At 41.9% G+C, this 288358-nt stretch overlaps 1 protein-coding gene across 10 annotated transcripts; it reads left to right on the top strand.

The window, feature by feature from the left end:
- The first annotated feature begins 103509 nt into the window (after nt 1-103509).
- CRLF1 (cytokine receptor like factor 1) lies at nt 103510-231585 on the top strand. 10 transcript variants are annotated; one of them, XM_056574635.1, is made up of 11 exons: nt 103510-103668; nt 123176-123314; nt 153153-153252; nt 179638-179757; nt 188312-188590; nt 198596-198725; nt 202462-202631; nt 205656-205813; nt 206095-206263; nt 210079-210261; nt 231204-231585. In XM_056574635.1, exons 5-11 carry the CDS (start codon nt 188479-188481, stop codon nt 231290-231292), a joined length of 1011 nt encoding a protein of 336 aa, XP_056430610.1. In that variant the 5' UTR covers nt 103510-103668; nt 123176-123314; nt 153153-153252; nt 179638-179757; nt 188312-188478; the 3' UTR covers nt 231293-231585. The 10 variants fall into 10 exon arrangements, with proteins under 10 accessions (XP_056430610.1, XP_056430600.1, XP_056430618.1 ...); XM_056574625.1 differs by lacking the exons at nt 153153-153252; nt 179638-179757 and adding an exon at nt 123727-123906; XM_056574643.1 differs by lacking the exons at nt 153153-153252; nt 179638-179757 and adding an exon at nt 123727-123879.
- The last annotated feature ends 56773 nt before the right edge of the window (nt 231586-288358 follow it).

The raw sequence follows: 288358 nt of genomic DNA on the forward strand, positions 1-288358 counted from the left end.
AATGATTGATGTGATTAGGTTGTCAGTTTCTATTAGCCAATTTCTGCAAGATGACTCTATATCCTATCACAGTGCCTCTGGGCACACTTAAATGGGTTAGCTATCTTTTAGAACTCTATGGCAAACCATACTACCGTATATACTCGAGTATAAGCCAACCCGAATATAAGCCGAGGCCCCTAATTTCACCCCAAAAACCCAGGAAAAGTTATTGACTCGAGTATGAGCCTAGGGTGGGAAATACATAATCCCCCCTGTCATCATCCAGACCCCCGTAATTAACACCCTCATCATCATCACCCTGTCATCATCCCCCTTCATCATCATCACCTGTCATCATCCCCCCTTCATCATCCCCCCCTTCATCATTACCCTATCATCATCCCCCCTTCATCATCCCCCTTCATCATTACCCTGTCATCATCCCCCCTTCATCATTACCCTGTCATCATCCCCCCTTCATCATTACCCTGTCATCATCCCCCCCTTCATCATTACCCTGTCATCATCCCCCCCTTCATCATTACCCTGTCATCATCCCCCCTTCATCATTACCCTGTCATCATCCCCCCTTCATCATTACCCTGTCATCATCCCCCCTTCATCATCCCCCCCTTCATCATTACCCTGTCATCATCCCCCCTGTCATCCCCCATTCATCATTACCCTGTCATCATCCCACACCACTCCCTTCATCATCAACGCTTGTCAATGTCTGATTTAACAGTAGTCTTCAACCTGCGGACCTCCAGATGTTCCAAAACTACAACTCCCAGCATGCCCGGACAGCCAAGCGCGGAGAAGAGGCCCCCCCCCCCGTGAAGATGGACAGCCCGGAACGACTATCCCTCCCCACCGGACGGTCCTGCAGCACAGATGGCCCGGACCAGCTCACTCGAACATCCCGCCGAGCGGAGGTGAGTACAAAACTAAAGGGGGGGATGGGGGGTCTGGATGATGACGAAGGCCCGGGCAGTGGTCTTCAAACTACGGGCCTCCAGATGTTTCAAAACTACAAGCATGTTGGGAGTTGTAGTTTTGAAACATCTAGAGGTCCGCAGTTTGAAGACCACTGAGAGTTCACTTGAGTATAAGCCGAGGGGGGTGTTTTCAGCACGAAAAATCGTGCTGAAAAACTCGGCTTATACTCGAGTATATACGGTAATTATCATGTTGTAGCACTTTGAAGAGAAAGCGACAGCTGGTTAACTTGCACTAAAACAATACACAGGGTTATAATGTGGGTGAACTAGATTAAAACAATGTATCACTTGCCTGGATTGGTACCGCCATCCGGAATATATATCCGGTATTAAACGCTTCCATTGTGCAAAGCTGACTACTTACATATAAGCAATGGAGGCCAATACTGGCGGCTAATCCCTAAAGGTGGTGCCGATCCAGGAAAGTAATACATCATTTTATTCTGGTTAACCTGTGCTATAACCCTGTGTATTGGGTTTAGTGTGGGTAAACCAGCTGTCAGTTTCCCTTTTCGGGCGAAAAATAAAAAGTTACGGCTGTCGGAACATGTTAACACAATAAAGGGAAAAAAAAGAATTTTGTTCAGAAAAAGAACATGAAAAGCTATATAAAATGGGTATCGCCATAATCGTACTGACCCACAGAATAAATATACCATCACTTTTACCACACAAGGAACACCGTAAAAAAATAATTTTAAAAACCCCAAATTTTCCAGTTTTTCCACAATATTTTGGTACAAGATGTTACAAAAAACTATCTCAGAATCGCTCCGATAACAAAAAGCGTTCTAAAGTTATTACCATTTAAAGAGACACATGTCGAACAAATAAAAAAAAGAGCCTGGTCATTAAAGGGGTATTCCAGGATTTTTTTTTTATTGGACAATGCTACAGGGGCTGTAAAGTTAGTGTAGTTCATAGTATAGTGTCTGTACCTGTGTGTGATGGTTTTCTCACAATACTTGTGTGATTTTCACCCCAATATTTATTCTGTAGGCACCCTGATTGAAAAACACAGGTCTTTTGAATGGATGCAGCTCATTTATGTTTCAATGGTTGGGGTGGCTGACGTGTGGGAGGGAGGAAAATGGAATTATGGGATTGTAGGCAAAGAAGAAAACTCAAACAGGAAATACCTGTTCACAAAAAGCTAACCACAGTGTTCTGGTAATCTAACAACATAGCAATTTATCCCCAAGACAAGCGCAGATCCTTCCTAAGCATGCCCATTACGGTCTGCCAGGTACCTACTAGAATCACCTTATGGTGGATAACCCCTTTAAGGTAAAAAAATGGCTCAGACCTTAAGGGGTTAATGCATCTGCAAAGCTGGAATGGTACCTGAGAAACTTTTATCAACAAGAAATATTGCCCAAAGTCAAGAAGTTGCCCCCTTATTTCTGAGGTATTTGAGTCAACTAGTACGCAAGAGCCAATTATGGGATATCTCTAAAAACGACAGAATCAGGTAAATAAATAATCAGTGTTTCTTTGTCAACACCTGTTGTGTTACAGAAATATAATGAATGATTTAAGGAATTAATAGTTTAAAACATTTTTGCTAAACTCATAAGCTTTTTCATGCCCTAAAAAAGAAATAAAAAGAACGTTTTAAAAACGATGCCAACATAAAGTAGATATATGGCAATCGTTAAATGATCGTTGTCATTTCAGACAATTTCCCCCGTGAGATAGCCTATGTGATTTCTAACATTTATCTATATCATATAACTAGTTTTACACTCTAGTCAGTGGCGTCACCTGGTGCTATAGAAAATGCTATCCAGCAAGATGACTAAGGGAGCCACAGCAAGAAGATTCACATGATTTTCCTACGCACGTTATGTAGCTTAAATCAGGGTATCCACATTAGCCCAAATTTACCCGTTGGAAACAAAAATTGACATGATTCACAATCACAGCTCAGCTTTTATTTTACCAGAGATTGTTAAAGTGTACCTGTTATTAGCAAAAACTTTTTATGTAATGTAGATAATACTATTATATGTATATTTGTAATATACATTGGTCTAGCTATTGCCTTTGTGTCTCTGTGAGGAGGCTAAATACAGGGAGTTTGGGTGGGACAAGCAGGGCTCTGTGCAAACTCCTGGCTTGTCAATCATCCTGATATGTGAGCCAGAAGCATGTCACAGAGCCTCAGTGCACAGAGCCCTGCTTGTCCTGACTACACAGAGCCCTGCTTATCCTCACTGTACAAAGCCTTGCTTGTCCTCAGTGTATAGAGCCCTAATTGTTCTCAGTGTACAGAGCCCTGCTTGTCCTCAGTGTACGGAGCCCTGCTTGTCCTCAGTGTACAGAGCCCGGCTGGTCCTTAGTGTACAGAGCCCTGCTTGTCCTCAGTGTACAGAGCCCTGCTTGTCCTGACTGCACAGAGCCCTGCTTATCCTCAGTGTACAGAGCCCTCCTTGTCCTCAGTGTACAGAGCCCTGCTTGTCCTCACTGCACAGAGCCCTGCTTGTCTTCACTGTACAGAGCCCTGCTTGTCCTCAGTGTACAGAGCCCTGCTTGTCCTCAGTGTACAGAGCCCTGCTTGTCCTCAGTGTACAGCCCCCTGCTTGTCCTCAGTGTACAGATCCCTGCTTGTCCTCAGTTCACAGAGCCCTGCTTGTCTTCAGTGTACAGAGCCCTCCTTGTCATCAGTGTACAGAGCCCTGCATGTCCTCAGTGTACAGAGCCCTGCTTGTCCTCAGTGCACAGAGCCCTGCTTGTCCTCAGTGTACAGAGCCCTGCATGTCCTCAGTGTACAGAGCCCTGCTTGTCCTCAGTGCACAGAGTCCTGTTTGTCCTCAGTGTACAGAGCCCTGCTTGTCCTCAGTGCACAGAACCCTGCTTGTCCTCAGTGCACAGAGCCCTGCTTGTCCTCAGTGTGCAGGGCCCTGCTTGTCCTCAGTGTACAGAGCCCTGCTTGTCCTCAGTGTATAGAGCCCTACTTGTCCTCAGTGTACAGAGCCCTGCTTGTCCTCAGTGCACAGAGCCCTGTTTGTCCTTAGTGTACTGAGCCCTGCTTGTCCTCAGTGCACAGAGCCCTGCTTGTCCTCAGTGTACAAAGCCCTGCTTGTCCGCAGTGTACAGAGCCCTGTTTGTCCTTATTGTACAGGGCCCTGCTTGTCCTCACTGCACAGAGCCCTGCTTGTCCTCAGTGTACAGAGCCCTGCTTGTCCCCAGTGTACAGAGCCCTGCTTGTCCTCACTGTACAGAGCCCTGCTTGTCCTCAGTGTACAGAACCCTGCTTGTCCTCAGTGCACAGAGCCTTGCTTGTCCTCAATGCACAGAACCCTCATTGTCCTCACTGCACAGAACCCTGCTTGTCCTCAGTTTACAGAGCCCTGCTTGTCCTCAGTGTACAGAGCCCTGCTTGTCCTCAGAACACACAGTCCTGCTTGTCCTCAGTGTATAGAGCCCTGTTTGTCCTCAGTGTACAGAGCCCTGCTTGTCCTCAGTGCACAGAGCCCTGTTTGTCATTAGTGTACTGAGCCCTGCTTGTTCTCAGTGCACAGAGCCCTGCTTGTCCTCAGTGTACAGAGTCCTGCTTGTCCTCAGTGTACAGAGCCCTGCTAGTCCTCAGTGTACAGAACCCTGCTTGTCCTCAGTGTACAGAGTCCTGCTTGTCCTCAGTGTACAGAGCCCTGCTTGCCCTCAGTGTACAGAACCCTGCTTGTCCTCAGTGCACAGAGCCCTGCTTGTCCTCAGTGTACAGAGTCCTGCTTGTCTTCAGTGTACAGAGCCCTGCTTGTCCTCAGTGTACAGAACCCTGCTTGTCCTCAGTGCAAAGAGCCTTGCTTGTCCTCAGTGCACAGAACCCGCCTTGTCCTCACTTTACAGAGCCCTGCTTGTCCTCAGTGTACAGAGCCCTGCTTGCCCTCACTGCACAGAGCCCTGCTTGTCCTCAGTGTACAGAGCCCTGCTTGTCCTCAGTGCACCGAGCCCTGCTTGTCCTCAGTGCACAGAACCCTGCTTGTCCTCAGTGCACAGAGCCCTGCTTGTGCTCACTGTACAGAGCCCTGCTTGTCCTCACTGTACAGAGCCCTGTTGTCCTCATTGTACAGAGCCCTGCTTGTCCTCAGTGTATGGAGTCCTGCTTGTCCACCCACACTTCCTGTATTTGGACTCCTCACAGAGACAGACAGACAATAGCTGTGGGGAAAAATTTGCATATAATGTTATTTTCTACTTGATATAATTTTTTTTTGCTAATGACAGAGGTTTAACTCTCTCAGCTATGTGGATCAGTAGGCCTGGCTTCTTATATTATGATAACTATAGAAAATAGGACTTCCTTTCTCAGAGTTAAAAGGGGATGTAACTGGAAAAAAAGACCTCCCGCTTTCTAGGGTTTTCCCTGTATAAATGTATTGACTAGTGTTATATCCATGGCTCACGTTTTTTCCCTCTTTACCATCTGAGACCCATAACTTTTTATTTTTCGAATGACAAGTTGTACTTTCCACAGATACACTTTTTTTTGTAGGGCAAAATTAATAAAAAAAAAAATTGGAATTGCATAATTTTGTAGGGCAATAATTCTTTTCAGAGGTCAAAATAGGGTAAATCTGACATGCTATCTTTATTTTATGGGTCAGTATGATTCCAATTATGCCTAATTTGAATAATTTTTGTTTCATTTTATGGTTAAAAAAAATTGAAAACTTGAAAAAGAAAAAAAAAAAAACTTTGTTCATTACCATATTCTTACCCCTATAACTTATTTTGATTTCCCCTCTTATGAAGTTGTGTTAGGGCTTATTTTTAAGCCATGAGCTGTACTTTTTCACAATACCACTTTTGTGTAGTTTTGGCTTTTTGATCACTTTTTATTACTTTATTTTGGGATGTAATGTAACCAAAAATTAGCAACTTGGGGTTTGGAATTTTTTTTATGCCGTTTTATGCCGTTTATGCCGTTCACCCTGCAGGATCATCAGAAACATAGTAATTTAATAGTTTGGACCATTACACATGTGGCAATAACAAATTTGTGTATTTTTCTTTTTTTACAGTCTTTTATAAAAACAAATGAGAAAAAGGGAGTGGGGGGTACATGTATGTCATGGGTTGCAATGTAGCCCCTAGGTGGCAGCACCACCCAAATGTATCAGGGCATTAGTAATATATGACAAAGTCAAACATCAGATATATCACAAAGAAGAGCAAACATTGGCAAAAGATATAATGCAGAAGGGCAAAACAGAAGGCCTTTTGTGCACACACACTCTTCTACATTAAAATTGCAACACAAAGTTGTGGAATTGTGGAAATCACAGAAACAATAGACATCTTAAAAAATGGAGTATGAGCACCATGGCAGAAATACAAGCACTTGCACACCTTGGCATGCTAATCAGTGAGGTTAATTATGGTTATCTGAGGAATATTTCACCTCAATGAATGCACATGGGCATGCAAATCACCAAGAACCATTGTTGCAATCTCCCTTTTCAATTGTCTGGAGACAATTGCAGCATGTTTAAGCCACAAAGGCTGCTCACAGTACCACAAGCAACATGTGGCCTGGCATTTTCATGTTGAAGAAATGTTCTACTGGTTCCACAACTACATTTATGTAATTCCAAGCTGTTACTGTACCTGCAATTAAGACTAGAGGGGTACCATAAATTATGTCATTCCACAATCTACACTATAATGCCAGAAGTAGGTCTGATGTGATGTTCCCTTTTAAAGGTCTCTTCATGGCGTTGCCCACGTGGTCTCCTGACTAATCTCCGGCAATGACTGTGTGATGTCCAAGTACGGGATTATGTGGCCCTGTACTGTCCTCCTGCCCTGTCAGGCAGAGTCCCTGCATGTCCCCAGGGCTTCCCTGCAGCATACCCCCATTATGTATATAGGTTTGTCTCATTTAATGTACTGTTGCTTTAATGTTTGTACCACATGTTTGTTATACAGGAGGCAATAGTGACCAGGTGACCCCCCCCCAAGTGACCTATGGGCTCCTTGCACTGCCACCCTATATAACCAGGGGAGGGGTTGCAATCTCTCTCTTAGCACATTGCTACTTCTGCTGAGGTCAAGTCCAGTCAAGTTGTGCCAGTGTCTGTGTCCAGAGCATTGGATGCCTCAAGCCTAAAGTCCTGCAGCCTCAAGTCGGTCATCAGTAAGTCAAGTCATCTTATTGTCAGTCACCATTTCTGTAAAGTCAAGTCCATCTGTATTCACCGTGGCCTGCACTAAAGTCAGTCTAACTACTGCAAGTCCCAACAAGCCTGCAAGGTCCCCCTGTGTCACTGGTCACCTCCCTGGGATATTTGGCTGTACTGCAAAGACTATATCATCTGTCTTGCCTCAGTAAAGTTTTCGTTATCCTTAGCGTTGGTGTCTTCATTGTCCCTGCCTAACCCAGGATCAGCGGTATTACCTTCGGGTGGTTAAGGCTAAATTACACCCTGACAAGAAGGGGTTAATACCATCTGCCCCTTGGGCCATAAAATCTGCCCTGCATCTACCCTGCACCTCACACCCTGACACCACAACTGCATCTGATGCAAATGTGTGACTCATTTCTGAAGAAGCCCTCCATTCCAGCCTGCATTGGCATCTTTCTCTGCATCATGATAGCCTTTGAGAAAGGTGGCTTGAGGTAGAACACCTGGCAGTACAGAATGGATCACTGCATCCCATTCTTCTAATCTGATGATCCATCCATGCAAAGGTTCGTCCAACATTCCAATTCGTCGTGATACTTGTCCTACTAGGTATTTGAATTTCAATGTTGAGAAGTACGGTATAAATAGCACCCAGTGGGACAATGCATTAATATTGATTACACATAAGATTGATGAACCCATTTACATAAAATACGAGACATACGCAGGTGCTGATTTAGACAGGTGGGCCATGGGGGCAGTCATCTCTCTTCAACAACCACACCAACTCTGGTCTGAGTTGTGAATGTTGTTTTTACTCTTATCCTGAATCTGAATTTAGAGTGTGTTTGGTCTGGGGGCATTGGGTGGATCCAGAGTGGAAACCTTGGAGATTTGGAAAAACAATGTTGCGTCATTTTTCCTTGATCTGGTCACCTTCTTTGCCACTCCTTTAAAAAACAAATCCACACCATTAGCACAAAAAGGAAATGATAAGTATATTCTACCTCTAGAAGCACCAATATAACCAATAATATTATTATACGGTCACCCTATAGTGGCAGATACCAATTCTACACAAGTGTTCGGCAGAGTATTATCTCGCTGTACAGAGAATACAGAACTGATCTAATGCAGTTACAGACAGAGTAGATAAGAGTCAAACAGAATGCTCTCCTGACCTGTCTGTTTTAGTAAATACTGATATTTCCCATGTATTACTAAAACAACCATGTGAAGAAAAATTGACAGATAGCTGTTTCCGATCAGTCCTGAATTTTCTTGTATAGTCTACAATTAGTGATGAGCAGCATAAGCCATATTTGAATTCACAATTATTCGTCATATTTTCACGAATTTCGCATATTTGTTCACTTTTTCATACGAAATTTGTAATGAAATCCGCAAAATGCGCATGCGCGATTATATCTTTCAACTAACTACTTTCCTATTGGTTGCTAGGGATGTTGCTAACCTCTTACAACTGTATTTGCTTCTTTCTCATTGTCCCACAAGCTAAAAGAAGGGAGGGATCAGTGTCCACTGGATGTGCTGATATTCGAGAATGTTCACATATTCGCCTTCTTTGGACCACAAGCTGGAAGCAGGGAGGGATGATCCCTTTTTATTTACACAGTACACATCGTTGTGATGTGTACTGTGGAAAAAAAAAACGAATATTCGTCATAATGAATTAACTATATTCTAAATATTCGCGAAATGCCGATATTCACGATAAAAATTCGCTATTCGAATATTCACGCTCAACACTGTCTACAATGTGCTAATACACTGCAGACTGCCTGTGTAACACTGGTGCCTGACTACTGTACAGTTGATAACAATGTGATCCGGTCAGGATTGACAACCATCTGTAAATTTCTGGACAGTCCATTCAAATAGGAGATCTTTTTTCATTGTCATTATTTTACAGTTCACATTAAATGTTGGTACTGACTTATCAACATTCATTATGGTTGTTCAATGTACAAATGGTTGTGTCTGTGTTTTTTGGATACATTGTCCAAAATGAAGAAACATTCTGATTGGTAACAGAGGATTAGGTGTTTCTATGTTTGACTTTTATTTGTAATCTTGTGTTGAGGGTGTGTTTTATGTATTTAGGGGTACTGTTGACATCAGGTAAGGAACTTAAAATTGATGCAGAACCATATAGCTTTCCTTATTTATCTGCCCCAGTCCTGACACCTCCCCCAAATTTTTTTTTATGGGAGACTTAGTCTTAGTCCTGTTTTCCTGGTTGTATTTTCTGGTTGAGCAGTTACTTACAACTACAATTCCCAGAATGCATTGCTTTTCCTCAACTTTTCATCACAGTCTACTCCCACCCCCCATTTATCCAACTAGAGCTTTTCCAGAACATCTCATTTCACAGCAGAATACCCCACAGTGAGGTTGCTGCTCCTGCTATTCATTCCCTGTCTGCCCTGATCAGCACAAGTCCGCATGCTGTAAACACCCCTCATTCTCCCTAAGGCTGTGCTCACATGTGGCTCACATTTTATTAGCGGTACTATTGCGGTGCCAGTGCACAATTTTCTAAATTGTTGTAAATATAGTGCAGTTTTACAGCAATTATGCAAATTGCTGAAAAACATACCGTTTCTACCATGATTTCTATTATTTGCCATAAAAATGCAGCAACAATTTATGCAGTACCGCTAGTAAAATGCCATGTGTGAACACAACCTTAATGTTCAAATAAAGATATTTATGTGTTGATGACAGGGAGATGGTATTGTAGGCTGTAGGGACTCGTCAAAGGGGAGGATATCACTTAGGGGCAGAGCTTCAGCTCAGAGACAAGATCCAGCCTACCTTCCAGAGATAGCAGATGATGATACGCTGTCTTGAGAGACAGGGAAGAGTTAGGGAGCTGGAGACAATACAACACTAAAAATGAATGAACTACACAACTTCCTGTCGGGAGTAAATCATACAAAAACATGCTGAAGCCAGTATATGTTATAACACTATATTAATAAGTTATATCTCTTAAGGTGAACGTCTTTTTTAAATACAATTTTCTCACATCAAAATACCCCTGGAAGTGGAAACAGTGAAGCTAAATAAAATAAAACTTGTCTCAATCCAGCTCCAGACATGTGCATGCTCTTTTGCAGATATTTAAGCAAAAAGGGAGTTCACTTGTGGCCAAAAATTTGGAGACTTGGGACACAAATTTTGAATTTCACGAAATTTGTTAAGCGCTGGCTACAGAGATTGGATCCCAGGGGTATTTCAGTCATTTGTTATAACAGGATCTACCTAGTTAAGTTCTCAGACTGTTTAAGAAACATATTGATGTGGCAGGTCAAGCTAATTAACCCATTCCTGACATTTGATATGAATGTTAGTTATTACTGCAATTAAGAAGGGGTGGACTTACAAGCTAAGCCCACTCCATATGCAGTTTGTGCTGGCTATTAACTACAGCTGACTCCCACCAGCAGTGGCTGGGACTGGAGATAACTCTAATTTTGGCTTTTTAACTCCCTAGATGCTGTGTTCAATGGGTGATTAGAGCACTCTGTTAACTTATCACCCCCACCATTGTTTTTTGACTTTTTCCATCAGTAGAACTGTCTAAAAACTTTATTTTTCATGAGTTTGCTCCTATTAACCCCTTAAGGACACAGCCCATTTTGATCTTAAGGACGCAGCCAATCTTATTTTTGCATTTTCGTTTTTTCCTCCTTCTTCTAAAAATCATAACTCTTTTATATTTTTATCTACTGACTAGTATGAGGGATTTTTTGTGCGCAACCAGTTGTCCATTGTAATGACATCACTCACTTTACATAAAAATGCATTATCTGTATTGATCACGGCATCTGAGGGGTTAATGGCACACATCAGCGTAATTGCTGATGTGCGCCATTACTGGCGTGTCCCTGGCTGCTGATAGCATCCGGGACCTGCCGCGCATGACACGAGTACCACTCTGGTGTCATGTACAGGATGTAAATGTACATCCTGGTGTGTTAAGTACCAGGGCACCAGGACGTACATTTATGTCCTATGTTGTTAAGGGGTCAAGCTGATGCCCTGTGTAAAGCGGCCTTTGGGTGTGTTTACACTTTCAGGATTTTAATCGCAGTTCTAGAATGCAAAGCCAGGAACGGATCGGGAACATATAAAGGAAAGATAGTTACATAGTTACATAGTTTACAAGGTATAAAAAAAAAGACAAGAGTCCATTTAAGTTCATCCTAAAGCCCTCCTGTGTTGATCCACAGGCAACCCCCCCCCCCCCCCCCATGAGGCTGATTCCCGACTCTGTTATGGCGATCAGTATAAATCCCTGGATTAATGTTCTATCCCTGCAAATCTACAATCCATAACCTGTAATATTATTACTCTCTAGAAAAACACCCAGGCCCCCTTGAACTTGTTTATTGAGTCAGACATCACAACATAATGTGGCAGAGAGTTCCATAGTTTTCACTGCTCTTACAGTAAAGAATCTCTGTCTGTGATGATGGTGAAACCTTCTTTCCTTTAGACGTAGAGGATGCCCCCTTGTCATGGTTACTGGCCTAAGTATAAAAAGATCACTAGAAAGATCTCTGTACTGTTCATTCATATATTTGTACATTGTAATCAGATCGCCCCTAAGACGTCTTTTCTCTAAACTAAATAACCCCAAGCTTAATAACTGTCTTGGTCCTTTAATCCTCCCATACCACCAATATCTTTGTCACCTTCCTCTGCACTCTCTCCAGTTCAGCCATGTCCTTCCTATACACAGGCGCCCAAAACTGGACACAATACTCCATGTGCGGTCTGACCAATGAGATAAAACTATGTCCTTGTCACGTGCCACTTTGCCTCTCTTGATACATCCCATGCCTTTGTTAGCCTTGACAGCCGCTGCCTGGCACTGGTCACCAGAGTTGAGCTTACTGTCCACCAGTACCCCCAAGTCCTTTTCGGTAGAAGTTTTACCTAATGTTTTATAACTTAGCACATATTTGTACATGTTTTCTTTTACCGCCCAAGTGCATAACCTTACTTTTATCCACATTAAACTTAATTTTCCATGTCTGTGCCCAAGCCTCCAGCTACCCCAGATCCCTCTTTAATATTATGCTTTCATCTGTGGTGATCACCCTACTCAGTTTAGTGACATCTGCAAATATAGAAATTCTACTCTGTAATCACTCTACAAGGTTGTTAATAAACATATTGAAAAGAAGTGGACCCAGTACTGATCTCTGTAGTACCCCACTAGTTACAGTCGCTCCACCAAAGTAAATTCCATTAATCGCAACCAGTTGCTAAGCCATTTACATATTCCCCCCCCTTAGTCCCAGCATCCTTTCGTGTGGCACAGTATCAAACGCCTTAGAAAAGTCGAACTATACAACATCCACAGCTTCACCCGGTCCAATCTATAACTGACCTCCTCATAGAATGGATCAGATTAGTTTGACAGGACTGATCCTGCATAAACTCATGTTGTTGTTATTCGGTTCTTTTCATTGAGATACCCCAGAATAGCATCTCTCAGAAAACCCACAAAAATCTTACCCACTACAAGTGTTAAACTTACAGGCCTATAGTTCCCAGGATCCTTTTTTTTTTTTTTTACTCCCTTTTGAATATTGATACCTTATTTGCTAAGCGCCAATCCTGTGGAACAATCCCTGTCATTATAAAATATTTAAATATAAGAAATAAGGGTCTTTCTAACACTGTATTTAATTCTTGCAAAACTCTGGGATGGATTCCATCTGGGCCCAGAGATTTGTGTGTTTTAATGTTGTTAAGGCGCCGCTGAACGGTTGGGTTAAATATGTGAGATTATCAGTAGAATTTACATTATCCCATTTCATGTAATCCGTCATTCCATTTTCCTGTGTGAATACAGTAGAGAAGAAGGCATTTAACAGATTGGCCTTTTCCTCATCTTCCTCCACCATAACATTCTCAGCGTTTTAAGATTTTTATTTTATTATTTATGTATGTAGGTAAAAATTATTTTGGGTTTCTTTTTACTTTCTTTGGCAATCCTCTCTTTTTCAAGGTTTGTTAATTATATTTCTTGTTTGCAGAATTTATTCTTCTCTTTTTAATTTTTTAAGGTCTCCCCACTACCTTCTTGTTTTAGTAGTCCAAATGCTTTCCTTTAATCATTTTATCTCATTCCTAACTGTTTTGGTTAACCACATTGGTCTTCTATTTCTAACACCTTTGTTTCCATAGGCTATATGTGTCACGCCGAGGGCTCCGAGTGCCGCTGCCTTCCCGGAGCGCTCACGGCGTTCCTCTGGCTGCAGCGCTCCGGTCGGCATTGCTGACCGCGAGCGCTGCTCTCTGGTCCCCGGAGGGGACGCGATCCGAGGCACGGCTCGTGTCCGCCCTCGGATTGCGCCCCGTCTCTCTCACCTCTCGCTCCCGTCTGCTTCCTCCCGGCGCGCGCGGTCCCGCTCCCTAGGGCGCCGACTTGCTTAAATTTAAAGGGCCAGTGCATCACTAATTGGTGCCTGGCCCAATCACGCCCTAATGTATAAAAACCCACTTCCCCTTCCTCTCCTCGCCGGATCTTGTTGCCTTGTGCCCTGAGAAAGCGTTATACTGTGTCCCAAGCCTGTGTACCTAGACCTTCTGCTGTTGCCCCTGACTACGAACCTCGCTGCCTGCCCTGACCTTCTGCTACATCTGACCTCGCCTCTGTCTAGTCCTTGTGTACCGCGCCAGTCTCAGCTGCCAGAGAGGTCGAGTCGCTACTGGGGAACACGACCTGGTAGTTACTGCCGCAGCAAGTCCATCCTGCTTTGCGGCGGGCTCTGGTGAACACCAGTAACTGCTTAGAACCGATTCCCCAGTACGGCCCGCGTCATCGCCTCTCTGGTACAGGGGATCCACCTCCAGTGTCATCACCAGCCGCTAGCCCGGATCCTGACAATATGTTGTTCACAAGATCTATTTAGGATGCTTCTAATAATGTCCCATTTAGCCTGTATACTTTTAGCATATGGTCAGGGTACTGTCCCAATCTATGTCACTGAGGTCCTCTGTTAGTTGGTGAAAATGTTTAGTATAAGGTCTAGAAGTGACCCCTCTTCTTGTTGGGTCCTGCACTAGTTGGGAAAGGTAATTGGCCTTTATAATTGCAAAAAGCCTGTTTCCCTTGCTGGACCTGCAAATTTCAGCTTCCCAGTCTATCTAAGGGTAGTTAAAGTCCCCCATAATAATGACACCAACCTTCTTTGCTGCTCCATCTATTTGTCTTATTAGTAGGTTTTCTGCTGCTTCTGTTATACTAGGCAACTTATAAGAAACCTCTATCAGTAATTTATTGTTTTTACCCCTCCCTTTATTTCCACCCTCAGAGACTCCACATGATCATTTTTCTCATCTATGTCTTCACGCAGAATTGACCTCAGACAGGATTTCACATATAAGCAAACCCCTCCCCCTTTTCTACTTGTACAGTCCTTTCTGAAGAGACTGTAACCCTGAATATTAACTAGTGATGAGCAGCATTGCCCATATTCAAATTTGCGATATTTCGCGAATATATAGATGAATATTTGTCCCATATTCGCGAATTTAGCATATTCGTTATATTCTTATATTCGAGGAAGAAAACAGTGAGGGGGTGGGCAACTTTACTATTGGTTGTTAGGGATGTTGCTGATAACCTCTGACAAGTGTATTTGCATCATTCTAATTGGCCCACAAGTGAAAAGAAGGAATATGCGAATATTCACATGTGCGAATTTTCACATATGCGAATATTCACACATGCGAATATGCGCATATGCGGGAAAAAAGTGAATATTCATAATTTCAAATGTATAGCGAATATCGCAAATTCGTGCTAAAAATTCAAAATGCGAATATTCGCGCCCAACACTAATATTAACCACCCAATCACAGCTCGCATCCAGACATGTCTCACTTATCCCCACAATATCATAGGCTTCCTCCAACATTAAGGCTAGGTTCACACTGTGGAATTTCTGGGCAGAATTTCTGCCAGAGATCAAGGCGGCACTAGGACCGAGCGGACTACATTGCCGTCCCCATAGATGGCAATGCATTTCTGAGCAGATCTCCCAAAAGATCCACCCAGAAATGTATTGCAGTCTATGGGGGCAGCAATGCAGTCTGCTCGGTCCTAGCGCCGCCGGCTCAATCTCCGGCAGAAATTCTTCCCAGAAATTCTGCAGTGTGAACCTAGCCTAATAGTTCCAGTTCCTCCATCTTATTATTGAGGCTTCTGGTACAAGTATACATGAATTTTATGTTTTCTTTCCTATTTTCTTTCTTTTTATCACTTCTGACAGATCTAACACCTCCCGCCATTCCACCCTCAGTGTTCTTACCTATCCTCAGCTTTTTATCTACACTATCTTCCTCCTCTATGCTGTAGTCCCCCCCCTAGTCCCTTGTTTAAACACTCCTCCACCCTTCCTGCCATCCTACTGGCCAAGATGTAATGTTCTCCGTTTTTCAAATCTTTTCCTGGTTCTTTATTTATTGCAATTAAAAACTTGAAAGTGTGAGCACAGCCTTAGTTTGTTCCGTTAATCAGATTCTGTAGCTGTTTGTTACATACTGTTTTCAAGTCCCATTAAAAGTTTAAAATTAAATTAAGGAAGAAAATATCTAGAAAGATTTGAAGAGAATATTTATAGAGAAGCTTTTTTATTGTGAATATTATATAAAGTGCATGTTAATGTACTATGCATCACATACCATGTTGGATCAGTTAAATAAAGAAAGAATTTGATCTGGTAATTCTAAGAATACTGTTAGTGAACTGATCTAAAGGCAGAAACATGTTTTCACTAAAAGATGTTATAACTATATTTTTACTAGACAAAGTTTCTTGCTGTAATTTAAAAAGCTTAAAGAGGCGCTGTCATTGTTAAAAACTTTTCATATATTGCCGGACTCATTATAATATGACATTTCACAATATACACCTGTGAAATTTTTTTTTACTTTTCACCTGAAATTCAAGCTTAAAATAGCCGCCACTAGGGGTCGCCTGTCTTTTAGCCAGACAGACTAATCTAGATTTTACAGCATACTGGATACTGGCCGTAAAGCATACCGGTATCCAGTATAGGAGATTTCTATTGTGTATACAAAACTACAGATAAAGGATGTGTGGACATGCTGGGAGCTGTAGTTTTACAACAGCTGGAGGCAACACTGCTCTAAAACAGTTATTTACAAACATTGCAGCTTCAGTTGTTACTAAACTACAACTCCCAGCATGCTGAAATAGTCAAAGCTTTCTCAGACTTCTGAATGACAAAGTTGATCAGACATTCAGGAGTCTGTGAAAGATGACTGACACACATAGTGACAGCTATGCTGATTAGCATCCAGCTTTACTAGGAGAAGATAAAACAGATAGAACATGTATTCATAAAAATGCTGCTGGATTTTCTAAAAAAATCCTTGCATACATTTAATCCTGTTATGAATTCACTATAATGTCTTCTGATTACTGCAGGCAAGCTCCAAGTATCTTCCTCTGACACATGAGACAGCATAAAACCAGAGAGGAAAGGGTTACAGAGTAGAGAGTACTGATTGGCTGACTGCCCAGGCTTTCTCCTATGAGGGAGACAGACTGACACGCCCCCTCCAGCCTGCACAATGAAAAAGTAACTCACCAGCAGATAAATGCTTATATCTCTGGATATATAGGTCCGAGATACATAAAAATTATATGCACATGATCAGGATTGGGTCCTGAGTAACATGTCACTTTTTTTTTCTTTTTTTTGCACTATGACAGGTACGCTTTAAAGGGGTACTTGACTGGAAAACCTTTTTTTTTAAATCAAAGTTAAACAGATTTGTAAATGACTTCTATAAAAAATCTTAATCCTTCCAGTACTTATCAGCTGCTGTTATGATCCACAGGAAGTTATTTTCTTTTTGAATTTTCTTTGTGCCTGACCACAGTGCTCTCTGCTGACACCTCTGTCCATTTTAGGAACTGTCCAGAGTAGGAACAAATCCCCATAGAAAACCTATCCTGCTCTGGACAGTTCCTAAAATGGACAGAGGTGTCAGCAGAGAGCACTATGGTCAGACAGAAAGGAAATTCAAAAAGAAAAGAACTTCCTGTGGACCATAACAGCAGCTGATAAGTACTGGAAGGTTTAAGATTTTTTAATAGAAGTAATTTACAAATCTGTTTAACTTTCTGGCACTAGTTGATTTAAAAAAAGTTTTCCATTGGAGTACCCCTTTAAGGAAAGTCACTGTCAACAGGAGTCATTCAAGTAATATTCCAGCCTATTACACTTAGCCCCTATCTACAGAATAGGGGACAAGAGTCTGACTGTTTGAATCCTGCACAAATCTGACATCTGAATTAAGTGTTTGGTCATGCCTGTTCATTGTTTCTCTTTCTCCATTCTGTTTATGGAAGCTGCCAAGGATACATGCTCTTGAGTTTACACAATCATATGCTTATATCCCCTTTATTATGTCCAGGAATATCCCTTTAATGGTAAGGTCACACAGGGAGCCCACCGCTTGCAGTCATAGAGTGACTGCAGAATTAGCTCTCAGCTGTGGCCCGGTAGCTCTGTGTACTGGCTCATAGCGGCAGATTTGTACGCCAGGAAATCTGCCACTATAAGTGACACACAGAGCCAAGAGCTCATTCTGCAGTCACTTTATGACTGCATGCGGTTGGCGCCACGTGGATCTGCGCTTATGGTGTAAAAACAACCCCGGAAATGTACATTTTAGCATTTACATTTTTTCCCTCCTTGCCTTTTAATAGCCTTTTTCATCTACAGACCAATATAAGGGCTTGGTTTTTGTGGGAACAACTGTATTTTGTGATGGCATCCTTCATTTTTCATAAAACATGCTGTAAAACTGGAAAAAAATGCTGCATTTTTTTTTAAATTGCAACAATACCCAATATATCTAGTTTTTGTTAAGATTTACTGGTGAAAAAGGAATATGCTTACAATGGCCCTGTTCTTGCCCCTATAACTTTTATTTTTTTTTTTTTCACCTATGGAGCTCATTACTTCGGCCATGAGCTGCAATTTTTATCAGTACCAATTTTACGTAGATCAGACATTTTTATTGCTTTTTATAACATTTTTCTATAATGTGATGTGACAGAGACAAAACGAAGTCCTGGCATTTGAGATAAAAAATGTTGTAATATAGTTCAGATAATTCAGCACACAGTGATACCAAATGTATATAAATTTTTTTTGTTCACTTTTTTTATTTGGAAAATTGGAAAAGGGGGGTGTATATATATTTTTAAACATATATATATATATATATATATATATATATATATATATTTTTTTTTTTACACACATTTTTATAATTTAAATTCTCATATAGATCAATTTGGTACACATTTACAGCATTGATCCATGAGGCAGAGTTTATCAATAGCAGAGTCCTGGTAGGGTCATCACAGTCATGGGAGGCAGCTCTGGACCACTGCATCACCCATGACAGAATGTACATAGATAAATAGAATTTCCTTTATCCAGGATTTTAACCATTCTTTCATCAGTGGTGCCCTGCTATCCCCAAGGAGGAGAAGCTGGTTTATTCATTGACAGTTGTAACGGCCATTTAGCTGTCAGCGGCATCTAAATGGTTAATAGCCAACATTGGAGATTTCTCTGCGCCAGCTCTAAGCTGCTAAATGTAGCAGGGTGCTGCCAGGTATGGGACAGGCTTAAGTCCCAAGCCCTCTCCATACTCCCTCTGTATGCCCTGGCTGTCTCGCGCACCACGATGTACATGTATGTTCTGTGTCCCATCTGTACTGTGAAGCAAGCGCAGGAGCTGCGTTTGTTTCATAGACCATGGGTCCTGGCTGCTATCAGCATCTAGGGACCTGCTTTTAATGGTGGACATCAACGATCACTCTCATGCCTACTATTAACCCTTCAAATCTTGTGATCAATACTGAATACGTATGTCAATGCAATATTTTACTTTTTGCTTCTAAATGAATTAGCAAACATTTCTTGCATCCAGTTTTACTGTTTTAGTTTAGAATAATGGGTGGAAATCTAAGGGAAAGGGTCTGAAGACTTTATGAATGTGTATTTGTTTATTCCTATTTGTGATGCCTGACTGACTGATATATTATGCCATGTACTGTTTTCGATAAGCCTATAAATATAAAACATTTACAATTTATACATTGAGTAGTCAGTTACTGTTACACTGTCGCATATAATGCTGCCACATATCCAGAATGGATGAATGATACAAACTGACTTGTTACTGTAAAAACTATTAGCCAAGGCATACAAAGTCATCCTAGACAATTTTCCTGAAAGTGGATTTACAATGCTATTCCCTTGCTCACTGATCAATTCATTGGGACATTGCGGGAAACTCGCCGGAATGCTGAGTCATTTAAAACAAGATGACAATAGATGTTTGAAAATGACACCACATCCCGAGACACTCGCTCACCCGCACACATAAGAAGCCTTTGTTCTTTACTCTCCAGAATATGAGCAAATCTTTGTGTAGGTCAGAAAACATTAAAAAGGATGTTTTCTCCTACACTTCAGTGTGGGTTGGTATTTATGCCACAGAGCCACAAGTTATGTGTTAACTCCTTTTAGCAATACAACAAATGACTCTCTATTAATATCTATTTGATACTCGAAAGAGAGTCTGCTACATCCATTTATTTAAATGCTTAGAATTTATCTTAGCAATACAATGTATCCATTTCTCATGTATAATATACACAAACCCTGACCAAATCAATATTCTATAAATGTAAACATATAAAAAAGTATATATATATATATATATATATATATATATATATACACACAAACACACACACACATTCATTGATTAAAAAAAAAGAAGTAACAAACCATAAATATCCGTTTGCTGTGAAACTCGCAATACAGTTACGTTTTAGGAAGGTATGTAAATGATCACAGGTGTCATCTGATTAGATACTGGGTCTTGGGTGTAAGGCCATGTTGACACTACACATTGTCCACACGGAGAACTTCCGCGCAGACATTCCACAAATTCCGGGCGCCGGCATAGACTGCGGATGCCGGCGCTAGGACCGCATAGGACCAAACAGGCTATGCATTTAGTATGGAGTCCGCAGAAAGAATGAATGTGTTCATTCTTTCCATGGACACGTAAAACGGAATTTCGCGCTGGAAACATCTGGCACGGAAATTTTGCCATATGCACAGCGCAGCAGAATCCCATTGAATTCAACCAGACTTAGCTGTAGTGGAATCTCAATGCTGAATTCCAATGCGGAATCTGAAACCTGCGCAACACCTATTAATACTAGAGAAATGAACACAGGCATACTAAGGAAGCAGACATTGTAAAACTGTATCAATAGCTGTATATATATATACACACATATATATATATATATATATATATATATATATATATATATATATATTAGCCAATTTAGCCTTTGAGTGTTCATTGCATTTTATTTTAAGATGAAAATAAATTATCGTAGCAACTTTGCATTGGGGAAATGGATCCTATCCTATAAAAAATATTCAGAGCATATTGGAACACTTGATAAGCCCTAAATTGATACATGAATGTATGATTCATGCTGGACACATTGGTTCTCATTGTCCATTACTACAGGACACTTTGTCTTCATACTGGAAACTGCTGCAGCTTGACCTGTATTTCACACATTAGTAATCTGGATGTTGGCTTACTGTAGTCAATGGACTTAGATGATTCAACTGTTGGGGCGATTGACCCATGTCTCAGAACATTCTGACTGAAAGGGAAGTTGCCAGCTTTGAGTCACTTATGTGGAAGAGTTGATCAGCAAAAGTCAGAGAGGCATGAACAGCTTTATCTTTATATGTATAGTCTATTGTCAAAGGTCCTATTATTTTTATTATCCATAATGTCATATAAAAATATATATATTCCTGCAATCATGTTCATTTCTTGGCTAATGAAGAATACTAGAGAGTCATGTACAACATCATAGTAATCTCTAATACCTAGGATAGAAGGGACTACATTGATGTTTAGCAGCTTTTTTCAAGATTTCCCTTTAACCCCTTAAGGATGAGCGCCTTAAAGGTATGGCGCTGCTAAGAGTTACTTAGCGCACAGCGACGTACATTTATGGTGCTGCGTTTCTTCATCACCGCATCTCTGGAAACGGTGATCCGACCAGGATGGCTACTGTTATCTGACAGCAGCCCCCCCGACATATCACCCAGGGGGGTCCAGAGACCCCCCTTGTCGGCATTCGCCATGATTCGATGATCAATTCTGACCAGCAAATCACAGCTTTTACTGGTCAATTGGGCCACTGGTGACCCGGAAGATAATGGTGATTGGTGCTGTCAGAGACAGTGCTTAGCAACAACTCTTAGCATGCAGAGCCAAAGGGCATGCTGGGAGTTGTAGTTTTGCAGCAGCTGGAGGCACAACTACAACTCACAGTATGCCCTTTGGCTGTATGTACATGCTGGGAGTTATAGTTATAGTTATGTGCCGTCAGGGTGGAGTGGGACGCATATAAGCATTCTCCAGCACCGCAGAGCGCACTGAATTCACTCACTTACCAGCACACTGCCACACGCAATATCTCTATCACACACGAGCCACACAGAGACATCGCTGCTCAGATCATAAGACATTGTATTCTACCTGGCATAGCACGATCCCTGTAGCGCTACCTATTGTTTGCCTAACTGGGATACCAGCACCTATACATTTTATGCCTATTTAATTTTTATTTTCGATTTTATGTACATCTACTACCAGTACAAAGGACACCACAAGAAATATCACTGTTGTTGTATTACTAAATTGTTTTAATTTAATCTAACTCACTGGATCTACTTAATATATATATATATATATATATATATATATATATATATATTTTTATACACCTATACATTGGTTTTAATCAAGCCCAGACTTGAGGAAAGTGTACCCCCACTACATAAATTTTCATTAAAGTTGGACGTAAAAATGAAAAATTATAGTTATTTCACTAAAATGCTGTGTTAGCCCAAAGTTTTCATTTTCACAAGGGGTACGAGGAGAAAAAGCCAGCCAAAAATTGTAACACCATATACCCCATATGGATGTAAAGTGCTCTGCAGGTGCACTACAGGACTCAGAAGAGAAGGAGCGCCATTAGGCTTTTGGAGAAAGAATTTGGCTGGAATAGAAGGCCATGTGCATTTACAAAGCCCCCATGCTGCCAGAACAGTGGACCCCATTTTGGAAACTACACCCCTCATGGAATATAATAAGGGGTGCAATGAGCATTTACACCCCACAGATGTCTGACAGATTTTTTGAACAGTGGTCCATGAAAATGAAAAATTTAATTTTTCATTTGCACAGCCCACAGTTCCAGAGATCTGTCAAACGCCAGTGGGGTGTAAATGTTCACTGCACCCCTTATAACATTCCATGAGGGGTGAAGTTTCCAAAATGGGGTCCTCTGTTCTGGGTTCTGGCAGCATGGGGGCTTTGAAAACACACATGGCCCCAGATTTCTATTCCAATCAAGTTCTCTCTCCAAAAGCCCAATGGCGCTCCATCTCTTCTGAGCCTTGTAGTGCACCTGCAGAGCACTTTACATCCATATGGGGTATTTCCATACTCAGAAGAAATGGGGTTTTTCTCCTATTATTCCTTGTAAAAATAAAAAATTTGGGGTAACACCAGCATTTTAGTGAAAAAAAATGAAATTTAAAATTTTCATGTTTAACTTTACCGAAAATTCATCAAACACCTGTGGAGTGTAAAGGCTCACTATACCCCTTGTTACATTCCTTGAGGGGTGTAGTTTCCCAAATAAAGTGCCATGTGTTTTTTTGGGGGCTTCCTAAATGTGACACATCCCCCAAAAACCATTTCAGAAAAAATTGCTTTTCAAAAGCCCATTGTCGCTCCTTCCCTTCTAAGCCCTCTAGTGCACCAACAGAGCACTTTACATCCACATATGAGGTATTTCTTTACTCAAGAGAAATGGGGTTACACATTTTGGGGGACATTTTTACCTATTACCCTTTGTATAAATGAAAAATTTGGGGTAACACCAACATTTTAGTGAAAAAGAGCAAATTTTTCATCTTCACGTCCAACTTTAGCGAAAATTCATCAAACACCTGTTAAGGCTCACTGTACCCCTTGTTATGTTCCTTGAGGATTGTAGTTTCCCAAATAGTGCCATATGTTTTTTTTTTTTGCTGTTCTGGCATCATGGGGGCTTCCTAATTGAGACATGCCCACCAAAAACCATTTCAGCAAAATTTGCTCTCCAAAAACCCAATTTGATTCCTTTCCTTCTGAGCCCTCTAGTGCACCCACAGAGCACTTTACATCCACATATGAGGTATTTCCTTACTCGAGAAAAATAGGGTTACAAATTTTCTGGAGACATATTTACCTATTACCCCTTGTAAAAATGAAAAATTTGGGGTAACACCAGCATTTTAGTTAAAAATATTTTTTTTCATTTTCATGTCCCACTTTAACGAAAGTTCGTCAATCACCTGTATGGTGTTAATGATCACTATACCCCTTGTTAAGTTCCTTGAGGGGTGTAGTTTCCCAAATAGTGTGCCATGTGTTTTTTTTTTTTTTGCTGTTCTGGCACCATGGGGGCTTCCTAAATGCGACATGCCCCCAAAAAAACAATTCAGCAAAAGTCGCACTCCAAAATCCCATTGACACTTCCCTTCTGAGCCTTGTAGTGCGCCAGCAGAGCACTTTACATCCACATATAGGGTATTTCCTTACTCGAGAGAAATAGGGTTACAAATTTTGGTTGACTTTTACTCCTGGGTCTAGAACATGTTAGCGTAAAAAATGAAGATTCTGATTTTTCTCCTCCACTTTGCTGCTAATTCTGTGAAACACCTAAAGGGTTGACACATTTTCTGAAAGTCATTTAGAATACTTTAAGTGGTGCAGTTTTCATAATAGTGTCCATTATGCGGTATTTCTAACATAAAGGCCCCTTAAATTACCTTCGAATTTGATCCCTGAAAAATTCTGATTTTGAAATTTTCGTGAAAAGTTGGAAAATTGCTGCTAAACTTTGAAGCCCTCTGTTTTCAAAAAGTAAAAACATGTCAACTTTATGATACAAACACAAACTAGACATGTTGTATATGTGAATCAACATATAATTTATTTGGAATGTCCACTTTCTTACAAACAGAGAGCTTCAAAGTTGAAAAAATGCTAAATTTTCGAATTTTTCATTACATTTTGGAATTTTTCACCAAGAAATGATGCCAGTATCGATGAAAATTTACCACTAACATAAAGTAGAATATGTCACAAAAAAATAATCTCGGAATCAAATTCATTAGTTAAAGCATACCAGAGTTATTAATGCTTAAAGTGACAGAGGTCAGATTTTCAAAAAACGGCTGCGTCCTTAAAGGGGTATTCCAGTCAAAAACATGTCATCCCCTATCGAAAGAATAGGGGATAAGATGTCTGATCACGGGGGGCCTGCCGCTGGGACCGCCGCGATCTTCCTGCAGCAGCCCGCCACGCCCCCTCCGTTCATGTCTATGGGAGGGGGCATTGCGGCCATTACAGAAATGAATGGAGGGGGTGTGGCGTGACGTCACGTCCCCGACTCGGAAGCTTGGCAGTTTCCAAAACTGCAGACCAGCTACGCATAGAATGTGGGCTGCTGCAGGGAGATTGCGGGGTGTCCCAGCGGTGAGCCCCCGCAATCAGACATCTTATCCCCTATCCTTTCGATAGGGGATAAGATGTTTTTGCCCGGAATACCCCTTTAAGGTCAATTTGGTGTTCAAAGTTCAAGTTCCTTAACTCCTTAAGGCCGCTCCCATTCTATAACGCGGGGCCACAGCGTGTCGGGCCCGGCCTCTAATAATGGGCAGGACCCGTGGCTAATAGCGCGTGGCACTGATCGCGGTGCCGCGCGCTATTAACCCTTTAGACGGGGCATTCAAAGTTGATCGCCGCATCTAAAGTGAAACTAAACTACCCCTGGCTAGCTCAGCGGGCTGTTCGGGATCGCTGTGGTGAAATCGCGGCATCCCGAACAGCTGTAGGACAGCAGAAGGGTCCTCTTACCTGCCTCCTGGTGTCCGATCGCCGAATGACTGCTCAGTGCCTGAGATCCAGGCATGAGCAGTCAAGCGGCAGAATCATTGATCACTGGTTTCCTATGAGAAACTATTGATCAATGTAAAAGATCAGAGTATGCAGTGTTATAGTCCTTTATGGGAGCTATAACATTGCAAAAAAAAAGTGAAAAAAAAGTTAATAAAGATCATTTAACCCCTTCCCTAATAAAAGTTTGAATCACTCCCCTTTTCCCATAAAAAAACTGTGTAAATAAAAATAAAAATTAACATATGTGGTATCGCCATGTGCAGAAATGTCCGAATTATAAAAATATATAATTAATTAAGCCGCACAGTCAATGGTGTACGCGCCAAAAAGTTCCAAAAGTCCCAAATAGTGTATTTTTTGATCACTTTTTATATCATGAAAAAATGAATAAAAAGCGATCAAAAAGTCAGATCAATACAAAAATGGTACCGCTAACAACTTCAGATTACAGTGCATGTAGTTATGATTTTTTCCAGAAGTACGACAAAATCAAACCTATATAAGTAGGGTATCATTTTAATCATATGGACCTACAGAATAAAGATAAGGTGTCATTTTTACTCAAAAATTTACCGCGTAGAAACGGAAGCCCCCAAGATTTTTTTTCCATTTCGTCGTAGATTTTTGGGTAAAATGACAGATGTCATTACAAAGTAGAATTGTTGGACGCAAAAAATAAGCCATCATATGGATTGTTAGGTGCAAAATTTAAAGGGTTATGATTAGGTAGGGAGTAAAAAATGAAAGTGCAAAAACGGAAAAACCCCTGGTCCTTAAGGGGTTAAAGCTTACCTGTCAGATCCCACAAAAAACACAAAACTGTTATATGTTACTTAGTACCTGATCATGTACATGTCATTTTTATGTGTGTATCAGCTATATTTCACTATAAAATAGCATATTACAGCTGCTCAATGTCTTTTTTTAATCTTTACAGAGGGAAAGGGCATGTGCTTTATTGCCTGCACTGTGAGGACTTCTCCCCTCCCTCACTCTGCTGACTCACTGCTCTTGAGAGCGAGCCTGGCAGCCCTGCTCTGTAACCCTTTCCTTTCAGTTTTTTTTGTTGTACACACACAATGATTATTGGAGATTGCCTGTACTTTACCACCAAAGACAATATGGTGAGTGTATAACTTACATCTTCCTAAATTAGTGAAAAGGTTTAGTGCTAAAAGTACAGTAGTTTCCTATGTCATGCACTTGTAGTTTTGAAATAGTTGGAGGTACAGCGTTTGGATAACTCTTTTTTGCAGCTGTGTATCCTTTAGCTGTGTGCTTACAGCTTTTGCAAAACTACAACTCCCAGCATGCCATGACATCCTGTTACAGCAGTGTTGCTACAAGCTGTGTTCCTCCTACAGCCTTGTCAATCAGCCATCTCATGTCTATGATCCTTGGACACCCTCATGCTACTGTGGGACTCATCATTGTCCCAGGAGGTATGGGGACCCCTAGTGGTGGGATTTCCAAAGGCAGTTTTCTTTAATAAAATGTGATTTTTTTTTTTAAAGAAGTATATTAGAAAAACTTTTGTTTTGCCAAGATGTACAACATCATAACACAAGTTTTTATATTTGACAGTGCCCATTTAATGGCTGAGGGCTTCAATTAAGAAGGGACAGGTAGGAGAGGAAGAGAAAGGAGATGAAAAGAGCATGTTTCTTTAGTTATGGAAGCACTGACTACACTACTGAAGGTACCATTTGTATTATTGACAAAGTAGAAGTTTAACAGTGTCTTTAGATGATCTGCAGATGACAGAGCTGTGATGCAGTTTCTCCTGTGCTACTGTGCAGGGGAAACTATAAATTTTTACCGAATCACCAACCAAATGATAAGCAACTTTACAAAAGTGTTGTTAGCCAAAACTTCAATCAAATATGTATATACAACTGCTCACATACAGAAAACCCTAAAAATAAGAGTTGTAAAGACAATGATATTTATTTGGGGAATTAAATAAAAACTGTGAATACCAAAACTGTCTGTTTTTCCATAACACCCATTCACAGCCCAGCATTCATGCTACCAGAGCCTATTAGGATAAGAAAGCTGAGCTGTGATTGGTTGTTATGGGCAGGACCGGATAGTTTTGGTTTCAGGTAGTTTATGAATCTGGACCAATGTATCATAACTTTTGTTTGGCCTGAAAACAATCCCCACAAACAAAGCTCTTTTCTCCCTTCATGACATAGTTTTTGTGGTGTTGTTTCACAAAATAATGTGTATGAGTAAAGGTGTTTTTATGTTGGGGTTTCCTCTGTGTTTTTCTCATTACAAGTCATTGGATTGTTTCATGTGATTTAAGGATTTCCTTAAAGGGGTGCTCCGCCCCTAGACATCTTATCCCCTATCCAAAGGATAGGGGATAAGATGTCAGATCGCCGGGGTCCCGCTGCTGGGGACCCCGGGGATCGCTGCTGCAGCGCCCCGCTATCATTACTGCGCAGAGCGAGTTCGCTCTGCACGTAATGACGGGCAATACAGGGGCCGGAGCATCGTTACGTCACGGCTCCGCCCCTTGTGACATCACGGCCTGCCCCCGTCAATACAAGTCTATGGGAAGGGGGCGGAGCCATGACGTCATGCTGCTCCGGCCCCTGTAACGCCCGTCATTACGTGCAGAGCGGGGTGCCGCAGCAGCGATCCCCGGGGTCCCCAGCAGCGGGACAGCGGCAATCTAACATCTTATCCCCTATCCTTTGGATAGGGGATAAGATGCCAGGGGCGGAGTACCCCTTTAAATGTGAAGGAATGTGAAGGATAAAATAACTAATAAAAACATCTAACATCATTATTTTTTTTATTGTTTTTACTGAAATCCTGGCTTTATTCAGAATAAACGACAGTCTTACATTTTTATGAACAAAGTTTATTTATTAACCCCTTAAGGACTGAGCCCTTTTTCACCTTAAGGACTCAGCCATTTTTTGCAATTCTGACCACTGTCACTTTAAACCTTAATAACTCTGGAATGCTTTTAGTTATCATTCTGATTCTGAGCTTGTTTTTTCGTGACATACTTTAACATAGTGGTAAAATTTTGTGGTAACTTGCATCCTTTCTTGGTGAAAAATCCCAAAATTTGATGAAAAATTAGAAAATGTTGCATTTTTCTAACTTTGAAGCTCTCTGCTTGTAAGGAAAATGGATATTCCAAATAATTTTTTTTAAATTCACATATACAATATGTCTACTTTATGTTTGCATCATAAAATTGACGTGTTTTTACTTTTGGAAGACACCAGAGGGCTTCAAAGTTCAGCAGCAATTTTCCAATTTTTCACAAAATTTTGAAACTCGCTTTTTTTCAGGGACCAGTTCAGGTTTGAAGTAAATTTGAAGGGTCTTCATATTAGAAATACCCCATAAAAGACCCCATTATAAAAACTGCACCCCCCAAAGTATTCAAAATGACATTCAGTCAGCGTTTTAACCCTTTAGGTGTTTCACAGGAATAGCAGCAAAGTGAAGGAGAAAATTCATAATCTTCGTTTTTTACACTCGCATGTTTTTGCAGACCCAATTTTTGAATTTTTGCAAGGGGTAAAAAGGAGAAAATTTTTACTTGTATCTGTATTTTTCTCGAGTAAGGACATACCTCATATGTCTATGTTAATTGTTCGGCGGGCGCAGTAGAGGGCTCAGAAGGGAAGGATCGACAAATGGTTTTTGGGGGGCATGTCACATTTAGGAAGCCCCTATGGTGCCAGAACAGCAAAAAACCCCACATGGCATAACATTTTGGAAACTAGACCCCTCGGGGAACATAACAAGGGGTAAAGTAAACCTTAATACCCCACAGGTGATTCACGACTTTTGCATATGTAAAAAAAAAAAAAATTTCCTAAAATGCTTGGTTTCCCAAAAGTTTTACATTTTTAAAAAGGGTAATAGCAGAAAATACCCCCCCCCCCCCAAAATTTGAAGCCCAATTTCTCCTGATTCTGAAAACACCCCATATGGGGGTGAAAAGTGCTCTGCTGGCGCACTACAGGTCTCAGAAGAGAAGGAGTCCCATTTGGCTTTTTTGAAGGAAATTTTGCTCTGGGGGCATGCCGCATTTAGGAAGCCCCTATGGTGCCAGGACAGCAAAAAAAAACACATGGCATACCATTTTGGAAACTAGACCCCTTGTGGAACGTAACAAGGGGTAAAGTGAACCTTAATACCCCACAGGGGTTTCACAACTTTTGCATATGTAAAAAAAAAAAAAAAAAATTACCTAAAATGCTTGGTTTCCCCAAAAATTAACATTTTTACAAAAGGTTAGAGCAGAAAATCCCCCCCAAAATTTGAAGCCCAATTTCTCCCGATTCAGAAAACACCCCATATGGGGGTGAAAAGTTCTCTGCTGGCGCACTACAGGTCTCAGAAGAGAAGGAGTCACATTTGGCTTTTTGAAAGCAAATTTTGCTCTGGGGGCATGTCGCATTTAGGAAGGCCCTATGGTGCCAGAACAGCAAAAAAAAAAAACACATGGCATACCATTTTGGAAACTAGACCCCTCGGGGAACGTAACAAGGTGTTAAGTGAACCTTAATACCCCACAGGTGTTTCACGACTTTTGCATATGTAAAAAAAAAAATTTTTTTTACCTAAAATGCCTCTTTTCCCAAAATTTTTTAATTTTTTAAAAGGGTAAAAGCAGAAAATACCCCCCAAAATTTGTAACACAATTTCTCCCGAGTACGGCGATACCCCATATGTGACCCTAAACTGTTGCCTTGAAATACGACAGGGCTCCAAAGTGAGAGCACCATGCGCATTTGAGGCCTAAATTAGGGACTTGCATAGGGGTGGACATAGGGGTATTCAACGCCAGTGATTCCCAAACAGGGTGCCTCCAGCTGTTGTAAAACTCCCAGCATGCCTAGACAGTCAGTGGCTATCTGGCAATACTGGGAGTAGTTGTTTTGCAACAGCTGGAGGCTACGTTTTGGAAACAGTGGGGTACCAGACGTTTTTCATTTTTATTGTGGAGGGGAGGGGGGCTGTGTAGGGGTATGTGTATATGTAGTGTTTTTTACTTTTTATTTTATTGTGTGTTAGTGTAGTGTAGTGTTTTTAGGGTACAGTCGCACGGGCGGGGGTTCACAGTAGTTTCTCGCTGGCAGTTTGAGCTGCGCCAGAAAATTTGCCGCAGCTCAAACTTGCAGCCGGATACTTACTGTAATCCTCCGCCCATGTGAGTGTACCCTGTACATTCACATGGGGGGGGAACATCCATCTGTTGCAAAACTACAACTCTCAGCATGTACGGTCTATCAGTGCATGCTGGGAGTTGTAGTTTTGCAACCGCTGGAGGCTCCGTTTTGGAAACAGTGGCGTACCAGACGTTTTTCATTTTTATTGGGGAGGGGGGCTGTTTAGGGGTATGTGTATATGTAGTGTTTTTTACTTTTTTTTTATTTTGTGTTAGTGTAGTGTTTTTAGGGTACAGTCGCATGGGCGGGGGGTTCACAGTAGTTTCTCGCTGGCAGTTTGAGCTGCGGCAGAAAATTTGCCGCAGCTCAAACTTGCAGCCGGATACTTACTGTAATCCTCCGCCCATGTGAGTGTACCCTGTACATTCACATTGGGGGGGGGGGGGGGAGAAACATCCAGCTGTTGCAAAACTACAACTCTCAGCATGTACGGTCTATCAGTGCATGCTGGGAGTTGTAGTTTTGCAACAGCTGGAGGCACACTGGTTGTGAAACATCGAGTTTGGTAACAAACTCAGTGTTTTGCAACCAGTGTGCCTTCAGCTGTTGCAAAAGCTACAACCCCCAGCATGTATGGACAGCGGAAGGGCATGCTGGGTCTTGTAGTTATGCAACAGCTGGAGGCATACTACTTTGGCTGGGGATGCTGGGGACTCTAGTTATGCAACAGCTGGAGACACACTGGTTTGCTACATAACTCAGTGTGCCTTCAGCTGTTGCAAAACTACAACCCTCAGCAGTCACCGACAGCCAATGGGCATGCTGGGAGTTGTAGTTATGCAACCAGCAGATGCACCACTACAACTCCCAGCATGCACTTTAGCTGTTTGTGCAAGCTGGGAGTTGTAGTTATACAACAGCTGAAGGTACACTTTTCCATAGAAAAAATGTGCCTCCAGCTGTTGCAAAACCATAAGTCCCAGCATGCCCATAAGGGAATGCTGGGAGCTGTTGCTAAGCAACAGCAGGAGGCTGTCACTCACCTCCTGCTGCTGCTCCGTCGCAGGACAGTCCCTCGCCGCGGCCGTCGCTCCTGGGGCCCCGATCCCAACAGGGACGCCGGGGATCGGGGTCCCCAGCACCCGGGGTCTTCTGCCCGCACCCGCTCATGTCCTCCGGAAGAGGGGCGGAGCGGGTGCGGGAGTGACACCCGCAGCAGGCGCCCTGATTGGTCGGCCGGTAATCACCGGCCGATGAATCAGGGCGATCGTGAGGTGGCACCAGTGCCACCTCACCCCTGCTGGCTCTGGCTGTTCGGGGCCGTAAGAGACTGCCTCGATCAGCCAGTAATTCCGGGTCACCGGAGACCCGATTGACCCGGAATCGCCGCAGATCGCTGGACTGAATTGTCCAGCGATCTGCGGCCATCGCCGACATGGGGGGGCATAATGACCCCCCTGGGCGATATGCCGGGATGCCTGCTGAACGATTTCAGCAGGCATCCTGCTCCGGTCCCCAACCGGCTAGCGGTGGGGACCGGAATTCCCAAGAGCGTATGGATACGCCCTGCGTCCTTAAGAGGTTAAATGTAAGATTACAGTATATGGGATAATATCATTTTTTCCTTCAAATACACATTATTTTTAGTATTTTGAAACACCATGGGTTTCAAATGTTTTTCTGGTGTTGGTTATCACATGCTGGGGGAGATTTATCAAAACGTGCAGAGGAAGAGTGGTGCAGTTGCCCATTTTTCATAGGCCTCTTTAAAAAAGAAAGAAGTGATCTGATGTGTTTTTTTTTGGGGGGGGGGGGGGAAACCCTCCCCCTTTATGAAAAAAATGCGGTTTTCGTAACGGGGAGAGCTATCAATTTATCATTGCCTTCCTGAAATTATTTTGGCTGTAATTTGGCACAATTTTTTTGCAGTTGTTTTTTGTGCAAAAATTTGACAGAAATCTTTCTGCAAAACTGACTGTGAAATACAGTGAATCATTATTGACATGCAGTGAAAGACATTTACCATGGGTGCCTTGTTTTGAAAAAGGCACAAAAGAGTGCATAAACATAAAAAAAAAAAATTTATTCCACCTCTGCCTTGCCTTAGAAAAGTTACATCCTACAGCAAGTTCTGAGGTGATTTTTCATTTGTACAAAATGCATCAAAGTCTATGCGCCTCATTCATAAATTTGGTCATTTTGCCCTCATTCATAAAAGTGAGGGCAAAAACATGGCAAAAAATGCCGGAGGAATGACTGCACACAGACACAAACTTTTTAATATTTCACAAAAGAATAAAAAAAAAATATGAAAGAAATACCACCAAAATCCTCCAAAACTCTGTGTGTAATTATAGCTTGATATGGCTTTTCAATAAATACAGAAATGGATCAAAAACTTTATAACTTCTTAGAAAGAGTGTTTTAAAATGACATTTTAAAGATATGAAAAGTATGGCTAATGGTCTTGGACCTTCAATGACCTATAAAATGTTATTCCTGCACACCACTCAGATTTATTACTTTGTCGTTCATTTTCTGATATTTAATATTGTTGATGCAGCAAACAATTAATAACCATTTATCTTTGCTGGTCTTAAAACCTATTTGTGTACAATGGACCAAATTTATTGTCTTGCTGTTTTGTGCCTTTTCTGTCATAGAACCACATTAAAGGTAATTTGCCACCTCTTCTGATCCCTATTGTTTTACCAAAAAGACTTGTCTATGTTTCACATCCTGCTGAACAGAAGTTTGTAAGCAAGTTTCCTTTGATGTGAATCCAAAAAGAAAAACAGGCTCACCTTTTGTTAAAGGTCACCTCCAATAAACTCTGCCTTTGGCTACGGAGATTTAGGAACACATTGGGCTACAACATTTTGCTTGTAACGATCATGCACCTAAATGTCAAATAAATTATATGTTTAAGAAAAAAAAGGGAAAATATTGACTAATAAGAATAGATAATGTTACAGTAAGTGAAGAAATATGTTTTTCATACCACTGTTCTGAAGGTCTATAAATCAGCTGAGCCTTCCCCCACATCATCCATGTACTACTGAGTACTTCTGGCTTTTCTTGAGTCTGCATATAAAAAAAATAATGGTTAAAAAATGATTAGGCTATGTTCACATCTAAATATGTCTTTTTTTTTGGAATAAATATTTCTGCATGCTCAATGGATGCATCATAGTTTCCAATAACAGAAACCACATTACAGATGCAAACAAAGTGTTAACTTATACTGTAAATACCGTATTTATCGGCGTAGAACACGCACTTTTTAGGCTAAAATTTTTAGCCTAAAGTCTGTGTGCGTGTTATACGCCGATACACCCCCAGGAAAGGCAGGGGGAGAGAGGCCGTCGCTGCCCGCTTCTCTCCCCCTGCCTTTCCTGGGGTCTAGAGCGCTGCTGTCGGCCCTTTTCACCCCCTGGTTATCGGCGCCGCTGCCCGTTCTGTCCCCCTGACTATCGGTGCCGGCGCCGATAGCCAGGGAGAGAGAAGCGGCGCCGACAGCCAGGGGGAGAGAAGGGGCAGCGGCACCCATTGCCGGTGCCGCTGCCCCGTTGCCTCCCCCCATCCCCGGTGGCATAATTACCTGAGTCGGGTCCGCGCTGCTCCAGGCCTCCGTCGAACGGCGCGGCGCATGACGTCAGAGAGCCGCGCCGTGCATAGCAACGACGCTGGGGACGCACGACGGAGGCCTGGAGCAGCGCGGACCCGACTCAGGTAATTATGCCACCTACACATGTTTATTCCCTTTGTGTGTATTGGAACAAAACCAAAAAAGGGAGGGAAAAAAATCTAATTGGACATAATGTCACACCAAACTCCAAAAATGGGCTTGACAAATTTATTAGCACCCTTAACTTAATATTTGGTTGCACACCCTTTGGAAAAAATAACTGAAATCAGTCGCTTCCTATAACCATCAATAAGCTTCTTACACCTCTCAGCCGGAATGTTGGACCACTCTTCCTTTGCAAACTGCTCCAGGTCTCTCTTATTGGAAGGGCGCCTTTTCCCAACAGCAATTTTAAGATCTCTCCACAGGTGTTTAATGGGATTTAGATCTGGACTCATTGCTGGCCACTTCAGAACTCTTCAGCGCTTTGTTGCCATCCATTTCTGGGTGCTTTATGACGTATGTTTGGGGTCATTGTCCTACTGGAAGACCCAAGATCTCGGACACAAACCCAGTTTTTTTACACTGGGCTGTAGAGTGCGACCCAAAATCCGTTGGTAATCCTCAGATTTCATGATGCCTTGCAGACATTCAAAGCACCCAGTGCCAGAGGCAGCAAAACAACCACAAAAAAATCATTGAACCTCCACCATATTTCGCTGTAGGTAATATGTTCTTTTCTTTGTAGGCCTCATTCCATTTTCAGTAAACAGTAGAATGATGTGCTTTACCAAAAAGCTCTATCTTGTCTCATCTGTACACAAGACAATTTCCCAGAAGAATTTTGACTTACTTAAGTTCATTTTGGCAAAATGTAGTCTTGCTTTTTTATGTCTCTGTGTCAGCAGTGGGGTCCTCCTTGATCTTCTGCCATAGTGTTTCATTTCATTTAAATGTCAACAGATAGTTCGTGGTGACACTGATGCTCCCTGAGCCTGCAGGACAGCTTGAATATCTTTGCAACTTGTTTGGGGCTGCTTATCCACCATCCAAACTATCTTGTGTTGAAACCTTTCATCAATTTTTCTCTTACGTCCAGGCCCAAGGAGATTAAAGGGGTATTCCAGGCAAAACCTTTTTTTATATATATCAACTGGCTCCAGAAAGTTAAACAGATTTGTAAATTACTTCCATTGAAAAAATCTTAATCCTTTCAGTACTTATGAGCTTCTGAAGTTAAGGTTGTTCTTTTCTGTCTAAGTTCTCTCTGATGACACCTGTCTCGGGAAACGTCCAGTTTAGAAGCAAATCCCCATAGCAAACCTGTTCTGAACTGGGTGTTTCCCGAGACAGGTGTCATCAGAGAGTACTTAGACAGAAAAGAACAACCTTAACTTCAGAAGCTCAAAGGATTAAGATTTTTTAATAGAAGTAATTTACAAATCTGTTTAGCTTTCTGATATTTATAAAAAAGTTTTTGCCTGGAATACCCCTTTAACTACAGTGCCATGGGTTGCAAACTTCTTGATAATGTTGTGCACTGTGGACAAAGGCAAATCTAGATCTCTGGAATTGGACTTGTAACCTTGAGATTTTTGATATTTTTCCACAATTTTGGTTCTCAATTTCTCAGACAGTTCTCTTCTCCTCTTTCTGTTGTCCATGCTTAGTGTGGCACACACAGACACACAATGCAAAGAATAAGTGAACTTCTCTCCTTTTTATCTGCTTTCAGGTGTGATTTTTATATTGTCCACACCTGTTACAGGTGAGTTTAAAGGAGCATCACATGCTTGAAACAATCATATTTTTCCACAATTTTAAAAGGGTGCCAATAATTTTGTCTAGCCCATTTTTGGAGTTTGGTGTGACATTATGTCCAATTTGGTTTTTTTTCTTCCCCTTTTTGGTTTAGTTCCAATACACACAAAGGGAATAAACAGGTGTATAGCAAAACATGTGTTACTTCATATACTTCAATACTTCATTTTCTTGAAAAATTTCCGGGGTGCCAACATTTACGATCCTGACTGTATATTTTGCAATTGAGAGCTGCTGTTGCCCCGGATAATACAGTAATTGATTCCAATAACAGAAGTATCTAACAAAATGGTTGTATGTATATGAGCTATTGTAGTATAATAATCCTAAATCCAAAGCTAAAGAGGTATATATCAATGGGCCCCCTGCTTTCCATTGAGGCAACCACAACTCTACTAAACTATATAAACTAAGTTCATAGATACATCTAGTGATTTGCAAACAAGGAGCATGCCCTTTTTTAAAGGGTCAGCCTACTTTCTCAGGCTCTAAAGTTGAACTACGAAATAGGGGCCATTTAGCTGTAAATTATGTGAATTACTTAATTTTTTGATTTATTGTGATACTTCCTATACTCTTAATCTCTGTACCTACACATGTACATGTACTAAAGGCAATATTTACAGCTCATGCTATCCTAGGCACTTAGACTGAATATACCGTATTAGGGCAATTCCACAAGTACTGGAATTATTTCATGCAGATTTGTCACAAATGCACAGCAAAAACTGCATGTATTACATGTGAATTTTGTGGAAGATTCCCCCTGAGGATCTAAACCCTGTATATAGAACTTGGTAAAATCAATCACAAATCAACAACATAATAATAATAGTCTATGTTAGGACATCTTAAAGGGGTATTCCGGTTTCAGAAAATTGTATTTCAAGAAGACCATCATCCTATTATATATAATTTACTAATAGTGTTGTCACAGACTGTACTGGCTTCAGCATGCTTTTGCATTATTCATCCTTGAAGGAAGTTGTGTAGTTCTTTCATTGTCAGTAGTATCTCCAGCTCCTCAGCTCCTTTCTCTTCCCAAGACAACACATCATCATTTGCTGTCTCAGAAGGCTTGACTGGATCTTATCTCTAAATTATAGCCCCCACCCCATGAGTGATGTCACCACGTAGACCAGCCCCTACAGCCTATAATTAATATATATGTATCTTCATTGGGACATTTAGGGACATTAATGTGTGTTTACAGCATGCTACCTTATGCTGAACAATGCCACAAAGGAGCAGAAGGGGAATGACTAAAAAAGGTGCTGCAATCACTGATGAATCCCTATGCAATCACTATGAAAAAGTGTGCCTCCAGCTGTTGCATAACTACAACTCCCAGCATGCACAGACAGCCAAAGGAAATGCTAGGAGTTATTGTCCAAAATCGAGCCTCCAGCTGTTGAAATAACAACTCCTCCCAGTTGTTACGCCTAGCGCTCCGGGTCCCCGCTCCTCCCCGGAGCGCTCACGGCGTCTTTCTCCCTGCAGCGCCCCGGTCAGTCCCGCTGACCGGGAGCGCTGCACTGTCATGGCCGTTGGGGATGCGATTCGCACAGCGGGACGCGCCCGCTCGCGAATCGCATCCCAGGTCACTTACCCGTCCCGGTCCCCTGCTGTCATGTGCTGGCGCGCGCGGCTCCGCTCTCTAGGGCGCGCGCGCGCCAGCTCTCTGAGACTTAAAGGGCCAGTGCACCAATGATTGGTGCCTGGCCCAATTAGCTTAATTGGCTTCCACCTGGTCCCTGACTATATCTGACCTCCTCCCATGCACTCCCTTGCCGGATCTTGTTGCCTTGTGCCAGTGAAAGCGTTTAGTGTGTCCAAAGCCTGTGTACCTGAACTTCTGCTACCCATCCTGACTACGAACCTTGCCGCCTGCCCCCGACCTTCTGCTACGTCCGACCTTGCTTCTGTCTACTCCCTTGTACCGCGCCTATCTTCAGCAGCCAGAGAGGTTGAGCCGTTGCTAGTGGATACGACCTGGTCACTACCGCCGCCGCAAGACCATCCCGCTTTGCGGCGGGCTCTGGTGAAAACCAGTAGTGACTTAGAACCGATCCACTAGCACGGTCCACGCCAATCCCTCTCTGGCACAGAGGATCCACTACCCGCCAGCCGGCATCGTGACAGTAGATCCGGCCATGGATCCCGCTGAGGTGCCGCTGCCAAGTCTCGCTGATCTTCCCACGGTGGTCGCTCAGCAATCGCAGCAGATTGCCCAACAAGGACAGCAGCTGTCGCAGTTGACCGCCATGTTACAGCAACTTCTGCCTCTGCTACAGCAGCAACCATCTCCTCCGCCAGCTCCTGCACCTCCTCCGCAGCGAGTGGCCGCTCCTAACCTCCGCTTGTCCCTGCCGGACAAATTTGATGGGGACTCCAGACTCTGCCGTGGATTTTTGTCTCAGTGTTCCCTGCATATGGAGATGTTGTCAGACTTGTTTCCTACAGAACGGTCTAAGGTGGTGTTCGTAGTAAGCCTTCTTTCAGGAAAGGCCTTGTCCTGGGCCACACCGCTCTGGGACCACAATGATCCTGCCACAGCCACAGTCCAGTCCTTCTTCGCTGAAGTCCGAAGTGTCTTTGAGGAACCTGCCCGAGCCTCTTCTGCTGAGACTGCCTTGCTGAACCTGGTCCAGGGTAATTCTTCCGTTGGCGAGTACGCCATACAATTCCGTACTCTTGCTTCTGAACTATCCTGGAATAACGAGGCTCTCTGCGCGACCTTTAAAAAAGGCCTATCCAGTCGCATCAAGGATGTGCTGGCCGCACGAGAGATTCCTGCCAACCTCCAAGAACTCATCCATTTGGCTACCCGCATTGACATTCGTTTTTCTGAGCGACACCAAGAGCTCCGCCAGGAAAAAGACTTTGATCTCTGGGCACCTCTCCCACAGCATCCTTTGCAGTCTACGCCTGGGCCTCCCGCCGAGGAGGCCATGCAAGTGGATCGGTCTCGCCTGACCCAGGAAGAGAGGAATCGCCGTAGAGAAGAAAATCTCTGTCTGTACTGTGCCAGTACTGAGCATTTCTTGGTGGATTGCCCTATCCGTCCTCCACGCCTGGGAAACGCACGCACGCACCCAGCTCACGTGGGTGTGGCATCTTTTGGTTCTAAGTCTTCTTCTCCACGTCTCACGGTGCCCGTGCGGATTTCTCCTACAGCCAACTCCTCCATCTCGGCCGTGGCCTGCTTGGACTCTGGTGCCTCCGGGAATTTTATTTTGGAGTCCTTTGTTAATAAATTCAGCATCCCGGTGACCAGTCTCGTCAAGCCGCTCTACATTTCCGCGGTCAACGGAGCCAGATTGGACTGCACCGTGCGTTACCGCACAGAACCCCTCCTCATGTCTATTGGACCCCACCTCGAGAGGATTGAGCTATTCGTTCTCCCCGGCTGTACCTCTGAGGTCCTCCTCGGTCTGCCTTGGCTCCGGCTTCATTCCCCCACCATTGATTGGACCACCGGGGAGATCAGGAACTGGGACTCTGCCTGCCACAGGAAGTGCCTCTCCCCCCCTCCCAGTCCCGTCAGGCAAGCCTCGGTGCCTCCCCATGGCCCCCGTCCTGGTGTCACACTGCCCCGTGCCAGGCCTCGCCCTCTGCCCTCCCTCCCCATTCCCACTCCTGCTGTACTGCCTGCCGTTGAGGAAACCCTCCGTTCTTTCCCGGTGTCCTCATCCCAGGGGAGGCAGTTACCGGACAGAGAGAAGGGGAGACCTAAGGGGGGGGGTACTGTTACGCCTAGCGCTCCGGGTCCCCGCTCCTCCCCGGAGCGCTCACGGCGTCTTTCTCCCTGCAGCGCCCCGGTCAGTCCCGCTGACCGGGAGCGCTGCACTGTCATGGCCGTTGGGGATGCGATTCGCACAGCGGGACGCGCCCGCTCGCGAATCGCATCCCAGGTCACTTACCCGTCCCGGTCCCCTGCTGTCATGTGCTGGCGCGCGCGGCTCCGCTCTCTAGGGCGCGCGCGCGCCAGCTCTCTGAGACTTAAAGGGCCAGTGCACCAATGATTGGTGCCTGGCCCAATTAGCTTAATTGGCTTCCACCTGGTCCCTGACTATATCTGACCTCCTCCCATGCACTCCCTTGCCGGATCTTGTTGCCTTGTGCCAGTGAAAGCGTTTAGTGTGTCCAAAGCCTGTGTACCTGAACTTCTGCTACCCATCCTGACTACGAACCTTGCCGCCTGCCCCCGACCTTCTGCTACGTCCGACCTTGCTTCTGTCTACTCCCTTGTACCGCGCCTATCTTCAGCAGCCAGAGAGGTTGAGCCGTTGCTAGTGGATACGACCTGGTCACTACCGCCGCAGCAAGACCATCCCGCTTTGCGGCGGGCTCTGGTGAAAACCAGTAGTGACTTAGAACCGATCCACTAGCACGGTCCACGCCAATCCCTCTCTGGCACAGAGGATCCACTACCCGCCAGCCGGCATCGTGACACCAGTATTGCCAAACAGCCACTGACTTTCAAGGCAAGCTGGGAGTTTTGCAACAGCTGGAGGCACCCTGTTTGGGAAACACAGCTGTTGGGTATTTCGGTGGCAGAGGCTAGTGGCTGATGCAATTTCTCCTGAGTACGGAAATACCCCATATGTGGATGTAAAGTGCTCTGTGGGTGCACAACAGGGCTCAGGATTGAGAGCGCACCATGTACATTTGAGGCCTAAATTGGTGATTTGCACAGGGGTGGCTGATAGTTACAGCGGTTCTGACATAAACGCAAAAAAAAAAAACACCCACATGTGACCCCATTTTGGAAACTACACCCCTCATAGAACGTAACAAGGGGTATAGTGAGCCTTAACACCCCACAGGTGTTTAAGGAATTTTCATTAAAGTTGGACGTGAAAATTAAAAGCCCCTAAAAATTTGTAACACCATTTCTTAAGTAAGGAAATACCCCATATGTCGATGTTAAGTGCTCTGTGGGTGCACTACAGAGCTCAGAAGAGAAGGAGTGCCATTGGGCTGGAGAATGAAGAGAGAATTTGGCTGGAATTGAAGGCCATGTGCATTTACAAAGCCCCCATGGTGCCAGAACAGTGGATCCCCCCACATGTGACCCCATTTTGGAAACTACACCCCTCACGGAATGTAACAAGGGGTGCAGTGAACATTTACACCCCACAGGTGTCTGACAGATTTTTGAATAGTGGTCCATGAAAATGAAAAATTGAATTCCAAAGATTTGTCCAATGCCATTAGGATTTAAATGCTCACTGCACCCCTTGTTACATTCTGTGAGGGGTGTAGTTTCCAAAATAGGGTTACACTGTTTTTGCATTGTGAACGCACATGCCCCCGACTTCTATTCCAACCAAATTCTCTCTCCAAAAGCCCAATGGCACTCCTTCTCTTCTGAGCCCTGTAGTGAGCTCGCAGAGTACTTTGGGCTATTTTCTTACTCAGAAGAAATGTGTTACAAATGTTGGGGGGCTTTTTCTCCTATAACCCCTTGTGAAAATGAAAAATTTGGGAAAACTAGCATTTTTGTGAAAAAATATTAATTCTAAATTTTCACGTCCAACTTTAGAGAAAATTTGTCAATCATCTGTGGGGTGTTAAGGGTCACTATGCCCCTTGTTATGTTCCTTGAGGGGTGTAGTTTCCCAAAGAGTATGCCATGTGTTTTTTTTTTTGCTGTTCTGGCACCATGGGGGCTTCCTAAATGCGACATGCCCCCCATTTCAGCAAAATTCAGAATCAAATTCAAATTCAAGTTAAAGGGGTCATTCGCCCCTAGACATCTTATCCCCTATCCAAAGGATAGGGGATAAGTTGTCTGATCACGGGGTCCCGCCACTCAATGCAAGTATATGGCAGGGGGTGTGATGGCCACGCCCCTCCCACAGACTTGCATTGAGGGGGCGGGATGTCACAAGGGGCGTAGCCGTGAAGTCACGATACTCTGTCCCCTGCATCGCCTGTCATTAGCCACAGTGTGATCCTCGCTCTCTGCAGCAGAGAAACGGGGGTGCTGCAGGAGAGATCGCGGGGATCCCCAGCGGCAGGAACTCCATGATCACACATCTTATCCCCTATGCTTTGGATAGAGGATAAGATGTCTTGGGGCGGAGTACCCCTTTAAAGCATCCCAGAGTTATTAATGCTTAAAGTGACAGTGGTTAGATTTGGAAAAAATGCTCTGGTCCTTAAGGTCAAAATGGGCTTGGTCCCTAAGGGGTTAACACAGCATGATAAATGACTATATGGTCCTATGAAAAATGTGTAAAGTGACGCTGTTCATCATCCAGCATTACACACATTTTCTTTATAAACCATAGAGATATATGTTACATATAATCAAAGATAAGAATATTGAATTACGTCATGTTCCTTTAGATGATCAGTGCAGAATGATGTGCTATGAGAGGGACGAGACTCCTTGTAACCTCCCTTATGTCTTGTAAACGATAAGTGAAAACGTCACAAACTATGATTTCTGGTTGACCAAAAACACAACAAGCTTCAAAGGCTCTGTTGCTGGGTGGGACAGGCGTGTTCTCATTAAATATAGAGAGCATTCCATAGATTAATTTGTGTTTAATGCCAGCCAAGTGTAAATCCTTCCTAACAAGAGGCATGAACTATCATGGTTCAGTTCCCACAGCTCACCTGACTCATCTCTGCGTATCCTGTAGGCAGGACTAGGGACATTTCTAGGAGCTTCAGTCATTAGATCAAGGAGATGGGAACCACTGAGGGTATAGATTATTAGTGCACCAGGCAATAGTTCGTACTGTACAGTATATAAAGTCTTCTGATAATGGGCAACATAAGGCAGAATAGTGCTAGTTAGAATTAGTGTTATAATTATTGTATATAATATTATAATTTGGTTTTTCCCCTTTAAATCAAGACATGGGCAGATATGAAGAACAGCAGATTCTTTAACTCTTTAAAGTAAGCGTAGCCGTTTCAGTTTACATAGAAGATAGAAACTTGAAACTTGATGTTACACATCCACACCGTTTATCTGGTGTAGGATTCTATTGTGGCACTTGTAGTCCGCTGCAGGCATCCTCCATTGTATGCATTTTTATGCTGGGGATCGCCCCTAGCAACGGATTACAAGGGCAGGATCTGCTCCCCCAGTATAAATGCACAACCGCATTTGGGGATGAGCACCTCCAGCCATTTGAGACCACGTTTTTTGTTGTTGTTGTTTGTAAATTTATACGTGGAGGTGTGTAAACTCCATATGTTAATGCTCCTTGAACATTTTCCAGGCAGCATTAGGGTTGCACCTGTGAGGCCATGCACCTATATCAGCCAACTTGGGTGGGGCTTGTAGCCTCTCTCCCCCCTTCCATTGTATGTTTGCTTAGTCACGCTGGAGGTGTCACGATGCCGGCTGGCAGGTAGTGGATCCTCTGTGCCAGAGAGGGATTGGCGTGGACCGTGCTAGTGGACCGGTTCTAAGCCACTACTGGTTTTCACCAGAGCCCGCCGCAAAGCGGGATGGACTTGCTGCGGCGGTAGTGACCAGGTCGTATCCACTAGCAACGGCTCACCTCTCTGGCTGCTGAAGATAGGCGCGGTACAAGGGAGTAGGCAGAAGCAAAGTCGGACGTAGCAGAAGGTCGGGGGCAGGCGGCAAGGTTCGTAGTCAGGGGAGATAGCAGAAGTTCTGGTACACAGGGTATAAACACACAAAACGCTTTCACTAGGCTCAAGGGCAACAAGATCCGGCAAGGGAGTGCAAGGGAGGAGACTAGATATAGCCAGGGAACAGGTGGGAAGCAATTAAGCTAATTGGGCCAGGCACCAATCATTGGTGCACTGGCCCTTTAAGTCTCAGGGAGCTGGCGCGCGCGCGCCCTAGAGAGCGGAGCCGCGCGCGCCAGCACATGACCGCAGGAGACGGGAACGGGTAAGTGACCTGGGATGCGATTCGCGAGCGGGCGCGTCCCGCTGTGCGAATCGCATCCCCAACGGGCATGGCAGAGCAGCGCTCCCGGTCAGCGCTGACCGGGGAGCTGCAAGGAGAAAGACGCCGTGAGCGCTCCGGGGAGGAGCGGGGACCCGGAGCGCTAGGCGTAACAGTACCCCCCCCCCTTAGGTCTCCCCTTCTCTTTATCGGGTAACTGCCTCCCCTGGGATGAGGACACCGGGAAAGGATGGAGGGATTCCTCAACGGCAGGCAGAACCGCAGGAGTAGGAATGGGGAGAGAGGGCAGAGGGCGAGACCTGGCACGGGGCAGTGTGACACCAGGACGAGGGCCATGAGGGGACACAGAAGCTTGCCTGATGGAACTGGGAGGGGGGGAGGGGCATTTCCTGTGGCAGGCAGAGTCCTTAATGACCTTAGGGGGACCGGATACAGGAGGAACCACAGGGTCACGGCAGGGAGTACTGGGAACCGGTAGAAGGCAGTCCTTGGAACAAGAGGGACCCCAACTCTTGATCTCCCCAGTGGACCAATCCAGGGTTGGGGAATGGTGTTGAAGCCAGGGTAGTCCAAGGAGAACTTCAGAAGAACAATTAGGAAGGACAAAAAATATAATCTCCTCATGATGAGGTCCGATGCACATTAGGAGGGGCTCCGTGCGGTAACGCACGGTGCAATCCAACCTGGCTCCGTTGACCGCGGAAATGTGGAGTGGCTTGACAAGACGGGTCACCGGAATGCGGAATTTATTCACAAAGGATTCCCGAATAAAATTCCCAGAAGCTCCAGAGTCCCCATTAAATTTGTCCGGCAAGGACAGGCGGAGGCTAGGAGCGGCCACTTGCCGCGGAAGGGGTGCTGGAGCTGGCGGAGGAGATGGTTGTTGCTGCTGTAGCTGCGACTGTACTTGCTGTAGTTGTGACTGGAGTTGCTGTGTCATGGTGGTCAAGTACGACAGCTGGTGATCTTGTTGCGCTATCTGTTGCGACTGCTGGGCGATCTGACGAGCTTGCTGGGCGACTAGCGTAGGGAGGTCAGCGACAACTGGCAGAGGAACTTCAGCGGGATCCATGGCCGGATCTACTGTCACGATGCCGGCTGGCAGGTAGTGGATCCTCTGTGCCAGAGAGGGATTGGCGTGGACCGTGCTAGTGGACCGGTTCTAAGCCACTACTGGTTTTCACCAGAGCCCGCCGCAAAGCGGGATGGACTTGCTGCGGCGGTAGTGACCAGGTCGTATCCACTAGCAACGGCTCACCTCTCTGGCTGCTGAAGATAGGCGCGGTACAAGGGAGTAGGCAGAAGCAAAGTCGGACGTAGCAGAAGGTCGGGGGCAGGCGGCAAGGTTCGTAGTCAGGGGAGATAGCAGAAGTTCTGGTACACAGGGTATAAACACACAAAACGCTTTCACTAGGCTCAAGGGCAACAAGATCCGGCAAGGGAGTGCAAGGGAGGAGACTAGATATAGCCAGGGAACAGGTGGGAAGCAATTAAGCTAATTGGGCCAGGCACCAATCATTGGTGCACTGGCCCTTTAAGTCTCAGGGAGCTGGCGCGCGCGCGCCCTAGAGAGCGGAGCCGCGCGCGCCAGCACATGACCGCAGGAGACGGGAACGGGTAAGTGACCTGGGATGCGATTCGCGAGCGGGCGCGTCCCGCTGTGCGAATCGCATCCCCAACGGGCATGGCAGAGCAGCGCTCCCGGTCAGCGCTGACCGGGGAGCTGCAAGGAGAAAGACGCCGTGAGCGCTCCGGGGAGGAGCGGGGACCCGGAGCGCTAGGCGTAACAGGAGGGAACTGGGAGCAGGCTACATGTCGACCTAGTGCTGCTGTAATTGCCCACTGGCCCCTGGTTTTTGCTTATTACGCACAGGTAGGTTAGCGTTAGGTCCCGTGCCATCTGAGAAACCTTGGCATTGGTGTGCGGGCTCTGGTGTGTCTTTAATATAAGGATATACTGTCTAATGTCTCAATTTTAACATCAGTGTTGAGGGATTAGCCAATGTCATTGTATACATCTACCACAGTAGTGCACCTAAATTTCTGTATTGTAACTACAAACTAGACAACAGAAAAAACACGAAGTTTAGATCTTTCTGAAAACAAAAAACAAAACAGCCTGTACCAATCACAGCTGTACATCTAAGATCCATAAAGGAAAACTCTGGTACATACGTTCTCATCCCCTACCTACAGGATTGGGGATAAGTGTCTGATCGCAGGGGAATCTGACCTCTGGGATCCCAAACAATCTCCTTCCTGTCACCCCAGTTCTCCTCATGCAAGGAGCCTGCTTTACTGTCCAGATTACTGTCAACCACTGCACAAAGCATAAAGCAGTGGCCGACATGCCACCTCCATGCTTCTCTATGGGAAAGCCGAAGATACAGGAGTGCTGGATCTCTGGCTCTTCCATAGTTATACATACAGAAATCCATGCATGGAGTGGAGCTTGCATCACGCAGGAGGAGAGACAGGTGGTTGCGGGCAGGAGATTGTAGAGAGGCCCAGCGGTCGAACCTCCCTGCAATTAGACACTTATCCCCTATCCTGTAGGCCTCACATGGAAACTTCTTGGGGTACGCCTAATGACACTGACCTTTAAAGGGGTACTCCGCCCCTAGACATCTTATCCCCTATCCAAAGGATAGGGGATAAGATGTCAGATCGCCGGGGTCCCGCTGCTGGGGACCCCGAGGATCGCTGCTGCAGCACCCCGCTATCATTACTGCGCAGAGCGAGATCGCTCTGCATGTAATGATGGGCAACACAGGGGCCGGAGGATCGTTATGTCACGGCTCCGCCCCTCGTGATGTCACGTCCCGCCCCCGTTAATACAAGTCTATGGGAGGGGGCGTGGTGGTCGTCACGCCCCCTGCCATAGACTTGCATTAAGGGGACGGGCCGTGATGTCATGAGGGGCGGAGCCATGACGTCACGCTGCTCCGGCCCTGTATCGCCTGTCATTACGCACAGAGCGAACTCGCTCTGTGCAGTAATGATGGCGGGGGGCCGCAGCGGGACCGCGGCGATCTAACATCTTATCCCCTATCCTTTGGATAGGGGATAAGATGCCAGGGGTGGAGTACCCCTTTAAAACGGTAATGGATGGCCCAACGTATAGCTTCTATTTAGGCCTAGCATCACTATTAACAGTATTTTGTTACTAACTGACCTCCGAGAGTAGTGAGCCACTTTACCTGTCTCTCACAATGCAGATAGACATTGGACTACCAGTAGGAGTAGACCCCCTTCCACACCACATGTGAGTAAATCAAGCATTGCCAACTGGTCACAAGAACACAGCCCTATATTTATTCCCACAGCTCCTCTTCTAGTGTTGTGACATCAGTGTCTTACTAACCTCAGGTACCGTTTGGGCCCACACTGTCCCTAGCGACCTTCACTAACTAGCTAACAGCTTGTGGCCCCATTCATGTGGCTGAATTTCTGAGCGGAATTCGGCAGAAAAATTCTACTCCAGAATTCTGTGGCAGCAGATTCCCATTATTTTCAATTGTTTTGATTCTGGCCCTTCAGTGGAGTGACTGTGGGGATAACTTCATGGAAGAAGACATCATTTAGTTAGTTTCTGTCCATAAGCAGTCTAAATGAAAGCATTTGAATGAATGGACACACAGATTGATTTTTAATTATTATTTCTATCATTGTATTGTACTTATTATGGTACAAAAAGACTTTCCCCATTTGTCTGTATTAAAAATGTTGTTCATTTACTATGGAACTCTCTGCCACATGATGCTGTGATGTCTGACTCAAGTTCATGGGGGTTTTTGATGTTTTTCTTGAAAATTATAATATTACAAGTTATGAATAATAGATATATGGGGACAGTGCACTGATCCAAGGATTTATTCTGATCGCCATATTGGAGTCAGGAAGGAATTTTTCCTCTGTATTGGTGCAATTGGGGAAACTAGATGGACTTTTGTCTTTTTTCAACCTTATAAACTTTGTAACTATCTATACGTAACTTTTGTTCTACAACATTTGCAATATCCTGTCCTGTAAGTGCAGTCTGTGTGTTTTTTATCAGCTCTGGGGGAGATTTATCATTATTTGTCTATTGTAGACACAGTTCTACCCCTTTACACTGCTTGTCTAATTTACACTCTTGCTCAAGATTTACTAAAGTTGCGCACTCCTTTGGTATATTTTGGGCAAATAGAGAAATCCCCCCCTTCTCGCTCTACCGTGCACTCCTTCTCTACCGCACACTTCACAGAGCTGTGACATTTTCCCGCAGTACACTGCTCACATAGTTAGAAGTGCTGGAGCAGCAGTGTGTGCCGAACAAAACTCTGCACAATAGTAAAATCATAAATCTTTATAAAGTACACAGAGAGGTGTCACGATTCGGCTTACAGGTTGTGGATCCACTGTGTCAGCGAGAGATTGGCGTGGACCGTGCCGGTGGACCGGTTCTAAGTGGCTACTGGTGTTCACCAGAGCCCGCAGCAAAGCGGGATGGTCTTGCTGCGGCGGTAGCAACCAGGTCGTATCCACTAGCAACGGCTCAACCTCGCTGACTGCTGAGAAGGCGTGTGACAGAAGGACTAGGCAGAGGCAAGGTCAGACGTAGCAGAAGGTCGGGCAGGCAGCAAGGTTCGTAGTCAATATGGATAGCAGGAGATCAGGTAACACAGGCTTGGACAACACTAAACGCTTTCACTGGCACAAGGCAACAAGATCCGGCAAGGGAGTGCAGGGGAAGTGAGGTAATAAAGCCAGGGAGCAGGTGGAAGCTAATCAAGCTAATTGGGCCAGGCACCAATCATTGGTGCACTGGCCCTTTAAGTCTCAGAGAGCTGGCGCGCGCGCGCCCTAGAGAGCGGAGCCGCGCGTGCCAGCACATGACAGCCGGGGACCGGGATGGGTAAGTGATTTGGGATGCGATTCGCGAGCGGGCGCGTCCCGCTATGCGAATCGCATCCCCGCCGGCAATGTCAGTGCAGCGCTCCCGGTCAGCGGGTCTGACCGGGGCGCTGCAGGGAGAGAGAGACGCCGTGAGCGCTCCGGGGAGGAGCAGGGACCCGGAGTGCTCGGCGTAACAAGAGGGATATTCTCAAAGAATTTTGTGGCGAAAAACCCCCCAAAAAACTATTTTGGTGCGAAAAGTAGAGCTTTGTGCCATGGTTTACACCGTTCACGTTAGTTTTGAAAAAAGTGGGCGTGTCCACGTATATTCTCTGCTTTGATATTGCTATTCACCAATCAGAGCTCCCGTCGGCGGCGATTATGAATTATGACAGTGTATACAGTATTCTATGCCTGGAGCCGGCGGGGAGCACAGTTGAGCCGCATGTGCCGCCGGCTTGTTAACTTAATAAATGCGGATCGCAGAGGGTCTCTGGAGAATGACCTGCTGCGATCTGCACCTCAGCACCTGGACTATAACTCCCATCATGGACGGAGTCTGTCCATGATGGGAGTAGTAGTCCTAAAAGTCCCGCAGCTGGGGGATGTGCAGGTGCCATCCCTCAGTGCTGCGGTACTACAACTACTCCCATCATGGGACAGATTCTGTCCATGATGGGAGTTATAATACAGGGGCTGAGGGGCAGATCGCAACAGGTCATTCTCCAGAAACCCGCTGCAATCTGCATTTATTAACTGTACAAATCGGTGGCTCCACTGCGCTCCCGCCGACTCCTGTATACAGCTCTCATAATTCATAATCCCCGCAGCCCCGAGCTCCCGTCTACTGGGTGGGGATTATGAAATGTGACAGCTGAACACAGGAGCCGGCGGGGAGCGCAGTGTAGCCACATGTGCTGCTGGCTTTTACAGTTAGTAAATGCGGATTGCAGCGGGTCTCTGGAGAATGACCCAGTGCGATCTGCCCCTGGACTATAACTTCCATCATGGGCAGAGTCTTTCCATGATGGGAGTTGTAGTCCTAACTGTCCCAAAATCATTCATATATTATGTTTCAAAAATACAAAGGGGAACACAAGTTTCACATGCTCAGATGCTTTATGACACTTTGGTACGTGTCCTCCGAGGTGGTGTATATTTGCGCAAGAAAAGTGCTTTTGCACATTTTTTTGCATTTAAAAAAAAAAACATAGTTAATAAATTCGCTTCTACAGCAGAATGTGCTCTATGGTAAACTTAATGGTAGACATGGCTATGAAGAATTCTATCAGATTTTGTGCAAACAAAAACTGCAAAAAAACTCTTGCGCAAATTTTTGCCTTAAAAAATACAAAGAGAAAAGCTCTTAATACAATTATAAATTCCCCTCTCTGTCTTTATGTATCTTTTACATTTTAGCTCACCTAGTTATGTAATGCATAATGCACAGCATGGCACAAATATGTAGGGCAGCAGTTGGCATTGACAGGTCCAGTGTCGTAGCATCCATATAGGCAGAGCACGCCGGCGATCGCAAGCCTCCCCTTTCCTGAACTTTGCTACCAGCACAGCAGAACTTACTATGAAGGGGAGGCAGGGAGCTCTAACTTCAGAGGATTGCCAATGTGCTGCTGGATCGAACTCCACTTCAGCATCTTTATAGTAAGTTCTACTTTTCAGGGAGGGGGGAATCGGAGAAAGGGTGGGCCCAATTGAGATTTTTGCAATGGGGCCCCAATGAATTCTAGTTTTGCCCCTGCAGGTGGCATATATTATTTACCAGTGTATTTTTCAGAAGACATCTGAAAGTGCTTGTTCAACTCATGCTGATCTTTATATATAAAGAAAGCAACAAGTACTTATAGTTCTATTCTTTCTAGTGCTAAATAGGCTTCAAAGGTTCACATATTGCATACATTGAATGTATTGAGTTGCCATTAAGATACTGGAATGCATGGAAAAACTTCTGTGACTTTCCGACCTTTATTGCTTATGATTACATGAAGAAATACCTTTTGAAAGTAAGTTAGTACATATGATAATACTTTTGTTGAAGCGCTGCATTTTGAGAATGTTAAGTAGTGGAGTACACTATATTATGTGGGAAAGATGCAGTCAGTTCATCACATTAATATCCAAATGATATAAAACGTATCCCTGGCCTACCTGGAACTACCAAGGATGTCATTGTACAGAAAATAATCTCAGAAATAGGACACAATTACTTAGCGTACCAGTCCTTAGTAAAAACTTTTGATATAATGTATATAATACTATTATATGTATATTTGTAATATACATTGGTTAAATGGGTACTTCGCCTTAGACATCTTATCCCCTATCCAAAGGATAGAGGATAAGATGTCTGATTGTTTGGGTCCTGCTGCTGGGGACCCCGCAATCACTCCTGCTGCCCCCCCCCCCCCCCGAGTCATCACGGCATGGAGCTAAATTTGCTCCCTGCGTGATGACTCACAATACAGGGGCTGGAGTATCGTGACATCACGGCTCCGCCACTTTGTGATGTCACGCTCCGCCCCCTCAATGTAAACCTATGGGAGGGAGCATGGTGGCCATCACTTCCCCTCCCATAGACTTGCATTGAGGGGGCAGAGTGTGACATCACAAACGGGCGGAGCTGTGATGCCATGATACTCCGGCCCCTGTATAGTGAGTCATCACGCAAACTTAGCTCCATGCAGGGATCACTTGGGGGGCTGCAGGAGAAATGGTGAGGGGTCCCCAGCAGCGGGACCCTCGTGATCAGACATCTTATCCCCTATCCTTTAGATAAGATGTCTAGGGCGGAGTACCCATTTAACCAATGCATATTATAAATATACATATAATAGTATTATCTACATTACAGAGTAATGTAGATAATACTAAGTGTACAGAGCCCTGCTTGTCCTCAGTGTACAGAGCCCTGCTTGTCTTCACTGCACAGAACCCTGCTTGTCCTCACTGCACAGAACCCTGCTTGTCCTCCCTGCACAGAGCCCTGCTTGCCCTCAGTGCACAGAGCCCTGCTTGTCCTCTGTGAACAGAGCCCTGCTTGTCCTCAGTGTACAGAGCCCTGCTTGTCCTCACTGCACAGAGCCCTGCTTGTCCTCAGTACACAGAGCCCTGCTTGTCCTCACTGCACAGAGCCCTGCTTGTCCTCAGTGTACAGAGCCCTGCTTGTCCTCAGTGTACAGAGCCCTGCTTGTCCTCAGTGCACCGAGCCTTGCTTTTCCTCAGTGCACCGAGCCCTGCTTGTCCTCTGTGAACAGAGCCCTGCTTGTCCTCAGTGTACAGAGCCCTGCTTGTCCTCACTGCACAGAGCCCTGCTTGTCCTCAGTACACAGAGCCCTGCTTGTCCTCACTGCACAGAGCCCTGCTTGTCCTCAGTGTACAGAGCCCTGCTTGTCCTCAGTGTACAGAGCCCTGCTTTTCCTCAGTGCACCGAGCCCTGCTTGTCCTCAGTGTACAGAGCCCTGCTTGTCCTCAGTGTACAGAGCCCTGCTTGTCCTTACCGTACAGAGCCCTGCTTGTCCTCACTGCACAGAGCCCTGCTTGTCCTCAGTGTACAGAGCCCTGCTTGTCCTCAGTGTAAAGAGCCCTGCTTGTCCTCAGTGTACAGAGCCCTGCTTGTCCTCAGTGTACAGAGCCCTGCTTGTCCTCAGTGTACAGAGCCCTACTTTTCCTCAGTGCACCGAGCCCTGCTTGTCCTCAGTGCACAGAGCCCTGCTTGTCCTCAGTGTACAGAGCCCTGCTTTTCCTCAGTGTAAAGAGCCCTGCTTTTCCTCAGTGCACCGAGCCCTGCTTGTCCTCAGTGTACAGGGCCCTGCTTGTCCTCAGTGTACAGAGCCCGGCTTGTCCTTACCGTACAGAGCCCTGCTTGTCCTCACTGCACAGAGCCCTGCTTGTCCTTACCGTACAGAGCCCTGCTTGTCCTCACTGCACAGAGCCCTGCTTGTCCTCAGTGTACAGGGCCCTGCTTGTCCTCAGTGTACAGAGTCCTGCTTGTCCTCAGTGCACAGAGCCCTACTTTTCCTCAGTGCACCGAGCCCTGTTTGTCCTCAGTGCACAGAGCCCTGCTGTCCTCAGTGTAAAGAGCCCTGCTTTTCCTCAGTGTACTGAGCCCTGCTTGTCCTCAGTGTACAGAGCCCTGCTTGTCCTTACCGTACAGAGCCCTGCTTGTCCTCACTGCACAAAGCCCTGCTTGTCCTCAGTGTACAGAGCCCTGCTTGTCCTCAGTGCACTGAGCCCTGCTTGTCCTCACTGCACAGAGCCCTGCTTGTCCTCAGTGCACAGAGCCCTGCTTGTCCTCAGTGTACAGAGCCCTGCTTGTCCTCAGTGTACAGAGCCCTGCTTGTCCTCAGTGTACAGAGCCCTGCTTGTCCTCAGTGTACAGAGTCCTGCTTGTCCTCAGTGCACAGAGCCCTACTTTTCCTCAGTGCACCGAGCCCTGTTTGTCCTCAGTGCACAGAGCCCTGCTTGTCCTCAGTGTACAGAGCCCTGCTGTCCTCAGTGTAAAGAGCCCTGCTTTTCCTCAGTGCACTGAGCCCTGCTTGTCCTCAGTGTACAGAGCCCTGCTTGTCCTTACCGTACAGAGCCCTGCTTGTCCTCACTGCACAAAGCCCTGCTTGTCCTCAGTGTACAGAGCCCTGCTTGTCCTCAGTGCACTGAGCCCTGCTTGTCCTCACTGCACAGAGCCCTGCTTGTCCTCAGTGCACAGAGCCCTGCTTGTCCTCAGTGTACAGAGCCCTGCTTGTCCTCAGTGTACAGAGCCCTGCTTGTCCTCAGTGTACAGAGCCCTGCTTGTCCTCACTACACAGAGCCCTGCTTGTCCTCAGTGTAATGAGCCCTGCTTGTCCTCAGTGTACAGACCCCTGCTGTCCTCAGTGTACAGAGCCCTGCTTGTCCTCACTGTACAGACCCCTGCTTGTCCTGCACAGAGCCCTGCTTGTCCTCAGTGCACACAGTCCTGCTTGTTCACCCATACTTCCTGTATCTGGTCTCCTCATAGAGACACACAGACAATAGCTGTAGGGACAAAAATATAACAAATTTTAATCAATGTATATGACAAACATAAATATAATGTTATTTTCTACATTATGCGTTTTTGGTAATGACAGGTACACTTTAAAATCACAGAATTAAATATCATAGCTAGTGGTTACTGGTACAAGGGCAGGTAGTCCCACCATGATGCAGATCAGTCGCAGTGCTATATGTGGAAGGTTGTACAAGTGCAAGACACTGAAGAACAGCTGCTGACTTACCTATGTGTGAGTAGCTGTTTATCAGTATTCGCCCTATATGATTATAGGATTATATTCATGGTAGCTCAGTATTAAGTGCTGTGTTCTTCAACAATAAGCCTGAATCTGACCAAGGATAGCATCTATATGGAGTCTGCATGTTTTCTTGGTGTTTGCATTGGTTTCCTCTGGTTTATCCAGCTTCTTCTCCTCTCTAAAGCTAGCCATTTCAGTCAATTGACAGCTATCGCCCTATACACATGCACTTTTAGCGTACACATGCTCTGACAGCAGCTTATTCCACTGAGAATAAAGGGCTAAGGGATGTTGAAGCCCAATATGCTTGACCATTCTCTTCCCCCTTCGGGGGGGGGGGAGATTGGTGGGATCAGTTGACTTTAACCCCTCCAGGATGAAGGGCATACAGGTATGCCCTTGCGTCCTGGTACTAGAGGACCAGGGGTGTACCTGTACGCCCTCCAGTTTTCCAGTCACCACCGCGCACCGGATGGTGATCAGAATGGGATGCCTGACGCAATCGTTCAACAGGCATCCAGTGGCAACCCCCCCCCCCACCCCCACATGTGAATGCTGAAATTTGCCTGTCAATTCTGACCAGCGAATTGCAGCGATTTTGGGTCACTCGGGTCTCCAGTGACCTGCCGACCTAGAAGAGAAGGGTGATTGGTATAGCACTTTTAGTTGCATGACTCAGGCCCTATTAGGGCACTGCGGTCTGCCCACCTTGTTTTTTGGGGCACAGACCATCTTTTTGCCCGCTAACAGTGTGTGATCACGGAGTGCATACCGTTATCTAGTGCACACACAAACACACACTCCCCCCAAACTCTAGTGCGAGAGTGCCTTAGGGTACCCCCAGAATGTCCCCCCACTCTGAGTGTTTGCGGGAAACTCGTGTGGGACCTTTTGCACCCATTTCTGGATAAGGGTTACCACCTTTACATGGATAACTTTTATACCAGTATCACTCTTTTCAAACCCCGCGCCATGAGATCCACATGGGACCTTGTGGAAAAATCAGAGAGGCCTCCCGACCTATCTCCTCCAGACATCTATCCCCAGGGGTGACAGCGGGGCCTTTACCAGTGAAAACCTGTTACTGGTCAGGTAAAAGGACAAGAGGGATGTCTTTTTGCTGACCACAATTTATGGTAACGGCAGCATCCCTGTCCCTGTGCAAGGTATCGCGACACTGGTCCTGAAGCCTGATTGTATTGTGGTGTCCAATCAGTATATAGGGGAGTTTATCTCTCTGGTCAAGTCCTCAAGCCATATAATACCATGCGGAAAAGAGCATGGTATAAAAAAGTTGCGGTCTACATGGTCCAGGTTGCCAAGTACAACTCTTTTGTACTGTCCCAGTACGCTGGCAACAGGGAAATACCTTCAGTTCCAAGAGAATGTCCTCAAGGCCTTGATCTTCAGAGAGCGGGAAAGAGCAGGTCTGAGTTCCCTTGGAACTGAAACTGTAGGTGCTAGGATAGTCCCAGGCCAACACTTTCCAGGTGAGGTCCCCCCTCTCTGGAAAGAAGGAAAAAATCTAGAGTGTGTCGCAGCAGAGGGATAACGAAGGACACCACCACTCAATTCGACACATGCCCCGATCATCCGGGCTTCTGCATTGCAAGGTTGCTTCAAGTACCACATTTCCATGGAGTACAAAATTTATAATGCTTTTACCCCATTTTAATTTCCCATAATTTGACCCCAATGTACCAGGCTAGAGTACATTCCAAATTTTAAACCCATGAACCACAAAATTGCCTAAAACCCCCCTTCACAAAATACTCCTTGTCAAGTGTCTATCTGCACTGCACTTGATGTTGTAAGGATCTATTAATAAATCGTTACTGAAAGCATAAATGAGAGTCCTATGTATGGACTAAATACAGTGAGGAGATCCAAGTCCAGCGCTAGCATGTACCTGTGACAGGTGCTTTAATTACTGCAGTGCTGAGTTACCCGTGTGGAGGAAAGTCTTTATTAATACAATAATCATATTTTATAAATAGGGCAGGTTACATAAGGAGGGGAAACCAATCACCAACTAATCTCTGAACATCTAAGTTGCAAAGAGCGTAGGGGAGACTGTCAAATGTTGTACTTTTGATGTCTCCAAGTCCCAGGTGTCTCAAAAGGTGGCAACATGATAGTAGGGGAGACCAATTACAGATTATTATAGGCCTGCTTAAAGAGATGGGTCTTTAGGGCACATTTAAAACTGTTTAGAACTGGTGTGGCACACGCAGTCTTGGAGACAGGAGTGAGAGGTTTGAGTAATGGAAGATGTTAGTTTTAGATCATGAGCAGAGCTGAAAACAAGTGTAGGATGGTAGACAGGGTAGAGGGAGGAGTAGTGAGGTGCAGCACTGTGGAGAGCTTTGTGGGTAAGAGTGAGGGTTTTGTACTATATTCTGGACTGAACGGGTAACCAGTGTAGTGACCGAGGAAGGCATCGGTGTAATGACTAAAGAGGAAGATGAGTCTGGTGTCTGCATTTAGGTTGGAATGGAGAGGGGAGAGTTTAGAGAAGGGAAAGCCTATTAGTAAAGAGTTATAATAGTCAGGGTGAGAATGAATCAAAGCAGTAATGAGAGTTTTAGCTGTTCCCATGGTAAGAAACAAGCAGATTATGGAGATGTTCTTGAGGCGCAGGTGGCAAGAACTTAAAAGTGATTGAATATAGGTAGGGAAAGATCTAGCATAAGACATAAGACAGTGAGCTTGCTCTCAGTTTTAAAAAGGTTTCGTTTTAGATATAGGGAGCACATGATGTTTTATGTAGCAGATAGGGGATAAGATGTCTAGGGGCGGAGTACCCCTTTAAAGGGGTATTCCAGCGGAAAAAAATGTTTTTCTATTCAACAGGTGCTAGTTACTGACACAGACAGAGGTGGCAGCAGAGAGAACCGTGTCTGACTGAAAGGACTACATGAAATCTTCTGGGACTTACAACAGCTGATAAGTACTGGAAGGCTTGAGATTTTTAAATAGAAATATTTTACAAATCTGTATAACTTTCTGTGACCAGTTGATTTGAAAACCTCTTTTTTGACTGGAATACCTCTTTAAATTATACAGAAAGTTCTACAAATTAAGAAAACATTCCTTTACAGGACATTATGGAGAATACGTCAAGACCCTGACACCGTTTTCCTTCTGGCTTCATGGAGATAGAGTATGACAATGCAATAGGGGGATTTTTGAGTATTCGGCACCCAGATGTGAATACATACGGCAATAAAGCTTACCTTAACACTGGTCTAGACATTTTCTAACTGAGGTCCCTCCATTTTAGTGAAGTCAGTGAAGTTACTCTGCCCATTTATTCTAGAAGCAGCTGTGTAAACAGCATCCCTCCTCAGGGATTAAGGCATAGAGTGTATTGGAAGCACTAGTTTGTATTGCTTGAGATAATTCTACTGGGTTATTACGATAATCTATATTGATTGGCATTTCAGTCACACATTAATCCTAGCAAAGGGAGATTTTTCTTCATTGAGAAAAATATTGCCTCTCAGGATGTTTTTTTTAGGGAGAGAGCATACCATCAAAGCATATTTGTATTTTGACTTATTGGAACTTTTGCGTTACCTCATTGTGGAACAAAACGTGCACTTAATCTGGTGCAGAAATGTTGTTTTGGCATCCTTTGTTCTAGCCAAGAAGATCATCCAGAGATTATTAATTATAATAAAACTTCTGCTGGAAGTCTTTGTATCTCTTTTTCTTGTAAATTCTTGGCTCCTTTGGGGGGATTTCACACACAGTTTTCTGTGGCAGTTTATGTGACAGTTTTTCATTCCTTTTTAAGCCAAAGCTAGAAGTGTATAAAGACGAAGAATATACCCTTCCTTTATTTTTCCAGCTCCCTTTAAATCCACTTATGGCTTTGGCCCAAAAATCTGAATAAAAAACTTCCCTGAAAAGCTGTGTGTTAAATCCACCTTAGGTCTTGTTCACATGATGGAAAATGTGGCACTAGGACTGCTCAGAAATGCGCCGTCTCCATAGAAGGCAATGCACTTTCGAGTGGGTTCCACCGAAAGAATGACCATGTTCACTTTTTCATTGTAGTCTAGGATCTGGATATCCATAGTGTAAAAAATCTAATTGAAAACAATGGGGGGCTGCTGCACTGTATTTTCCGCAGTGGAACTCTGGAGTGGAATTCTGCTTGGAAAATACGTAGTGTGAATTAGACCCTCAGTGTTAAGCTGACCACACACATGAAATAATTCGTTGTTTCAGCCTACTGTCATCTATAAATTACATGTGAACCATAGTATGACCAGCTTAAAGGGGCACTACGGTGTTTTAAGACTTATGATGCATGGAGGGGGAATGTCGACCCCACCCCCCTCTGTGCACAAGGTGAGCCGGGGCACTGTTCAGGAGATTGTGGGTTGGGGAGAGTTCGTTAGTTCTCCGAGTTCTCCCCTAGTAATAATGATTTATGTGCCTTCCAGATTCCAGGAGTGTCTAAAAGACTTAGCCATTATGTTTGACAGACACAGTGTTAGACACTTGAAACGCGCCACACGCTTTTTTCCCTTGTCCTGAAGTCAGTTTTATTTTAATAACATCCTTAAATTGCTTGATCTGCGCAGGATATTTTCCTTTTTTGCTCAATTGTGCTTTTTGGTGTTTGCCCTGCACCGGTCTGAGATGCAGCGGGATACTGTGGGTGAGCTGGACATTTGCTTCTTTAATGTAATTAAATGAGAAGTATTCATGCAGCTTATTTGTCAGTGCACTAAGATGGTGCGTGTCTCCCAGGGGACCATGTCCATTCCCGAGGAGGGAGAGAGGCAACAGATAACATTAAAGGGGTACTCCACTGGAAAATATTTTTTTAACCCCTATAAGACAAAGCTAGTTTTAACCTTAAGGACCCGGAAATGTTTTGCAAATCTGACCACTTTCATTTTAAGCATTAATAACTGGGATGCTTTAACTTCTGAATTTAATTCCGAGATAGTTTTTTCGTGACATATTCTACTTTATGTTAGTGGTAAATTTTCTTCGATACTTCATCATCATTTCTTGGTGAAAAATTCCAAAATTTAAAAAAAAAATTGAAAATTTAGCATTTTTTTTTTTACTTTGAAGTTTCTGCCTGTAAGGATAATAGACATTATACAATGGCCAACATTTATCATTGTCTTTAGACAGTTTTTTGTGTCTACAAAAGGCGCAAAAAAGGCGCAAGCAGGGTTTATTTGTGCCTTTTTTTTTACTCGTTTTGGTTTACACATTCCTGCTGATTATGAGTTTTAATAAGCATGATATAGACATGTGTGGCAATAAATATGATATGGAAGGGTTTTATGAACTGCACCTTTTTGTTAAAAGGTGCAAAAAAGGCAAAGCCATTGTTGAAAAGTTTCTAAAACTACACCAGCCCAGAATAAGCTTAGCTTTTTGGTGTGTGTGAAGAGAGAAATTTCAGAAAATGTTTACCTGCACAAAATGTAGCAAATGCTCTGCCACCATTTAATAAATTTGGTGTTCCTATATATCAACAGCACACACAAAAAAAAAAAGGTGTAAAAAAATGCTTTACTTACACCTAAATGATAAATGCCGGCGAATATGTCTACTTTATGTCTGTATCATAAAGTTGACATGTTTTCACTTTTTGAAGACATTAGAGGGCTTCAAAGTTTAGCAGCAATTTTCCAATTTTTCATGAAAATTTCTAAATCAGAAATTTTTTGGGACCAGTTCAGTTTTGAAGTGAATTTGAGGGTCTTTATGTTCAGTTTTGAAGTGAATTTGAGGGTCTTTATGTTCAAAATACCCCATAATGAACCCCATTATGAAAACGGTACCCCTCAAAGTATTCAAAATGACATTCATAAAGTTTGTTAACCCTTTAGGTGTTTCACAGGAATAGCAGCAAGGTGGAGGAGAAAATTTGAGATCTTCATTTTTTACACTAACATGTTCTTGTAGACCCATTTTTTTTTTTCATTTTTACAAGGAATAAAAGGAGAAAAAGCCGCCAAAATGTGTAACCTAATTTCTCTCAAGTAAGGAAATACCTCATATGTGGATGTAATGTGCTCTGTGTGTCCACTAGAGGGCTCAGAAGGGAAGGAGCAACATTGGGCTTTTGGATAGCGAAATTTACTGAAATGGTTTTTGGGGGGTATGTCACATTTAGGAAGCCCTCTTGGTGCCAGAACAGCAAAAAAAAGAAGAAAAAAAAACCACGTGGCATACTATTTGGGAAACTACACCGCTCAGGAAAGTAACAAGGGGTACAGTGAGCCTTAACACCCCACAGGTGATTGACAAATTTTCACTAAAGTTGGACGTGAAAATGAAATATTAGGTTTTTTCACTAAAATGGTAAAAGGATAAAAGGGTAAAAGGAGTAAAAGGAGAAAAAAAAATTTGTAGCCCCATTTCTCTCGAGTAAGGAAATACCTCATATGTGGATGTAAAGTGCTCTGTGGGTGCACTAGAGGGTTCAGAAGGGAAGGAGCGCCACTTGGCTTTTGGATAGAAAATTTGGTTGGAATAGAAGTCGGGGGCCATGTGCGTTCACAAGTTCCCTTGTCCTACCAGAACAGTGGACCCCCCACATGTGACCCTATTTCGGAAACTACACCCCTCACGGAATATAACAAGAGGTGCAGTAAGCATTTACACCCCACTGTCATTTGACAGATCTTTGGAACAGTGGGCTGTGCAAATGAAAATTAAAATTTTTCATTTTCATGGACCACTGTTCAAAAAATCTGTCAGACACCAGTGGGGTGTAAATGCTCACTGCACCCCTTGTTACGTTCCATGAGGGGTGCCGTTTCCAAAGTGGGGTCACATGTGGGGGGGGGTGTCCACTGTTCTGGCACCATGGGGGCTTTGTAAACGCACATAGCCTTCAATTCCAGCTAAATTTTCTGTCCAAAAACCAAATTTTGCTCCTTCCCTTCTGAGCCCTGTAGTGCGCCCGCAGAGCAATTAACATCCACGCATGGGGTATTTCCTTACTCAGAAGAAATGGGGTTACAAATTTTGGGGGGCTTTTTTTCTAATACCCCTTGTAAAAAAGAAAAATTTGGGGTAACACCAGCATTTTAGTGCAAAAAATCTAATTTTTCATTTTCACGTCCAACCTTAACGAAAATTCGTCAAACACCTGTGGGGTGTTGAGGCTCACTATACCCCTTGTTACATTCCGTGAAGGGTGTAGTTTCCAAAATGGGGTCACACGTGGGTTTTCTTTGCGTTCATGTCAGAACCGCTGTAACTATCAGCCACCCCTGTGCAAATCACCAATTACTACAGCTCCCAGCATGCACTGACAGCTCCCACCATGCTGACAGCTCCCAGCATGCACTGAAAGTGGGGAAACACTGAGTTAGGTTACAGACTAATTCATTGTTTCCCCACCAGTGTGCCTCCATCTGTTGCAATACTCCCAGCATGCCCACCCAGACTGTTCAGGCATGCTGGGAGTTGTAGTTGGAAGGGCCAGATGTTGCAGAACTACAACTCCCAGCATGACTGACTGTCTAGGCATGCTGAGTTGCAGTTTTAAAACATCTGGAGGGCCACAGTTTGGAGACCACTGCACGGTTGTCTCCAAACTGTGGCCCTCCAGATATTGTAAAAGTACAACTCCCAGCATGCACTGACAGCAAAAGGGCAAGCTAAAAGTTGTAGTTATGCAACAGCTGGAAGGGGCACAGTTTGGAACCCAGTGTAGTGGTCTCCAAACTGTGTCCCCCCAGATGTTGCAATACTACAACTCCCAGCAAGCCCACACTGTCCAGGCATGCTAAGTAGTTTGGCAACATCTGAACTTGTAGATGTTGCAGAACAACAACGCCCAACATGCCTAACTGTCTGGGCATGCTGGAAATTGTAGTTTTGCAACATCTGGACGGACACAGTTTGGAAACCACTGCACCACCAGGTGTTTCAAAACTACAACTACCAGCAAGCCCAGACTGTCCAGGCATGCTAGGAGTTGTAGTTCTGCAATATCTGAAGGGCCAGATATTACAGAACTACATCTCCTAGCATGCCTTCGGCTGTCTGGGCATGCTAAGAGTAGTAGTTTTGCAACATCTGGAGTACCATAGTTTGAAAACCACTGCACAGTGGTCTCCAAACTGTAGACCTCCAGATGTTGCAAAACTACAACTCCTAGTATGCCCAGACAGCCAAAGGTTTTCTGGGCATGCTGGTAGTTATAGTTTTTATAACTTTTACAAGGCCGCAGTGAAGATCACTCACCAACGTTCTTCACTGCCGCCTGCTGTCAACACCGCCCCGCTGCAACTGTCACCGCCACAGCCGCTGATCACAGATGCCGCAGCTCTGATCACAGCTGCCGCAGCCGCTGATCTCAGCCGCCGCAGACGCTGATCTCAGCCGCCGCAGCTGCTGATCACGCATGCTCCGCCACAGCCTCTGATCACCGGTAAGCAGCCCTGCAGCCCCCGCCACCCGACTCTGAACTTTAACCCTCCCGCCCCCCTTCTGCCATTGGTCGGTCAGTTCTTACTAACCAATAGCAGGGGATAGGAGGAGGTGGCACCCCTGCCACCTCGTTCCTATCTTTAATGGTGATTGGGCTGTCTCTGACAGAGACATAGACCCGATCAGCACGGAAAAGCCGTGATTCGCCAGTCAGAATTGACCAAAGAATCACGGCGATCGCCAACAAGGGGGGGTCTCAGGACCCCCCTTGGTGATGTGCAGGGATAGTTGCTGATAGATATCAGCAGTCATCCCGTTCTGATCCCCGACCCGTGTGCGTCAGTGACTGGAATTCCCACAAGCGTACCTGTACACCCTTTGTCCCCAACAAGTTAAATCAACTAGGGCCAGAAAGTTAAACAGATTTGTAAATTACGTCTATTTAAAAATTGTAATCCTTCCAGTACTTATCAGCTGCTGTATGTTCCAGAGGAAGTTCTTTTCATTTTGAATTTCCGTTCTGTCTGACCACAGTGCTCTCTGCTGACACCTCTGTCCATTTTAGGAACTGTTCAGAGTAGAAGCAAATCCCCATAGGAAATCTATTCTGCTCCGGACAGTTCCTAAAATGGACTGAGGTGTCAGCAGAGGGCACTGTGGTTAGACAGAAAGGAAATTCAAAAAGAAAAGAACTTCTTGTGGAACATACAGCAGCTGATAAGTACTGGAAGGATTAAGATTTTTAAATAGAAGTAATTTACAAATCTGTTTAACTTTCTGGCACCAGCTGATTTTATTTTTTCCCCCCAGTGGAGTACTCCTTTAATAAAACTGGGGCATCAATGATTGACCCAATGCCAGCTTGCAATACTTCTGCCTGATAATTGCTAGAGACATAGAATCTGTCTAATTTGTAAAAGGAATTATGCACCTCCGAATAATATCAATACATGTTTTCATCTAGGTAAAGGGCTCTCCAGGAGTTAATAACAGAGAGATCTTCCAGTGATTAGGATATTAAGGAAGCAGCTTTATGTGATCATATGTGTGATCTAGTGGAGGAGTCCAAGGAATGATCTAGAATGCAATTAAAATCCCTCCCCCCGATCACTACCTTTGACTGTGAACTGTAGAGCTGGGTTTGGATAAGCAGGATGGAAGTTGTGGCAAATTAGTTTTAAGGGTTCTAAATCTTCATGTCGCAATCAAGGATTGATACATTGAGATTGCCATCTTTGCATGTCATGTCGGTCAGAGATTTAACTATAGACAAAAAAAATCATAGGTAGTGTTTATTGAAACCCAAAAACCTTAGTAATGAACGTAGGTTGGGATGACAGGGCCACTGTAGTAATCCTAATACCTTCTCTAGGTCTACCGCAAACTGGTCCGCAGACATCACATACCCCATGAAAGTTACTTGTGTTTGGTGGAATTTACATATTTCCAGTTTGCAATACAGACCTCTCTCTTACAAGCTTTGACATCCGTGAAAATCTGATTTGTGGTCCTCCAAGGACTGTAAGAGTATTAGGATGTCATCCAGGTATACTACTAAACAATGCTGAAGCATATCTGGTAAGACATTGCTAAATTCTTGGAAAATGGTTGAAGCATTACATAGCACAAAGGGCGTTATGAGGCATCTGTGCCTGTTTTGTGTTGAAGGCCATTTTCTACTTTGATTCTTATGAGATTTTATGCACGCCTTAAATCTAATTTGGTAAAGACCGCAGCTCCCCTAAGGCAGTCAAATAGTTCCATTAATAAGAGGAATGGGGTACACATTTTTAATTGTAATGCAACTGAGGCCCCTGTAAGGCTAAGTTTCCACTTGTTTTTTTTTTCTGTCAGTTTCTGGAAAACTGCCACTACAGTTTTTGAGCCAAAGTCAGAAGTGGATGCATAAGGGAGGAGAAGTGCAAGTCCTTCCTTTATATGTCCTATTCCTTTTTAATACATTTCTGGCTTTGGCTCAAAAACTGCACTGACAGATATCCAAAAACTGCCAGAAAAAAACAACCGGAAACTTAGCCTAATCCATATAGGGCCTTAACTCGCCACCCTACTTGGAGAATAAAAAAGCCAGCCCCTATTGAAGAAGTAGATTTAAGGATGCACACCTCGGACAGTGCATCCTCAACATACACCTCCATGGCTTGGTTCTCTGCCACATACAGAGAGCAGTTTCAAATATTTGGGGGTATGGTACCTGGTTGAAGCTCAATAGCACAATCATAGGGTATGTGGGGAGGTAGGGCCCTCACCTGTGCCTCATTGAAAACTTCACTGTACTTCTGGTAGTAGGCAAGTAGGCACATAGCAACTTAACTGGCCTTTGTATGCAGGTATTAGCACACTTAGGGGACCAAGACAAAACCAGCAAAAATTATGGATCTGGAGCCTAAGTAGGTACTCAGGAATACCGACATCGGGACACCGAAGGCAGCACAGTCAGAATTCAGGGCATTTGCCCCATAATCCACCATTGTGGGTCGCATTCCTTGGCAACTTTTAGATAAAAGTAGTAAATAACCAAAGAGCCTAAATGTACTGTGTTGTATTTTTAAAATAAATTTACTGTAGTGTAACTTTCTTGTTGATGGTAACTGTAGGTAGCCCAGTGCACTTTTTATTTTTTTAAAGAAAAGTTGTTTGTGATTGTTTTTTGGCGCAAGGACTGAAAGATTATTTTTGTTTTGCTATTGCCACATAAAGAGCCATATTTTACTGTCAATGCAAAATGCAATTCTGTTTACCATGTGGCATAATTACCATATTAATGGTACTTTATTTGATAGTACAATTATGGCAATACCCAGTAAATGTATTTGTATACTTTACTACTTTGTACAATAATAGCATTTCATGGGAAAAAATAAATCAGGCCCCTTTATTCCAAGCTCTTTGAGAATGTTTGTTATGTTGTTTTACAGAATGAGTTAAAAGTAACAGAAAATAGTTCCAATGAAAAATAACTCACTTGTAGAGGACCTGTTTTTTTGCTACCTAAACCTTGTGGGAGAGAAGAAGCTACATAGGAGGACGCTCCTGTCCTCATATCCTGACCTCATATCTCATCCTCATATTCCGTTCTCAAATCCCAACCTCATTTTCCGTCCTTATATCCCAACCTCATATCCTGTCCTCATATTCCATCCTTAAATCCCATCCTCAGGTGGGGCTGGGATGTGATGAAGAGATTGTAGGCAGAAAATAGAAGAAGGCATGGCCTTTGTGGTGTGTGTTGCTTTGTGGTAGTAGGCTTTACTTGCAAGCCAGACAGATGCACAAAAGGGTCAAAAATAGGGTGTGTCTTTGGGGGAGGGGTGTGGCTTTGCGAAAGGCGTATGGTTTGTGAGCATGACCAACACCCAATAAAGGACCAAAATAGAAGGAGACGTGGCTTGCGGGAGGGGCATGGCTTGAAAGCCAGACCAACACATTTACCTGGAGATGCAGAGGGGAACTTGTGTAGTATGGTGGGGCTGAGCTGTGATGAAGAGATTTTGGTTGAAGGACTTGTGATGTGGGTTTATTGCACGAAAATTTTGTTTACGACCTTGAGCCGAAACAAAAAAGGGATGAAAATAGAATGGCATGCTTTTTGGTAGTGGCGTGGCTTGCAAGCTGGACAGAGGCACTTACCAGGAGAGGCAGTGTGTAGCTTGTAGAGTAAGGTACCAAAAGTCCCATAGACTTGCATGGGACATCAGACAAAAAAAATCTAGTACCAAAAATCTACTAAGATAGATAATTAATATAGAGGATGTAATTTTTATTCCTGACAGGAACAGACATTTTATCATTGAGTGGTACACCGTACCGATGTATACAAATGCTGTTCTCATACTAGAGAACAGCAACATCTAGTTTTCCATATTGTATCTCCAGGTTGTACAGAGTAGACAACCTTCATTTTTTCCAGTTCTCATTTGGTCCTATTCTCTCTATTTTTGAGCTGCCTATTCTACTTTTCATCTGGAAGTAATACTGGAACATGCTTTTCCCATAGACTTACATGGGACTTAAGACAAAAATCCCTACAACCTCACAAATGGGGATCGGTTAGGGTTAATGTACTGTAAGGATTCCTCCTTGGGGATAGCTCCGGGATCGTCCTGGACACTGCCACGTGACACGTTTCCTCTCAATAAACCCGCAGACAACGGTTATCCATGCAAGCCTGGCACCTTGCTAGCTTTATTTAGACAGGTTGCAGGGGGAAAAAAAACACAACGCAGGAAAAAAATAAAATCCTAGACTGTCTCGTCACTGACTACACATATCAGCATGCCCTGACTACTAACTGGTGAGCTACCCTCAGCCAGTTAAACATGTGACTCCTGCAACCTGTTACTCACAGTTCACACCACTTCTTGGACCACTCACAGATTCCAGCTGTGTGTTTCCTCAACAGGGTCCGAGTGTCTCCCCCTACAGCGACATGCTGTTTCCCAGGAAGAGCACAGATCAAACTGAGTCTCCATCTTATATACACCTCCCTTCCCTGCTGCCTCATTACTTAAGAAGCAGCTGAGAGATTCTTCAGGGTGAGCAAAGGAAATACACCCTTTCCTTGCCACCTTATCACAGTACCTATCAAATATTTCTATATGACATATAAGTAACATGTGTACCTTGTTTCATTGAAATATATTCAGCCATTTTTGTACGTTTCGCTGGAACATACATTTTCCAAAGACTTACATGGGACTGCAGACAAAACCCTTCTACCCTCGCAAATAGGGGTCGGTTAGGGTTAATTTAACTGTCCTATATTTTTATTTGACATATAATTAACATATGTACCAAGTTTCATTGAATATATCTCCAGCTGTTTGGAAGTTATGCCGTAACATATATTTCCCATAGACTTGTATGGGACTTTAAACAAAAACCCAGACCCTTGCAAATAGGGGTGGGTAAGGGTTAAATTATCAATCCTATGTTAGTAGTTGACATACAGTTCAGACCAAAAGTTTGGACATACCTTCTCATTCAAAGAGTTTTCTTTATTTTCATGACTATGAAAATTGTAGATTCACACTGAAGGCATCAAAACTATGAATTAACACATGTGGAATTATAGACTTAACAAAAAAGTGTGAAACAACTGAAAATATGTCATATTCTAGGTTCTTCAAAGTAGCCACCTTTTGCTTTGATTACTGCTTTGCACACTCTTGGCATTCTCTTGATGAGGTAGTTACCTGAAATGGTCTTCCAACAGTCTTGAAGGAGTTCCCAGAGATGCTTAGCACTTGTTGGCCCTTTTGCCTTCATTGGGTTCAGGTCCGGTGACTGTGGAGGCCAGGTCATCTGGCGCAGCACCCCATCACTCTCCTTCTTGGTCAAATAGCCCTTACACAGCCTGGAGGTGTGTTTGGGGTCATTGTACTGTTGAAAAATAAATGATGGTCCAACTAAACGCAAACCGGATGGAATAGCATGCCGATGAAAGATGCTGTGGTAGCCATGCTGGTTGAGGATGCCTTAAATTTTGAATAAATCCCCAACAGTGTCACCAGCAAAGCACCCCCACTCCATCACACCTCCTCCTCCATGCTTCATGGTGGGAACCAGGCATGTAGAGTCCATTCATTCACCTTTTCTGCGTCGCACAAAGACACCATGGTTGGAACCAAAGATCTCAAATTTGGACTCATAAGACCAAAGCACAGATTTCCACTGGTCTAATGTACATTCTTGTGTTCTTTAGCCCAAACAAGTCTCTTCTGCTTGTTGCCTGTCCTTAGCAGTGGTTTCCTAGCAGATATTCTACCATGAAGGCCTGATTCACACAGTTTCCTCTTAACAGTTGTTCTAGAGATGTGTTTGCTGCTAGAACTCTGTGTGGCATTGACCTGGTCTCTAATCTGAGCTGCTGTTAACCTGCGATTTCTGAGGCTGGTGACTCGGATGAACTTATCCTCCGCAGCACAGGTGACTCTTGGTCTTCCTTTCCTGGGGCGCTCCGCATGTGGGCCAGTTTCTTTGTAGCTCTTTATGGTTTTTGTGACTGCACTTGGGGACACTTTCCACCCAGAATATGACATATTTTCAGTTGTTTCACACTTTTTTTGTTATGTCTATAATTCCACATGTGTTCATTCATAGTTTTGATGCCTTCAGTGTGAATCTACAATTTTCATAGTCATGAAAATAAAGAAAACTCTTTGAATGAGAAGGTGTGTCCAAACTTTTGGTCTGTACTGTATAAGTAACATGTGTACCAAGTTTCATGTTAATATCTTTAGCTGTTTGGAAGTGATGCTGGAACATACATACACACACACATTGAATTTTATATATATATATATATATATACTAGCTGAATACCCGGCGTTTCCCGGTTTTTCTTTCCTAATCCTTGTTGGGGAGGAAAATCAACAAAGGAGGAAGCTTTTGACTTCATGTCCCGTCCTCATATATTGTTGTCATATTCCAACCACATATCCCGTCCTCATATCTCAACCTCATATCCCGTCCTCATATCCCGACCTCATATCCTGTCCTCATATCTCGACCTCATATCCTGACCTTGTATCCTGTCCTCATATCTTGACCTCCTATCCCCTCCTCCTATCCCGTCCTCCCATCTCGACGTCATATCCTGTCCTCATATCTTGACCTCCTATCCTGACCTCCTATCCCATCCTCATATTCCGTCCTCACATCTCAACCTCATATCCCATACTCATATCCTGTCCTCATTTACCATCCTCAGCTGTCTACAGGGGGAGGTGCTGCTACTAATGACTGTCAGGGGGCTTCTGCTAATGTCTGCAAGGGGATACTACCTACTATTAAAGACAATCTTACAGCAGAGTCACCTGCACTAACTTGAATTTATGGGTAGATAGTGCAGGTGACCCGGTTTCTACTGCTGCTCACCATGTGGTCATCGGTCTCACCGCCAATGCAAATTCCCTGGCAAATTTTGGCTCATATTACAGCAACCGCCTCCATTGTACACAACAAGAACCCACATATCATACGGTAAACAGCGCCAGAAACCGCGTCACCCTGGTGTCAGATTCCCTTTAAAATAAAAGTACTCGTACTTGGTATCGGCAAGTACTAAAATTAAAATATCTGTACTCGTACTCGGTCTTAAAAAAATGGCATCCCCAGTTTTCAGAGGCCTTGTTAAAAATGAAAGAAGCGATCTGATTGGTTGCTATGGGCAACTGGGCAACTTTTCCTCAGGACAGGTTTTGATAAATCTCCCCCTATATGTTTATTAGTTCTTTATTCAGATCTTTCGAGTTCTGTTCTTGACTGCTTATCTATAGTGTCCTCTGTTCACAACCACTCTGTTCATGTCCGCTGATATAGTGTCCTCTGTACTAACTCTCTGATCTGTGTCCACTGAACTTTATACTAAAGAGTTCTATGTTCCTGTTATGTTTCTGGTTTGTGACAGACTATTTATTAGTATGTGTTTTTATTAGGCACTTTAGTTCAGGGAGGGACTGGCGCCCAGTTGTCGATCCACCGGTTAGATTGGATGGGCAAGTAGGCAGGGAGAGCAGTTTTAGGGTCAGTTTAGGGCTCACACTCCCTGTCACCTGGTCGGTCCCTGACTCAGACACTATATTATGAACTACACTAACTTTGCAGCCCCTGTAGCATAGTCAAATAAAATACTTTCCTGGATTACCCCTTTAACAGTAAAATTATGTATGGCTCATTTATTACCTAGTCACCTGGTTACCTTACAGTCTCCTGACAGCTATGGGAGGATCTATTTGCACCACATGTGATAAAAAAGAAATAATTAAATTTAATAATGAAAATAAGAGAGGCTTGTTTGGTTGTTGGATAAATGTTGAGATGAGCGAGGCCCTTTTTCTTCGGCATCACTGTGGATGCTCAAGTCCATGGGTTATAATAAGGTCATAAACCAAAATCACATATTATAAGTAATCCTCCCCAGCACCCTCTGCAGCTTTTCCCCACTCATATTGCTCTAAATGGTAATAAAGCCCTATGTGCTAATAATACTTATTAGGCACCTTTGTGCCCCTCCCCCCCAAAGACTGATAGCAACCTTTGTGGCCCCTACCAACACAGTACATTAATGGTGCTGCCCTGAAGGCACTGGGACGCCATGCTGAGTGCAGCAGTGAAGGGTCCATCCTGTGCTCAGCACACCATCAGTGGGGAACTAAGCCGAGTGTGGCAAAGTGGGCCTGTGGGGCCTCCTAGTGTAGGGGCCCAGTCGTGACCCTTGCAACCCCTATTGATATTCCACTTGACCAATAAAATGTGTTCAATTAAGTCTGTCCCAATTAATAGGCTGTTTACATAGTTTATATTTTACAAGGTTAAATTAAGACAACAGTCTCTCAAGTTCAACCTTTAAGGGTATGTTCACACTAAGTAGTCTGAGGCAGAATCTGTGCGTTCCGAGTTAAATTTTACCTTAATTCCACCTTGACTTATTCTTTTTATTTAATTTTAAATTTATTTTAGCAAGTATGTTCATGCAGGGTAATTTCAATGTGAAATTTTCGGATGCAGATTCGAATTCCGCTGGAAGTCGGATTTTGAGACTTTTTATTTCCTCTCCAAATTCTGCTTGAGATTCCACACCAAATAAGTACAATTTCTGCTTTATATCTGTGTCACTTTAGAATGGAGCAGAAAGAGGATTTCTCTTTCAAAAATGTACTTCAAGGTTTTCCTCAGTGTGAACATACTCTAACCCTACTATGTTAATTCAGTGATCAACAGAGGTTAGAATCTTGTAGAATCCTGGTAACATCAGATACTCTGCACTATATTACAGGAACACCACTGTCTATGGTATTAAAGTAGAAAGTAAACTCCAAACAAATTCTGACAAGAGAAATGTGCAGCAAGATTAGAAAAGAGGATTGTGCCAGCACTATCTTGTTTCTTAACCCCCCAAAATTCCATTCTTCTTGGCCAACCTTCTGATGCTCCCTTAGAAAAATCATCCCTGACTCCTCCTAGTATTTCTATCAATGGCATCTCTGTTGAGCTCCTTATAATCTTGTTTTGGGACAGGATGATGGAGCTTTCAAATATCTCAAGGAGCAGATGTAGTTTCAAGCTATTTGTTTTTAGAACAACACGTTGGTATTCTAAAGAATAATATGTCAAAATGTCAAACATCATAATGCACGAACTTCCAAGGTTTTACTGCAAGGTAATCCCATCCCTCCATCTTCATTAGTGCTTGGGGCTAGGATTACTTAACAGAAATACAACTTTCTGTAGTTTGCTGCCAAAAAAGTGTAACCTACATTTTATACTGCATAGACATTCCGTCCCTCCTACAGATAAAGCACTGTGCTAGAATGACTTATGTGAGAGCTTGCCAGTAAAGGTGGTGATATAAGATAGTCAAATCATGTAGGGGAAAAAATTGGTAACTGAGACATGAAAGTGTACTATTTAGTCTGCCTTATAACTAACTAGAAAAAGTACAATTACTAATTACCAAGGCCAAATTGACCAAAAGTAGACCCTGGCATTTTAGAATAGACAGCTCATTTTTTTGGTGGGGGTCCGATTGCTGTGACCCTCACTGATCACCTCGGTTTAAGTGACTCTCCAACTGTTCTAAACCTCCAACTCCCATCATGCTTGGAGAGCCTCAGGCATTATGGGAGTTGGTGTTTTGCAACAGCTGGAGAGCTAGGAGTACAATTTCACCCATCATTACTGCTGAATTCACAGGTGACTACAGCTCAGGTGGGACAGTCAGACAGAATACACAATGGTACAATGACTCACAAATGATGTCTTCCCTATAGTCTTTCCTTTTCTTTTCTTCTTCGTCTGGTCCAGATGCCAGGATTTCCTTTGCAGAATGTGACGTTCAGATCATTGGCTCCTCACTTTGTCAGCAGATTCTTATCCTCTATATGTAGACAAAAATCATCATAACCCTGCCAGACACTGTACCTTCTTAATATAATCCTAATAAGTTCTCCTACAGACTCCTCTGCCCCTCCCCCAGACCTCTAAGTCCTGTCCAGGCTCCTCTGTCTCCCTCCCTTCAGACCCCAAAGTCCTGCTTCAGGTTCCTTTGTCCTCATCCCCCAGAGCCCTAAGTCCTGATCCTGGCATCTCTGCCAATCCCCCCCATTCCCGTAAGTCCTGCTCCTGGCACCTCTGAAACTAAATACTATATAATTTGTTCATTTGTCATATGATAGAGTGCGAACTATCCATTTATTTGGTAGTCACAGATAAGTTTCAGAAATAGTAAACTTAGGACCCCTTTGCAAGAGAAGTATGTGGACCCCTTATTAGTATTGTATCCTCTATGTGTTTTTAGAAACATAGAATGTATTGTCAGATAAAAAACATTTGACCCATTTAGTCTGCCCAATATTTTGCATACTATCAATAGTCCCTGGCCCTATCTTATATGAAGGATAGCCTTATGCCTTTCCCATGCATGCTATTCCACGCATCAACTAAAGTAAAGTAATACTTCCTGATATTACTGCTTAAACCTTTGCCCCTTTAAATTAAAACTATGCCCTCTTGTGGTAGTTTTTCTTCCTTCACACATGTCTTGTCTTTCTTCCAAGCCATACATGTTAAGGTTCTTTAACCTTTCCTGATAAGTTTTATCCTGCAACATATGTACAAGTTCAGTAGCTCTTCTCTGAACCCTCTCCAAAATATCTATATTCTTCTGGGGATACGGCCTGGAGATAAGTGAGTTCTCACCGGTGTTCTGTACAGCGGCATGAGCACTTCTCTCTTTCTACTGCTAATACATCTCCCTACTATACATGCAAGCATTCTGCTAGCATTTTATGCTGCTCTTAGATTGTCTACCTACTTTTAAAGGGGTACTCCACTGCAAACATCTTATCCCCTATCCACTGGGGACCCCCACGATCTTTGTGACGGCAGCGTCAATGGGAGGAGGCGTGATGGTTATGACATAGCCATCACGCCCCCTCCCATAGAAGTGAATGTGGGGGGTGTGGCGGCTGCATCAGCAGTCATCTGGCACGGAGCGGAGTTCGCCAAATGACGGGGTGCTGCGCCGGAGATCGTGGGGGTCCTTTAGATAGGGGATGAAATGTTTGCGCAGGAGTACCCTTTTAAGTCTTCTGAAATATTGAACCCTAAATCCCTTTCCTCAGATACTCTGGTTAGGGCTGTATTCCATAGTCTTTATTCCTTGATAAAGTAAAAATGAAACATATATGTAGTTATAAGGATGAGTAATCCCAATAACAGCTGTACTTGCCTGCAGGATTTGTACTTTTTAACTCTTTTTTTTCCAGAGTGTACAGTTTACACAGAACACTGCTTTTTATGTAACAGCTAGTCCATAAGGCTTTGTAGTCATAGAGCACCTTTCTAGCAAGGCATTCAATATTGTGCAAATTTCTCTTGCCGATTGTAATTCACTAGTAATTTTGAGCCATTGAGACGCTAACACTATTTTATATGCTATAGATAGCTGGAAGCACTGTTACTTTCTTTTAAAGATTGCGGTGGGCCCTTTGGCTACAGGGCCCTTGTGCAGCTGCACATATGGTATGTCCTCCCCTGGGCCCTACAATACATGTATATGGCTATATTTATTATACAGTTATCTCTACTTTCATCTATGGAATAAATCAGACCAAAAGCACAGGAATTACGGTAGTATTAAGATGTTTCTATTTGAAACGCTTACAAAGAGAAGCCTGATTTTTGCTTGAAAATGTTCTTATGTAGATCCATGACCCATATCAGTTTCATTATTTAGGGAAAATGGATATATCTATTTATAACACTCTCGTTTATTTTATAGTGATTAGAGTTGAGCGAACTTTAAAAAAAAAGTTTGGTTTACGACAAACAGGTTCTCTCAAAACATTTGTATAACACAGCCTATGAGCTCTGAAACCCTGTATAACACTGCTAGGGTAACTTAGGAATGTCGTTGTTTTAAAGGGGTACTCGACTGGCTAGTCTTCCGGCTGAGTTCGGAACATTTAGTTCCGAATGTTGTCGGCCACGCCCCCTCATGCCGTCAGGCCAGGCCCCCCCAATACAAGTCTATGGGAGGGGGCGTAAAGGCCACCACATCCCCTTCCATAGACTTGCAGTGAGGGGACATGGCCTGATGTCATGAGGGGGCATGGCCGACCCCCACAGCGTGCGCACAGCTGGAAGGCTGGCCAGTGGAGTACCCCTTTAAAGTGATTTTAAGGCAAAGCTAATGTCAAAGTTACAGAGACATGCGGTAACCCATGGTAACTGACAGCTTGTGTAAAAACACACTGCACTGATGGATTTTGTATGTTTTTTTTACATTAAAATAAAGGTGCTTAAGGTATCCCTTTTTGTTGGCAGTGTTAAAATACACAGTGAGGTATCGGAAGATGCAATGGCTTTTTGCAAGTGTTTCAACATTTTTCAACATGATTGGTGTCTCAAAATAGTAAAGAAACAGTAAACAGTGAGGAAATACAGCAGCTTTTGTAAACACTGTAAAGTTGAAAAATGATCACAAATTCTCCCTTTTTTTAAAATAGCAACAGAATTGGTGACGGTGTCTCAAAATAGGGAAGAACTTTACAAAATGGAATTTTGTAAAGATTGAAAAGTTAATAAATATATTTAAAAAATCTCTTTTTGGAGGTTGCAATCGGTTTTAAATATGTCAAGTAAAGACGTTCCAAAAATTCTTATTTTTGGAAGTTGCAACAGGATTGGTTTCCTAAAATAGTTAAAGGGGTATTCCAGGCCAAAACTTTTTCTATATATCAACTGGCTCCGGAAAGTTAAACAGATTTGTAAATTATTTCGATTAAAAAATCTTAATCTTTGCAATAGTTATTAGCTTCTGAAGTTGAGTTGTTTTTTTCTGTCTAACAGCTTTCTGATGACTCATGTCTCGGGAGCTGTGCAGTTCCTATGGGGATATTCTCCCATCATGCACAGCTCCCGGGACATGACATCATCATTGAGCAGTTAGACAGAAAACTTCAGAAGCTAATAACTATTGAAAGGATTAAGATTTTTTAATAGAAGTAATTTACAAATCTGTGAATTCGGGTAGAAAACAGACTGACTGGGAGAGCATGGTAAGTGAGCTATTACACCTTGTTCACACTGGTGTGGTTCTGTGCGGCGTCTGTTGCTGCCGTGGCGCCGTGTCTGCGGGGAGGTGCGACCCATAGACTGGTTTGAGTGGCATTGGGGCCGCTCTACCAGCGGGTCGTTTCCCCCCCGTGGGCACTGGTGTCGCGGCGGTGGTGGTTGCCGCCCAGTGCTACGCCATTTTATGCTAGGGACGTTAGGGACCCACTCTAAATAGGTGGCCTTGACGTGGCGAGTGGGCTTGTACTTTTTGATCAAAAATGTATACTAACAACCTGTTAGTTTTTGATATTATGCTGATAAGCAATCAGATCATTATACAAGATTATAGATGTGCGCCATGTCTGTTTTCTACCCGAATTCACACTGTGTTTTCTATCCCCTCCTTTTTTTTTTGTTTGAACATGTGCTGCACTCTTCCCCACCCCCTCAGCCCAACCATATATAAGTAGTAGTTAGCTACACAAGGGCCATTTCTTTCCTAGCAGCCTCCCAGTCTGACTGGGAGAGCATGGTAAGTGAGCTATTACACCTTGTTCACACTGGTGTGGTGCTGTGCAGCGTCCGTTGCTGCCGTGGCGCCATGTCAGCTCGGAGGTGCGACCCATAAACTGGTTTGAGTGACATTGGGGCCGCTCTACCAGTGGGTCGTTTCCCCCCCGTGGGCACTGGTGTAGCGGCGGTGGTGGTCGCCGCCCAGTGCTACGCCATTTTATGCTAGGGACGTTAGGGACCCACTCTAAATAGGTGGCCTTGACGTGGCGAGTGGGCTTGTAATTTTTGATCGAAAATGTATACTAACAACCTGTTAGTTTTTGATATTATGCTGAGAAGCAATCAGATCATTATACAAGATTGTAGATGTGCACCATGTCTGTTTTCTACCCTAATTTACAAATCTGTTTAACTTTCCGGAGCCAGTTGATATATAAAAAAAGTTTTTGCCTGGAATACCCCTTTAAGCAGAAATAGCTTTTGTATGAAAAGCCAAAACATTATCCCTTTGCCTTGGATCATGGGTTGTGTATGTGCAAGCCTAGCTGGAAGTAGCAGCAGCAAGGGTAGTGGAATGGTGGTATTTGTAGTACCCAGTGGCATGCAGGCAGTGGTGGACTGGTGCTAGTAGTAGCCAGCAGTAGCTAGGGGACAGCAGGCATTGGTGGACTAGTGATACTTCTAGCCAGGCCTTGTGATGCTCCTTTATGTGCTTAGATAAGCTGTAATTCATAAACATTAACCCTGGCTATGCTTTCTTTTTTACAGTGACGGCACTGTACCTGGTTTTCTGCATCTTGTAAGAAGGGAAGGAATTCTCACATAGCAGAATACCATAAAGAGATAGATACCCCACCACCTAACTGTGTCCCTCCTCTGCAAGGCATTTTTTTCCAGCCTACAGATGCAGCAGCTCCTTAGCTGATCAGGCCAACAGGCCTATGTCTGGTACATTTGACAGACGTTTTGGCCCTACCATCCCCTCGATTTTCATTGCTGACATCATCATCATCAAAAAGCTCCTCCTCATAGTCCCCACCACTCCTTTCATTAAGAACATCTGATGTCTGATCATGGGCTCCTCTTTTCCCCTCATCATATCCACCATAACATCTCACAAACTCACCACTACACCTACCACCACCAGTGCCACTAGTTCTTTGGTCGGCTACTTCTTCCATCTTTACCACCATTGCAGCACACTCCATAGGCTGACTTTGACACAATCATCATTGTGGCTAGTGCTATCCTTCTGCTTAGCATTGGGGGAGGGGGGGGGGGAAAGGAAAGGAAGAGATGATGGAAAAGACGTTTCCAATGGGCCATAGAACTGTACAGACACCTTCTCCTCCTGAAACGACCGGGAATGCATCAACTAGTCCACAAGGACCGTATTATCCTCCCAAACCATACAATTAGAGATGAGCGAACTTTAGAAAAATTCAATTCGCCCGATTCGCCGAATTTTTCGAAAAAATTATGTTCGACCCGAATTTATTCGCGGCAAATCTATATTAAAAATGACTATTTCTGGACACAGAGAGCCTCAATAGGGGTGTAGAACACTTTGCTTTGTTCTACCATGCATGTGGAGTGTGCTGGGGTAGTGAAATAATACTGTTATTCAGAATGACATGCAGATTGCAGGCATCACTATTAGAATCACTGCCACAGAGCGGCACAATGACAGAGCCTGGAGGTGGCATCAGTATGAGTAGACCATATAGTGGCTGAATAACACAGCTTGGAGGTGTTGGCAGCATGAGGAGACCATACAGTGGTTAAATGACACAGCGTGGAGGTGTTGGCAGCATGAGGAGACCATATAGTAGCTGAATGACACAGCGTTAAGGTGTTGGCAGCATGAGGAGACCATATAGTGGCTGAATGACTCAGCGTGGAGGTGTTGACAGCATGAGGAGACCATGTAGTGGCTGAATGACATAGCTTGGATGAGGCTAAAGCATGAGGAGACCATGTAGTGGCTGAATGACATAGCTTGGATGAGGCTAAAGCATGAGGAGACCATATAGTGGCTGAATGACAATGCTTGGATGTGGCTGAAGCATAAGGAGACCATATAGTGTCTGAATGGCACAGCCTGGAGTTGGCAGCAGGATGAGGAGACAATAGGGCTTTCAAATACCTAAGATTAAGAGACAATTTTGAAATTTAAATTGAGGATTTAGAGTAGCAATTGCTGCCATAAAAAATTTTTAGGGCCCAGACCCAGCCGCATCAGTAAACCATATATTGTCTGAATGACACAGCCTGGAGTTGGCTGAAGCATCAGGAGACCATAAAGTGTCTGAATGACACAGCCTGGAGTTGGCAGCAGCATGAAGAGACACTAGGGCTTCACAATACCTAAGATTAAAAGACGCATTTTGAAACTGAAATAGAAGATTTAGGGTAGCTAGTGCTACCATAAAAATTATTACACCCAGGCCCAGCAGCATCAGTAAACCATATATTGTCTGAATGACACAGCCTGGATTTGGCTGAAGCATCAGGAGACCATATAGTGTCTGAATGGCACAGCCATGAGGAGACCATTGAAATTTAAGATTTTTAAATTGAAATTAAGGATTTTTAAATTGAAGTTTCACTACTCTGCCTGACAAACATATTGCGTATATGAGAGGAGTACAATACGCTTCACTATGCTTAACCCCTTAAGGACTCAGCCTATTTTGGCCTTAAGGACTCTTAAGGACAATTTAATTGTTACGTTTTCATTTTTTCCTCCTCGCCATCTAAAAATCATAACTTTTATATTTTCATCCACAGACTAGTATGAGGGCTTGTTTTTTGCGCTACCAGTTGTCCTTTGTAATGACATAACTCATTATATCATAAAATGTATGGCACAACCAAAAAACACTATTTTTGTGAGGAAATGAAAAAGAAAAACTTAATTTTGCTAATTTTGGAAGGTTTCGTTTTCACGCCGTACAATTTACGGTAAAAATGACATGTGTTCTTTATTCTGAGGGTCAATACGATTAAAATGATACCCATGATTACATACTTTTATATTATTGGTTAAAAAATCACAAACTTTTTAACCAAATTAGTACGTTTATAATCCCTTTATTTTGATGACCTCTAACTTTTTTATTTTTCCGTGTAAGCGGCGGTATGAGGGCTAATTTTTTGCGCTATGATCTGTACTTTTTTTTATACCACATTTGCATATAAAATACTTTTAATACATTTTTTATAATTTTTTTAAATAAAATGTATTAAAAAGTAGCAATTTTGGACTTTTTTTTTATTATTTACGTTCACGCCGTTCACCGTACGGGATCATTAACATTTTATTTTAATAGTTCGGACATTTACGCACCCGGCGTTACCAAATATGTCTATTAAATTTATTTTTTTACGCTTTTTGGGGATAAAATAGGAAAAAACGGACGTTTTACTTTTTTATTGGGGGAGGGGATTTTTCACTTTTTTTTTTAAAGGGGGCTTTTAGGGGACTATTCATAGCAATACCATGATTGCTAATACTGACCTGTTCTATGTATAGGACATAGAACAGATCAGTGTTATCGGTTATTTTCTGCTCTGGTCTGCTCGATCTCAGACCAGAGCAGAAGACGCCGGGAGCCAGAAGGAGGAAGGTGAGGAGACCTCCGTGCGGCGTTCTGAATGATCGGATCCCCGCAGCAGCGCTGCGGGTGATCCGATCATTCATTGAAATCGCGTACTGCCGCAGATGCCGGGATCTGCATTGATCCCGGCATCTGAGGGGTTAATGGTGGACGCCCACGAGATCGCGGGCGTCGGCCATTGCCGGCAGGTCCCTGGCTGTGATCAGCAGCCGGGATCAGCCGCACATGACACGGGCATTGCTCCGATGCCCGCGGTTATGCACAGGACGTAAATGTACGTCCTGGTGCGTTAAGTACCACCGCACCAGGACGTACATTTACGTCCTGCGTCCTTAAGGGGTTAAAACAGTATTTGTCTAGAACAGCAGCAAGTGTGTATTATTGGCTGTCCTTTCATAGTATATAGACCCTTGACAGATTAACAGGTACAAAATAGTACACTTCTTAGATGTAGGTATGTGCTATGCACTTATGAGGGCAGAAAAATGTGCTACAGTACGCTTAAAAATACCTAATTTTACCTGTGTCCCAGATTCCAAAATTCCTTTCTGATCAGAAAATGTCAGAATACCACCTGACATTCAAAATAAGAAAATGATCCTTCATTAGATGACAATTTGATTATTGTGTGTTCCAGTGACATTAGGTCATCGTAGGAACAGGAAAACATGATACAACTTAATTTTGCAACTGAAGAACCACAGCAAATAATGAACGAATTAAAGCCTACTTGAGCTGAGGAACTTTAAAATGGTAAATCTACCACCTGGCATAGTTAGTCAATTCCAACAGCCGGTGGTCAGTATACACAGTTCCCTGGTACTGCTATTCCTTTGCAATATTCCTTTTATTACTGGTATCAACATGGCAATAATGCTGGGAGAGTAACTCAAGGATACCCACATGTTTCCTACAATACACAGTCTATATATGGAGACCATATAGTGGCTGCATGACACAGCCTGGAGGTGGCTGAAGCATGAGGAGACCATATAGTGTCTGAATGGCACAGCCTGGATGTTATGATTCGGCTAGCTGGATGTGGATCCTCTGTGTCAGCGAGGGATTGGCGTGGACCGTGTCGGTGGACCGGTTCTAGGGTTGCTACTGGTTTTCACCAGAGCCCGCCGCAAAGCGGGATGGTCTTGCTGCGGCGGTAGCAACCAGGTCATATCCACTGGCAACGGCTCAACCTCGCTGACTGCTGAGAAGGCGTGGGACAGAAGGACTAGGCAGAGGTAAGGTCAGACGTAGCAGAAGGTCGGGGCAGGCGGCAAGGTTCGTAGTCAAAGAGGATAGCAGGAGATCTGGAACACAGGCTTTGGACAACATTAAACGCTTTCACTGGCACAAGGCAACAAGATCTGGCAAGGAAGTGCAGGGGAAGTGAGGTAATATGGACAGGGAGCAGGTGGAAGCTAATTAGACTGATTGGGCCAGGCACCAATCACTGGTGCACTGGCCCTTTAAATCTCAGAGAGCTGGCGCGCGCGCCCTAGAGAGCGGAGCCGCGCGCGCCAGAACATGACAGTGCAGCGCTCCCGGTCAGCGGGTCTGACTGGGCCGCTGCAGAGAGAGACGCCGCGAGCGCTCCGGGGAGGAGCAGGGACTCGGAGCGCTCGGCGTAACACTGGAGTTGGTTGAAGCATGAGGAGACCATATAGTTGCTGAATGACAGCCTGGAGCTGGAAGCAGCATGAGTAGATACTAGGGCTTCACAATCCCTAAGATTAAAAGATGAATTTTGAAATATAGGGTACTAGCTAGTGCTACTAGAAATATTTTTTAAGCCCAGGTCCAGCAGCATCAGTAAACCATATATTGGCTGAATGACACAGCCTGGAGTTGGCTGAAGCATGAGGAGACCATATAGTGTCTGAATGTCACAGCCTGGCATTGGCAGAAGCATGAGGAGACCATTGAAATTTAAGATTTTTAAATTTAAGATTTTGAAATTGAAATTGAGGATTTTGAAATTGAAATTTAACTCCCAAGTTTTAGTGTGGGTACAAAGGACCAAATTTAACAAGGAGTCACATGTCACATGGCAGCACAATGACAGAGCTTGGAGGTGGCATCAGTATTAGGTTATCTGACTGATATATAGGCCCATCCACTTTTTTGGACATTTCGTCTTTTAAATCAAAACTATCATATCCGATTACACTGAATTTTGATTTGTCTAGAGGGATTGAATTGGAGTATTGATAAAATATTATATTGTGGGATAGCAAAATGTATGACAAATGATATACTACTAGAATAGCAACACCTACTATAAACTATATAGATCTATATATGTGGGATTTAAGTGTAGCAAGGACCATTTTTTGCCTAGAAAATAAGGAACTTGGTGCCATAATATGGTCCCCCTTGGTACCATATTACACTAGTTTGGGATCACTCTAAAATCGTCAAAAGTTCCCACATATACAGTGGTGATTTACACTGAAAAGTCTGTAAGCATATCTTACCTTATTTGTAAACTAGGTATATTCCTTCTCCTAGCCGACTCTTAGGCCATGTTTACATGTCAGGATTTTTGCGGAAAACTTCGCTGGACATCTTGCAAATAGCAGGTGGTGGCAGAACATGCGGGTGCTAGAACTGCTCAGAAATTAGCTGTCTCTGTAGCCAGCAATGCCTTTCCAAGTGAATTTTGCTGAAAAAAAATTAACAGGTCAGTTCTTTTGGCTGAGGCTAGAATCAGGATTTCTGTCGCAGATGTTTCCACCTCAGAAATTCCACCATTTGTACGTTGCATTAGAATTTCATTGAAAGCAATGGGACTCTTGGAATTTGCAATTAAATTTGTAAAAGAGATTTTTCTGCTACATTCTGTTTAGAAATTCCATTGTGTGAACATGACCTTATGATATGTTAATAAACGGATATTATATTTAAGAATGCCTGGGAGGCAAATGTTCACTCTGTCTTCAAAGCTCCACCTTGTTCTGGAACGTACACTTTATATAACAGAGGGTCCGACAGTGCAAAAGTTTGAAAAGAGGAATTCACAGACCTGTTTCATTTTTTACTTCTTCATTTATTTTTAAGCAGCATATTTTCAAGCAGCATTACAGCATATTCGATTTATTCAGAGTACAGAGCCATTGCACCCACGTCCATAGCCAAGCCTGACGCTACATTTCGGGGAGGATCCCCTTATGCGCATGATTTAGGGGATTCTCCCCGAAACGTAACATCAGGATTGGCTATGGACATGGGTGCAATGGCTCCGTACTCTGAATAAATCGAATATGCTGTAATGCTGCTTGAAAATAAATGAAGACATCATGACTAGAGATGAACAAATTTTAGAAAAATATGATTCGGACAAATTTTTCGAAAAGATTAGATTCGGTCCGAATTTATTGGTGGCGAATCACTATTAAGAATGGCTATTTCTGGCCTACAGAGAGGCTCAATAGGAGTGTAGAACACTTTGCTTTTTTCCTAACACGCATAGAGAGTGTGCTGTGTTAGTGAAATAATACTGTTATTCAGTATGACATGCAGATTACAAGCATCGCTATTAGAATCACTGCCGCAGAGCGTCTGGATGTGGCAGATTTTTTATGTAATTTTAATTTAATTTAATATGAATTTATAAAAAATTTTTGATTACCCATTCTGTTGAGCATCAAGCTGGCGGTGCGCCGCAAGGCGAGCTACCACCTGTTCCAGCCACTGCCTCTCAACGCACCCCCCATACTCTGAGTGTCCACTTGAAAAGGGAGGGACTGCAGTACCAGCAACTTGGACACGAGCACATTCAGCTTCTGTGCCATTGGACTAGTGGGCGCATAAAGCTAGAAGTGGCTGCAGTGAAAAAGCTCGTACTTGTATCTTAAAATCGAGCTGGCGGTCCTCCGTCAGGTGAGATGCCACCTGTTCCAGCCCCTGCCTCTCAGCGCCCCCCTAACTATAAAAGTGCGAATGTTTCATTTAGTCAGTTATGGTTCATTGTTATCGCTCCAAGCTGTTTCATTGGATTCTTGTGATAATTCCACAGGTAATATGATGGCGAGGACCATAGGGCCTCATTCTTGAAAAGATGACATTGATTTTTTTAATTTAAGATTTATATTAGATTCCCAAGTTTGATGTCCCGGTGTTTACTTTGAACTAATACTGTATGACCACAAAACCCAAACAAACAAGGAGTCACATGGCGGCACAATGACAGAGCCTAGAGGTGGCAGCAGCATAAGGAGACCATAATCTGGCAGAATGACACAGCCTGTAATTGGCGGCAGCAAGAAGAGACCATATAGTGGCTGAATTAGATCTTTTAATCTTAGGGATTGTGAGGCCCTATGGTCTCCTCATGTTGCAGCTTGTGGCAGCATGAGGAGACCACAGGGCCTCCCAATCCCTAAGATTAAAAGATTAATTTTAAAATTTAAATGAAAGATTTATGATTGCTAGTGCTACCTTAAAAATTTGTAGGTAATGTCCCCAGCCCAAAAGCTTCAGTAAACCATATAGTGGCTGAATGACACAGCTTGCAGCTCACGGCAGCATAAGGAGACGATAGGGCCTCATAATCCCTAAAATTAAAAGATTCATTTAAAAATGTAAATTGAATATTTATGGTAGCTAGTGCTACCATAAAAATGTTTAGGTAAAGTCCCAGGCCCAGAAGCAGTAAACCATATAGTGGCTGAATGGCACAGCTTGGAGTTGGTGGCAGCATGACTAGAACCTATAGTGGCTGAATGGCACAGCCTGGAGTTGGCAGCAGATAAGGAGACCATATAGTAGCTGAATGGCACAGCCTGGAGTTGGCGGCAGCATCAGTAGAACATATAGTGGCTTAATGGTACAGCCTGTAAATGGCGGCAGCATGAATAGAACATATAGTGGCTGAATGGCACAGCCTGGAGTTGGCGGCATATGAGGAGACTATATAGTGGCTGAATGGCACAGACTAGAGTTGGGGGCATATGAGGAGACCATATAGTGGCTGAATGGCACAGCCTGGAGTTGGAGGCAGATGAGGAGACCATAAAGTGGCTGAATAGCACAGCCTGGAGTTGGTGGCAGCATGTGTAGAACATATAGTGGCTGAATGGCACAGCCTGGAGTTGGCGGAAGCATGTGGAGACCATATGGTGGCACAAATGAGACAGCCTGGAGGTGGCAACAGCAGCAGCATCAGGAGTCCTGAAAGTGACCCAGTGATGTGGTGCGGTAGGTGGCAATACCACTACTTAGATGTAGGTATGTGGTATGCACTTATGTGCCCTACTGTACGCTTAACCCCTTAAGGACACATGACGTACCGGTACGTCATGTGTTCGCTCCCGATCTATAACGCGGGGCCACAGCGGGTGGGGCCCGGCCTCTAACAATGGCTGGGACCCGTGGCTAATAGCGCACGGCATTGATAGCGGTGCCGCGCTCTATTAACCCTTTAGACGCGGCGTTAAAAGTTGAACGTCGCGTCTAAAGGGAAAGTGAAAGCATGCCGGTTAGCTCAGGGAGCTGTTTTGGATAGCCGCGGCGAAATCGCGGCATCCCGAACAGCTTACAGGACAGCTGGAGGATCCCTACCGGCCTCCTTGCTGTCCGATCGCCGAATGACTGCTTAGTGTCTGAGATCCAGGCATGAGCAGTCAAGCAGCAGAATCATCGATCACTGGTTTCCTATGCGAAACCAGTGATCAATGTGAAAGATCAGTGTGTGCAGTGTTATAGGTCCCTATGGTGGCTATAACACTGCAAAAAAAGTGAAAAAAAAGTGAATAAAGATCATTTAACCCCTTCCCTATTAAAAGTTTGAATCACCCCCCTTTTCCCATAAAAAAAAACACAGTGTAAATAAAAATAAAAATAAACATATATGGTATTGCCGAGTGCGGAAATGTCCGAATTATAAAAAATATATAGTTAATTAAACCGCATGGTCAATGGCGTACGCGCAAAAAAATTCCAAAGTCCAAAAAAGTGCATTTTTGGTCACTTTTTATATCATGAAAAAATGAATAAGTCCTATCAATGCAAAAATGGTACCGCTAAAAACTTCAGATCACGGCGCAAAAAATGAGTCCTCATACCGCCCCAGTACATGGAAAAATAAAAAAGTTATAGGGGTCAGAAGATGACAATTTTAAACGTATTAATTTTCCTGCATGTAGTTATGATTTTTTCCCAGAAGTACGACAAAATCAAACCTATATAAGTAGGATATCATTTTAATCGTATGGACCTACAGAATAAAGATAAGGTGTCATTTTTGCTGAAAAATTTACTACGTAGAAACGGAAGCCCCCAAAAGTTACAAAAGAGCGTTTTTGTTTTCAATGTTGTCTCACAATGATTTTTTTTTCCGTTTTGCCGTAGATTTTTGGGCAAAATGACTGACATCATTGCAAAGTAGAATTGGTGGTGCAAAAAATAAGCCATCATATGGATTTTTAGGTGCAAAATTATTGTTATGATTTTTTAAAGGCAAGAAGGAAAAAAGAAAAAGCAAAAACGGAAAAACCCTCGGGTTAAAGAAGTAGTGGAGTAAAACATTAGCTCTTGATTACTTTTGCCTGGGCTTTCACAGTAACTAGGTCCTTGACAGATACAAAATAGTACACTATTTAGATGTAGGTATGTGGTATGCACTTTTGTGGGTAGAAACATGCACTACAGTATGCTCAAAAAAACTTATTTATGCACAACATCAACAGTACACAACAGTGCTGCAGCTCACAGTTGCTGTGTTCTAAACCCAAAATTGAACTCTCTCACAGACTATTAGTAATGAACGTGGTGTGTATTATACCGTCTACAGACTAGTATAACCAGCAGACCATATGTTGTGGAACAAAAAGGGCAGAAAAATGCGCTACAGTACACTTAAAAAAAATATTGGAGTAAAACACCAGCCGGTGATTACTTTTGCCTGGCCTTTCAAAGTATCTAGGCCCTTGACAGATTATAAGGTACAAAATAGTACACTACTTAGAGGAGGACAGAAAAATGCACTACAGTACACTTAAAGGGTTACTCCAGTGGAAAACTTTTTTTTTTAATCAACTGGTGCCAGAAAGTTAAACAGAATTACAAATTACTTCTATTATAAAAATCTTAATCCTTCCTGTACTTATTAGCTGCTGAATACTACAGAGGAAATTCTTTTCTTTTTGGAACGCAGAGCTCTCTGCTGACATCACGAGCACAGTGCTCTCTGCTTACATCTCTGTCCATTTTAAGAACTGTCCAGAGTAGGAGAAAATCCCCATAGCAAACATATTCTGCTCTGGACAGTTCCTAAAACGGACAGAGATGTCAGCAGAGAGCACTGTGCTCATGATGTCAGCAGTAAGCACTGTGTTCCAAAAAGAAAATAATTTCCTCTGTAGTATTCATCAGATAATACTGGAAGGACTAAGATTTTTTAATATAAGTAATATGCAAATCTGTTTAACTTTCTGGCACCAGTTAATTAAAAAAAAAAGTTTTCTGCCGGAGTACCCCTTTAACCTCTTAAGGACCCAGGACGTCCCCGTACATCCTGGCGTTTTCCGGTCCCTGCCGCTCACCGGGCAGAGATCGGAACTGGATGCCTGCTGAAATGCTTCAGCAGGCATCCAGGGCAAACGCCGAGGGGGGCCATGTAGGCCCCCCATGTCGGCGATCGACGCAAATTGCAAGGGAAATCGTCCTTGCGATCTGCGGCGATACCGGGCTGATCGGGTCTCTGGGACCCGACCGCCCGGTAACTTCGCATGATCCCGGCTGTCACAGACAGCCAGGACTATGCTAAAGAATAGGAGCGAGGTGGCAAGCCTGCCACCTCCTCCTATTCCCTGCGATCCGTCGGTTAGTTACCTCGTCCCTGAAGACCCGGAGCCAGACGATGAAGATGGCGGCGGCGGCGACAGGTGAGTAGATCTTCAGCCGCAGTCGGGCCCTTTACAGCAATGCACGTCGCCGTAAAGCGACATGCATTGCTGTAATGGGACGCTGTAAACTATAACTCCCAGCATGCCCAGACAGCTCTTGGCGTCTGGGCATGCTGGGAGTTGCAGTTTTGCAACATCTGGAGGTCCACAGTTTGGAGACCACTGTGCCCTTCCAGATGTTGCAAAACTACACATCCTCAGCATGCCCTTACTGTCCAGGCATGCTGGGAGTTTTAGCTCTGTAACATCTGGCCCTTCAGATGTTGCAGAACTACAACTCCCAGCATGCCTGGACAGTTTTGGCATACTGGGAGTTGTAGTTTTGCAACATCTGGAAGGGCACAGATTGGGAACCCCTGTATTAGTGGTCTGCAAACTGTAGTCCTCCAGATGTTGCAAAACTACAACTCCAAGCATGCTGGGAGTTGTAGTTCGGCAACATCTGGCTCTAAAGATGTTGCCGAACTACTACTCCCAGCATTCCTGAGAATGTTTGGGAGTTGTGGTTTTGCAACAGCTGGAGGCACACTGGTTGGGAAACATTGTTTCCTAACTCAGTGTTTCCCAACCCGTGTGCCTCCAGCTGTTGCAAAACTATAACTACCAGCATGCACTGAGACTGTGCCTGCTGGGAGTTGTAGTTTTGTAACAGCTGGAGGTCCCCCCCCCCCTGTGAATGTACAGGGTACATTCACATGGGCAGGGGGCTTACAGTGAGTATCAGGCTGCAAGTTTGCGATGCAGCAAATTTTGCGCGGCAGCTCAAACTCGCAGCGGGAAACTCGCTGTAATCCCCCGCCGTTGTGACTGTATCCTAAAAACACTACACTACACTAACACAAAATTAAATAAAAAGTAAAAAACACTACATATACACATACCCCTTCACAGCCCCCCTCCCTCCCCAATAAAAATGAAAAACGTCTGGTACGCCACTCTTTCCAAAATGGAGCCTCCAGCTGTTGCAAAACAACAACTCCCAGTATTGCCGGACAGCCGTTGACTGTCCAGGCATGCTGGGAGTTTTGCAACAGCTGGAGGCACCCTGTTTGGGAATCCCTGGCGTAGAATACCCCTATGTCCACCCCTATGCAAATCCCTAATTCAGGCCTCAAATGCGCATGGTGCTCTCAATTCGGAGCCCTGTCGTATTTCAAGGCAACAGTTTAGGGACACATATGGGGTATCGCCGTACTCGGGAGAAATTGCCTAACAAATCTTGGGGGTCTTTTTCTTCTTTCACCCCTTATGAAAAGGTGAAGTTGGGGTCTACACCAGCATGTTAGTGTAAAAAAATAAACTTTTTACACTAACATGCTGGTGTTTCCCTATTTTTTTCATTTTGACAAGAGGTAAAGGGGAAAAAAGCCCCCCAAAATTTGTAATGCAATTTCTCCCGAGTACGGAGATACCCCATATGTGGGCGCAAAGTGCTCTGGGGGTGCACAACAAGGCCCAGAAGGGAGAGTGCGCCATGTACATTTGAGGTGATTTGCACAAGGGTGGCTGATTGTTACAGCGGTTTTGACAAACGCAAAAAAAACAAAACCCCACATGTGACCCAATTTCGGAAACTACACCCCTCACGGAATGTAATGAGGGGTGCAGTGAGAATTTACACCCCACAGGTGTCTGACAGATCTTTGGAACAGTGGGCTGTGCAAATAAAATTTTTTGTAAAGCCCACTGTTCCAAAGATATGACAGACACCAGTGGGGGGGGGGGGGGGGAAATGCTCACTTTACGCCTTGTTACGTTCCTCAAGGGGTCTAGTTTCCAAAATGGTATGCCATGTGGGGGTTATTTTGCGCTCCTGGCACCATATGGGCTTCCTAAATGCGACATGCCCCCCGAGCAAAATTTGCTCTCAAAATGCCAAATATGACTCCTTCTCTTCTGAGCATTGTAGTTCGCCCGTAGTGCACTTCAGGTCAACTTATGGGGTACCTCTATACTCAGAAGAGATGTGGTTACAAATTTTGGGGGGTATTTTCTGCTATTAACCCTTGCAAAAATGTGAAATTTGGGGGGGAAACACACCTTTTAGTGAATTTTTTTTTTATTTTTTTTTTTACGTATGCAAAAGTCGTGAAACCCCTGTGGGGGTATTAAGGCTCACTTTAAATCTTGTTACGTTCCACAAGGGGTCTAGTTTCCAAAATGGTATACCATGTGTTTTTTTTTTGCTGTCCTGGCACCATAGGGGCTTCCTAAATGCGACATGCCCCCGAGCAAAATTTGCTCTCAAAAAGCCAAATATGACTCCTTCTCTTCTGAGCATCGTAGTTCACCCATAGTACACTTCAGGTCAACTTATGGGGTACCTCCATACTCAGAAGAGACGGGGTTACAATGTTTGGGGGGTATTTTCTGCTATTAACCCTTGCAAAAATGTGAAATTTGGGGGGAAACACACATTTTAGTGAAATTTTATTTAAATTTTTTTACATATGCAAAAGTCGTGAAACCCCTGTGGGGTATTAAGGCTCACTTTATTCCTTGTTACGTTCCACAAGGTTCCAAAATGGTATGCCATGTGGGGGATTTTTGCTGTTCTGGCACCATAGGGGCTTCCTAAATGCAACATGCCCCCCAAAAACCATTTAAAAAAAACGTACTGTCCAAAATCCCCTTGTCGCTCCTTTGCTTCTGAGCCCTCTACTGTGCCCGCTGAACACTTTACATAGACATATGAGGTATGTGCTTACTCGAGAGAAATTGGGCTACAAATATAAGTATACATTTTCTCCTTTTACCCCTTGTAAAAATTCAAAAATTGGGTCTACAAGAACATGCGAGTGTAAAAAATGAAGATTGTGAATTTTCTCCTTCACTTTGCTGTTATTCCTGTAAAACACCTAAAGGGTTAAAACGCTGACTGAATGTCATTTTGAATACTTTAGGGGGTGCAGTTTTTATAATGGGGTCATTTGTGGGGTATTTCTAATATGAAGACCCTTTAAATCCACTTCAAACCTGAACTGGTCCCTGAAAAATTGTGAGTTGGGAAACTTTGTGAAAATTGGAAAATTGCTGCTGAACTTTGAAGCCCTCTGGTGTCTTCAAAAAGTAAAAACACATATGATGCAAACATAAAGTAGACATATTGTATATGTGAATAAAAATAAAAATTCTTTGGAATATCCATTTTCCTTACAAGCAGAGAGCTTCAAAGTTAGAAAAATGCAAAATTTTCAAATTTTTCAAATTTGGGGATTTTTCACCAAGAAAGGATGCAAGATACCACAAAATTTTACCACTATGTTAAAGTAGAATATGTCACAAAAAAACAAACTCGGAATCAGAATGATAACTAAAAGTATTCCAGAGTTATTAATGTTTAAAGTGACAGTGGTCAGATGTTCAAAAAATGTCCGGGTCCTAAGGTGTAAAATGGCTGGGTCCTTAAGGGGTTAAAAAAATTATTTTTGGACAACACCAGCAGTAGAAAACAGTGCTGCAGCACACTGTCGCTGAGTACTAAACCTAAAATTTCAATCTGTCAAAGACTGCTGGGTGTTATTTATCTATAGACTAGTATAACCAGCAGACCATTTGTTGTGGAACAAAGACACAAAGTTGCGCTGAAAAACTTCCTCCATCCTCCTTCTGCTGAAGAAAGTGACTGGGAGGTTAATGGCTGCATTAAAAATTATTTTCTGTGAAAAATGCACTGCTTTCTGCCCATCAGAATGCTGACGTGACTATGAGGTGAAACGCTGCTGTAAAAAGCTTTTCTGTGTAACACACAGCATTGTCCTATCTCTCTGCGGTGAAAGGATGAAGTGAAGAGCCAGAATATGGCTGCAGATTATATAGAGCTGTGACATCACAGGGGTGACTGGCTACTGACAGGCTGAATCCTGCGTGTGATTCAGGGTCATGCTGCCTACGCTCATTCCCACCTGCCCAGTGTTCCCTGCCCCATGTCCTCATATGTGGATCCACAATTTTAGATGCCCTGGAGCCTGGACCGCACTCAATGGAGTTTAATGAAGCGATTTGCGCGATGGAATGTTGCAAATCAAATTTTTCATGAAATTCGTAACGGATTTGGATTAATCAGATTTGATTTGCTCATCTCCAGTAATGAATGAGAGAGGTCTGTGAATTCCTCTTTTCAAATTTTTTATACATACATAAAGTGAAGACAGAGAGCCTCTTGTCCTTGCATACACAGGGATTTATTAGGAGCAGAAGAGAAGAGGTTGTGCGGAGTCATCCTTTTCAGGATGTAAACTCTGCCTAGACATGGGGTAGAGATAGGGTTGATATTTAGGCAGGGTATTTACAGTAGGGGCTGCATATCCATAAGGCCCTCCTCTCCCATCTTCCCCTTGATCCCGGAGAGACTAATAATGACCAGTCTCTGTATTATACTTTATTGTATGGTATATGGTTCTTAGTAATTAAATGCCTACATTTGGTGGCATTAGCTTTTTTAGACCATAGGTTGGCTATCTGCCCAAAAATTGTAGGCTGCTAAAGGGAAATTTCAGTTATGAAAGATTATTTAATTTTCATTTTTTTTTTACTTAAAAAAGTCACTGTTTTGGTGTGCATTCTTAGGAACAAGTGAATGTATGACATATTTCTCTCAGCAGGAAGATAAAAAATTCACAGACATATCAGATATTTGAAACCTTGGGGACTGCGCTAACAATGGTACCCCATTATTTTTTCAGTCAGGCACCTTATTTCCTTGCAGTTATTTCTTTTTAAAAATAAAGAGCTTTAGCTCAGCTAGTGTCAATCTTTATTGGCGCATGGTGCCACCCTTAGGCTTTGTTCACACACAGCCTCATTTTGAATGGCTGGGAAAAAAAAGAAAACAGGCCAAAAGCAGCAAACAACTGAAAAAAAAAATGTGTGTGAACAGAAAAATGTCTGAAAATGAGACTATGAGGTATATTGCATTTTTAACCTTGACAGTGCAAAATACTACTATAGCTATTTTCTAAGTACGGTATATTTATTTTTAAATGGGATACAAACACACCATCTGGCATGGTTTACTTGAAGGCATATTTGGCTTTGCTGTTTTGTCGCAGTTATGTTTGCTTTCTTAGCAAATGATTGAAATTGCTGTAAAAATTGCACAGTTTACTGTGATTTGCATATCCACAGTAAATATTCACAATTTATGTAGTGATTTTGGAAAACCATGTTAAAAGTTTAGTAGTACTGCAATGGTACCACAAATAAAATGCACAATCTGAACAAAGCCTAAAAGTATATTTCACTCAAGAAGTGTATGTTTTTCAATTTGTGAAAATCTTTTTTGAAGATTTTTTTCTCTTTCAGCCCCCCCCCCCTTTTTTTTGCAGGAGTTTTCTCACTCAGCTGGTTATTAGGATTCTGATGTTTAGCCATGTTTGAACCATTAACCTGTCTGAGGCAAGAATTTCAATTTGCACAAAAAATTAAAAATTTTGGTACGAAATGGATAAAAGCGGTCTGAAACCAAAACCTCACATAGTTTCAAGGTAGGATAAGTAATCTTTCAAAATGTGTGTATAAAAAAAGGGTGTGATTAACCCCTTAAGGACCAGGCCATTTTACACCTTAGGACCAGAGCGTTTTTTGCACATCTGACCACTGTCACTTTAAACATTAATAACTCTGGAATGCTTTTACTTTTCATTCTGATTCTGAGATTGTTTTTTCGTGACATATTCTACTTCAACATGGTGGTAAATTTTTGTGGTAACTTGCATCCTTTCTTGGTGAAAAATCCCAAAATTTGATGAAAAATTGAAAATTTTGCTTTTTTCTAACTTTGAAGCACTCTGCTTGTAAGGAAAATAGATATTCCAAATAAAAATAATTTTTATTCACATTTCCAATATATCTACTTTATGTTTGCATCATAAAATTGACAAGTTTTTACTTTTGGAAGACACCAGAGGGCTTCAAAGTTCAGCAGCAATTTTTCAATTTTTCACAAAAGTTTCAAACTCACTATTTTTCAGGGACCAGTTCAGGTTTGAAGAGGATTTGAAGGGTCTTCATATTAGAAATACCCCATGACTGACCCCATTATAAAAACTACAACCCCCAAAGTATTCAAAATGACATTCAGTAAGTGTGTTAACCCTTTAGGTGTTTCACAGGAATAGCAGCAAAGTGAAGGAGAAAATTCACAATCTTCATTTTTTACACTTGCATGTTCTTGTAGACCCAATTTTTGAATTTTTACAAGAGGTAAAAGGAGAAAATGTATACTTATATTTGTAGCCCAATTTCTCTCGAGTAAGCACATACCTCATATGTCTATGTAAATTGTTCGGCGGGCGCAGTAGAGGGCTCAGAAGGAAAGGAGCAACAAGGGGATTTTGGAGAGTACGTTTTTCTGAAATGTTTTTTGGGGGGCATGTTGCATTCAGGAAGCCCCTATGGTGCCAAAACAGCAAAAAAAAAACACATGGCATACCATTTTGGAAACTAGACCCCTTGAGGAATGTAACAAGGAATAAAGTGAGCCTTAATACCCCACAGGGGTTTCACGACTTTTGCATATGTAAAAAAAAAAATATTTTCACAAAAATGTGTGTTTCCCCCCACATTTCACATTTTTGCAAGAGTTAATAGCAGAAAATACCCCCCAACATTTGTAACCCCATCTCTTCTGAGTATGGAGGTACCCCATAAGTTGACCTGAAGTGCACTACGGGCGAGCTACAATGCTCAGAAGAGAAGGAGTCATATTTGGCATTTTGAGAGCAAATTTTGCTCGGGGGCATGTCGCATTTAGGAAGCCCCTATGGTGCCAGAACAGCAAAAAAAAAACACATGGCATACCATTTTGGAAACTAGACCCCTTGAGGAACGTAACAAGGAATAAAGTGAGCCTTAATACCCCACAGGGGTTTCACGACTTTTGCATATGTAAAAAAAAATTATTATTTTTTCACTAAAATGTGTGTTTCCCACCAAATTTCACATTTTTGCAAGGGTTAATAGCAGAAAATACCCCCCAAAATTTGTAACCCCATCTCTTCTGAGTATGGAGGTACCCCATAAGTTGACCTGAAGTGCACTACGGGCGAGCTACAATGCTCAGAAGAGAAGGAGTCATATTTGGCTTTTTGAGAGCAAATTTTGCTTGGGGGGCATGTCGCATTTAGGAAGCCCCTATGGTGCCAGAACAACAAAAAAAAAAACCCACATGGCATACCATTTTGGAAACTAGACCCCTTGAGGAAAGTAACAAGGAATAAAGTGAGCCTTAATACCCCACAGGGGTTTCACAACTTTTGCATATGTAAAAGAAAATATTATTTTTTCACAAAAATGTGTGTTTCCTCCCAAATTTCACATTTTTGCAAGGGTTAATAGCAGAAAATACCCCCCAAAATTTGTAACCCCATCTCTTCTGAGTATGGAAGTACCCTATAAGTTGACCTGAAGTGCACTGCGGGCGAGCTACAATGCTCAGAAGAAAATGAGTCATATTTGGCTTTTTGATAGCAAATTTTGCTCGGGGGGCATGTCGCATTTAGGAAGCCCCTATGGTGCCAGAACAGCAAAACCCCCCACATGGCATACCATTTTGGAAACTAGACCCCTTGAGGAACGTAACAAGGAATAAAGTGAGCCTTAATACCCCACAGGGGTTTCACAACTTTTGCATATGTAAAAAAATAAATATTTTTTCACTAAAATGTGTGTTTCCCCCCAAATTTCACATTTTTGCAAGGGTTATTAGCAGAAAATACCCCCCAAAATTTGTAACCCCATCTCTTCTGAGTATGGAGGTACCCCATAAGTTGACCTGAAGTGCACTACGGGTGAACTACAATGCTCAGAAGAGAAGGAGTCATATTTGGCTTTTTGAGAGCAAATTATGCTCGGGGGCATGTCACATTTAGGAAGCCCCTATGGTGCCAGGACAGCAAAAAAAAAACACATGGCATACTATTTCGGAAACTACATCCCTCAAGGAACATAACAAGGGGTACAGTGAGTCTTCACACCCCACAGGTGTTTGATAAATATTCATGATGTGGTGGGATGTGAAAATGAAAAATTTGATTTTTTTACACTAAAATGCTGGGGTTACACCAAATTTTTCATTTTCACAAGTGGTAAAAGGAGAAAATGTCACCATAAGTTTGTAAATACATTTCTTTGGAGTAAGGACATACCTCAAGTCTGGGCATAAACAGCTTGCACACTGGTCTGAGAGGAGCAGGTCGCATTCAGGGGCCTTGAGCTTCTGCGTTGCGGCCTATGGAGCCAGAACAGTGGGACCCCCCCTCAAGGGACATTACATGGGGTAAATAACTGGGGTACACTAAATAACTAAAATGGGGTACAGTGGGACATAAAATTATAAAACAGGTTATGGTCCCAGAATGATGACCCAGAGCATAGCCAAAACTAAAAAATATGCCCACCCCAAACCCTATGCTCTGAATCATCATTCTGGGAATGTGACGTGTGTGGCCGTCCCTAACCTGTTGCCTCAAATGCACACCCTGCTCAGGTGGAGAGAGAGCGCTGCGCATTTGAGGCAACAAAAAAAGTCCCCAATGATAGTGACTCAGTAACCCATGACCCAGAGAAAAAAATACCCCAAGAGGTCTCATCAGTTTTTTTTTTTTTGATGAGTTTTTTTGGGCAATTTAGTGGTTTTATGGTGTTAAAATTTGGATTGTACTCTGTACATGGTATATTGGGGTCAAATTATGGAAAATTTAAATGAAAATGGAAAATTTAGTACTGCATGGAAGTGTGATACTCCCTGAAGCAGTTTTTAATGCAGAGGCACGGATGATCGGGGCAAGTGTCACACTGAGTGGTGGTGTCCTTCCGAATCCCCCTCCTGTTACACACTCTGCATTTTTTCTGGGATCGTCCCTTCTTTCCAGTATGGGGGACTTCACCTGGAAAGTGTTGGCCTGGGACGATCCTGGCACGGTGATGGTGGCGGGTGTGTGTGTGTGTGGGGGGGGGGGTGAGTATGTAGTGTGTGTGATTGGTGTAACTAACTGTATGGGGGGGTGAAGCGCTGCAGCCCCAAAAAAAAAAAATGGCCAAATGCAGCGCCCTGAATCCCTAATAGGGCCCGGGTCACACTAAAAAAATTGTTGCGGACCCTTTAGGTCCTATTAGGGGGTCAGGGGGGGGGGGGGAATTGTAACTTTTTTTTACACCTTTTTTTTACTTTACTTTTTTTTACTGGTTAACCCTACCTGTCCCTGGGGCTGTACTCTCTCCCTGCTCTAAGGGGGGTCTTCCTCTGTGAGGGGCTCCGATCTTCACAGAGGGGGGGTCCCTGGCTCCTTCTCGCAGCTCTGGCCGCTGAATGAACTCATGGAGTAAGCAGAGCCGCGAGAAGGGGCCGTTAACCCCTCCCCTGCCGGCTGCTATTGGCCGGTACGTCCTTGGTCCTTAAGGGGTTAAAGAGACGAGAGTGGCCTGTAATTTTCTTCATAGGTATACCTCAACTATGAGAGACAGAATGAGAAAAAAAATCCGTAAAATCACATTGTCTGATTTTAAAAGAATTTATTTACAAATTATGGTGGAAAAAAAGTATTTGTTCAATAACAAAATTTCATCTCAATACTTTGTTATATATCCTTTGTTGGCAATGACAGAGGTCAAACATTTTCTGAAAGTCTTCATAAGCTTTTCACACACTGTTGCTGGCATTTTTGCCCATTCCTCCATGCAGATCTCCTCTAGAGCAGTGATGTTTTGGGGCTGTTGCTGGGCAACACAGACTTTCAACTCCCTCCAAAGGTTTTCTATGGGGTTGAGATCTGGAGACTGGCTAGGCCACTTCAGGACCTTGAAATGCTTCTTATAAAGCCACTCCTTCGTTGCCTGGATGATGTGTTTGGGATCATTGTCAAGCAGAAAGACCCAGCCATCTTCAATGCCCTTGCTGATGGAAGGAGGTTTTCACTCAAAATCTCACGATACATGGCCCCATTCATTCTTTCCTTTACATGGATCAGTCATCCTGGTCCCTTAGCAGAAAAACAGCCCAAAAGCATGATGTTTCCACCACCATGCTTCACAGTATGTATGGTGTCCTTTGGATGCAACTCAGCATTCTTTCTCCTCCAAACACGACGAGTTGAGTTTTTACCAAAAAGTTCTACTTTGGTTTCATTTGATCATGTGACACTCTCCCAATCCTCTTCTAGATCATCCAAATGCTCTCTAGCAAACTTCAGATGGGCCCAGACATGTACTGGCTTAAGCAGGGGGACACGTCTGGCACTGCATGATTTGAGTCCCTGGCGGCCTAGTGTGTTACTGATTGTAGACTTTGTTACTTTGGTCCCAGCTCTCTGCAGGTCATTCACTAGGTCCCCCCATGTGGTTCTGGGATTTTTTCTCACAGTTCTTGTGATCATTTTGAGATCACGGGGGTAGATCTTGCGTGGAGCCCCAGATCGAGGGAGATTATAAGTGGTCTTGTATGTATTCCATTTTCTAATAATTGCTCCCACAGTTGATTTCTTCACATCAAGCTGCTTGTCTATTGCAGATTCTGTCTCCCCAGCCCAGTGCAGGTCTACAATTTTGTTTCTGGTGTCCTTCGACAGCTCTTTGGACTTGGCCATAGTGGAGTTTGGAGTGTGACTGCTTGAGGTTGTAGACAGGTGTCTTTAATACTGATAACAAGTTCAAACAGGTGCCATTAATACAGTTAAAGAGTGGAGGACAGAGGAGACTCTTAAAGAAGAAGTTATAGGTCTGTAAGAGACCGAAATCTTGCTTGTTTGTAGGTGACCAAATACTTATTTTTCACCATAATTTGCAAATAAATAATTTAAAAAAGTGTGATTTTATAGATTTTTTTTTCTCATTCTGTCTCTCATAGTTGAGGTATACCTATGATGAAAATTACAGGCCTCTCTAATCTTTTTAAGTGGGAGAACTTGCACAATTGGTGGCTGACTAAATACTTTTTTGCTCCACTGTGTATAATCTCTCTCAGCATGAATTGTCTGAAGAAGACATATCTGTATTATCGTATGGGTTAACGTTTTCACCTACAGCATCATTTCATCACTTTTCAGCCATAAAATATTTACACATTTTTGCCCGTTCCCTGATCCTCAAAAGCTGGTTCCCCAAGGAGGAGACTGTGGAAATCTTCACTACTCTGATGGAACGAGCAGCTTTACGGACTTTAGAGGACTTACTATTAGAACAGGACATCTCATCGGATATGCAGGTACCTACTGTCATTCAAACAAAATCATCAAAATTTTTCTCCTTTATCTGTATGCCCAGCAGTTGATATGTTTGTCCGGCTCGTTAGTGAATATTTTAAATGGATCAATAAAGGGATTAAGAATGATAATCTTACAGCGTGCCAGAGAGAGTTTGGAGAAGCTAAAGAGACTAGATGATGTTGTGTACAAGCCATCCAATAAAGGCAATATTGTGGTATGGCCTTGTAAAATGTACGAGGCAGAAGCGTATAAACAAATGCGCAATAATACATGTTACAAGAAAATGACATACAACCCCCTTCTTTCATTTAAACGGGCACTTTTTGACATCCTCCAACAAGCAGAAACTTCTGAGATTATTTCACTTGATTTGATGAAGGCAATAAAAGTTGATCACCCAAAAATACCTACAATGTATTTACTCCCGAAAATTCATAAGAACCAGATGAAACCACCATGGAGACCAATAATTGCAGGTAACGGTGGCTTGACTGAAAATGTCAGCAAATTTATAGATGAAAAATTTAAACCACTGGTTGAATGTTTACCATTGATTCGTACGTAATACCTATGATATGCTTAAACACATAGATGGTATCCATTTTGACGAGATTACTCTACTTATGACATTGAGTCACTGTACACAAGTATAAGACATGAGGATGACTTACAAGCAACAAGGTTTTTTTCTGGAGACCAGCAGTGTTGGGCAGGAGATATCTGAACTATTGTTAACAACTGTTGGAATTTATACTTACGCATAACGTGTTTTCATTTAAGGGGTCCCTCTACTTGCAGCTCCAGGGCATGGCTATGGAGGCGGCCTGTGTGCCCTCATATGCTAATTTTGTTCCTGGGGCTGTGGGAGAGGGATATCTTCCTGCTGGATCATGGGGACCTTGTGGTGGATCATGTCCTCTTTTGAGCACTGTACATCGACGATGTCCTCATGATCTGGCAGGGAGACGAGGCTGATTTAGCCAATTTCATCAAACATCTAAACAGCAATATTAAAAAAAATCCATGGGACATACACATGTGACCATAACCCGGTTGATTTTTTGGACATCTCAATGATCTGTGATACTTCAGGAATGATTCAGACAAATATGTTTAGAAAACCAACATCCACTAATTCATATTTACACCCTACTTCCTCTCATCCACAGCATGTCATTAATGCCATCCCAGTTTAACAATACCTACGGGCACCTAGGATTTGTTCTTCAGAACAACTTTCAAATTCAAGCTAAAGATTTACAACACAGATTTAAGGACAGAGGATAAAGTCACTGGAGCTTGCAGAGAGCTTACAACAAAGAATTCCCCCAGGCAAGAGTTACTTCATCCTGAGATTAAACCTATTGAAGAAAAACCAGTGAGATTTATCACAAATTTTCATTCAGTGGGGGAGCATGAGGAAATGCCTAGAGAGACATTGGGCCCAAATAATGATGGATCCAATATTGAGGAATTACGTAACACCGAGAGCCACTATGACAGCTCCACCAAATATCTTTGGATCCAGAGGCCCAAGAAAAGGATGTACACCATGTGGGCATTACGTGGTGTGCCCAAATGTGGAGAGATCTAATGTTTTCTCTAATTCCTCAGGTTCCAGAATGTATGATATCTGAGCATCACATGCCAAACCAAAGCGATGATCTACTATGCCACCTGTCCCTGCGCCAAAATTTATGTTGGAGTGACAACTCGTGCCCTAAAGATTAGTGTTCGGGAACACATGCGGGATATTAGATTGGCAGCATCCGGGGATGATATGAAAGATCCTTCTCTTTTGAGAGTTAAAGGGATTGATTGCGTAGATTTAGGGTTACGTGGGGGTGATGTTGGTAAAGTATTGTCACAGAGTAAGAGAGTAAGTGGATATGGACTTTGGATACACTCCACCCTAATTGTGTGAACAACATATTACCTTTTGCCCCATTTCTTTGACCACTTTGTCCTTCATTAGGTTGTTTTTAACTTTGTCTGTCATCCCTTGATTTTAACTGTTTTTAAATTTTATTATTTTCCCAAATTTTTCAAGATCCTTGTTGACATGATATGAACCTCTGAACATCTTCATGCAGCTCCCGTAGTCGTACATCTGTAACCTCCTGTTTCGGTCTTATGGACTTTTCGTATTTATATTTCGCTATGTAGGTTGCGTACTTATTATACATTTGCAAATTTTCTTATTATATTATATCATTATTTTTAAATCTATCTTTCCTTTTTACTTCATTTTATTTATTTCTCTTCTTTCATTGTCTAATCTTTTTTCCTTTTCTCCCCCTCCCCACACATTATATTTTTGGTATTTATATGAATTATATTATTTTTATATATTTATTATTATGTAATTTTGCACTGATATGGATACACATTCCTGCACATGATTTTTCATATGTTTTTTCACACGATTTGTCACTTAATGATATGGCACATATATCATACTTTTCATATTATTCATTTGCTATCTTATTTTCATTATTTTGTATATAATTTTATTTATTCTGATTCTATTGTCTATTATGTGTTTTCAGATTATATATTTCTATATATCTCTCTATATATATTTATACTACAGTATTGTTAAACTCGCTGCCCATTTTCTTTTTTATGAATTATTATGTATATGTGCAATGGATGTACTGTTAGGGCCCGGCCCAGGGTTTTTAATTAGCACCTAGCACTTCACACCAGGGAGTGTGCGGGTGATAATTGTTATAATTTGTATCTGTATGTTTATTGGTTCATTGTCCATATATATATATCACATCCTGCTGGTAGGACACCCCTCGACAAAGGCTTTGATCCGAAACCCTGCATTGGGGTAGTGTCCCTTCAGATTGTCCCAGAGCATATTTAGACTAAGTATGTTTTTTCCGGTTTTGCTGTGTCGGTATTGCTGTGTCTTGTAGTCCTTTGGGATACAAGGTTACATCCTGCTATGTGTATACTTAGCTATGGTTCTGTTTTACATATTATGTCCTGTTAGCTCCTATTAGGACCTGAGGGGTCACCTGTTTTTTGTTTTTTCCTCCATCTGGGTGGGAGTCCTCTATTTTATATTACCGTATATGTGTATTATTAATAAAGTATTTTTGTAATTTTCTACAAATGACTCCATTAATTTTTGTAGTATTGTATGTTATGGGAGTTCATAATGAAAGCACACGTCTTTATTAAGTATGTTTATTTCATGAGGATTTCATATACCGTCTTTTGAGACTAGCATTTATGCATCTATAAACCTGCTTATTCACAAAGCTGACCGCCGCTTCTAAAGTGAAAGTGAAAGTGACCCGGCTGCTCAGTCGGGCTGTTCGGGACCGCCGCGGTGAAATCGCGGCGTCCCGAACAGCTGACCGGACACCGGGAGGGCCCTTACCTGCCTCCTCGGTGTCCGATCGGCGAATGACTGCTCCGTGCCTGAGATCCAGGCAGGAGCAGTCAAGCGCCGATAACACTGATCACAGGCGTGTTAATACACGCCTGTGATCAGGATGAGAGATCAGTGTGTGCAGTGTTATAGGTCCCTATGGGACCTATAACACTGCAAAAAATTTTTTTTTTTAAAAGTGTTAATAAAGGTCATTTAACCCCTTCCCCAATAAAAGTTTGAATCACCCCCCTTTTCCCATAAAAAAATAAAACAGTGTAAAAAAATAAATAAATAAACATATGTGGTATCGCCGCGTGCGTAAATGTCCGAACTATAAAAATATTCATTAATTAAACCGCACGGTCAATGGCGTACGCGCAAAAAAAATTCCAAAGTCCAAAAAAGCGTATTTTGGTCATTTTTTATACCATTAAAAAATGAATAAAAAGTGATAAAAAGTCCGATCAAAACAAAAATCATACAGATAAAAACTGCAGATCACGGCGCAAAAAATTAGTCCTCAAACCGCCCTGTAAGTGGAAAAATAAAAAAGTTATAGGGGTCAGAAGATGACATTTTTAAACGTATAAATTTTCCTGTATGTAGTTATGATTTTTTCCAGAAGTGTGACAAAATCAAACCTATATAAGTAGGGTATAATTTTAACCGTATGGACCTACAGAATAATGATAAGGTGTAATTTTTACCGAAATATACACTGCGTAGACACGGAAGCCCCCAAAAGTAACAACATGGCGTTTTTTTTCGATTTTGTTGCACAATGATCTTTTTTTCCGTTTCGCCGTGCATTTTTGGGTAAAATGACTAATGTCACTGCAAAGTAGAATTGGCGACGCAAAAAATAAGCCATAATATGGATTTTTAGGAGGAAAATTGAAAGGGTTATGATTTTTAAAACGTAAGGAGGAAAAAACGAAAGTGCAAAAACGGAAAAACCCTGAGTCCTTAAGGGGTTAAATTTCGCCTGAGTTTTGCATAATCTCAAATCTGTGGCCAGCACAACATTACCTTAACTGAGGCCAACCCCTTTTGTCAGACAGACACTGGGAAAATTTGTCTAGTAAAGCAGAAAAAAACACCCAAACAGCATTTTCATTTTGGAGAAAAAAATGCCAATAGTGGTGTGTCCCGGTACAGAACGTGGTTCTGTACAGTTTCTTAAGTCCCTTCAGGTAGAGTCCCTCAAGTCCACAGGGCTCTCCTGCAGGGTCTCCCTTGGTCATTATTATGATTTCTATTGTACATTAATTCTGTATGTTTATTTCAGGTATTGTACAGTGAATATAAACTATGTACAAAGGTTATTAGGATGTTTAAACTGTATAGGACCTTCCTAAGGTCATGTGATATGGTCATGTGATATGTGATCACCTGATACCCAGAGTTCCAGAGGCACAGGTAACCACTGGCAACCAGCTACCAATGGACTTTAGTATATATAAAGGGCTGTAGTCTCTCCACTAACTCTCTGCTCTCTTGATTCCTGGACAGTAAGCAAGCACCAGTCCTGTACAAGTTCAGTCCAGTCCAGCTAGGCCAAAGCCTACAAGTCTGCAGCCACATCTAATCTGTAAGTCTCATCGATGTTTACAAGTCAAGTCTCTACACTTCCTACCAAAGTCATAACAGTAGCACAGTGGCCTGCATCATCGTTCTTATCACTACTAGTCCATGCAAGCCTGAGAGGTTCCCTGTGTCCCAGTCACCTCTGGTGAAGTTGGTTATCTGTAAGAACTGTTATACTGCCTTCTTCAGTAAAGTTCCAGTTGCATCAAAACCTGCTTTGAACTCTCATTTAATATATGTCGTTTCTGGGTTGGTTGTCGGCGGTGCCCTATGCCATACAACCACATCCTGGCCTCACAAACACTAGGTTAACAACATCTCACCCCAGGGGTTAATACCATCTGGCCGGACCACCTACACTGCTACACCCCTTGGTCATGCCATACACCATGGGTCACCACAATAGGGATTTATAAAATGCCATACCTACTTGGTATTTTTGTCTTTGGCATTTTTCTACATGTTGAGCCTATAGTGTTTCTTACCCTGAAATTTTCTCTCCCATGGAAGTCTATGGGGGAGAAAAGACCCTATTAAAAATGCAAAGTGGGTTTTGCATTGGTGTTTTTTTTTCTGCCATTTTTACTTCTTATTTTTAAGAAAGAGTTAAAAGAATAGGGTGTACACACAAATAGGAAAAAAAAAATTGGCAAAAGAGAAAAAACACAATTTCCACACAAAAGTAAACCCCCCCAGAAAAAAAGGAAAAAACACTGGCAAAAAAACAAGTGGATACCTAGCCTAACACATACTAATAATTACTCTAACTTCTGATTTTTAAAAATCAGAAAATTTTACATGTCTGACCATATACAGTACATGATGCTGTTAATCATATAGTTACATAATTACATATGTTTGTGCAAATTGCATCAAATATATTTGTTACAAGTAGTTCTCTTGTTTTTCTTATTCTCTGCAATGAATACAAATATGACATGTCTCACTTCCCTTTTCCGATTTTTTTCAAATAAAAATGTTTAAAAAAATAAAAAGAAACATATTTGGTATCATCACATGCAAAATTGTCTGAACTATGAACCCCTTAAGGACATGGCCTATTTTGGTCTTGAGAACACAGGCAATTTTTTTTTTTGCATTTTAGTTTTTTCATCCTTTCTTTCAAGAGCCATAACACTTTTATTTTTCCTGAAAAGTAGATAGAGACTGATCGGCACTAACTGATTGCACCAGACTTCATTAAATCCCAGTCCACCTATGCAGAACTAGGAAGCCCAGTTGTATGCATGTCGTCAGTGGTGCTCTTTCCCGTAAAGGTGAAATGCAAGACAAAGCTTCATAGAAAGAAAATAATGGAAGGCACTCACTTTTCTGTAGCAGTGCAAAATTTCTTTATTCGGGGTGTTTTCTTTCCATTTAGCGGGACGCCAAGTCGGATCAAACAATCCGCATGGTAATAGCCATTTTGCGCTACACAAACAGCGCTTCTTCAGAAGAAGCGCTGTTTGTGTAGCGCAAAATGGTGCGAAATGCCCAAGTAATTTTTTTCTTTCCTTTTCCGCCTTCCAAATAAGGTAATTACATTTTTTATCATTAATAAAGTCTTGTGAAGGCTTGTTCTTTTGCTTGAAAAGTTGAACTTTTAATCCCATAAGGACTCGTGCCATAAATGTAAAAGTGAATAAGCTCCTCCCCCAATAACATTTTATTTCCCTCTTTTTGTGATTTTGCAAAATAAATAAAAATAAAATAGATCAACATATTTGGTATGTCCAATCTATTAAAATATTATGTAAACTATGCCGTATGATGAACATCATAAATGTAAAAAAATACCAAAGTCCAAAATTGCTGATAGTGGGTCACATCACAGCCCAAAAAAAAAAGTATAAAAAGTAATTACAAAGTCACATATCTGCAAAAGTGATGCTAATAAAAACTACAGATCAGTAGTACAATAATGGAAAAGCATGTAAAGATGGGTATCATTTTGATCATATTGACCTACAGAATAAAGAGAACATGTCAGTTTTACTGACAAGTGCACTGCATAAAAACAAAATCACCCAAAATGGCGGTTTTCTTTTTAGTTTTGTTGAATATATGTGAAGGCTTTTTTATGTTGAGGAAATAGAAAAAAAATAGATTTTGTCATTTCTTATATGAGGTTTAAATTTACACCATTGACCGTATGCAACAGCTGCCCACAACAACCAATCATCCTGCTTCTTTTATTTTCAAAAAGACCTCTGAAAAATGAAAGAAGCGATCTGATCAGTTGCTATAGGCAACTGGTCAACTTTTCCTCTGCACAATAAAACTAATCAATGATAAAAAAAAAAGAGGTTGAAGAAAAATGCATGTTAAAAAAAAGCAAAAATAATGAGAAAATATTAGAAAAATATAATGGTCCATTTCCTTACATTATGCAATACTTTCCAACATGGAATTGTGGAATTGTGGAGGCCCAGTACAGGAAATGTTACCCCGTGCCCTGTCAGGCAGCCTCCTTCAGTGTCCCCAGGCCCCCTTGCACCTGTTTCCCCCTGTACATATGTTCTGCAGCGTATTGAATTACAAAATATGTTGTATCTTTAAAGAGTACCTGTCATCATCTAAACTTTCCCTGATCCCCCTTCCCATCTGACCCTTTCTCTAACTATGCCTATCCCTGTGTTTATTGAGGTTTTAAACGCTGTGGAAATACCTTTTTTTATCCCTCTTCATTAGCTCAGGAGCACTGTCTTTCTGAGGGGTGGAAGGAGGCGGGTCCCGGCAGGCATGATGTCACATGAAGCTTGGCTGGGACTCTGCTTCTGCCAGTCTTCCTGTATGCTGCTCTCCCTCTGCAGCAGTGTTTCCCAACCAGGGCACCTCCAGCTGTTGCAAAACTACAACTCCCAGCATGCCCAGACAGCCAACAGCTGTCCAGACATGCTGGGAGTTGTAGTTTTGCAACAGCTGGAGGCACCCTGGTTGGGAAACACTGCTCTGCAGTGTGCATTCAGACTAAGTACAGGTGAGGGATGGCATCCTCTGTCTCTCTCTCTCTCCTGTGCCTCTCTGCACTAAAAAGTCAATGCTGAGAACCAGGGGCTGAGGGAGCAATTACAGAGGCAGTGATTAAGATGAATGTCGGGAGGGGGGGCACAGAGCAGGGAGTGCAGTGAGATAATACAATGTATAAGATAACGTGTGGTGAGGGGCAGGGAGAACACAGAGCAGGGGGGAGGTGACTGGCTGTTATATGAGAGGCATGTGCAGGCTTGTAGCTCACAGGCTGGGAGCGAGTCCTGAGCTGAGAGTACTGAACTTCCGGTGGACCAGAACCCTTTCAGCATTAGTCCTAAAAGCTGTACACTTACTATGAAAAGCATAGGATGCTGCTTGCAGACCAGGCATAGAAGAGTGACCCCTAGTGGCCAAAAGTATAAAATGAAAAAACTGGTATAAATATTAATATTTTTTAATGAAGATACAGTGGTCCCTCAACATACGATGGTAATTTGTTCCAAACGACCCATCGTTTGTCGAATCCATCGTATGTTGAGGGATCCGTGCAATGTAAAGTATAGGAAGCTGTACTCACCTGTCCCCGCCGCTCCGCACCAGGTCCTCACCGCTCCCGCTGCTGTTCCAGGGGCTCCCGATGCTGTCCCGCTGCTCCGGTGTCTTCTTCGCGATCCTCCGGTGTCTTGCGCATCTTCTGCAGGGTCCGGGCCTCGCTTTCAGGTGACGTTATTACGCTGCTGCGCCGGTGCGGCGTGCATAGTGACGTAATAACGACGCCGGAAAGCAAGGCCCGGACCCTGGAGAAGATGCGCAAGACACCGGAGGATCGCGAAGTGGACCCGGAGCATCGGGAATAGGTAAGCGAACCTGCTGGGGCACATTACACTGCTATCCGACAGCAGCTTAAGCATTTTGCGCTGTCGGATAGCAGTTAATGCGATGGCCCCGACATATAAAAGCATCGTATGTCGATGCTGACATCGACATGCGATGGCCTCTGAGAGGCCATCGTATGTCGATTTCATCATATGTCGGGGCCATCGTAGGTCGGGGGGTTACTGTATATTACAATATCTCTTCATTAATGATTATGAACAACATATTAAAAGTTTTTGTTGATGACAGGTACTCTTTAAGAGTTATGTCATGTGATTGTTATCCAGGAGGTACCAGTGACCAGGTGACCCCAAGAGTGACCTATGGGCTCCCTGCTAGTCTCCCCCATATAAGCCCTGGGTGGAGCTAGCTCTCTCTCTCTTTCCTTATAAGTCTTTGCTGAGGTCCAGTGCAGTCGTGCCTAGTGTGTGTGTCCAGAGTGTTGGAGACCTCAAAGTCAAGTCCTGCAGCCACCATCAATTCAAGTAAGCTAAAGTCACAGCTTTATGAGTTAAATCATGAAGTTAAGTCAAGTTTATGAGTTAAATCAAGCCAGTCCCTGTCATCTGTCAAGTCAGCGTGGTCTGCATTCAATTATCCAGTTCTACTACAAGTCCCAGCAAGCCCTTAAAGGGGTACTCCGCCCCTAGAATGTTATCCCCTATCCAAAGGATAGGGGATAAGATGTCAGATCGCAGCGGTCCCACTGCTGGGGAGCCCGGGATTGCCGCTGCGGCACCCCGCTGCCATTACTGCACAGAGCGAGTTCGCTCTGTGCGTAATGACGAGCGATACAGGGGATGGAGCAGCGTGACGTCATGGCTCCGCCCCTCGTGACATCACGACCCTCCCCCTTAATACAAGTCTATGGCAGGGGCGTGACGACTGCCACGCCCCCTCCTATAGACTCGTATTGACGGGGCGGGCTGTGACGTCATGAGGGGCGGAGCCGTGTCGTAATGATGCTCCGGCCCCTGTACTGCCCGTCATTACGTGCAGAGCGAACTCGCTCTGTGCAGTAATGACAGCGGGGTGCCGCAGCGGCAATCCCGGGGGTCCCCAGCAGCGGGACCGCGGCGATCTGACATCTTACTCCCTATCCTTTGGATAGGGGATAAGATGTCTAGGGGCGGAGTACCCCTTTAAGGGGCTCTCTGCGTCACTGGTCACCTCCTTAGGCCCTGGCTGAACTGTATAGACTTTATCAACTGTCTACCCTCAGTAAAGCAACTGTTGTCAGTAACTTGGCATCGGAGTCTTTATTGCCCCCCGTGCCTAGCCCAGGATCCAGCGGTTTACCCTAAGGGGGTTTTAGGCTAAACCCTGCCCTGGCGTCACGAATACAAGGGGTTAATGCCATCTGCCCCTTGGGTAACAACAGCTGCCCTCATCACACCCTGCTGCCACAACTGTTGGCATCACGAACAGAATATGGGTGTGCACCTTATTCCACAAGTCCTCCCCTAGTCTGAACTGTGTCCAATATTGTCTGCAAAAACCGCATGCCGATGCAATTTAAGTGTATGGGACTTTGCAAATGAAAAGTGGTTTACTCGTGGCACTTGTGAAATAGAGAGGGAGGTGAAGAAAAGACTATCTGCTACTGTTAACTGTACAGAGGTAGTACCTGAAAGGGTTAAGTTGGTCCGGTCTTTCCCAAGCGCGTGAGCGGTCACAGCTCTGTCCCCTCAGTCCCCAGCGGTGACGCCTCTTCAATCAAGAGAGGAGGAACCAATTCTGAACTGAAACTTTCTGTAGGGTTAGGCTAAGTTTCCACTGGCCAAAAAATAAAAAATGCCAGAAAAAACACCACGGCATTTTCCTGCGTTTTTTTCTTGCATTTTTTTTCTTTTGAAGAATTTTGTTGGGTACCAAAAAAAAAGAAAAGAAGGATGCATTAGGGACGGAAAAATGGTATTTAACGAAATTAATGTTTTTTAGAATTAAATTTTTATTCATTTTTAAACAGGGACCAATTTATGTGGGCGGGCAGGGAGCTAAAAATTTTGCTGTATTAATGTACCTGTATTAATAGACAGATTGCCCCAAGTGTCACTTCTGACACCCGATGTGATTGTCCTTTATATTGCAGAGATGCGGAACGGCTTTCTCCTGCGCTCACATCTTTGCTTTGTATTCCGGCCGGACAGTGAAGTGAGTACTGATTCATATTTTCGGCCCAGAGCGGTGATTGGCCGGATGCTGCCAGCCAATCATAGCTCTTAGCAAGAAATATGAATCACTGGCCGGTCGTATAGTGCAGAGATGCGGAGTGCAGGAGAAAGACACTCTGCATCTCAGAAGGATGAAGGGCGATCACAGCAGTTGTCAAGAGTGACACCCGCTGTGATCTGACCTAACCTTAACTGCAGGTGCTACAGCTCCCAACATGGAGCACACTCTGATCTATGTTGGGAGCAGTAGTTCCTGCAGTTAACCCCTTAAGGACCTGGCCATTTTACACCTTAGGACCAGAGCGTTTTTTGCACATCTGACCACTGTCACTTTAAACATTAATAACTCTGGAATGCTTTTAGTTATCATTCTGATTCCGAGATTGTTTTTTCGTTTTTTTCGTGACATATTCTACTTTAACATAGTGGTAAAATTTTGTGGTAACTTGCATCCTTTCTTGGTGAAAAATCCCAAAATTTGATGAAAAATTTGAAAATTTAGCATTTTTCTAACTTTGAAGCTCTCTGCTTGTAAGGAAAATGGATATTCCAAATAAAAAAATTTTTGATTCACATATACAATATGTCTACTTTATGTTTGCATTATAAAATTGACGTGTTTTTACTTTTGGAAGACACCAGAGGGCTTCAAAGTTCAGCAGCAGTTTTCCAATTTTTCACAACATTTTCAAACTCACTAATTTTCAGGGACCAGTTCAGGTTTGAAGTGGATTTGAAGTGTCTTCATATTAGAAATACTCCAAAGATGACCCCATTATAAAAACTGCACCCCCAAAGTATTCAAAATGACATTCAGTCAGCGTTTTAACCCTTTAGGTGCTTCACAGGAATAGCAGCAAAGTGAAGGAGAAAATTCACAATCTTCATTTTTTACACTCGCATGTTCTTGTAGACCCAATTTTTGAATTTTTACAAGGGGTAAAAGGAGAAAATGTATACTTATATTTGTAGCCCAATTTCTCTCGAGTAAGCACATACCTCATATGTCTATGTAAATTGTTCGGAAGGTGCAGTAGACGGCTCAGAAGCGAAGGAGCGACAAGGGGATTTTGGAGAGTACGTTTTTCTGAAATGGTTTTTGGGGGGCATGTTGCATTTAGGAAGCCCCTATGGTGCCAGAACAGCAAAAAAAAACACACATGCCATACTATTTTGGAAACTAGACCCCTTGAGGAACGTAACAAGGAATTAAGTGAGCCTTAATACCCCACAGGTGTTTCACGACTTTTGCATATGTAAAAAAAAATTTATTTTTTCACTAAAATGTGTGTTTCCCCCCAAATTTCAAATTTTTGCAAGGGTTAATAGCAGAAAATACTCCCAAAATTTGTAACCCCATCTCTTCTGAGTATGGAAATACCCCATATGTGGACGTCAAGTGCTCTGCTGGCGCACTACAATGCTCAGAAGAGAAGGCGCGCCATTGAGCTTTTGGGAAAAAATTTTTTGGAATGGAAGTCAGGGGCCATGTGCGTTTACAAAGCCCCCTGTGGTGCCAGAACAGTGGACCCCCACATGTGACCCTATTTTGGAAACTACACCCCTCACAGAATTTAATAAGGGGTGCAGTGAGTATTTACACCCCACTGGCGTTTGACAGATCTTTGGAACAGTGGGCTGTGCAAATGAAAAACATTTTTTTTTCATTTTCACGGACCACTGTTCCAAAAATCTGTCAGACACCTGTGGGGCGTAAATGCTCACTGTACCCCTTATTACATTACGTGAGGGGGGTAGTTTCCAAAATGGGATCACATGTGGGTATTTATTTTTTTGCGTTTATGTCAGAACCGCTGTAAAATCAGCCACCCCTGTGCAAAGCACCAATTTAGGCCTCAAATGTACATGGTGCGCTCTCACTCCTGAACCTTGTTGTGCGCCCGCAGAGCATTTTATGCCCACATATGGGGTATTTCTGTTCTCAGGAGAAATTGCGTTACAAATTTTGGGGGTCTTTTTTTCCTTTTAACGCTTGTGAAAATAAAAAGTAAAGGGCATGTTAGTGTAAAAATGTTTATTTTTTTACACTAACAAGCTGGTGTAGCCCCAACTTTTCCTTTTCATAAGGGGTAAAAGGAGAAAAAGCCCCCCAAAATTTGTAGTGCAATTTTCTCCCGAGTACGGAGATACCCCATATGTGGCCCTAAACTGTTTCCTTGAAATACGACAGGGCTCCGAAGTGAGAGAGCTCCATGCGCATTTGAGGACTAAATTAGGGATTGCATAGGGGTAGACATAGGGGTATTCTACACCAGTGGTTCCCAAACAGGGTGCATCCAGCTGTTGCTAAATTCCCAGCATGCCTGGACAGTCAGTGGCTGTCCGGAAATGCTGGGAGTTGTTGTTTTGCAACAGCTGGAGGCTCGGTTTTGGAAACACTGCCATACAATACGGTTTTCATTTTTATTGGGGGGGGGGGGGGGGGGGGGACAGTGTAAGGGGTGTATATGTAGTGTTTTACTCTTTATTATGTGTTAGTGTAGTGTAGTGTTTTTAGGGTACATTCGCACTGACGTGTTACGGTGAGTTTCTCGCTAGGAGTTTGAGCTGCGGCAAAAAATTTGCCGTAGCCCAAATTTGCCGTAGCCCAAACTTGAAGCAAGAAACTTACTGTAAACCTGTCTGTGTGAATGTACCCTGTACGTTCACATGGGGGGGGGGGGGGGCAAACCTCCAGCTGTTTCAAAACTACAACTCCCAGCATGTACAGACAGACCGTGCATGCTGGGAGTTGTACTTTTGCAACAGCTGGAGACACACTGGTTGGAAAACCTTAAGTTAGGTTCTGTTACCTAACTCAGTATTTTCTAACCAGTGTGCCTCCAGCTGTTGCAAAACTACAACTCCCAGCATGTACTGATCGCCGAAGGGCATGCTGGGAGATGAAGTTATGCAATAGCTGGAGGTACGCAACTACAACTCCCAGCATGCCGAGACAGCTGATTGCTGTTTGGACATGCTGGGATTTGCAGTTTTGCAACATCTGGAGGGCTACAGTTTTAGAGAACACTGCAAAGTGATCTCCAAACTGTGGTCCTCCAGCTGTTGCAAAACTACAATTCCCAGCATGCCCTGACAGCAAACAGTTGTGTGGGCATGCTAGGAGTTGTAGTTTTGCAAGATCTGGAGGGCTACAGTTTACTGACCACTATATAGTGGTCTCGAACTGTAGCCCTCCAGCTGTTGCAAAACTACATATCCCAGCATGCCCAAACAGCTGTCTGGGCATGCTGGGAGTTGTAGTTTTGCAACATCTGAAGGGCTACAGTTAGAGACCACTGTATAATGGTATCAAACTGTAGCCTCCAGATGTTGCTAGGCAACTCACCGTCTTCTGTCGGATCCAGCCGCACGTCATCGCCGCCCGCCGATCTCCGTCGCCCGCAGCCTCCGTCGCCCACCCGGATCGGTAAGTGGATCTTCGGTGCGGGTCCCCGTCGTTTCCCCGTCCTGCCCCACCTATTGTGGGAGGGCAGGACGGGGAAAACGAAAGTAAACCCCCCTGCCCCCGATCTACTATTGGTGGTCGCGTCTAGACCTCACTCCTATTGCTTCAGGGGGATCCTGGTTGTCTTAGACACCCGCGATCCCCCTTACATTCCAGGTCACCGGGTCACTATAGACCCGTAATGACCCGGAATTGCGCAAATCGCAAGTGTGAATTCACTTGCGATTTGCCGCGATCGCCGACATGGGGGGGTCTAATGACCCCCCTGGGCATTTGCACGGGATGCCTGCTGAATGATTTCAGCAGGCATCCCGCTCCAATCCCCGCCGGCACACGGCGGGGACCAGAACGGCCCATGACGTAAATGTACGTCCTTGGTCCTTAAGACCCAGGGTGTCGGGACGTACCGTTACGTCATGGGTCCTGTAGGGGTTAAAGGGGTATTCCAGGAATTTTCTTTATTTGACTATGCTACAGGGGCTGTAAAGTTAGTGTAGTTCATAATATAGTGTCCGTACCTGTGTGTGACGGTTTTCTCACAATTCTTCTGTGATTTTCACCCCAATTTTAATTTTTAACAGCATACAAAATTAGTGTTGTCTCAGATTTTTCCCAGGTTGCAATGCGGCCGAGACCTGACTCACTAGTCAGCTGATGACAGGGAGCCTGTCTGTTTCAATGGGTGGAGCGATGTCTTGACACCGGCTGCAATCCACTTGTATAAGCTAAAGAAGTGGGCGGCTGGCCCGCTGCACTGGTCCCCTGCCTTCTGTGATGTGAAGTTATCATGACATCACAGATTCGCATATATGCCGTTGAGAGCGGTGATTGGCAGGGTAGCGGAGAAGTGTGGCCATGCCTCTATATAAGTAACACCAGGAGCAATCTGTTTATTATTACAGGTACTACAACTCCCAGCATGGGACAGTCTGTTCCATGGTGGGAGTAGTAGTACAGAAGTACCTAAAAAAAATAAAAATAAAAAAAGGTTAAAAAAAGTCAAAAATACACACACTTTATTAAACACATAATTAAAATGCATTACTAATAAAAAGTTTCACAAAATTAATTATAAAAAATTGATTATATTTACAATTAAATGGCCCCTTTCTACATTTTTATTATTGCCGCCCACATAAATTGGTCCCTGTTGAAAAATGAAGAAACATTTTGTTCAAAAAAATGTAAATTTCGTTAAATACAATTTTTTCCATCCATTCCATTCCAAAACTTGCCGGTTAGCTCAATGGGCTGCTCGGGAAAGCTGCCGTGAAATCACAGCGTCCCGAACAGCTGAGTGGACAGTGGGAGGCTTCTTACCTTGATTCCCGCCGCCCAATCGTCGCTCTGCTGCTCCATGCCTGAGATCCAGGCTGGAGTATCAGAGCACCTATAACACTGATCAATGCCATGCTATGACATATCATTGATCAGTGTATGCAATCAATGTACTGCATGTTATAGTCCCCTATAACATTGCAAAAAAAAAAAAGTGTACAAAAATTGTTAATAAATATGATTTAACTCCTTCTCCCTAATAAAAGTTTGAATCACTCCCCTTTTCCCATATACAAAAAAAAATGTAAATAAAAATAAACATATGGGGTATTGCCACGTGCATAAATGTCCGAACTATAAAAATATATTGTTAATTAAATTGCACAGCCAATGGCGTACACGTAAAAAAATTCAAAAGTCCAAAGTAGTGGTCACTATGTATACCCTAAAAGAGTATAAAAAGCGATCAAAAAGTCCCATCAAAACAAAAATGGTACTGATAAAAACTTTAGATCATGGCGCAAAAAATTAGCCCTCATACTTCCCTGTACATGAAAAAAAAGTTACCGTATTTTTCGCCGTATAAGACGCACTTTTTCTTCCCCAAAACTGGGGGGAAAAGTCGGTGCGTCTTATACGGCGAATACACCCCTATCGCGGCGGTCCCTGCGGCCATCAACGGCCGGAACCCGTGGCTAATACATGACATCACCGATCGCGGTGATGCCCTGTATTAACCCTTCAGATGCGGCAATCAAAGCTGACCGCCGCGTCTGAAGGGGAAAGTGACACTAACCCGGCTGTTCAGCCGGGCTGTTCGGGCCCGCCGCGATTTCCCCGCGGCGGTCCCGAACAGCCCGACTGAATAGCTGGGTTAGTGCTTACAGGACACCGGGAGGGACCTTACCTGCCTCCTCGGTGTCTTCTCCGTTCAGGGATCCCCTATATGGCCGGCGCTCTCCTTCCTCGTCATCACGTGCGTAACGACGTGATGGCGGCGACGGAGAGCGAGGATACCCGGCCGGCAGCAGAGACGTTCCGGAGCGACGGGGACACTGCAACAGCGATGGAGCAACATCCAGGGCAGCGGTGACGGGTCCGGAGCGGCGGGGACACGTGAGTATTACCTCCTATGCAGTGGTCTTCAATCTGCGGACCTCCAGATGTTGCAACACCTGGAGGTCCGCAGGTTGAAGACCACTATTGGGTTCAAAATCTTTATTTTTTTTTATTTTGCACCTATAAATTGGGTGCGTCTTATACGCCGGTGCGTCCTATAGGACGAAAAATACGGTATAGGGGTCAGAAGATGGCAATTTTACACATACTAATTTTGACATGTAGTGATAATTTTTTTAAAGCAGTAAAATAAAATAAAACCTATATAAATTAGGTATCCTTGCAAACATATGGACCTACAGAATAAAGATAAGGTGCCATTTTTACCGAATAGTGCATTGCATTGAATCGGAAGCCCCCAAAAGTTACAAAATGGCGTTTTTTTTTTCCAATTTAGCTCCATTTCTGGTTTCGCCATAAATTTTGTGGTGAAATGATTGATATCATTAAAAAGCACAATTGGTGGAGCAAAAAATAAGTCCTCATATGCGTCTATAGGTGCAAAATTTAAAGCGTTATGATTTTTAGAAGGTGATGAGGAAAAAAAGGAAAAACTTTTGCATGAAAATGGAAAAAATGGAAAAACCCTAAGGGGTTAAAAAAAATGGCAACAAGAATTGTGTCTCATAACCCTAGAAAAAAGTGTGGGTTCCAAGCAAATAAATCCTTATCAATATCTTTATTATGTCGGTCAATGTGATTAAAACGGAACCCAATTTATATAGTTTTTCTATTATTGTACTTTTTTGCAAACTTTTTTTTTTAACAAAATTGGTATGTAACTTTTTTATTTTTCCATACACAGGCCTGTATGAGGGCTCATTTCTTTGCGGCGTGATCTGTAGTTTTTAATCGATACCATTTTTGTTTTGATGGCACTTTTTAATTGCTTTTAAAGATTTTTTTTCTGATATATGATATGATTATAATCACGCCACTAATCGTGCAGAATTATAAACATTATATTTTAATAGTTTGGTCAATTACCCATGTGGTGATACTAAATATTTTTTATTTATTTTTTGTAAAGTAGTAAAATAAAAGTCGTATTTTATTATAGTATTTAAATTTTTTAATTTTTTTATTTTTTTATTTTTACCCTTTGTTTTTAATTTTACCCTTTATTTTAATGATTGCATATGAAATAAATGCAATAATTCGATTAGATTAGATGCTTATGGCATAGTATTACACAGTGAGATTGGTGATCCCCTGATACAGCCTGGCTAAGCGATCGGCGGCAGGAGGTAGGTGAGGGGTCATCCACCTCCATTTTAGATAATCGAACCCCTGCCATCGCGTTGTAAGGGTATGATTAGCTCCACTGAGCTGCCAGCAACTTTTAGTTTCACTTTAGATGCTGTGATCAGCATTGATCGGGACATCTGAAGTGTTAAAGGGATACTCCGGTGCAAAACTTTTATTTTTTAAATCAACCGGTGCCAGAAAGTTAAACAGATTTGTAAATTACTTCTATTAAATTTTTTTTTTAAATCCTTGTAGTACTTATTAGCTGCTGAATACTACAGAGGAAATTCTTTTCTTTTTGGAACACAGAGCTCACTGCTGACATCATGACCACAGTGCTCTCTGCTGACATCTCATTTTATGGACTGTCCAGAGTAGAAGAAAATCTCCATAGCAAACATATTTTGCTCTGGACAGTTCCTAAAATGGACAGAGATGTCAGCAGAGAGCACTGTGGTCATGATGTCAGCAGAGAGCTCTGTGTTCCAAAAAGAAAAGAATTTCCTCTGTAGTATTCAGCAGCTAATAGGTACAAATCTGTTTAACTTTCTGGCACCAGTTGATTAAAAAAATAAAGTTTTCCACCGGAGTACCCCTTTAATGACGGGCAGCAGGATTACCACTACTGATAGTAGCTGACACTCACTTCTCCGAAGTTAGTGCCGCTCATTGCCCTGCTTCCGTACTCCACTACTCCTTCAGTCCAGGGTGAATACCTACTACTATGGGCCATTACAATAGAACCCTGAACCACAGGAGCAGTGGAGCCCTAAGGCTGATGTGGAAGTTACCATCCCGGCCCGTGCTCCAGTATCCAGGCCTGGTGTCCTCCTACAGCTGTGCTGCTCTGCATTGCTCCCCTGGGCATAACAGCACAATGTCACTGACACCAAGGACATACGTGGCATGTCCACTACCATTATCTCAGACCGGCAGCCACTGCTCCCACTGCGATCGTCCTTCATCCTTCTGAGATGGATTGTGGCTTTCTCCTGTGCTCCGCATCTCTGCACTATATGGTTGGTAAGTGCCTACTGGAGAAAAAATGTGACACTCCTGCATCCCAAAATATTTTTTCAGGATACACTGACAGCTGTCCCAAAACTGTAACTTTCCCAGTTAAACCGGGATGTCTGGTCACCCTGATGGTACATCTACTGTATACAACTGTAGCAAGTATTCACAGGAAAGTAAAACAGTGGTCGCTGTGGCAAAAGCCACACAACAACCCATAGGTAGGTATTCAATGTTATACTAATGGTAATATTAGTATAACATCTTGCAGGTAGGAACACCAGTAGGTATATATTGTATGTGTGCGCGCGCTAATCTACACTCAAACACACATAACATACAACTGCAGTAAGCATGCACAGTTAGGTATAACAGTATAACAGTGGTCAGTGTGGGAATAGCAGCATAATCACCCACAGGCCAGCATGGTAATACATAGTATCATAACATCCATGAATAGTAAAATGTAGCAAGTATGAAAAGAGCAGCATAGCAGAGAGAGGCTGAAGTAGGAGGATGCCATAATGGTATACCTTTAAGCCAAAGGACAGACACCACTCTATTCCTGTGTATAGGGCACTCCAGCAGGAAATTCAGCAAACTCTATCTCCTACATGACACACACTGTTTTATGGGGAGCAGCAATGCCTGAGGATCATAAGCTAACTAAATAGGAAACAAGCATGCTGATAACTATTAACATTTCATAAGGTTGAAAAAAGATCAGAGTCCATCAAGTTCAACCTATATCCCCAATGAGTCCCTACTGAGTTGATCCAAAGGAAGGCAAAAACCTCCCTGACTCCAAATATGGCAGTCAGAATAGATCCCTGGATCAACCTTCTGTCCCATTATTCTGTCCCATATTCTATGTCTGAGGATAGCAGTGTTGGATATTTTCTCTGTCTTTGGAACTGTGTTGTAGAGTTGTGTAATATCTTCCACTTGCATAGCTCCTGTACACTGTGACCACCCCCGAATCCCAACACCAATTTATAACATTTTTATTTCTCCATTCCTTCTACCCACTCCTCTATCTCCTACTGCTGTCCCCTTTCCCTACCTCAAAACCTTCCTTTGCAAATGTTCTTAACCATCTCACAAAATGTTCTTAACCATCAGATTATCCTACTCACCAACTAGATCTTATTCTGCTTCTCTTTAAAGGGGTACTCCAGTGGAAAACATTTTTTCTGGTGACAGAAAGTTATACAGATTTGTACATTACTTCTATTTAAAAATCTTAACCCTTCTATTTCTTATCAGCTGCTGTATACTACAGAGGAAGTTCTTTTCTTTTTGAATTTCCATTCTGTCTGACCACAGTGCTCTCTGCTGACACCTCTGTCCATGTCAGGAACTGTCCAGAGTAGAAGCAAATCCCCATTGCAAACCTATTCTGCTCTGGACAGTTCCTGACAGGGACAGAGGTGTCAGCAGAGAGCCATGTGGTCAGACAGAAAATAAATTAAAAAGAAAAGAACTTCCTGTGGAGCATACAGCAGCTCATAAGTACTGGAAGGGTTAAGATTTTTAAATAGAAGTAATTTACAAATCTGTTTAACTTTATGACCCTCTTGTCACCAACCATCTTCCCTATGCCAATCCATTCACTAGCTACCAGTTGACAACATGAGGAGGAAAAGGTTGGGGTTATGTACTGAATGGGAAACACTGTGGATGACTAACATGAAAAGGAGTTTTAGTTTAATGACAGAAACCAGTTTTAGGCAGTTGCTACCAAGGCAAATAAAATCATGGGGTGCATCAAAAGGGGCATAGATGTCCACGACAAGGAAATAATTCTACTGCTGTACAATTCACTAGTCAGATCACACATAGAATACTGTGTACAGTACTGGTCACCAGTGTTCAAGAAGGATATAGTTGAACTGGAGTAATAAGGGAATCGGAGGACTATAGTAGCCAAAAAAGATTATTGACATTGTTTTTTTTTTCGGTATGAGGGATGGCCTAATAACTATGTATTAATAGATCAGGGGGTAGTACAAACCTTTCTTCCATGATCTATTTATATCTAGGACTAGAGTACTAGAGTAGAAAAAGTTCAAACACCAGCACAGAAACGGGTTCTTTACTGTAAGAGCAGTGAGAGTATGGAACTCTCTGCCAGAGGAAGTGGTCATGGTAAACTCAATAAGAGACCAGACTGCATTTCTAGAAAGAAATAATATTACGTGTTATGCAAAAATAGAGAAACATAGCCGCACATCCACAGCTTGTATTTTGATCTACTTACTTCTCAGCATAATTTCAAAAACTAACAGGTTGTTAGTATACATTTTGATCAAAAAGTACAAGCCCACTCACCACGTCAAGACCTAGTCAGAGTGGGTCCCTAACCTAACACTGGCATAGCGCCCGGCAGCAACCACCGCCTCCGCGACTTGTTATAGTCACTAGAATCGGGAGATGTGATATTATACCAGGTACTTGACCCCTAAATTTTTTTTTTTTTTAACACTATAGGGTACCTGGCAAAACCCTAAATGGTCATAACTTGAACTGGATGAACACGTGTCTTTTTTCATCCTTATTTTTCATCCTTATCTTTTGGATGTCTTTCTTTAGCCACAAACTACTATGTCACTATGTAACCATGACATACAAGGCCATCCACATCTGCTGCTCTCCCTTCGTCTGCACCTCACACAACTGTCTCCAAGATTTCTCCTGTGCTTCTCCCATACACTGAAACTCGCTACCTACCCTCACCCATCTGTCTCTCACCCACCACCTAGACCTTCAAAAGAAACCTGCAAATTCACCTCTTTAGGAAAGCCTACAACCTACAATAATTGTCTCTATAAGATAAAAAAGGCAGAGCTTCCCATGGGACAGTATATCTAATAAGGCAGGAGATGCACTGACAGGTTTTAAGTGTAGGTACTCACCTGGGTTAGTTGTGAAGAATTCACAACTACTTGAAGCGTATAGGTGGATAGTGGTGCTGCTCTTCCGGTGTCAGCGTGGATCGGACTCCAGCCGATGGAAATGGTAGAAGGGAAGACAGGAAAAAGCCGGGTATAAAGCGCAAACCACTCCAGACATCTCTTCAAAGGTAATATAACTTTATTACAGCCACATACAACGCGTTTCGAGGCGCATGCCACTTCTTCAGGTAACAGGCTTATCTTTAAGCCTGTTACCTGAAGAAGAGGCATGCGCCTCGAAACGCGTTGTATGTGGCTGTAATAAAGTTATATTACCTTTGAAGAGACGTCTGGAGTGGTTTGCGCTTTATAACCGGCTTTTTCCTGTCTTCCCTTCTACTACAACCTACAATAATCCTGCTACCATTGTATTGTCCTATGAACAGCTGCTTCCCTAACTGCTCACAGATGACCTGCTGTCTCCCTCACCTACTGTTTCCCTCTGTAGATTGTAGGCCCTTGGAGGCAGGGCCCTCTCTCCATCTATATCAATCTGCCATTTACTGTTTGATGTTCATTGTACGTGCATTTATGTAATGATGTGTATTTTAACCCCTTATAATATGTATAGCGGTCTGGAACTAATTTTGTTCCCCTTATTCCCTTTTTCATAATCAAGATTTGGATTTTTACCTCAGGTTAATGTCTGGCATACTTTTTTTTTTTTCATTTTAAGGAAGCTGTCTCATGGTGATGGTCCATGTCATAACCCTATGTCAGGTGCATACGTTTTATTATTGCCTGAACTACCTTGACTCTTATGTTTGTACATGTCCTACTCTGTGGGGTTGCTGGCAGTTTCCTTCTGACAAAAAAAGAGACAAGGAGAGATTAGGAATAATAAAATACTAGAAGTGTATTTGGAAGCCTTGCTGGGTGACTGGAGCAGAGAGTAGGAGAGAGAGATAAGAGCCAGATGCATTACCACTACCTTGCATCCACTGTTGGAACAAACTGAGAATAAAACACTGTGCTTTGCATAGAGTAGTCTGTTCTGCCATTGCTGTAAACATTTAAAGAAAGTGAGTAGAATATTCCATAACTGCAAAGTCTCATCTGCACCTCCTTTGTCACCCCATATTTCCCTCCAAGCAGAATAACATATTTACCCTATTAGGCCTGTACTTCCCAAACCTTACAGGATGCTGCCATCTTTGCAATAGGTGTAGTTTCGGGATAACAACAAGGGAGGTCTTGCAGTCTCTCCCTCTCTCACAACTGGTTTTAGTGAGACAAACTTAGCTTCTTGATTTGGGGATATGATTTTTGGATGCACCCAGTGTGAGAGGAAAGAGGGCCTCCCTCCAGTAGTTACCTAAGGAGAAAAGCTATTGGTTGGTTGAATAGGCCACAAGGCTGTGGCCAGGCCTGTTTGCTGGAGCTGGAGGCAAAACAGGGTCCTGGACCTGGAGCCATGCCTCTGTTGGAGCAACTGAAACCAGATGGCTGTCCTTCCTGTATGGGGATAACAAGACACTCTGGAGGAGGAGTGATAATAGTTGGAGTTTACCCTGCAGGCCCTCTGAAAAAAGGAACCTGGCCCTGAAGCCTGGGTGACAAGAACTGCTTTGTGGTTTCTTCAGAAGAGTGTCTTCGTCATCATGAAAAGGCCTTCCACTGGGGAGTACATCACCAGAAAATCCGCACAGTGAATACATGCTGGAGAACCTGCAGAATCTGGAGAATGGAGAGAATGTGGAATGGGTGCAGGTACAATGGGTATTTGTGCCTGTCTTTGCAATCCAAACTGGTCCCCATGTTGACAGCTCAATGATGATGGGGAACAGCATCAGAAAAATGGTGAAGGGGAGCTATAAGATATGTAAGATGTGGAAGCACCCTCCCTGTTTACTAGTTATGTTAAAGTCTTGTGTTCATATTGTGTTTCACTGTTTATGAATGTTCTTGTGTTCACTGCCGGTTGTTGGCATGATACCCAGAAGAGTTCAGCCCTGGCTGAACTGGCATTATGCAGAACTAGCTCAGAAACCCTACACTCTGGTGGTGCTGGAAAGGTTATGCACTACCCAATCAGTGAGGGCATCATAGGGCAGGGGCTCAAGCCCCCTTTTGAGTCTATGTGTGCACGTCCCTGGGTAGGGCCCATATGTGAGGTGGTATTAAGTGGCAGGTAGAATATTTTGGATTGCAACCATATGTCATTGAATTCTGAGTGTATAGTATCAGGGAAGTGCATTCCTGACTTCTCCTATAGCATGAATACAGGTGAAATAAAGTTTTGGAATGGCAATAGCTTCTGTTCTTTTAAATGGGTTTTCTGAGACCAAATGTTAAGTACCCCTCTCTCTACACATGTAAAATGCACTTGTGTTGTCATTTAGCTGCCATTTGAAATGATATAGTATGAAAATAAATATGATTAATTAGAATTATTTTTAATTGCAGGTCACACTATCACCACATGTTGTGCTCCATGCATGCCGCCTTGATCTAGCCAGTGGACTAGATCGTTAATTTTGCATCCTGGGAAATGTAGTTTTTCAATGACATGCTGAAACAAATACCTGAAACAATGGTGGTGAAGGTAAGAAAATCTCTTCAATGATATGTAGAGCAATAAAATACCTAAAACATTAGTGACCTGTAGGACCTATAGACTGTATCAAGAAATATAGTTATTTATATAATTTTGTAACCCTGATTTCAATGCTGTCTATTGCCATGCTCTCCTCTTTCTAAATTATTGGGATTTTACCATTTAGTTGCCTAACTGCATTTTTCCCTGAATAGTCGGATGAGAAGGAAATTCATAAAAAAAAAGGGGTGGGAATTCACATCAGTTTTTTTTTTTATTAAAGTTCCCACCTATTTGACTATTCAGGGAAATGTGCAGTCAACCTAATAGTAAAATCACAATATCTCAGAAACAGGAAAGAGGGCACCCAATATGCTATAAAGTGATATAACTAACTGCATTGTTTTTTTTTACTGCCCAGTGCCCACAAGTCTTCTGTTTTCCGCTGCTCAAGTGCAGATGCTTCTGTGGTTCCCCAAAAGCCTTTGTTACATGTCAGCAGTAATGACGTGATGATGGCAGAAATTACAATATGTGACAACGCAGGCTGGTATCTCATCTCTGCTGGCATGAGGTGCATAAGTTGTGGGGAATTTAACTGGTGCGTTATGTGTCTTTTTTTATTTTGTTACTTATTCTTTTGCCAAGATCCCTTTAATAATGCAAAAAATTATTTATACTGCATTTTAAAAATTTGTGTTATCTTTGGGGCAAACATTCCTTTATTCAGACATGCCTGGCAAATGTTACCCTAGAAAGAGATATTACTACACAAATGAGACATCAGTGCTGTCTGAATATGGGACATAATACATTTTGTTTTTATCTTAGCTTTAAAAAAAAAAAAAAAAAAAAAAAGCTGCTGATATCTGTTCTGGCACTCTAATGCCATCACCAGTCTGATATTTTCATGACGACACAAATAAAACGTTGGCAGGAAAAGTGATGTTGTAAGTGACCTCATTTAACGACTCAGACAATTCCTGGTCGTGACTCACATCTGAAGGTTTTTACGAAGCTTGAGTGAAAAGGAAAAAAAAAAATAAGGAAATGTCAGCAGACGTAAGGAGTAAAAAGAGGGGGGGATGACAAAAAGGGGGCAGCGGAGGAATAGCAGAGAATGTCTTCTCCAGCTCTGTAGGGCTTGGTAATTTTGGCAACCCATGTGGGCGGGGAGATGAATGGGGCTACAGGCATATTTAGCTTGTCAGTTCTCAGTTGCTCAGACTTGCAAAAGGGTTTTCCTTAACCTGCAAGCTGTCTGTTCCCTTTACACATGCTTCACTTATTTCTCCAACTCATATAGAAAAATCTATTTTACAATAAAAGCCCATAGACAAGCAACTTCCTTACAGCAATACATACCAGCGAGAAAAAAAATATTCGTCTGAAATTTACAAGATTCAAAGTGGAATTTTTTTTAAGTGCTCAAGTGGATTTAAAAAGCCTTGAAATATGATCACCTTAGTGCTCCTATGGATATGCATGTTAATTGTGAACTCCTTGACGCGTAAGTAGTATACTTTGTTATTGATAATGCATGCACAGGTTTATGGGCAACTTGAAAGCAATGATTCTCTAGAACTGTGTGTAGCTGTACTATATGCCAAGATTATTTACACTATGTAATCATACATAACTATATAATCATACATGTGTCATGGATATGGGAATTTTAATTGGACTAGTTGATAAATTATACAATCGATATAATAGGAGAATTCTATAATTAATTATAATTCCTGGATAGTCTGCACTGTAAGATATACATATACATATTTATGTGTAATCTATAGCTATTCATATTTAGTGTGTAGTTATTATATGTTATTAATATATAGATGAACATGTGTGTATACATCTGTTAAACATATTTGTATATATATTTTAAATAAATATATATATATATATATATATATATATATATATGGGTGTATAAATAGATAGTATTTGACAATTATTTGTATTTTAAAAGATTCATAAAAAAAGTGTTTTGTTCGGTATAAATGCTGTAGAAATAAATAAGGTTAATATACTGACATTCCCCCATCATAAAAAAGAGATAGAGATGAAAGCACCGGATACAAGAATGTAAATTTAAACAGTAGTGGTACAGCTTTCAGCTGCAAAGTAAAGCCTATAACATATGAAGAGACTGCAGTTGTGGAACAGACCCTGTTAAATTGAAAAGGTACGTACACATAAATCGTTCAGCTTAAGGATTGGCAGTGTTTCCGCTGTGCCTTTAAAACTCATGCTAGAATTATTGTTTTAAAGGATAGTAAAAATATACAAAGCTAGGAAACACAAGATCACGTGTGCCAACTTACCCTAGTGCTAAGATCTGTGTACAATAATGCGTCTCCAAATGACATCTATATGCACTGTGGATGCAATGGCTGAGGTTCAGGCAGGAAGACTAAAGTGGTGTTCTGTGAATTCCTGATTTGACTTGCTTGAAGAAAGGCAGAAAATGTAATCTTTTTAGAGGTTCTTAAGTGGTCAAGCTTTGCATGTGTTGCCTGCAGGAATATTTGAATTGAAAATCACATAGGGAATGGTATAAAGCAGCAGCTGGACACACATGATAGGATGCTAGATGAGCTGCTCAGGAATCTGGTACCTATTCTCTGTATAATGCTAAAAACCCTTAACATGGATACGTTCCTCAGGCCTCTAGTATACTATTGCCATCTATCTTTATCTGAAGTCATTTTTGGGGCTGAATTTTATATTGCACGGTCCACATTAAACGTTAACATTTACATCAGAGCCTACGTGTAGGTTAGATCGAGATACATCCACCTTTATGCTAATGCCTATTTCCAAGAGTGAAGTTTGTGCAGCACACGGGTTACGGTATAGCTTTCTAATTTGGTAATGTAATCTTGTATTTGGATGAGGGATGCAATGATTTGGACTCTAACACATACTCCTTCAGTTATTTCATGAAAGTATCTTATTAGATCTCCACGCAGCTTTTACCTGCACAAAAAATCCTTGAAATACATGTGTTGCTATGCTCATGTGTGGCGTATGCAGATACTGGACTCGATTCTGCGAATAGTCAAAAATGTAATAAATCAGTAATAGGTGAGCATCTTGCAACAGTGCATACATCTGCTTGGTTTGTCTTTAAGAAACACTCATGCCTGGCAGAGTTATCATATTGTTACCATTAACACGTCAGACCTAGAGGTCTGGTATGGTGCTAAAATATGTAAGATATTTACAAGAAAAGGAATAGCAGTATCTTTTCAACATTATGCCCCGTAATGCCCAGTAAGATATTTGATATGTGTAGATAAAGTTAAAGTAGATTAATATCTATAAATCTATATCTATCTATATCTGCTGGAAAAATATGCGAAGTTGAATGTGGACTTTTACCATAGAATATGCAGTAAATACACTAGCCATATTTTCACTGAAAATTCAGTTTTATTATTTGTAACAGCATCGCAACAATATAAGAAGTGCATTGTTTAGTAAAAACCAATCCATAGACTGCTGTCAGATGTGCTGTTGACTTCACCATTTTATACTGGTGGCATAGTATGTTCATCCAGATTCACAAAACCGCATGCCGTGTCACACTTGTAAAAGTCACATTCATAACAATTTGGTCTCAAAATGTTGCTTGCCATTCCTTTATAACTGGGAGGTGGTACAGAAATCTGCGTTGCTACTGACTTATTAACTGGAAATATACTAGCGACACAAATATTATTTTTCCTATTTTTTTTCCCCCTTCGAGATTGTAGCCATGTAAATCATTGCAGGAAAACATATATATGTAATAAGGGTATGAGGTCTAAAATTCATTTGTATATAGAAGGTATATACCTGCTACTCAGTTCTTACTTCCACAGTCATGTGTTTCAGCCGACCTGCAGGCCTACTTGTCTTGTCAATTCTTTCTTTCTTAAATTTTTTCTCAAGGATGGGTGAGACGAGAACTTTCTAAAGCCTTATTAAGATATCTCAAAGACTACAAGTATCCATAAGCAATATGCCTACACATTGTTGGCCTAGAGGCAAGGCCGCCAGGGAGTCAGGAAGTCCTGAGTGCATTACTATGATAGAATAAAGGAAATGTAATAATGCAGACTCTACCCTGATGTTTTAGATTTCAGCCACTGATTTTGCCTGATCATGCGGGGTTTGTTGGCCGACATCTCGGTGTTAGCGAATGCTGAATAAAGCTTTAATTTCATTTTCAGCTCAAGTTCTCTATTGTCTGTGAGGACTGACTTTTGGAGCAAGGCTCTTTTCTGCTTTAACAAGTGGTCTGCTCCTTGCTATCCAGTGACCAAATTGTAATAAAAATCAGTTCAACAAAGCAGACCTGAGGTCACAGGGAATTGTACGTGTTAAAAACATCTTGTGCTTGTTAAAACCATCTCCTTGTTTCTAAATTACCTTGTTTCATCATTAGGAAACCGGCACCGGAGTTCTCAGTATCAAAAATCCTGAACAGAAGTAGAATGCTTTTTTTCCAAATTAAAGATATTTTTTTTTTGTTCCTTGTGGTCCAAAGTGGCACCAGATGGGGTTTGGAATCGTATGTTATTTATTATAGTCTATTGGCTGCTAGATGAGGCAAATAAAAAAAGCCTGCAGATATACGGTTTCCATTGATTACAGGTAAAATTGGGATCTACAGGCCAGGAAGCTTTCTAAATGAATTCCTAGGTAAACATTCCAAGCTATCCGACTCTAACTCCATGTTAAAAGGGAACCGCATGAGCAAATTATGCTGAAGTATATGTCTGAGACACCACAAACTCTATACATATTACTTTAAGTCTATCTATTTTTTATTGTATCTATTTGGTCACTTTGTCTTAGTTTTCTGTCCTCAAACCTAAACCTCTATGGAAAAAAATAACAATAATTCAGAACTATTTTGTTATCAATCAAGTAACATTCATGAATAATTCTTAAATTGATATAACTGGTAGTTACATCATTAAAATAACAGTAACTGTTCAATTGGCTATACTTGTTCAATGAGTCTGTGTGAAGGATGAACTTCCCAGGTTCCAGGAACATTCTAAGAATGTTCTTTCATGGAAAGATCATTCATGGACTAGCATCTATTGAATGGGAATTTTAAACTCAGTCAACTTCTCTCCAGACAAAGATGGTTTGTCATTGGCCAGCTAAAGCTATCATTTTGGCAGAAATCATCTTTTAGGTGTATGGTCACTTTAAGATAAAGCTACTTATTAAGACATCTTGGCATATATTAACTAGTGATTGTTTTTCTGTTAGTGTTTTATAAATTTATGTGAAATTGGACTAACCTAGATAGCAGGCAACCGATAAAAATCAACAGCCGATTCAGTTCTCATAACCTACGTTTCTTTTTATGCAGTGTTTAGTTTTTTTTTAAATATAAATATGGGTAAAAAAAACTTCCATCCATATGGTTTAGCAATATATTATTCAATTCTATGTGTTTTTGGAAATATAAGTGTACAGAAACTTGACAGTAATTTTATAAGAATTATAGCATTTATTTTATGCATGATACAGTATTTTCTTTTTTTTTTTTTTTATATATACGAACTATATAACATTTTTCTTAGATATAATTATGGTGTTCACCTTGAGGATCAACTCTATGGCAGTGGTATCCAACCTGTGGATCTCCATGTGATTCAAAACTGTAACAATCCAGATACTGCTTGCGTCAAACTCTGAGAGTTGCAGTTTTGCAACATCTGGGGAGCCACAGGTTAAAGACCGTTGTCTTATGGTATACTGTATATTGCTATAAAAATATGCTGGATGGTAAAATAACATCTGATGATTTTTCTATTATTTAGACCTACTGTTATAGCTTCTCACATCAAATGTCAAGCAGATATTTGCTATAAGGCTAAGTTTCCACTTGGTTTTTTTCGGGCAGTTTTTGGATATCTGCCACTGCAGTTTTTGAGCCAAAGTCAGAAGTGGATCCATAAGGGAGGAGAAGTGTAAGTTCTTCCTTTATATGTCCTATTCCTTTTGAATACACCTCTGGCTTTGGCTCAAAAACTGCAGTGGCAGATATCCAAAAACTGCGTGGAAACCTAGCCTAAGGGAGTTAATTTGAACCCATGTATTTAACATATGTAATACATTTTTATTGTACCTGTAGTTAGTATCACAAATACAGAGTTATGGCACTGGCTAAAAAAAGACAAACTGTCTTTTTTTGCCCGTAGTAACCAAACCTTAGCTTTTAACATTTTTTAAAATCTGCCTTATGTTAAAATTTAAAAGTGCTTGTGTTTTACTTGCTTAACATTAAGTGAAGGTAACTACAAACCCTATGTATTGAAATGTTTGAATAATTAGGCTCTGTTCACATGGGCTAATGTCAGCTTGGAAAATATCTGTGTGGATGTTGCCCTGACAGCAGAGCACTGGCATAACATGCCTGCACTAGGACCACTCGGAAAGGCACCAGCTCATAGACGGCAATGCATTTCCGTGGGGAGTCAGCAGAAAGAATAGACATGTCTGCTGCTACGGAATCTCCGTGCGAAATTCCATTATGTGAACAAAGGCTTACTATGTGTGACAGAGTTATTACAAACTGTATTCACTCACAATTTGTAGCATCTTCAGCGGTTGAGGTGATGGAGCTATAATTTGATTGCAAAATGGCTTAAAATATTGTTGTAAAAGTACTTGCATGAGATTTCCAGTACCTGGTTACTCACAAGATGCACTAATATAAATCTTACCAATTGTACCTGAGCTCTTGTATTTATGCATATGAAATAGTTCACTAGAAAGTGATACATAGACTTTACCAGAACAACCCTTTCAAATAGAATTCACTCTTAAGGGGTTATACCACAAAATAAATAATATTATTACAACAATCAGCATAGTAGTTCTTAGGTAACTACAAGAGTAATATAAAGAGTGAATTCATCTATGAGCTGTCATGACATTTAGTCAGTCAGAAACCCATATCCAAGGTTCTAGAAACAGTGATGTTACTTTGAGAAATAATTCATATGAGAAAATGAGTGAATGCATCTATCTATCTATCTATTTATCTATCTGTCCTATCTATCTATCTATCTATCTCCTATCTATCTATCTATCTATCATATCTATCTATCTGTCCTATCTATCTATCTATCCATCTATCTCCTATCTACCTATCTTTCATCTATCTATCTATCTATCTATCTATCTGTCCTATCTATCTTTCTATCTCCTATCTGTCCTATCTATCTATCTACCTACCTACCTATCTCATATCTATCTATCTATCTATCTATCTCCTATCTGTCCTATCTATATATCTCTTATCTAACAAGAAGAGTCTGCAGCACTCCAAAATGCGGTGAAAAAAATGGTGGATTTATTTGGCCTATCTCCTATCTATCTATCTATCTATCTATCTATCTATCTCCAATCTACCTATCTATCTATCTATCTATCTATCTATCTATCTCATATCTATCTATCTCATATCTATCGATCTATTTATCTAATATTTATCTATCTATCTCATATCTATCTCCTTTCTATCTATCTATCTCATATCTATCTATCTATCTATCTATCTCCTATCTATCTATCTATCCATCTTTGTCCCATCTATCTCTGTCTATTTATCAATCTATCTATCTATATTATGTCTATCTATCTATCTCATATCTATCTATTTATCTATCTATATCATGTCTATATATCTATCTATCTAGCTATCTCATATCTATCTATCTATATCATGTCTATATATCTATCTATCTAGCTATTTCATATCTATCTATCTATCTATTTATCTATCTATATCATGTCTATATATCTATCTATCTAGCTATCTCATATCTATCTATCTATATCATGTCTATATATTTATCTATCTAGCTATTTCATATCTATCTATCTATCTATATCATGTCTATATATCTATCTATCTAGCTATTTCATATCTATCTATCTAAATTCCAAGGGAAGCCGCACAACCTTCTTGGTGAAGAGAATAGCAGCACACAAAAAAATTGTGGAAAAAAACGTGGATTTTATTGCATTATTCCAGTGCAAAAATCAGGAGAGCAACGTTTCCGTGGTGGCTTGATAATGGCGACGAGAGGCCGCGGAAATGTTGCTCTCCTGATTTTTGCACTGGAATAATGCAATAAAATCCACGTTTTTTTCCACAATTTTTTTGTGTGCTGCTATTCTCTGAAGTATTATCTATCTATCTAGAAAAGAGAATATATCCGCAGCACTCAAGTCCATGAAAAATTTGAAAAATATATTCCATCAAAATAAGTGAATGTCACATAGCAACGTTTCAACCAGCTCTCCTGGTCTTTCTCAAGCTCCTTGAGAAAGACCAGGAGAGCTGGTTGAAACGTTGCTATTCACTTTTTTTGATGGAATACATTTTTCAAGTTTTTCATGGACTTGAGTGCTGCGGATATATTCTCTTTTTTGTCTTAATTATGGACTCCTGACCCGGGTTTGACTTCTGCGTGCACCATTTATTTTTAAAATTTACTTGGGGAATGCTGTTTTTCTTCAAATACAGATATCTATCTATCTAATGTAGAGATAAATGCAGCACACCAGTTGTGGAATCCACTTGCCAGGATCCTATACCTGCGTGCACCCATCTCTCTGCTATATCTTTTTTGGATGGGCTGCTCCTATCCTTCCTATCTGTCTATCTATCCATAGTTACCCTTCGCCTGGTGAGGCAATACTGAGAGCTCTATATTACCCTTAGAGGGTCCAAATGTTTACAAGTAGTGATATCATGATTTGGATCTCATTAAAACAACATGTTTTAAGTTATAACTTCCACTAAATACTTAATAAACAACTTTATGTGACAAATACTAATTTATACTTATATGTATATATTCCCCAATTCAAAGTTGTGTTTTTTTTTTTACTATCTGATACATTGAAGAGATTATATAAAAAATGGTGATAAAAAGTGCTTGCCTGATACAGAATACTACTTTTGAATATGAATAGGATATAGACACAATAGGTGGTGTCCTGAACTATACATAGAACAATAATTTAACCCATAGGTCAAAAAGTCTTAAATTCTCACAAAAATATAATACACTTTGAAGCAGATATGTTACAAACTGAAATATCTAGAAATTCCAAGCCCCCTGTCAGAAGTACAGGAAAAGTACACTATGAGTTGTGCCCATTTGTCTTATGGTTATTAGATAATTTGGTCATGGGTGAGCAACCAGGAACTTTGGCCAAGATTTATCAATCTAAGAAAAAAAATTTGACAGACGAAATGAAATCTGATTTGTGATTGGTTGTTATCTGTCTCAGAAAAAAAAAATTAGACCTAGTTTGATAAATCTGCTAAAGTAAAAAATGCTTAGGTAAATTGTCATATCGGAGAGAAGCATAGTAGGAGTGCATGGTGTTTACATTTTACAGGATTTCCATACCAATGCATTCCATTAACAGATGCCTTTTTATTTATTAGCACTGGTTCTACTATAAAAGAGGGTTTAGTGCTGAAAACAGCTCCCTGCCCCATTTATTTGTCTAGTGAAACTTTAGGAAATGAGCACCTTATTGTTTTTTATTTGCACAGAAAAAAAAATGTATTGGCACCTAGCTCAAAAACACTCTGCATTCAACAAAAGTGATTCCTTGAGTTGCATACCTATAGCGGCCGAGGTGGGCTAACACTCTTTATAAAATGAGACAATTTTATCAGTAACAATGGCTGCATGTGAAAAATATTTTCAAGTGGCCTTGGACACCAGTCAGTTTACTGATTCTATTTTCTAATAAAAACTTAAATGCAGTTTTTGCTATGGGCAACATTGACACTGTTGTGAGAACAGATTTTATGCTTGGGGTTCTAACACCCTAACAACTGCACAGTAAAAAGCCAAAGAACTATCTAGGACCAGTTTATAGCCAACAACCGTGTGGAGAAATATGTAGCATGCTTCACGGGTTGGGTTATATTTCAATGGCTAGAAATTTTAACACAAACTTAGATTATTATGCACAATGACAGATATCCGCTGTCGTGGTTTAAAGCACCCTGATATGAGATGTTTTAGCAGGTATAACATGTTTCTAAAGAGGTTAGCTACCCCTAATCATTTAGTAGTTTAACGGTTGATGTTTGGTGTAAGCTAGGAGAAGTAATTTTGCCTAGATGTGTAAAGACAACATTTGGCGATAAAATGATTGTTTTTCATGCATTTAGCAAAGCTCTTGCTTCCAGTCAAGGAATATCATAATGATTTACTCAACAATGATACTCTAGAGAGGGGGCACCATACTGGCAGATCACAGTCCAATTTTCAACCAGAGATGCCAGCTGTCCAGACCTGGAGTGTCGGGATTATAATTAAAAGTCTCATAGGACACATACTAATCTTGCAGTATGATGAAGCAGAGTGTGGGAATATACTGGGGGAGACCTGTAGTATGGCAATTGCAAGGCAGAAATAGTAGGTGGACAAGACAAAGAAGAAACAAGGTGTGTGTAGTGCAAGGAGCGGGAGATGTGAGAAGCTGATGAGAGAAGATAGACCGGCAGCATCAAGCATCCCTAGTGCTTTCAGGGGGAGCAGTAGAGACAGTGCAGTTGAGGTAAGAGCTGTATTAGACGTCATTGTACTCCTTGCCAGTAAGCTGAAAACGTAGCAGCATGCCATAAGTTTTCATTGAAGTTTGCCAATTTGCCATGTTCAATATGAGCAAGGCATGCACATTTCAGACTGTCATAGCCAACAGATGATACAACACACCCCTTAAAACATGGGTTCTGTCACGCTACTAAAGCAGATTATAAGTGGCAAAACACTAAATATAGATAAAGTATAAATAAGAATATTGAACAGTGGCAAATTAGATCCTAATGAATATTGAGACCATTAGGTTGTATTAATTAAAACAAAAACAAAATCCAGAGGGTCTCTCCTTTTAGTAGTTTTCTCTTATAATATCCTATGGCTTATAAAGTCTTTCTGTGACCTGCCATCAGAAATAATATAATAATATCAAAATATTTATAGTATTAGTACTGATTAGAGATGAGCGGAGTTACAGTGATAAATGAGTTCAGCTTTCAGGTGCTCCGGTGGCTGGAGACTCTCTCCTAGGACTGAATCCACCTTTTCCAGCCCATCGGAGCAAGTGAAAGCTGAATTAATTTATGCAGGCTAAAGTCAGCAACTGCCGAGCCGAGAAGATTGTGACAAATCGAATCACTGTAACTTCGCTCATCTCTGGTACTGACGATATCAGATAAGTGCCCTGTGTGAAGGTCTTTATTAGAAGACACTTATCTTTTACTATGGACCTTCATGTAAAACACTTATTTTTTTGCTAAAGAGGTGCAGTTCATGTGCTGCAGATTTGAAGAAGGGTTAGCCACATCCAATTGGGGCAGATCTTCATATTTTTCAAGTGAAGTCAGTGAGAATAAGTAGTACGTTTATTTTTTTCTTTGTGTTTTGGACTGAAATTGAAATTGGACATTTCCATGAGACAGGTATCTCTTGAATAAAGTGTATATTTCAAAGAGTCATTATTAGTATTAATAATAATTTAGCTATTGCCTAAATGCATTGGGGCACACCTTTAACGGGGATGTCAGGGGATTATTTTATTTATTTTTTATTTTTGGAAAGGACCTGAGATGCTGCAAGCTTAAAAAATAAAGCAAACTTACCAGCCCCCATCCCTCTGTTCTACTAGCTCCAGGTCCCCAATGCTCTCTGATACTTTTGCTTCTGAAGATGTGTTGACCCAGCAGGAAATGCCCTGGTCAGGTGTGTATGACACTAATGACCCTTATCAGAGACCATATATGGAGAAAATAATGTTGTGGGGAGTTTGGGCTTTTAGGGAGGGACATCATTTATCATTTTATATCTATATGATATTGAATTTCTTTAATAGTGGTAGTATAACTAATTATGCTTTTAATTCTTAGTACACTATAAAACAATACTGTTTATAATAAAAATATGGGATTTGGAAATATTTTATTTGTCGTTTTAAAAAGCAGTAAATCTTTGAATTTGTTTTACTTTTTATCATCCATAAACTAGGACCCTGGGTCTCAGCAGGGTTACTGTAGTGTCTACTTCTAAGAGCTATTGTGAAATAAAATGGATCCTTTCTTTCTCATAGGTAATATGTATCTACTATAATTGAAAGTTCCCAATATGGACTCTGTGGAGAAATAACAAGGCTGTGTGTAATCTTTTTCAGAAAAAAATGTAACCATAAACTGGGATGTCAATACAATATTAGTCTGATATAATTGTAATGAATAGACATTTAGACATAAATCATACTAGATAACCTAAAGAATTATGTTGCCTTTTGCCCCATTTAATAACAATACATTCTTAAAACTCAGAGATTCAGTTTTTGTTGCCATTTAATAACAGATCCAATCATCTTTAGCAAAATCAGTACAAGTGCAACACAAGTCCTGTCCATGCTGCCTGCAAAGGCAAAGACATTCCACCTGCAAAATAGGCCAAGTAGTTCCTATACAGTTAGGAATATGTCATTCACTTGCACATAATTTGTTTTCTAGTATACATAATACACCTTTTGGCTTACTGATGTGTAACTGAAACTATTCATACATAGTGTTGGGCGCGAATATTCGCATTTCAAATTTTTATTGCGAATAGCGCAAATTCGCTAATTCATGAATATTGCAAATATGTTCGCTATATATTCGAAATTATGAATATTCACTTTTTTCCGCATATGCACATATTCGCATATGTGAATATTCGCATATTCCTTCTTTTCACTTGTGGGCCAATTAGAATGATGCAAATACACTTGTCAGAGGTTATCAACAACATCCTTAGCAACCAATAGTAAAGTTGCCCCCCCCTCACTGTTTTCTTCCTCGAATACACGAATATGCAAACATTCGCATATGCGAATATAACGAATACACAAAATTTGCGAATATAAGACGAATATTCGTCTATATATTCACGAAATATCGCGAATTCGAATATTGGCAATGTCGCTCATCACTAGTCATATATTGTCTAAGCTTATAACTTGTATCCTCGCCTTCCATAGGTTCCTTTGTTTTCTATAAGTTGTACTGGCCTATATAGACTAGTTTATCTTACAGAATGGCACCATTGTGAGCACTACCTGTAAATCAGATTTGTTCACCCCTTTAAGTTCAATGTTTATCAGACGCTGGATCAGTGGGGTAGACTAGATAGCTGTTATGTGCCTTATTTGCCCTCTTAGCATAACATTTCTTATTGGAATCTGCTGAGCCCTCTGGTTTTACACATACATTAGAAGCCCTCAGTGGTTCTAATAATCATATATAACCCTAAAAGGGCTGAGGTTGGTCAATTTTTGACTGGTTTTCAAATCCATACATAAAGCTGCACATTGTGAGCGCTTTATGCTCTATAAAAGAGCATTATATAAAAACTTTCTTTTCTATTGTTCTGCTTCCCATAAACACATATATAAAGTGCATCTAAAAAGCTTGTAAATGCATATCTCTGAATATCAATGTGTGCTAAATATGTTCTTTACTTCTGCATCTGCCAGTATAAGATTATTCCAATGATCCTTCTGCCCCCTGCAATGCTTTCTTCCAGTCCCTGCTTTCTCCTTGTAGGTGTGATGGCAGCAATATATAATATTAATCACAGATGTGTGGGCTATGATATCCTATCCTACTATAAAGCACAGAAGTCACTGCACCGCCATCCTTGAAACCTGTGTTTCCTTGTTTCCTGGCACTTAAGAATAAATTAGTTGATCATTAGCTGTTCCATTCAATATACTGTAATCTCATAAACAGATCCACATGGTGAAGCAATCTGTTCTTGCTCATTAAATAAAATAACATTACTCTATCCTTCTGTCTTATTAGGAAATATGTTTGTTTTGTTTTAGCAATGTCCCATACAAAGTAGTCTTGTTTAACACGTCAGTGGCATTTAGACATGTGGCTATTATTAACTCCGTCAATGCTGTCAGGGCAGGACAAGAGAAGGAATATAAAATGGTGGGGCACTTTAGTACAGTTATGAATTGGGCCAAGTTTTCACTTGTATCAAACAGAGAATGCACAATGGGCTATGTATTCATTTAGTATTTTGAAGTTTGAATGGCAAAGCCAAGATGGCTTATCAAGTGATAAAGCTGTGAAAGCCTTCTTGTAATCTTAGTATTTGGATCGTGTTTTTGAAAGTCGATTTGTATCAATTACTGTAAGTGTCCTATTTAAGTGAACTAAGCCCTTATTATATTATACGTCTTTTGGCTTTTGGCGTGTTTTACAAGGTTTCGGCACAAGTTATACTGAAATATCCAGCCCAGTTTTGAGACATGAGCTACATAATGTGTGTTTACCTTAGTATCGTAAAAAAATAGTATTAAATAAGGAGTTGCTCTGGGCTTTTTACCTTCACAACTGCATGCAAATGTGCTTAAAGTGGTAAAATTAAGGTTCACTTTTAAAAACAAGGACCAAAAAGACTTGATTCCAGAACTGTTAGTAGTTTATTAATAGTGCAACCTCATCCTTAAAGTCTTTCTATTAGGTAGAGATCAATTCATCTAAGGTAATATGTAAATGTGAACTAACTATACTACCTACACAGGCATTGTTCCTTCAAAATAATTGATGTTACTATTGGAATTTTTTTTACTATGTCAAGCACTTTGTGTAATGGGCCCAAGTTTTATTTAAGCAAAGTTCCTCTTTTAGTGTTAAAGTCAACATTTTGTACTTAATTCCTGTTATTATAGTAGACATGGTATTGTATGTGGAAATGAATGCAGATGACTTTTTAATTACGAAGCCCTCAACTTCCTACTTATGAAAAAATAAAAAATCATTGCTATTTCCCCGCTGCACTTACGGTAAATGTATATTATAATCGCAATGTGTGTTACTTAAAATAATCAAAGTTATGCATGTGTGCAAAACAGAATGTATTGAATGTAATGAAATTAAAATTGAAATCAAAGTCCATAAATATATCTTTAATGAGATACATTTCGGTTTGAATAAATGGCAATTAATGTAAAAAAAATGCTAATTAAATAATGTATAATCTGGTGTAAATGTACAGTTTTACACAAAAAATACCCCCAAAACAAAAAAAGGGAATTTGATTATGGGATTCCTACACATTTTCATGTTAATGTACATATAAATAGATAATACAACTGTGTACAAAGGTTAAGAACTATGTGAAAATGAAATCTAATATATTTAATTCCAATATAGATTATCCAAATTAAATAAATTTTACAGCCATTATAACCATGACAGGAATAATCTTTAAATATTTGTTTACAATTAAACGGCTATATTTTTTACGGCAGATACTATATTATTTTTGCAATATTTTACTTCACACTGTCTTCTTTTTGAAGTCTGATAAATTAATGTCCAAGGTGTTACTCTGGTGTGATCTGATATGTGATGCTAAGAGAGAAGTCAACAATGATTAAATGCTGCAGGCAGCATGTTAATAAAAAGGAAGAGATATATAAAAAAAAATGTCAGCCCTAAAGCTACAGGAAAATAATAGGTACATAAGAAGCTCGCCTGTGATCCAGCCTTTTATCTCTGCTGAGCAATATTTTAGTCTCTTGAAACATAATTCATGGAGTTAAAAAAACAACAAGTAGATCTTGTGTTGATTTGTGACTATTTGTAACACTTGCAGGCAAATTTTAACAAGATTCCAGATGCAAAACACACATTTGATCCCTTTGAAGAAGTACTTTCCTGCTCGTTTGTTTTGTAATGATTTCTCCCCATGTTGTAAAATATGGGCCTGGTGCGATTGTCTAAATATCTTGGAAACAAAAAGAGCAGAGTTTCATTATAATCAAATAACAGTTCCCTAGAGGATAGTGACATTCACATTTTGCCATTCCTTCGAATGCATTCCTTTGCATCTGTAGTAATATGTACAAATATTTTTTTTCTAATACAACTAGCCCTCTGGGCTTTCTTTTCCACCAAAGGACCCTTTTGGCCACCTGGTGAAGGCTTTGGACCCCTTCTTAGACTGAAGGGACACAGTTATACAAGTTGTTCTAGCATGTTTTGCTGATCATGTTCCAAATTTCTAAAATATTGTGTGATCATTTTAAATACGTTGTGTAACCACGGTCATTACAACCACGGACTTTAAGACTGTATACTTCCTTAATACTGTTTATAAAACTTAAAATATATAGCATTGATTAAACAAAACCATTACAAAAATGACAATTTAAATAAACGTAACAATTTTATAAAATGTTGAATAAAAATAGGACACCTAGAACAAAAGAAAACAAACAAAATAATGTTGAGTGTGAATGAGATTTCACAAAATCTGTCACAAATGTGATGACAAAAACGTCTGTAACGTTTATTGTTAACACATTCTACCAAATACATGAACATGTTATGTTTCCACCTTAGTGCATCAGCCTTTGTCAAGCTTGAATTTCATCATTGATAGTTTTCAGCTTAATTTTTTTATGTATAAATTTCCAAGGTAGATCTATTGAATGACAAAATGTTCTTGTTTTTTTTCTTTACTTTTCAATGACAGTTCTTGTCAATGCTAAATTAATTAGATTTAAGTGAAAATAACTTTATTGTTTATTTAATAAGTACAGTTGTAAGGCTCACTGGAATGAACTGTAGACTTCATTGACTTCTGTTCTACCCCAAAAGCAACATTAGAATCAAGGTTTGTTCATTTCATGCTGCCTGAGACATGTGCAGCAAGAAAGATACACAGGCTCCCTCAATATAATGCATTAGGATTTACATTAAAAGTTTAAACACTTCAAAGAAATCATAATTTTAAAGATGATCCAGGAACCTGGTATAGAATCAAGAAGGCAAATCTACTACTTCCTACTATGATGTGCTTGACTGACTGATCTATGCCTTTCTAGGGAAAAACTTATCAATCAATCTCAGCAGGGCAAGGAGCAAGAGTGTCTGCCCTGGGAATTTTGCCCCCGAAATGCGTTATTACTGTAATTTTATTATTTTAATAAACAAGTGCTAAAATGCTTGAACAATATCCAAGTATTTGGGATTTTCTTTACCGGATTAAGCAGTGCCTGATCAAGAGATTGTCTTCTTCCTATCTTCACTGATCCTTCCAGGGCAGATGACCCCTATCCTGTGACCTCCATGGCTAAGCAGCTTTTGCCATAATATTTGGTACCCTTGCACAGGGTTGATAGGCACATACTTTAACTACACCTGGTGAGAGTCCATCTTGACTGCTGACTCTGACTGAGCATCTTTTGTCCCTCACCAGGGTTCCCCGCATTACCATGGGTGATACATGAGAAGCTGTCTTCTGGTCTCTTGTTTTCTTTTTTTTGTTCAGGTTTGTATAATGTTAGTCAGTAAACAAAAAATGATGGGTCATGTATTCATACACAAAAAGATAAATATGTGACTCTTAAGATATTGTAATACACTGTGCCTGATGAAGAAACCTAAACAGCGGTAATAAACGTATCCCCTATCCGCTGAGACCCCCGCAATCTACCTACTGTGCCCCATGTTGGCCACAGCAGGTCAGCTGATCCAAACACACCCCATCCATTCATCTCTATGGGAGAGGAGGAGACACAGCATTTGTGTGTCTCCGTCTCTCCCAAAGAGATGAATGGAGGGGGTGTCATTTGACCAGCGGACATGCTGGGTACGAAATGCACTCTAACAGAGCAGAGCTGGGGCCCTGTACAAGCAATTGATCGTGGGGTCTGATCAGACCCCTGCGATTGTCCCAGAAAGGATAGGGGATATGGGATAAGTTTATTACCACTGGACATCTTCTTCAACATGAAAATCAATAGATAAAAGTAATAGTAAGCGCTGGTAGGGATTATAGTAAGGAATGTAAAAAACACAGATATAATTGATTACCAAGTATATCTGTAAATAATGAAGAGTCTAGCTGCTGTAGAAAAATCTATGTGCAAAAAGCGCGTGCTGAAAGGAGAGATAAAAGTGCTATATAATTTAAAAGATAATACCTGTTTTAAAATTGTGTATAAAAATTGCATAATAAAAATAGGAGCCTAAAAAAACAATATTGCACTTGAAAATGAAGGGCAAATGTCATATAACATACCTCTCTCTCTCTCTCTCTCTCTCTCTCTCTCTCTATATATATATATATATACACATACACACACACACAGGTGATATAGATCCTCTTTTGTAGCTAGTAGTAAGATATCACTTGTAGTATCCTAAAAGCAATTGTAAAGTCACTGTGTACTTCCAATATTACTGATTGTGCATTATTCCCATGGCAATTTCCCAAGTGAATACCTGCTATCAGTTGATTGCGGTTTTATCTTGTGCTGCAGTGTTTGTGCGATTCCCTTGCGGTATCCATGCGGTGGTATATCCTTATCGTGTCCGGGTTTGGTATGAGAGTGATATGTAAAGGAGCAGCGGGAGAATGCCCCGGTCGGTGGCGTTTCTACCTGGATGCACTGTTGCCTGTTGGATTTGGCGTTCGATAGTGACGTCACTAACGGTGGCTGCTGAGGTCCACAATACTGTCCAACGCATTTGGAAACTTAAACAATGGTTTCCTTCATCTGGGCTGGTATGTACGGGAACTCGGTGTTTATACTATACTTCCCTAATTAACCCCTCTTATGCTGGAATAGATTATGTTTCATTTTTTTGAGATTCTTGGTTGTTATTTCGTTATTTCTTTATATTCCCTATGTTAATTCTTTAGTTGTTACTATGTTCTGTTTCCATATAACATTTTTCGATGTTCACATAAACATAGGGAGCAAAAAAACTCAAATTCGGCATTTAGCTCATGTGGGGTCACATAATTTAGGTTGAATATCCACTTTGATTCTGCTCTTGAGCGTTGTGTGATATAATTACCCCCCCCCCCCTCCAATGTAGGGTAATTTTTGTCTATCCCAAAGCACGCTTTGCACTGTTTACAGGGATAAAAGCCTTTCTTTTTTTTATTTCCAAAAGGTTTGTAAACAAATGTGGATGGATGGATATGCTCTCCCACCATAGTGGGAAACTATACATATCCATCTGGTTCCCACATTTGTGTAAAAAAAACTGCTTCTTTACATCTCACTTTCATACCAAACCCGGACACCCCTCAAGGAATGTAACAAGGGGTGCAGTGAGCCTTAACACCTTACAGGTGTTTGATGACTTTTTGTTAAAGTTGGATGTGTAAATTAATTTTTTGTTTCACTAACATGCTTGTTTTCCCCCAAATTTAAAATTTTTACAAGGGGTAATAGGAGAAAATGCCCACCAACATTTTTAACCCCATCTCTTTTGAGTATGTGAATACCTCATGTGTGGATGCCAAGTGCACTGCGGGGGCACTACAACGCTCAGAAGAGGAGTCAAATTTGGCTTTTGGAAAGCAACTTTTGCTCAAATGGTTTTTGGGGGGCATGTTGCATTTCAGAAGCCCCTATGGTGCAAGAACAGCAAAAAAAAAAAAAAAAAAGGACACACATGGTATACTATGTTGGAAACTACACCCCTCAAGGAACGTAACAAGGGGTACAGTGAGACTTGACATCCCACAGGTGTTTGACAACTTTTCGTTTAAGTTGGATGTGTAAGTAATATATTTTTTTCACTAAAATGCTGGTTTTGCCCCCAATTTTTTATTTTTACAAGGGGTAATAGTAGAAAATGGCCACTAAAATTTTTAACCCCATCTCTTCTGAATATGAAAATTCCCCATGTGTGGACAGAGTGTGAGTCACATTTGCAAATTTAGCTGAATTTGGGGGGGGGGGGGGGTGTATGTCACATTTCGGAAGCCCCTATTGTACCAGAACAGCAAACAAAACAAAAAAAAATACATGGCATACTCTTTTGGAAACTATACCCCCCAAGGAATGTAACAAGGGGTACAGTGAGCCTTAACACCCCACAGGTGTTTGATGACTTTGGATGTGTGAATTTATTTTATTTATTTATTTATTTATTTTTACTAAAATGCTGGTTTTCCCAAAATTTTACATTTTTACAAGGGGTAATAAGAGAAAATGTCCCCCAAAATGTGTAACCCCATCTCTTCTGAGTATGGAAATATCCCAAGTGTGGATGTCAAGTGCACTGCGGGTGCACTACAATGCTCAGAAGAGAAGGAGTCACATTTGCAAATTTTGCTGAAATGGGGGAGGGGGGGGGCATGTCACATTTAGGAAGCCCCTATGGTGCCAGAACAGCAAAAATAAAACAAAAAACACATGGCATACTATTTTGGAAACACACCTCAAGGCATGTAACAAGAGGTACAGTGAACCTTAACTTCCCACAGGTGTTTGATAAATGTTCATTAAAGTGGGGTGTGGAAAGGAAAAATTTTATTTTTTACACTAAAATGCTGGGGTTACCCCAAATTTTTCATTTTCACAAGTGGTAACAGGAGAAAATGTGACTGTAAATTTGTAAATACATTTCTTTGGAGTAAGGACATACCTCATATCTGTGCGTAAACAGCTCTGCGGGTGCACACTGGTCTTGAAAGAGCAGGAGCACAGTCAGGGGCCTTGAGCTTCTACATAGCTGCCTATGGAGCCAGAACAGTGGGACCCCCCCCTCAAGGAGCGTTACATGGGGTAAATTACTAAAATGGGGTACAGTGGGACGTAAAATTATAAAACAGGTTATGTTCCCAGAATGATGACCCAGAGCATAGCTAAAACTAAAAAGTATGCCCACTCCAAACCCTATGCTCTGATTTATCATTCTGGAAATGTGATGTGTGTGGCCATCCCTAACCTGTTGCCTCAAATGTGCACCCCGCTCAGGTGGAGAGAGCGCTGCACATTTGAGGCAACATAAAAAAGTCCCCGATGATAGTGACTCAGTGACCCATTTTTGGAAAAAATACCCACAGAGGTCTTATCAGGTTTTTTTTGTTTTTTTTTTATGAAATTTTTTTGGGCCAATTTAGTGGTTTATGGGGTTAAAATTTGGAATGTACTCTGGACTTGGTACATTGGGGTCAAATTATGGGAAATTAAAATGAAAAGGGAAAATTTAGTACTGCATGGAAGTGTGATACTCCCTGAAGCAGTTTTTATTGCAGAGGCCCGATGATCAGGGCAAGTCTTACATTGAGTGGTGGTGTCCTTCCGTATCCCCCTCTTGTGACACACTCTGCATTTTTTCTGGGATAGTCCCTTCTTTCCAGTGTAGGGGACCTCACCTGGAAAGTGTTGGCCTGGGATGATCCTGGCACCTATAGCTTTGGTTCCTTGGGAACACCTGCCTGCTCTTTCCCAGTCGCCAAAGATCAGGGCCTTTAGGACTTCTTCTTGGAACTGGAGGTATGTCCCTGTGTTGCCAGCATTCTGGGACAGTACAAAAGAGTTGTACATGGCAACCTCTACCAAGTTAACCGCAACTTTTTTGTACCATACCTGTGTTTTGCGCATGGCGTTATATGGCTTGAGGATTTGATCAGAGAGATCAACTCCCCCATATACTGATTGTTGTCTAGAATACAATCAGGCTTGAGGACTGTTTTTGTGGTACCTCGCACAGGGACAGGTGAGCTGCCATTACCATGAATTGTGGTCAGCATAAGGACATCCCTATTATCCTTATACCTGACCAAAAACAGATTTTCGTGGGTAAGGGCACGGGACTCACCCTTGGGCATAGGTGTCTTAACAAAATTTAGAGAGAGGCCTCTCTGGTTCTTCTGCACGGTCCCACAAGTGGACGTGAATCTGGCGGCAAGGGATGTGAACAGAGAAATGCTTGTATAAAAGTTGTCCAGGTAAAGGTGGTAACCTTTATCCACAATGGGTGCACAAGGTCCCAAACGATTTTCTTGCTAACACCCAGAGTGGGGGAACATTCTGGGGGTTCAATACGGGAATCTCGTCCCTCATATACTCTAAACTTGTAAGTGTACCCGGAGTTTCACACCATACCACGACCGCTTTGAGGGAATATACTGATGAAAGATGAGTCTTAAAACTGATAAGAGACTCATCTACCGAGAGCTCCATGATTGGTACGTAAGCCTCCAAAATTTGGCCCCAAAGTGATCTATGACCGGCTTCAGTTTGTAAAGCCGGTCATGTAGGCAGGATGACTTCAGGGGGTACATGCCACATTATCAATGTAATGGAGGCAATGGATCCGGGGAAGTGTGTAGTGTGTATGTGTTTGGTGTATACTATCTAAAACACTGTGCCCCCCCAAAAAAAGGGCACCCTGGTTAGCGCTGTAGCCCGTGGGTCTACAATTTCTTATTCCGGCCTTGTTTTTGTGTTCTTACTTCTATTTGTGCATATTGCTGCCTCCTGAATATAATAGCAGAGAGGACCATATGTTGTACTGTGATTGGGCAGAAAAGCAAGATAGGTGAAGTATCTATATGTGTAATACGGACAAACAATCCAGCTCTGGTCCCACCCTCTTAAATGGAAGGATGAAGGAATAACTTGAAGGATAACTGTGCACCATGAATGGGGCACACAGGGCTCAATAAAATCCCCTTGTCATCACTCGGGTTAATGTAACAAAACAAAGCAGGTTTTTAAAAACATTTTGAAACAGCTGGTATGTTTTAAAGGCTCTCATACATACTCAAAGTAATATACATTTTTTTGTGGCATTTTATTCAAATCCTATAGGGTAGTCTAAGGAAGTAATGGTAAAAACTGTCCATTCTACAGTAAGCTGCATTTTGGAGAAAAATAAACACAATGCAAGTGACCGAAAAAATTTCAGAAAATGTCACAAATCAAAACGCTTTTATCTAGTGCATTTTCTATTTTCCTATAAACTTTAAACTTTAACATCTGGCTGCAAAAGGCAAATAAAAAACTGTTGTCAAAAATGCTACAGCCAGATGTTACTAGTCTACATACAATAAAGGGAGAAATTATCATTGCTCCAATATTTTGGCATAATTTGCACCATTTGTTCATGGCCATCAGGACTTTATATATTATACATTTACACCACCGTACCTTTGCTTTCTTTAAGATGACGAGGGAGTGGCTTATTTGGAGTAAGGTTTTTATACATATTATCTGCATCTTTAAAAAAAAAAAAAAAAAAAAAAAAAGATCATCATTCTTTTGTTCAGCCCCAATCCACTCAATGGTGGCCCAAATTCATCATACCGAGATTTAAGATTTATCAAACTGTTTGAGAGAAAAAATTGAGTGATTTTCCCACAACCAATCTCAGCTCAGCTTTCACTTTTACCTGAGCTCGTTAGCTAAGCTACGATTGGTTGCTGTTGGAAAATCCCTCTATTTTTTCTCTCACAGTTTGATAAATCCAGGTCAATGGCCCTACTTATCAAAAACACCCATGTGGCAATTAAGAGACTAAGTATATGCACAATAGTCAAGCTATATACCACACATGTAGATTTCAGAATCAGTGTGTGTCCACTTGTACACAAAAGCTCCCCTCCTTCAGTGGAAGCCGGTATTGAGGTTGGTGAAGTAGTCCCCAGTTTTTGTGTTCTGATGGTTAAAGAGTAGATTATACAAGTTCGTATTATGTCCCTGAATATGAATTTATGTATGGATTGTGCTCCTGCTGGTGCCGCATCTTTCCTTGTATGGAGTTGTTTGCTGTTTTGACCCTAGATGAAGGAGTTATGCAATGGCAGAAGTGTTCTCCATACATTACAACCTTGGATAAGATACATTTTGGCCAAAATAAGATACATTTTGACCAAAATGTCTGTTGTAAACTCGATTTGGCCTTTTCGGCGAATTTTCTGAAAAAAAAAAATGGTTCGGTCCAAATTTATGTGCAGTGAATCTCTATTAAAAACGACTATTTCTGGCCTACAGAGAGCCTCAATAGGGGTGTAGAACACTTTGCCTTGCTGTAACACACATAGGGTGTGTGCTGGGTTAGTGAAATAATACTGTTATTCAGTACGACATGCTTAATTGAGGAAAGAAGGTTTCTACACCAGCACAGACGGGGGTTCTTTACTGTAAGAGCAGTGAGACTGTGGAATTCTCTCCCGGAGGAGGTGGTCATGGTGAACTCTGTAATAGAGTTAAAAAAGGGGCTGGATGCATTTTTGGAGAGTAATAACATTGCTGGTTATGTATACTAGATTTATAGGGACAGAAGGTTGATCCAGGGATTTATTCTGAATGCCATATTTGGAGTTGGGAAGGAATTTTTACTTCTAGTATGAGGTTTTTTTTTAGCCTTCCTCTGGATCAACTTAACTCAATAGGGACTTATTAGGGTAGTAGGTTGAACTTGATGGACTCTGGTCTTTTTTCAACCTTATGAACTATGTTACTATGTAATAGAGGCATCACTATTAGAATCACTGGTGCAGAGTGGCGCAATGACAGAGCCTGGAGGTGGCATAAGTATGAGGAGACCATATAGTGGCTGAATAACACAGCTTGGAGTTGGCAGCAGCATGAGGACACCAGAAAGTGGCTGAATGACACAGCCTGGAGTTGGCGGCAGCAAGAGCAGACCATATGGTGGCTTAATGATACAGCCTAGAGTTGGCAGCAGCATGAGGAGACCATATAGTGACTAAATGACAGCCTGGTGTTGGCAGCAGCATGAGGAGACCATATAGTGGCTGATTGACACACCCTGGAGGTGGCAGCAGCATGAGTAGACCATATAGTTGCAGAATGAGACAGCCTGGAGGTAGCAGCAACATGAGGAGAACATATGGTGGCAGAATGAGACAGCCTTGAGCTGGCATCAGCATGAGGAGAACATATGGTGGCAGTATAAGACAGCCTGGAGGTGGCATCAGCAGCATCAGGAGTCCTGAAAGTGACCCGGGGACATAGTGGGGCGGTGGGTGGCAATACCAGTACCCGGTGAAGAAGGTGGGTGAAAAAAGGAGAACTTGGCATCAGATGTGTGGCATTAGGCGGGTTGCAGGATCAGAATAGTAGCTGAGGCAGGTAGGCAGAAGAAAACGGTCTCTTTCGTAAAAGTGTTAGTGTGCACAAGTAAGCATTGAGGATATGCATTACGTAAAACTTAACTTTTACTAATATTCTTAGGATAACATTTTTTTTTTAAATCAAACAAAAGGAAAGGTGGGCAAAAAACACCATGTGCCACCTACACCACCAAGTATTGAAGTGATGCAAAGACCTCTAAAAGGTGGACGGGAACAACGTATGGTCCATTGTAACCGTTGGCCCTACTCTCACATTATTAATTACCTTCTTGGCAAGTATTACTCGCCCTTAAAAGGACGGCCCCATACAGGAGCCTTTCCCTATTTCCACCTTAACCCCTTAACGACGCGATCCCGCATCATATCGCGTCGGTCCCGGCGCTCATCAACGGCCGGGATCCGCGGCTAATACCACACATCGCCGATCGCGGCGATGTGCGGTATTAACTCTTTAGAAGCGGCGGTCTAAAGTGAAAGTGAAAGTGACCCGGCTGCTCAGTCGGGCTGTTCAGGACCGCCGCGATCAAATCGCGGCGTCCCGAACAGCTGACAGGACACCGGGAGGGCCTCGGTGTCCGATCGGCGAATGACTGCTCCGTGCCTGAGATCCAGGCAGGAGCAGTCAAGCGCCGATAACACTGATCACAGGCGTGTTAATACACGCCTGTGATCTGTGTAAAAGATCAGTGTGTGCAGTGTTATAGGTCCCTATGGGACCAATAACACTGCAAAAAAAATGTAAAAAAAAAGTGTTAATAAAGGTCATTTAACCCCTTCCCTAATAAAAGTTTGAATCACCCCCCTTTACCCATAAAAAAAATAAAACAGTGTAAAAAAAAAAATAAACATATGTGGTACGCCGCGTGCGTAAATGTCCGAACTATAAAAATATATCATTAATACAACCGTACGGTCAATGGCGTACGCATTTTTGGTCACTTTTTATACCATTAAAAAATGAATAAAAAGTGATCAAAAAGTCCGATCAAAACAAAAATCATACCGATAAAAACTTCAGATCACGGCGCAAAAAATGAGTCCTCATACCACCCTGTACGTGGAAAAATAAAAAAAGTTATAGGGGTCAGAAGATGACATTTTTAAACGTATAAATTTTCCTGCGTGTAGTTATGATTTTTCCCAGAAGTGTGACAAAATCAAACCTATATAAATAGGGTATCATTTTAACCGTATGAACCTACAGAATAATGATAAGGTGTAATTTTTACCGAAATATGCACTGCGTAGAAACGGAAGCCCCCAAAAGTTACAAAATGGCATTTTTTCTTCGATTTTGTCGCACAATGATTTTTTTTTTCGTTTCGCCGTGCATTTTTGGGTAAAGTGACTAAAACATAAGCCATAATATGGATTTTTGGTGGAAAATTTAAAGGGTTATGATTTTTAAAAGGTAAGGAGGAAAAAACGAAAGTGCAAAAACGGAAAAACCCTGAGTCCTTAAGGGGTTAAAATACTGCTATTTCCCAGGGTTGTTAGGTGAAAATAGGGAGAGGTTCCTGTGTGGGGTTGCCCTTTTAAGGGCGAGTAATACTTGCCAAGAAGGGAATTAATAAGCAACACTTTCCTCGAAAAGGTGGATGGGAACAACGTATTGTCCATTGTAGCAGGTGGCGGTAAAAAATTCCCCTGTAAGGCCCTACTCTTGCCTTATTAATTCCCTTCTTGGCAAGTGTTACTCGCCCTAAAAAGGGCGGCCCCACACAGGAAACTCCCTATTTCCACCTAAAAACCCTGTGAAATGGCAGTGTTTGTAGGTGGAAATGGGGAGAGATTCCTTTGTGGGGCCGCCCATTTTAGGGCGAGTAACACTTGCCAAGAAGAGAATTAATAATGCGAGAGTAGGGCCATACAGGGGAAGTTTTTACCCCCACCAATTACAATGGACCATACATTGTTCCCTTCCACCTTTTAGAGGTCTTTGCATCACATAAAAAGTTTTAGTAATGCATATCCTCAATACTTACTTGTGGTCTGATGTGGAGGAATGTCTGTAACTGGGGAGCAGCACCTTAAATATGTTTCGCACTATCCATATTTGTGAAGTGTCTGTGTGGCACCATGGTAAATCTACTCTGATGCATCAGGCATTGGTGGGTGGAAATCCTGGCTGATCCATGCCTGATTCATCTTCACAAAGGTCAGTCTCTCCACATTTTTTATGGACAGACAAGTTCTCCTTGGGAATACTATGGCCCCTATTGCACTAAACACCCACTCTGATGGCACAATACTGGCTGGGCAGGACAGCTTTTACAGGGCAAACTCTGCTAGTTGCAGCCACACATCAAGTTTGGCTGCCCAGAAGTCCAGCGGATCTTCAAGGTGTGTTGGCATGGGCATGTCAAGGTATGCCAACACCTGCTGTTTCAGGTCTTGCTCCAGCTCTAACTGCTGCCGATGAGTTGCTTCACTATGCGGGTGAAGAAAGCTACTCATCAACGACTGTACACTCAGGCTGCTGCTGATGGAGCTGGTACTGCTCCTGCCACCCCACCCCTTCCCAGCAGCCATGGCAGTGGAAGGTGAGCATAGAGAGCCCCCCAAGTCAGACCTGCGAGAGGATAGGCGATGGAGCAGATAGGCATCTGCCAACTTACAACGTAGGATGTCTCTGTAGTAGGTCAGTTTGTCCTCCCTCTCAGTGGGTGTAAACAAGGCCCCCATTTTGTGCTGGTAAGGAGGGTCCAAGAAGGTGGAGAGCCAGAAGTCATCCCGCTGCCGAATGGTATGGTGACAATTCGACGGTCACTAAGCAAGCAAGTGAGCATGCATCGTGCCATTTGTGCAAGTGATTCAGAGGGACTCCCTGCCTTCAACTCCACTGCATACTGCCACGGTGTGTCTGGGTTCTCTGTCTTGCCTTCCTCATAACCCTCTAGCTCCTCTGGCTGCTCCTCCTCTCATGTCAGATGACTAGAAAAACCGCCCATCTCGCGAAACCTAAACTGTGCTCCACTGTGCCCCTCCTCCTTCTCCAGTTCAGCCCCGACAGGGCTCATGTGGTTGTTCATGCCGTAGTCCTGGCAACTGAATAGTAAGGTGGCTTCCTCAAAGGGCCTGAGTAAATGGCAGGTGTCACATATGAGCTGCCACAGGTTGACATTGAAGTTACACAGGGGAGTCCCCCTATCCACTTGGATAATCAAGAACTCGGTGATGGCTTTTCTCTGTTCGTATAGTTGGTCCAACATATGGAGGGTGGAATTCCAACGTGTGGAAACATCGTAAATCAGACTGGCTGGCCTTTCACAGTATCTAGGCCCTTAAGACTTTAATAGGAACAACATGGTACACCACTTAGGTCTATGTATGTGGTATGCACTAATGAGGGGAGGACAATGCGCTCCAGTATGCTTAAAACAGTATTTGTCTACAACACCAGCAGGGGTGTACTTTTGGCTGGCCTTTCACAGTATCTAGGCCCTTAAGACTTTAACAGGAACAAAATGGTACACCACTTAGATGTCGGTACAGGTTACACTTAATAGAGGACAATACGCTTTTAGTGCTCTACTCTACCCTAACTGGCTGGCTAATATTTGCTTTTCAGTTGTTGTACACACCAGTGCTGCAGCACACAGTCACTGTGTACTACACCCAAAATGGCACATTCTCTCTCAATCTCATTCCCTTCCCTATCAGTGCTTCTAGGCTGGATTTGGGCTTGAGGGGAATTGTTGCTGTAAAAAAGCTTTTCTGTGCAACACACTGCTCTCTGTCCCTCTCTGCAATAGAACGCTGATGTGACTGGGAGGTGAATCGCTGCGGTGAAAATGCTTTTTTGTGCAACACACACTGCTGTCTGTCCCTCTCTCTCTATAATGGAACACTGACGTGACTGGCCGCAAGATGGCTGCCGATTATATAGGGCTGTGACATCACAGAGGTGGCTGGCAGCTGATTGGCTAAATGCTGCATGTGATTCAGAGTGAAACCGCAGACCCTTGTTCCCACCTTTCCAGGATTCCTTGCCCCATGTCCTCACATATGGATCTGCCATTTTAGATGCCCGGCCCCTGGAGCCTGGACCGCACTAAATAGAGTTTAATGAAGCGAATCGCGTGATCGAATTGCGGCGATATTCGCATTTGTTACAAATTGAATTTTTCCTGAAATTCGTAACGAATTCGGATTCATCAGATTTGATTCGCTCATCCCTAATTATTCTGTTGCATATGTATATATCAACGTACAGTAAGAAAAATTTAATTTTCATTTATGACCAGGCTGTGATAGATTTAAAAAAAAAAAAAGGTGTACTCACCTTTGTTGTTCAGTGCCACTGCTTTTCAGGTGGTGCTTAGTCCCAGCTACTCACCACTTCCTAGTCTCTGTCTGAACAAAAGGTTACGTTGGTACTATCTTGTGTTAAGGCAGGGATGAGGAAGTGATGAGCAGCCAGAACCAGGCACAACTGAAACAGCAGCAGTGCAGAATCACGCAGGTAAGAACAGATTTTTTTATTCTATGCCAGCCTGGCCACTTTTAAACAATACCTTTAAACAAGGATCTTAGCATCTAGAAACTTTGTAATTAATTTAGTAGGGCCTATAATGATAGTAATTGACAAATGTCTTTTCTGATTCTATTGTGAACAATAATGTATGAGTGCCTTATTTCTATGCTTATTTATTTCTAACCCAGTCCCTTACCTGTGTGCCTTGATTTACATTACAAAGAACTACTGCTTCTGAATATTGAAACAGACTTGTACTGTTTGAAGTGTGTTGAAGGCTGCCTGTGAATCAGAAATAGGAAATATCTGTGATTTTTTCCTTTGAAGCTTGATGTCTCTATTATACTTCCACTCTTACATTGAACTTGTTCACATTTTACTCTACCACAGAGATCCCAGTGAAACAGAACTGTGCTGTACACATGGAAGTCTGTCTAGTGTTTATATTGCTCAAATCAACCTTGGAGTCCTTTGTACACAGAAGTTCTTGGTTAGTATCTGGCTTAAATTTGTTCCACTATACTTGGTACAAATGTAACCCCTTCCCTGCTAAAGAAATATGTGACATGACTCTTGTGGGCCAGAGAGAGAGTACTAAGAAAGTGAACTCACACATCTGACATGCACAGTTCTTCGACTGTTTTTAACATATTCTATGAAATTATACAAAAAAATATTTTTGGTTATTTTTTTATTTGTATGTTTTCAGTTGTACAGTAAGTCCCCTCATATAATATCAGCATGGAAAGGATTCTTATATACGTTGATATTATATCTCTTATAGACAGTCTGTTTTCAGACTGTTGGTGACTACCCCTGTATAGGTTGAGTAGATGTACACAGGGGAAATTTGGAGAAGGCCCTGGAGCTGAGCCCACTTCATATATAGCTAGCGGTAGCTGTGTTACAGACTATGTTCACACAGCATATTTTTAGGTACATAGTATTTTTTTCTTTTAATGCATCCCTAAAATCACAGAAAACTTGCATCTGATTTCGCAAGTAGTTTTTAAAATATACATATTTAAAATGATCCTGAGCTTTAAATAGTTCTGCTAAAATTACAACTTGTCACGCAAAAACATGCCTTTATACAGCTCCCCCCCCCCCCAAAAAAAAAGAAGGCACAGAGGAAAAAAAAAAAACATGTATCTAGATGAGAATTAAGAACAAGAAAGGGGTCCAGCGCAGCTTCTCACAGATATGCGGCTTTATTGTATCATGCAGATAACACACAGGACATACACTGAGGTGACGCATTTCGGTCATGACTAAGGTCAGGTGCCACCGGCCGAAACGCGTCACCTCCGTGTATGTCCTGTGTGTTATCTGTATGATACAATAAAGCCGCATATCTGTGAGAAGCTGCCCTGGACCCCTTTCTTGTTCTTAATTGCTACAAGGGGAATCCGCACCTGTCCGTGCTGCAGCGGGCCTATGCCGGGTGAGCTGATCCTACTCTTTCTTTACTATTAAATGAGAATTAGTTATGTCTTAAAAGGGTAAATACTATCTGAAATTTCAGAGTATGATTCTGATTATTGATGGTTACTAATGTGAATCATACAAGATCTTTAGATGTAATTGTATGAACTGCACATAAACTGCCAAAAGTCTTATCTAAGGCTTGGTATGTCCAATTTCCATCCAGGCTCCCACTCATAAGCACACCTTCATTAGTCATTTTTCATTTAGTGATTGGTGTTTGCATTGTACTTTTTGCTGCTTCCACATTTTACCAGCGTAGCCCAAGGCATCATGTTAGTGGTGCTATCTTTATTAATTCTCATTTGCATATTACAGATGTCTGTATTGCTATTGTCCTGTTTTGTCAACACGTTCTAGGTGTGATGTGGGACTTTTCTATGCTATAATGAACACACAATGTCCCTGATTTACAATTTTTTTCCCTAGTTGAATCTCATTTACTAATTTGACGGACATCTTGGGAAAATTGTGGTGCAGAGACTAAAAGTAGAATAAACCATTGTGCTCCTGTTGGTTTAAACAAACTGTGAACAGAAAAATGGATACACCCACTTTATCTGGTTGAGGGTGCGTACACACTCTAGTTTTAGTTTCCAGCTGTGGAAAATCTGCTGTGGGTTACAGTTCCATTCATTTGAACTGGCAAACTGCAAATCTGACACTTTTGTGAACTGTCCATGGACCCATTCAAATGAATGGTAGCGTAATTCGCAGCAGGTAAACTGCTGCTAGTTACTAGTGCGGGAACATACCCTAAACATTTTTTGGGTTATCAGTTTCTTTCTCTTAAATGTAGATTACAGGCAGATTGCAGCTGCAGGTTTCATCCATGGTGGGTGTTCCATTATATTGACCTCACAGATTTCCTGCTGCGGAAATTCCGTTGGGGAAAACCTGCCACGGCTCAAACCTGCAGAGGGAAACTTGCTAAATGTGCACCAAAATTGTGTTGCAAAGGTCAAATTAAACTGTCGGATGGAAACTGTAAATTCGGGCCATTATTGATCTGGATCTTGCCTCTGAGAACAAGGTAAAAGAGGTAAAGAAAACCACAGAAAACACTATAAAGGTATGTTAAAGGGGTACTCCCGTGGAAAACTTTTTTTTAATTCAACTGGTGCCAGAAAGTTAAACAGATTTGTAAATTACTTAGATTAAAAAATCTTAATCCTTTTAGTACTTATTAGTTGCTGAATACTACAGAGGAAATGGTTCTCTTTTTGGAACACAGTGCTCTCTGCTGACATCTCTGTCCATTTTAGGAACTGTCCAGAGCAGGATGTATGTAGCTGCAGATTTTCTAATACTGTTGTTTAAGTAAAAAACACACACACACACACAATAAATATCATCCGTAATTCTGAAACAACAGATTGTATTTTAATTGGAATGTTCACTTAAACTGATATATTTTATTTCACCTATACATACATGGAAACCTTGTCAAATTGAGAATTCTGATATAAGAATAGATGTTACTATAACATACTCTATAGCAGAGGGTAAATAAAAAAAATAAAGTGTCATTTTTATAACTGGTTTTAAATAGAATTGAAAATGATAGTAAAATCGCAGCTGTGATGCACACCAATTTTTCTGTATGTAGAAAAAACTGTTAATTTTATGATCAGTTTGATGTCACTACATAAGCCCCAGCCCAGTAAGTACAATGTTTTCTTTTCCTTTGTGCAGTGGTTCAGATGGTTGTACTCATCTCGGTCTCTGGGTGCCCTGTTTAATTATGCTTAGCCTCCGCACATTTAAGTCACTCTAATCAACTTTAAATTACTACAGTATGTTAGGCAAAAAAACAACATCTATACTGTGATTTCATTTCTGAAAAACTACATTCAACCATAACAAAACATGCAATATGACCGAAAACTTTGTGTGCTACATACATTGTTTCAATTTTAAAATTGTAATTATTTTTAATCAAGACCTTTTAGAACATTTTAGAACATTGTTGATCCAAGGACTATTATCAAACTTTTAAAATATATGACTGTATCTTTATTGCCATATTGGGAAAATATAAATGTAAACCCATCTGAAGTACCTAACTAAGGTAATTGGAGCAGTTGTCAAACATTCGGACCACCCTCTCACCCCACCAGCACCAAATTTATATTTTGTTCTTAATGAACTTATAATTGCCCATGTTCTCAGGTTTTCTTTTTACTATACATCTAAATACAAGACTATATAAAAGTAATGTTGCTGTGGTTAGCACAGTAAATGCAATTTAAATCTTCTGCTGCTGCAGACCGTTGTAATGTAGACTGCAGTTGAGGGATATAAAAGTAAATTTCCTAATACTGTCTATTCCAAGTTTGAAACTATTACTTGGTTCACTTTAGACACAATGAGGGGACTTTATCAAGCTTTTTAGACAGCTTTTTTTGTCTAAATTTGTTGCAGAAAAAGTCGCAGGCTGGTCCCGTGTGGCTTTTCCTGTGACAGTTCATTTAGACTAATTTTTAGATTAAATTTTTATTACCATGAAATGATCTGACTTAGATCACTTTGCGCAGTGGTCACTAATTTATCATGTGCAACTTTTCTGTGAAAAGTCGCAAAAAAGTTGCACGGACAGATTTAAAAGAAATCACAGGGAAACCCTGCCCTAAATCACTCTATGCGACAATTGTATTAAGGTCTGTGGGACTTTTAATACAATTCTTGCACGGCCCGTCACTGCTCTGTAACATTTCAACAGAGCAGTTCAGCAGGCATTCATCAACGTCATTTGATAAATTTGACGCACGGACGCCACCTTGCCCGCAACTGTTTTTAATCTAAAGTGAACAAAAATCCAAGTTCACTTTTAATAAATGCCCCTCTTAATACCAATTTTGTTCCTTTTCTGGGCATATACAGAGAAGGAAAAAAGGGAAAAAAGAGACACGAAAGCGCCCCTGGTGAAATATGTCAGACACAGGTGTGGTATTGCGGGATAGAAACACTCACCCCGTAGTAGAGTAGCAGGCAATGGCGAAGAAAATGAAACTTTTCAAAGCGCCAGACCCCATCGAATAGTCAGTCCAACAATTGTAGGCCAAATAGAGAAAAATAGCATTTATTCTGAGCATATCAACGCGTTTCTGGCCCGGAAAGGGCGGGCCTGAAACGTGTTGATATGGGCTCCGAATAAACAGTCTACAATTGTCGGACTGACTACCCGACAGGGTCTGGCACTTTGAAAAGTTCAAAAAAAAAATTCTCGCCTTTGCCTGCTTTTCTGGGCATATGGCATTATATTTAAGCAGCCCCTCATTTATGTGCATTTCCTACCCCTTTCCCAATAAGCAAAACCTCTTTGTTCGGCAAGACACATTTTCTTTACATGTTTTTGGCACATTATGCATAAGAAACATTGTCCAATTGCTTTGCTGTGCAGCAACTACAATACATTTAAGCCAATATGTTGCCAATGGCCATGCTACAGATTTATATTGTACATATTCTTAGTATAGCACCCATAGACTTTTATGAGGCTACCTTCTTTGTGTTTCTCCAATTTTATACAGAGTAACATGGAGGATTTTTTAGGGGAAAAAGCCTGCTTAATCGCATGCCATATTATAGAGATATTCCCCTTAGAAATAATGCTTGTGGAGTGCTTTTTAGACTTTACAATAATTTGAATAGGATTCTCCATTATTGTATGTGGCAGTACAGCAGGATGTGAAACCTTGCCTTTCCCGTTGTTTCCTTTACAATATTGGTGGTCTGACTACTGCTGATGCCCATATCCTAGAGTTGGTAGAAGATCTTGTAATGGTCAGTAATGATAATAATAATGATTGATTTATCAAAACTTTCTAAAAGAAAAGCTTGTCTATAGCAAGCAAAGTACAGCTTTCATTTCTAAGGGCCTGTTCACATTGAGAAAATTCAGTAAGGAAATGAATCGGAAAACTGCACTTATGTTTGTGGCAATTTGCAGCTACATAAACAACGTCTTATTGTTAAATGGGACTTCTCTGGTAGATTCTGCTGGAAGATGTTCAATGTCCAGTCTTCCATGGAAATCTATTTTCACATCAGAAGTTTCTCTACAGAACCTCCGACATGTGAACTAAGCAGCAGAATTCCCATTGAAATCAATAGGAGGGTGCAAATTCTCCATAGTGTGAATTGGGCCTTAAAGGGGTACTCCGCCACTTAGACATCTTATCTCCTATCCAAAAGATAGGGGATAAGATGCCTAATCGCAGGGGTCCTGCCGCTGGGGACCCCTGTGATCTTGCACGCTGCACCCCGTTAAAATCAGTCCCCGGAGCGTGTTTGCTCCGGGTCTGATTTCTGTCGATCACGGGGCCGGAGCATTGTGACGTCAAGGCTCCGCCCTGTGTGATGTCATGCTCCGCCCCCTCAATGCAAGCCTATGGGAGGGGGCGTGACAGCTGTCACGCCCCCTCCCATAGGCATGCATTGATGGGGCGGAGCGTGACTGATTTTAACGGGGTGCGGCATGCAAGATCACGGGGGTCCCCAGCGGCAGGACCCCCAAGATCAGGCATCTTATCCCCTATTCTTTGGATAGGGGATAAGATGTCTAAGTGCCGTAGTATCCCTTTAAACTGCAGTGCTAAATTGAATGCTGCACTGTCATTGGTTGCTATAGGTTTGATAATTGAGGCCCACTGCACTTGCTAATATGCTTGGTAGGCATGACATTGTATTAGTAAGCTGGATATATCCCTTCTTTAATGTGGATATACCAATAGAAGTTGCCTAAAATAAACTAGGTGATCTCCAGAATGTGCACAGATTTATTTATTTATACATTGCCTTAAAGATCTATTTCACACAATGGCTTTAGTATAACTATTATTTGTTCTCCATCGGCCAATATTTCTGTGCTTCTAACAGGTACACACATCTACACCATATGTCATATTTTATGTCGTAAAATAGGAGATGTTGATAACTGCAGGGTGAATATTCTCTTTTCTGCATTCCTTCTTCATATTTATATGCCGATGACTTTCTTACCCCACCTCTCACTGTCAGCAGTAGTGTATAAAGCCACCATCGTATGTCATCACTCTTACATTTAGACAAATATTAGTAGATGAAAATTTTTAACACATGAAAACACACATGAAACACATCAACCAGAAAGCCACAATAAATGCACTTACAGCATGCAGAAATACGAAAGCTTTCTTATGGAGGAGCAAAACAGAGGTTATGCCACTACATATGATAAAATACATGGCAGAATTACATTTTTTTGAATCTTATAGAAGCCATATTGTTACAGTAAGACAACTGTATCAGAGCAAAATGGCAGGTTATTTAGGGTGTTACTTAGGGTGTTCCTGGTATGCAATGGTTGGTAAATACTAAGAGTAGTCCACAGTAGGACAACTAGTGAACTGGTGACGTAGTCATGAACACATTAAGCTTGTTGATGTCTGTGAGGAGCAAAGGCTAGTCCATCTGGTCCGATCCATAGTGCAATTTTATAGTGCAAAAGTTACTGCTGGCTATAGTAGAAAGGCCTTAGAAAACACCGTCCTTCCCAGCTTGCTGCATATGGGGTCATGTAGCTGCAGCGAGGTTAAAGTGCCCATGTGGACCACTGTCAATCTCCAATAGTACCTACAGTAGGCACAAAGGTATCATAACTGGACTATGATGTAATGGAAGAAAGTGGTTTGATCTGAGAGATACTTTTTTGCTTTATAGGGGTATTCCAGGATTTTTTTTTTTATTTCACAATGCTACAGGGGCGGTAAAGTTAGTGTAGTTCATAATATAGTGTCTGTACCTGTGTGTGATGGTTTTCTTACAAAATTACCTGTGATTTCAACCCAAATATAAATTTTTATCAGCATACAAAATGACTGTTGTCTCAGATTTTTCCCAACCTGCAATGCGGCCGAGACCTGACTCACTAGTCAGCTGAATGGGCGGAGCGATCGCTTGGTGGGAGAGAGATCAATCTGCAACTAATGCAACAGCTGTAAGCACCCTGATTGAACACCACAGATCTTTTGAATGGATGCAGCTCATTTATGTTTCAATGGGTGGGGTGGCTGATGTGTGGGAGGGAGGAAAATAGAATTATGGGATTTGAAGTCAAAAAAAGAAAAGTCAAACAGGAAATACCAGTTCACAAAAAGCTAGCCACAGTGTTATGGTAATCTCATGACATAGCCATTTAGCCCCAAAACAAGCGCAGATCCTTCCTAAGCATGTCCATTACTGTCTGCCAGGTACGTACAAAAATCACCTTATGGTGGATAACCCCTTTAAATTAGGTGGGCAATCAGGTTTGTGTGTGTCTGGCACTGGAAAAGCTGGAAAAGCTTATACTCAAAGCGTTCCTGTGGGTATTACATTGTCATGTACCAAATGCCTAAATATCATTGCAGATAAAGTACATCCATTCATGGCAACAGTATTCCCTAGTGGTAGGGACCGTATAGCAGGATAGTATCCCTGTCACACTGCAAAAAATTGATCCAAAAAGAAAGAGCATTAAACCATTATTTGTATACTATTTCAAATGTTGTATCTATTATCTTAACAGATAATGCTCTTTAAATTAAATAATAAAAAGTGAAAATTCAACCATTTTTACCTAAATCAGTCATCTATGTCAATGTTAGGCCTCATACATATGGCAGAATTTCCGAGAAAAATACTACAAAAAAATTCTGCATATAAATTCCCTTGCAGTAGAGTCCCATTGATTCTGCAGCACAGCAATTCTGATTACTGCCTATATAGAAAGAGTTGACTTGTCAGGTATGCACTGCCATTTATGGATACTGCGCATTTCTGAGTGGTCCCAGCAATGGCATGTCATTTTCTGAATGGACATTCCTGAAAAAACAAAACAAAAAAAACATACCCTTAGTGAAGAATGGGAGCCTGGATGTGTACAACAAGTAAATGTTCAGATCAGATTTTATTCTATTAAATAAAGTATTTTATTTATTTATCCCTGTTGAACATCCAGCTGCTGTATGAAGTATGCAGATTGGTTGTCCTCCAGAAGGAAGAAAACTATCTTTTAAGCGCTGCTTAGTTGCTACCATGGAACCCAATATTGGACGCACTATAGAGTGTTGAAGCATGACTAAGATAATAGCTAAATCAGACACCATCTATTGGGGCTTACAATCCTGCTCTTCCAGGAGAGAGCAGGATTGTAAGCCCCAATGAGGACAAGCGTTAATGTGAGTGATGACAATAACTTTACAGCATTGTGGAATATGTTAGTACTGTAAAAATGAAATAGGTAAATAAATAAAGGGTACTGGTTGGTTGCCTGGATGAAATCCAAGAAATGGAAGAAGCAGTCTCCCGGTAAAGTGGTGCAATCAGCGGCGCTCTCCTCACAGTAGGGACAGACTAATAGAAAATAACTGGCATGGAATGGACTAAATAACAAACAATTTATTTTGCTAAAGCATGAGAATGAACAACGTGTTTCGAGGAGCGGGACCCCCTCTTCGTCAGGTTCATCAGAACCTGGCGAAGAGGGGGTCCTGCCCCTCGAAACGCGTTGTTCATTCTAATGCTTTAGCAAAATAAATTGTTTGTTGTTTTATAAGTCCATTCCATGCCGGTTATTTTCTATTAGTCTGTCCCCACTGTGAGGAGAGTGCCGCTGATTGCACCACTTTACCGGGATATTGCTTCTTCCATTTCTTGGATTTTATCTGACCGTCCTCCATCAGCTGGATTCGGGACCGGTGCAAGCTGCACTCCTGTACATACCACTTATTGTGGAATCAAGCAAGCGGTGGTGTTGTGCTCATAGTCAACACCAATAGGTGAGCAAAACCCAGACCTATTCTGCATCATTCCTTTTCCTTTAACAAGGGTAATTGCGCTTAGATGCGCATCGGTCTGTCTGTCTTTTTGTGTTTTTCATATTATTGCCTAGATGAGATTGATGCAGTTCTGGATGGTTTCTATTGAGGGGATCCAGGTGAACAATGATTGACAAGGTAGCTACCTATAGATAGCACTAGAAGACAGTTTTTGTTCTTCTACAGGAGAGCTAATTTTCATATTTTGTCTCTGAAAGTAATACCTGAAAGATTCCATATGTCAGCTGTGTATCCTCAGTTAGAAGTAATCCCCAAGAGATGCATTCTTCTCATCTAGCCAACTAGTACTCTGCACTGTACTCGCAAGGGGCAAGAACAGATGGGTGTCTGCTTTGGCTGATATCCTAGACATGTTTTTTATCGGTCAGACATTATTACCTAGAGGTGGCAGTAGAGACACAGTTTTGTTTTTAGATGGGAGCTTGAGCTTGCATACCCCTTGAGAAAAGCAAGACAGATGTCTAAATGTCATTGCGATTAACAAGACTTTTAAATAAGAAATAACATTTTGTACCATTAGCACTTACACGAATGAGTTAATGTAAATTTATGTAGGTTCCCAAAAATAAATAAACCTGTGTTTAAATAAGGGCATATGTATAAGAACAGGCCAAAAGTTGTTACTTTTCAGACAGTTTTATGTGTACACTGCATGGTATGTTTCTATTTAATTCAGAAAATGTGCTATTTATTACAGTTGAAGTATATATATAATTCATTGTATCATTCAGCTTTGTGTAGCATGTATTAAAGTAAGACGGTAATGTGATCAGTTCTATTAAAAAGTGACAGTCATTGGCTAGACTCTGACTGCCTTGCATTCATTAAATAGAACACACATACACGTGTAGATCATTGATCTCCATCTCTACAAACTTGTCCGGGGAAGTTTAGGAAGATAAAAACCTTTGCTACATTATGATAAATATAGCCTTGCAAGGCTGTATCACCTTGGAGATTTCGAGAATAGGTCATGTTGACAGAAACTTCTGAGAAATTCTGAACTGTAGCCAAGAAAACACAAAAACCATATAAACTCACAGAGAATCATGAGGTTTCCAGGTTTAAGTGTCATTTTAATAGTGGACAAGGTATAATAATGATTGAACTATGTAGAAAACATTACAGGGGATTTGGATGCTTAACCCTTTCCTGTCACAGAAATTTAAAATTTTTCCCTTGTGTTTTTTTCCCCTTCCAACCTTCTAAGATGCATAAGTAGTGTTGAGCAAATCAAAAATTCGCTTTGGCAGCTTTGCCCAATATTGTAGGAAAGTTTGCTTTGGTTCGAATAACCTTGAACCTGAGCAGGAACTCACACTGTTTAAGAGCCTTAAAGCCATGTATAAGGGAACGTTCACACGCGCGGATTTTCAGAATATTTTACGCTGCAGATCCACTGGCCCGCTCTATGCTGGCTTTACATATGCCTGGTAGTAGCGGCAATACGCGAGTCGCAGTATACTCGCACATCGCAGGAGCTCTCTGCCTAGCTCAGAGCAGGCAGAGCAGCCGCGATGTGCGAGTACACCGCGCACATTGCTGCAGTGTGTCTGCTCGTAGCGGCGTATTGCCGCTACCAGCAGGCACATGTAAAGCCAGCATAGAGCGGGGCCTTCACCAGCTAAACACGCTGCGAAACGTACCCTAATACTGCTAGGTCACCTAGGAATGTATCAAAGTACTTAGTTAAAGGGGTTATCCACCATAAGTTGATTTTAGTACGTACCTGCCAGACAATAATGGACATATTTAGAAAGGATCCGCGCTTGTCTTGGGGTTAAATGGCTATGTTGTGAGATTACCATAACACTGTGGCTAGCTTTTTTGAACTGGTATTTCCTGTTTGAGTTTTCTTCATTTGCTATACAAATCCCAGAATTCCATTTTCCTTCCTCCCACACATCAGCCACCCCACCAATTGAAACATAAATGAGCTGCATCCATTCAAAAGACCTGTGGTTTTCAATCAGGGTGCATACAGCTGTAGCATTAGTTGCAGATTGATCTCTCTCCCACCAAGCGATTCCTCCACCCATTGAAGCAGACAGGCTCCCTGTCATCAGCTGACTAGTGAGTCAGTTCTTGGCCGCATTGCAACCTGGGATAAATTTGAGACAACAGTCATTTTGTATGCTGTTAAAAATAAATATTGGGGAGAAAATCACAGAAGAATTGTGAGAAAACCGTCACACACAGGTACAGATACTATATTGCGAGCTACACTAACTTAACAACCCCTGTAGCATAGTCAAATAAAAAAAAATCCTGGAATAGCCCTTTAACCCCTTTAGGACGGAGTGTTTTTCTGTTTTTGCACTTTCGTTTTTTCTTCCTTACCTTTTAAAAATCATAACCCTTTCAATTTTGCACCAAAAAATCCATATGATGGCTAATTTTTTGCACCACTAATTCTACTTTGTAATGACATCAGTAATTTTACCCAAATCTCTACAGCGACACGGAAATAAAAATCATTGTGTGACAAAATGGAAGAAAAAATGCAATTTTGTCAGTTTTGGGGGCTTCTGTTTCTACGCAGTACATTTTTCGGTAAAAATGGCACCTTATCTTTATTCTGTAGGTCCATACGGTTAAAATGATACCCTACTTATATAGGTTTGATTTTGTCGTACTTCTGAAAAAAATCATAACTACATGCAGGAAAATTTATACGTTTAAAATTGTCCTTTTCTGACCCCTATAACTTTTTTATTTTTCCATGTACGGGGTGGTATGAGGGCTCATTTTTTTGCGCCGTGATCTTAAGTTTTTATTGGTATCATTTTTGTTTTGATCGGACTTTTTGATTGCTTTTTATTCATTTTTTATTGTATAAAAAGTGACCAAAAATTCCCTATTTTGGACTTTGGAATTTTTTTGCGTGCACGCCATTGACCATGAGGTTTAATTAATGATAGATTTTTATAGTTTGGACATTTATGCACACAGCATTACCACATATGTTTATTTAAATTTTTATTTACACAGTTTTTTTGATGGGAAAAGGGGGGTGATTCAAACTTTCATTAGGGAAAGGGTTAAATCCCCGTAGGGGACTATAACATGCAGTACATTGATTCAATACACTGATAACTGCCCTTTCATTCAATGGCAGGGATCAATGTTATTGGTGGTTGATTGCTCAAGCCTGGATTTCAGGCTTGTAGCAATCAATCGATGATAGGACACACAGGAGACAGGTAAGGGACCCTTCTGCTGTGTCCTAGCTGATTAGGACATAACGATTTTATCGCGATGGTCCCGATCAGCCCGACTGAGCCGGGATGCTTTTACTTTCACTTTTAGACACGCGATCAACTTTGATCGCCACGTCTAAAGAGTTAATGCCAGACATCAGCAATTATCGGCAATGTCTGGCATTAGCTATAAGCAATATAGCTATATGTCCGTATGCGGTAAGGGTTTAAGGCTAAGTTAATGTCAAAGCTACAATTTTCAGTAACCCATGGTGACCAACAGCTTTACCTTAGCTTTACCTAAACCGCGCGCTATTAACCCTTTAGACGTGGCATTCAAAGTTGAACGCCGCATCTAAAACGAAAGTAAAAGCTTCCCGGCTGCTCAGTGGGGTTGATCGGGACCACCGCAGTGAAAATGCAGTGTCCCGATCAGCTGGGACGCGAGCGGAGGTCCTCTTACCTTCCTCCAGCACATCCGTTCGGCGATTGATTGCTCCAAGCCTGAGATGCAGGCTTGAACAATCGACTGCCAATAACACTGATCAGTGCAAAGCTATGGCTTTGCAGTGAACAGTGTATAAGATCAGTGTGTGCAGTGTTATAGGTCCCTATGGGAGCTATAACACTGCAAAAAAAAGTGTAAAAAAAAAGTTAATAAATGTGATTTAACCCTTTCCCTAATAAAAGTCCAAATCATCCCCCTTTTCCCATAAAAAAACATGTAAATAAAAATAAATATAAACATATGTGGTATCGCCTCGTGCATAAATGTTCAAACTATAAAAATATATCATTAATTAAACCGCACGGTCAATGGTGTACGCGCAAAAAAATTCCAAAGTCCAAAATAACGTATTTTTGGTCACTTTTTATATCATGAAAAAATGAATAAAAAGCGATCAAAAAGTCCGATCAATACAAAATGGGTACCGCTAAAAACCTCAGAAGACGGTTAAAAAAATGAGCCCTCATACCGCCCCGTACGCAGAAAAATAAAAAAGTTATAGGGGTCAGAAGATGACAATTTTAAACGTATACATTTTCCTGCATGTACCGTATTTATCGGCGTATAACACGCACTTTTTAGGCTAAAATTTTTTGCCTAAAGTCTGTGTGCGTGTTATACGCCCATACACCCCCAGGAAAGGCAGGGGGAGAGAGGCCGTCGCTGCCCGCTTCTCTCCCCCTGCCTTTCCTGGGGTCTAGAGCGCTGCTGTCGGCCCTTTTCACCCCCTGGTTATCGGCGCTGCTGCCCGTTCTGTCCCCCTGACTATCGGTGCCGGCGCCGATAGCCAGGGAGAGAGAAGCGGCGCCGACAGCCAGGGGGAGAGAAGGGGCAGCGGCACCCATTGCCGGCGCCGCTGCCCCGTTGCCTCCCCCCATCCCTGGTGGCATAATTACCTGAGTCGGGTCCGCGCTGCTCCAGGCCTCCGTCGTGCGTCCCCAGCGTCGTTGCTATGCACGGCGCGGCGCTCTGACGTCATGCGCCGCGCCGTTCAGCGCATGGCAATGACGCCGGGGACGCACGACGGAGGCCTGGAGCAGCGCGGACCCGACTCAGGTAATTATGCCACCGGGGATGGGGGGAGGCAACGGGGCAGCGGCGCCGGCAATGGGTGCCGCTGCCCCTTCTCTCCCCCTGGCTGTCGGCGCCGCTTCTCTCTCCCTGGTTATCGGCGCCGGCACCGATAGTCAGGGGGACAGAACGGGCAGCGGCGCCGATAACCAGGGGGTGAAAAGGGCCGACAGCAGCGCTCTAGACCCCAGGAAAGGCAGGGGGAGAGAAGCGGGCAGCGACGGCCTCTCTCCCCCTGCCTTTCGTGGGGGTGTATCGGGGTATACACACGCACACACGCACCCTCATTTTATCATGGATATTTGGGTAAAAAACTTTTTTTACCCAAATATCCTTGCTAAAATGAGGGTGCGTGTTATAGGCCGGTGCGTGGTATACCCCGATAAATACGGTAGTTATGACTTTTTCCAGAAGTACGACAAAATCAAACCTATATAAGTAGGGTATCATTTTATTCGTATGGACCTTCAGAATAAAGATAAGGTGTTATTTTTATCGAAAAATGTACTGCATAGAAACGGAAGCCCCCAAAAGTACAAAATGGTGTTTTTTCTTCAATTTTGTCGCACAGTGATCTTTTCCCGTTTCGCCGTCGATTTGTAAAAGGACTGATGTCACTGCAAAGTAGAATTGGTGGTTCAAAAAATAAGCCATCATATGGATTTTTCGGTGCAAAATTGAAAGGGTTATGATTTTTAAAAGTTGAGGAGGAAAAAGGAAAGTGCAAAAACGGAAAAACCGTTGGTCCTTAAAGGGGTAGTCCAGTGGTGAAAAACTTATTCCCTATCCTAAGGATAGGGGATAAGTTTGAGATCGCGGGGGGTCCAACCGCTGGGGCCACCTGCGATCTCTCTGTATGGGGCCAGGCTCTCCGGCCAGATAGCGGGTGTCGACCTCCGCACGGACCGGCGGCCAACACGCCCCCTCAATACATCTCTATGGCAGAGCCGGAGATTGCCGAAGGCAGCGCTTCGGCTCTGCCATAGAGTTGTATTGAGGGGGCGTGTCGGCCGCCGCTTCATGCGGAGGTCGACACACACCCCCTTCTCGCGGACTGTCGGGGCTCCGTACAGGAGATCGCAGGGGGCCCCAGCGGTCGGACCCCCCGCGATCTCAAACTTATCCCCTATCCTTAGGATAGGGGATAAGTTATTCACCACTGGGTCACCACTGGACTACTCCTTTAAGGAGTTAAAGGAAAGCTGTCAGCCAGTTCACCCACACCAAACCCAATACACTTGGTTATAGTGTGGGTGTACAGGAGTTCATACACGGGTCACTTACTTATGTTTTCTTGCCGCTGGGTTCCGGAGGAAGGGGCCTTAGCCAGCCCACCTTGTTCACATATTCATTTTCCCCCTGAGCGCAGTGCTCTGTCTGCAGAGCGCATGTGCTGAAGATTTTACCCAACTCTCACATCCTGATGACGTGATAGCTGTCGGGAGAACGCTCTGCACAGTGTAACTGTGCATGCTTAGGTCCCTTGCTACACCTGGAAGCCGGGAGTAGTGAGACTTCAGAATGAGGTACTTAAGGGTGTAGAGGGGGACCGGCACATGCACAGTTACACTGCGCAGAACGCTCTCCCGATGCACAGCTCTCACGTCATCAGGATGTGAGAGCTGGGTAAAATCTTCAGTGCATGCGCTCTGCAGACAGACGCCTGCACTCAGGGGAAAAATGAATATGCGAACAAGGGGGACGGGCTAAGGCCTCTTCCTTTAGAACACAAAGCAAGGCTGCCGGCAAGGGACCCGCCTTAAGAGCGCAAATGTGAAGGTCAAAATTACGGACCTTAGCAGACAGCAACTTGGTGGCAAGAAAACCTAAAAAAGTAAGTGACCCGTGTATGGACTCCTGTTCACCCAGACTATAACCCAATGTATTGGGTTTAGTGTGGTGAACTGGCTGACAGTTTTCCTTTATTGCTCAAGGAAGACACTTACCCCTTTTGCCTAGACTACAGGCTTCTCACCAGCCAAGCCAGAACATCCTGCTTTGTACTGATGAGGGGCAACACCTAAAAACAGCGATGTCTGAAGAGGGTTCCCCTTCCTTTCTGGGGAGAGTTCTGTCTTGGCATTGAATCTCAATTAATTTCTGAGACTCTGTAACTGGAGATAAAAGCTACTATGTGTGAAGGTGGTGTGATTGAGCTACTTTTCATATTCCTTCTTCCAGAATGCCCTGTGGAGTGCTAATGGTCTTTAAATCTCTACACACCAGAAATGGTGCCCCTCCTCAAGGAGGATACTTACTATATATATATATATATATATATATATATATATATATATATATATAGTGGTGTCCTCTCCCTGAGGAAAGTACTGACCCCTTTTAACTAGTCACAGGCCTCTCACCTCAGCCAAGCCAGATAACGCTGCTCTGTACTGACACCCGAAACAGCTGTCTGCAGGTGGGTCCTCTTTCCTTCTGGAGAGAGTTCTGGCTTGGCATAAATCGCAATCAGTTCTGAGACTTCTTAACCGGAGCCTGAGCTGTTTGCAGGACACACTACCTGTGAAGGTGGTGTGATGAGCTGATTTGCATATTTTTTACCCAGGAGCCCGCTGAGTGCAATATGGCCTACTTGAATCTCCGTTCTACACCAGAAGTGGTGTCCTCTCCCTGAGGAAAGTACTGACCCCGTATATATATATATATATATATATATATATATATATATTTTACTATATATACTTGCACTCGAGGCTAAAATTTGCCAGCTGGCCCCTGACTGCTCATTATCCAGACAGGCAACAGCAGAATGCTTATATCCAATATCATTGCTGTTCAAGGGAATAAGTCACAAGTTCTAAGTTAATTTATACAAGTATTATTTTTATTGTACTGCTGAGGTCACAATTTATTTATTTTTTAAATCAAGCTGTACACTCAAATAGTTCACTTGATATAATTGAAAGCACCATTAAACACACAATGATTGTTTTTCAGTTGCCCATCTGACATCCTGTCAGACTTAAATATGCTTTGGTAAGAGAACTAACTGCGGGTAAATTATTATAATTGTTCTTCGGCCTGGGTGGTTGAAAATGTCTTACCTTTCAAGTGGACTGTATGTGTGATATGTTAAGAGGTAACAGCAGTAGATGGATGTTTTTCCTCCCCCTTACTGCTGTAAGAGATCTTCTTATTTTGCAGTTGTGCAAGGATAATAGTGTGTTCATTTTTGTCCAAGACTCAATGGGGAGAATTTATTAATCAAATTACAATACATTCTGGGCGTAAATTGTTCCAAAAGTCTGGCGCTTAAGGTTTAAGACATATTTTTTATTATTGTTAGGCCAGAAAGAATTTGTATAACACTGTAGATGGCTTTCGATTGAAAACGGGGAGTGTTACTGTAGTGTCTAAGCTTAAAGGGGTACTCCCGTGGAAAACTTTTTTTTTTTTTTAAATCAACTGGTGCCAGAAAGTTAAACAGATTTGTACATCCCTTCTATTAATTTTTTTTTTATCCTTTGAGCACTTTATAGGGTCTGTATACTAAAGAGAAATCCAAAAAAGAAATGCATTTCCTCTGATGTCATGACCACAATGCTCTCTGATGACCTCTGCTGTCCATTTTAGGAACTGTCCAGAGCAGCAAATGTTTTCTATGGGGATTTTCTCCTGCTCTCTACAGTTCCTAAAATGGACAGCAGAGGTCAGCAGAGAGCACTGTGGTCATGACATCAGAGGAAATGCATTTCTTTTTTGGATTTCTCTTTAGTATACAGCCCCTAAAATGTACTGGAAGGATTAAGATTTTTTTTAATAGAAGTAATTTACAAATCTATTTTTACCCCTTTAAGACACATTCTTCATCTGGTAAAAGTTTGATTTTGTCTTAAATTGTGTCCCAAAGAAGACCATAATGAAAATAGTCAAAAAAGGTTGCACAATTGAACAGATTATTGGTGCACTGAGAATAGGACAGATTTATTATGTGCCCAGCACCAGAATGATAAATATGTCTACAACTAGGACAGACAATGTGCAATGATATACACAATTGATTCCCCCATTGTCCTTGATTTTAAAGGGAAAAGGCCAAACATTTGAGATAATGGCCCAGATTTACTAAAACTAGTTGATATATAACTATATAAAGTGCAAACTTTGACTCACCGGGGGAATTTGTCATTTAAAATAGTTTTGAACTACAAATTGCATAAATTATTTATTTCTTTTTTAGACATTTTTTTCACAGATGTACACAACTCACTCAGATTTTTACTTTTTTAGGTTCTATATTATGTGCTGAATCTATTACCGTAAATTAGATCTTTCAAGTTTTATCACAAAAAAGTCCCATTCTGATGTCACGCAAAGGGTGCTTTATTTTCAATCTTCAATCAAGGAACGGTGTATTATATGGTTTATGTACTATGGGCGCACAGGCCATGAAATAGGTACTAATGATAACTCACACACTGGGAAAACCAGTATTTCAATAGTTTTAGCAAAATACACATAGCAAAAGAAACTGAGAAAGTGATAAATCTGCAATGCACCAGATAAATTTATTAGTTGTGGCACTTCTTTTGATACATTTAGGCCACTGCTATTTTCAAGGGGATAATCCTATTTTATCGGACCTAGTAGAAAAGTGTCTAAAAAGTTTTTAAAACTCATAGTAAATGAGGTACCCAAGTCATGACAGTTTTTAGAATTCTGGCACATTTGCAACAGTAAATCTGGGCCATTGAATACAATGAAAAGTTCTAACCATGATGCACCTTTCTAACCAATTCCAACCAACTAAGCCTGTTTTCAGACTCACTTTAACATCTTAAGGATGCAGGGCGTACCTGTACGCCCTGAGTCTGCTCCATTTCTATAACACGGGGCCATGGCCGGGACCCGTGGCTAATAGCGTGCAGCACTGATCGCGGTGCCGCATGCTATTAACCCTTTAGACGCTGGCTAGCTCAGGGGGCTGTTCTGGACCGCCGCGCTGAAATTGCGGTGTCCCGAACAGCTGGAGGGCACAAGGAGGGTGTCAGATCGCCGAATGACTGCTCTGTGCCTGAGATTCAGGCATGAGCAGTCAAGCGGCAGAATCATTGTTCAATGTTATCCTATGGGATAACAATGATCAATGTAAAAGATCAGTGTGTGCAGTGTTACAGCCCCCTATAAAAAGTTAAAGGAGTACTCCGGTGGAAAACTTTTATTTTTTAAATCAACTGGTGCCAGAAAGTTAAACAGATTTGTAAATTACTTTGATTAAAAAAATCTTAATCCTTCCAGTAGTTATTAGTTGCTGAATACTACAGAGGAAATTATTTTCTTTTTGGGACACAGTGCTCTCTGCTGACATCAAGAGCACAGTGCTCTCTGCTGACATCTCTGTCCATTTTAGGAACTGTCTAGAGCAGCATTTGTTTGCTTTGGGGATATTCTCCTACTCTGGGCAGTTCTTAAAATGGACAGCAGATGTCAGCAGAGAGCACTGTGATCATGATTCAGCAGAGAGCTCTGTGTTCCAAAATTTAGCTATTCGCTGAATTTTTCGAAAAAATTTAGTTCAATCCAAATTTATTCTCAGTGAATCTATGTTAAAAATGGCTATTCCTGGCCTACAGAGAGCCTCAATAAAGGGGTGTAGAACACTTTGCTTTGTTCTAACACGCACATGGAGTGTGCTGGGGTAGTGAAATAATACTGCGATTCAGTATGACATGAAGATTACAGGCATCGCTTTTAGAATCACTGCCGCAGAGCGGCACAATGACAGAGCCTGGAGATGGCATCAGTATGAGGAGACCATATAGTGGCTGAATGACACAGCGTGGAGGTGTTGGCAGCATGAAGAGACCATACAGTGGCTAAATGACACAGCCTGGAGCTGGAAGCAGCATGAGTAGACACTAAGGCTTCACAATCCCTAAGATTAAGAGATGAATTTTGAAATTTAAATGGAAGATTTATGGTAGCTAGTGCTACCATAAAAAATGTTTAGGTCCAGTCCCAGGCTCAGCAGCATCAGTAAACCATATATTGGCTGAATGACACAGCCTGGAGGTTGTTGTAGCACGAGGAGACCATATAGTATCTGAATGGCACAGCCTGGAATTTGCAGCAGCATGAGTAGACACCAGGGCTTCACAATCCCTAAGAATAAAAAATGAATTCTGAAATTTAAATGGAAGATTTAGGGTAGCTAGTGCCACCACAACATTTTTTTAGGCCCAGACAGGGCATCAGTAAGCCATATATTGCCTGAATGACACAGCCTGGAGTTAGCTGAAGCATGAGGAGACCATATAGTGTCTGAATGGCACAACTTGGAGTTGTCATCAGCATGAGTAGACACTAGGGCTTCACAGTCCCTAAGATTAAAAGATGAATTCTGAAATTTAAATTCAAGAATTAGGGCCAGATCCAGGCCCAGCAGTATTGGTAAAGAATATATTGGCTGAATGGCACAGCCTGGAGTTGGCTGAAGCATGGGGACACCATATAGAGTCTAAATTGCACAGCCAGGAGTTTGCAGTAGCATGAGTAGAGACTAGGGCTTCACAATCCCTAAGATTAAAAGATGAATTCTGAAATTTAAAATCAAGATTTAGGGTAGCTAGTGCTACCATAACACAATTTTTATTCCCAGACTCAGGCCTAGCAGCATCAGTAAACCATATATTGTCTGAATGACACAGCCTGGAGTTGGCTGAAGCATGAGGAGACCATATAGTGTCTGAATGGCACAGCCTGGAGTTGGCAGCCGCAGGAGGAGACCATATATTGGCTGAATGACACAGCCTTGAGTTGGCTGAAGCATGAGGAGACCATATAGTGGCTGAATGGCACAGCCTGGAATTGAGGTGAGAAGGATGAGGAGGCAGAGTCGCAAACTGTCACAGGACAAACGGCCTGAGAGCGTGGAGGAGGAAGCAGCGTGACCTGTCCAAGTTGGTGTTGTGGCTGTGCAGGAACCACATTCACCCAGTGAGCCATAAAGGACATGTATTGTCCCTGACCATAGTTACAGCTGTTACAGACGTTGGTGCTGCCGTGCACTTTGGTACACACTGACAGGCTCAAGGACTGGACCACCTTCTCTTCCACAAAATTGTGTAGGGCCGGTACTACCTTATTCGCAAAAAAATGACGGCTTGGTTCTCTCCCCCTCGGCTCGGCACAAGCCATCAGTTCTCTGAAAGGTGCAGAGTTCACCACTGACTAAAAGTAGGAGGAGCAGGTGAATCTGGAGCGACAGAAGGAGGGTATGACACACAGCTCCCTTCGGCTGAGATGGTGCAGCCTTGGCTGGCTGAAAGAGGGCCACTGGGTGATGCAGCAGGCTGGACCATTACATCTGAGTCACAGTTCTCCCAGGCCGCTTTATGGTGGCGAAGCATATGTTGACGCAGGGCCGTGGTGCCAACACTGGGAAGCTGGCCACGCTTCACCTTGTCACCTTCTGACATATCTTACATGTAGCTATGTGAACCTCCTTCGGATGCTTGATGAAAAACTGCCACACTGCCGAGTAGCTGATTTTCCCACCAACAGTCCGCACTAATTGACTGCTACTGCCGCCATCCCGGGAAGGTAGGCCGCCGCGAAGCAGGTGGTCTCTCCTGGGCACGTTTGGCTCCAGAATTTCCACTTCTGCCACCATGCTGACTGCAACCATGCTACCACCTTGCTGGCTCAGCTGCTGCCTCACGGGCAACCTGCAACTCTCTTCTCTGATGATGATGAAGCCCCTTCTGCACCCGGCTCACAATTGCATTTGGCTTCATCATCATCAACAAGTGTCTGCACATCACTGATGTCCTCCTCAGGTTCCTCAACAGTGTCTGCTTCAGGACCCTGAATGTTGGCAACACCACCTCCCACGTCACTCTCCTCATCACTACTTGCCCACCTAGCGGAGGAAACGGCAGATGTCTCCTCCACTTGGCTGGGCAGTAGCTGCTGACTTTCCTCTATTAGATCGTCCTCAGTGAATAGTGGAGCTGAACCCACAGCATAAGATACTTCTGTAGGGGAGGGAACAGCATAGGACAGAGGCAATGGGAGGACAGGGACTGCTCCCGGGCCTTGCAAACTGAGGGTTGTGTCTGAGGAACCAACCGACTGTTGATTGGGGTTATCAGATGTTAATTGTGATGAAGTGGATAACCGTGTTAACCAATCGATGACGTCAGATGGGTTTCTGGTCGAGACACGACCGCTAGCTGATACCGGGAGCTCAGGCCTCTCGCTGTGACTCCTGCTGCCACTCGCCCTTAGTCTGCTGCGACCTCGGCCTGTAGGCATCCGCAACTCCTCTGTGCTTGTCCTGGCACTTCTCTGCCTGAGAAACTTAGTGCGTATATGCATATACAATGCGCTCCACTACACTTAAAACAGCATTTGTCTATAACAGCAACAGGTGTGTACTTTTGCCTGGACTTTCACAGTATCTAGGCCCTTGACAGATTAACAGGTACACAATAGTACATTACTTAGATGTAAGTATGAGGTATGCACTTATGAGGGCATAAAAATGCACTACTTTACGCTTAATAAATGTATTGGGTTAAAACACTAGCCAGTGCTTACTTTTGGCTGTCCTTTCACAGTATGAAGGCCCTTTATAGATTAACAGGCACAAAATAGTATACCCCTTAGATGTACACTTAAAAAAGTATCTGAGTAAAAACACAAGCCAGTGAATAGTTTTGCCTGGACTTTCACAGTATCTAGTCCCTTGACAGATTAACAGGCTTAAAATAGTATACTACTTAGATGTAGGTATGTGGTATGCACGTATGAGGGCGGAAAAATGCGCTACTGTACGCTTAATAAACGTATTGAAGTACAACACCACCCGGTGATTACTGTTAGCTGTCCTTTCACCGTATGTAGGCCCTTGACAGATTAACAGGCACAAAATAGTACACCACTTAGATGTAGGTATGTGGTATGCACTTATGAGGGCAGAAAAATTCGGTCCAGTATGCTTAAAAAAAAGTATTTTAGTAAAACACCAGCTGATGATTACTTTGGCCTGGACTTTCACAGTATCTAGCCCCTTGACAGATTAACAGGTACAAAATAGTACACTATTTAGATGTAGGCATGTGGTATGCACTTATGAGTGCAGAGAAATGCACTACTTTACGCTTAATAAATGTATTGGGTTAAAACACTAGCCAGTGCTTACTTTTGGCTGTCCTTTCACAGTATGAAGGCCCTTTATAGATTAACAGGCACAAAATAGTATACCCCTTAGATGTAGGTATGTGGTGTGCACTTATGAGGACAGAAAAAGCAGTACAGTACGCTTAAAAAACGTATTTTAGTAAAACACCAGCCGGTGATTACTTTTGGCTTTCCTTTCACCGTATGTAGGCCCTTGACAGATTAACAGGCACAAAATAGTATACCCCTTAGATGTAGGTATGTGGTATGCACCTATGAGGGCAGAAAAATGCGCTACTGTACGCTTAATGAATGTACTGGAGTAAAATACCAGCTGTTGATTACTTTTGCCTGGACTTTCACAGTATTCAGGCCTTTGACAGATTAACAGGTATAAAATAGTACACTACTTAGATGTACGTATGTGGTATGCACTTATGAGGGCAGAAAAATGCGGTACAGTACGCTTAAAAAAATTTTTTTTTTGCACAACACCAGCAGAACACAACAGTGCTGCAGCACAAAAAATCTGTGTACAAAACACAAAATTGCACTCTGTCAAAGACTATTAGGAATGGACTGTTGGGTATTATACAGTCTACAGACTAGTATGACCAGCAGATGATTTGTTGTGGAACAAAGGCACGGAATAGCGCTGAAAAATTCTTCCTGCCTCCTCTGCTAAGGTTTCTGAAATTGAGGCAGCTTGTTGAATTGTATGAGGCAACACACAGCTCTCTGCCCCTCTCTGTAATACAATGCTGAAGAAAGTAATTGGGAGGTTAATCCCTGCAGTAAAAATTCTTTGAAAAAAACACTGCTCTCTGTCCACCAGAACGCTGATGTGACTAGGATGTGAAATGTTGCTGAAATGAGCTTTTCTGTGTAACAGACAGTGATATCCATCCTATCTGTATGTAATGTAGTGAATGATATGACGAGCCACAAAATGGCTGCCGAATATATAGGGCTATGACATTACAGGGGTGATTGGCTGCTCATAGGCTGCATCCTGCATGTGATTCAGGGTCATCCCACCTACTTCCCTTCCCGCCTTGCCAGCATTCCTTGTCCCATGTACTGACATGTGGATCCGCCATTTTAGATGCCCTGGAGCCTGGACCGCAGGAAATGGAGTTTAATTAAGCGATTTGCACGAGAGAATCGCGGCAATATTCGCATTTGTTGCGAATTTGGGTTCTTCAGCTTTGATTCACTCATCTCTATTAATAAAGATCATTTAACCCCTCACCTAATAAAAGTTTGAATCACCCTTCTTTTCCCATAAAAAAAACTGTGTACCGTATGTACTCAAGTATAAGCTGACCCGAATATAAGCCGAGGCCCCTAATTTCACCCCAAAAACCCAGGAAAAGTTATTGACTCGACTATAAGCCTAGGGTGGGAAATATATCATCCCCCCTGTCATCATCCAGACCCCCGTCATTAACGCCCTCATCATCATCACCCTGTCATCATCCCCCCTTCATCATCACCGCCTGTCATCATCCCCTTGTCATCATCCCACCCCCCTTCATCAACACCACATGTCATCAGCCCACCCCCCTTCATCATCACCACATGTCATCAGCCCACCCCCCCTTCATCATCACCGCTTGTCAATGTCTGATTTAACAGTGGTCTTCAACCTGCCGACCTCCAGATGTTTCAAAACTATAACTCCCAGCAAGCCCGGGCAGCCGTTGGCTGTCCGGGCTTGCTGGGAGTTGTAGTTTTGAAACATCTGGAGGTCGGCAGGTTGAAGACCACTGTGGCCTTAGCCATCATCCAGCCCCCCCCTCACCCCATTTAGTTTTGTACTCACCTCCGCTCGGCGGGACGTTAGGGTGCGCTGGTCCGCGCCATCTGTGCTGCAGGGACCATCCGGTGGGGAGGGATAGTCGTTCCAGGCTGTCCATCTTCACCGGGGGGGCCTCTTCTCCGTGCTTCGGGCCCGAAATAGAGACGTTGCTTTGACGACGACTCACAGGGACGTTGCTCATGAATGTCCCTGTGCGTCGTCGTCAAGGCAACGTGGCTATTCCGGGGTCGGGCCCGAAGCGCGGAGAAGAGGCCCCCCCGGTGAAGATGGACAGCCCGGAACGACTATCCCTCCCCACCGGACGGTCCCTGCAGCACAGATGGCCCGGACCAGCGCACCCTAACGTCCGCAGAGGGGAGGTGAGTACAAAACTAAAGGGGGTGAGAGGGTGGGGGGGCTGGATGATGTCGAAGGCCGCAGTGGTCTTCAACCTGCGGACCTCCAGATGTTTCAAAACTACAACTCCCAGCAAGCCCGGACAGCCGATGGCTGCCCGGGCTTGCTGGGAGTTGTAGTTATGAAACATCTGGAGGTCCGCAGGTTGAAGACCACTGAGGGCGGAGAGTTCACTCGAGTATAAGCCGAGGGGGGTGTTTTCAGCACGAAAAATCGTGCTGAAAAACTCGGCTTATACTCGAGTATATAGGGTAAAAAAAAAAAATAAGCACATGTAGTATCACTGCGTGCAGAAATATCGTAACCATACGTTCAATGGCCTAAGCACAAAAAAATTCCAAAGTCCAAAATAGCGTATTTTTGGTCACTTTTTATATAATGAAAAAATGAATAAAAAGCTATCAAAAAGTTAGATCAATACAAAAATGGTACCGCTAAAAACTTCAGATCACGGCGCAAAAAATGCACCCTCATACTGCCCCGTATGCAGAAAAATAAAAAAATTCTAGGGGTCAGAAGATGACAATATTAAACATATGAATTTTCCTGCACGTGATTATGATTTTTTCCATACGACAAAATCAAACCTATATAAGTAGGGTATCATTTTCATCGTTTGGACCTACAGAATAAAGGGAAGGTGTCCTTTTTACCGAAAAATGTACTGCGTAGAAACGGATGCCCCCAAAATTTACAAAATGGAGTTTTATGTTTCGCCGTAGATTTTTGGGTAAGATGACTGATGTAATTACAAAGTAGAATTGTTGGCAAAAAAAAAAAATAAGCCATCATATGGATTTTTAGGAGCAAAATTTAAAGAGTTTAGTTTTTTCTTCCTTACCTATAGAAAAATCATAAGTGCAAAAACCGAAACCCCCCCGGGTCCTTAAGGGGTAAAACAATGTTCCTTGATGTTACTTGGTGATAGAACCCCTAAATCCATGACAATACACGTCTTGTGGTAGTACATAACCTTAAAGTTATACACATCATTTTTGGTTGTTGCGTAGCTTTCAACCATGAAAGTAAGATACAACACTGAGAGTTATGACATATTGTTTATTCTGACCTTACTGGTAAATGCATAGTGTCAAATGTAGGACTATTGCTTACTGTTCTGTAACTACTGTAGTACATCTATGCAACATGTGTACTTCAGATGTATCTGGTTTCAAACAGCTGATCTGACAACCTTACTTTCCTTTAAAAGCGGTATTAATTTGCATGTAAAGATGTTTTGAGCAGCAAATTCTTGAGATTCTCCTTTATGAATTTATATTTTACTGCACTTTCACACTATTTTGTTATCTTTATTATACACATCTCATCTTGTTTTTCATTCCTCCTATAACATCACATTTTCTAATTCAAAACTTTTTTTTGGCAGGGAAGGGGTGTTTTTAAAAATCAGCAGAAGAAAATAAACATGCAGAAGGAGGAATATGTAGATACCTTATTTTGAAGGACACTTGGTATTCTTGCCAAAAGAAATCGCACACCATATAGGGTAGTTTCTTGACATGACTATTTTATTCCTAACTGTGACCTTGTCTTGTAAAATGAAGCTGTCTGAAACTTTTAACTGCTTTAGATTTAACAAATAGAGAGAAAAGATTCCTAACTGGCGTCATGTTGTATGGCATCTGGTATAAGGTGATGTACTGATAGAAGGTTTTTTTTTTACCTGCTCAGTATACTGCCATATATGGCTATAAGTAAAACACACTAGAAATTCAAAAATATGTTAAAGTTTTGGTTTTAATTGCAGTCCCATAGCCACATAAATAAAAATATTATTTCTCCATGTCATTACTTTGTACAGCAAGCTGCTTGGACGGTGGCCTACATGGTACTGAGTGGGGGTGGGCATTACAGAAATCAAAATGAGTTTCCTTGCCGTTTCTGGTTTGTGTGATCATACACTACCTGGACGCGAGGGTCTTGCATTTTTTGCCTCCCTGACCCATTTTTAACCAGTTTAAGGGGGGAAAGGCAATTTAATCCTTTGGATTTTGTCCTCCTCACTTATTGATGTGATTGGGACTGGGGGTGCCCTGTCCATGGTCACAGAACGTGCAGAAAAGGAAAACAAAACTAGTAAAAGACACAGATTGTATACTATTTTGCAGACTTAAAAATAGGAAATTGCATAAACAACAACTCCCTAATATATTTTCATTAGTCGTTTTGAGAAGCTGCAGGAAAGCTAGATCAATCCTCTAAAATAGAAAACCTACAGTACTACTTCATGCCAAAAAGAGAAAAAACTGTAAATGTGATGGTGTGATGGTGTGATGGTGTCATCTACCTGTTGTGAAAAAATGAGCATGTCTTAGATCTAAAAATGCTGCCAAAAGATCACTATTTCAGTTTAAATTCTATTTATTTTGCAAGCCCTTACCTACTTAAAGGGGTACTACCGTGGAAAACTTTTTTTTTTAAATCAATTGGTGCCAGAAAGTTAAACAGATTTGTAAATTACTTCTATTTAAAAATCTTAATCCTTCCCATACTTTTTAGGGGCTATATACTACAGAGGAAATGCTTATCTTTTTAGATTTCTCTGATGTCATGACCACAGAGCTCTCTACTGACCTCTGCTGTCCATTGTAAGAAATGTCCAGAACAGGAGAAAATCCTCATAGCAAACATATGATGCTACGGACAGTACCTAAAATAGACAGCCGAGGTTAGCAGAGAGCACTGTGGTCATGACATCAGAGAAATCTAAAAAGATAAGCATTTCCTCTGTAGTATATAGCCCCTAAAAAGTACTTGAAGGATTAACATTTTTAAATAGAAGTAATTTACAAATCTGTTTAACTTTCTGACACCAGTTGATTTAAAAGAAAAAAAAAAAGTTTTTCACGGTAGTACCCCTTTAAAAAAATCTCGGACAAATGTATGAGAAGGGGGTATATTGTGGACTGCAGGTGGAGCTCAATAGTTTGTATTGACTACACTGCCTGCTATAACTACATAGTCAAGACAGCCATAGGAGAAGGCATGCCCATTTGTTAGAATATAGACACTACAAGTTACCACAACAATTGGATGAGCAATACCTAGGTGCCATGAGCATTACACAGGCTCCTCATTAGGCTGGATAATTGTAGATTGATTCTATTACAATGGTTATTAACCATGTATGTAGAACAGATCATTCTGGTAAAAATTGCATTTTAGAGCATGCAAATATATTGTAACACCAACAGATGGCAGGCTAAACTGCTAAATAATGTGGAATATTTATTGAAATATCTGGACTTTTAATAAAAGAAGATGGATGGAAGGTAAAGAGCTTAGAGTTTGAAATCTTTTCTGCTTAGGTAAATACAAGAAGACCAGCTATGGAAAGGGAAGCTTTATAATAAGTATACTTAACCTATTATGGACGCAGCCCTTTATCACCTCAAGGACTGAGCCCCTTTTCGCAACTCTGACCACTGTCGCTTTACGCATTAATAACTCTAAAACGCTTTTACCGAATATTCTGATTCTGAGATTGTTTTTTCGTGACATATTCTACTTTATTTTGGTGGTAAATTTTCGTCGTTACTTGCATCCTTTTTTGGTGAAAAATCCCAAAATGTCATGACAATTTTGCATTTTTCTAACTTTGAAGCTCTCTACTTGTAAGGAAAATGGATATTCCAAATAAATTTAATTTTTATTCACAAATACAATATGTCCACTTTATGTTGGCATCATAAATGGACATATTTTTACTTTTTTTTTTTTAATTAGAGGGCTTCAAAGTAGAGCAGCAATTTTCAAAAATTTCATGAAAATTGCAAAATCTGAAGGGACAGATGTTACATAACTACAACTCCCAGCATGCCTGGGCAGTCTAGGCATGCTGAGAGTTGTAGTTTGGAAACATCTGGAGGGATACCGTTGGGGCACCACTGTAACAGTGGTCTCCAAACTGTGACCCTCCAGATGTTGCAAAACTACAACTCCCAGCATGCCCAGACAGCCTTTGGCTGTCTTGGCATGCTGGGAGTTGCAGTTTGGCACCCACTAGGAAGGGTAGCAGTAAATATCGCTTACTGCCCCCTTCCTCCCCCCACCGTTGTTTCCCTACCTGCGCCGTGATCTCCACTGTCTCCAGCGACGATCCGTGGTCCCCAAGGCATCTTCCTTGCAGGTACCGGCCTCCATCTTTTCCCCCCGTTCTGCCCGACATCCAGGGGTGGGCAGAACAGGGGGGTTACATAGTTACATAGTTAGTACGGTCGAAAAAAGACATATGTCCATCAAGTTCAACCAGGGAATTAAGGGGTAGGGGTGTGGCGCGATATTGGGGAAGGGATGGGATTTTATATTTCTTCATAAGCATTAATGTTATTTTGTTCCAGGAATGTATCTAATCTTGTTTTAAAGCTGGCAATCCACTGTCCTGCTCTGCCATTGGTCAGAATCAGTTCTGACCAATGGCAGGGGATAGGAGGAGATTGCAGCACTGCGACCTCGCTCCTATCCCTCAGCTCCGATCATCCCTATTTTCACCAGAGACTCGATCAGCCCGGAATAGCAGAAAATCGCATGTCTGAATTGACATGCGATTTTCTGCGATCGCCTACACGGGGGGGGGGGCACCCCCCCCTCGGCGATGTGCCGGGATGCCTGCTGAATGATTTTAGCAGGCATCCCGGTCCGGTCCCCAACCGGCTAGCGGCGGGGACCGGAATTCCCACGGGCGTATGCATACGCCCCACGTCCTTAAGGACTCGGGATGCAGGGCGTATGCATACGCTCGGCGTCCTGAAGAAGTTAAAAACTAAAAAGAAGAACAGACCAGAAATAGGCTTTCCATGCAAGTACATACTGTATATTCTATATAACAAGCTGCAGGCAGTAGTATAGCCTGGTAACGCAGCAGAAGAATCAGCTAATGGAGAATGTTTGATTAAATGGAAACCCCTTCAGGGCACTAAAGAGCTCTGTAGTAGTAATGTCTGCTCAATGCTTCTATTTTTGTCTCATTAAGTTTTAATTAAGGGTTTTAAGAAAATGAAAAATATGCAAGAAATAAACTTGGTGAAAATGTAAGTGCTTTATGTTATACAGAACACATTGATGTTCTACATAAAGAGTTTACATTTTAACAATCTTTTTAGGAAGAAAAGAAAAAGTTTTCCCCACAAATGACTGCTGAATGCACACCGTTCCTCTTCAATGCATAACAGCAGGTGTTTCATCGGAGCATTGTTCTAGCATGTATGCTGCTTATAGGGCTGATGGATACAGCCCTATATACCGAGTATAGTATGAATGGAGGGAGAATGGGAGACTTAAGACCCCTGTGGTGGGGCACCTCGCAATAACACATTTATTGACTGTATTTTTAGAACCCCCCTACCCCCTTTAAATCCATATTATTGATCCAATTTTAAGATGGCAGATAATGTCTGATGACAGATTATAGGTTGCAGATTATTGCTTGATACCAATTTTTTTATCTGGTTGAATGCAGGAGGCTTTTCTGCTGCTACATTTTCTAATGTTATTCTATTAGAAATGAAAGATAAAATGAAGTTATGCTTCAGTCAAAGATAAACCAACATGGGAACAGTCCCTTGACCTAATATTGAGCTCTATTGGCTCCCACTCTAAGGCCTATCTGTAGTTCAAAATGTAGTATTTGACCTTGTAGCCAGATGTGACGTAGAAGGTTGAGGTTTACTTTAATGCTCATAATTGTTTTGCATTTGCAATAATCTAGAAGGGGAATGAGGTTATGTTACCAATTTGTGGTCACACAAATTACATTTCAGTGATATTTTTGTTACTGCTGCTTTCCTATTTACTGTGATAACATTTATTACAAACATTACTACCCAATATTGCTTCTTATGTAATGATTCATCTAGATGTTCATTATGTTCTTTTGGGTGACCCAGATGTTCTCAGAATCAGTGCCATCTAGTTTTATCCTGTGCTACTATCTTACATTTGTTTTTCTCATTTAACACTCATTATGTTCCTGTTATAAAGAGGAGAAAAAGAGAATACATGAATAAGCAATTAACTTAGTGCTATGAGTATAATTGGAATAAACACTTCCATATTATGGCCATAAATCCTTGCCTGACTGAGAATCTAAACTATTGGCATTCTAGGCATCTAGACATATGAAACGTTAATATATACCCATATTACACTTGGGGTTACAGTGTATGATGGCACACAGTTGTTGTGACTAATGCTGGATGAATCCAGGAGAAAAAGAAAACTGTATGTCTCTGTGTGGCTGGAAATGCACATGAAGATTTAGTAGGGCCTATTGACTTCTATGGGTTCTGTATGATAGTTCAGTACAACCTGGAACCTATATGAGCTAAAATATGGAAATATACATAATGCAAGTAGACCTCTAGGCTCCTCAATTTTATAATTCAGACCAATATGTGTAACGAATTTTGGTTAGAGAGCAGGTAAGTGGTCCGTATTGTGGCCCATGGAGTCATTTCATTTATGTACCGTATACTATTCATAAATGTTGTCACTATGATGCAGTATCCAATGGTAAAATATTTCTCTGTCCAATACTGAATAAATCTAAGAAAAAAAAAAAAAAAACTTCAGTCTATCTTCATATGACAGGAAATGCACATGGAACCTCTCCATGGGCCTACTGACTGAACGTAGTTTTTTTCTTACTGATAAATAAATAGATTCATTTCTTGAACTTTTTGTATCTAATAATATTCTTGCTGCAATTGTAATTAGTTCTTTATGGGAAAAATTTTACAAACATTAAACAAGACAAGAATAATAATTTTCATGTCCAAATGATCCATTTTAAGCAACAGTAAACAGTAATTTTACTCCTTATCATTGATCGTTTTGTTAATTTGTGGGACAAATATCGGTCAGAAATGTATGGATAATAATTAGGGTAATTTCAAATCTTATGTAGATTTTACAAGACCACCACTGCACGTCAACACTTAGTGCACAATTCAATATTAGTAGTGAGGTAGAAAAACGTAATGGCATGATGTAAATCATTGGCTTGCTTTGCTTTTACATTTTTGGCCAGTTTATTATGTTCAATTTCCATGAGAAACCACAATATGACCACATTGGAACCACATCCCTACATTCCTTAGCTCAGAACTGTATTTCTATTGTGAAACACTGAATTATTCTTGTAAGAGTCTGGATACAGTTTAGGAACTTTAATTTTTGATGAGATACGACTATACAATGTGGTGTAAATATTGTAGATGAAAACATGCTTGCATGTCTTGAGATAGAAATGTCATAATTAGATGCTTGGTCACTGCCATTTGAGTGAGATGACAGTATATGTCATATATATTATTACAATTATTGGAATATCTAATTTATAGCATACTAAAGACAATAGCACTGCTCAACACTGGAGGATGATCAAAAATGAACACTATATAGTGCATTTTAACCCCTTAAGGACCAAGCCCATTTTCACCTTAAGGACCAAGCCAATTTTATTTTTGCCTTTTCGTTTTTTCCTCCTCGCCTTCTAAAATCCGTAACTCCTTCTTATTTCCATCTACAGACCCATATAAGGGCTTGTTTTTTGCATGACCAATTGTACTTTGTAATGAAACTTCTCATTTTACCATAAAATGTACAGCGAACCCAAAAAAATATTTTTTTAGGAAGGAAATTCAAATGAAAACCCAAATTTTGCACATTTTGGAGGGTTTTGTTTTCACATGTAAATTGTTTTCACACATTTACGGTAAAAATGACATGTGTTCTTTATTCTGTGGATCAATACGATTACAATGATGCCCATGGCTAGATACTTTTATATTTTTGTACCGCTTAAAAAAAATCTAATACTTTTTGTACATGCAGGGAGATCGCGGGGGGTCTCAGCAGCGGGCTCCCCGCGATCAGACAGCTTATCCCCTATCCTTTCGATAGGGGATAAAATGTTTTTTCCCAGAATACTCCTTTAATGTCTATCAGCAGGTTGGAATGCCCTATCCTGCTGTCAGATTTCCTTTAAGTAGCATTTGAAACCATCATCATTCTCTTTTCCATGTATACCATTAATATAGAACTTAATTGATATTTAAAATTATCCTATATTGTACCATATACTTATATCTTAATTTTAAATCAGTTTGCTGCTTGGTATTTAAGAATATATTAATTTGAAATCTATTATTGCAGTTACTATGTGTTACTAAAAAAAATTCTACATTTTCTTTATGGCTAATATGTATAAAATCCAGCGACCTGGGTGTTCTAATAGCTGCTAGTAAAACAAAACTGATAACAACAAATAATTAAGTACATGATTCTTTTCCTGTCTCAATTGTCATGGGTGTCATTTAATAGCTGCAGAACAGATGGTTGTGCGTTGCATTTTAACACCATTATGCCTGTTTTCCCAATGAAGGGTATATTCTACATTCTTAAATTTCATTTTTAAGTAGTGTCTTTTCTTAACAGTTTAATATTTTTATATGCCCCAAAAAGTTTACATAAAGTCTACCTTAACTCATTGGAATATGGTCTTGGGACTCTTAAAGCGTTTATGCATCCAAAGACCTCTGCAAAAAAAAAAAAATAATAACTTCTTTCAAACTGTGGCTACACTTCATCACTCCTGAGTAGGCCTTGTATGTTTAATGGCTTAGCTTTGTGCCTTTTGAAAGTGAGGCTGTGGTATAATGCCGGGGGCCGGCCCTAATAACATATTTTCTCAGATCCACAATCTCAAGATAAAGACTGTGACATAACAATGGGGGCTGGCTTCAATTGTGAGGCTGCTGCAAGGTGAGCCTTCAGCAATTATGTAAAGTTGTGATGTCAAATGACTAAATGGAGAAGTGGGGCATGTATAATGTGCGATCGTGTAAAAGTTTAATGTGTTTTATTTCTGTAAATTCTGAGAGAGTCTGCCACCTTCCATATTTAATTCTGATTAATTACTTACAAAAACTAATATCAGTTTCTACTTTTTAGTATTTTGCACATTAATATTAAAATGTCAAGGGCCTAGTAAAATACAAAATGTTTTGACAGTGGGCCCTAGGAGTAATCGTCTACATATAACTTTTATATTTACCTAACATATTTGTGAAGATACACTAAACTTTAAATGTTCTTTTCTGCAATTAATATTCAAATGTTCCAAAACAACATTTGTAGCCTAGTCTTTTTAAGGAATCAATGCATTATACCAACAAGGACATATGGAGATAGAGGTAGATGGGGCTACACTACAGATTTTGCCTTATTTGGACTATTTAATGCCAACTACTGACATCTTTCCATGACACGATAAGAGTGAGAAATACCAAAGCAAGATGGGATTTTTTTTTTTTGTCATTCCATAGTTAGATTTGACAGACCATTCTTCCATTAGTTAAGGCTCAGACTAGCTATAAAACAAAGATCAAATCAAAGATAAATTGGGGATTTGTCAACTCGTGGAGTTATGCTCCAAAATGACAACCTTCTCAGACCAACCATTCAATTTGTTCAGTAAAAGGTCAGCTTTAGCCACAATATGGCCAGGTACAGCCAGAGAAGACAGTTCAATGAGAAGTAAGTATACCGTCACTTACACCAACAGTAGTCAAATGACGTTCTCAAGGAGTGACTGCTACTCTTTCTGCACCTACTCCGATTGCGGCAGTGCACAATGTAAGTCCACAAGTGAGATGAAATAATAAGAAAGAATAAATGCCAGCACTCACCATTCTGAGATCTTTATTGGAAATATCAGTGCATCTGTACAACTTCGGCGGGCAGGATGTTTGGGGGCAGGGGTATCGGGACAGCACTGTTTCGCGCAGCTCACGTGCTTTCACAGCCAGAGAAGAGCCAGGAAATATGTACGCATCTGTCAGTTCTCTAAGTGATAACAGCTGATGCTAACTAGTAATCTATAATAATGGTTCTCTTAATAGATATATCTATAAAGACATTATTTTCCATACAGGACATATATTAACTGCTTCCACCCCGTGCATACTGTCTCTGGTCCTCTAAAACTCCCCTAACCTCCTAATTCTGTTGTGTAACATGTTTATTCCCTTTTTCTACAGAACCTGCTGTAATAACCCCACAAGACCCAACCTTATCAATAGGATCATCACTAACCGCATCTTGCTTAGTGGACTCTGACTTAAACCTGAAGGCAGAGGAACTGTTCTGGACCCTGAATGGTAGAAGGCTCCCAGCAGATCTGTACACAATACTGAACAGCACAGTCATGAGTGTGGCCTTGAATAACCTGAATGGATCTAAGCAGCAGTCAGGAGATAACCTGGTGTGTCACAGCAAAGACGGGAGAATCCTGGCGGGCTCATGTCTATATGTTGGATGTATGTCTTTAATTCTCAGGCTTAGAAAATATAGGAATGCTAAACTAGATGAATGGCCAATGTTAAGCCTTGATGTACTGTACATCTCTCTAGTTTGATCTTTCAGAGGGGCAAGTCCCAGAAGGTATATCTAACCCTGCACTGAAAGAATAGTGTATTTACAGCCATGTAAGTTAAAGGGAATGTAGGAGAAAAACATTATATAACATATAGTGTCTGGGTGCCTTAAAAATAAAAATGATGACTTTTTGCACTAATCCCCTGCTGCTAACATTACAGTAGTCCCTGATTTCCCTCCACTCACCATTTCTAGTTATATGTCATGTAGGAAACACCTGCTCAAGCCAGTCAATGGCAGTAGGGGTAATGCCTTAGTCAGCGATTCTTTTTGCTGGTATCTCCTGCGTTTCAACAAGTCACCAGGAAGCAGCTGGAGCACTGTTGTAGTTGCAGTGCAGAATATGGGGCAATCAAGAATGCAGTATTTATTAATTTTTTTAAGGCACCCTGACCCCTGGAAATTTAGTTTTTCCATGGACAACCCTTTTTTAGTTAAAGGCTCACGTCCTGCAGCATCTCTGCTCCTATGTCCCATGGATACATTTCCTGTTTTGTTCTCTGGTGGTGCACTATTGTTATTGGGGCATTGAACATACAGCATTGTCATGGGAATATGGGAGCAAAGGACGCGCATGGCACCTGTAATTTTAAGTAATAAGTTAGAATGTAGCAGCAGAGGTGAGACATTTTTAGTAACTGAAACAAAGTAAGATATTTATTGCACCATGGCTCTGTAGGCTCATTTGCACCTCAGCAAATGATTCCCTAAATAACATTGTTCAACTTCAAAGGACTTAAATATCCATTAAAACCTATTACCTCCGCAGCACGTCATTTATTTATTTTCTGTAGTAAAAGTTTCTCTATACTGCAGTCTTTCCTTTAGCAGCCACTTGTAAAATAAACAAATAGTCTCAGAGAAGGAAATATTTACATAAAAACAATAAAAACAGTGAGAGTGAGAATTTTCTTTCACAGTGACATAGGAATATGGTTAAATTATATTATTATATTATTAGTCGTAGTTATAATTTTAATATATAATTTAATGAAACACAGTTTTTCGCGAGTTTAGTATCATGCCCATTTATGATACTGCTACTAAGCTGTCCTAAAGCTGCTATTAAAATACAAAATTAAGAAAGTTTTAGAGCTGAAAAACAATGTATAAATAATAAGTTAGAAGGTGCTATAGTACTGCTGCATTTTTTATTTTATATTTTACATTTACCATAAATTCTTCTTCTTAAGTAAGCTTTAAAGGCCATGGACACCTTTTGAAAATATTTTTGTCTCTTGCATTGTGTTTTTTTTATACTGCAAAAACTATTTTACACATAACTTATAAAAACTTTAAAACATGCTATTGCTTCTACAGCATCTTCAGCTTACTTTGTGAGCTTTATTTTCTCTGTATATTTGAACACAGCATATATGATTCTCCCTTGAAAACTAACCCTTTCTACTCTCCTCTCTTTCTAAGAGAGCAGAAACATGGTAGGAAGTTTTGTCTAATAAAGACTATTTAAAAAGTTGCTTACATTTTTTATTTAGGAAACAAACCAACAATATAATAATAATTATTAATAATTTTAATAATAATAAAATAATAATAATAATAAAATAATAATAATAATGTGTAGCCTTGTAGGGCTTAGTGGTTAGCACTATTGGTTTACAGCACTGGGGTACTAGGACAACATCTCCAACCGGTTTGTATGTTTTCCCTTTGTTTGTGTGTGTTTTTTCCAGGTCTTATAGTTTTCGCCCATACTCCAAAATATACTCATAGGTGGACTTAGATTGCGAGCCTGAATGGCGAAAGAGTCCAATTTAAGTGTAAAGCACTGCAGAATCTGTGTGCACTATATGAATAAGGAATTATGATTATATTAAATAGTGTCATATCATTAGGAAATGCTACTATTGTCTGATTGATAGTTCACTGGCAACCATGACCCAACCATTAGCTAGAGCAAAGTGCCAGTGCCCCTCAGCCTTCACTAGGTTGCCACATGAACAGGCACTGACTTGTTGTATAAACACATTCCCAAGTTCCATATATATATTTGTTTCATTGATGTAGCCTTTCTTTTGCAGGACAAGTTTTATAGTTTTCAAGTTGTACCATTTTGGTACAGTTTTGCCATAGTTTTTGTGACTTTTTTATAGGTCCTTCACCAAGTAGTTTAAATAAGATTACAATTTTACTAATGTGGTGGCACACAAAGTATAGTATTATCTCTTGTGCAACCTCTTTTAAAGTAGCATATACCAAAAGACATGTATTATTAGATAACATTAGGCCTCATGCACATGGCATGGGCATTGTAAGCTAAAGTTCTTGCAGCACTGTATGGCATAAGCTGTTCTGTGCAGTGCAATTTTGAAAGATATTCTCTTTAGAAAGCTAAGAAAATAAAGGAAAGCTCCAAAATATGGCATTTGATAGGACATGCCTCAATTTCTTTCTCTTAAGTTCATTTGAAATTTAAAAATTAGAAAAAAGGTCCATTACTTGTTACTAAAAAATTCTATAACACTCCAGTGCTAAACCTGCTCTCACCAGGGAATAGGAAACCTGCCCGCACGGTTGGTCTGGAGCAAGACCACAGCAGCAATGCAGAACAAATGAAGGTTTCCATCTGGCCAGAGTCCTTAAAACAATAGGCTATAAGAGGCAATAGGCTATAAGACCCTGACGCGTTTTGACCATAGTGGTCTATGGTGGGTCTATGACTAAGACCACAATCTGTTTATTTCAAATCTATTAAAGATTCGATATAAAGCCTATGGTTCTAAGAAATCTGGCCAGCTGGGAAGCTTTACTTGTTTTGCATTACTTGTTACTGTTTTATCCAGAGACATAAGAAAGTTATGTGCATAATAGCTATCTCACACAAATACAAAGTGCAGCTTCTGGTAAAACACCATTATACAGCTGCTCTAAAGGCTGGAATCAGAGACAACTCTTATCCTAATAGTTTAATTCCTCCCTATTTTTCTAATTTGAGAAAAAAAACTTACATTCATTGTCCTTTAGTTTAGAAAATAAACTATGGATATATGATATTATAACTATCTCTACATCTATTTAAACCCATACAATAAAATGAAGACATCATAATAGTCTACGAAATAAACACTGCTAAAAAAAAAAAAGTGATCAATGATCATATCTACTCCAAAATGGCACTAATGAAAGCAGTAAGTCATTCTACAAAAAACAAGCCACCATACAACTGCATCAAGAGAAATATAAAATGTAAGGGGTCTTTAAATGCAGTAAAATAAAAACACATTTTTAATTTTTTTTTATTATGCAAGAATATAAAAAAAAAACATATAGATATGGTATTACTATAATTGAAATTACCCACAAAACAAAGTTATTACATCAGTTATACAGTATGGTAAATTAATGATATGGTATGGTGTTATTCACTATGGTATAATAACATGAACGACCCCAAAACCTCTGTTTTCCAGAACCCCTCCCCAAATTATAAAAAAATCTAAATAATGGATTATATGTACTCCAAAAGAATGCAATTATAAAATACAACTTGCATCACAAAGGACAAGTATCTAGAAAATTACCTATTGTTTAAATCAAGTTTTTATATTAACCATATTTTTGAAGAATTTTTGGTGTTTTTGTATTTTTATTTTTTTATTTTCCATTTAATATCTATATTAAAATAATCTTGAAGTTTTGCATTTTCCATTCTGACCCCTAGGCATAAAATTATTTCTTTTTCCATTATGGCCACTAGGCATGATTTTCCTTTTAATGATCTTTATTTTAAAATAAACCTGAAATCTAGCATTTTTCATTCTATCCACTTGGCAGGATTTTCCATGTTACTAGTTATATTTTATATATATCATTTCCCAACTGTGCCCTCCTTATCAACACAGACAGGATTGCAGGTGACACAGTGTATAGATAACAGTCATACACACACAGCTGTTGCTCGCTGATGAGCCTTCCCCCATCCCACAGAGGGATCTTTTAAAAACTGACCATCATGCCCAAACACCATTTCCATTAATCTGAATTGAACAGCTTCAATCTATTGTTGCCTATGTTCATGTCTATAAGTTGTTAGGAAAGATGTCAACCCCATAAAAATACACAAAAATAATAAATACAAAAACTACAATCATAACAAAAATATAGATTAGAAAAAAAAACATGTTTCACTATATAGCTCTGATCAGTTAAAACAAATCTAGATCATACATTCCCTTTAAGGGGTTAAACCTAACTCTGATTTATAAGATTTAGCTGATTTCATTGTATTGGGAATAATAGAGATTGGTTTCATTCCAAGTAATGAACTCTCCTATGAGGACATGAGGAGTGTGAAGATACTGAAAGCTCCTTTTGCTGTGTACAACTACTCTTCATCCACAGGGAATGATCTAGAAATGTGTTAGAATACCAGTTTGTCAGAATTATATGACAGGGGATTAAAAGTCATTCTACAATCACTATGGGAAGCACAAAACACAAGGAAAAGCTTTCATCATACACTCATACGTAATATGATAGAAGATCTCTTTTTGAGCAATGTGTCTGCATTTCGGATAAGATTTATTTTATTTTTGCAAAACCAACTTTACTTAAAATAACATTGCTACCCAGGTCAGTGGACTCAGATTTTCCATCAAGTCTTTTCCCAGGCTTTTAAGTGCATTTCTTTTGACTATTACCTGGGGCTGCCTTAGTGGAGTCTATGGAAGGTTGAGCTGTCATTACTTAATCCATCTCTCTCCACAGCTACGCTGGTTATTGGCAGATGGCTGAAAGGCAAATTCTACCTATATCTTAGCCTTCTGTTCTCATTTCACAATTCAGATGCTGCTTACATTGTCTTATTCTCAGATGCTAGGAAATCACCTTTAGGATGACACCATGCAACTCAAGTTCAAGCATTCTTTCTTGCACTGTACTGCAGATAATACAATATTCTAATAATACATCAGTTAACCCCTTAAGGACTCAGGGCATACCTGTACGTCCTGAGTCCGCTCCCGTGTGACCCTGCATCATAGCGGGTCGAGTCCGGCCTCTAACAACGGCCGCGACCCGTGGCTAATAGCTAGCGGCACTGATCGCAGTGCCATGTGCTATTAACCCTTTAGATGCTGCATTCAAAGTTGAATGTCACGTCTAATGTGAAAGTAAAACATTGCCGGTTTGCTCAGGGGGCTGTTTGGGATAACAGCGGCGAAATTGCGGCATCCCAGACAGCTGTATGACAGCAGGAGGGTCCCTTACCTTGCCTCCTGGTGTACGATCGCCGAATGACTTCTCAGTGCCTGAGATCCAGGCATGAGCAGTCAAGCGGCAGAATCATTGATCAATGGTTTCCTATGAGAAACCATTGATCAATGTAAAAGATCAGTGTGTGCAGTGATAGGGCGCCCTATGGGAGCTATAACATTGCAAAAAAAAGTGAAAAAAGTGAATAAAGATCATTTAACCCCTTCCCTAATAAAAGTTTGAATCACCCCCCTTTTCCCATAAAAAAAAAACTATGTAAATAAAAATAAACATATGTGGTATCACCGTGTGCAGAAATGTGCAAATTACAAAAATATATAATTAATTTAACCGCACAGTCAATGGCGTACAGGCAAAAAAAAATTCCAAAGTCCAAAATTGCGTATTTTTGGTCACTTTTTATAGCATGAAAAAATGAATAATCAACGATCAATAAGTCTGATCAATACAAATATGGTACCGCTAAAAACTTCAGATCACAGTGCAAAAAATGAGCCCTCATACTACCCCATTCGCGGAAAAATAGAAAAGTTATAGGGGTCAGAAGATGACAATTTTAATTGTATACATTTTCCTGCATGTAGTTATGATTTTTTTTCAGAAGTACGACAAAATCAAACCTATATAAATAAGTAGGGTATCATTTTAATCATATGGACCTACAGAATAAAAAAAAAGGTTTCATTTTTGCGGAAAACGGAAGCCCCCAAAAGTTACAAATTGGTGTTTTTTCTTCAATTTTTTCACACAATGATTTCTTTTCCGTTTTGCCATAGATTTTTGGGTAAACTGACTGATGTCATTATGAAGTAGAATTAGTGGTGCAAAAAATAAGCCATCATATTTTAGATGCAAAATTGAAAGAATTATGATTTTTTTAAAGGTAAGGAGGAAGAAACGAAAGTGCAAAAACGGAAAAACCCTGAGTCAGGTTTCCAGTACACCAGAGATCATTTCATCCACAGTTTGGGATTGGGGATCCTAGGTTTCCATGTAGCGGTTTGACCATAAAAACCCAGTTCTTATGATGATGTTATGCAATTTAGAAGCAGTGTTGCAATTTTTTATTTGCCAGACTGTGCAGTTCAGCTTTACATATGTATTGGTGTAGATTTTAGCTACAATAATTGGCAGTTTCTAGTATAAATTATAGTAAATCTGCTGGGATGTAGAACATCATCCTTTCTCCTACTAAACTTCTTAATTGAGGCTTGCACAAAATTTTCACCAAATAACTAGTATACACAGTTTGATGAATTCCTTTTTTTTTTTTTCAAAGCGGATTCATAATTCTGTGGGGATTAATTAAGATATACAGTGGGGATCAAAAGTTTGAGCACCCCAGGTAAAAATTTGTATTAATGTGCTTAAAGAAGCCAAGGAAAGATGGAAAAATCTCCAAAAGGCATCAAATTACAGATTAGACATTCTTATAATATGTCAACAAAAATTACATTTTATTTCCATCATTTACACTTTCAAAATAACAGAAAACAAAAAAATGGCATCTGCAAAAGTTTGGGCACCCTGCAGAGGTAATATCTTGCACTGCCCCCTTTGGCAGGTATCACAGCTTGTAAATACTTTTTGTAGCCAGCCAAGAGTCTTTCAATTCTTGTTTGAGGTATCTTTGCCCATATTTCCTTACAAAAGTCTTCCAGTTCTTTGAGATCTCTCGGCTGTCTGTCACGCACTGCTCTTTTAAGGTCTATCCATAGATTTTCAATTATCTTGAGGTCAGGAGATTGTGAAGGCCATGGTAAAACCTTCAGTTTACGCCTCTTGATGTAATCCCCCATGGATTTCGAGGTGTGTTTAGGATCATTATCCATTTGGAGAAGCCATCCTTTCTTTAACTTCAGTTTTTTCACAGGTGGCATCAAGGTAGCAACCAAAATTTGCTGAAATTTTATTGAATCTATTTTTTCTTCTACTCGTGAGATGTTCTCAATGCCACTGGCTGCAATACAACCCCAAAGCATGATTGATCCATCCCCTTGCTTAACAGTTGGACAGAGGTTCTTTTCATTAAATTCTGTTCCCCTTCTTCTCCAAATGTACCTTTGCTCATTCCGGCCAAAAAGTTTAATTTTAACCTCATCGGTCCACAGAACTTGTTTCCAAATTCATCAGGCTTGTCTATATGTTCATTTGCAAAGTTCAAATGCTGATTTTTGTGGTGAGGACATAGAAGAGGTGTTCTTCTGATGACGCTTCCATGAAGACTATATTTATACAAGTATCTCTTTATAGTGGAAAAGTGTACCACAACTCCAATGTCTGCCAGATCTTTCTGGAGGGATTGTGCAGTCAAACGTAGGTTTTGAACTGTATTTCTCACAATCCTGCGAGCTGTTCTGTCTGATCTGGATTCTTCCAGATCTTACTTTAACTTCCACTGTTCTCGATGACTGCCATTTCTTAATTACATTCCGAACATAGGATATTGACATCTGAAAACGTTTTGCTATCTTCTTATAGCCTTCTCCAGCTTTGTGAGCGTCAACTATTTTCAGTTTCAGATTTCTAGACAACTGCTTAGAAGAACCCATGGTGCTGATTGTTGGGGCAGGGTCAGAAGAGTCTGGGCATTTAACTCCTTAAGGACCACGGGTTTTAAAAATTAAAATCAAAACCCTTTAAATTTTGCACCTAAAAATCCATATGATGGCTTATTTTTTGAGCCACCAATTCTACTTTGCAGTGACATCAGTCATTTTACCCAAACATCTACGGCGAAACAGAAAAAAAATCATTGTGCGACGAAATTGAAGAAAAAACACCATTTTGTAACTTTTGGGGTAAAAATGACACCTTATCTTTGTTCTGTAGGTCCATACAATTAAAATGATACCCTACTTATATAGGTTTGATTTTGTCGTACTTCTGTAAAAAAATCATAACTACATGCAGAAATATTTATACGTTTAAAATTGTCATCTTCTGACCCCTATAACTTTTTTATTTTACCGCTTATCGGGTTTTTATTGGTAACATTTTTGTATTGATTGGACTTTTTTGTCGATTTTTATTCATTTTTTCATGATATAGAAAGTGACCAAAAATACGTTATTTTGGCCTTTGGAATTTTTTTGCACGTACGCCATTGACCGTGCGGTTTAAGTAATGATATATTTTTATAGTTCGGACATTTACACATGCGGTGATACCACATATGTTTATATTTGTTTTTATTTAAATTTTTTTATGGGAAAAGGGGGCTGATTCAAACTTTTATTAGGGAAAGGGTTAAATGGCATAGGGACCTATAACACTGCACCCACTGATCTTATACCCTGCTCCCTGCAAAGCCATAGCTTTGCATTGATCAGTGTTATCGGCGGTCGATTGCTCAAGCCTGCATCTCAGGCTTGGAGCAATCAATCGCTGAAGGGACATGCCAGAGGAAGGTAAGAGGACCTCCGCTTGTTTCCCAGCTGATCGGGACACCGCATTTTCACTGCGGTGGTCCCGATCAGCCCCACTGAGGGTTAATAGCGCGCGGGACAGCGCGTGGGACAGCGATCACTGCCGCCCGCTATTAGCCCCGGGTCCCGGCTTCAGATACACCGCATGACCCCGCGTTATAAATGCGGGAGCCTGCCAAGGACGTAAATATACGTTAAAACCTTTGAGATTGACATCACCTGGTCTTCGCAGATGATGATTGAGAACAATCCATGACACTGGCAGGTCTCAGCTTTGCAAAGGGAGCAGTGCATGCTCTAAATTCTCCAGGGTGCCCAAACTTTTGCAGACGCCATTTTTTGTTTTCTGTTATTTTGGAAATGTAAATGATGGAAATAAAATCTAACTTTTGTCGACATATTATAAGAATGTCTAATCTGTAATTTGATGCCTTTTGGAGATTTTTCCACATTAATACAAATTTTTACCTGGGGTGACCAAACTTTTGATCCCCACTGCAGAGGAAAATGGTAAATCTACCAATAGCCTGTGTCCTTACTGCATACTGTTTTACTTTTTTTTTTTTTATTGAGCAATAAAACAGTATGCAGTAGGCTCCAGTGCTGGCTCTAGTGATGACTTTATCATACAACTCTTAATGCAAAATATTTGGAGCTCATATTCAGAGATTTATCTGTAATATATTCCAAATTGATACACAGAATTCTGGACTTATATAGATGGACTTATATAGATTTACAAACAAAATTGTTTCAAGGATGGACATTAACTTAAAGGATCACACGGGTGTATTTTGCTGCAGAGGGTGTATTCACATGTACATACAGGATCTGTTGTATATTTGATGTGCAGGATTTGAAGCTTCAAATTGTATGCAGCAATATTTAATATAAGCTACTGTCAATGACTGAACACAACTACAATTCTGCAGCTTCAAATATGCAACAGATCCTGTCCAGGGGAATATACCCTAAACGCTATGTTTGATTCCACAAAATATGTATCTGAGTATCATAATTGTTTATCCCTGTTTCTAGGCCTAATTTATTGTAGAATATCTTCTGTCTTTGTGCTGGAAATTTTTTTTTTTATGTCCCAGTCTTTAGCATTATTTAATGTGACCTAGTTTTATGATACATACCAAATGAAAGTATTAACTAGCAAATTAAATAAGACATTTGATTTCTAACAAGAAATATATTTTTCTTATTACTTTGGTTTAGTACCACCAGAGAAACCAACCAATATAACATGCTGGTCAAAGAACATGAAAGATTTAACTTGTAAATGGGTTCCTGGGAGTGAAGGAGAGACCTACCTGCACACCAACTACACTTTGAAATACAAGCTCAGGTATTTGCATACCATAAAGCTACATAATTGATGTTTATGCTTGTTAAATGATGTAGGAATACCCCCACCATTTGGACTCTGTTCATATCTACTGTATATCATAGACATCATTTATAATGAAAACCATAACCCTGTGCTAGATCCTTCATTGGCTGAGACGCATATAATGGCAGTGGAAAATCTAAATAGAGCTTCCAGGGCATGTGTGAACACAGTCCTAGTCTGTCATAGCAACATGAATTTTACAAAGAATAAGTACCGTATATACTCGAGTATAAGCCGAGTTTTTCAGCATGATTTTTCGTGCTGAAAACACCCCCCTCGGCATATACTCGAGTGAATTCTCCGCCCTCAGTGGTCTTCAACCTGCGGACCTCCAGATGTTTCAAAACTACAACTCCCAGCAAGCCTGGGCAGCCATCGGCTGTCCGGGCTTGCTGGGAGTTGTAGTTTTGAAACCTCTGGAGGTCCGCAGGTTGAAGACCACTGCGGCCTTCGACATCATCCAGCCCCCCCCTCTCACCCCCTTTAGTTCTATACTCACCTCCGCTCGGCGGAACGTTAGGGTGCCCTGGTCCGGTGCTGCAGGACTGTCCGGTGGGGAGGTCGTCCGGTGGGATAGTGGTTCCGGGCTGCCATCTTCACCGGGAGGCCTCTTCTCTGCGCTTCGGGCCCGGCCCCGGAATAGTCACGTTGCCTTGACGACGACGCAGAGGGATGTTCATTACCAACGTCCCTCTGCGTCGTCGTCAAGGCAATGCCTCTATTACGGGCCCGAAGCGCGGTGAAGATGGCAGCCCGGAACCACTATCCCACCGGACGACCTCCCCACCGGACAGTCCTGCAGCACCGGACCAGCGCACCCTAACGTCCCGCCGAGCGGAGGTGAGTACAGAACTAAAGGGGGTGAGAGGGGGGGGGGGCTGGATGATGTCGAAGGCAGCAGTGGTCTTCAACCTGCGGACCTCCAGAGGTTTCAAAACTACAACTCCCAGCAAGCCCGGACAGCCGATGGCTGCCCGGGCTTGCTGGGAGTTGTAGTTTTGAAACATCTGGAGGTCCGCAGGTTGGAGACCACTGTATCAAGGGGATGATGAAGGGGGGTGTGGGATAATGACAAGGGGATGATGAAGAGGGGGTGTGGGATGATGACAAGGGGATGATGAAGGGGGGGTGTGGGATGATGACAAGGGGATGATGAAGGGGGGTGTGGGATGAGGACAAGGGGATGATGAAGGGGGGGTGGGATGAGGACAAGGGGATGATGAAGGGGGGTGTGGGATGATGACAAGGGGATGATGAAGGGGGTGTGTGGGATGATGACAAGGGGATGATGACAGGCAGTGATGATAAAGGGGGGATGATGACAGGGTGATGATGATGAGGGTGTTAATGACGGGGGTCTGGATGATGACAGGGGGGATGATGTATTTCCCACCCTAGGCTTATACTCGAGTCAATAACTTTTTTTTTTTTTTTTTTTTTTTTTTTTTTTTTTTTTCCCCTGGGATTTTGGGGTGAAATTAGGGGCCTCGGCTTATATTCGGGTCGGCTTATACTCGAGTATATACGGTAGTGGGTATCATTGATAAAAACTAGTGTTAAGAAACAGCCTATAGCTGTCTATAGCTAACAATTATAATACTACTTATTTTCTAGTCTGATTGGTTGCTATGACCACATTTCGGGGTAAATATTCAAGGCTAAATTTGCCCTTTTTTGCTTGTAAACCACCTGATTTTTTTTTTAAAGTGTCTGTCACCTCACATATTTTTACAAGAATTTTGCCTTATTTGCACCCACCATAAACAACTTAAGGAAAAACTCCAACAACAAAGAATGTAAGCAGAATAATAAATCAAACTTTATTAGTTATGAAAAACATACATAAATAATGCAAATAAAATCAGTAAAGTATATTACTAAGGCACCATGATATACTTATAGGAAAATGCTGTGGGGCAAACACATACATCATAGTAGGTAAAGGTGAATGGTCACCCAAAATGTGGTCTAAGTCCAAGTATAAATAATGACAGAACAATGCTGCAACAGTACATACATAGGTCCACACACTAAATAAAAAAATCTATTTACCTATCTTACACAATGCACTGGGACCACCACATATGTACATGGGGTACATAATATTGTGCAGGTCCTCTTCATGCTGCCAAAATAGTCTTGACCAATTGAAGCATTGATTACTATCTGGCACCAAGACATTGGCAGCAGATCCTTTAAGCCCTGTAAATTGTGAAGCAGGGCCCCCATGGATTAGACTTGTTTTCCCATTGGATATCACATATGCTTAATCAAATTGAGATCTGCTGAATTTGGAGTCAACATTCTGAACTCTTTGGGGGAAGTTTATCAAAACCTGTCCAGAGGATAAGTTGCTGAGTTGTCTATAGCAACCAAACAGATCGCTTCTTTCATTTTTCCAAGCCCTTTTCAAAAATGAATGAAGCAATCTGATTGGTTGCTATGGGTAACTCAGCAGCTTATCCTCTGGACAGGTTTTGAGAAATCTCCCCCTTTGTTCCTTAAGCCATTCTTGAATATTTTTTGCAGTGTGTCACAGGGTATTGTCTTGCTCAAAGGACACAAATGTTTTTCATTGCAATGAAGGGGTGTGCTTAGCTTGTACAATGTATAAGTATGTGGTATGTGTCAAATTGAAAGCCACATTAATGCCAGGTCCCAAAGTTTTCCAGCAGAAAATTTCCCAGAGCATCACACTACCTCTATATGCTTGCCATTTTCTAGTGCCATCTTTTTCCCAAGTAAGAAATGTTATTAAAATATAATGTAATTGATCAAACTAAACCACCTTATTTCATTGCTCCATGGCCCAGTTGTAATGCTTGTGTGCTCCCATAGATTTTTTAAGAGGTGGACTTATGGTCAGCAGGGGATTCCCAGTGATCTTAGCTACACAGCCCCATACACAGCAAGCTGCAATGCAGTTTGTTCTGACATCTATTATTGTATCATAGCCAGCATTAATATTTTCAGCAATTTGTGCTACAGTAGATGTTTTGTGGGATCGGACCAAACATCAATGAACCTGAACAGTGTCCATGACCCTGTTGCTACATTTTGTAGGTACAAACCACTGCATGCTAGAAACATCCCACAGGATCTGTCATTTTGAAGATACTCCTGCCTAGCTTACCGTTGCCTAGCCTTCACGTCACATAGATCCTTACACTTGCCCATTTTTTGCCTCATATAGCCCACTCCTTGCCAGATGCCATTGTCACAAGATAATGTGCACTTCACTTTCTTTGCCTATTCATACTTTTTTCAATAGTTTGCTCCATCAGCAAGCAGGAACTTTCCCCTGCCAGGCAAAAACTCATGTGTCTCAATTGGCTGTCAGTTAAATGGGGTGGGTGGATGCAAGAGGGTCATGGGGTGGTGATAAAGAGGACATGGGCTGGACTTGCCTTGGCTTTGGCCATGCAGAGGAACACCACCTGATTACTCCAGCCTCATTTGCTTATTAACAAAAAGGCTTATATCTTGAAGCAAAAATAAGGCTATCAAAGATAACAATAGATATGCCCAGAATCATGATGTAGCCATGTGCTTATTTACACCCCTGTTTCCCTGCTGACGGGTCCACTTTTAATAATGGTGTGTAAAAAATGTAACTTATTCTAAGAATTTGCAGTGGTCTAAAGGTGTAATTTATTACAGATAAGAAATCAATGATTTGCATACATTTCAGGTGGTATGGCAGAGATAATACATGTCAAGAATATCACACTGTGGGTCAGTATTCCTGCCACATTCCTAAAGATCTTGCCCTCTTTACACCCTATGAGATTTGGGTGGAAGCTTCAAACAGACTGGGATCCACTACATCTGATATAATAACCCTGGACATTCTTGATGTGGGTAAGATATCTAAAAGCTTGTCTATGCCCTGCAGATACAATTAGTGGGTAAATTGCTTGGCATGGAACTTTTTATTTGAACCTTAAAGACAGTCACTGAATATAACTAGAAATTCCAGAGGTGGTTAAAGTAATGCTTCCTTTGCATTTAAAATCTTGCTTCTTCCTATAGTTTAATTAAAACTTAGAGCAAATATGACCAGTTTACAATATTTCAGGAATATTTTATTTGGCCATACTGCACTTTTCACTGCATGAAATGTAACTGTCCCAATAGCAGGTGATGATTCTGAGGACACTCTCAATCTTAACAACATTTTTCATAAATGCACACCCAAAAACGTATTCATACATCATTTCAATTTACATAACTAAATTCTTACCTAGCCATAAATAGGAGAATTACCACTCTCTGCATTTATACACTGCATGTCCACTTATATGGGGTAGTAAACTCTATTGTCACTGTTGTACATACAAACCATATGGTTCAAAAGGACTAAGAGGTCAAATGACTCCTGTAATAACCTCAAAGAGTGCTAAACTGCAGCAGAGAGTTATCTTTTATGGATGCATTGACACAAGTTAAAAATGCTGACGATCTTACACTTCACAAAATCAGCAACATGTCCACAAGTAAATTTGCAGTGGCAAATCCACACTTAATTAAGAATCAATAATATCATGGTGTGTAAAGGAATAAATTACAGATGTCAATAGCTCATTGGTGCTCATTGGACACCCACAACATGGTCGTGGGGGGTCTGATCAGCTAAGGTTTCGGCTTAACAGCCTCCTGTGGTCAGATTGTCCCTCCAATGATGCTGCCTGGCTGAGTCAAGCTGTATCAATGGAGAGCCGATCACACTGTACAATGTTATGCAATAGGCATAGCATTGTGCAGTGAATGCAATCTAATGATCGCATGCATTAGTGTGCTATGTGTTAAATAAAATGAAAATGTTTTCAAAATTATATAAAAAGCCCCTCCAATAATAAAAATAAATAAATAATAAACATATTAGGCATTACCAAATGCTGAGTTGCCCAAACTATTCAAATATACTGTTTATGATCCCGCACGGTGAGTAAGGTAAATTTGTAAAAAAAATACTAAACGGGAAAATTTTTTTTTTTTTTTCTGGTTGCAATATATTTTAGAAAAATATCAATAAAAAGTCGAGAAAAAGTCCCATCTAAACAAAAATGGTATAGATAAAAACTAAAGATCATGGCGCAAAAGTCCTCATACAACCTGTATGTGGAAAAATAAAAAAGTGTTGTTGGTCAAATTAGGCCAATTTTAATCCTACTGATCTTGTTAAAAAAAGTAGACTTTTCAGTTTCCCCACACAAGTAATACATTTTTTTTGTTTCATAATAGATTGTATAATAAAATAAAAGGTGTCATCACAGAGAACAATTAGTTGCACAAAAAACAAGCCCACGTTTGGATCTGTAGATGGAAAAAATAAAATGGTATGGTTCTTAACCCCTTAAGGACTCAGGGTTTTTCCGTTTTTGCACTTTCGTTTTTTCCTCCTTACCTTTTAAAAATCATAACCCTTTCAATTTTCCACCTAAAAATCCATATTATGGCTTATTTTTTGCGTCGCCAATTCTACTTTGCAGTGACATTAGTCATTTTACCCAAAAATGCACGGCGAAACGGAAAAAAAAATCATTGTGCGACAAAATCGAAAAAAAAATGCCATTTTGTAATTTTTGGGGGCTTCCGTTTCTACGCAGTGCATATTTCGGTAAAAATTACACCTTATCATTATTCTGTAGGTCCATACGTTTAAAATGATACCCTACTTATATAGGTTTGATTTTGTCGCACTTCTGGAAAAAATCATAACTACATGCAGGAAAATTTATACGTTTAAAAATGTCATCTTCTGACCCCTATAACTTTTTTATTTTTCCACGTATGGGGCGGTATGAGGACTCATTTTTTGCGCCGTGATCTTAAGTTTTTATCAGTATGATTTTTGTTTTGATCGGACTTTTTGATCACTTTTTATTCATTTTTTAATGTTTTAAAAAGTGACCAAAATACGCTTTTTTGGACTTTGGAATTTTTTTGCGCGTACGCCATTGACCGTACGGCTTAATTAATGATATATTTTTATAGTTCGGACATTTACGCACGCGGCGATACCACATATGTTTATTTATTTATTTTTTTACACTGTTTTATTTTTTTTATGTGAAACTTTTATTAGGGAAGGGAAGGGGTTAAATGACCTTTATTAACACTTTTTTTTACTTTTTTTTTGCAGTGTTATAGGTCCCATAGGGACCTATAACACTGCACACACTGATCTCTCATCCTGATCATAGGCGTGTATTAACACGCCTGTGATCAGCATTATCGGCGCTTGACTGCTCCTGCCTGGATCTCAGGCACGGAGCAGTCATTCGTCGATCGGACACCGAGGAGGCAGGTAAGAGCCCTCCCGGTGTCCGATCAGCTGTTCGGGACGCCACGATTTCACCGCGGCGGTCCCGAACAGCCCGACTGAGCAGCCGGGATACTTTCAGTTTCACTTTAGAAGCGGCGGTCAGCTTTGACCGCCGCTTCTAAAGGGTTAATACCGCACATCGCCGCGATCGGCGATGTGTGGTATTAGCCGCGGGTCCCAGCCGTTGATGAGCGCCGGGACCGACGCGATATGATGCGGGATCGCGGCGCGATCCCGCTTCATATTGCGGGAGCTGGCGCAGGACGTAAATATACGTCCTGCGTCGTTAAGGGGTTAAAAGGAGAGGAAAACTACAAAAATGAACATATATAAACATGCGGTGATTTTGAAATCCTCACCGAATTATTCTGCAGCATGTGAACAACATTTCTAAATAGCCTAACCAATTTGCTGAAAATGCAATATGTTATGGATTTCCAGCACTCAAATTTAGTTTGCACGTTGGTAACAACGTAACAATGGGTTTACTGATGTGGCAGATTTGGTTTAGCTTTTACAATGTGAATACATACTCTAACAATGTCTGATTGTTTTAGTCACCACAGACCCCCCATCAGATGTCCATGTGAGTCGTGTAGGGGATTTGGAAGACCAACTGAGCGTTCGCTGGAGTTCTCCTCCTGCTTTGAAAGACTTCCTCTTTCAAGCCAAATACCAGATTCGCTATAGAGTAGAAGATAGCATGGAATGGAAGGTATATGCTGTATACAAATATTGTTACAAATATTGTTATAAATAATTAGGTAAATCCCAGTGCCTTTCTGCTTACCTTTCATAAGGTAGGTACAAAAATAGCAGGGCACAATTCTTATCAAAAGTAAAAGAGTTAATTCATCAATATATGAAACATTCACTGTAAGAATATCATAACATTTTGTATCACTGTAAAAATCTAAATAGTTAATAAAGCTATCTATAGATACATATACCTGCAAATGTCCAGCCTACCTAGTAGATTGTCTCTTTTCTTCTCAGGTAGTCGATGATGTGGGAAACCAGACATCCTGTCGTCTAGCTGGGTTGAAACCTGGAACCGTTTATTTTGTTCAGGTTCGGTGTAACCCTTTTGGAATCTATGGATCTAAAAAAGCAGGAATTTGGAGTGACTGGAGCAATCCAACAGCTGCCTCTACTCCAAGAAGTGGTTAGTTCCATATTAACATGTAAACCAATTTTCTTTGTTGTCACATATATTGTTTGAATACATATATTGTTGGAAGCTTATTCTATTTCATCCCTTGTAAAATGGGTTAGTTACCCAATAAATATCTTGAGATAAGTTGAAAACACCATAAAATGCTTAAGAATATGATTCGTCCTTTAGGACCAATGGTAAAACATGGTACTACATTTCCAATTAGCATTTTAATCTAAAGGGTCAGAACAATTGATGTATTCTGCACTCTATTCTCTAGCTAATCGCTGCAAATGGGTGTAAAGTTGCATCCCATTTGCATGAAGGGTGTATGGAGCACACTCAAGAGCTGGGCTTACTCCATACCCAACGGCTCACGGCTGCTTTCAGCAGCTTAGGGTCATCACTTGGAGCAATTATAATGCCGGCTACTTAATGTAGTAAAACATAACAAAAACTATACAAATTGGGTATTGTGGAAATATAAAAGAGTTATTGGAATTATAGAATGTGAGGAGGAAAAGACAAAAATGCAAAAATGAAATTGACCTGATCCTGAGGGAGTAAAGGGGTTTTCCCATGCATCAAAGTTTGTAATAAAGCCTATATCACTGTACATTTCTTCTTCCCCATGAATCTGATCACTTCCTGGTTTCCTCTCTGTACTGTTGATTTACTACAAAACACACACTTTCCCACAATCCCACTTGCTTTCCTACACAGAAAAGACTAACAAGGAGTATGCAGCTAAAGGGGTACTCCGGCCCTAATACATCTTATCACCTATCCAAAGGATAGGGGATAAGATGTATGATTGTGGGGTTCCCGCAATCTGTCATTGCGCACCCACCTTTGTGAGCTCTCCGCAGTGCTGGAGGCTCCGAGTGTGTAGCATGACGACCACCGGGCCAGAGTATCGTGACATAATGACTCTGCCCCCGTGTGATGGTATGCCCCGCCCACTTAATGCAAGTCACGCCCCCACGATCACACATCTTATCCCCTAGATAAGATGTATTAGGGCCAGAGTATCCATTTAAACTGAGCATGTGTGATCATTTCCGTGGATGCCTTAGGATGGTAATTTTTCAGAAATGCTTGTACATTGGAAATATGTTTAATTTGACATAATGCATCAGTTTAGATTCTTTATAATAAAACCCCTTTAACCTCTTTCTTGTCCAGTGTAGTAGCTATAGGGATTGCAGTGGTCGCATGGAGAACCAAGCTCAAAAGCATGGAAGCCCAAATACCCCCTTTACCACAACAGTGACAGCGCAACTCCTGGTGAATGCCATACTAAACTGTATATTGCACCAGGGCACATGAGTTTGTCTTTGTCCTCCTTGTCCTACCATTTACCCTTCTAGACCACAGGTCACTTAGAGAGAGGCGTCTTCAGAGCTGGGTTGTGCGATAATATTGTATGGGCTGGTCTTATTTTAGGGTAACTATGGAAGCACTAGTGCTTTTGGAGACACTTTGGTTCAGATACTTTTGAGGGCCCTATAGGACAAGCACAGTTACTTTTGGGGACATAGTCACGTAGCACTATAAGTTGGGGTACTGAGTCAATTGTATAGTTATGAGGAAAGTTTTGTTGGAGGCCTAACAGTCAAGCAATATTGGCTAAGTTCATTTTGGTGTATTATTAGCATTTTTACTGATAAAAACAATGGCATAGCTATGTTTGGAGCAGTGTAGGTAACCACTATTACTGCTTGGAACAATCTACTTGGCAGAATTAATATTTGAGTCATATATTATTAAATGTGGGCATTTGTATTATTACGTTACTATTAGTATTGCACAATAGTTCAAAGGCGCTACTATGGCAGTAATACTATTATGGTCATGGGCATTATTTGGTTAGCACAATCATTTTTGCTGAGGCAATGTGCAACATTGATTGTAGTACCGACACTAGATGTAACTGTATATCTGTATGATACTACTGTTCTCAGATTAACTGTCTGTATGTCACCAATATTTCTGTAGAATGCTATTGTGGGGCACTGGGCAGCAGTGCGGGCAAAATATTAGGAGTAGCAGGATGGCACTATTAATATTGGCAGCAGTACTGGGAATTTGTATAGAGAAAGTGAGGATGTATCTGGGAGTTGTGCCTGGGAGAAACCATAATGGCTGTTTGGGCAAAATGGGGAATACATAGAAAGAGACTCCAATAAAAGAATTTGTCATCTGCAACTAAATGTCATTATTTATTCTCTCCCTCTGATGGTATGTGATCAGACTCAGGTTATATATATAACGGTATTATTTGTCAATCAGAAACCAAGGGGCACATTACAGAACCCCACCTTCAGAACTTTTTAAAGATTATGTATGTTAGGAAATCTGAAATGAACACTGAATATTTAAAATTTAACTTGTATAAAATAGCTTATTTCTACGTTCCTATATTCCATGTGAAAAAAAATCTTGAAATTCCTTTAAGAAAAATCAGTAAAAAATTTTACAGAAAAAAGTGGTCACACTCTATTATTCCAGGGCATTGTAATGCTTGTATACTTCCCAGAAATGGACTGTCCACTGTAGTTACTATATAGCTGCATTACATTACCTTAATTTGCCAACTAGGGAGCTGTACAAATAATTATTTTGTATCCTAACTGAAAGCGCTTGCTGCTTGCAGATATTGCTATTCAATATTAGGTGCTAGTACAAATAGACTTGCTTGTTTCGAAACATTTAGGTTAACATTTGGAGAACCCGAAATTTCTATTTCATATTAAGGAATGGCATACTTTAGGTACATTTATTTATTTACTCACTTAAAGAAACACCTAGTGCATCAGTGCATCGCCTTGATGTATCTGTAGGATATTTTTCACATTTTTCAGCAGTTAGGTTACAACCTGGCTACATTCACAGTGACAATACTGATTTAGCTTATGGCATAATGTTATCATCCATTCTGATGATATTTGGAGCAGATAGGGTTTTACAGAGTTGGCTGAACACTTAATAGTCTACAGACTGCTCTTTATCCTATTCAAGAATGTCTTAACTATGCTCCGACACCTGGTGTTCTTGCGAAAAAGCCAGTTTTCTAAATTATTTCCCAGTGGGGAAATACCTCTTGTTTTTTATACCTTATCTGGTGCCAGCAAATTTCAACAGGCCTCTGTTTCTTATTTATTAACTGATCTCCATGTTATTATTTTCCGGTTTTTATAATCCTGGATATAAACAGGATTTGAAGAAAACAGCTCTACTAACTCCCCTGACAAGTTACTTAGAAATACACATGTATCTTTATTGGGTAGGCTTCAAATTGAGCTGATGAAACATTTCTAAAAATATTATTTCTGACCACTAAGGCAAACATAGATGAGTATTAAAATGACATTATTTATCTTGGGACTGTGCTGTTTATCCTGTATACAGATGTGATACTTTGCATGTAGATCATTTCAGAGATGAGGTTAATATCACCTGTGAGCTACGGGATTTACCAGATGAAAATAAAAATGTCTGTTGTTGGTCTTACTGAAGTAATATCAGTGGTTTCAAATATCTGAGAAAAGCCATCGCCGTGTTTATGGATTGTATATCACCTCTTTTGACTTCTCTATTATTGCTTGTTATGAAGCTTTCCTCAGATACTTGACCTCAGACTGTAGGTGAGCTCCTTTACAAATAACATTTTACCAAATAGATTTTTCACCTCCAGATGACTAACATATTTCACTGTGTGTCTTGTGCTGCACCTTAACACACACACACACACATAGCCAGTTGTTGTGATATTATAGTGCAAATATGCCTTGAAATAGACGTTTGTATTTTGTATATTTTAGAAAGAATAACTGGGGTATGTGATCCAAAGAGTGGGGAGCAGAATTCTACATTACGTCGAGAGTTGAAGCAGTTCTTCGGATGGGTCAAGAAACATGCCTATGGTTGCTCCAACCTCAGCATCAAGTTGTACGACCAATGGAGAGTGTGGCTACAAAAATCACACAAAACACGGAACCAGGTAGGTAAGGCACACTTCCTTACTCTATATTTTTACATCAAAAATAAAATATGTTTTATTTGAGATTATATTTCCCTGATTATGTTTTTCCATGTACTTATGTAAATATGAGTAGGCCAATTAAAAAGATGGTAGAGTATTTAATTGATATTTTATTACTATTTACCACATATATATATATAAACACATGAGAATGTCTTGATCCAAGTTAGTAAATGTGGTTTCTTTGGGTGGGAAAATATTTTTAGGCTTTATTATTATTGTGCAGGATCATTTAAAGCAGATTTTCAGGTATAAGAAAAACATTTATAAACCAGGTTCTTAAGAGTAAGAATGCTCTTTAAATATGATGATATTTGTAATAGAGCAATTAGCTAATAGTTGTGGCATGGGTTAATGGTAGTGTAACACCTTAAAAGTAGTGTAAACCACTAAGCATTTCCAGTGGCTGATACTAGATGTGTAGTGCAGTAAAATTAACAGCCATAGCAACAGCCTTCACAGTTAAAATTACCAATAAATGTAATGAATGGGAACAGGTGTCATCCATCACTTATAGTTTCCCATAGATGTCCTTCTAAGCAACTTATTGATGTAGGCAACATATACACCACGCTCCATGACAGCAATAAAGCCTTAATATAAGAGTCCATTCTTCCCATTAGCAGCATTGTTTTGTTAACCTAACTAGAATGCTTTCATTTTTATTACAATACAATACCTCATAATCTAGGCTCCAAGGTTATCCCTAATATTGTGATGTTTTTCGTTTGCATGTTAAGCAAAGCCATACAACACAAATATGTTAAATAGAACATAAATATTTGTGTCAAACAAAGCAACTTTGAAACTATTGAAACACAATGATAACATACAAAATATAAAGCGAGCACCAAAAACAGAATAGTGAAACACACAGAAAGGTTTAAAAGAAATAAAGCAAAAACAATATACAACACAAAGCAGAAACAATATACAACACTAAGCAAAACAATCTACAACACAAAGCAGAAACGATATACAGTAGAACTATTTTAAAACATAGGATATATATGAAATGTGTCACCTATCTACTGTAGAGGTGATAAATTATGTACAAGGGGAAGTTTAAATGCAGCAGAGTCATTCTCTATGGGAGTGATGAAAACAGGTGAGAAGAGCACACCAGGGGCCTCATTTCTAACAATGATAGAGGGTCTTAGAAGTCAGAACCCAACAGTTTAATATTTATCACTCAACCAGTGACTTGAATACCACTTCTAGTAGATATTATCCTGTGCATCTTATGCACATTTTTATCTGCAAATTAATCATTTTTGACAAAAATAGTCAACATTAATGTAAACACAAGACATTTTATGTAATATTTTTTTGCAATGCAAAAAACTACTTTACTGTTTAAATCATGACCATGAGTGACACAATGTCCTTGAGTGATACGATAATCTTTGTTCCGTTAAGCCATCGGCACTGTGGTGGTTCGGTTTCAAGTGACTATACGCCCTCATTGAGTCAGTTGGTGGGAAATCCTTCAGGGAAGCAAACTGCAAAAAGTTACATTTATAAGTATTTTCTTTTTCTTTATGCTGCTGTTAGTAGCTTTTCATTCAAATGACAGGGGGTTTTCATTGATACTTTATCTTTAAAGATTTCTTTCAGTTATTCGCAAGGACAAATTTTTATGGTTTTATGTAGAATATCTGCAGTGGAGGAATGTGATCCATGAAGTAGCTGAAGGGCTTTGGAGGATTACAGTGAAAATCAAGTACAGGCCACAAAGTAACATACAAGTTACATTTACCACCTTTCTTATTTGTGTTAAGGTGACAAGTTAATCTCCCTGGTATGCCTGCTTGGATGGCTCTAGGGACCATTCTCTGATATCTTATAGACTAACACTCCTACATTGTTCTGAACCTGTCCATTAGCATTATCAGTATCTAACATAATGCTTGTTTTATATTGAAAGTGTGCATATTGTAGAACAAGTTTATCCATAAGATGTGAATTAAAATAGAGAAAACAGACATCCACAACATACACAATGATCTAAGGCTTTTCAGCAACATTTATTAAACTAGTAGGTTGTTAGTGTACTTTATGATCATGAAGTGCAAGCCCGCAATACCAGTGCCCAGAGGGAGAATGACCCACTGGTGGAGCAGCCCCAATGCCACTCAAACCAGTCCCAGGGCCGCGCCTCCCCACAGACACAGCACCGCTGCAGCAATGGACACCACACAGCACCACACCAGTGTGAACCGGTGTAAAAGCTCACTTACCATGTGCTCCTAGTCAGAGACTGGGAGGCTGCCAGAAAGAATGGGGCTCTATGCACCAGTTGATTTAAAAAATATTGGGGAAGATTTATCAAAACCTGTCCAGAGGAAAAGTTGCTGAGTTGCCCATAGCAACCAATCAGCTCACTTCTTTCATTTTTGCCTCTGCAAAATGAAAGAAGCTATGTGATTGGTGGCTATGGGCAACAGTTTTCCACCGGAGTACCCCCTTAAGGATCTAATCAACCTTTGTGACCCCCAATGATTTCCCGAATGGAGCCTATCTTGCACCTCTGGATGTTGCTTCTCCCAGCTGAGTGCTTAACAACACCAGCCTCCACCTTTCGAGACCGCCTCCTTATACGAAAAAGTGATGACCTGCTCAGCCAATCTCTGGCTTAGATGAGGTCCTGTCTTAGCAGTTGATTGGTTGAGTGGGCTGTAACTGTTCAGCACAAGAAATCTGTCTTGAAAGGTAATTGAAAGGCTGGTGTTACAGAGCAATCAAAGGGAGTAGCAGCATCCAGAGATGAGAGATGGAGCTTGGTTCAGGAGATTGCAGGGGGTCACAGACGTCAGCACCGACCTGATCAGGCACTGATCTCCTATCCTGTACCTTTATCTCCCCATGTCAACTTAAAGTTATATTTATTTCTAAGTCATGCATTTATTAAGGATATTTTCACATTGTGATTAATTGTTGCCTCGTGTAGTAATGACATTTCAGCTTAACTAGATGTATGTGAAAATATCCTCTATCTTACATTTGCTAGCCAAATCAAAAATGGAACAAGATCTGGCCTGTAATTTATAAAAAGCAGAATGTTCTGAACATTAAGACATTGTGGTTCTCTAAAATTATAGTACATTCCAACCTCCACAAACCATTACACTCAGTGAGAACTGAAGTAACAGCAAGATAAAAAAAAGGTGTTATTATTCCCTGCACCAGCACAGTCTTTCACTAAACAATGGATAAATTTTGCCATTGGTGCAGGTAATGATAAATTGACCCCACGTGTAAACTTTTCATAGTATTTGTACATTAAATATTGAGCACAATAACTGCATAGAATGGCTAAGGAATAACCAGAATGAGGCAGACCTGAGGGTTCAAAGGGATAAAAAGCAAAAACGATGATTGAAAGGGGAAATGACACATGATGGGTAAAATGTAAAAGGAGGAAAATAATATTAAGCTTCCAAAGCATTTAGTGACAGGGGAAATATTAACCCCTTACCTCCCAAGGACGTATGGGTATGTCCTGGGGTGTACAGCTTTGAAGTGGGATTCTACTCTGTGCCGGTTTCCCTGCTTGGTATCAATAGCCAGGAGCCACAGCTAATAGCCTGCAGCCACTGCAAGGCTATTTACCCTTTACATACAGTGATCAATGTTGATTTTGGGACATAAATAAAGTAGAATACAGGTGCCGGTGGGTTGGGGGAGTGCGAAATGGGATAACCGCAAGGGGATCGCAGAGTCATGATCAGCTGACATGAAGACTGGGAGGCCCCTTCTTGCCTCTTCTGCAGTTGGATCTTCTCTCTGCTTCCCCAAGCTGCTTTGGCAGGCTGGAGAAGCAGTGCACCGATAAGATTAATTAAAGCTATGTCCATGGCGTAACATTGCACAGTGTTTGCAAGCGAAAATGGCAAAGTAATACCATTACAAAGTGCAACTGGTCTCACAAACAACAAATGGGTCTTTTGATGAACAATTTAAAGACACAGATTTTAAAAGGCAGAAATAAAAAAAAAATTGTTGCATCTTAATAGGGCATTGTTCATCTGTATGACTTGTATGTAATACTACATTTCTCCTTCAGCAACATGACCATTCATTCTAGGTTTACTCTAAGTTATCTGCACCTTTATTAACTGATCAACTGGCAAGCTTAAATTTAGACTTAACAACAGAGTACATATGAATAAAATGGAATCTTTACACCTGCACTGACCACATATCTAACTTAAAAATTATCTGGGTTATATAGAGCAATATTACCTATACTAATGTGCAGAAAGAGGAAAAAAAGTTCTTTACTTGTCCACCTTGATATCTGATTAGAGGCAGATACTGTTCTTTTTTTTAAATTTGATATGTATTTTCTGATATTTCAATTAATTTATTGTAAATTATTAGGAGGGCAGTCATCTTGCCTGAGCTCATGTACATGGTACATAGGTACAATAGTCAAGCACAGACCCTAATTCCCCTATATGGGAGAATTTTCTAGACATGCTTGGTGACCTGTGCAGAGGAAATTTTGGCTTATTTTTATTCTTAGTGCTCAGGAAAACTGCAAGATTTTCTGATTATTTAAAAATATGTATAGTTTTATGAAAAATTTGAAACAAAAGTTCTTAAAAAATATGTTTAACTTAAAATTATGTTTAAAAACTTGATTTAAACAATAGATCACTTTTTGATCACACATTCCCTTAAAACATATGCATACATTAACAATCACCTAGATATCTACAATCTAGCAATGATTTGCAAACAAATATTTACTAATAATCACTTCCAATTTTTCAATTTTTAATGGGTGTAACGGAGCTGGATGTGGATCCTCTTATCTGTGTGGCTGATGACTCGGACCATAACAGAGAGCGGAGTCTAAAGTGCCGCTGGTCTTCACCAGAGGCAGGATGGGCTTGCTGTGGCAGGCAACACCCAGGTCGCTACCCCCGACACGGCTCAACCACACAGGTAGCTGGGCAAGGCGAGGTACAGAAGGATAAGGCAGTAGCATAGTCAAACTTAGTAGAAGGTCAAGACAGGCGGCAAAAGTGCGGAGTCTAGTAACGTAGCGGAAGGTCTGGATACACGGGAAAGACAAACAGGCAATAGAGAATGCTTAATCTCAGGCTAGGGGCACTGAAGATCCAGCAGGGAAATGTGGGAGATGCAGGGATTGATAATGTGGTGTCAGGTGCAAACACTAATTATGGGCGCACTGGCCCTTTAAATTTCAGAGCTCCGGTGCGTGTGCGCCCTAGGAGACGGGGACGCGCGCGCCGGAGCTGAGACAGAGGGACAGTGGAGCATGGTGAGTGACAGGCTGGGATTCGCATGCGGGCGCATCCCGCAATGCGAATCCCAGCCCCTCCGGCAGACGGGGACCCAGGGAGACTGTCCTCATGGCCGGAGCTTACAGCAGGAGCGCAGTGTGTAACAATGTAGATTACCTGTATTATGGAATTTACCATACTGGGTATAGCTCTAAATTGTAGAATACATGTTAAATGTGTAATCTTACAGAGAAACAATACAAGTAAATAATAGGTCATGATTTAAAGCATTAAAAATAGAATAGACTAATGTATTTGACTGATAAAAATGTATCTAGCCTCATAACACTATCAAATAATGCTAAAGAATACAACATATAAACCATAACATACTGTATTATAAGTTATGAATATTTTAATGGAGACCCCTTCTCTTCCTCTTGATTCTTATATTCTCTTGTGTTTACTCACTTCTCTTTCTATAATTAGTTGGGTGTGAAGGAACGTATAATTCTCTTTTTATTTATACAGCATGCTGTGGGTAAAGGCCCCCATAGACTTTCACATCCAATGGAGATGGCCTATCTGCAGTAAAGCCCGCCCCCATTTCCATGTGATCCATATTCGTAACATTCTTTGGTAGTGTGAATGATTTTTTTTTGTGTTTACATTGTTATCATTTAACTTTAATTTTTTATGCTATAGTAAAAAAAAAAAAAAAGATAATTACTCTTCTCAACCATCTATTGTAGTGGTACATAGTGATCATAGTTGTAATTTTTAACTTCTTTTTAAATAGTTTGCTCGTAATGGGATAGTATTGTGAAAAGCAATGCTTTTGTGACTGCTTTGGGACATGCTAACTCTGAATAAAACCTAAAAGTCTATATACTTTTATGACGTGAAATAAAATGTCATATTTAGAAAACCAATGCATGTACCTATGTTTGTTGCTGTGGGAACCTGATGTTATGCCAAATTCACTCAGTTATTGCTGGTGAGAAGTGCCGTTTATGGTTGTGGGAGAGCTATTTCACCTTTTAAAAATGTCTTGTATATTTTGCTTTCGGATTTCTGATACATACCATGCCCTAATTGCTGCCTATAAACCTACGAGGCCTTCTCGGAGATGAATACCCCATAATATACATGCTTTTATAAGACCATAAAGAGTTGAGTTACTGGGATGTTAAGCAGTTACACAATCACTCTTATTTATATAATGTCCTTCTCAGTGGTAAAGGTGCCATCCCACGAAGCCAATAAGAAAACATAGTTTGCTAAGGAATGTAAAGTAACAACATCCCAATTTTCCATTACTGGAATTGTAATATGCAAATTGCTTTGGAACCAGGTTAATACCCAGAATTTACCAGAAGCACATGTAATACTGTGAATCTGTAAAACATAATTTGTCAATTATCGGTAATTGTATAACACAAATAAGAGATCAGAAGGTGTTATCTGTAAGAAAACCCGCTTCTGTCCCCAAGTTAAAACTGCATATCTACAAAACGGACATAGAAGCTAAATCCAACTTTCCGTAACATGGATTCTAATTCCTAAACAAAGTTCAGAGGAATTTTTCAAAACTGTAATAAAATATTGAAACATCTGATCTCCATGCTGGTAAACATGCTGCATAAGGCTATGTTCACAATTCATAAAATGAATATTAAAAAATATGTCTGTAAAATAGGAATGAAATATTGCCTTCCTGACATTTTATTGGCTGAAATTTGATGCACATTTTTGTGCAATTTTAAAATAGACAACTTTGGCAAAGTGACAGTAAAAAACAGTGCTTCACACTTGACTATGCAGTGGATGAGATATATTAACTGCATCTTTTTAACCCATCCAGGACAAAGGGTGTACAGGTATGTCCTTGATTCCTGGTACTTAAGGACCAAGGGTGTACCTGTACACCCTGGTCCTGTTACTGGGGTTTAAACCGCTATCACAAGTGGAGAATGCTTTAAGCCCAGTGGGTCCCGGTTGCTATGGGCAGCCAGGACCCACGGTTAATGCCGGGCCGATGGCCCGGTTGGGCCGATGTCCGACATTAACCCTTAAGACACCGCAATCAGAGTTAATCGCTGCATCTAAAATGCGGGTTAACGGTGCTGGTTAGCTTGGTGTAGCTGATTGGGACATCTGCGCGACATCACAAGGCTGCAGGCAGGTCCACAGCTGCTGTGCTTGCTCCCAACCCTTGTGAGTCAGAGCAGAGTGAGGGAGGGGGAGGAGTCATCAACGTGAGGAGAAGAGAGGGACACACCACATGCCTCTGCATAGACAGAAACCTCACTGAGCAATGATAGCAAGTAAATAAAGGTAATTCTGAGAGAAATATAAGTCATAGGCACATAAAAATTAGATGTACATGATCAGGATAAGGTACTGAGCAACTTATAACAGTTTTTTTTGGGGGGGGGCTGACAGGTACGTGTTAAAAAGGCACAAAAAAATAATGCGTGCGCAAACGTTAAAAAAAATGAAAATTCATGCCACTTCTGCCTTGTCTTAGAAAAAAGATGTCCTACAGCAAGTTCTAAGGGGATTTTTCATTTGTGCAAAATGTATCAAAGTCTGTGCACCGTTTTGATAAATTTGGCACACATAAGCAAAAAACACAGCAAAGAAAAAAGGCTGTGAAGAGGCTGTACACAAACACATATTGATAAATCTACCCCTGTGTGCATTGATAGCAACTTTTCCAACTCCAATTCCTATTTTACAGACATTTTGCTATTCATTTTACAATGTGTAAACATAGCCTTAGATGCCCTTCTTACATAGTTAGTTACGCTAACATAAAAATAGCATGCTCATCAAGTTCAGACAAGGGAGGAGAGAATGTGGATGTAAGAAAGCTAAAGGTTAAATCTTACAACTTTGTTTAACCATATTGATGCAGAGTGGGAAAGAAAGCCCATGGCATGGACCAATCTGCCTTAAAATAAAAAATATTATACCTGATGTTGAAATTTTACGGTGATATGTTTAACATACAAATAACTGCACAAAAAGTCAAAATTGCAACTTGTGTGACTTTTTAAAAGTGCTCTCCAAAGGCAGTTTTGTAAGGCTGGGTTCATATACATCAGGCATCCGGCATAGTTTTCCTCCGGCGTACACCGGAGGGAAACTGTTGCTAGAACTGATTCCATTCCAAACAATGGATGCCAGATGCCATATAACTGATCACAACTTGTCATCAGTTGTGGCATCAGTTGCATCGAGATCTAGGCTGAGTTCACCTATTTTGGATGCCAGTCACATGTGAACCCAACATAAGCCAGGTCAGACCTGGCTTAGGTCTGCGACATTTTGAAGGGTTTGCAACATTTTTATGCTTATGTGCGACATTCACACTTCATAAATTCGTGACCACTGCAAAGTGAAAACTGAAAGTTGTTTGGTACATTCTGTGTACCCACAAAAGTCACAAAAAAGGTGCTTAGTGCATGTGTTATATTTTGTACGCGCAGCGTAAGCAAGAAAAAGCTCTAAATGCAATTATACATCTCTCCCCTATATTTGTATAAGAACTTATGTCATTTTATAATCATCAAATAATCAACTTGCGGGTCCAAAACCAGCTCGAGACAGATTTTTTTACTCTGTGTGTTTTATTTTTTATTTTAAGACATACAGTATCATTAATTTCCAAGGGTGACATATAAGCCAACATATAAAGTGAGAGACAGCGCCTCATGTAGTTCTAGAGTTGAAAAGATTGCCTGGTTTCCAAGGTCAGACTCTCAGTTCAAACAAGCTTAGAGGCGGTGCGTATCACCCCTATCATTGGGGGTATTTCAGAATGTTCAGTGAAGGAGCTGCAAGCCATACCTGTAAATTTGTAAATAATTGTAGAAAGGACTGGTGCATGGCTTTAACAGAATCACGTTGGGACTCTGTATATTTGAATATTGGCCAAATGGTTCTTAATCTACTGAAACATTCTATGATTCTATGAATAAATGGAGGGCAATTTATTGAAAAAAAAAATACACCATATAGTCAAATAAATAAAACCAAAATAAAAGGTTCAAAAATAATCTAGCAGTAAAGCTACGACATGTTTTGCGAGTTGCATCTCCCTTTATCAGGTTGCAACAATCTGAGATGCCTTTTCAGAAAAACAATATTAATCTTAACTCCTTTCATCTATTTTTTCGTGCATTAGTTTATCACTCCTACTTATAATTATATGCACAGTTTTTAAGTATTAAAATGGGAACCTATTGTGAGATCATTTAGCAGTTTGGAGAGGAATTAAATCATATTGGCATTCATTTTATATAGTTCCCTGAAGTCTAAAATGTTTAAGAAATGTGGCAATAAGACACTCACATAGATAATGGGGAAGTGGGTTATTATGTATTCTACTTACACAAAGAACACAGTGCTAACTTCCCTACAATGCATAGTTTCTACCATCTGATTACTACTTTCCCCTCTGTGAAATGGGCTTTTTTATGTACTTTGTTGAAAGTAAAAATGTATACACCGTTTTACAAGCCTTTCCCTGCTCAATCTCTAATGTGTTTATATGTCTCTAGTGATGCCATATTAAATATTGTTACATAGTTTAGTGAACCTTTACTTTTAAAACAAGCTTGTCTGAAAACGTGTAGCTTCAGATGACAGTTATAGAATGAAGCTCGTCCCAGAGAGTACTTGTCATTAAGAAGCACACTCATATGTTTTCTGTGTTTTGTAGTGTGAAACTCTCTGAACATTAGAACATTATTTTGGAATACTTGATACTTTTCAGAGGACTCCAAGGACAATTATTTCCTGTGATTAATGGCATGTCTTATTTCACATGGCTAACTTACTTACCAGGTCACACTTGTTTAATGCTACCCGGAAATTCACTGCTAAATGAATTGACTGCTAGGAGAGAGAGGAACATAGGGAAAAGACGACAGCAGTTAGAAGTATTCCAAGACACAGATGGTAAGGACAGGATGGGTCCGGGAAAGAAATGAAAGGAAACAGTAAAAAAGAAAAATATCATCTGGTCTATTGTGCACTGGATAGTGTCTTAGCACAGTAGTGGGTTCATACAATTGAAAAAAAACTATACCGCCTTAATAGTCAAGGCCCCCTCTTGAGAAACTGCAGATTCCCCACCTATTTCTGGTTATGGGGTCCTACTTTTTCCCATTCTCTGTGCTCTCAGTAGGAGCTCCATTTGCCTTTATCCCTTTGCTTTTTTACACTTCTTTCCGGTTCCATGCAATAATTGCATGTTTTATCAAGCTGTTTGGATGGCTTTTTTGTCTATATTTATCGCAAATGTCTTGCGCAGTGTATTTTTGCGTTCAGGTTGTGCACCAGCCGACTAGAAAGCAACGTATTCTATGTGAGTTGGCTATATAGTCAAGAAAGTGCAGTGGTCACAGTGGTCACAACATGCCCGGTGATCTAAGGCTTCTCAGAAAAATGTATTAAACTAAAAGGATGTTAGTGTACTTAAATGGGCACTCTCATAAAAAATGTTTTGCTATTGGAATCCTTATGGTAAATAAAAAATCTTTCTAATATACTTTGTTTAAAAAAAAATGGAAATGAAAATGTTTTATTTGTGTTTAAACAAGCTGCCACTAGGTGTCTCCCTACTTGTCCAGAGAACATTGCCCCCCCCCATCTTTTGCACAGCCTTATCCAATCATTGCTCCTCTAGCACTTAACTGCTGTTTGCTGTTGGTTGCAGAGTAAGGGAGGAAGTTCGCCCCTGTATTGCTTTAGATGACGTCCCACCTGCTGGGTAACGCCCATTCCCAGTCTGTGAACCTGAACCTAAGGCTGAGCAGAATATACAGAGCAATATCAAGGTAGAAAACTATAAAATAATAAAAATCAAGGCAGGAGGTGGGGCAGTGAACTGGGAGGATTATAAAATGTATCAAGTTAATGAGAGGTACTCTTTAATGATGATGAAGTGCAAGCCCGCTAGCCACATCATGGGCCACCTGTAATTAGCAGGTCCCTGACATCCCTGGCATAAAATAACTTTGGCGCAAAGACGCTAAAAACACCACAATAAAACCAATCAACACAAATAGCTTTCCACCACAAGTCTTGGTAAATACCCTCCCATGGTGTTTAATAAAACAGTATATTTCCAGTTCCACTTCCTTCAAGGCACTATCCCACACTATAAAGAGTTTTAATTCCCCGATCAAGAGATGTATGACATTTAGACATTTTGCCAGATACTTTCTTTGCAAGAGACACATTTCTCCACTGACTTGGTTCCTACAAAGATGGATCCCCACTTTCTCTTTTGTATATTCTCCAGAGAAAGTAGTAGCCATTTTCTTCCCTAATAAAACCTCCTTTACGTTGCAAAACATTGTCCAAGACCCAGAAGTTTGTTACTTGCTGATTTCTGGTACAATTTTTTTGTTACATTTGTCTCTTGTTACACCCCAAATAATAATCAGCTCATATTTCCATGACATGCTGTCTGCTAGTCTTCCTCATGTGAAGGGCTCCTTACTGATAGTGGGTGATTCGAATATTGCTTTAGATCATGTTATGGATAAATCTGACCCTAGCACACCCACTCTTAAAGAGGTACTCCCGTGGAAAACTTTTTTTTTTTTAAATCAACTGGTGCCAGAAAGTTAAACAGATTTGTAAATCAGCAAAATAGAAGATAAGTCAGCTCACCCGGCCACCGCACGGCACTGTAATCCTCCAAGGATACGAAGGAAGCAAGTAGATGCCAGCGATTATGAAACTTCACCTTTATTGGAACCACGTAAAATCATCGACATGGAGAGACTTCAGTAAGACAAACATTTAAAATTCCAGGAATCAGCGCCAAGCATGACGCGTTTCAGGTCATGGGACCTTTCATCAGATGCCTGATGAAAGGTCACATGACCTGAAACGCATCATGCTTTGCGCTGATTCCTAGAATTTAAATGTTTGTCTTACTGAAGTCTCTTCATGTCGATGATTTTACGTGGTTCCAATAAAGGGGACGTTTCATAATCGCTGGCATCTACCTGCTTTCTTCGTAGATTTGTAAATCACTTCTATTAACAAATCTTAATCCTTCCAGTACTTTTTAGTGGCTACATACTAAAGAGAAATCCAAAAAAGAAAGGCATTTCCTGTGATGTCCTGATCACAGTGCTCTCTGCTGACCTCTGCTGTCCATTTTAGGAACTGTCCAGAGAAGAAGAAAATCCCCATAGCAAACATTTGCTTCTCTGGACATTTCCTAAAATGGACAGCAGAGGTCAGCAGAGAACACTGTGGTCAGGACATCACAGGAAATGCATTTCTTTTTGGATTTCTCTTTAGAATACAGCCCCTAAAAAGTACTAGAAGGATTAAGATTTTTTTAAAGAAGTGATTTACAAATCTGTTTAACTTTCTGGCACCAGTTGATTTAAAAAAAAAAGTTTTCCACGGCAGTACCCTTTTAAGGCTCCCTTTGCCCAGGGCCTTCAATTAACTAAGTTTTTATTTAAACATAATCTCATTGATGCCTGATAAAATCATAATCCCACAGTGTAAGACTATACTTTCTATTCCTCATCTCACAACTCATATTCTAGAATAGAACGCATATTTCTTACAGCCTCAAAGATTCCTTTGGTCACCTATGCAAAGATTTTTCTTTGCTTCTGGCTGGATCGTGACATTTTTTGTGTGTGGGTCTAACTGACTGGTGGTCCACACAAGAGGCATTCTGAAGGTGTTTGAATGACTCCCTATTATCCTTTACAAGTTGAAGAACTCTCTGAAGAGCTCAAAATCTATTTTGAAACAAACTCCACTGATGAGATTTCTCTTTCTATACTATGGGTGGCTCATAAAGCACAAAACCTTAACCCCTTAACTCCTTAAGGACTTAGGACGTATGAGTACATCCTAAGTCGAGTCCCTGTCTATAGCGGGATGGTCCCGGCGCCTATTCACAGCCGGGACCCGCGGCTAATAGCGCGGCCGCGATCGTTCAGCCAAGCGCTATTAACCCTTCCGATGCGGCGCTCAAAGCTGAGCGCCGTATCGAAAGTGAAAGTAAATGCTTTCCGGCTGCTCAGTGATGCCCCGATCAGCTACTGGGAGAGAAGAATGTCCCTACCTTCTTCTGTCGGCGCATTAACACTTTCCTTACTTCTTATATCCAGGTAGGCTTTATTCCTGGCAGACCGGTGCCTCATCATACACATAGATCAATTAATTTAATCTCCCTACTGCACTCCCCTGGGGATGGTAGTTCCCTTTCTTGAATAGGTGTCCTCCTCTCATTGGACTTGAAAAATGTTTTTGATTCTCTGAGTTTGTAAGATCTGTCCTCTGTTTTGCAGCAATTGGGATTTGGTCTATCTTTCCCGACGTTGTTAAAAACCTCATAATAATTTCCAATGGCTAAAATCAATGTCAGGGGATAAGAATGACACCATTCCTATTGGGAAGGGAACAAGGCAGGGCTGCCCTCTGTCCTCAATTTCCTACCGTATGGGCCAGATGACCTACAATCTCCTACTGTATGGGCCAGATGACTTCCAGAGAACATAAGATGGCCTTTTTTATTTTATTTTTTACAGACAACCTTCTTTTAACTCTTATCTTCGCCTCTAACTTCACTCCCTAACTTATATTGTTTGCTATAGACTTTAGCAGATCTCACCAGTTTAACCCAACAAGAAATGCAGGGCAGCCTTGGTAACATTAGAGGAAAACTGTAGTGGTATATAACTTATCCCCTATCCAAAGGATAGGGGATAAGATATAGATTGCGGGGGTGGGGGGGCTTCCTACCACTGGGGAACCTCCTGTACGGTGCCCTGGCAGTGCACAGGAAGGGGGTGTGTCCATCCCCAGCATGACGCGGCAGCCGACACGCTCCCCCATATATTCCATAGATATACATGGAGGGGTTGTGTCAGCCGCCTTGTCATGCGGGGACGAAACACTCCCTTCATGCGGACTGCCGGGGCACCACAACACTAAATTGGGTAAAGTGATAACCACAGAGAAGGATAACATAATATTACAGAGGGATCTGGGGACGCTGGAGGCTTGGGCACAGACATTACAAATAAAATTGAATGTGGATAAATGTAAGGTGGGCGTAAAAACTTGGGCGTAAAAACAAAATGTACAATGATGTGCTAAATAATAGGACAGTAAGTAAAACTTCTACCGAAAAGAATCTGGGGGTACTGGTGGTCAGTAAACTCAAATTTAGTGATTAGTGCCAGGCAGCGGCTGCCAAGGCTAACAGTCATGGGATGTATCAAGAGAGACATAGAGGCTCGAGACAAGGACATAGTTTTGCCTCTGTATAAATCCTTAGTCAGACTCCTCATGGAGTATTGTGTCCAATTTTGGGCACCTGTATATAAGAATAACATGGCTGAACTGGAGAGGGTGCAGAGGAGGGTGACAAAGATAATTGGTATCAGTGGAGTAGAGTACCAAGACAGGTTATCAAGTTTGGGGTTATTTAGTTTGGAGAAAAGATATCTCAGGGGTGATTTGATCACAATGTACAAATATATAAATGGAGAAATCTTTCTAGTGAACTTTTTATACCTAGGCCGATAACCATGACAAGGGGGCATCCTCTATGTCTACAGGAAAGAAGGTTTCACCAGAGATTCTTAACTGTAAGAGCAGTGCTATGGAGATCTCTGCCACATGATGTTGTGATGTCTGACGCAATAAACAAGTTCAAGGGGGTCTGGATGTTTTTTTTTTTTTTTTTTTAAATCTAACATTTCAGGTTATGGATACTAGATTAATGTGGATAGAAGTTGATCCAGGGATTTATTCTGATCACCATATTGGAGTTGGGAAGGAATTTTTCCTCTGTCATGTGGCAATTGGCAACATCCTCATGGTTTTTTTTGCCTTCCTCTGGATCAACACAGTAGGATTCTGGGTTGAACTTGATGGACTCTTGTAAGTAATTTAAAAATCTGTTTAACTTTCTGGCACCAGTTGATTTAAAAAAAAAAAAGGGAAGGGTTTGTAAGGGGGCATGGCTTAGCTCTTGAGACATATAAAAATAGTTTTCCATATACTTTATTTGTAACATAACACAAAACAGAATTAAAAGGTTGGAGGGCATTATGGAAGGTAGCTTTGTTTTCTTTGTGCACTTTAATGTTTAGTGTTCCTTTAAAATCAAAGGAATGTATCTTAAATATCCCCTTATTTAAAAGGATCAGTCTTTGGAAATAAGATGTGGTCACACACTAGAACATTCCTTCCATTTCAAAGGACTCATAGGACGACTGATGCCTTTTGGCTTATCCAACAATTAAAAGAAATGTTGCTCCATTTACAGTGCTAATTGAGATACCATGAACCTTTTAGAGTGGGAATCTGCTAGCTAGAGAAGTCACAGTTGAATTTATCGGGCAACAGGGAGAAAGTACTGGAGGAAGTGTGAAGAAGGGATGCCAGGAATGGAAGTCACAGCTGGTCAAGATTGGCTCACTTACGTCTACTTATAAAAATAACATAGAGACATCAAGCCTAGGCAGGAAATCATTCTCTGAACTAATATAATAACAAGCTTCTTTTAAGTTATGTAATTTATAATTGCACTGTTTAATGACTTAGGTAATAAGAAACAACATGAAAGTGGGCCTGCACTGGTCTCTTTTGTGACTTTGTACTCGTGACTAGGAGCAACAGGCAGCAACGGGTCCTAACGGCTCCCATTTAATATTATGGGGGCTGTCGGGCACCTTGGTTTTTGACTGGAATAGCGGGAGAAAAAAACAGCACAAGCAGTTATTCTCCCCAGCTCTCCTGATGGCTGTCACACTACCATCTTATAATGGTAGTGTGAATGTAGCCTTACACATGTAATTCTTTGTAGAAAGAATACCTCTGTTTAGGAACCATAGATCCCAAAAAAATTCCCAAACAAATAAATTAGAATGGGTAAAAAAAAAATGGATAAAATGACATCTCTGTTTATCAAAAAATGTTTGACCAGTTTTACAGATTAGTAGTAAAAGAATGTATGGCCTTCTTTTTCTTTCTGTTGTCATCTGTTTTTTTACAGTCTTTATGTTTGTTTGAAGTCAATGGGACAACATATTAATAAAAGAGGTGAAGGATGACATTAGTTGCCATCTGTTACATCTGTTTTTTTCATCCATCAACTCGTTGACTTCAGTGTAGAACAAAAAATATGCAAAAAATTTCCTGCTTTTAAAAAAATTTTCAACTTAGAAGTAATTTACTAAATGAACCCTACTATTAAAAAAAAAAACTTTCAGGTCTCACAATGTGCCTCCATGCACCAAAAGCATATACAGAGGAATACAAAGGTAATGGTATTTTCCATCAGATACCGTATTTCATAGGTATTCTGCTTCCAAACGAGAATATCATGCTGTATAGAGGAACTATAAGGCTGGGATTACACACAATTTTCATTTGGTATTTCTTTTTTGACCAGAAAAAATGCCACAAAGAAAACTGCCACCTCATTTTTCACTCTTTTTCCCCCAAAAAAAATTGTGTATAGTGGTCCCTCAACTTACAATGGCCTCAACATACAATAGTTTCAACATACAATGGTCTTTTCTGGACCATTGTAACTTGAAACCAGACTCCGAAAACAATGCTAAAGAACAGTCCAGATCTGCGCAACGTGTGAATAGTTGGAAGAACTGACCAAATAGAATGGGCATTTTACTGGTAAAACACCTGTATTACTGAAGTGCATGCACTGACTGGCTGTCTGGCAGCACCCCCTGCAGTACAGGGTTGTACTACATGTTCTGTACTACTCTTTACATGTGCCATGGTACTTCTTTGGACACCAGGTGAGGGAGGCTCCATTTTTACTTTTTAGGACACTGTGTGTACTGTACAGGACCCTAAAGAAGCTCCTGTCCTCTACATAGACAGTGGTTTACAGCTTTCAGCAGCTCTTGATGAAATACATATTGTTTTTTTTCTGGCATTTTTTTTTCCTGCCATAGCCTCAGCATGCTACCATTTTGAAAAACTGCATCTGAGCCTAAAAACACTACAAAAAGTGAATAACATGCTGAAAACACCATATAGATATGGCGTTTATCCTTATATTTATTATTGATTCCCAGCTAACATCTGAGCACAGTGTTTTTGGGCCAAAAACCGCAATACAACTAGTTTTGCATTTTTTGGGCATATATCTTACAAAAATGCCAAGTATAATCCCAGCCTTAGGTAGCACTCCAACCACAGGACTTCCATGTGCCACCATAAAACTCAGTACAAGCAGCTTTACCATTAGTACATGTTATTAACAGAACTAACAGTGACTAATATAAATAAATCACCTATTTCTTTCACATATGTACATGTTTTGCCCTAAATATAGGCTTACCTACTTATAGACAATTTTTGGAATCTATGCATATGTCACATAACTGGCAATTAATTTATACATTTCTCAGGTTCAAAAGTCTTGACTTGGCTTTAAATGGTCAAAAATAACATGGGAAAGTCAAGTTGTGCAGGAGCTGTTAATACTGTAAATACCTGCTCATCTGAGCTCTAACTAAACATATGAAGGTTTCCTCATCTATGTATAGACTCACATTGTACGGTATCCAACACCAGACTGATGGGGCTTTCTTTCCTCTCTGATTCAGTCTTCACTTACTATAATAAAAGTACTGTACCATTAAAGGAGATCTGCAGCAATAACAACTTATCCCCTAAGTGCTTGATCATGGGGGGTCCGAATGCTGGGACCCCCCCTCCCCCCACCGCAATCTCCCAAACGGGCCCCGGCACTGCCGCTCTGTGAGAGCAGCTAATGCGCATAGCGGTGACCTCAGTGAGGTCGACGGTATGCCCCATTCACGCCCCCTCCCCATGAAGCAAACACTGCCTTTAGGCTAGGTTTCCATGGCAAGAAAAACGCCAAGTCTGCTGCACTGCGTTTTTCAGTAAAAAAACGCAGCAGCCAGATGTCAGTTGGAATTCAATAAGGAATAGGCAAAATGCCATATCCACATGGTGTTTTTCAGTCTGGCGTTTCTTTAATCCTTTTGGTGTTTTTCTGCTTTTTTGAGCTCAGTGGCAGTTTTTCAAAGACAACTGCATGTTGAGACTATGGTGTGTTTTCTGGAAAAGCGTGATGTTTTTCTCCCATAGAAGTCTATGGGAGTGAAAAAACACCATTAAAAACGTCACGTGGGTTTTTACATTGGCGTTTTTGCAGGTGTTTTTTTTTTTTTTACTTTAGCAATCTAAAAAAATCGATGGAGTTAGTTTTTTTGAATACATTTTGTAGGTTTAGTGCAGGTACTACAGCTTTAGTGCAGATACTACAGCTTCCAGCATGGAACAGACTCTGTTCCATGCTGGGAGTAGTAGTTGTACCACAATTATGTATGCACATATAGTTGGGAAATAATACTACAGTGTATTGTTTAAAAAAGAAAATTAATTAAAGGAAGAAAATATATTATTAAGAAAAAAATTTTAATAAAAAATTGAATAAAATTGTTTAATTCAAAAATCACATGGACCACTTTCACAGTTCTTATATTGTCCACTACATTTTTAGTTCCCTGCTCGCTCACATAATTCCTTCCCTGATAGAAAGAAAAAAAATTTTTGTAAAAAAATTAAATAAAAATAAGTTCCCTAAAAATTCTCCCATCCCTACTGCATCATTATATACTTAATTATTTAATTATTTCTGTTGTTTTTTTGGCCCAAAAAAAAATATACCAGAAAAAAAAAAAGAAAAAAAGAAGTGGAAACCTAGCCTGAAAGGGAATCCGCCTGCTCTATATCATGCTCAGAGCTGCAGACATGGGAGAAGTGTAGGAGGGAAGTAGACTGCATGCTGAAACTGACCACCCCCTTTATGGCCCTTTAGATTAAAAGATAAGCATTTTATAACTTTGGAAACAGCTATCAGTTAAGAGACAGGTATCATTTGTTTTATCTTCATAAAAAATATCTGCCCATGTCTGCAGCTCTGAGCATGATATAGAACTGACAGATCCCATTTACGTTTGTGAATATAGAGTAATATGTGAAATCCATAACCGATGTAAAATAAAAATAAAGTGTTTACAAATTATTCATTGTTATGTTCAGTTGTAGCTATTCAAACCTTTCTTACCACAAAGGTATAATCCCATCTTAGGCTGGGTTCACACTACGTTTTCTCCCATTCGGGAGCGCATACGGCAGGGGGAGCTAAAACCTTGCGCTCCCGTATGCCTTCGTATGCGTTCCCGTATGTCATTCATTTCAATGAGCCGACCGGAGTGAAACGTTCGGTCCGGTCGGCTCATTTTTGCGCCGTATGCGCTTTTACAACCGGACCTAAAACTGTGGTCAACCACGGTTTTAGGTCCGGTTGTAAAAGCGCATACGCCGCAAAAATGAGCCGACCAGACCGAACGTTTCACTCCGGTCGGCTCATTGAAATGAATGACATACGGGAGCGCATACGGTGACATACGGGAGCGCGAGCTTTTAGCTCCCCCCTGCCTTATGCGCTCCCGTATGGGAGAAAACGTAGTGTGAACCCATAGTTTAACATATGTATGAGATATCTCATAAATGGCACACTTCTGGGAACACTGACTGCCAGTTAAGTCATGAATACCTAAAACAGTAAAACCCTTTTAACAAATCACCTGCCGTTTAAGTAGATTCAGCTGCCCTCCTTTCTCTTGTGCAGTCAGTGGTTGGTAGGACCACGTTTGAAAACAAAATAAAAATAAATGCTGTTTGCTTAACTTATGTGAATGTTTGCATTTCTTTGCTAAATTTAACTGCCTCAAAAGTCAACTTCAAAAGTCAACCTATATACAATAACAGGTAGCTGCAGTCTCCCATTAACAAATAGACAGTATAGTGTTGAATTAAAAATCTTAAAAAAGCCTCCCAACAGGTTTTACTTAACTGAATGTCATCAGGTTAGGGACGAATCAATTAATCATAATCATTAGCCTCTAACCCCTGATGACACCCAGTTGAATTTTTTGGGAGGAGATTTTTCATTTAGTACCCTGTAACCATACCTAGGGTGTTTTGTTACAAGTGTTATGAAAGACTAAGAAAACTACACAAGCTATGATGATACAGGGCTTCAAAAAGTAATTCCCTTCAAGCCCTGCACACATAAAAAACAAAATAAAAAATAGTGCAGGTGAATTAAAAGAACAAAAATGTGCAATGTTTCTTGCAGAAAAATGTATTTCTGTAAACTGTCAAACAGCCTTAATAAATGTCCTTCTATGTATTCTTACTGTCCTGGTTAGGGGTGGAGACCCTACTGAATATTTATAACTACATAGCCTCCTAAATACACATTAATTATGAAGGATAACAGTGTATGTAGATAGCTCCTCAGAAAAAAATAACTGATACAGTGCTCCCTTCACATGTATGACCAATAATAAGTCCTGATGATGTGATAGATTTATCTTATTGTAGCAGACACACAAATCTAGTTCCACTTGTGATTGAATCATGGTCAACCAAGAACTAGGTATATAAATTAGGAAAAACCCCTCCAACAAAACCAAAATAAGGTTCTGTATTTAAACTGAAAAAGTACCTTGAAGATATTTTCTATGCTTTCAGGTTCTACCAGGTGATAAGTTATAGCATCTTATTTTAGCCGGGCAGGAGGACGCAAAGGAAGCGGATCTGAAGACCTTACGCAAAGCTGCAGCGAAACTTGAGCATCGCCCTGAGGAAGACTTTTAAGCTCAACCTTTGAGATCCTGAAGACAAGCTTTGTTGTTCCAAAGAAAAAGACTCCAGCACAGATGAAGTTGCCTGTTTTCATTTCAATGTACGTCTACGTCACAATCCACCCCAGAAACCATGGTTTGAAGGTGACCAAAAAGTCTTGTAAAAGACAATTTTTTTACAGAACTATAAGTGTTCAATGCTTTTACCTGGAATCCTATTTTTTATCTCTTATTTAAATTTTGTACATTTTGACAATGTTTGTAATGCTCACAGAAATTTTGTGTTTATATGTTTTATATGTCTGTCATCAATTAGATTGTTTTAAAAAAAAATTAAAATGATATTTTCTCTAAAATTACAGAAACTATTGTTTTACAGCTTGAGAAACTTGGATTATATGAAAGTAAGTGCTGACCATTTGCAGTCTTGGAAAGCAGAGTCAAATCCATAATACAGCACCAAAAAGAAATCTCGGGGCTTATACTCCTGTACTGTAGTTCAATGGGCTTCTGATTTTATACATTTTTTTCCTCACAGATTTATTTCTGGGACATATTCCCCCAATAAAACATCTCTGGGTCTTCTTTGAAAAAAACACCCTAAGGCTGGGTTTACACATAAAAAAATTAGCTAAAAAGCTAATTTACAGCTATCAAATAGGTATAAACAGGTCTTATTTTAAATGTACTAATGTGCTCATTGAAAGTCAATGGAAAAGTGTCTGTCAGTGCACACACTGTAAAAAAAAAATGTCAAAGTAACATTAGGTTAAGTACGAAAAAAAAGTTTAAACTGTGTGTGGCACTGATGGACAAACTTCCATAGACTTTTACTGAGCACATTATAAAAATACAGCTTTTTTATACAAATTTTACAGCTGTATTTTCCTTTATGATGTGTGAAGAGAAAGATTTGCAGACGTATTTAATTTTACACCTTTTTTGTGTTCAAAACTAGAAAAAAATACACGTCTGTGAAAAAAATGAGGCCTTTTTATTCCAAATTACAGCCAAAATGGCATACTGAAAGTAAAATTGGTTGGTGAATTTTACACTGTGTGACCCTGCTGAAGGCTTCTTCCAAATTTTGTGCATTATATTTTATCAGGTTTGTAAAAAGGTTTGTATGTAATGCATTTCATAATGTACTATACATTTGAACATAGCATCTGGAACTGGCTGCAGAAGAAAATGCTGTAAGGGTACGTTCCCACACAACGTATTTTGCTGCGTATTTGCTGCATATTTGGTGCTGCGTATTTTCCTACCCATTGACTTCAACAGAGAAAATAAAATACGCAGCAGCAAATACGCAGCAAATACGCCGTGTGGGAATGTACCCTTAAAAACAATACAGAAAAACTACAAAGATGGCCACAAATACTGTGTGTGACACCACCCTAACAGAAATTCTATACAGTTCAGTTAGACTATCCTTATCTTTAGAGATGAAGGAATTTTTGAAAAATGTTATTCGGCCGATTCGCCAAATTTAAAAAAAAGAATCGATTCGATCCAAATAAATTCTCGGTGAATTTTTATTAGTAATGTATTTTAATAATGTGTTTAACTCCTTGGGGACGGAGGGCGTACCTATACGCCCTGTGGGAGCTATAACACTGCAAAAAGAAGTGAAAAAAAAGTGAATAAAGATAATTTAACCCCTTCCCTAATAAAAGTTTGAATCACCCCCCTTTTCCAAATAAAAAAAACTGTGTAAATAAAAATAAACATATGTGGTATCGCCGTTTGTGTAAATGTCCGGATTATATAAATATATTGTTAATTAAACTGCACGGTCAATGGCGTGCGCGCAAAAAAAAATCCAAAGTCCAAAATAGCGTATTTTTGGTAACTTTTTATATCATGAAAAAAAATGAATAAAAAATTATCAAAAAGTCTGATCAATACAAAAATGGTACCGCTAAAAATTTCAGATCACTGCACAAAAAATGAGCCCTCAAACCACCCCATACGTAGAAAAGTAAAAAAGTTATAGGGGTCAGAACATGACAATTTTAAACGTATACATTTTCTTGCATGTAGTTATGATTTTTTCCAGAAGTACGACAAAATCAAGCCTATATAAGTAGGGTATCATTTTAATCGTATGTACCTACAGAATAAAGATAAGGTGTCATTTAAAAAAAATGTACTGTGTAGAAACGGAAGCCCCCAAAAGTTACAAAATGGCATTTTTTCTTCAATTTTGTCGCACAATGATTTTTTTCCCATTTTGCCGTAGATTTTTGGGTAAAATGACTGATGTCATTACAAGGTAGAATTGGTGGTGCAAAAAATAAGCCCTCAAATGGATTTTTTGCTGCAAAATGTAAAGGGTTATGATTTTTAAAAGATAAGGAGGAAAAAATGAAAGTGCAAAAACTGGAAAACCCTCCGTCCCCAAGGGGTTAATCAAGTGTGTGTGTGTTATACATTTTTCTCCAAAATTTTTTACATTTTTTAGGTAGTACTACTACTCCCATCATGGAACAGTCTGTTCCCTGATGGGAGTAGTAGTACCTGTACTAATAGACAAGATCCCACCTGGTGTCACTCCTGACACCCGCTGCGATCCTCCTGTATAATGTATAGATGCGGGCGGCTTTCTCGCATCTAGATAGGACAATCGCATCGGGGGTCAGAAGTGACACCTGCTGTGATCTGTCCTCAACTGCCGGTACTACTGCTCCCAACATGGAGCACACTCTGATCCATGCTGGGAGCTGTAGTACCTGCATTAATAGACAGATCGCAGCGGGTGTCACTTCTGACACCCGATGCGATCGTCCTGTATAATGTATAGATGCGGCGGCCGGCCGCTCTTCTCTGGTCCCACTGTAGCATGAGTATATGCCATATATATACCATATTATTCATCTGGCCAATCACAGCTCTCTGCGGGAAATATGAATAAGTGATGTGAATTCCATTCACATCACTGGCCGGCTGGAATATAGTGCAGAGATTCGAGCTCAGGAGAAAGCCGCTCCATCTCTGCAATATAAAGGACAATCGCATTGTGTGTCAGGAGTGACACCTGGGACGATCTGTCTATTAGTATAGGTACTACAGCTCCCATCATGGAACAGTCTGTTCCATGCTGGGAGTAGTAGTAGTACTACCTAAAATATTTTACAAATAGAGAAAAAAGTTAAACACACACACACACACACTTTATTAAACACAATATTAAAAAAAAAAAAAAATTAAAACGTAATTATAAAAAAATATTATACTTTTACATTTAAATGGTCCCTTTATACATTTTTCTTATTGTTGGCTACATTTTTAGGTCCCTGCCCGCCCACATAAATTGATCCCTGTTTAAAAATTTTCACTTTCAATTTTCGGGAGCAGGCAGGTACCAGAAAATTCAGCGCTCAATATTAAAAATGAATGAGGATTGCATTTTATAATTTTTTCTAGTTTTGTTCAAAAAAATTTTTCACTTTACCTTTTTAGCCCCATTTATTTAATTTTTTCGGGCATTTAGATGTGCTGCCATGAATAATTGTGGGGGTCAGAGACAAGATGAGGACACAATAATATGTATGATACAGTAGGCAAAAAAGGCTGAGCTTCCCTAATTTACCAAAAATCCATAAATATACAGAGGTCTTGTATCAGAAATCAAAGATAATTCAAATTGTAATTAGCAGATGGCTGGGACAATAATGTATGTATGTATTTAGTGTAATTGTGAAGGACGATCACAATTACACAGTTTCCACAATTACAATTTGAAGTATCTTGATTTCTGATAGAAGACCTCTGTAAATTTATGTTTTTTTGTTAAATTAGGCAAATTCAGCCTTTTTTTTGCCAACTGTATTATACATATTACTGTGTCCTCTGCTTGTCTCGGACCCCTGCTTCATGGCAGCACATCTAAATGTCCAAAAGAATTAAATAAATGGGGCTAAAAAAGTAAAGTGAAAATTAAAAAAAATTATGATTTAGAACCAAAACTAGAAAAAAAAATTATGAAATACACTCCTCATTCATTTTTAATATTAAGCTCTAAATTTTCTGGTCCCGAAAAATTGCTCCTGAAAATTGAACGACAAAAAATAAAAATGTAGAAAGGGGCCATTTAAATGTAAAAATGAATATATTTTTTAGAATATTTTTTTTTTATTAGTAATGTATTTAAATATTGTGTTTAATAAAGTGTGTTTTTCACTTTTTTCTACATTTCTTTTACATTTTTTAGGTAGTACTACTACTCCCAGCATGGAACAGACTGTTCCATGATGGGAGCTGTAGTACCTGTACTAATAGACAGATCGCCCCGGGTGTCTATTGCAGAGATGGAGCGGCTTTCTCCTGCACTCGCATCACTGCACTATACTCCAGCCGGCCAGTGATGTGAATGGAATTCACATCACTTATTCAGATTTCCCGCAGAGAGCTGTGACTGGCCAGATGGTTCCAGCCAATTACAGCTCTCTGTGGGAAATATGAATAATAGGTATATATACCGCATATACTTATACTACAGTGAGACCAGAGAAGAGTGGCCGGCCGACCGCATCTATACATTATACACGACGATCGGATCAGGTGTCAGAAGTGACACTCACTGCAATCTGTCTATTTATGCAGGTACTACAGCTCCCAGCATGGGGCAGAGTGTGTTACATGTTGGGAGCAGTAGTACCTGCAGTTAAAGACAGATCACAGCAGGTGTCACTCCTGACACCCGCTGTGATCACCCCATTTATTGTAGTGATGCAAGCGCAGGAGAAACCCGCTCACATTTATACATTATACAGGACAATCGCAGGGTTGTCGCTAATGAAGAAATTAGTTATTTTGAATTGAGTGGAAGTTCGGATTTGGTCCGAATTGAATTTTCCATGAATATCAGAACTAATTCGACTTTGTCCTATTCGATTCGCTCATCTCTACTTATCTTATTTGACAAAAGAAATTTTGAGTCACTGAAAAGTCAAGCTGATAAACTTTCATTTACCTTAACTTTCTACCAGTTTAAGGCCTTTTGACCAAGGAAGAAAGTAAAGCAACTAGTATAAAAGGGGTTATTCACCATAAGTTGATTTTAGTACGTACCTGACAGACAGTAATGGACATGCTTAGGAAGGATCTGCGCTTGTCTTGGGGCTAAATGGCTATGTTGTGAGATTACCATAATGCTGTGGCTAGCTGTTTGTGAATTGGTATTTCCTGTTTAATTCATCTTTTTTGACTAAAAATCCCACAAATCCATCTTCCTCCCTCCCACACATCAGCCACCCCACCCATTGAAACATAAATTAGCTGCATCCATTCAAATCAGTGTGGTTTTCAATCAGGGTGCCTACAGCTGTTGCAGATTGATCTCTCTCTTTTTTTAATTAATTTCCATGAAATTCAACACAACCCCCCCCCCCAAAGCATAGAGAAATGCAACTACGAACAAGGAACAATAATAAATTCTGCCCTACGTGTGCAGAGGAGAAACAGGTTAGTGCAGGGGCATTCATAAGTCACGGCTGTTTTGCACTTGCTAGCACTCCACCCGACTCTTCATGTCCAGGCCATGAAGGGCTGGATGAAGCTCTAGCAAGCGTGAAATGGCCATCCCCATGGATGCATCATGCACTAGTCTGCATGTTTCTCCCCTGTACATGTAATGTTTATTTGGATGGAATAAAAAAGAATTCTGGCAACTAGATGGTGAGTGCCATGCATTCAAATAATTCAAACTCAAGGTATGAAGCCTTCAATTTACTGTCACATAGAAGCTACAGAAAGTGCAATTCCTAGTTTAGCATTTTTGGGAATGTAATAATAGCCTATTCTATTGTACTGTATTTTTAGAACAGCAAAATATGACTTATGTGGTTTCTACTTCTTTAGATGTCTTATTTAGCATCAAGAGTATTAAAGGAGAGCTTCAAGAAAACAATTAAAATGGTCCTTCCGTTTCCATTAGAAAGGTTAAAAAAATTTCATATTGTTGAAATGTGATCCCTTTTTTACTTACAGGCCTGAGGCTACATGTTGGAAATCAGATTTTATTTTTATTCTCTGGAGCAATACTTTTTAAAGAAGCACTGCTCGACTATTTTGAGCAGTATGTTCGGGACAACTCATTTTGAGAAAGAAATATTTTTTGTCCATATTAGTTTACAAATGGACTTGACAAATAAATTATATTCCTATTTCTAACCATGTCTTACTGCATAAACTGTTTAAACTATCCAGTCATGCAGTGCTTCCTTGAAGAGCATTGCTCCATAATTTTTTATAAAAAGCGATCAAAAAGTCACATATACCTAATACCTAATTGTGCTGCCAGAACAAACTACAGCTCATGGTGCAAAAAAATGAGCCTTCACACATCCCTGACTATGGAAAAATAAGAAAGTTAGAGGTGGTCAAAATAGGGCAATGTTAAACATACTGAATTTGTAAAAAAAAGTTTGAGATTTTTAAAAAACAATAAAATAATAGAAATGTATGTAACCATGGGTATCACTTTAATTGTATTGACCTAGAGAATAAAGAAAACATGTAATTTACCGTAAAGTGTACAGTGCAAAAACGAAACCCCCCACATTTTCAAAATTTTGATTTTCGTTTAAATTTCCTCACACAAAAAAATAATTTTTGGGGTTTACCATACATTTTAGGGTAAAGTGAGTGATGTCATTACAAAGTACAACTGGTTATGCAAAAAGCAAGCCCTCATATGGGTCTGGGAATGGAAATATAAAAGAGTTATGAATTTTAGAAGGCGAGGAGGAAAAAACATAAAAGCAAAAATATAATTTGCTGTGTCCTTAAATGGGTACTCTGGTGGAAAACTTTTTAATTTAAATAAACTGGTGCCAGAAAGTTAAACAGATTTGTAAATTATTCTATTAAAAAATCTTAATCCTTCCAGTACTTATTAGCTGCTGAATACTACAGCGGAAATTATTTTCTTTTTGAAACACAGAGCTGTCTCCTGACATCATGAGCACAGTGCTCTCTGCTGACATCTCTGTCCATTTTAGGAACTGTCCAGAGCAGCATATGTTTGCTATTGTATTTTTTCTCCTATTCTGGACAGTTCCTAAAATGGACAGAGATGTCAGTAGAGAGCACTGTGCTCATGATGTCAGCAGACAGCTCTGTGTTTCAAACGGAAAAGAATTTCCACTGTAATATTCAGCAGCATATAAGTACTGGAAGGATTAAGATTTTTTAATAGAAGTAATTTACAAATCTGTTTAACTTTCTGGCACCAGTTGATTTAAAAAAACATTTTTTTCTCACTGGAGTACCCCTTTAAGGTGAAAATGGGCTGAGTCCTTTAGGGGTAATAGTCTTCCTCCCTCCTCCCATTGTATGTGTGCTCAGCCACACTGGAGGTAACCTGGGCGCAGGCTGTGAGTCGGACCTAATGGTGCTTTAATTGCCCACTGGCCCCTGGTTTGCTTATCATGCACAGGTAGGTTGGTGTTAGGTCCCGTGCCACTTGAAAAACCTAGGCGTTGGTGTGCAGGCTCAGGTGTGTCCTTCATATAAGGATATGCTGGCTAATGTCTAAATTTTAACATCAGTTTTGAGGATCAGCCAATGTCATTTTTTACATCTACCACAGTAGTGCACCTAAATTCATGTATTATTGTATTATTCTAATTGGTAAATATCCACACCGTTCATCTGGTGTAGGATGCCATTGTGGCACTTGTAGTCTGCTGCAGGCATCCCCCATTGTATGCATTTTTATGCTGGGGATCGCCCTTAGCAACGGACTACAAGGGCAGGATCTGCTCCCCCAGTATATATGCACAACTGCATTTGGGGTTGAATACTTCCTGCCATTTGAGACCACGTCTTTGTTGTTGTGAAAAGTAAAAATAGCAAAATATCTGTGTGTAATCAGAAAAATGGCTGAAAATAAGGCTAAAATGGTAAGTAAACATAGTCTTAGCCTGTTTATAAACCCTACAGTATATGTGTTTATTAAACTAAATAGATTTAAAAAAATACCTCGCAACTAGTAATACAGGGTGTTTTGGAGTTGAAGGTGGGAAACTGACATTTTTGAGTTGGCAGTAGAGTGCAGTGTCACAGTAACACATCACTGTATCTTGAGATAAGTGGCGCAAGATAACAAAGATTGGGGTAAAAATTACATTACCCTGTCAACAGCAGCACAGACATATTGCGCCCAGAAACCAAGATCAAACACTGGCCCAGATTTACCATTTTTCTGCTTTTTTCCCTATTTGAATTTAATTAGATTGGGCTTTTTTTTTAACCAAATTTCATGGCATTCGTCTAGGGAAAATTGCTTCACGCCAATATAAAGTGGCAAATTGTACTTCAATTGGGTTTCACTAAACTAATAACAGAAAAATTATAATAATAAAAAAAAAAACAGTAATTTTTCCTGCCTACATGATTTTGTTTAATTAAAAGTCTGGCACAAGTGCAATTTGTGGTACACAAAAGCAGGTCAGGTTTAAAGTATCCCAATTTGCAAAGAATTTGGTGCACAGGAAAGCATTTGTGTTGCAAAAGCCGGCAATAAACTGCCAGGATAGAAATTGTAAATCTGTAGCCTGCATTTCTTGGGTTTACCTGGTGCCCTATTCCTTCCAGCTTTAAAGGGGTTATCCAGGAAAAAACTTTTTTTTTTATGTATCAACTGGCTCCAGAAAGTTAAACAGATTTGTAAATTACTTCTATTAAAAAATCTTAATCTTTTCAGTTTCCCAATTGATAGATTCAATCAGGTTTCGGACATGAAATCTCTACTAGGGAGTTCATAACTTATGCAGATATTGGCAAAGGGGATCAATTTCTTGTGTTCACTAATATCTCCCAAAGTTTGGATCCCACTCTTTACCCATCCCAGGAGAAGACATAGGGGAGAGCACACTGATCACTCTCACTAAAGAGCAGGCGGAGCAACAATGAATACCGTAGAGACAGACAGCAGAGGTCCCCGGTCCCAATCTATCAGTGATACCTGCGGGGGGCACATACCAGATAAAGTATCATGTAGACAATAACAAAAAAGAGCAAACATGCACTCACCGCTGGGACGGTATCAATGCATCCGGGAGTCTGGGATCATACAGAGTTGGAGTGTAGCGCTCAGAGCTGAGCTGATCCTGTGATCCCGGACTCCCATATGCGTTAATACTGGTGAGTGCATGTATGCTCTTTTTTGTTATTGAATAGCTTGATAATATTTTGCCAAATCTTGACAGCCCAACCCTCCTTTAGTCACAGGTAGATACATTATATCAGAAGAAACTCTGGCGGGTATAAATTGACAATAATCGTTTGTGAATCCTAGAAAGCGTTGAATAGCACGTAGGCTGGAAGGATGAGGCCAATCCAATACTACAGACAATTTATCTGGATCCATCTGCAGGGTCTGATGAGAGACAATGTAGCCAAGAAACGGAAGACTAGATTTCTCAAACAGGCATTTCTCCAGTTTGGCGTAGAGATGATTCTTCCATAGTTGCTGAAGAACCAGACGAACATGAGTACGATGCTCCTCTAAGTTGGAAGAGAATATCAGGATATCATCTAGGTATACGACAACACAGGTGTAGAGAATATCACAGAAGATATCATTGACAAACTCTTGACAAACAGCTGGAGCATTGCAAAGACCAAAAGGCATTACAAGATACTCAAATGTCCGTCACGAGTATTGAAGGCCGTTTTCCATTCATTTCCCTTGCAGATATGAATGAGGTTATACGCTCCGCGCAAGTCCAACTTGGAGAAGACCTTGGCACCACGTAGACTGTTAAAAAGTTCTGAGATAAGAGGTAGAGGGTAACGGTGGTCTCCAAACTGTTCTTCCCCAGTTGTTGCATAACTACAACTCCAAGCATGCCCAGACTGTCCAGGCATGCTGGGAGTTGTAGTTCTGCAACATATGAAGGGCCAGATATTGCAGAACTACACGCCCAGCATCCATGACTGTCTGGCCATGCTGGGAATTGTAGTTTGCAACAGCTGTAGGCACACTAATTGAGAAACACTGAGCTAGAGTCTGTTTCCTAACTCAGTGTTTCCAACCCATGTGCCTCCAGCTGTTGCAAAACTACAACTCCCAGAATGCACTGACAGACCGTACATGCTGGGAGTTGTAGTCTTGCAACAGCTGGAGACACATTGGTTGGAATCACTTAGCTAGAGTCTGTTTTCTAACTCAGTGGTTCCCCACCAGTGTGCCTACAGCTGTTGTAAAACTACAACTCCCAGCATGTACATTCTGAGAGTTGTCCTTTTGCCACAGCTGAGTGGGTTTCCTTCTACAAGTTTGAGCTGTGGCAAACTTACTGTGAACCCCCGCCTGTGTGAATGTACCCTAAAAACACTACACCACACTAACAAATAATAAAAAGTAAAACACTTCATATACACCCCCTTACACGTCCCCCCCCCCAATAAAAATGAAAAACGTCTCATACGGCAGTGTTTCTGAAACAGAGCCTCCAGCTATTGCAAAACCACAACTCCCAGTATTGCCGGATAGCCATAGACTGTCCTGGCAGGCTGGGAGTCTTGCAACAGCTGGAGGCACCCTGTTTGGGAAACACTGCTGTAGGGTTTTACTGTAGGTAACCGGGTCCGCCCCTATTGCAAATTCCTTATTCAGGCCTCAAATGCGCATGGCGCTCTCTTACTTCAGAGCCCTGTCGTATTTCAAGGCAACAGTTTAGGGCCACATATGGGGTATTTCCGTACTCGGGAGAAATTGCACTACAAATTTTGGGAGGCATTTTGTCCCATTACGCTTTGAAAAATGGTAAATTTGGGGGGAAAAACTGCACTTTAGTGAAATTTCTTTTTTCATTTACACATCCAACTTTAATGAAAAGTCGTCAAACACCTGTGGGGGCTCACTGGACCCCTTGTTACGTGCCTTGAGGGGTGTAGTTTCCAAAATAGTATACCATGTGTTTTTTTTTGCTGCTCTTGCACCATAGGGGCTTCCCCCAAAAACCATTTCAGAAAAATTCACTCTCAAAATCCCACTGTCGCTCCTTCCCTTCTGTGCCCTCTACTACGCCCACCGAACATTTTACATACACATATGAGGTATTTCCTTACTCGAGAGAAATTGGTTTACAAATTTTGGGGGGCTTTTTCTCCTATTACCCCTTGTAAAAATTCAAAAACTCGGTCTACAAGAACATGCGGTGTAAAAAATGAAGATTTAGAATTTTCTCCTTTACTTTGCTGCTATTCCTGTGAAACACCTAAAGGGTTGACAAACTTTCTGAATGTCATTTTGAATACTTTTAGGGGTGCAGTTTTTATAATGGGGTCATTTATGGGGTATTTCTAATATGAAGGCCCTTCAAATCCACTTCAAAACTGAACTGGTCCCTTAAAAATTCTGATTTTGAAAATTTTGTGGAAAATTGCTGCTGAACTTTGAAGCCCTCTGATGTCTTCCAAAAGTATAAACATGTCAACTTTATGATGCAAACATAAAGTAGAAATATTGGCCCTCATTTACAAAGACTGGAGTGTCGGTTAGGTTTTTTTTTTTCAGTGTACTCGTATTTTTTTTCCTTGTGACTTACTAATCTGTCGCATGTGTCGGGGTTTTTTGTGTCGCACGATATTAAATTCTGTTGCATGGGAATAAAAAGTGTCGCACTGGAAAAATAAAAATTAAACCAAATAAATAAAGTAAAGTTACTCTGCACAAGAATGTAACTTTACATTCATGATTGTTAATGGGTTAACAACCCAAAAGTTTTTTTTTAAATATATATATATATATATATATATATATATAAAAAATAATATATATATATATATATATATATATATATATATATATATGAATTTAAAAAATCTATTACATAATTTAATCATAAAAGCATTGAGGGATTAAAAATGCTTTCAAAGTATAAAACAAGTAATTTACTCATGAACCACAATGGTCAGCTGTCCCTTCCTCAAAAACACTCTATTTTTCCATTTTCACTCGACCCCTGGGCTGTCGGTTTTTCAGAGTTGATGAGAAATCACACTTTTTTCAGAGTGATTTCACAATTACTCCGAGTGATTATTCCATTTTGTCGGGTTAACGCCCATTTTTGAGTAAACCACGCCCATTTTGTAGGTTAAATTAAACTCTCCGAGTGTTTTTGAAAATGTAGGTTGCACGCCTAAATTTTGGTCGCAGATTTGGTCGCACGTGGGATGTGACCAAATTTTGGGCGCAATAACCGAGAAAAACTGTCGGTTCTCCTTTAGTAAATGAGGGCCATTGTATTTGTGAATCAATATATCATTTATTTGGAATGTCTGTTTTCCTTACAAGCAGAGAGCTTCAAAGTTGGAAAAATGCAAAATTTTCAATTTTTTCATGAAATTTTTGCATTTTTCACCAAGAAATGATGCAAGTATGGACAAAAATTTACCACTAACATGAAGTAAAATATGTCACGAAAAAACTATCTCGGAATCAGAATGAAAAGTAAAAGCTTCCCCGAGTTATTAATGCTTAAAGTGACAGTGGTCAGAATTGCAAAAAATGCTCCCGTTCCTAGGGTTATAATGGACTCGGTCCCCAAGGAGTTAATCCTGCTTGACAGTCCTTTTTTGAATGTGGCACACAAGGCCTCATCATTCCATGCAAGTTTGGAGGCAAGAGTGCGGAATTGAACCGCGTAGTCACCAATGGAAGAATTCCCTTGACAGAGGTTCAGCAACGCCGTCTCAGCAGAAGCGGCACGTGCGGGTTCCTCAAAGACACTGCTAAATTCTGCCAAGAAGACCGAAAAATTGGAGGATACCAGATCACCACGGTCCCAAAGGGGTGTAGCCTAGGCCAGGGCTTTTCCAGACAGTAGACTAATGACAAAGGCCACCTTTACACGTTCCGTCGGAAACAGTTCAGACATGAGCTCCAAGTGCATTGAGAACTGTGTAACGAAGCCTCTGCATGACTTGGAATCCTCATCATACTTGGAATGTAAAGGCAGACGTAGCTGGGAGCCAGAAGACACTGCAGGAGCTGGTAGTGGGAATGGGCCGGGTTGTGGTACCTGCTGCCAAAAGCTGTTGCATCATAGCTGAAAGTTGAGAAAGTTGCTGCACCTGTCGGGCCAACTGCTGCGACTGACGTACCACAACGGAGGGAAGATCCGCGACCTCAGGCAGGGGTACCTCAGTGGGATCCATGGCCGGATGGTTGTGCCGTTGAATCATCTAACTTTAAATTGTATAGGTTCTTATAACCGGTTGCGAGCCCATTTGCTATGAAATGCAGGCTACATATGGGAATATTTTAACAATAAATTACAGGAGCTAATAGTAAATAGTAATAGTAAATAGTAAAAAGAAATAGTAAATCTGTAAATTCCCACGATTGTTCACGCACAATTTTTGGTCCAGTCCTTTTTACCTGTCTTTTGCTCAAATCGATTTCTAAAATAACTACCGTTGCATAATACAATGGCTTATTTCTTAAATAGCTACAGTAAAATGAAAGCTCAGCTGTGGTTGCTATGGGCAGACACATTTTTGTTTCATATAGATTGATAAATCCAGGCCAATTCGCATTACCAGCCATTTTTCCATTGAACGCAATCACTGACGGTTTTTAGAATAAAGGAGGAAAAAGGAAGAAAAAAAACATGTGTGAACATAGCCACAGATGGTCATTTTTTTTTAACTCAAAAACGTTTTTTATTTTAGTAAAAACAAAGATAACACAAACAAGAGAAAAAAAATGAAATGGACATGAATACCAAACATACAAGGGTGCAGTACAGTAAATGACCAGGTGTTATGAAAGTCAAAACACCGTAGTAAGGCAATATGGACAAGTTAAACCTCGCACATAAGAACATCTCGTACACAACAAATTACGATAATAGCAAGGAAATGGAAACAATGACAATTGTCAAACGGTCCACTGGAAAGGGTGAAAAGTGAAAAAGAACACAGGCCTAACAGCAAGCATATAGATGAAGGGGTATATGCCAAAGAAAGGAAACATGAAAGAAAATAGAAAAGAACGAGATTGATCTTGAGAAAATTAAGAGAGGAAACTGGGAGAAAAGGAAGGGGGAAACCAGAAACAGAGGAAGCAACGAGAGAAAAATAAGAGGGGACATGATGTACTAAGAAAGGAGGCTAAAAGAGCAGAAAGAACACTAGGAGGTGGGGTACAGAGTCCAGTAGGGCCTAATAGCCATAGGATTCTTGAAAGGTTAGCCAGTCAAGCCAAGTTTTAGCATAACGCTCATTCTCTGTAGGAGTCAAAGCCATTAGCTCCTCCTTTCGCTGAGTGTTCGTGATCTCCATCAGCCACTCACCTACAGTCAGGGGCATTGGTTAATGCCACCTATGGGGAATGACCATCTTGGCTGCTTGGAGCATATGGCTAAGAAGTGATTTACAAAAGGAGGTGGAAGATATGGGGAACTCAAATAATAAGGCCGCCTCTGGTGAGCTAGGAACAGAAATCCTGGTAACCACCCTAAAACGTAAAACATCCGACCAAAACTGGGCTAGTGCAGAGCATTCCCACCATACGTGCAGCATGGTGCCCTGGGCAGTTCTGCAGCGCACCGTAGGGTACCAATGATGAAACTGGGCAGGGATCCTACATCAGCGCAACAACATTTTAAAATTGGTCTCCTGCCCCTTGTTAGCAATGACCGGTTTGTGAGTGAGAGGGAAACATTTTTACCACTGAGCGGGAGTGAAAGATTTGCCCAGCTCCGTCTCCCAGGCTTCGCAAAAGGGGGGTTAGGAGGAGGTATAGCCAGATAGCATCAGTTGATAGAGGAAGCCTATGGTATGAGGTGGCAGAGGGGATGTGAGGCAGAGCGCCTCAAAGGTGGTCAAAGCACGGTGCAGGTGTGAGGAACGTTTAATAGAAGAATAGAAATGCTGTAATTTGATATAGTCAAAAGGGCCCCGACTCTGAGACGCTGTGCCTGGACACAGCGTGGAAAGGGGGAGCAGCTCCAAGGATGAGAGCATGTGATGAAACCTCAGCGGGGAAGGGCCATCACCCCCCAGAAAAGTACCAGGGGGCCACAGCCATGGAAGCCCGGACAAGTCCATAGGAGAGACATCCCGTGCTATGCATAGCCATAGTTTAGTGGCAGAGTTATGCAGCAGATCCAATAGACGTGCATGCATAGTTGCAATGTAGTAGAGACGACAATCAGGTAGGCCCACTCCTCCTGCCTCCTTGGGGCGAAATAGTACCGTCCGTCTAAAGCGCGAGCGCCCTGATGCCCATATAAAGGAACTGAAGCGACTATAATGAAGCGGGGAGGGTTATCGGTATAGTCTGGATCAGGTACAACAACTTCGACAAGAGAGTCATTTTGATTGCATTTAGCCGAACCAGGAAAGGGTTTTATGCCACCCGTCCAGGTGTGCAGAGAATTGAGTGATTAAGGGGGTAACGTTACACTGATAAAGACGGGAGAGATCAGCCGGGATCGTTATCCCTAAATAGGTAATACCGAGAGAAGGCCAAACATAAGGAAAGTTATCACGTAGGGTATTAACCATGGGCTGGGGAGAGAGACATTTAGCGCTTCTGATTTAGACACGTTAATTTTGAAATTGGACAAGTCCCCAAATTGGGACAGCACAGACATCAAGGAGGGAAAAGAGATATGGGGATTAGTGACATACACCAGCAGCTTGTCAGCAAAGGCTGAACATTTATATTCGTGTTCTCCAATTCTCACCCCCGAGATGTCCAGACTGTTATGGATCGAGGCTAGAAGGTGTTCCATGATCAGAACATATAATAAAGGGGATGATGGGCACCCCTGACGAGTGCTGTTGGAGATTCGAAAGGACTGGGACATGGATCCATTAACCGTCAAGCTTGCCGAGGGGGAGTGATAAAAAGACAGAATTTTCAAGGTGAGGACAGGGCCCAGGCCGACTGTGCACAGTGATTCTCGGAGGGAAGACCATGATATTCCTTCGAACGCTTTTTCAGTGTCTAGGGAGAGAATCATCAAAGGGATATTGCGGGATTGGGCATAATGAATGATATCCAGGGTCGCGAGCCTCCCTTTCCCGGGACAAAGCCCACTTGATCCGGGTGAATAAGCTTGTGTAGATGATCAGCAATAGGTTTAGGTCTACATTTAATAGCGAAATGGCTCTGTAGCTAGAACAGATTTATGGGTCTTTGCTCGGTTTAGGGAGGACCGTGACATAGTAGATTGAGGGGGAAAGGGCAGATCGGGGCCTACCTCATTAAATGCAGCCTAAAGAAGGGGAGCCAGGCGTTCAACGAATTCTTTATAAAAGCCTGTCTCAAAGCCATCCGGGCCAATATTCTTCCCTCCAGGCAAGGAGGCGATCACCCCCATAAGCTGAGCCTGCAAATACAGAGCATCCAGTTCCTCCACAGTGGCGGGGGATAGACTGGGAAGGTCAGAAATAGGGAAAGAGCCCAGCCCAGGACTAGACCGGGCTGCAGGGGGTAAGTTACACAGGTCTGTGTAAGTACGAAACACTTTGGCTATTTCTGGGGTGGTGTGTACCGCCCCCCCCCCCGGGTCGTGAGGCAGGGAACATGAGACCCGGCCATCCATTCCCTAAGCGCTCTGGCCAACATACGCCAACTCATGTTGCCAAACTCATAAAACTTTCTGCGACAGAGCTGGAGAGTGCGTTTCGAGGAGGCATCCAGCAAATGCTTGGCTTCTTGCCGCGCTAACAAGAGGTCCCCCAGGACAGAAGCAGAGAGTGCACATTTGTGGGCCAGTTCTAAGTCAGCAACACACCTCAGGGCCTGCTTTACGACGGTACCATGCTTGATAAAGATTCCTCGGTACACACATTTAGCAGCTTCCCACTTTACGGCAGGGAAAGTGGGATCCTGGGTATGATCAAGGAGTAAGTTTGCAATCATCCTGTCAACGTCAGCCGTACAAACAGGGTTAAGCAGAAGAGAGTCATTCAAGCGCAAGGTTCACTCCCCCTTAACGAGAAATGGCAATCTCAGTGTGCACAAGACAGGCGCATGATTGGACCAAAGTATATTGCCGATGGTGGAGGAAACCAACCAAGGAAAAGCACTGTGTTGTAAAAGGATGTAGTCAATTCTGCTATATGAGTTATGGGGAGGGAAGAAAAAACTGTAGTCCCTATCAGAGGGATGAAGCAAACGCCATGTATCCTGCAATTGCAAGAGGCAGAGGGCTCGTTTTAACCATATGAAATAGAAGTGCAACCAGAGGAGTTATCTAAAGTGGGGTCTAGAGTGAGGTTGAGGTCACCACATAGAATTACTGAGCCCTTGAGCAGTGGGAGGACCACGTCTGTAAAGTTCAATTAGTAAGGGATCTTGCTGAGGTTGGGAGCATAGACATTCAGGAGAGTGAGTTCATGACCCCCCCACTAAGAGGGTGAGGACAATGTACCGGGCAGAGGGATCAATTGTGCAATCCAGAACCTGATGAGGCAGGGATTTCTGAATGCCAATCACCACCCCACAAGACCTGGATTGAGGATTATTGGAGCAGAACCACGTTGTGTAGTGTGGGTGTTTAAGGGAGTGTTTGTGTCCTACCTTGAAGTGGGTTTCCTGAAAGCAGATAAGGTGCACCTCCTGCTTGTGGAAGTGATGGAGTACTTGAGATCGTTTCTCAGGTGTATTCAGGCCTTTAGCATTAAAGGTGGCAATCTTGAGGTCGGCCATATTATTACAGAAGGAAAAAAAAAAGGGGGCACAGCTAGTATCAGCTGATCAGGGTAAGATAAAAGCTGCCCCCCACGGCCAAGGGAGAAGAAAAAGGGAAGTAGGAAGGAGGGATTTTAGGGAAGGAAGGGAGTTGGGCAGAAGAGGAGGAGGAAGATAGGAACAAACAGCAGGAAGGAAAGGGAAGGAAAAGATAAGGAGAGGAACAACCAGAACAAAAAATAAAAGAAAGAAACACAAAAAGCAGTAGAAGACGGAAGAAAACTACTGCTGAGCGAACTAGTAGAATAGAACAATACTCTATACAAGATCCCACCTTCTGCTTGTGGAAGTGATGGAGTACTTGAGATCATTTCTCAGGTGCATTCAGGCCTTTAGCATTAAAGGCAGCAATCTTGAGGTCAGCCACATTATTACAGAAGAAAATAAAAAGGGGGCACAGCTAGTATAAGATGATCAGGACAAGATAAAAGGGAATAGTAAGGAATGAGTCCGTCCGTTTTGTCGAACCATGAGGCAGAAGGGGAATCCCCATCGGTATTGGATGCTCCTCTCTCGAAGAGCAAACAGAAGAGGTTTCAGGGCAGCCCGTTGCGCCAATGTATGGCGAGAAAGTTCCGGGTAAAGTTGAATGGGAACGTCCTTAAACAAGATCCGTTGGCGGCACCTAGCACTGCATAGGATGTCCTCCTTCAGGGCATAAAAATGCATTCGACAAATTATGTTGCGGGGGTGAAGGTCATCTGTACTAGGTGGTCGCAATGCTCGGTGGGCCCTGTCCATTTCAATATACGCATCCGGTGGACTGTCCAGGAGGTCGTTGAAGATAAAAGTGAGAGCATCCCATAGTTCCCCAGGGGACACAACTTCAGGGAGACCCTGATAGGGATGTTATTCCTGCGACTGCGGTTTTCAATATCATCCAGATGCTGTTGCAGGGAGAATAGCTGTTTCTTGTGATTGCTGACCACAGATTGCAGAGCTTGTATAGAGGTGGAAGTAGAGTCCTGCGCAGCCTCCACTTCAGTGACCCTTGTTGTAAGAGTAGATAATTCCGACCGAAACTGTGCAAATTCTTGTTTAAACTCATCCACGAGTTGCTTGGCTAGATTGCATATATCGGCCTTAGTAGGAAGAGCATGAACTAGTGATTGAAGGTCAGCCAAAGTAATAGGCGTTGAGGCAGCTGAGGTGCCTGGCACATCTGCTCCATTAAGCGGGAATCGTGGCAGGAGTCTTGAAGAAGAGGAGAACCTTTCCAGGTGCTGCATACTTTGCTGGAAGTTTGGAGGGGTTAAATCTAAGCTGCAAACAGGAGGGATGTATGGTGGAGAGTACATGTGCAGAGGTGGAGAGCCATGGACAAGCCCGTTGTGTGGGGACAGAGAACCCCAGCAGGGGATGAGGCAGAGGACTCAGCTTGAATTGCATCCCAGGACGACCAGGGTGGGGAGGGCACAGTATCAGGCACATGGGAGGCAGGAGGGGGCTCCAGGGCTTCCAGCACCCCAGGGGAAGAGATAGGCAGTGCAGCAGAGGGACCAGATGACAGACCGGGGGCCATGGAGCCAGTCCTAGCAGCCGGCATATGTGAGGGTGAGGGCCCCAGGGAAGGTTGCAGCACTGAGTCCCCAGTGAGTAGGTCTAATGCAGGGGACCTTAGCAAAGGCACATGCAGGGGTGTTGGAGGCAGAGGAGGCCAGCAGTCAGCTGCAGCAGGGGCCTCAATGTTAGGGATCAGTCCCATCTGAGGCCCTGGTGTGGCGGCGACAGAATCAGCAGGTCCAGGACCGGAGCAGCAGACAGCAGCAGCGGGCTTCTGGAGGCAGTGAGGAGAAGGTTCTGACAACAACCCCCTGCCAGAGGAAGGTACCATAGCCGCAGGGTTCCCCGCTGCCCTCTCAGAGTGTATAGAGGATGCTGGCTGGTGAGTGGGGCTCCGACACAGGCCGCTCCAAGATGGCGCCGGTTCCCTCATCAAGTAGAAAGGGTAAAGAGAGACAGGAAGGCGGCGCCTCGTGCATTACCCTAGATAGAGGGAGGGGGGATTTTTCCCTTGCAGGAAGGGGTTGCAGGCTCTATAAATTAGCCACTCACCTAGAGCATATAGGAAATATGCATATCCCCCCGTATGGGGTTATTAAACATGGTGTGGATCTGTGCAGCCCAAAGGTCCCAGGTGCAGCCGGATGGTGACCTGTAGATAAACTGGATACAAATAAGAAAAAAACGACCTTGGCAGCAGGCGCTCAGGATCCCAAAGGAATTGGTAACACTCAGGTCATGAAGTGGCAAAGCGCAGCAACTTTATTTGATGTACAGCAATAGAACAATTACACGTTTCGGGGTGAAACTACCCCTTCATCAGATTGACTGTAGTACATCTGTGTACTACAGTCAATCTGATGAAGGGATAGTTTCACCCCGAAGCGCGTCATTGTTCTATTGCTGTACATCAAATAAAGTTGCTGCACTTTGCCACTTTAGGACCTGAGTGTGACCACTTCGTTTGGGATCCTGAGCGCCTGCTGCCAAGGTCGTTTTTTTCTTATTTGTATCCAGGTTCCCTCATCAGGCAAGGAAATGCTGGGACCTGGTGAAATATGTTTCTATGTCCACCAAGGGAGAGGGGGGCACTTTGGCAGGCTGCCCCTTAGATTTTTTGTGGGTTCTCCCCATTATTTTGGCAGTGGTCAGGCAGAATAGTGGGTGGCAGGCAGGAGCTCCCAGGAACACGTCCTCACGCAGCCATGACAAGACTTGCCCCCACAGATGGTCATTTTTGAGTTAGATCCCATGCTAATGAAGACAAAGAAGGTTATGTGTAATAAAAGCATTTAACATGTCAATGGGAATATCCTTACAATATAGGGATCACACCATACAAATGCCCAAAGAAGCATTTTTTAGACTCTATGGGGAAGATTTATCATTGTCTTCTTGACATTTTTTTTAGGGCTGGAACTTGGCAAAAATTTTGCGCAGTTAGTTTCTGCGCATCAGTGAATCATCACAGATGTTTGGAATCAAAAACCTGCTAATTTATGCCATGTCTGCCTTGGGTTAGAAAAGTGACATCCTACAGCAAGTTTTGAGGTGATTGTGCAAAATTGATCAAAGTCTGTGGGCCTTTTTGGCAGGAGGAATGACTGCACACAGCCACACAATGATAAATATTCTATATTTTTTACACTTCATTAGTGAGATCCTTTACTTAAAGCATCCCTGTACATTTAGGCAGGGCTGCCATCAAATATTTTGGGACCCCTTATACAGCTCAAGGCCTATCCCCCATTGTGGACAACCTCCCCCCGTTGTGGCACCCAGGACCCTTTTATTATCTTACCCATTGTTTAAAAAAAAATAATTTTAAACCTTGGGCCAAGAAAAACAAGAGCCTTTAGTTCAGTGAGAAAGGAATTAAGAAATATTATCCCTATACATAGTACCATCATACTGTTACTGTCCAAATCCTGTATACTGAGACTAATATTACCAATAACACCAGTATACAAGGAGGAATATTATCACTAGACATGGGTGAATTTTTCAAAAATTAAAAATGGCTATTTCCGGGCTACAGAGAGACTCAATAGGGGTGTAGAACACTTTGCCTTGCTGTAACATGCATAGGGAGTGTGCTGGGGTAGTGAAATAATACTGTTATTCAGTATGACATGCAGATTACAGGTGTCGCTATTTGAATCACTGCCGCTGAGCAGCACAATGGCGAGACCATACGGCGGCACAATGACAGAGCATGGAGGTGGCAGCAGCATTAAGAGACTATATGGCAGCACAATGACAAAGCCTGGAGGTGACAGCAGCATGATGAGACCATAGGGCGGCACAATGACAGAGCCTGGAGGTGGCAGAAGCAGCCTGAGATCATATGGCAGCACAATGACAGAGCCTGGCAGTGGCAGCAGCAGCATCAGGAGTCCTGAAAGTGACCTGATGACAGAGTGGGGCAGTGGGTGGCAATACCAGTACCCGCTGATGAAGGTGAGGGAAAGAAGGAGCACTTGTCATCAGATGTGTGACATCAGGCAGGTGGTAGGATCAGAACAGTAGCTGAGGAAGGTAGGCAGAAGAAACTGGTCTCTTTTGTGAAAGTGTTGGTGTGGCACCATGGATAATTTAGTCTGATGCATCAGGTATTGGTGGGTGGAAATCCTGGCTGATCCAAACCTGATTCATCTTCACAAAGGTCAGTCTCTCCATTATAAGTGGACAGGTTAGTTCTCCATGGGGTTACTATGGCCCCTGCCACACTAAACACCCGCTCTGATGCCACACTACTGGCCGGGCAGGAAAGCTTTTCCAGAGCAAACTCTGTTACTTACGGTCACAAATCCAGTTTGGCTGCCCAGAAGTCCAGCGGATCTTCAATGTGCTTTGGCAGGGTTATGTCCAAGTATGCCACCACCTGCTGGTTCAGGTCCTGCTCAAGGTCTACCTGCTGTTGCAGATTAGTTTTAGTTGCTTCACTATGCGAGTGAAGAAAGCTACTCATCAGTGACTGTAGACTCAAGCTGCTGATGGGGCTGGTACTTCTCCTGCCACCCCACCCCTCCCCAGAAGCCATGGCAGTGGAACGTGAGTACAGAGGGCTCCCAGTCAGACCTGCGAGATGATGCTGCAGATAGGCACCGGCCAACTGACTATGTAGGAGGTCAGTTTGTTCTCCCTCTCAGTGAGTGTAAAAAAGGCCCCCATTTTGTGCAGGTAGCGAGGGTCCAACAAGGTGGATTCATCCCGCTGCCGAATGGTGACAATTCAGCAGTCACTACACAAGCAAGTGAGCATGCATCGTGCCATTTGTGCAAGTGACTCGGAGGGACTCCCTGCCTCCATCTCCACTGCATACTGCCACGGTGTGTCTGGGTCCTCTGTCTCGCCTTCCTCATAAACCTCCAGCTCCTCTGGCTGCTCCTGCTCCTTCTCTCCTGTCAGATGACTAGAAAAACTGCCCATGTGGTGAAACCTAAACTGTGCTCCACTGTGCCCCTCCCCCTCATCTTCCAGTCCAGCCCCCATCTGGTCATGAGATGTAGGCGTGACGTCTCCAGTGCTCTGATCAGTCATTGTTTCCAATGTTGTAGTAAATGAGGCAGTGGAATGACGTTGTTCATCCCGTAATCCTGGTGACAAATAATGTGGCTTCCTTAAAGGGCCTGAGCAAATGGAAGGTGTCACGTATGAGCTGTCACTGGTTGACATCAAATTTACACAGTAGAGTGTGTAACATATGGAGGGTGGAATTCCAACGGGTGGAAACATCGCACATCAGACTATGTTGGGGGATGCCGTTCTGACGCTGCAGCTCAAGGAGGGTGTGCTTTGTGGTGTACGAGTGGCTCAAGTACATGCAAAGATTCCTGGCCATTTTTAGGATGTCTGGCAGATGGGTGGAAGACTAAAGGAACCGCTTGACAACCAGATTGAACATGTGTGCCATGCAGGGCGCATGGCTCAGGCTTCCTTGACACAGCGCAGACAAGATGTTCTTCCCATTGTCGGTCACCATGGTTCCCATTTTCAGTTGTTGCGGAGAAAGCCATGATTTGATTTCTTGATGAATCACTTTTAGCAGCTCCTCCCCTGTGTGACTCTGTTCGCCAAGGCAAACCAGGTGAAGAACAGCTTGGCACTACTGTGCCCTGCACAATTGGAATGCTGCAGGGGCACTGTGACTTGTCCATGCAGTGGAGGCTGAGGACATGGTGGAGGATGAGGAGGCAAAGTCAAACATTGTCGCAGGACCAACGGCGTGACCTGGCCAAGTTGCTGGTGTGGCTGTGTAGGAACCAAATTCACCCAATGGGCCGTAAAGGACATGTATTGTCCCTGACCGTAGTTACAGCTCCACACGACGGTGCTGCTGTGCACTTTGGTACACACTGGCAGGCTCAAGGACTGGACCACCTACATATTTGTGCAGGGCTGGTGCTGCTTTTTTAAAAAAAAAGAATTACGGCTTATGCCATCTGTTCTCTGAAAGGTGTAGAGTTAACCACTTGAAAAGGGAGGGACTGCAGCACCAGCAACTTGGATAGGAGCACATTTAGCTTCTGTGCCGTTGGATGAGTGGGTGCATACTGCTGTCTCTTGGAAATCGCTTCGGTGAGGGATTGCTGCCGGAATGACTGACGAGAAGTAGGAGGAGCAGGAGAATCTGCACCAACAGAAGATGGGAATGACAGACAGCTCCCTTCGGCTGAGGTGGTGGAGCCTTGGCTGGCTGAAACAGGGAGCGGCGTGCCACTGGGTGATGCAGCGTAACCCCTGCTCCACTACCTCCAGGGCAAGTAGGCTGCCGCAAAGCAGGTGGTCTACGACGGGCACATTTGGCTCCAGACTTCCCACTGCTGCCACCCTGCTGACTCCCAACCATGCTACCACCTTGCTGGCTCAGCAGCTGCCACCCTCTTCTCCAGATGAGGATGAAGCCCCTTCTGCACCCGACTCCCAAGTGCGATCGGGTTCATCATCATCGAGTTGTGTCTGCATGTCACTGATGTCATCCTCAAGTTCCTCAACTGTGTCTGTTTCAGGAGCCTGAATGCTCACAACACCACCTGACACGCCACTCTCCTAATCACTACTTGCCCGCCTAGTGGAGGAAGCGGCAGATGTCTCCTCCACATCTTGGCTGGGCAGTAGCTGCTGACTGTCCTCTAGTTCATCATCCTTGCTGAGCTGAGCCCCCAGCATACAATACTTCTCTGCGTGAGGGAACAGCATAGGACAGAGGCAGTTGGAGGACAGGAACTGCTCTCCAGCCATGCCAACTGAGTGTTGAGTCTGAGGAACCCACCAACTGTTGACTGGGGGTGTTGGATGTCACTTGGAGTAAAGTGGATAACCAATCAATGGCGGCTGCTGGGTTCCTGGTAGAGACACGACTGCTAGCTGACACTGGGAGCTCATACCTCTTGCTGTTATTCCTGCTGCCACGTGCCCCAAATCTGCTGCAACCTCTGCCTGCACCTGATAAATTTTTGCTAGGGACGTTAGGGACCCACTCTAAATAGGTGGCCTTGATGTGGCGAGTGGGCTTGTACTTTTTGATCAAAAATGTATACTAACAACCTGTTAGTTTTTGATATTATGCTGAGAAGCAATTAGATCATTATGCAAGATTGTAGATGTGCGACCATGTCTGTTTCTTCTATCTGAATTCCCATTGTGTTTTCTATCCCCTCCTTTTTTTTTTGTTTGAACATGTGTCTGCACTCTTCCCCACCCCCTCAACCCAACCCTATATAAGTAGTAGTTAGCTACACAAGGGCCATTTCTTTCCTAGCAGCCTCCCAGTCTGACTGGGAGAGCATGGTAAGTGTGCTGTTACACCTTGTTCACACTGGTGTGGTGCAGTGCGGCGTCCGTTGCTGCCGTGGCGCTGTGTCTGTGGGGAGGTGTGACCCATAAACTGGTTTGAGTGGCATTGGGGCCGCTCTGCCAGTGGGTCGTCCCCCCCCCCGTGGGCACTGGTGTCGCGGCGGTGGTGGTCGCCGCCCGGTGCTACGCCATTTTATGCTAGGGACATTAGGGACCCACTCTAAATAGGTGGCCTTGACGTGGCGAGTGGGCTTGTACTTTTTGATAAAAAAATAACAACCTGTTAGTTTTTGATATTATGCTGAGAAGCAATTAGCTCATTATACAAGATTGTAGATGTGCGACCATGTCTGTTTCTTCTACCTGAATCGTGATAAATTTAGGCCTCTGCCACTCCTCGGCCTGGCCTGACATACTTGTAGAACAGTGGTGTGCGTATATATTTGACTTTTTATTGAGAAATACGCCCCTATACGGCCGCAACAGAAACTTGCAGAACACTCAATGTGTGTATATATCCCTGCTTTTACACTAACAGGCCACTATATGCTTTAAACAGTAAACACATTCAACTGTGGAGTGCGTATATACAGTATTTAAATATTTTTTTAGAGTAATATGCCCCAGTACGGTAGCACCAGAAATAAGAGTAACAATCTAGTGCATACGTCTTTTAGTGCTTTTACACTTACTGCCTCCTATTAGCTTTAACCCCAAAAAAACGTAGAACTGCGGAGTGCGTATATTTTTCAATACACCCCAGTACGGTTGCAACAGAAAAAAGCATACTCTCTCTCTCTCTCTCTGAACTGTCCCTGCCTGCACTATGGTTGCTTGCAGTCTTTCAATGGGGATTGCTCCCAGTTCTGAACTCAACTGACTGATCTGTATTGTCAGTAATGCTGATTAGTGACCACACAGTGTCTGCTCTCCCTCTAGTCATAACGAAAGTGGGCTTGAGGTGAATAGAGATGTCGCGAATTGTTCGCCGGCGAACAGTTCCCGGCGAATTTCGCATGTTCGTGTTCGCATCGCCGGGCGAACATATGTGAAGTTTGATCCGCCCCCTATACTTTAACATTGCAGTAAACTTTGACCCTGTGAGTCAGAGTCAGCAGACACATTACAGCCAATCAGCAGCAGTCCCTCCCTTCCAGACCATCCTACCTCTTGCACGGACGCCATTTTAGCCTCATTCAGCATGCTGCAGGCTTAGGAAGTGGAGGGCTAGAGAAGCTGCTCCTGCTGTATAGGGAAAGTGATAGCTAGGTTGCTGCTAGGTGGTGTATTCAGGGTCCAGTTTACTCCTAAAGCACTAGTGTAACATCTGCTTTAAGGACAGCACCCAAAAAAGCCCTTTTTAGGGCTGAAAGATATCAGTCCTGGTTGGGAGGGAACCACTGGTTAAAAGGGGTACTCCAGAATCAAACTTAAGTTCCTTCAAGCAACTAACTACTACAGTATTCAAAGGGCTGAAATATATCAGTCTGTGTGTTTTGCAACAGCTGGAGGCACCCTGGTTGGGGACCACTGCATAAAAGGGGAACTCCGCTGGCAAGTTTTTTTGCTCATTGTCACACTAGTGCAAATCACATTAGGTGTGACAGTTGTGCAAATAAAAAAAAAAAAAAACTTTTTTGGCTGTTAAAAAAAATCAGCCCTCACTGTTAGTTCACGTCACAGTTGCCATTTTTCCTGCCTGAAGGGCAAATTGTGTCACTCTAGTGCAAATCACATTAGGTGTGACACTTGTGCAAATATAACCAAAAAAATGACAGGCAGAGGAAGGCCACCCCGCAGGGGCCGTCGTGGTGCTGGGATTCCCTTTGGCCCTAGAATGGCCAGTGTTCAGAGGCCACATACCCTGAACCCCCAAAGTTCTGAGGACTTAGTTGACTGGCTATCACAAGACACCCAATCTACTACTAAAGCTTCCGCTCGGAACCTTGACGCACCATCCTTCTCCTCTTCTAGCCTAGCTTCGGGCACCTCTCATGCTACCACTTGCCCGCCTGCCGCCACCACCAACACTAGCACCACAGCAGCTTTACTTGATCCGTCAGCGGAGTTATTTACACATCAGTTTGAAGACATGAGTGATGCACAACCATTATTGCCAGGATGTAGTTAACAGGGATATGTCTCAGTCAGGCAGCATTACACACATGGACGTACAGTGTGATGATGATGTTGTACCCGCTGCTGCTTCCTTTCTTGAGGTGTCAGATAGCGGTGAAGGTGTTGATGATGACCATGTGTCCGTGGATGCCACGTGGGTGCCCACTAGAAGCGAAGAAGAGGGGTAAAGTTCAGATGGGGAGACAGAGAGGAGGAGGAGACGAGTTGGAAGCAGGGGGAGGTCGTCGCAAGGAGCTAGTGGCACAGTCAGACAGCATGCATCGGCCCCCGGGGTCAGCCTGACAGGACGCCAATCAACGCATGCTATTGCCACCACCAGAATGCCGTCATCGCAGAGCTCAGCAGTGTGGCATTTTTTTTGTGTGTCTGCCTCTGACAACAGCGAGGCCATTTGCAACCTGTGCCAGAAGAAACTGAGTCGTAGGAGGTCCAACACCCACCTAGGCACAACTGTTTTGCGAAGGCACATGATGTCTCATCAGAAACACCTATGGGATCAACACGTCAGTACAAGCAGCACACAAAGTCAAAGCCGCCATCCTCCTCCTGGTCCAGCATCTTCAGCCAGGTCAACCACTGCTGCCCTCCTTGCCCCCTCTCAACCATCCGCCTCTCCATCTCTCGCCTTGAGCAGTTCCTGCTCATCTGCCCACAGTCAGGTGTCTATCAAGGAGATGTTTGACCGCAAGAAGACAATGTCTCAAAGTCACCCCCTAGCCCGGCGTCTGACAGCTGGCTTGTCGGAACTGCTTGCCCGCCAGCTTTTACCATACAGGCTGGTGGAGTCTGATACCTGGTCTGAAAAGCATGGTCAGGGCATGTATATCACCTACACTGCTCATTGGGTAAACCTGGTGACGGCTGCCAAGCATGGAATGCGGAGTTGGTGACACCACCACAACTTGCAGGCAGGCCTGCTGCCACCTCCTCTACTCCTCCTACTCCATCCTCTTCCATGACATCCTCGGCCGAGTCCTCTTCCACTGCTGCGTCTTGCTCCACATCACCGGCACCCCCCGCAGCTCCCCAGGTGCTATTCCACATCCTGGATACGACAGTGTCACGCCATCTTGGGGTTGACTTGCCTCAAAGCAGAGAGTCACACCGCACCAGCGCTCCTGTCGGCCCTGAACGCACAGGTGGACCAGTGGCTGACTCCGCACCAACTGGAGATCGGCAAGGTGGTTTGTGACAATGGAACAAATTTTTTGGCGGCATTGAGGTTGGGCAAGTTGACACATGTGCCGTGCATGGCACATGTGTGTAATCTGATTGTACAACGCTTTGTGCTCAAGTACCCAGGCTTACAGGATGTCCTGAAGCAGTCCAGGAAGATGCGTGGCCATTTCAGGCGTTACTACACGGCCATGGCACACTTGTCAGATATCCAGCTGCGAAACAACATGCCAGTGAGGCGCTTGATTTGCGACAGCCCGACACGTTGGAATTCAACACTCCTAATGTTCGACCGCCTGCTCCAACAAGAAAAAGCCGTCAATGAATATTTGTATGACCGGGGTGCCAAGACATCATCTGCGGAGCTGGGAATTTTTTTGCCACGTTACTGGAGGCTCATGCGCAATGACTGTAGGCTCATGCGTCCTTTTGAGGAGGTAACAAACCTGGTCAGCCGCACCGAAGGCACAATCAGCGACATCACACCGTTTGTTTTCTTCCTGGAGCGTGCCCTGCGAAGAGTGCTGGATCAGGCAGTAGATGAGCGTGAAGAGGAAGAGTTGTGGACACCATCACCACCAGAAACAGCCTTATCAGCATCGCTTGCTGGACCTGCGGCAACGCTGAAAGAGGAATGTGAGGAAGGAATGTGGCTTTGAAGAGGAGGAGGAACACCAACCACAGCAGGCATCCCAGGGTGCTCCTTGTCACCTGTCTGGTTCCTGAGGTGTTGTACGTTACTGGGGGGGAAGAAGATTATACCTTCCCTGACATCACTGAGGACGAGGAACGGGACATGAGTAGCTCGGCATCCGTCCTTGTGCAAATGGGGTCTTTCATGCTGTAGTGCCTGTTGAAGGACCCTCGTATAAAAAGGATGAAGAAGAACGACCTGTACTGGGTGTCCACGCTACTAGACCCTCGGTATAAGCATAAAGTGCCTGACATGTTACCGCATTACAGCAAGGCGGAAAGGATTCAGCAGGTCCAAAATAAATTAAGAAGTATGCTGTACACAGCGTATAAGGGTCATGTCACAGCACAACAGGGATCTAACAGGGGAAGAGGTGAAAGTAATCCTCCTCCTCCTCCCACGAACACGCCGGTAAGGACAGGAAGCTGTACAGACATGCTGTTGATGGAGGACATGCAGACCTTTTTAAGTCCTACGCATCGCCACAGCCCTTCGGGGTCCACCATCAGAGAACGACTTGACCGACAGGTAGCAGACTACCTGGCCTTAACCGCAGATATCGACACTCTGAGGAGCGATGAACCCCTTGACTACTGCGTGTGCCGGCTTGACCTGTGGCTTGAGCTATCCCAATTTGCGCTTGAACTTCTGGCCTGTCCCGCTTCAAGTGTCCTGTCAGAAACGACCTCCAGTGCAGCAGGAGGTATTGTCACTGAGAAGAGGAGTCGCCTTGGTCAAAAAAGTCTGGATTACCTCACCTTTCTTAAGATGAATGAGGGATGGATCCCAAAGGGACTGACACAGGGCGATACATTTGACTGAACAAGGCCTGATCAGATGAGCCGCCTTGGCCTAAAAATGGTCCACACGCTGCTGTATTTGAACTCTGAATGCCGGATGACTTGCGTGAGTTATCCGCCACCAACTAGGGTTCAAGCCGCAATGTTTTAGGGCACTTTCTGCCTGGCAAAACAAAGAGAAATTTTTCAGGCCGCTGCTACAGCGGCTTCGACAATACCAAATTTTCCGACCAGGTGTACATGCCTTATTTTTCTGGCCTCTGCTGCTGCACTTGTTATGGTGCTGCAATTTTTCTGGCCGCTGCTACAGCTGTGGCTGCGACAATACCCAATTTTTCATCCATGTGTACATGCCTAATTTTTCTGGCCTCTGCTGCTGCACTTGTTATGGTGCTGCAATTTTTCTGGCTGCTGCTACAGCTGTGGCTGCGACAATACCCAATTTTTCATCCATGTGTACATGCCTAATTTTTCTGCTGCACTTGTTATGGTGCTGCAATTTTTATGGCCGCTGCTACAGCTGCGACAATACCAAATTTTCCAGCCAGGTGTACATGCCTAATTTTTATGGCCTCTACTACTGCACTTTTTCTGGTGCTGCAATTTTTCTGGCTGCTGCTACAGATGCGGCTGCGACAATACCCGATTTTTCATCAATGTGTACATGCCTAATTTTTCTGTCCTCTGCTGCTGCAATTGTTATGGTGCTGCAATTTTTATGGCCGCTGCTACAGAAGCGGCTGCAACAATACCAAATTTTTCAGGCATGTGTACATGCCTCATTTTTCAGGTACTCTCTGCTGACATCTCTTTCCATTTTTGCAACCGTGGATATTAGATGTATGCTAAGGGTAGCATGGTGGCTCAGAGGTTAGCACTGCTGCCTTGCAGCGCTGGGGCCTTGTGTTCAAATCCCACTATGTGCTGCCTCAAGGGGGGCTCTAACTATGTGCTGCATAACATGGGGGAATCTATGTGCTGCCTAAAGGGGGAATCTAACTATGTGCTGCCTAATATGGGGGAATCTATGTGCTGTCTAAAGGGGGGAATCTAACTATGTGATGCCTAAAGGGGGCTAAAGCACATTATTCCAAACCATTTAGTAATAATAGGTGATTTATGCCCTTTATGGATTAAAACCAGACTCTGCATCAGCTATGTAATTTTCCATGGGAGTTTTGCCATGGATCCCACTCCGGCACGCCACAGTCCAGGTGTTAGTTCCCTTGAAACAACTTTTAAATCACTATTGTGGCCAGAAAGAGTCTTTTGTGGACCTTCGCGTTCGCGGTTCGCAAACCGACAATTTTTATGTTCGCGACATCACTAGAGGTGAATGGATTCACTGCTGTAAAGATCTGTATTGTCAATAACGCTGTTTAGTGCACACACACAGTCTCTGCTCTCTCCGCAAAATGGGAAATGCCCGTGTTTGGCAATGGCTGCCGAATATATAGGGCGGTGACATCACAGGGCTGGCTGCTGATAGGCTGCATGCCTTCATGTGATTCAGGGTGATCCCGCCTTCCCAGACTTCCTTGCCCCATGTCCACACACGTGTAGTCGTCCATTTTAGCCCCCTGGGCCTGCACAAAATGGTGAATGAGGTGTTTTTCATGAAATTCGGAACAAATTTTACTTCGTAAGCTTCAATTCGCCCATCTATAATTATCACCATACATATTCCCATCATACTGTTACTGACTAAATTTTGTATACTGAAACCAATATTACCCATAATACTAGTTTACACAGAGGAATATTATCATCATAAATATTACCACCATACTGTTACTGACCAAATCCTGTATACTGAAACCAAGATTACCAATAAAACCAGCATACAAGGAGGAAAATTATCACCATACTGTTACTGACCAAATCCTGCACACTGAGGCCAATATTAACAATAATTCCAGTATAGAAGGAGTAATATCATCAACAAACATATTACCATCATACTGTTACTGACTAAATCCTGTATACTGAGACCAATATTTCCAATAATACAAGTGAAAATAATACAGTCACACCATAACAAATTCCACATAGTGTCTGTATAAAAACCACTCAATATAGACTAACATCCCCCCCATACAAAGCTCATATAGTGGTGATCCTAGTTATACACAGGTGCTGCAGACCGTATAGGTCATTCTCTTTCCTTTCCTTCTCTGTCTTGATAAGACCATCATGAAGTCTTCTTCCAACAATAGAATCTTCCAGACAACAAAAATATTAGGTAAGTATGTTGGGAGGAAAGGGTAGGGGATATGGTTGTTGGTTAGGTAATTCCCCCTCCCTTATTAGGTAATACCCACAGTTGGTAGGGAATCCCTCTATAAGGTAGATGCCCCAGTAGGGCGATAATGCCTCCAGTAGTAAGGTAGGTCATGCCCCCAGTAATGTTCCCAGGTAAGTAATGCCCTGTAGAAAGAATGCATGTAATGCCCCCAGGTAGGTCGTAGGTAATGCCCCCCGTAGGTAGTGCACCAAGACAGTAGATAGTTTTCCTAGTAGGTGATGCCCCCAGGTACGTAATGCCCCAGGTAGCTCATGCCCCCAGCAGGTAGTGACCCCAGGTAGCTCATGCCCCCATGTAGGTTATGTCCCCAGTAGATCTCACTGATTGCTTCTGTGTTAGGGCTGCTGCAGTGGGGGGCAGCAAGGCCCTCCGGGAGCCCAGCCCCCTTGCTGGCTGTACCCCCCCCCCCCTGATGGCGCCCCTGCTTTCAGGTGACTTTATAAAATGTGTGTGTGCGCGCACATGGGGAGTTGCTTTATTTCTGGCCATTATATAACTTGTATCTGCACTTTTTACCAGTTCTCCAATCTGTAGGAAATTGTCAGTTAACTCTGCGCTTAGCTCCAGAGTGAGTGGAGACTAGCTGCTATGATGTTTCCTACACACTGCACACACAGTAGATGGGATCTATGTTTGGAAGCCCCCTAGAGAATGAATGCATTGCTGGCAGTGCACGCTTCATTCATTCAGAAGACGGTTTTACTCCATCCTCATGATTGTGGGGCCCGATGATCAGCTTATTATCCCCTATACTGTAGATTGGAGATAACTTTTTGAATTGGAAATATTCCTTTAATATTAAATTTTATCTTGCAAATCTATTTTTTTTCTAAGCCCAACGCAAATGTATTAAAAACAAAATATGTTTAAGGTCATATTCAGATGTAGCATGTGAATGAAGCTTAAAACTATAAAACTAATTGCTGATAATTACTAATCATAACAATGATTACCAAAGTCGTCCACACCTTCAGAGAGGCTTTTGGCATGGAAGTGTCCTGTTAGGTAACATTTAATGTGTGTTGTGAAAATCTCTATGCAGTTATGTTGCTAAAAAACAAATCAGTTTGATTCATTCTCCCGATGCTGATACTATACACACTACAAAGGGGAAAGTTGGCTGGAAGGTAGGGAAATACTTGCTTAACAATGACTCACATATACAGAAAATCCATAAGATTTACCTCTTAATTATAATTTCCAAAGCAAACAGAATTGCCAAGTCATTGCTATAAACGTGTTTAGATCAATCTAGTTGCATCACACACTTCTATTCTATCATTTGCACAATGCTGTTTCCTGGAAGACATATGTTTATGCAGGATTTCATGCCATTGTATATATATGTATATATGAAGTTTACTATCGTATCTTTTCCAAGACAAGGTAGTTGTTTATTGCTGTCATATATAATAATTTACCAAGGCAAAAGAACCTCCGGGCATGATTTTTGTGAATCGGAAGCTACATGTTCCAAAGGCTCTGCCCTTGACGTGCCTCTGAGGTGGGTTCCCCCTTGTGTCAGAGCCAACAGAAATATGATTACATAGAACAGCAGCTACTTGAAGGTGAGTAATGAGGGCTACACCAGCTGTCACCACCAAACACACCTTCCCAGCGCCAGCTGTGTTAATTGCCGTATTAAAGAGCACCCCTGCTTCAGGCAAGTTCTACCCATTTTATTAATAATTATAATTTATGTCTTCATTGTGTGCTTACTTACTATAGCAACAAGCTCTGATTAACTTCAGGTGTATAAGACAGAGAAACAACAGTGCTTCTGAAGGAACACACAAATACCCCAATGTTCTGGCTCACAGCAGTAGCAGACGTGTGGTAGCCCTCTCTTTAGGAGGGACATCCATTACTATAAAATTGATGATCTGTCCTCCAGATAGGCCAGCACCCCTACCCAATGCCCACACCTTCAAATGGTGGATTGACTGAAGTTCTGGAAGTCGCACCCCCATCAATTCAATACTGATGTGCTCTCCTTGGGATAGGCCATCAATTTAAAGGAAATCTGTCATCAGTGTCACCTGCACTAACCTGTCGGTACAGACAGGTAGTGCAGGTGGCACTGATGACAACGATACTTACCTGGTCCTGTTCCATGCAGTCATTCTCCGGCTGTCCTCTTCACTATCTTCAGCTCCGGGCCTGACTTGGAGCATGGGCGGAGCTTACTGACTTCATCGCTGCTGTTCTCTGCTGGGTCCTGCTGCTAGCAAACAGCAGCGGTGATGTCACTAAGCTCCGCCCATGCTCCAAGTAGGGCCAGGAGCTGAAGATACCAAAGAGGAGAGAACCACAGCATAGAACGGGACCAGGTAAGCATTGTTGTCATCAGTGTCACCTGCACTACTTGTCTGTACCGAAAGGTTAGTGCAAATGACATTGATGACAGATTTCCTTTAATAAAGCTGGATAAGCAATGTAAATGTAAAATGAAGGGACCCTTTCGGTGCAAGCCCATATTGTGTTACTATGGATATGCCTCCAATTCCTAACTGATGGTAATCCGATCACTGGGACGCCTACAATTTTGCCAAGAAAAAGATGGCATATTTTAGTAATATGCTGTCACTTTCTATAATGGGAAAAATCCTTTAGGGTGTATTTACACGTGCAGTATCCTGTGCAGACTTGATGCTGCATATTTAAAGCTGCAGAGTTCATGCTGCAGATTATCATTGAAATTTTGGGCATAAACTCTGCAGCTTCAAATATGCGCAGAATACTATATGTGTGAATACAGCTGCTTTAGGGGTCAGATACTATATAACACAAAACTGCTGCACATGGGATATACAATAGTCTGTACAATGGCATGTGCCAAGAAGTACTTATTTTTTATTATAAATTCTCCTGCTGTCCAAACAAGACTGCACAGATTGCAGAGCATTAAAATCACGAAGAGCATGGCACAATTTTTTTTTCCGCTATAGGACTGAACAAAATCCATTAAAAAAATTGTCAAGATACATAAAAAAAAGGTATCCAAAAACATTGTGGACAATGTGAAATGAATGGTGTTTTTTAACAGGTCAAAACAACAGCACAGAAAAAAATGAACAAAGAAAACTTAAAGTAATAATAGTACTCAAATAAAGGTCACATGGCTGTAAATAAGCAGAGCTGGGAATTTTGTTATTGCAATACTTTGTGTTTGTATTGTTTTGTCATTGCTTCTGTAAAGTGGCATTAAATCCACAGACCTTCACTCTAGTCATGGTATCCCAGAAATAATCCTAAAAGTATACTCATTCTTAAAAAACTAAACAAAACAAAAAAAACTGAATAAAATCATATATTTTTTTTATCTAAGAAAGAGGGACATTCTTAACTTCTTGAACCCTAAGAGCAATACTTCCTACTGGTTTGGTCCACTGATTAGAGATGAGCACATTTTTTGAAAAACTGAATTCGGCCAATTTGCAGAATTTTCGCAAAAAAATGTTTTCGGTCTGAATTTATTTGCGCCGCATCGCTATTAAAAACATCTATTTCTGGCCTACAGAGAGCCTCAATAGGGGTGTAGAACACTTTGCCTTGCTGTACCATGCGTAGAGTGTTTGCTGGGTTAGTGAAATAATACTGTTATTCAGTATGACATGCAGATCAGAGGCGTCGCTATTAAAATCACTGTCGCAGAGCGGCACAATGACAGAGCCTGGAGGTGGCATCAATATGAGGAGACCATATAGTGTCTGAATGACACAGTGTGGAGGTGGCGGCAGCATGAGGAGACCTTATAGTGGCTAAATGACACAGTGTGGAGGTGGCAGCAGCATGAGGAGACCATATAGTTGCTGAATGACAGCGTGGAGGTGGCATCAGCATAAGGAGAACATATAGTGGCTGAATGACACAGTCTGGAGGTGGCGGAAGCATGAGGAGACCATATAGTGGCTGAATGACACAGCGTGGAGGTGTCTGAAGCATGAGAAGACCATATAGTGGCTGAATGACACAGTGTGGAGGTGGCGGCAGCATGAGGAGAACATATAGTGGCTGAATGATACAGCCTGCAGTTGGCGGCAGCATGAGGAGACCACATATTGGCTGAATGACACAGCCTGGAGTTGGCGGCAGCAAATAGTGGCTGAATGACACAGCTCGGAGTTTGCGGCAGCATGAGGAGACCATATAGTGGCTGAATGACAGCCTGGAGGTGGCGGAAGCATGAGGAGACCGCATAGCCTCAATAGGGGTGTAGAACACTTTGCCTTTTCCTAACACGCATAGGGAGTGTGCTGTGTTAGTAAAATAATGCTGTTATTCAGTATGACATGCAGATTACAGGCATTGCTATTAGAATCACTGCCGCAGAGTGTCTGGATGTGGAGGCAGGGAGACCATATGGCGTAAGAATTGAAGAGAATAAAGATGTTTTTTTATGTAATTTGTATTTAATTTAATTTGAGGTTATTTTACATTTTTGAGTACCCATTCTGGTGAGCATCGAGCTGGCGGTCCTCCGCCAGGCGTGATACCACCTTTTCCAGCCCCTGCCTCTTAGCGCCCTCCTGACTATGAACGTGTGAATGTTTAATTTAATCAGTTATAGTTCATTGTTATTGCTCCAACCTGTTTCATTGGATTCTTGTGGTAATAGGTAATATTCCTGTCAGAGTCCGGACCGGTATGCGGGGAGGACACGGGAGTGGATCCTCTGTGTCAGTGAGGCGATGGCGTGGGCCGTACCAGGGGAACGGAATCTAAGGGGTTACTGGTATTCATCAGAGCCCGCCGCAAAGCGGGATGGACTTGCTGCGGCAGGTAACCTCCAGGTCGTTCCACTCGATAGCGACTCAACCTCACTGACAGCTGAGACAGGCGCAGTACACAAGGACAAGGCAAGGCGAGGTCAGACGTAGCAGAAGGTCAAGGCAGGAGGCAAGGATTCGTAGTCAGAGGCAAAGGGTCTGGATACACAGGCTAGGGAACACACAAAACGCTTTCTCAGGGCACTAGGGCAACAAGATCCAGCAAGGACAGGAAGGAGAAGTGGGTTTATATGTGTAGGGAGTGATTGGGAACTGATTGGACCAGGCACCGAATTAATGGTGCGCTGGCCCTTTAAATCTGAGAGACCCGGCGCACGCGCGCCTTAGAGAACGGGACAGCACGTGCCAGGACTGAGCAGGAGGATGGGGCAGGTGAACAGAACGGGATGCGACCCGCGGGCAGGCACGTCCCGCCGCGGGGATCGCACCCCCGCCTGGGAACACAGAGCAGCGCTCCCGGTCAGCGAGTCTGACCGGGGTGCTGCAAACAGGAGCCAAACGCTGCGAGCGCTCCGGGGGAGGAGCGGGACCCGGAGGGCTCGGCGTTACAGTACCCCCCCCTTGGGTCTCCCCCTCTTTTTGGAACCCAGAAATGTATGAATTAGCTCCTTGTCAAGAATATTGGTCTCGGGTTCCCAAGACCTCTCTTCGGGGCCACAGTTCTCCCAATCAATAAGAATTTTTTTTTTTACCTCGGACAACCTTGGAGGCGAGAATCTCTTTCACGGAGAAGACATCAGAGGACCCAGTGACAGGAGCAGGAACGGTGACCTTGGGGGAATAGCGGTTAAGTATGAGAGATTTGAGAAGGGAGACATGAAAAGAGTTAGGAATACGAAGAAAAGGAGGAGCTTGTAGGAGACAGAATTGATTTGGTTTTTGATTTTAAATGGCCCCAGATAACGAGGACCCAGTTTGTAGCTAGGGACAAGAAACCGTATGTATTTGGCAGAGAGCCACACTTTGTCACCAGGGGCAAAGACAGGAGGAATTCTTCTCTTCTCATCCGCATGTCTCTTCATGCGAGAAGAGGCCAGTAAGAGCGACTTTTGAGTCTCCTTCCAAATAGAGGAGAAGTCCCAGGTTAATTCATCCATGGCAGGCACTCCAGATGAAGTGGGCATGGGGAGGGGGGGGGGGGCAGCGGGTGACGGCCGTACACCACAAAAAATGGAGATTTGGAGGATTGAAATTGTACGAGAATTCAGTTCAGGGCATAAGATCAACCAACTCATCTTGACGGGAGGAGAGAAAATGTTGCAAGTAGTCACCAAGAATCTGGTTCACTCTTTCCACTTGTCCATTGGATTGGGGGTGATAGGAGGACGAGAAAATCAATTTAATCTTTAATTGATTGCAGAGTGCTCTCCAAAATTTTGAAACAAATTGAACGCCTCTATCCGAGACGATATGTGTGGTAAGCCCATGGAGACGATAAATCTGCAGAAAAAATTGCTTCGCCAACTGTGGCGCAGAAGGAAGGCTAGGAAGCGGGACAAAATGAGCCATTTTGGAAAAACGATCAACGACTACCCAAATGACAGTGTTGCCATGAGATAAAGGAAGGTCAGTGATGAAGTCCATGGCTATGTGGGACCAAGGCTGTTCAGGCACCGGCAGAAGAAGGAGCAGCACTGCAGGCTTCTGGCGTGGAGTCTTGTCACGTGCACACACTGTACAGGCCCATACGAAATCGGTCACATCTTTTCCAGGGAGGACCACCAATAGTGTCTGGCAATCAACTGTATAGATTTTTTGATTCCATCGTGACCAGCCAGATGGGAGGAATGGCCCCATTTGAGAGTCCGGAGATGAAGACGTGGAGGAACATACGTTTTTCCTGGAGGAATTGGCACCAGAGAAGCAGGAGCAGAAGAGATCAGACACTTAGGAGGTATGATGTGCTGAGGAAGCGTCTCGGCTTCTGAGGCATCGGTGGAACGTGATAGAGCATCAGCCCTGACATTCTTGTCTGCAGGACAAAAATGGATTTGAAAATTGAAGCGGGCAAAAAACAACGACCATCTGGCCTGGCGAGGATTTAACCGCTGGGCGGATTGGAGATAAGACAGGTTTTTATGGTCAGTGTAAATGGTGATGGGGTGAAGGGATCCCTCCAGAAGATGTCTCCATTCCTCAAGTGCCAACTTGATGGCCAACAGTTCGCGGTCTCCTATAGAATAGTTCTTTTCAAGAGGAGAAAAAGTTTTGGAGAAAAAAACGCAAGTGACGTTTTTTCCCTTGGCGTTTTTTTGGAGAAGGACAGCTCCAGCTCCCACTGAAGAGGTGTCAACCTCAAGGAAGAAAGGCTTCAGAGGATCTGGCCTGGACAAGACTGGTGCAGAGGTGAAGGCGGCCTTAAGGCGAGTAAAAGCTTCATCCGCCTGAGGAGGCCAGGACCTCGGATTCGCGTTTTTCCTTGTTAGTGCCACAATAGGAGCAACGATGGTGGAGAAGTGGGGTATAAACTGACGATAGTAGTTGGCGAATCCGAGGAAGCGCTGGATAGCACGGAGTCCAGAGGGGCATGGCCAATCCAAGACCACGGAGAGTTTGTCAGGATCAATTTGAAGACCTTGTCCAGAGACCAGGTATCCCAGGAAAGGAAGACAGCTGCGTTCAAAAAGGCATTTTTCAAATTTGGCGTAAAGATGATTTACACGGAGGCGCTGGAGAACTTGAAAGACATGGAGCCAGTGTTCCTCTAGGTTGGAGGAAAAAATTAGGATGTCGTCTAAATAGACAACAACGCATTTCTAATTTTTATTGAAGATTTATGGTAGCTAGTGCCACCATAAAGTTTTTTTGGTAATGTCGCAGCAGCATAAGGAAACCAAAATGTGGCAGAATGACCAATCCTGGAGGTGGAAGCAGCAAGAGTAGACCATATGGTGACAGAATGACACAGCCTGGAGGTGGCAGCAGCCTGACCAGACCAAAGGGCCTCACAACTTAAACGATTAAAGATATTTTTTTAAATTGCATGTGGCCTTGATAACATCCTCCAGATACTTGATGAAAAACTGCCCCACAGCAGAGTAGCTGATTCCCCCCCCCCCAACAGTCCGCACTGACTGACTGCTACTGCCATCGACTCCAGGGACCCCTGTCCCACTACCTCCCAGGCAGGTAGGTTGCCATGAAGCAGGTAGTCTACCATTGGCACGTTTGGCTCCAGACTTCCCACTGCTGCCACCATGCTGACTCCCAACCATGCTACCACTTTGCTGGCTCAACTGCTGCTTCAAGGGCAACCTGCCACCCTCTTTTTCTGATGATGAAGCCCCTTCTGCACCTGGCTTCCAAGTGCGATCGGCTTCATCATCATCGAGTTGTGGGAAGACGTCACTGATGTCCTCCTCAGGTTCCTCAACAGTGTGTGCTTCAGGAGCCTGAACGCTCCCAAAAAGTAGAGCTGAACCCAAAGCATAGGGTACTTTGATGGGGGTTGGAACAGCATAGGAAAGAGGCACATGGAGGACAGGGACTGCTCCCGGGCCATGCCAACTGATGGTTGTGTCTGAGGAACCCACCGACTGTTGACATGGGGTGTCAGATGTCACTTTTAATTAAGTGGATGACCGAGTTAACCAGTCAATGACAGAAGATGGGTTGCTGGTCGACTCCTGCTGCCATTCACCTCTCTTGCTGCGACTCCTGCTGCCACTCACCCCTAGTCTGCTTTGACCTCTGCCATGAATTTAGACCTCTGCCACTCCTCTGTGCACGTCCTGGCACTTCTCTGCCTGACATACCTAGTGCGTATATGAGGGGAGTACAATACGCTTCACTACGCTTAAAACATTATTTGTCTAGAACAGCAGCAGGTGTGTACTTTTGGCTGCCCTTTCACAGTAACAAGGCCCCTAAGACTTTAACAGGAACAAAATGGTACACCACTTAGATGTACGTATGTGGTATGCACTTATGAGGGAGGACAGAGCACTACAAAACTATTTGTGTACAACACTAGCCGGTGTGTACTTTTTCCTGGCCTTTCACAGTGTCTATGCTCTTGAGACTTTAACAGAAACAAAATAGTACACCACTTAGATATACATATGTGGTATGCACTTATGAGGGGAGGACAACATGATCCAGTGTGCTTAAAACAGTATTTCTGTACAACACCAGCAGTACACACCAGTGCTGCAGCACACAGTCGCTGTGTACTACACCCAAAATTGCTCTTTCTCTCTCAATCTCACTCCTACCCTATCAGTGCTTCTAGGCAGGATTTGTGCTTTAACTGAATCGCTGCTGTTCTGTGCAACACACTGTGCAACACACTGCTCTCTGTCCCTCTCTGTAATAGAACGCTGTAGTGGCTGGGAGGTGAAACGCTGCAATAAGAATGCTTTTCTGTGCAACACGCACTGCTCTCTGTCCCTCTGTGCAACAGAACGCTGATGTGACTAGGAGGTGAATCGCTGCTGGAAAAAAAGCTTTTCTGGCCAACACACAGTGCTGCCTGTTCCTATCTATCTCTATGCAATGAAAGGTTGAAGTGACTGGCCTCAATATGGCTGCCAATTATATAGGGCTGGGACATTACAGGGGTTGACTGGCTGCTGGTAGGCTGCATGCTGCATGTGATTCAGGGTCATCCTGCCTACCCTTGTTCTCGCCTTCCCAGGATTCCTTGCCCCATGTACTCAAATGTGGATCCACCATTTTAGATGCCCTGGAGCCTGGACCAGACTAAATGGAGTTTAATGAAGCAAATCACCCAATCGAATAGCGCCGATATTCGCATTCGTTGTGAATCGAACTTTTCCTGAAGTTAGTAAGGAATTTGGATTCATCAGATTCGATTTGCTCATCCCTACCACTGATGTCTAAGACAAGACTATTCAGGTCACACTACAATCTTTAGGGTAGAACTTTCCCACTACATATTGCACTTCAGTTCCTAATAGTCACAGTTTTAATCTCCCACCACCCAAACCACTTTGGCACCCTCCAGGGCTAGCATCTTTCACATCAATAGCAGACAACCCTGACCTTACTCTTCCTATTGCTCCTCCCTGGCCTTGTCTCATTGTTACTGTTGTGAGCAGGGACTGTCCGATGTTTCCCAACACCCACCCTTGCTGATTTGTTGTTAATTCAATGAGGGGAGTAAACAGTATACAGTACTTCACTACACTGTCTCCTCTATCTCTTCATATATTCTTCTGTGGCTTTCACTCCATGCTTTTGGAATGTGACCATTGGTAGGTAGGAAAAACCAGTTGCACCAGACTTGAATGCCACACTTGTCCCAAGTTTCTATATATGTTTCCTGTAACCACAAAAGTAAAATGTCCCAGAGTTCATAAGCAAAGAAGGACTGTGTGTGTTATATTATTGCTGTCATTTTCGTAGATGGGTAACCACTTATCTGCACTACCACTATACGCCTGTAAGGGTTTAACTGCAATGCCCTAACTTACATTTTACCCCTTTTACAAATGCATTACACATAACAGCTCTTCTTTGTCATGTGGACTTTCATCTTTTAAGATATTTTTTTTATTTATCCAGATGCGATTAACACAAAAACTTTTTTGCAATAGATTGTAGCTTGAGAGAGATTTGCAAACAGAAAAATGTACAGTGAAAAAAATAACCCTGGTAAGAAGGCAGCTCTTAAATGGGCACTGTCACCCACATTTTTTTTTATATGTTGTAGTACTTATGTACTACAACATATCTCTAATATACTTTCATAATTTTTTTTCATTAAAATAGTTTAATTCACATTTAAAAAAACAGCCACTAGGGGGTCTCCCTCCTAGTGGCCAGCTGCAGCGTTCACGCTTGAATCCGGACTGATGCCGGCCCGGCATCGGTCTGAATTCAGTCAGGCTGAGCTCGCTCCCTGCCTGTTAATCAGACAGGCGGGAGGGAGCGCTTTGAATGAAAAGGATGCGCACAGGCTCCCTGGCCCAGGGACAGGTAAAATATTATGCGCAGCTTCTGCTAAGCAGCAGTTCCGCTATGACTGTTCTGGGCGGGCGGGCTGGCAGAGGGGGGGGGGTGGATTGAGTGGTGGGGGGGGAGTGGATTGAGCGGCGGGGAGAGTGGATTGAGCGGTGGGGGGAGTAGATTGAGTGGCGGGGGGAATGGATTAAACGGCGGAGGGGAAGTGGATTGAGCGGCGGGGGGGGGGGAGTGGATCGAGCGGCGGCGGCAGCTGCGGCCATCACAGATACTGTTTTCACCTATACAGTGTGCCTCCAGTTGTTTCCCCACTACAACTCCCAGCATGCCCTGACAGCCAATAGATGTCAGGGCAAGCTGGGAGTTGTAGTGGTGAAACAGCTGGAGGTACACTGAATAGGTGAACTAAGGGCGGAAGTGTCGGGCCCAGGCATCAGTGAAGTCGTGCCTGCTGGGGAAGTCTGCCTGGCAGTGAGCACATTACCAGGAAGACAAAAGGCATTTTTAATATGGAAAAAAAAAATAAAGGCAGGGAGGGGGTTAGGGATAGATGGGTAATAGGCAGGGATAGAAAAAAAAAAAGGATGGTGGGAGCAACTCTTTAAGCTATTTTTTCCATATTAAAATATATCACAGTATCTAAAAAAGCTCTAAAGAGAATTTGTCTAATATATTTTGGGCTTTGGGATTCTATGTGCCTGATCAGAAATAATATCCTGTGGGAAACTTATTGGGAGAACTGTTTTTATTAGTTATTGAATTGAATTAGAGATTTGGGAATCCTCCAGTGCATTCAGGGAAACAATCCAACAAGTTTTCCTCTCTGATTTATGTTTACACAGTGTCCAGTTAAATAATGATCACGGCATGGTAAATACAGTCAGACTGTGTTGGGTTGGTATTAATAGAACTAAATTGCTGGAGTATTTATTTCCTGTGGGTTTTTTTTTTATGTTGATGGACCAAGAAAATACTTCTACCTGAATCTATTTATAACATGATGTGAGAGCTTCGCTAGTGGATCAGGCTGGGTGGACATAAATGTGTCCTAGATGCCTATAACTCTGTTGTCATTTCACCAGTTGTCCTTCTTTTGATCAATTTCTAGCCCCAATGGGGTGTCATCTAGCTAACATAATTTGACCCAGAATCTTATGCTTGCCTATTTTTCCTGCTGCACGACAACACATGAGTTTCTAGAACACACTGTGTATTTGATGTCTAATATTTTCCACCTTTGGACAAGTACTAATGTAGAGAGATAATGTGATATACCTTGCCTTTTTGCTTTACATTTTGTGCTACCCCTAAGGTTATAGAAGACCATTGATGGGCATTTCCCCATCAAGTACATGCATATAATTGCCTTTTTCATCAGTAAATGGAGTTGACTTGGTAGGCACAGTTACTGGGAAAATTCAGCCTCTGGACACTCACTGCAGAGGTGATCTGGGTCTTCTAAGGCACAGCAGCTCCTGCAGATAGCCGGCATTGGTGAACATACATTCCCCTGCCCACAAAGCAGAAGGCAGTATTGCTCATTGTGTGCTGTTTATACAAAAATTGGGAAGGCAGGAGTGGTAAAACGCTGTTCCTGCATTCTCTCTGGAGAGCCCATCTGTCATTGACAGCCAGCACTCCACTCTATCAGTGGCACGATCTCTGCGATGCTGCGATACTCTGCCAACCGCCCCTAGAGTTGCCAAGTGGTTGAATGTACAGCAAGTTGTCTTCATAGAAGACATGTTTATAGACATGTCCATTCTTAAGGACAAAGTAAAACTTACATTTAAAATTCTTTTGTGACCAGACAACTTGACGGGTTCACACTACAATTTGAACTACGGTTCCCGTATATGGCTGGGAGGAGGGGTGGGCGGGGCTTAATCGCGGCTCCCGCACTCAGCCGTATTCGGGAACTGTAGTTAATGTATGTCTATGAGCCGACCGGAGTGAACCGAAGCCTCCGGTCGGCTGCTTTTTCGGCCGTATGCGGTTTCCCGACCGCAGGCAAAAACGTGGTCGAACACGTTTTTGCCTGCGGTCGAGAAACCGCATACGGCCGAAAAAGCAGCCAACCGGAGGCTGCGGTTCACTCCGGTCGGCTCATAGACATACATTAACTACGGTTCCCGAATACGGCTGAGTGCGGGCGCCGCGATTAAGCCCCGCCCACCCCTCCTCCCAGCCGTATACGGGAACCGTAGTTCAAATCGTAGTGCGAACCCAGCCTAAAATAACTTCATTTTTATTTACCAATCAAAATGCATTACTTTTATTAAAAGTCTATGAAAGGAGAATGGAATTGCTTGGCAAATAAAGCATATTTTACTCATTTCAGTCATATATCAGAGACAAGCGCAAAGAGTTTGTAATCTTTATAAGACAATTGTACAAAATGGAGCTGTTATATGGCCATGTGGCCATGAGTCCTAAGAGCTGGTGTAAGATTCAGATGTCTGCCCTATGAAAACTTCGATCTAATTCTAGGCTATGGATTTTGTATAACTTTTTAACCCAGCTGTAGTTTAAAAAAATAAAAGTTATAGGATTGAGATAAAAAAAAAAAAAAGATTTTTGAGGCTTGGCTGACTTTTACTAAAAACGATAATTTGGTTTGCGGTATAAAAATAAGACCAGATCTGCTTAAAACAACTCATATTTATGTGATTTTTTTTAAAGCTCATTGTAAGTTGATTTCCCCTCCCAGGACTGTCTATAACAAGAATTATGTATATTTTGTGTACCAAAGTAATTGTGATTCTCTCATATTGAATCAAGCTCTTTTTATGTAGTTATGTGTTGTTATCCTAACTATTTGTGCTTGAAGAAAATTTGACTGATTGTGCCAGTGGTTTTAATTATCCCTCAAGAATGCATGGAAACTATAAATAAAACCATGTGGTACGGATTAAGTGGGATGTATAGCGCAGGCGCTGTTTATAGGATAGGCAGTCAGAGGCAGCATTGCTAAAATCTCGTTCAGCAAAGAAAGAGCAAAACAAAGGTTACAACAGGTATTCATTGGAAACCAGTTATTATCCGACCTTAAATTCACCCATATAAATATAACGCCTTAGTACAAAACTTTCGTGGTGCTAGTGTTGTCAGTAAATATAGTAATAATTTTACACAAAATAGACTCAAAATAAAGCTAGACTATAGTCTGCCTAAAATGCAACCCAGATTTACTAGAAAAGAAAATGGCCTATAGGGTAAAAAATAAAAAATAAACACTTTCAGGCAACAGGTGCTATTGCATGCTAAGTTATTAAAGGAGTATTCCAGGAATTATTTTTTTTACTATGCTATAGGGGCTGTAAAGTAAGTGTAGTTCATAATATAGTGTCTGTACCTGTGTGTGATGGTGGTCTCACAATTCTTCTGTGATTATCGCCCCAATATACAAAATTACTCATGTTTCGGGATTTCCCAGGTTGCAGTGTGTCGAGACCTTACATCACTAGTCATGTGATCAGAGAGAGCCTGTCCTGCCTCAATTTTGCAACAGCTGTAGGCCCCCTGGTTAGAAAACACTCTGTTTCAATGGGTGGGGTGGCTGATGTGTGGGAGGAAGGAAAGTGATCTCAAACTTTCAAGCATGGAATTATGGCAAGTGTAGTTTAGAGAACAAAATCCAACAGGAAATACCCAGTTCTGGCAGGTAAGTACTAAAATCACCTTATGGTGGATAACCCCTTTAATACTTGAAGTTAATGGGAAAAAAATCCCTGCTAGTCTGCTGTGGTGATCGTATGGCATTCTGCGGTCTTCCCCTGTGTATACTTTCTGAAGAATATATAATATAGATGTATGTCTTTTTCCAATATATTTATGCTACAGTAATGCCTACAGCTTACCTGAAATGAGTAGCAACATCTATGTGCGAATAGCTGTTGACATGTTTGTGAATTGAGATTTACAACTATAAAATATCAATATGATAACTCTATCCAAGACCTTCTAAAGCATTGATACATATGTGTGATTTCAGGAAACTTCAAAACAAGATGTGTGTGTAACTGAAAAGTAAACCTATTTCTGACCATTATATAACTTATATATGTTCATCAGATTGCTACTCTACAGAATTTTTTGTTATCCCTGAGCTAGGAGGTAAAGACTAACTTTTGTATTGGCTTTTGTATCAGCAGCAGTGGAGTTGCGACCCGGGTGCGGGGGGTGCGGCCCGCACCGGGTGACACCAACCTAATGGGGTGACACCAAGACGCTCTGCAGCACCCCCCCCCCTCCCCAGCTACACAGACACCCCCCCCCCATCTGTGCCCGACCGGCCTCCCATCCGTCAGCACCCCCCCCTGCGCTGTGTGTGCGGTGCGCCCCGTCCGTCAGCAAACCCCCTCTTTCACCTTCACTGTGCGCCCGAACGTCATCACACCCCTCACCTTCACCAGTACTGTGCCCGTCCTCCGCTCCCACGTCTGCGCCGGCCTGACGTCACACCGCATGGCCGCGCAGGAGGATGTCATTTACGTCACTCGCACGGCGCCCGGTGAGAAGGATCGCTGCGCTGGATGGGTGAGTGTGTATGTCTGTCTCTCTGTTTGTCTGTCTCTATCTATGCTTGTGTGTGACTGTGTGTATGTGACTGTGTGTGTTTGTGTGACTCTCTGAGTGTGTGTGTGACTCTGTGTTTGTGTGTTTGTGCGACTCTGTGTGTGTGTGACTGTGTGACTGTGTGACTCTGTGTGTGTCTGTCTGTGAGTGTGTCTCTCTGACTGTGTGTGTGTGTGTGTGTTTGTCTCTCTGTGTTGTATGTGTTTTTTTGTGTGTGTGTGTGTGTGTGTGTGTGGGGGGGGGGGGGTATAACCAGCAATCTATTGTGGGGAGACTTTGACCCATTGTGGGGAACCTGCAAGGGAACCTGCGGCCTAATGTGGGGAAACTACTACCAAATGTGCGGAGTCTATGCTACCTAATGGGGGGAGTCTATGCTACCTAATGTGGGGAATCTGTGCTACCAAATGTGGGAAGTCTATGCTACCTTATGTGGGGAATCTGTGCTACCTAATGTGGGGAAATTGCTACCTAATGTGGGGTAACTGGTACCTACCTAATGTGGGGGAACTGGTACCAAATGTGGGGAATCTATACTGCCTAATGTGGGGAATAGATGCTACCTAATGTGGGGAAACTGCGACCTACCTAATGTGGGGGCACTGCTGCCTACCTAATGCTCCCCCCCTGGCAGTAGCACTCTCATCATCCACCAGCAACCCCCCCCCCCCCAGCAGCACCTCCATCAACATATCCTCCTGATGGTGGATGATGGAGGTGCTCCTGCCAGGAGGATGATCCTGCCGATGGATGATGGGGGTGATACTGCCAGGGGGGATGGCCAGTAGCACCCTCATCATCCTCCAGCAACACCCCCCCAGTAGTAGCACCCCCATCATCCACTAGCAACACCACCAATACCCCCTCCCATGGTAATAGCATCAGCTAACAGATGTTGAGGGGTGTTACTGCGGTTGTGGTATTATATTCAGAGGGGGCAGTGTATGGCAACGTTATATTCAGAGGGCACAGTTTGTGGTAGTATTATATTCAGAGGGCGCAGTTTGTGGTAGTATTATTAGAGATGAGCGAACTTACAGTAAATTCTATTCGTCACGAACTTCTCGGCTCGGCAGTTGATGACTTATCCTGCGTAAATTAGTTCAGCCTTCAGGTGCTCCGGTGGGCTGAAAAAGGTGGATACAGTCCTAGGAAAGAGTCTCCTAGGACTGTATCTACCTTTTCCAGCCCACGGGAGCACCTGAAAGCTGAACTAATTTACGCAGGATAAGTCATCAACTGCCGAGCAGAGAAGTTTGTGACGAGTTGAATTTACTGTAGTTTGCTCATCTCTAAGTATTATATTCAGAGGGTGCAGTGTGTGGTAGTATTATATTCAGTGGGTACAGTGTGTGGCGGTATATTCAGGGGTACAGTATGTGGCAGATTTATATTCAGAGGGTACAGTATGTGTTGGTATTATATTCAGAATGTACAGTGTGTGGTAGTATTATATTCAGTGGGTACAGTGTGTGGCGGTATATTCAGGGGTACAGTATGTGGCAGATTTATATTCAGAGGGTACAGTATGTGTTGGTATTCAGAATGTACAGTGTGTGGTAGTATTATATTCAGTGGGTATGGTGTATGGAAGGTTTATAATCAAAGAGTGTAGTGTATAGTAGTATTATATTTAAAGGATACAGTGTCTGTCAGGTTTATAATAATTATTGTTTTCATATAGAGGATGAGAATGCGCTGACATAGTGAGGAGACGTCTGGGCGTCACATTCTGCAGAGAGAAGTTTTAGCTGGAACAAGTCCTTGCGGTATGTACCATCTGAATTAGATAAGGGAAGACTATAGAGAAGACGTCACCTGTAGTCACTGATATCATTGTGTATTCTCCTCACTATAGAGAAGACATCACCTGTAGTCACTGATATCATTGTGTATTCTCCTCACTATAGAGAAGACGTCACCTGTAGTCACTGATATCATTGTCCTCTCCATGTCCTATCAGAGCTGTAGTCACTTGTCAGTTCTACAGTTAGGTCAGTGAAACTACAACTCCCAGCATAACCTCACCACTGCTCAAAGGAGTACTCTACTGGAAAAAAAAAATTTTAATCAGCTGGTGCTACAAAGTTAAACAGATTTGTAAATTACTTCTATTTAAAAATCTTAATCCTTCCAGTACTTATTAGCTGCTGTATAAGCGATTCACAGGAAGTTATTTTCTTTTTTAATTTATTTTCTGTCTGACCACAGTGCTCTGTGCTGACACCTCTGTCCATGTCAAGAACTGTCCATAGTAGGAGCAAATCCTCATAGCAAACCTATCCTGCTCTGGACAGTTCCTGATATGGACAGAGGTGACAGCAAATAGCACTGTGGTCAGACTGGAAAGAACTGCACAACTTCCTGTGGAGCATACACCAGCTTATAAGTACTGTAAGTATTAAGATTTTAAATAGAAGTAATTTAAAAATCTGTTTAACTTTCTGGCACCAGTTGATATAAAAGTAAATGTTTTCCAGTGGAGTACCCCTTTAAGTAATTTTGGGAGCTGTATATTTCAATGGTGAAAACTTCTTTAACACTTTCCTATTCTGTGGCAACTGGTATATCTGATTATTATACTGGAATTTCTCACAATGCGCTACAACAGTGGTGTCTGTCACAACAGGCTAAAAACTTACTGGGGGGAGGGGGTAGGTATGGGGGTGACACCATTTTCTACCGCACCGGGTGACACCAACCCTAGCAACGCCACTGATCAGCAGCATGGAAGACATTATAGAGAAGTAGTGAACAATCTAAACTGTAAATCAAGCCTGGGCTGACATCTATTAGTAACAGGTCGCTTTAAGTATTCTCCTTGCAGTCTCTCTTTGCCTATTTGTTCACCTTCACTGCGTGAATGCACTCCCCTTCCCAACTCTCCTCTACTATTCATAGACTAGATAAGCAGAAGGTGGGCTTCAATTATGTTGGATCTAATAGCTGGGAGCTGAAATTCTTAAAGGATTCATTTAGGATACAATTTTACAAGAAGAAGACTTTAAAGAGTACCTGTCATCACAAAAACTTTTTATATGTTGTTAATTAATGTATTAGAAACAACTTTCTAATACCATGTCATACATTTTTTTTTTTTTTATTTATATATTTATTTTGATTTTTAAAAACTGACCCCTACATGTCCCGTCCGCAAGTTTCTCATAGAGTTCAATAAGACAGAAATACCTGGACCTCGGGCACCAATGCTTATCTGCAGTGCCGACCTTCCTTGGACTTTCTCATAGATTTCAAACTTATGCATGAGTCCGAACTCTCATAGTCCAGCCTGGACACTGACGTACACAGCGCAGCTCCCTGCCTGTCAATCAGACGGGAGCGAGCACTTTGCACACTGCATGGCACACCTCAACTCAGGGCTGCCATCAGAAATTTTGGGGCCCTTTACACAGGTCAAGGCCTGGGCCCGCCCCATGGCCCACCCCAACTCCACCCATATGCCCATGACTCCGCCCCCACACCTAAATGAATATATTAATGCTATATTTAAATAGTTTGGACATGTGTGATGAATGAGGCGATCACATATGTATATGTTTAATTTTATTCGACAAAAGGGAAAAGGGGGATGATTCAAACTTTTATTAGGGAAGGGGCTTATTCACATTAATTACTTTTTTTTTTTCTTTTACACATTTTTTCACAATAATTTTATCCCTATAGGATATGATGTTGTCACGATGGTAATTATTAGCCCGCTGGAGCCAATTTACCGCATTTAGGCCTTAAAGGGTTAATCGCCCGATCAGCAATGTCAGCCATTTGCCATGGGTCCTTGCTACTGATAACTGCCTGAACCCACTGGTTATGAAAATCTCAGCTTTTGAGCACGCTTTAAATTGCAAAAGTGGTTGCAGGGTGTACACTTATGCACTGTGTCCTTAAAGGGGTACTCCGCCCCCAGACATCTTATCCCCTATCCAAAGGATAGGGGATAAGATGTCAGATCGCTGCAGTCCCGCTGCTGGCAACCCCCGGGATCGCTGCTGCGGCACCCCGCTGTCATTACTGCACAGAGCGAGTTCGCTTTGCACGTAATGACGGGCAATACAGGGGCCGGAGCATCGTTATGTCACGGCTCCGCCCCTCGTGATGTCACGGCCCGCCTCCTCAATACGAGTCTATGGGAGGGGGCGTGACTAACGCCACGCCCCTGTCATAGACTTGCATTAAGGGGGTGGGCCGTGATGTCACGGGGGGCGGAGCCATAACGTCACACTGCTCCGTCCCCTGTATCGCCCGTTATTACGCAAAGAGCGAACTCGCTCTGGGCGGTAATGATAGCACGGTGCCGCAACGGAGATCCCAGGGGTCCTCAGCACCGGGACCGCGGCGATCTGACATCTTATCCCCTGTCCTTTGGGGAGGCACTACCCAAACTATGAGGGGGCTCCATATAGTTTGGGTGGACCCCTCTGTTAATAGTTACCCCCTTATAGTTGTTGTAGGCCTGGGGAAACTGTTTGCAAACAGAGCCAACAACAACTATGTGGGCACAACTTGCCCCTATATAGTTAATTGTAGTCGTCCCCCCCCCCCACCGCCACATATACTTGTAGTCCTAAGCCCTTGCCTCCAGGCAGGCAGCAGGCCTCAGCTAGCTGCCACTGCAATAGAATTCTGCCCCGGGCCCTCGGCCCCAAGTCATATTATATATACATTTTTTTACAGTACCCTCCAGTCCTCAGGGCAGTCTCCGGCTCCTCTTCCTTTCACGTCGCCGACGCCACTCTCCTCCTCGGTAGCCAGTATAGCAGTAGCAGACCCCACACAGCAGCAGGGCAACTATTCTCTGCTCCACAGCGCTACTGCATACCTCTCAACTTTTGCTGGGAGAAAAGAGGGACAAGCCACGCTCCTAATCTCCTTACTACTGGGGTGACACACTGTAACAAACCTCCTCCTCCTGTAATCTCCTTACTACTGGGGTGACACTCTGTAACAAACCTCCTCCTCATATAATCTCCTTACCACTGAGGTGACACACTGTAACAAACCTCCTCCTCCTGTAATCTCCTTACTACTGGGGTGACACACTGTAACAAACCTCCTCCTTCTGTAATCTCTTTATTACTGGGGTGACACACTGTAAAAAACCTCCTCCTCGTGTAATCTCCTTACTACTGGTGTGACACACTGTAACAAACCTCCTCTTCATGTAATCGCCTTACTACTGGGGTGACACACTGTAACAAACCTCCTCCTCATATAATCTCGTTACTACTGGGGTGACACACTGTAACAAACTCCCTCCTCAAGTAATCTCCTTTTTTAATTTTAATTTTTTTTTATTATTTATTCCAAGTAAGAAAAAAAACATACAAATATCATTATACATTCATATAAAATATAACATACTTGTTTTTTTTATATCTTTCCCCAACCCTCTCCCTGCTCTCCCACCCCCCCTCAGAACCTTCCCCACCCAACCTCCTGTACTTCCCATCCCTCTCTACCCAATCCCCTCCCCCCCTGCCATCAAAATTCATATAGGCCTGTTTATTTCCATTTCTCCCATTCTTTCTTATTCTCTACACTTTCATTTTTCCCGAGATAATATATGGATTCATATTTTCGGACTTTATCTACCATATCAATCCATTCATAATATATGCGGCTTTAAGTGGGAACTATTTCTTAAGAATCAAAATTTTAGTTAAACCAAAAAGTTTATTGATTAATTTTTTATTTCCTCCAATTTCTAGTCCCATTATTGCAGTGGTCATATTATACTTCAGTTTCACCCCCAAATTTCCTTCAATCTTCCTATAAACTTGTTCCAATAGTGTTTGAACCTTATTACACCCCCCATATCATATGTACCAAATCTGCATTTTCCATGTTACAGCGTCGGCAATTTGGATCAAACCTAGTACCCATTTTAAACAATTCATGAGGGGTATAATACGTTTTATGCATCAGTTTTATTTATGATAGTTTGTGATTCGAACTGATTGCTGAATTATCTATATTCTAAAAGATTTTCCACCAATCCTCCTCTTCCATCATTCCTAGTTCTTTTTAATTGTTTTTATATTTTTTTGAGCTTTATATTTAATAATGATTTTAAAGATTTTACCCAGTCTGCTTCTAGATTGGTTACTAAAATCTAATAGAATATCAAACAGTTCATGATGTTCAATTTCCCATCTAGGATTATCTTTTTCTGCCTCAAATGCGTTTCTAACGTGAGCGTACTCAAATTCAGATCTTTTTTTTTAAGATTTTATCTATTACATAATTCATTTATTACTTTCCATCTGTTCTACCATTAGTACCCTGTATTTTTCACAATCTACATATCCCTTTAGTTTATATATTTCGGGGGAAAAAATATTCCCCCAGATCTTAGTAAATTTTAAGCTACCGTAGATCCCAACTATTCTTTTTGCAAATTTCCAAATATTATTAATCATTTTAAAGAAAACAGTGCTCCCTAATGTGAAATTGATTTGTCTTTTCCCATTTAATATATCCCAAATACTTCCAAAAATGTATTTATCATCCCTCCCTCCAAACATAACATTTATTTGTGACGCTAAGTAATAAATCTGTAAGTCAGGAATTCCCATGCCCCCTAGTTTCACTGGGGGGGGGTTGGGTTAACTCATTTATTTTTCTCTCTATCTCTTTAAAATGTTTATCTACAACCCAAATTGGAGCTGCTCTAAGGGGGTGTAAAAGCATCGGTAGTATAACACTTTTTATTAATGCCACTCTATCTGCGAAAGTTAAAGGAAGTTTATTCCAAAAATCAATTTTACTATGAATTTACCCAATATAGGAGTAATATTAAAGGGGTACTCCGCCCCTAGACATCTTATCTCCTATCCAAAGGATAGGGGATAAGATGTCAGATCGCCGCGGTCCCGCTGCTAGGGAGCCCCCGGATCCCAGCTGCGGCACCCCGCTATCATTACAGCACAGAGCGAGTTCGTTCCGTGCGTAATGACGGACGATACAGGGGACGGAGCAGTGTGACATCAAGGCTCCACCCCTCGTGACATCACGGCCCGTCCCCTTAATGCAAGTCTATGGCAGGGGGCGTGATGACCGCCACGCCCCCTCCAATAGACTTCTATTGAAAGGGGCGGGCCTGTATTGCTCGTCATTACGTGCAGAGTGAACTCGCTCTGTGCTGTAATGATAGCGGGGTGCCGCAGCGTGGATACGGGGGGTCCGCAGCAGCTGGACCCCGGCGATCTGACATCTTATCCCCTATCCTTTGGATAGGGGATAAGATGTCTAAGGGCGGAGTACCCCTTTAAGTTTATTATATTATGATATATTCTTTGTGATTTTAATTCCTAAGTATTCTAATACTTCATTAGGCTGAAAGAGAGATATATTGCCCATTGACCAATTTGGGTCATTATCTAACAGGAATATTCCTGATTTTGACCAGTTGATCTTATAACCTGAATATTTCCCGTATTCTTCAACTATTTCCATTATACCTCTTATTTTTTCTATTGGATTTTTAACAAAAAGTAAAACATCGTCTGCATAAAGCAAATTTTTTTTTCCCTTGAGCCATTAATCCCAAACCCTTCAAATCTATCTGTATTCCTAATGATCTGGGCTAACGGTTCGATCGCAATGGCAAACAAGGTAGGGGAAAGAGGGCATCCTTGTCTGGTACCTCTTCCCAGGGAAAAACTTGTTGACATACTACCGTTTATTTTTATCTTTGCAGTAGGGGAATGATATATCACTTTTATTGCCCTTTTTACTAATTCCCCTAGATTCATTTCCTCCACCACCTTCTCCAGGTATACCCACTCCACCCTGTCAAACGCTTTATTAGCATCTAGGGACAGGATAGAGTGGGGACCCCCTGTTCCAATCTGTATATTAAGAAAGGTTCTCTGAATATTGCTGTATATTTTCCTACCTTGTATGAAACCTTTTTGTTCCTCCCCAATAATTTCCTTGATTACCTTCTGTAAATGGAGAGCCCAGATTTTAGCAAACAGTTTATAATCAGTATTAAGTAATGATATTGGGCGATAAGAACCAACTTCTTGCTCATCTTTACCTTTTTTTGGAATGAGAACAATACAGGCTTCCGTCATTGAAGGGGATAATTTCCTCGTAATTAAAGGATAACTCTCATTAAAATAAATTTTTCTATGTTTTACTTGTGCTTAAAAAAGCTCAAGAGAACATTTTCCCCCATCTTAGGCTGGGTTCACACTTCGATTTGTAACTACGGTTCCCGTATACGGCTGGGAGGAGGGGGGGCTTAATCGCGGTGCTCGCACTCAGCCGTATACGGGAACCATATTTAATGCATGTCTATGAGCCGACCGGAGTGAACCGCAGCCTCCGGTCGGCTGCTTTTTCGGCCGTATGCGGTTTCCCGACCGCAGGCAAAAACGTGGTCGACACCTGTGGGGTGTAAATACTCACTGTACCCCTTATTGTATTACATGAGGGGTGTAGTTTACAAAATGGGGTCACATGTGGGGGGTTCCATTGTTCTGGCACTATGGGGGCTTTGTAAACACACGTGGCCTTCAATTCCGGACAAATTTTCTCTTCAAAATCCCAATGGTGCTCCTTCTCTTCTGAGCATTGTAGTGCGCCAGCAGAGCACTTTACATCCACATATGGGGTATGTTCTTAATAAGAAATGAGGTTACAAATTTTGGGGGGCTTTTTTTCTTATTTTTCCTTGTGAAAATGAAAAATTTTGGGTAACACCAGCATTTTAGTGAAAAAAATAAGTTTTTTTTTCATTTTTCCATCCAACTTTGAAGAATTTTCATTAAACACCTGCGGGGTGTTCAGGCTCACTATACCCCTTGTTATGTTCCGTGAGGGATCTAGTTTCCAAAATGGGGTCACATGTGGGTATTTCTTTTTTTGTGTTTATGGCAGAACCGCTGTAAAATCAGCCACCCCTGTGCAAATCACCAATTTAGGCTTCAAATGTACATAGTGCGCTCTCCCTCCTGAGCCTTGTTGTGCGCCCGCAGAGCATTTTACGCCCACATCTGGGGTATTTCCGCCCACATCTGGGGTATTCAGGAGAAATTGTGTTACAAATTTTGGGGGTCTGTTTTTCCTTTTAACAAATAAAAATAAAAAGTATGGGGCAACACCAGCATGTTAGTGTACATTTTTTTAAAATTTTTTACACTAACAGGCTTGTGTAGCCCCCAACTTTTCCTTTTCATAAGGGGTAAAAGGAGAAAAAGCCCCCCCAAAATTTGTAAAGCAATTTCTCCTGAGTACGGAGATACCCCATATGTGGCCCTAAACTCTTTGCTTGAAATACGACAGGGCTCCGAAGTGAGAGAGCACCATGCGCATTTGAGGACTAAATTAGGGATTGCATAGGGGTGGACATAGGGGTATTCTATGCCAGTGATTCCCAAAGAGGGTGCCTCCAGCTGTTGCTAAACTCCCAGCATGCCTGGACAGTCAGTGTCTGTCCGGAAATGCTGGGAGTTGTTGTTTTGCAACAGCTGGAGGCTCTGTTTTGGAAACACTACTGTACAATCCGTTTTTCATTTTTATTGGGGGTGGGGGACAGTGTAAGGGGTGTAAATGTTGTGTTTTACCCTTTAATATGTGGTAGTGTAATGTTTTTAGGGTACGTACGCACTGGTGGAG

Source organism: Hyla sarda, chromosome 1 (genome assembly GCF_029499605.1).
Source record: "Hyla sarda isolate aHylSar1 chromosome 1, aHylSar1.hap1, whole genome shotgun sequence".
Taxonomy (NCBI): Eukaryota; Metazoa; Chordata; class Amphibia; order Anura; family Hylidae; genus Hyla; species Hyla sarda.

Bases quoted from the DNA above. Each gene is read 5' to 3' on its own strand.
- CRLF1 (XM_056574579.1), top strand. From the start codon at position 124,761: ATGATCACCTTAGTGCTCCTATGGATATGCATGTTAATTGTGAACTCC. The intron at 206,264-210,078 runs GTTAGTTCCATA...TGTATATTTTAG, and splicing joins TGCCTCTACTCCAAGAAGTG to AAAGAATAACTGGGGTATGT. The intron at 210,262-231,203 runs GTAAGGCACACT...ATCTTATTTTAG, and splicing joins CAAAACACGGAACCAGGTAG to CCGGGCAGGAGGACGCAAAG.